General features: G+C 41.6%; 3 protein-coding genes, 5 non-coding genes and 1 pseudogene across 9 annotated transcripts; 2 read left to right on the top strand and 7 right to left on the bottom strand.

Moving 5' to 3' along the window:
- Nucleotides 1-10,425: 10,425 nt before the first annotated feature.
- LOC126008503 (U6 spliceosomal RNA) lies at nt 10,426-10,530 on the bottom strand. Its single transcript, XR_007495830.1, has one exon. It is a non-coding gene; the product is annotated as a U6 spliceosomal RNA (small nuclear RNA).
- Nucleotides 10,531-12,225: 1,695 nt separating this feature from the next.
- On the bottom strand, nt 12,226-12,968 carry LOC126007051 (methylosome subunit pICln-like; annotated as a pseudogene).
- Nucleotides 12,969-37,807: 24,839 nt separating this feature from the next.
- On the top strand, nt 37,808-94,898 carry MTF2 (metal response element binding transcription factor 2). 2 transcript variants are annotated; one of them, XM_049772219.1, is made up of 15 exons: nt 37,808-37,928; nt 61,516-61,714; nt 61,834-61,915; nt 66,950-67,045; nt 67,276-67,376; nt 67,762-67,910; nt 69,843-69,938; nt 72,288-72,356; nt 75,044-75,167; nt 83,446-83,513; nt 85,871-86,041; nt 91,504-91,609; nt 91,727-91,779; nt 91,892-91,996; nt 92,484-94,898. In XM_049772219.1, exons 1-15 carry the CDS (start codon nt 37,924-37,926, stop codon nt 92,839-92,841), a joined length of 1,782 nt encoding a protein of 593 aa, XP_049628176.1. In that variant the 5' UTR covers nt 37,808-37,923; the 3' UTR covers nt 92,842-94,898. The 2 variants fall into 2 exon arrangements, with proteins under 2 accessions (XP_049628176.1, XP_049628177.1); XM_049772220.1 differs by having other exon boundaries at nt 72,318-72,356.
- On the bottom strand, nt 89,837-89,943 carry LOC126007370 (U6 spliceosomal RNA). The gene has a single exon (XR_007494949.1). It is a non-coding gene; the product is annotated as a U6 spliceosomal RNA (small nuclear RNA).
- A 13,085-nt stretch (nt 94,899-107,983) lies between the features above and the next one.
- On the bottom strand, nt 107,984-123,511 carry TMED5 (transmembrane p24 trafficking protein 5). The gene is made up of 4 exons (XM_049772287.1): nt 123,223-123,511; nt 114,089-114,186; nt 109,584-109,767; nt 107,984-108,287 (listed from the first exon to the last, which is right to left on the bottom strand). Exons 1-4 carry the CDS (start codon nt 123,415-123,417, stop codon nt 108,069-108,071), a joined length of 696 nt encoding a protein of 231 aa, XP_049628244.1. The 5' UTR covers nt 123,418-123,511; the 3' UTR covers nt 107,984-108,068.
- A 14,959-nt stretch (nt 123,512-138,470) lies between these two features.
- Nucleotides 138,471-238,937, top strand: CCDC18 (coiled-coil domain containing 18). Its single transcript, XM_049772563.1, is given in 33 exon segments — nt 138,471-138,630; nt 140,114-140,288; nt 143,955-144,113; nt 147,777-147,883; nt 149,282-149,410; nt 153,549-153,645; nt 155,354-155,475; nt 159,342-159,633; nt 163,503-163,627; nt 166,386-166,546; nt 168,953-169,173; nt 170,545-170,655; nt 174,810-174,941; nt 177,137-177,271; nt 181,219-181,296; nt 184,935-185,051; nt 190,086-190,253; nt 193,997-194,139; nt 194,957-195,120; nt 196,310-196,525; nt 198,913-198,975; nt 198,978-199,009; nt 199,507-199,548; nt 199,550-199,624; nt 202,842-202,985; nt 205,026-205,229; nt 210,329-210,466; nt 210,693-210,893; nt 216,028-216,453; nt 226,424-226,522; nt 230,999-231,076; nt 237,437-237,535; nt 238,875-238,937. Coding segments are annotated over 33 exon segments (4,650 nt in total). The 5' UTR covers nt 138,471-138,496.
- LOC126008515 (U6 spliceosomal RNA) lies at nt 148,333-148,439 on the bottom strand. The gene has a single exon (XR_007495842.1). It is a non-coding gene; the product is annotated as a U6 spliceosomal RNA (small nuclear RNA).
- LOC126008337 (U6 spliceosomal RNA) lies at nt 234,567-234,673 on the bottom strand. Its single transcript, XR_007495672.1, has one exon. It is a non-coding gene; the product is annotated as a U6 spliceosomal RNA (small nuclear RNA).
- On the bottom strand, nt 238,395-238,565 carry LOC126008109 (U1 spliceosomal RNA). The gene has a single exon (XR_007495510.1). It is a non-coding gene; the product is annotated as a U1 spliceosomal RNA (small nuclear RNA).
- Nucleotides 238,938-243,793: the final 4,856 nt, after the last annotated feature.

Consider the following 243,793-nt stretch of genomic DNA (forward strand, 5'->3'; position numbering starts at 1 on the left):
AGCCCCTGGGCCTCACCTTGTGTGGCCCAAGCACCGCCTCTCCCCAAACAACAACGACAAAAATACCCAAGAAGCAGAAGAGTTGAAATGCAGAAAATGGAGGACCGCATACTTTGCATGTGTGAGGTTCTAGCTCTGATGCCAATTCTGCAAGAAAATGAGGGGGGAAAAAAGGAAAGTAATGCAGAAGTAGTATTACAATTTACCACCAGGAGGCGTCAAAGGTCTTGCAAATCTGCAAGAGAGCTGAGGAATTGACAATTCCTCATCTCATTGCTTGAAACCTGTTTACATTTGCTAGTTAAGAAAGAGGGGGTGAAAAAAAAGGGGGGGGGCCGGGAAGGTGGCGCTAGAGGTAAGGTGTCTGCCTTACAAGCGCTAGCCAAGGAACAGACCGCGGTTCGATCCCCCGGCGTCCCATATGGTCCCCCCAAGCCAGAGGCGATTTCTAAGCACATAGCCAGGAGTAACCCCTGAGTGTCAAACGGGTGTGGCCCAAAAACAAAAACAAAACAAAAAAAAAAAAAAAAGAAAGAAAGAAAGAGGGGGTGGGCAGAGCAATAGCACAGCGATAGCACAGCGGGTAGGGCATTTGCCTTGCTCGCGGCTGACCTGGGATGGACCCAATTCCCGGCACCCCATATGGCTCCCCCCTACCCAGCCTGCCAGGGGTGATTTCTGAGCACAGAGCCAGGAGTAACCCCTGAGCACCACCGGGTGTGGCCCCAAAATTCCCTCCTTCCCCTCTCCGCCCGCAATACCTTGTGGTCTCCGGAGCCTGCCAGGATTGATTTCTGACCTGAGAAACAGGAGTAACACCTGAGCGCCGCTGGGTGTGGCCCGAAACCTCCCCTCCAAAATTAAAACAAAAATAGACATTCTACAAGGAAACAGTGCACAAGTGTTTATGTAACACACAAAGAATTTAACTTGGGGCCTGGAGAGATAGCACAGCGGTGTTTGCCTTGCAAGCAGCCGATCCAGGACCTAACGTGGTTGGTTCGAATCCTGGTGTCCCATATGGTCCCCCATGCCTGCCAGGAGCTATTTCTGAGCAGACAGCCAGGAGTAACCCCTGAGCAACACCGGGTGTGGCCCAAAAACAAAAACAAAAACAAAAACAAAAAGAATTTAACTTGTCCTTTCTGTCGGCTTTTAAAATAATTATTTTAGTGTACGTACCCACATATGCATGTATGTATTTTCCCCCTCCCGCTCCTTATGTTGTCATTGTTTCTGTGAAGATGGGTCGAGCACACTTGAGGGCAATGCTTGCTTGGGATCCCAAGCTACTTACTGTACTATCTCTCGGACACCTAATTTAAGAACACATAGCAACTGACAACATGTTTGGTATTTTATAAACACGTGCTAATCAGTTTGAATGCATAAATGTAGTTATTTACATAACAGATGCGGCTTTGAATTCAATATAAGGCAATATGATTTATATTTTAATTTGGTTTTGAGGCCACGTTCTATGGTGCTCAGGGGTTACTTCTAGCTCTGCACTCAGGAAACACTCAGGTGACCATATGGGGTGCTGGGGACTGAATTGGGGTCAACTACATGCAAGGCAAGTGCTCTTCATCTTTCTCTCTGGCCCCTGTAGGCCAATTTTAGAATATACCAAGAGGGAGCTAGATATTTAAGGGAATTTTATAATGACTCTCTTCAAGTTAAGTCAAGTTTGATGTCTTTTTTGTTTGTGTCATAGCATTGACATAATAAGAATCTTAATATTTCCAGAGGAAGTTAGTCAGAAGACCCACTAGGAGGTTCATCCCTTAGCAATGGTAGCTAATCAAAAATTCCTGAGGAAATATTACCAGCAGGTCCATTGAGAAGTCTTTTCTCTCAAGTGTGGATGACTGGAGGATTCCTGAGAAATCTCTCAACAATAGGCCAACTGAATCTTCCATCTCAGTGTGGATAATTGAATGAGATGTTCTGTTAATGAAACTGACATTCTGCCTTCTTTACTACATTTAATTAATACATATATATATACATATACTTTTTTTTTTTTTTTTTTTTTTTGGTTTTTGGGCCACACCCGGTGTTGCTCAGGGGTTTCTCTTGGTTGTCTGCTCAGAAATAGCTCCTGGCAGGCACGGGGGACCATATGGGACACCGGGATTCGAACCAACCACTTTTGGTCCTGGATCGGCTGCTTGCAAGGCAAACACCGCTGTGCTATCTCTCCGGGCCCTATATACTTCTTTCTACTGTGTCTATAGTAAAACCTTTCTCATCCTAACAAGGATTTTTACAGGCAATATAGCCCTGATTAAATTTATCTTTACCTGGAATACTCAGTATCAAAAAAACAAACAAACAAATTCTTCTCTTCTTATCTTTAAACACGTAGCAGTTTGTAACGGAAAGGATTGCTTTGCTTCAGGGACTTCCCCTAGTCACCTTGAATACCTGCTAACCATTCACACTCCAAAAAGATTTTGCCAGTATAGCACTGGGCTATTGAATTTACTAGGTATAGTTCTGAACCTCTTTCATCTTTCAAAGCCAGAACTTGGGGGGCGGGGGGGACAGGTGATAGCACAGCGGAAAAGCGATTTGCCTTGCATGAGACCAACACAGGACGAACTCTAGTTCAAATCCCGGCATCCCATGTGGTCCCCCGAGCCTGCCAGGAGCGATTTCTGAGTGCAGAGCCAGGAGTAGCCCCTGGTGTGATTCAAAAGAATTGAAAAAAACAAACAAACCAAACAAAAACAGAATTTAGGAAGTTAGTCTTATCCTCTAAGTTAGAAACCTGTTCCCTTAGGTTAAGGAATTTTGTTGTAGAAAACCTGGCTTCTTGCTAATCTCTTAATTTACATCAGTATGACACCTAGGGCCAGGCCAGAGAGGGACTACTTTGAAATGTAAAAGTTTGCCTTCCTTTTATCCTCTGGGCTCCTAACTGAACTATATCCTATTTTAAGGGGCAGGAGCGGTGGTGCTCTAAGATTACAAACCACCTAGAGACATGTGTTTTGTTTTAAAGTTCAAAGTACACTGATAAATTTCTGTACTTTGCAAAGAAACAAAATGTGAGCATTCTTCTCGTGTATGACTGTCCCTTTACCCCTGTCAATACTCCTGACTTGGAAATTAAACTTGTCACATGCTTGCAGAACGTGTTGTCCCCATACAATCCATTTGTGTGGTCACATAATTTCATATTTCTTCATCTGTGTATCCAGTCTTCTCAAAGGGGATGCCAAAGAAGCCCTGTAATGTATCCAGACCCCAAAAGCCAGTCCAAAAGCTTTGGTGGACCAAAGCTAGCCTGCAGCATGTTTGTTTTATTTTTGGGTCACACCCAGAGGTTCAGAAATCGCTTCTGGCAGGCTCAGGGGACCATATGGAATGCCAGGATTCAAACCACTGTCCGTCCTGGGTCGGCTGCGTGCAAGGCAGATGCCCTACTGCTGTGCTGCTATCTTTCCAGCTTCTTAGTGTAAATCTCCATATCAAATGAGATTATGACTTAAAGCAGAAAGCACTCACGTATTCTAATTGAATACAAATTGATTTCTGAATCGTGTGCTATATTTAAAGCTTATATTCTGCCCTTTCTCTTGGCTACAGTTGAGAGCAACAAACGGGAACGAGGAACTGGGAGGTCAAGTGGTGAAGATGCCACCCAAAAAGAAGTCTTTGCCTGCAATTCCTGCCTCCATCATTCACTAGCTGGGCAACCATACCCCTGCTTCCTGTGGGTCCATGTCCCTGTTCCCAAGGTGATGGAATTCAATTAGAGGGACTATTTCAGAATTGATATTCAACTTCCAACACAGGACGCAGCAGGTAGGTAAGAAAAGACTCCAGACTTCCTCTCCACAGCTCTGTAAATTCTTGCATCTGTTCTTTTGTCCTCTCACCTTCATACAGGCTTCCTCTGTGGAAGTTTAAAATATGCTAACTTCCTCTGTGGAGCCCTGGAGTCCACAGAGTAAGTGCTCAGGGCTTACATCTTGGTCTGCACTCAAGGATTGCTCTTGGTGGTGCTTGGAGGATCATATGAGATGCCAGGGATTAGAGCCACATTTGCCACATGTAAAGGAAGCACCTTATCTGCTGTACTATCTCTCCAGTTTATGCCTGTATTCTTTACCTTAGATGTCATTGAAACAGTTTGTAATAATCATGTCAGCATCCTCAGGATATTTCATTTATCCTTGATCCTCCTTAGACATCCTGGACACAATATAAACATAAGGGCCAGGCACATCCTTGTATTGCACAGTTGCAAAGAGCAAGGACATGAAGGGAGCAGTAATGGAAGAGCAAGTGATGATTAAATCTAACCTTTCACCATCTTCCAAAACTCACTGAAGAAAACTAGCAGATGTTAACGTCTTCTAACATAATTATAAACAGTTAAAGAGCAGAAGATTATTTAGATCTTCCATTTTTCTACCAAGGGATATTGTGGTTCATTTCATTGTAGAATCTATCATTGGCAACGAGGTTTGGAAGCCACTTGGGAGGGTTTATGAGCTGTAAATTAAATGCACTGAGAGCAATTAAGGTTTTAAATTGGAGAGATGTGTAAATTTAACAGCTGGTAAGTGTCGTCAGTTGCAAACTACAGTCTACCTGCTTGGCAGAATCTGTAGACAAACTGATTTAATTGTGGAAGGTGGAACCTGGATTTGGTAATTTGGGGCATAAATTCAGATTACATCTAACAGTTGCACTGCCTTTAAGATTAATCTAGAAGTATGGCACCTCCGCTAGAAATGCTTGAATGGACAAAGATTTGTTAGGCTATTTAAAATGTACCTAAACGACCATTTAATTACCCTCAGTTAGTAGCTTGGGATTGTTTCAAGAGAATCTGATCTTGAGGAATGATGTCTATTTACTGTAAAATTATTTTTTGGTGATGAATACATGATTGGAATGAGGATGTAGAAATTATTTAGTTTGTTTGTTTGGGGGCTATACCTGGCAATGCTCAGGGCTTCCTCTGACTGCATTCAGGAATCATACCTGGCATGTTCTGGGCACCACATGTAATTCCAGGGATCGAACCAGGATCAACCCCCCAGGTGCAAGGCAAGTGCCTTAGCCCCTGTACTATCCTCTGGCCTACCTCCATGCTATCTCTCTGGCCCCAAGAAAGGTCTCTTTTGATTTTTTTTTTTTTTTTTGGTTTTTGGGCCACACCCATTTGACGCTCAGGGATTACTCCTGGCTATGTGCTCAGAAATCGCCCCTGACTTGGGGGGACCATATGGGACGCCAGGGGATCGAACTGCTGTCCGTCCTACGCTAGCGCTTGCAAGGCAGACACCTTACCTCTAGCGCCACCTTCCCGGCCCCCTCTTTTGATTTTTTTGTTTTGTTTTGTTTTGTTTTTGGGCCATGCCCGGCAGCGCTCAGGGATTACTCCTGGCTGTCTGCTCAGAAATAGCTCCTGGCAGGCACGGGGGACCATATGCGACACCGGGATTTGAACCAACCACCTTTGGTCCTGGATCGGCTGCTTGCAAGGCAAACGCCGCTGTGCTAGCTCTCCGGGCCCCTCTTTTGATTTCTAACCAAGTTCTCAGTGAATTATATGTTTAAATACTCTGTAATAAGGACTTGGGGCCAATACAGCCTCCAGCTCTGCACTGTTTTGGAGTTCATTAACCCCCTGCCTAGACTGGCAAAGGCAAACAGCTGGTCCAACACCAACTAGAGCTAAATTTATTAAACCTCTTTCACTCTCAAAGAACTTTACTGTAAAACACTTTTCGTTTTTTTCTTTTTCTTTTTGGCTTTTTTGAGCCACACCCAGTGACGATCAGTGGTTACACCTGGCTATGTGCTCAGAAATTGCTCCTGGCTTGCGGGAGCATATGGGATGCTGGAGGATTGAACCATGGCGCGTCCTAGGTTAGCATGTGCAAGGCAAATGCCCTACTGCTTGTGCCACCACTCTGACCCCCTAAAAACTACTCTTTTTTTTTTTTGGTTTTTGGGCCACACCCAGCGGTGCTCTGGGGTTACTCCTGGCTGTCTGTTCAGAAATAGCTCCTGGAAGGCACGGGGGACCATATGGGACACTGGGATTCAAACCAACCACCTTTGGTCCTGGATCGGCTGCTTGCAAGGCAAAAGCCGCTGTGCTATGCTATCTCTCCGGGCCCCAAAACTTTACTCTTAAGAAAATTAATTATTTATTGAATCATTGTGAGATACACAGCTACGAAGTTGTTCAGTCAGACCCCCCCCTTTTTTTTCTTTGATTTTTGGGCCACACCCAGTGATGCTCAGGGGTTACTCCTGGCTATGTACTCAGAAATCGCTCCTGGCTGGGGGAACCATACAGGATGCTGGGATATCGAATGCGGTCCATCCTAGGTTAGCAGCATGCAAGGCAAATGCCCTACCTCTGTGCCACCACTCTGTCCCCAAAGTCATACACATTTTTTTTAGTCCCACCCACCAAGTCATACACATTTTTAAAAGTAAAAACACAGAGGCCTGGGGCCAGAAAGATAGCACAGGGGCCAGGAAGGTGGCGCTAGAGGTAAGGGTAAGGTGTCTGCCTTGCAAGCGCTAGCATAGGACGGACCGTGGTTTGATCCCCCGGTGTCCCATATGGTCTCCCTAAGCCAGGGGCGATTTCTGAGCACATAGCCAGGAGTAACCCTTGAGCGTCAAATGGGTGTGGCCCAAAAACCAAAAAGAAAAAAGAAAAAAAAGAAAGATAGCACAGCCTTGCAAGCAGCCGATCCAGGACCAAAGGTGGTTGGTTCGAATCCCGGTGTTCCATATGGTCCCCTGTGCCTGCCAGGAGCTATTTCTGAGCAGACAGCCAGGAGAAACCCCTGAGCACCGCCGGGTGTGGCCCAAAAACCAAAACACACACACACACACACACACAGAGGCCTGGGGCCAGAGAGATAGCACAGTGGTAGGGCATTTGCCTTGCACACAACTGAACCAGGACAGACCTAGGTTCAGTCCCCAGTGTCCCATTTGGTCCCCTGAGTCAGGAACAATTTCTGAGCTCATTGCCAGGAGTAATCCCTGAATGTTACTGGGTGTGGCTCAAAAACAAAACAAAAACAAAAACAAAAAACACAGAGAGGCCAGAGAGTTAGGACAGTGGTTTCCTTGCACTAAGTACACCTGGGTTCAATCCCCAGCATCCTATATGGTCCCCTTAGCCCTGCCAGGAGCAAATCTTCAGTGCAGGCATGTGTAATACCTGAGGATTGCCAGGTGCAGCCCAAAAGCCAAATAAAGGTATGAGATGGGTCAGAAAGATAATACAGAAGTTAGGGTACTTGTCTTGCATGCAACTGACTTGGGTTTGATTCCAGAACACATGGGCCCCAATCCACCCCCACCAGGAATGATCCCTGATCACAGAGCCCTGAATAATACCAGGTGTGGCCACAAAATAAACAAAAAACTATACTAATTTCATAAGGACCACAACCCACAGTTTAAGAAGCTAATTAATGAATGAGAAATTTTTATCTACTTTTTTCAGTTTTTCTGTAGTAGAAGCTTCTGCCAGGTGTCATACACTTTGTGCCTACTCCCTTCCTCAACAAACCAATTTTCTTTTCTCCAATTTTCCAATTCTTCTTTGCCCATGTAACTGACAGGATGTCAGGCCACTGACCACAGCCAGTCCATTTATTCTTTCCAATCATTGTTAGAGAGGTCACTTTGACCCTTCCCAGCTCGTCACAAAGGGCCTGATGATTGACTGATGGGGCCTGGAGCTGTGATGTAGGAGAGGCAGGGCAGGGCATTTTATACCTGGCCGTGCTCAGGGCAGAGCAGGCTCAGGGCATGCTAGAGTACTTAAGCTCTTTTCCTGGTCTATGTCTTCTTACCTCAAACCCTTTCTCCATCCACACCACCTTCAGGAAGGCAGTGTAAAACAGGAAATTGTAATTTTGAGAAATGAGGACATACCTTTCTGTTTTTCAGTGTATACTTCTGCAGATAACACACATTTTAATTTGTTCCTTGATGTGTCTCTCTCAAGGAGAGACTGGGATCACCTAGTGCAGTTTGTGAGCAGGTCTGTCCATCTGGCTGCTAAACTACGCTGTCAAAAAAGCCCTTTGATCATTACAGTGACATTTTCTTTCCAGTTGACAGACTCTGATACCTTTCTTTTAATCCCAAACTCTTGAAAATGTCACTAATCATTCCACTAAAATTCCAAGGTAAAAGTTTTATCAAATCTGGAGCCGGAAAGATAGCATAGTGGTAGGGTGTTTGCCTTGCACATTGCTGACCCAGAACAGGCCTAAGTTCAATTCCAAACATCCCATATGGTCCTCCAAGCCTGCCAGAAGTGGTCTCTGAGCACAGATCCAGGAGTAATTCCTGAACATCACCGGGTCTGGCCCAAAACTAACCAAAAAGACAAAAAATTTTATAAAATCTACAGTTTTGGCAAGTAAATGGGCTGTACTTCCACCATCCTTAAATTTCTCTAGTGAGACAGGCACATGCCTGGGCTTGAGGAATACAGAAAAATTGATGTCCTGGAAAGACCCAGGAGCTGATGCATTAGAAACCCAAGCTGGTGAGTAGTCCCCTTGGCCCTCTGCAAGTTTCTTTCTTCTAGGCTGTTGTGATGAGCAACAGGACTCCTGCAGCAACTCAGATCCTTTGAGCTCAGAATAGGAATAAATGAGGAAACTTTAGATCAGAATAGAACAGCCATGGATTTGAAGCACTAGTACAGTGGGAATAGTATTTGCCTTGCATAGGGAAGACCCAGGTTCAATACTCAGCTTCCAGAATAGTCCTAGAGCCTACCAGGAGTGATTCTAGAGTGCATAGCCCAGAGTAAGCCCTGAACATCACTGGATGTGGCCTCAAACCAAACAAAAATAGAATGAAACAGACTTTTCAAAATTATATATTTCTCTCTTTTTTTCTTTTGGCTATACCCAGGAGTGCTTAGGAATTAACTTTTGGCTCTGCACTCAGGAATCACTCCTTATGGATTTAGGGGACAATTGGAATGCCAGGGATCCAATCGAAGTCGGATTGGATTGTTGTTCTATCTTCCTGCTGTTCTATCTCTCTAGCCCAAGAAAGATACTACGTATGCTGTTCTTCACAGCAATTGATGGTCAGGCTAGATATGGATCTGAGATGTTTATGAATAATCATATATATGTAGATAGATACATAGATAGATAGATAGATAGATAGATAGATAGATAGATAAAGAGCGAGAAAGAGAGAAAGCAGTTGGACTTTTTACATTTCCTATATTTCTTCAGTAACTTCATACCAACAATTTGGAATAAACATTTTCTTTTTCAAGCATTGTTGACAAGCTTTTTGTTTTGTTTTGTTTTGTTTTGGAACCACAGCTGATGTGGTGCTCAGAGTTGACTTCCAGCTTTGCAGCCAGAAATCACTCCTGCCAGGAATTGAAGCCAGGTCTTCCCTATGCAAGGCAAACACCCTACCCACTGTACTATTTCTCTTGCCCTGTTGACACAGTAAACTGCCAGGAAGGGAGATGTTCCCATACAAGTGTGGGAACAGCAGCCCCTCAGCACCACAGAATGAAAGCACCTGGTGTTTCTGTTGTAAGAAAAGCAGAAAGCTTTATTGTTCGCCCTCAGAGTTTTTATAGCACCAACAGTTGCCCCACAGCTCGCATTCTGGTGGCCACACCTGGAGCAACACAAAACAGAAAACAGATGTGTGGGCCCCTAGAAAGCAGAAGTGAGTGTCAGCCTCAACTAGAGAAGCAAAGGGACATCAGAGAGCAAAGCCTGGTTTTAACCACAGATGCCAAACTTGATCAAAAGCAAAAAGGAGCCAGGAGCTGATTGGATGTGTAGCTGGGAAAGAAGAAGCAGCAGAGGAAAAAGAGATTGAGATAACAGATGAGTATTTAGAGGCTAGAGTGATAGTGCATATGGCTGACCCAGGTTGATCCCCAGCATCCCATATGGTTCCCTGAGCACTGCCAGGAGTGATTCCTGAGTGCAGAGCCAAGAGTAACCTGTGAGCAATGCTGGGCGTGACCCAAACAAAGACAAACAAATGATATGGGTACTTATCCATTAACCAGTCCGCTTTTGTTGGATGATAGATGGCTTTTGGGGGCTTGGTCTGCTCTGACTGAGACCAACATCACTTTTTATTTTGGTTTTTGGACCACATCCTGCAATGCTCAGGAATCACTCCTACTGGTGCTCAGGGGACTATATCAATATCAGAGTCTAAACATGGTGGGCGTGTGCAAAGTAAGTACCCAACATGCTGTAATATCTCTTCTCCAGTCCCCAACATTACTCTTTTATTTCAAAAATAAAATAAAAATAAATAAAATTAAAAAACAGTAATTTAAAATATTTATTCTTTTCCTATTTCTTTAAAGCACCATAATTTATAATGCTCTTAACAATACAGTTTTTTTTTTTAAATATAGAACGCTTCACGAATTTGTGTGTCATCCTTGCACAGGGGCCATGCTAATCTTCTCTGCATTGTTTCAATTTTAGTATAGTGCTGCCGAAGCAAGCACAACAATACAGTTTTAAGCTTACAATGTTCCAACATCACATCCAATACCAGTGTCCCTGTCTCTCCATCAGTATTTCAAGGTCCTTTCTTGCTCCCCACACCCCTGGAAAACTAATTTTTAAAAGTTAATTGTTAAAGTCTGTACATGTTTACAACAGTGTTAACATTTATGGTTATGATATGCATGGCTACCTTACCTCTCCACCATCAGTTTCCAAGACTCTTGCCAATGTCCTTGGGTTAGTCCAAATGCCTTCACCATACTGTACCTTGCTCCATCTCTCCTTCCTTACTTGGCAATCTCAGCTCTGTAATCCAGGGCAAAGGTCTCCTAGTCATTTGATCCTTCAATTCTCTCCTTTTGTTTATGTGCCACAAATGTGTGAGATCATCTGATGTTTATTTTCCCTCTGATTTACTTTAGTCAGCACAATCTCTGCCCGTTTCTCCAAGTTATCTTTTCTTAAAACTCCACAGTATCTCATTGTATATATTTACCATTACCTCTTTATCCACTTATCTGTTATTGGGCATTTGGGTAATTTCCATATCCTGGATATTGTACTTGGCATTACAGTGATCATAAGTGTGCATGTATATTTTCAAACTAATGTTTTTATGTTTGGGGGCAGCAGATTCCAAGAAGTGGAAACTCTAATCTTACTTTTGGGAAACATTTCCACTCTTATTCCTCTTATTAAAAACACCATAAAAATGTCTCTTTTGAAAAACACCACTCTTGGGGCAGAGTGATAGCACAGCAGGTAGCACAAATAAACAAAAAAAGACAACACTCTTAATCCTCTCACCTCCCTGAACTGGTCAAGACTTCAATGTAAGTCTTTTTAACATCAAGCATTTAAAAGGAAAGATGGAATCATGCAATTTGTAACAACATGGATGGAACTGGAAGACATTATGTTAAATGAAGTAAACCAGAAGAAGGATAAATACAAAATATCACTTATATGTATTATTAATTTTTTATAGAAAATCTAGATTTATTTAAGTTCTTACAAAGACTAAATAGGTTTAACACCTGAATTAGTTGGAGGACTTGATCCCATCTTCACTGTTCTGTTCCACACACTGAACTGATGCTAGAAATCAAAAGTTCTGAGGATAGGACAGACCAACAACCTGAGACATACTCAGGGAAGTCCGGTAGGCCTGGTGTTAAAGGACGTATGGCCAAGCTGGATGCAGAGTATAGCTAGAAGTAAGCAGAGTAGTGGGGCCCAGCTACAGCTACTCAATGAGCCGCTCCTGTGAAGATGACTCAACACCAAGCTGCTGGGAGACCACTTCCTAGTTCAAGGATGAAACTAAGTCAAAAATGTATATTAGATTCACTTCTTTCACCTTTCAACCTTTCTACACAACCTATCTACACCCCAACTCCTATGCTTTCACCTCTTAGGTCTCCCACATTCCAGGAATGCAGAGGCAGGGAATCACAGGCCAACGAGGGTGCCTAGCACAGAATGTTTTGAGTAAATAACAAACTACACATACCCTCTTGATTAGGTTAATTCACCTTTGAAAATAATGGTCAAAGTTTCTTCCTCTAATGACAGCATGTTATCTCTGCAAAGTCTGTCCTGAAAATAACTGGTTCAGAAGAACAAGGAGATAGCAAAAGATTTTCATCAAGACCCAAACCACAGTGGAAAAGACACAAGTTCTCTCCCACAGTTATGAACAGAATCTCAAAGTATGGGAATCAATCTCAGTGGTCAACATCTGATCCTCAAATTATCCAGCAATTGCAGGAGCAGTTTCTACCTTCATACTTCATAATTCTGTAAGGAATCTTCTGTCTGGACACCAGCCATGTTGTACTGACTACTCGTGGACTGAGAAAGCATCCCTTCTAAAGGCTCCAGGCTGGCTTGGCCTTCTGCTATTAGATGAGATCATCCTGCATAGGAATAAAATGGACAGATATCCCCATGACTTTGTTCATCAGCTTCCACATCATATTCTTCACCATAATAATCATCTGAATCTTCATCCTCAGGGTCTGGATGCAGCACCCGGCATTCACACAGTGCAGTAAACATCGCCTCCAAAGTTGTTTTTATCACTAGGCACAAATCTAACTAAATTCAGCAATAGACTCAATAATCATGGTCACTGTCTTCCTCTTCTTCATCAGAAACAGATTCTTTTGATTCCTCTCCAAATTTGGCATTCATCATGACATACAAATGCTCTTTTGGATACATACTGAGGTCCCTGGATACCGCATGCAGACTAATGTTGGGGTATTCCAGTGAGAATCCCAATCCAGAGCCATCTAACCAAGACAGGTGGCTCTCCACAATGTAGAGTGTCCAGGTGCACCTTGGCCATTCAACACAGCTTTGGTGTCTGTCTGCTGCTGTCATAGCCCCACAAGCCGAGCCGGGAGGCAGGAAGCTCTTGAGGAAGGTCATGCTGGCAGGTGGAAGCCCAGTACGCCAAGCCAGTTTTCTGTACCACTTATATGTAGTATTTAGAATAACTGCATGAAGAAATGCAATGGTCTAAATGAGAGTTGTTTTGAACACCTTTGGCTCCAGAGTATAGCAAGGAGAAGGAAAGAAATGGAGTGGAGACTGCTCAATTTGACTGGCTTAAAATATATATATATATATATAAAGAAAGAAAGAACGAAATTGAGTGGAGGGTTGAAGAGATAGCACAGCGGTAGGGCATTTGCCTTGCCCTAGGATGGACCCGGGTTCAATTCCCAGCATCCCATATGGCCCGCCATACCTGTAGGGGCGATTTCTGAGTGCAGAGTCAGGAGTGACCCTGAGGACCACTGTGTGTGGCCCAGAAACAAACAAATAAACAAAAGAGCTAATAAGGGCTTTTTTTTCACTCTCTCTTATTATTCTTTTTCATAGTTAGGTGTGGTGAGGAATATATGAGACAATAGATTATTAAGTTATTAACATAATCCCTGCACACTGTGAGTCTCAATCAGTGGTCCTCAAACTTTTTAAACAGGGGGCCAGTTCACTGACCCTCAGACCATTGGAGAGCCAGACTAGAGTAAAAACAAAAACTATTGACAAATTCCTATGCACATTGCATATATCTTATCTTGAAGTGAAGAAACAAAGTGGGAAAAATACAATATGTGGCCTGCGGACCATAGTTTGAGGAACACTACATAAATAGTTCATATTATTCATCTGGATTAGGGCTCCAACTGAGCTCTGAAAAAAAAACATAACGTTTTGTAGAAGTCTCTGTTTACTAATAGATGCCATTTTTTTTGGGGGGGTCACATCTGGATATATTCAGAAATTACTCCTGGTTCTGTTCTCAGGGATCACTTCTGACAGTACTTAGGGACCATATGTGGTTCTGGGGATTCAACCCAGATTAGCCACATGCAAGGCAAGCACCTTCCCTGCAGCACTATCTCTCCAGCCCCAATCTCACTTTAATATATTTTTCTTTTGCGAAGATTGTATTTGTGTAAAATTATGCTTTAAGTGAACAAACATCTAAGCTAGGCAAAAATTGTCTGCCTTCCTCAAAAAAAGAGACACCAAGCCAAGTAAGTGGAAGCTAAAGTAAACATATGGAACCACATTAAACCGAGAAGCTTCTGCACCTCAAAGAAAATGGTGAGTAGGATACAAAAACTCCCCAAGGAATGGAAGAAACTATTCACCAATACTCCTCTGATAAGGGGTTAATATCTAAGATATACAACGCACTGGTAAAATTCAGCAAGAAAAAAAAATCTAATTCTATCCAAAAATGGGGAGAGGAAATGAATAGACATTTTCTCAAAGAAGAAACACAGATGGCCAAAAAGCACATGAAAAATGCTCCACATCAGGGAGATGCAAATCAAAACAACAATGAGATATTATCTCACACCACAGAAACTGGCACACATCACAAAGAACAAGAATGAACACTGCTGGTATGAATGTGGGGAGAAAGGAAATCTCATTCACTGCTGGTGGAAATGTAGACTGGTCCAGTCTTTCTGGAAAACAACATGGATATTCCTCAAAACACTAAAAATTGAGCTTCCATATGATCCAGCAATACCACTCCTACAGATATATCTGAGGAACCCAAAAACACAATACAAAAAGGCCCTCTGCACTATTTACAATAGTCAGAATCTGGAAATAGCCCAAGTACCCAAGAACAGATAAGTAGCTAAAGAAACTGTAATATATCTATACAACGGATACTATGCAGCTATTAGAAAAAATGACATTATGAAATCTGTTTATACGGGGCTGGAGAGATAGCATGGAGGTAAAGCGTTTGCCTTTCATGCAAGAGGTCATCGGTTCGAATCCCAGCATCCCATATGGTCCCCTGTGCCTGCCAGGAGCAATTTCTGAGCATGGAGCCAGGAGTAACCCCTGAGCACTGCCGGGTGTGACCCAAAAACCACAAAAAAAAAAAAAAAAAAAAAAAAAAAGAAATCTGTTTATACATGGATGGATTTGGAGAGTATTTTTCTGAGTGAAATGAATCAGAGTGGGGGCTGGAGTGATACAAGCGGTAGGGTGTTTGCCTTGCATGCCGCTGACCCAGAACAGACCCAGGTTTGATCCCTAGCATCCTATATGGTCCCCCAAGCCTGCCAGAAGTGATTTCTGAGCACAGAGTCATGAGTAACACCTGAGTGGAGCCGGGTGTGGCATCAAGGGTTACTCCTGACAGGCTTAGGGGACCATATGGGATGCCGGGATTTGAACCACCATCTGTCCTGGATTGGCTGTGTGCAAGACAAAGACCCTACCTGCTGTGCTATCTCTCTGGTCCAATACTGAGGATTTTTGTCAATAAAGAAACGCTGCCATTTCCATGTTCCACCAATGTTTCGTCCCAATTCACAGATGACCAATGCAGGCAAAAATCATAGTTATTTACATAGACTTACAATTTTTTGTTGTTGTTGCTTGTTTTTTTTGGGGTCACACCTGGCAGCGCTCAGGGGTTACTCCTGGCTCTATGCTCAGAAATTGCTCCTGGCAGGCTCGGGGGACCATATGGGATGCCGGGATTTGAACCAATGACCTTCTGCATGAAAGGCCTTACTTCCATGCTATCTCTCTGGCCCCATAGACTTACAATTTAAGTAAATAATTTATTGTTATTATTTTGTTGTTTTGGGGCCATAACTGGTAGTGTTCAGGGCTTATTCCTGACTCTGTGCTCAGAAATCACTCCTGGAGAGGCTCAGAAGGGGACCATTTGGGGTGCTGGGGATTGAACCTAGCTCAGCTTTGTGCAAGGCAAGGCCCTACCCTCTGTACTTTCACTCTGGCCCAGAAGTAATCTTTTTTGTTTGCTTGTTTGTTTTTCTGTTTTTGGGTCACACCCTCCAGCGCTCAGGTGTTACTCTTGGCTCTATGCTCAGAAATTGCTCCTGGCAGGCTGAGGGGACCATATGGGATGCCGGAATTCAAACTTACCTGTATGCTATCTCTCTGGCCCCAAAGTATTCTTTTTCCTTTTTTAATATCTTTATTTGGGGGACCAGAGTGGTGGCACAAGCAATAAGGCGTGCACTAACCTAGGACAAATGTGTTTGTAGTTGGGTTTTAGTTATAAAAAAAAGAACACTCCTGGGCCAGAGAGATAGCACGGAGGTAAGGCGTTTGCCTTGCATGCATAAGGACGATGGTTCGAATTTTGGCATCCCATATGGTCCCCCGAGCCTGCCAGGAGCGATTTCTGAGCATAGAGCCAGGAGTAACCTCTGAGCATTGCCGGTGTGACCCAAAAACCAAAAATTATAATAATAATAATAATAATAATAATAATAATAATAATAATAATAATAATAAAAAAGAACACTCCCCTTCACCAGTACAACACTGCCATCACCAATGCCCTCCATCTCCCTCCCTCCCCACACCCCTTGCCTGTCTTCAAGACAGGCTTTCTATTTCTCTCACTCACTATCATAGTCATGATAGTTATCAGTGTAGTTATTTCTCTAGCTGAACTCATTTTATCTATTTATATAAATAAATAAAATAAAATATGGACTAATAATATTAGGTAAAGCTATTTTCCCTGGATCTGAGTCCATGGTCATGGGATTCATATAAGTCTAATCTAGTGAAGTGAGGCTCAGTGTAAAAGTTTTATTCTCAACTTCAAATTCAAAAAGTTTAATTGAGAGAGTTTAAAATACTTTCCTTTTGTCTTTTTTTTTTTCAGAGTAAAATATTTGTCTTTGAAATAGAATGAAGTTAGACTCATTATCATGTTAAAGGGTAGGCTGGTGAGTCTTTTCACGCATTGAGTATTTTTAATGTACAGGGTAATTCCAGGTAATTGTTTTTATTGTTCTAGATGTGAACACTGGAGAAATTGGTGTGGGATTGAATTTCCCATTCATCCATCCCTTTTCCAAACAGTAATGTATCAACCATCTGCACAGGGAGTTTACAGTGTGTTATGCCATTTTCAAAACAACACTTTGTTAATGATCAAGGTGGTACAGAAAGCAGCACAGGTGAATTTTATAATCACAAAAAAAGCAGGGTTGTGGAAAAATAAATAAATTTATTATTCATTTGATAATAGAATCAAGTTTTTAAAAGTATAAACTTTTTTGTTTGTTATTTTTTTGGGTCACACCCAGCAGCGTTCAGGGGTTACTCCTGGCTCTACACTCAGAAATCGCCCCTGGCAGGCACAGGGAACCATATGGGATGCCGGGATTTGAACTACCGTCCTTCTGTATGCAAAGCAAATGCCTCACCTCCATGCTATCTCTCTGGCCCAAAAGTATATTTTTGCAAGACATGTACATATATAAAATTGAAAATATCAATCTAAAATAAGATAAAATCTCTGGTCAGAGAATATCATTTCTTGATAACCAAACACCATGTTTAAACTATAAATACTGGAAGAATAATCCTGAGAACACTGATACATCATGTTATTAAATAAAACTGATAATAGAGGGGCCAGAGCAATAGCACAGCAGTAAGGTGTTTGCCTTGAACACAAGCCAACACAGGACAGACATCATTTCAAATCCTGGCATCCCATATGGTCCCCCAACCCTGCCAGGAGTGACTTCTGAGTGCAGAGCCAAGAGTAACCCCTGAGCACCGTCAGGTGTGACCCAAATCCCCCTCCAAAAAAAAAAAACATGATAATAGAATCAAAGAACTGGTCTACTCAATAGAGATTATCATAGTAACAGAAGGGAGTGTTGTAGGAAAAAGCAGAATGGGGAGACCCTGAGACCTGTGAATGGTGGAGGCGGTGAAAACTTTGTTGTGGGTGGTGGTGTTGGAATGATATACTCATGAAACCTTGGTATTGATTGTATTATAAAATTGTAAAACACCATGACTAAGATAAAATGATACAATATAGGGACCGGAGAGATAGCACAGCAGTAGGGCATTTGTCTTGCACATGCTAACCCAGGTCGGACCTCGGTTTGATCCCTGGCATCCCATGTGTTCCCCCAAGCCAGGAGAAATTTCTTTTTCCTTCCTTCCTTCCTTCCTTCCTTCCTTCCTTCCTTCCTTCCTTCCTTCCTTCCTTCCTTCCTTCCTTCCTTCCTTCCTTCCTTCCTTCCTTCCTTCCTTCCTTCCTTCCTTCCTTCCTTCCTCCCTCCCTCCCTCCCTCCCTCCCTCCCTCCCTCCAGGAGCGATTTCTGAGCACATAGCCAGGAGTAACCCCTGAGCGTCATTGGGTGTGGCCCAAAGCCCAAAGAAAAAAATAATAATACAATATAGAGGCCATATTTCTAGTATTGGGTTCTTCCTGCACCACGTGGTCCCTAAGCACTTCTAAGCACAAAGTTAGAGGTTCCAGAGTGTATGCAGGTGTGACCCTGAAGGCAACAGGGCCCCAGCAGCACCACATTCTTAGACTCTAGTACTAAATTGCCAGTCTGGTTGACCAAGAATTGCTGGGAGTGACTTCCAAGTCCCCTGATCATTGCTTGCAAATCCCCTTTCCAAAAAAGCCTGAATATAATTTCACCATTAATTTATTACAATAGGGGCCCGGAGAGATGGCACAGCGGCATTTGCCTTGCAAGCAGCCCATCCAGCACCTAAGGTGGTTGGTTCGAATCCCGGTGTCCCATATGGTCCCCCGTGCCTGCCAGGAGCTGTTTCTGAGCAGACAGCCAGGAGGAACCCCTGAGCACCGCCGGGTGTGGCCCAAAAACCAAAAAAAAAAAAAAAAAATTTATTACAATAGCTACGTAAGTACTAGAATGATATATAAAGCACCATGGTCACTACATGGACTGGTTTAAACAGGGAGTGTCCGCTAATAGGCATGTCTTACTAAAAGAATAATGAGGGGCCGGGTAGGTGGCGCTGGAGGTAAGGTGTCTGCCTTGCAAGCGCTAGCCAAGGAAGGACCGCAGTTCGATCCCCCAGTGTCCCATATGGTCCCCCCAAGCCAGGGGCGATTTTTGAGCACATAGCCAGGAGTAACCCCTGAGTGTCAAACGGGTGTGGCCCAAAAAACCAAAAAAAAAAAAAAAAAAAAGAATAATGAGGGGCCCAAGCTATAGCGCAGCAGTAGGGCATTTGCCTTGCATGCACCTGACCCAGAATGGACCTTGGTTTGATCTCGGCATCCCATAGGGTCCACAAAGTCAGGAGCGATTTCTGAGCATATAGCTAAGTACAACTGCCTGTTTTTATTTTTATTTTTTGGGTTTTGTTTGTTTGTTTGTTTGTTTGTATTTGGGTCATGCCTGGCAGCGCTCAGGGGTTACTACTGGCTCTGCGCTCAGAATTCACCACAAGCAGTCTTGGAAAATCAAATGGGATGGCGGGAATCGAACCACCATCCATCCTGGGTTGGCTGAATGCAAGGCAAATGCCCTACTGTTCTGTCTCTCATGTCCCAACTGTCTATTTTTTAGTCCTACCTAGTAGCCCTTCGTCTTAGCAAGAATTTTGTTTCAAACTAGACTTCATTTAATCCTTCATTCAGTAACTATAACTGAGTTCCTACTACTACAAAAGTTATAGAATAATTCAGATGTATTCTGTGCTTTAAAAACAAACTTTGGGGGCTGGAGAGATAGCATGGAGGTAAGGCGTTTGCCTTTCATGCAAGAGGTCATCGGTTCGAATCCCAGCGTCCCATACGGTCCCCCGTGCCTGCTAGGAGCAATTTCTGAGCATGGAGCCAGGAGTAACCCCTGAGCACTGCCGGGTGTGACCCAAAAACCACAAAAAAAAAAAAAAAAAAAAAAAAAAACAACAAACTTTGATTGGAGGCTGAGTGATAGTACAGTCGATAGGGTATTTGACTTGCATGCAGCCATCCTGGGGCCAATTCCCAGCATTCCGTATGGTCCCCTAAGCCTGCCAGGAGTAATTTCTGAGCAGAGCAAGAAGTAACCCCAAGCACTGCCAAATGTGGCTTCCCACAAAAAAAAAATAAATAAATAAAAAAGATCAAGAGTAACCTCTGAGCAGTGCCCCAAAACAAAAACAAAGAAACCCTGATTAGTTTTTTGTTAAATATAATAAGGAATAGTAGCTATTTTTAAAATATTTTCCAATGCAATTTGTATCAATAGCCTTTATTTTTTTTTTTTTTTTTTTTTTTTTTTTGGCTTTTGGGCCACACCCGGCGGTGCTCAGGGGTTACTCCTGGCTGTCTGCTCAGAAATAGCTCCTGGCAGGCACGGGGGACCATATGGGACACCGGGATTCGAACCAACCACCTTTGGTCCTGGATTGGCTGCTTGCAAGGCAAACGCCGCTGTGCTATCTCTCCGGGCCCAGCCTTTATTTTTTAAGACCATTCATTTATCTGTTTATTGAAAGACCATTTGTAAAGTTTTACTGAAGGTCCAAAGCGCTAGTATAGCTGGTAAGGCATTTGTTTTGCACATGGCTGACCCAGGTTTGATCCCTGGAACTCCATAGGGACCTTTGAGCCCGGCCAGTAAATGATCCTTGAGCATAGCCCTGAGCACCACCAGATATGATCCCCAAAATAAATAAATAAACAAAAATGTTCATTGAGCATCTGCAATCTTAACTGACAATCCTTCTACTACCCATTGACTGTTAAAGAGGTGTATGTGCTTTCCTAGTCTTGTCCCGGTGACCCGATGAACTTTCTGAACAGGCGCACACCCAGAGCATAGCAGCCATGCTTCCCATCTGCATTCATCGCTTTCCCCTCTCTCATTCCCTCATCAACCACAGCCCCTCTGGGGAGTTCAAGCCTTTTGAATAGGGCAAGCTGTTTCCCATTTCCACAGCCACATCATCTGTGCCTGTCTTCTCAGGGCAATTTTCTTTAAGCTGAATCTGCAAGAGCTGAGAAATGACTCAGGTATTGGATCTTGGATCAGGGGTAGGGGAAAACACCCAATTAAATTCTGAGAGCCTGCAGACAAAAACACCATTTGTGCAGCCACTCAATTGGAAATAAATCATTACAAATCTGGGAACGTTTTACCTTTAAATGCATCACTTATCCAACGTGTTTTTTGTTTTTGTTTTGTTTTGTTTTGTTTTTGACCATACCTGGCATTGCTCAGAGATTATTCCTGGCTCTGTGCTCAGAAATTGCTCCTGGCAGGCTAGTGGGCCAAATGGGATGCTGGGAATCTAACCCAAGTCTATCCTGGGTTGGCCACATGCAAGGCTGTACCTTACTGCTGTACTCTCTCCTGCTCCCAGATATTTTTTTAAATCATTTAGAAACGAAATACTTTCATCTGTGTTGGGTTGTTGGCAGACAACACAAGCAATAGAGTAATAGGGAAAATACAAACTTTCCATCCCCCCAAAAAACCTGGTTTAATGCCTTCCTGCCTTCATCCTGAAATTTAAAACAATTATCTTTGAATATATATTCTGTAGGTGAAGTCCGGTAGGACAAAGAGAAATGTACACAGAGGAAATAGAAGTGATTTTTTATTTAACTGTCAATTTTGCTTTTCTGTCCAGATTGGTCCTATAGAGAATTCCAGTGTGTGGAATTCACAATGTGTGAGAGTTAAGTTTCAGAGAAGTACAAAGTAAATGTGAAATGTCTCAAATCAAGTAGGTTCCTGACAACCTTAAGAGGCCTTCCTTTTTTTTTTTTTTTTTTTTGTGGTTTTTTGGGTCACACCCGGCAGTGCTCATGGGTTATTTCTGGCTCCAGGCTCAGAAATTGCTCCTGGCAGGCACAGGGGACCATATGGGGCGCCGGGATTCAAACCGATGACCTCCTGCATGAAAGGCAAATGCCTTACCTCCATGCTATCTCTCCGGCCCCGGCCTTCCTTTTTTTTAACCTTTATTGATTGATTGGTTTTAGGGCCACACCCTGAGGCGCTCAGAGGTTACTCCTGGCTCTGTACTCAGAAATCACCCCTGGCAAGCCAGGGGACCATATGGGATGCCAGTAATTGAACCAGATTCCTTCCGGGTTGGCTGCATGCAAGGCAAACACCTTACCACTGTGCTATCTCTCCAGTCCCAAGAGGCCTTCTTTTTCATTCAAACCTGAACTTGCTTTAAATGCAAAAAGCAAGCAAAGGTGTTTTAAAGAAACATGAATGAGTTGTTTTAATTTTTGGGCTATCATAGGGGCCGGAGAGATAGCATGGATGTAAGGCATTTCCCTTTCATGCAGAAGGTCATCAGTTCAAATCCAGCCTCCTATATGGTCCCACGTGCCTGCCAGGAGCAATTTCTGAGCATGGAGCCAGGAGTTTTCCCTGAGCAATGCCGGGTGAGACCCAAAAACCACACACACACACACACACACACACACACACACACACACAAAGCAAGACTTTTTGGCTATCATAGTAAAGATATATTTTGGTGGGGCCGGAGAGATAGCATGGAGGTAAGGCGTTTGCCTCTCATGCAGGAGGTCATCGGTTCGAATCCCGGCGTCCCATATGGTCCTCCCGTGCCTGCCAGGAGCAATTTCTGAGCCTGGAGCCAGGAATAACCCCTGAGCACTGCCAGGTGTGACCCAAAAACCACAAAAAAAAAAAAAAAAAAAAAAAGATATATTTTGGTGATTTGAGGTGGAGGGTTTGGACTACACCTGATGAGTAAGACAGGTCTTACTCCTGTCTCTGTACTCAGAGAATCATTCCTGGTGGGACTTGGGGGACTTTATGCTGTGATGTTTGGTTTAATCCAATTTGGCTGCATGCAAGGCAAGTGCCTTAAGCCCTATACTGTCTCTCACCCTTGACTATGCTACACCAAACATCTAAATATGATAGAACAAACAGGAAAAATACATAGTCCACTGCTTTCAAGGAAACTATATTCAAAGAAAGAAATCTATAAATTAACATTCAAATAAATCAAGATGTGAACAAGTGAGTCATGAAAATATGAGCAAAATAAAGCACAAATAAAGTTTTTTTTTTTGGGGGCCACACCCGACGTTGCTCAGGGGTTACTCCTGGCTGTCTGCTCAGAAATAGCTCCTGGCAGGCACGGGGAACCATATGGGGCACGGGGGACCATATGGGACACCGGGTTTCGAACCAACCACCTTTGGTCCTGGATCGGCTACTTGCAAGGCAAACGCCGCTGTGCTATCTCCCCGGGCCCAACAAATAAAGTTTTTAATCAGGTTCTCACTCAGAGGATGAAAAAAAACTCACATGTGAACAAGGAGAGTTTATTCCAGCATGGGAGAGGGGCCAGAGCTACAGCAGAGTGTGTTCTTTTTATGAACTGTATGACAAGTCCAATAGTTCAAGAATTGGGACAAAGCAGGGAGGCACAGGAAAGGAAGGTTCTGACCTCCCTTAGGCTATGGACTCATGAATGTCACCTTTGTCCTCTGGGGTCAGCAGTACTTAAGAAGATAAATGAGAAGATGCATATTCCAGACAGACACATTTAGACTTAGGAGGAAATTAGACTTAGAAGGAAATTTCAAAGTTAAGAGAATGGAAGTTCGAGACTATTTTAGATGAGAGAGGTGATTTGAGTTGTTTAGGGCTCTAACAATGGGAAAAGAAAGGAGGTAAGAAATTATAGAGACCAAGCTGGAGCAGTAGTGCAGAGGTAGGGCGTTTAACTTGCACATAGCTGACTTAGGACTGACCATGGTTTGATCCTCAGGCATCCCATATGGTCCTTCAAGCCAGGAGCTATTTCTTTTACTTTTTTGTTTATTTTTGGGCCACACCCGGCAGTGTTCAGGGGTTACTCCTGGTTCTGTGCTCAGAAATCGCTCCTGGCAGGCACAGGGGACCATGTGGAATGCAGGGATTCAAACCACCTTTGGTCCTGGGTCAGCTGCTTGCAAGGCAAATGCCCTACCATTGTGCTATCTCTCTGGCCCCAAGCCAGGAGTGATTTCTGAGCACATAGCCAGGAATAACCCCTGAGCATCACCGGGTGTGGGCCAAATCCAAAAAGAAAAAAAAAAGAAAAAAATTCTAGAGACATTTGGAGTTAGAATCAAAAGGAGTTAGGCATCATCTAAATGTAATTGAATGTAAACTAAGAGCTTGTTAGACCTACCTAAAAGGTCTTTGCCTTAACATAATAAATTTACAATCAAGTTGAGAAAGCAGGACAATTATACACAAATACTCATGCCTGTTATTCAACAAACAGCAGAAAAAGAAGTAAACAAGAGTCAATTATAGTAACTGGAACATAAAGATAATGAACATTTGTTGAGTATAGCTGACAAATGTTCTGTGAGGAGAGTGTGAAGAGGGATTAAGGCCCATGCCGTGTATGGAGCCAACCCTCCATGACCTCTTGAGCACTGATAAAAGCATCCCCTGAGCATAGAGCCAGGAGTATAACCAAGCACCAGTGGGGATAGCCCAGATGCCACTCTCCAAAACAAAAGAAATGCTCTTCCAAAAAATTTTAACTCTTGAAAAAAAAAAACCATAACTTTATAACTTTCACAACTAGATAATAATAGATCATTGAATAGATTTTTTTTCTTGTTTTTTTTTTTTTTTTTTTTTTTTTTGGGTGACACCCGGCAAGCGCTCAGGGGTTACTCCTGGCTCTAGACTCAGAAATCGCTTCTGGCAGGCTCGGGGGACCATATGGGATGTCGGAATTCGAACCACCATCCTTCTACATGCAAGGCAAATGCCTTACCTCCATGCTATCTCTCCGGCCCCATTGAATAGATTAAAAGAAAACAACATTTCTTGGGGCCGGAGAGATAGCATGGAGGTAAGGCGTTTGTCTTTCATGCAGAAGGATGGTGGTTCAAATTCCGACATCCCATATGATCCCCTGTGCCTACCAAGGGCGATTTCTGATTCTAGAGCCAGGAGTAACCCCTGAGCGCTGCCGGGTGTGACCCAAAAACCAAACAAACAAAAACATTTCTTTATTAAGGGTTTGAGGCCACTTCAGGGTGCTCAAGGGCCACTCCTGGTTCTGCACTCAGAAGTCGCTCCTGGTAGGCTCTGGGGAATATATGGGATGCCGGAAATTCGAACCCAGGTCTGTTCCGGTTTGGCCATGTTTTTTTTTGTTTGTTTGTTTTTGTTTTTGTTTTTGGTTTTTGGGTCACACACTGCAGCGCTCAGGGGTTACTCCTGGCTCTATGCTCAGAAATTGCTCCTGGCAGGCTCGGGGGACCATATGGGATGCCGAGATTCGAACCACCGTCCTTCTGCATGAAAGGTAAACGCCTTACCGCTGTGCTATCTCTCTGGCCCTGGCCATGTTGTTTTAATAAGTAGGCAAACACCCTACTCGATGTGCTATTGCTCAAGCCCCTGAATAGATTTCTGAGCATATTTTTCAGTATCATAAGATTCTGTTAAAGTGAAAATGCAGGGAAGAGGGGCAAGAGCAATAGCACAGCAGATAGGGTATTTGCTTTGCATGCAGCCAATTGGGAGTTAGATCCATGGCGTCCCTATGACATCCTGAGTCTGCCAGGAGTAATTTTTTTTTTTTTGGTGGTTTTTGGGCCACACCCAGTGGCACTCAGGGATTACTCCTGGCTTTCTGCTCAGAAATCGCTCCTGGCAGGCTCAGTGGACCATATGGGATGCCGGGATTCGAACCACCGTTGGTCCTGGGTCGGCCATTTGCCAGGCAAACGCCCTACCACTGTGCTATCTCTCCAGCCCTGCCAGGAGTAATTTATGACTGCAGAGCCAGGAGTAAGTTCTGAGCATTGCTGTGGAAGGAAGGAAGGAAGGAAGGAAGGAAGGAAGGAAGGAAGGAAGGAAGGAAGGAAGGAAGGAAGGAAGGAAGGAAGGAAGGAAGGAAGGAAGGGAGGGAGGGAGGGAGAATTTAAAATTTAGCCAATTTAAAAGTCTATATACTATATATATACTATATATATACTATATATATATATACTATAAAGTCTATATACTTACAAGTTCTACAGTGAGCCTTTCTAAAAATGGTCACATGCATGACAACAAATTTTTTTTGTTTTGGTTTTTGAGTCACACCCAGTGGCGCTCAGGAATTACTCCTGGCTCTGAGTTCTCCTGGTAGGGACAGGGGACCATATGAGATGCCAAGATTTGAACCACCATCCGTCCTGGTTCGGCTGCCTGCAAGGCAAACGCCCTACAGCTGTGCTATCTCTCTGGTCCCTGCTTGACGACAACTTGATCCAGGGCACGAGATGACCCCCCCCCCCCTCACTCCACATCATTAAGTGTAGTCCTAGAGGCCCCAAGCATATCCAGGGAGACCCTGATCCTGGCATCATAAAGCTTGAGTATACAGCATGCTTTGGCTCTAGACAACCATAGGTACTGCTGGCCAAGAATTACCAGGAGTAACTCAAAGTTCCCTGAGAACACTTAGGAGGTCCCCCCCCCACAAATAAAACAATATGACATTCTGGACATACAAAACTAAAGACAGTAAGAAGGTCAATGATTGCTCGAGATTAGGAAGGGAAGAATTAATAATATGAGCACAAGGAATTGTTAGAATAGTGAATTAGTTTGTATGATACTGTCATGATGGTCTTGGCATTATGACATGTGAGAACAGTACAATACAAAGAGCGAAAGTTCATGTAAACTGCAGACTTCAGTTATCTCAGTATTTGTTCATCCACTGTAACAAATGTACATCACTAGCATGTATTCTACACCAAAGCAACATGATAGAAAAAACTAAAATGGACAGGGTGAGAGGGGAAAAATAAACTTCTGTGGTAAACTGCTTAATTGTTTTATAAACCAAAAATTACAATATGCATAATATATTTTCTTTATAAATGAACTTTTTTATATAAATAAACTTTTATGCTTTTGTTTGTTTTTCTGGGTTTTGGGTCACATCTGGCAGCACTCAGGGGTTCCTCCTGGCTCTGCGCTCTGAAATTGCTCCTGGCAGGCATGGGAAACCATATGGGATGCCAGGATATGAACCACTGACCATCCTGGATGGATTGCTTGCAAGACAAATGCCCTATCACTGTGCTATCTCTTTGGCCCCCGAAATTTTGTTATTTTATGTCTATCATTGCATTAGGAAGTGGAGGTATAGGTCTTCCTTCCTTCCTTCCTTCGTTCCTTCCTTCCTTCCTTCCTTTTTTGTTTTTGGGTCACACTTGGCAGCATTCAAGGGTTACTCTTGGCTCTACGCTCAGAAATCGCTCCTGACAGGCACAGGGACCATATGGGATGCCAGGATTTGAGCCACCATCCTTCTGCATGAAAGGCAAGCGCCTTACCTCCATGCTATCTCTCCGGTCCCATATAGGTCTTTCTGACATTTACAATGTTACTACGTAGAGATAGAGGGGCTAAACAGTAATGAAAAAGTGATATAAATAAATAGTTAAGTACACACTACTTTGAGTGGAAGACTTCATTAGGCTATGAGAGATTATACTGTGTATAAAGAGTGGGAGAAGTTTTCCCTCAGAAAGAGATAGTCTAATTATGTTCTCAAAGTTAAGAAGAGTAAACTAGAGTATGTCTTTTCACTATCAGGTGAGTAATTGTAATTTCTACCTAAATATTATTATCACCTCAAAATTCTTCTTATATAGTAAACTCAGCATAAATGATGAGATATTAAATTTCACAAGAATGTAAAAAATTAAAAGACAACATTTTGTTTTAGAGTACTGACTGTTGTGGTATTTTCAGTTGTTTGAATTAACTATAGTACATGTCATGTCAAAACAATAGATTGGAACCAATAACTCTTAAAGCAAAAATTACCCATGTACAGATGGTGGCAAGAGTGATCACTTAAACTCTAGATGTGTAAATACCATAAGTATGTATTCAGAGTTATGAATAGAATAAGGATTCCCACAGTATCAGTCTACCTTCCACAAGCTGTGAAAATAAAGGGAATGAAATACAATCTGTTCTATACATTTTCACAAACTCAATTGCTGTAATGTGAGAAATGGTTTCTTATGGATAGAAAACCTCAACTGCCTTTAGATCACAAAAGTTCATCAGTGTACAGATGGAAGCTTTTATCCACTTCAGAATATTTGATACTCTTAGTGACAATAGTCCTACTGTTTAAGTTAATAGATGTGGTGTCCTTGGGAATAAAGTGTTTTTAAGTCAATATATAACTTACTTTTGCCTTAAGTGTCCTTTTATTTCTTAAGGACTTCTATAAGAGGATGTCTTCAGTAACATATAGCATAACTTCATTGCAATATAATGTAACAGTTTTATATTTTCACAAAAAATATTAAAATTGTAGTTAATAATTTTTAACACATATTTTTCCAATCATATAACATTAATATTATCTCTAAGGAAAATGTTGAAAATTTAAAGTATAAAATAAAATTTTACTCATAATCAGCATACAAATAAATATGATCAACTTTTGTTTTGTTTTGTTTTTGGGTCACACCCAGCAGCACTCAAGTTACTCCTCTCTGCTCAGAAATCACTCCTGGCAGGCATGGGAGACAATATGGGATGCCTGGATTCAAACCACCGTCAATTCTGGGTCGGCCACTTGCAAGGCTAACCGCTGTGTTATCTCTTCAGTCCCATTATTAACATTTTGGCATCTATAGACATGTCTAAATCTTTTATAGAAGCAGTTTTGGGCCATACTCAAGGGATTATACAGTGCCTGGGATCAAATTCAAAACTGTAAACATGCCATGCATGTGCTCAACCATTTGAACCATATCCCTGATCCTATAAAACACCTTCCTTCCTTCCTTCCTTCCTTCCTTCCTTCCTTCCTTCCTTCCTTCCTTCCTTCCTTCCTTCCTTCCTTCCTTCCTTCCTTCCTTCCTTCCTTCTTCCCTTCCTTCCTCACTTTCATCTTTCCTCCCTTCCTCCCTCCCTTCCTTCCTCCCTCCTTCTCCCTCTCTTCTCTCTTCCTTCATATTTTCTTCCATCCTTCCTTTATTTTTTCCATCCTTTCTCCCCTCCTTCCCATTCCTTTCTTCCTCCCTTTCTTTCTCCCTCCCTTCTTCCCTCCTCCTCCCTCCCTCCCCCTTCCTTCCTTCCTTCCTTCCTACCTTCCTTCCTTCCTTCCTTCCTTCCTTCCTTCCTTCCTTCCTTCCTTCCTTCCTTCCTTCCTCCTCCTCCTCCTTCCTTCCTTCCTTCCTTCCTTCCTTCCTTCCTTCCTTCCTTCCTTCCTTCCTTCCTTCCTTCCTTCCTTCCTTCCTTCCCTCCCTTCTTTCTGCTTTGGGGCCACATCCTGCAGTGCTCAACAGTTATTTCTGCCTCCGCACACAGTATTACTCTTGTCAGTGCACAGGAGACCATATGGGGTGCTGGGATCAAGCTCACTTTGGCTACACACAAAGCTGTGAAATGCCCTGCTTCTATAATATCGTTCCAGCTCCTATGACACCCTTTAAGAAGGAAAGAAATGTGTTGACCATGGCTTGTTTAAATTAGAAAAAGAAAATGCCAGAAATGTGATTATCTATACTTAGAAATATTCATTTTATAATATATATTTTGGAATCTACAGATAGTTTTGTGACAAAGAGAAAGCACAGTGAGTTAAGATGCTTGTCTTGCATGAGGCCTATCCAGGTTCAAGCCCCAGCATAATATATGGTTATATGTAATAACAATTTGGTAAATAAGTCACATCAATTTATTCCTATGCTTCATTTTAAAATTTTCATCATTTGAATCTTTTTCTTTTATAATTATTTTTTGGGGGACATACCAGCTGTGCTCAGAACTTACTTATGGCTCTTCAGAAATCACTTCTGGTAGGACTTGGGGGACCAAATAGGGTGTTGGAGATTGAGCCAGGGTGAAAAGCAAGTACCTTACCTACTGTACTATCTCTCCAGATATCATAGTTTAAATTTTCATTTGTTTATACTCAATAGTATATGTTAAATAAATTAATGAAAAGCAAAGCTAACAAATAGGTTTGGGTGAGAAGAAAACTAATGGCTCTCTAGATTTTAAAGTCATCAGCATAAAATTGACAGATCTATTTGTAACTTATCCAGAGAACTAATTTTCTGGTTCATATATAATTGAGACAGTCCACTAATCAAAAAGACAAGATTCAGGATAAATTAAGAGTAAATAGGTGGGGGCCGGGCGGTGGCGCAAGAGGTAAGGTGCCTGCCTTGCCTGCGCTAGCCTTGAACGGACCGCGGTTCGATCCCCCGGTGTCCCATATGGTCCCCCAAGCCAGGAGCGACTTCTGAGCGCATAGCCAGGAGTAACCCCTGAGCGTTACCGGGTGTGGCCCAAAAACCAAAAAAACAAAAACAAAAACAAGAGTAAATAGGTGGGAAGAGAGGCTTGAGGATCTAGTTCAACTATTAGAATATCAGGAGTCATAGTCCAGTACCTTGGAGAGCTCCCCCAAAGAGCTCCTGTTTTGATAGCCTTGGTGTTTGGAGTATTGCCCCTAAATATTCTCCTGGGTTAAACACACTGCATAAGTTTAATTCTTTTAGGGGCTGGAACAATAGTGCAACAGTAGGGCGTTTGCCTTTCACACAGGCAACCCAGGACAGACAGTGTTTCGAATCCTGGCATCTCATATGGTCCCCCGTGCCTGCCAGGAGCGATTTCTGAGCACAGAGCCAGGAGTAACCCCTGAGTGCTGCTGGGTGTGACCCCCCCCCTCCCCCGGAAAAAAAAAGAGTTTAATTTTTTTCTTTTTTGGTTTTTGGGCCACACCCAGCCGTGCTCAGGGGTTACTCCTGGCTGTCTGCTCAGAAATAGCTCCTGGCAGGCACGGGGGACCATATGGGACACCGGGATTCGAACCAACCACCTTTGGTCCTGGATCGGCTGTTTGCAAGGCAAACGCCGCTGTGCTATCTCTCCGGGCCCAAAGAGTTTAATTTTTAAAATAAAAATTTAATTATTACCATTTAAAAATAATACTATGTAAGCAGGCTGGAGAGATAGCACAGCAGTAGGGCTTTTGCCTTGCACGCAGCAGATATAGGACAGATGGTGGTTCGAATCCTGTCATCCCATATGGTGCCCCTGGCCTGCCAGGGGTGATTTCTGAGCACAGAGACAGGAGTAACCCCTGAGCGCTCTCAGGTGTGGCCCCAAAACAAAACACAAAATAGAAAATAATACTATGTGGATTTTTTTGTTTTGGCAGTGCTCAGGTGCTATTCCAGGCTCAGTGTTTAAGCAAGGGTCTTTGCTCAAGGGAGCATGTGGTGCCAGGAATCCAATCCAGGCCTCCCACATGCAAAGTATGTGATTCCTCCCCTGGAGCTATTTTACCAACTTCACTATGTAAATTGGGGAGAAGAGCCTCACTCTTGTATATAAGCCTCATCATATCCACCACCAATGTTCCAGTGCCATTTCCATGATCTAATTAGCATCAGCCCTTTTCCCTGACCCCCTATCTCCTTCTCTTTGATAAACACTATTTCTTCTTCTTTTTTTTTTTGGAGGTAGGTGAGTCCTGGTATTGAACTCAGAATCTCACTGAGTCATATTCGTGTCCCTTTCAGCTCTATTGCCAAGCTATATTCCCTCCCCTTCTATCATCTTTCTTTTTTAAATTTTTAATTATTTTTTTTAAAACTCTTCACCAGTACAACACTGCCATCACTAATGTCCCAAGTGTCCCTCCTACCCACCCCACCCCAGCCTGTGCCTAGACAGGCTTTCCTTCCTTCCTTTCTTTCTTCCTTCCTTCCTTTTTCTTTTGGGTCACACCCAGCAGCACTCAGGGGTTACTCCTGGTTCTACACTCAGAAATCGCTCCTGGCAGGCTCGGGGGGACCATACGGGATGCCAGGATTCGAACCACTGTCCTTCTGCATGCAAGGAAAATGCCTTACCTCCATGCTATTTCTCCCGTCCCCCTTCCTCCCTCCCTCCCTCCTTCCTTCCTTCCTTCTTCCCTCCCTCCCTTCCTTCCTTCTTCCCTCCCTCCCTCTTTCCTTCCTTCTTCCCTCCCTCCCTCCCTCCCTCCCTCCCTCCCTCCCTTCCTTCTTTCCTTCTTCCCTCCCTCCCTCCCTTCCTTCTTTCCTTCTTCCCTCCCTACCTCCCTCCTTTCCTTCCTTCCTTCCTTCCTTCCTTCCTTCCTTCCTTCCTTCCTTCCTTCCTTCCTTCCTTTCCTTCCTTCCTTCCTTTCCTTCCTTCCTTCCTTCCTTCCTTCCTTCCTTCCTTCCTTCCTTCCTTCCTTCCTTCCTTCCTTCCTTCCTTCCTTCCTTCCTTCCTTCCTTCCTTCCTTCCTTCCTTCCTTCCTTCCTTCCTTCTTTCTTTCTTTTTTGGGTCACACCCAGCAGCGCTCAGGGGTTACTCCTGGTTCTACACTCAGAAATCGCTCCTGGCAGGCTCGGGGGGACCATATGGGATGCTGGGATTCGAACCACTGTCCTTCTGCATGCAAGGAAAATGTCTTACCTCCATGCTATTTCTCTGGTCCCCCTTCCTCCCTCCCTCCCTCCCTCCCTCCCTCCCTCCCTCCCTCCCTCCCTCCCTTCCTTCCTTCCTTCCTTCCTTCCTTCCTTCCTTCCTTCCTTCCTTCCTTCCTTCCTTCCTTCCTTCCTTCCCTCCCTCCCTCCCTCCCTTCCATTATTTCTTTCTTTCTGCAGAGTCCAGAGTTATTTTATTTTGTTGTCACTTATAAATTCAATTGTTGTGGTTACATGGAAAAAAAATCTATCTTTTTTTTTTGTCACACCTGGCAATGCTCAGGGTTACTCCTGGCTCTGCATTCAGAGGTCATTTCTGGAGGTACTTAGGGGACCTATATGGGATGCCAGGGATGGAATCGGAGTTGGCCCCATGCAAGACAAATATCCTTTTCACTGTGCTCTAGTGCTCCAGCACCTTGTCCTTTTTTCTTTTTCTTTTATTTTTTTTGACTGATTTTACTTAATCACCTCAAGTTTCATCTATCTTGTTACAAAGAGCAAGATTTTATCATTCTTGAGCAACAGCTGAGTACAGCTGGTAGTAGTTACACAAGCTCTGTCCTGGGAATGACCTCTAACACCACTGGGTATGGTCCACCAGTTTCTTTTTGTTGTTGTTTTTGGGTCACATCTGGCAATGCTTAGGGTGTACTCCTGGCTGTGTTTGAGGGGCCATATGGAAATCTGGGTGTCAAATTGGAGTTGGCCACATGCATGGCACATGCCCTATTTACTGTACTATTGCTCAGGCTCCTGGTCCATCTATTTTTTTGGGGGGGGGGCCACACCCGGCAGTGCTCAGAAATAGCTCCTGGCAGACATGGGGGACCATGTGGGACGCTGGGATTCAAACCAACCACCTTAGGTCCTGGGTTGGTTGCTTGCAAGGCAAACACCGCTGTGCTATCTCTCCGGCCCCCCATCATCAATTTTTCTTTTGGAAGTGATTCTCCCAGCAGTGTTCAAGGGCCATCATTTATAACACAATTTGGTTAACTGCCTTAATAGTTCAATGCTGTGACTTTGCAATGAAGTGCTACTTGTATTCCATGGTTCTGGGAGTCACAACAGCCACACAAATGATTCTGAGGGGCCACAATGATGATACATGACTCTATGGAGTGGGGTTAATGGTTAGATTCTTTGCAGACCTAAAAGTTCTGCAATCACCAAGACTACAGAACCATGCCTGTTAGTGATGCTGTGGGGTAATACATTACCGAGGATAAAATTCTGTGCCACGTACATACCTAGCATACACTCTACCCTTTGATATATTTTCCTGGCCCTTTTATCTTTCATTTATACATAAAATAATGGTCCATTGATTGTATATGACATAAGATTATTTTTCTAATCAGCCATGGATGATCATCAGGTTGTTTCCATGTTTTAACTATTGTGACTTATGTTCCTTAGAGTATATGGATGCACATATATTTTCAAATTAGTGTTTTCATGTTATTCAAATAAGTAGTCGGTTTATATATATATATATATATTTGGTTTTTGGGTCACACCCGGCGGTGCTCAGGGGTTACTCCTGGCTATCTGCTCAGAAATAGCTCCTGGCAAGTTCAGGAGACCATATGGGATGCCGGGATTTGAACCACCAACCTCCTGCATGCAAGGCAAAAGCCCTACCGCTGTGCTAACTCTCTGGACCCAACTGAAATATTCTTAAAAGTGTTGAATAATGCATTGAAACTATAGATGTCACTACTTTTCTTATTCTTTCTTTTGGTTTTTGAGTCACATCCGGCAGCGCTCAGGAGTTACTCTTGGCTCTACTGGCACTTTAGGTTTTTCAGGAAGATTTAAAATATTAGTGTTTCCAAGGTTGAAATAATTGGAACAAATAACTGAATATACTGTTAAGGTTTGATGACCACTTGACAGAAACATTCAAAATATAATAATCAAATATTTTCCAAAGTGGAGTCGGAGAGAGCACAGCGGTAGGGCATTTGCCTTGCATGCAGCCTATTCAGGAGTAATGGTAGATCAAACCCCGGCATCCCATAAGGTCCCCTGTGCCTGCCAGGAGTGGTTTCTGAGCGCCGAACCAGGAGTAACCCCTGAGCACCGCCGGTGTGATCCAAAAAAAAACAACAAAACAAAACAAAGCCTCCAGGGGGCTGGAGAGATAGCACAGCAGTAGGGCATTTGTCTTGCACGCAGCTGATCCAGGAGGGATGGTGATTTGATTCCTGGCATCTCATATGATCTCCCAAGCCTGCCAGAATAATTTCTGAGCGCAGAGCCAGGCACTCCTGAGCACCTGAGCGCCGCTGGGTGTGACCCAAAAACCAAAAAACCCACAAAAACCTCCAAAATGGATACTTTTTGGTTAAACTTTGCACCACAAATATAACTGCTTGTGAATACTTTTTATTAAAATTTAGACTATGGGCCGGAGTGGTGGCGAGGAGCAGTAAGGCATCCTAGGCTGGCGCTAGCTTAGGATGGTCTGCGTTTCTATCCCCCGTGTCCCATATGGTCCCCAAGCCAGGAGCGATTTCCAGGAGTAACCCCTGAGCGTCATCGGGTGTGCCCTCCCCTCCCCCCCAAGGAAACAAAATTTTTTTTGACTGTGTTGCCTATTGTTTAAAACTTTGCTCTCAGGGCCTGGAGAGATAGCACAGCGGTGTTTGCCTTGCAAGCAGCCGATCCAAGACCAAAGGTGGTTGGTTCAAATCCCGGTGTCCCATATGGTCCCCCGTGCCTGCCAGGAGCTATTTCTGAGCAGACAGCCAGGAGTAACCCCTGAGCATTGCCGGGTGTGGCCCAAAAACAAACAAACAAAAAAACCCAACAACAACAACAAAACTTTGTTCTCATAAAAGGCCAATGAAAATGAATTAGTGGGCCGGGCGGTGGCGCTGGAGGTAAGGTGCCTGCCTTGCCTGCGCTAGCCTAGGACGGACCTCGGTTCGATCCCCCGGCGTCCCATATGGTCCCCCAAGAAGCCAGGAGCAACTTCTGAGCGCATAGCCAGGAGTAACCCCTGAGCGTCACAGGGTGTGGCCAAAAAAAAAAAAAAAAAAAAAAAAAAGAAAATGAATTAGTGAGCAACTGTGAAGACACATATACATAATAGATTAGGATGTCGTTGTCAGGAGTAACAGAGGATTGAAAGGATTAACTAAAATATGAAGACAAGACATATTTATTTTGGGGCTTGGGGTCACACACAGTGCGGGGGGGGGGGTGGTTCTGGGACAAATTCTAGCTTTTTTTCTCCTCTCTAGCTGTTTTTGTGGGGCGGGATCACTCCTGGCAAAGTTCTGGGAGCCATGCCTTGCTGGGGTTTGACCTGGATCAGGGACTTGTGTTAAGGTCAATATTTTAGGGGCTGAAGTGACAGTACAGCAGGCCAGGTGCTTGGCATGCCTGAAGACCAGAGTTCAATTCCTAGCATTCTATTTGGTACCTGAGCTCACTAAGAATAATTCCAAAGTGCAGAGCCAAGAATAACTCCTGAGTATTACTGGATGTGGTCCCCAAACAAGCAAACTGAGGAAATCCCTTTTGAAATATGAGCAAGGTGATTTCAGGTACAAATATGTACTTTATTTTTAGAGAAAGGGAAAAACTCCATGGTATCAAATATCCCTGTGATGTAATAGGAAACAAACATAACACGATTTAAAAGGTATTTTGAGTTACAAAACAGGGTAACACATGTCTGTCTCTGCGTAGGAGCAGGGTTGTTTCTAAGATTGTTAAAGACGATCTAAGAGTTTGGTCCTTAGTTGGCAGCAGAATACTGGCTCAGTTTGCTCTAATAGGAAAACTTTTGTGTTCCTAATATAAATCAATTATATATGTATATATATTCCTAAAATAGCTGCCTGCAATCATTCACAAATTTCATCCCAATTAAGAACCTGAACATTAAAATAGAAAATTCTCCGTTTCACACCAGGTGTTGTTCAGGGATCACTCCTCGGGGTGCTCAAGGGGGAACATATGGGATGCCAAAGACAGAACCTGAGTTGCAAGTGTGCAAGGCCAGGGCTCTTCCCACAATACTATCGCTCCTAGAAAAAAAACTCTTTACCATCAGGGAAAAAGGGCTAAACATTTGTATAAACAGCTTCCTGAAGAAAGGGGTGGGGGTGGGGAGAGAGAGAGAGAGAGAGACAGAGAGAGAGAGAGAGAGAGAGAGAGAGACAGAGAGAGAGAGAGAGAGAGAGAGAGAAGAGAGGAGAGAAGAGAGGAGAGGAGAGAGGAGAGAGAGAGAGAGAGAGGAGAGAGGAGAGAGAGAGAGAGAGGAGAGAGGAGAGAGAGAGAGAGAGAGAGAGAGAGAGAGAGAGAGAGAGAGAGAGAGAGAGAGAGAGAGAGAGAAAATTTGGACATTGGCAATGATGGCTCAACAAAATAAAAATTCCTTTTTATGGGACTTGGGGCCACACCCGGCAGTGCACAGGATTTTTGTTTGTTTTTATTTTTCTTTCTTTCTTTTTGTTTGTTTGTGGTTTTTAGATCACATCCGGCAGCGCTCAGGGGTTACTCCTGGCTCCAGGCTCAGAAATTGCTCCTGGCAGGCACAGGGGACCATATGGGACGCCGGGATTCGAACCGTTGACCTTCTGCATGAAAGGCAAACGCCTTATCTACATGCTATCTCTCCGGCCCCAATGTTTGTGTTTGTTTTTATTTTTACTCCTGGTTTCTCAGCTCAGGGCTTCACTCCAGGGGACCTAGGTAGTGTACCAAGGAGGTCAACAAAATGAAATTCTGACATGCAAGGTCTTCTCAGCTGAAGTAAACTAGAACTGTGGGTCTTTGGGGAATGAAGAGAAGAGAAGAGCTTTAAACTCAGGTTTTTCTCCAGGTCTTGAACAGCAGCACGATAAGAGACAGGAAGAAAGCACAGCCCTGTTTGGAGGCTAAGCTTAAAGCACAGGCAGAGAAAGTCGCACACTTTCCCTTCCCCAGAGAGAAGCCCCCTCGGGCCAGCAGCCTCCCCTCCTGCTCTCCGAGCGCAGCCAGCGCTCACTATTGTTGTCAGCACCGCCGGCGGAAGTACTTATCCCCGCGGCCGCGACGTAAAAGAGTCCCTCTTTGTTCAGCCGGGGCCGTGAGCCTGAGGAGCGGCGGTGTCCTTCCGCGCCGGCGGCTCAAGCCCCGCCCCTCGGGCGCTCTGGAGCGCTGCCATTCGGCCGGGCCGGCTCGCCGCGCTCCCACAATGCCCCGCGCGTCCGCGGGAAACCAAAATGGCGAAGGGCTGTAGCGCGGCGCGCGGTGTGTAGCGAGGCGAGGCGGTTCGCGGAAGCCACAATCTGTCTCCCTCTCTTCCTCCCCGACTCACCCCCGCGGTCCCCCTCTTGCGGCCTTCGGCTCGTGCCTGGGGGGCTCCGTGTAGCGTGCGGGGCGCCCGGGAGTGGGTTGCCTGCCCCCCTGGAAGGAAGGTCGACCGGGTCTGGAGCTGAGAGCGAAGGGGAAAAAAAAAAAAAGCGCCCGCGCAGGGGGGAGGGGAGCGTGGTGCTTTTTTTTTTTTTTTTTTTTTCTTCCCCCTTTTTCCTATTTTGGTTGTTTTTTCCTGTATGAAGCGGTTGGCACCACCGAAGTGACCGAATGAGGTGAGCGGCCCGGAAGGAGGAAGAAAGGAAGATGGAGGCCCGGGTGGGGGCGGGGCGGGGGCGTCTGGTCTGTGCGGGGGGGGGGGAGCGGACGGACGGACGGACGGACGGACGGACGGACGGACGGAAGCCCGCCGGGGTCTGATTAAAAAGCGAACGAGCCAGGGCGGGAGTGGAGTGGAGTGGAAGGGAAGGAGACGACGCCACGGCGCGGCAGGAAGAAGGGGCCTGATGGAGGAAGGGAACCGGTTGGAGGGGCCATGGGTGGGGGGGGAAGTGGGGGCCCCGGGGGTCTTTTTTGGGAGGGCTGCCTGGGACTGATTGAGGCTGGGAGGGCTGGCTAGGAAAATGCCAAAGGAGTGGGGACCAAGAAAGGGGTTAGGGAGCTTGGATGGGGGGGACGGGATGGAAAGAGGGGGTGTGCAGTGTGCAGGAAAGCGGGGGAGTTGGAATCTGCCCCCACCCCAAAACGGGGTGCAGTTGGAATACGCTCACCTCTCTTTCCCCAAATGCTTCGGTGTGCAGGAAATTAATTGGTGGACTTGGAATCTGACCCCCCAATAGGGGGTGCAGTTGGAATACGCTTGCCTCCCCCAAATGCCTCGGTATGCATGAAATTAGTGGACATGGAATCTGCTACCCCCCAAAAGGGTGTGCAGTTGGAATACGCTCACATCCCCCCCCAAAGCCTCGGTGTGCAAGAAAGCTGTGGACTTCGAATCTGCCCCCCAAAAGGCGGTGCAGTTGGAATATGCTCGTCTCCCCCCAAATGCTTCGATTTCATGAGAATTTATCACACACACACACACACACCCCTCGCTATGGCTGGGGGTTCTGTTAAGAATGCTCGATTTTATTTATTTGTTTGTTTATTTACCTTGGAGGTGCTTCACGATTTAAGGCATCCTGAATTTGGCTCCGATTTTTTAACAGATTTGGTGAATGGCAGGATTGGTACCTAACTCTATGCTGTGCCGTCTGGTGTCCTTGGTTGCTGGAGGTCTTTTTGCCCTCCCCCCCCCCCCCTCGCAGCATCTAGATGGAACAGATGGGTTTATCGGGGTGCTTAGACCCACCTTTTTTTTTTTTTTTTTTTAAAGGATGCGTGAACAATAGGGAAAGGGTTGTGTGGAAGATGGTTGGCCGGTTCTTTCAATGTTTTTTTTTTTTTTTTACCTTTGGATTTGGATACACAACTGGGGAAAACCAGGGTAGGCCCGCTTGGTTGTCACCTTAGGAGAGCGGCCTGTGAGGTCGGCGGCACTCGAAGGAGAAAGCCGTAAACAGTGCCTGGTTTAATTGGACTCCAGATGCTCCAGTAGGAGTAACTTTCTCTTGCAGATTGATTCCAGGTGACACTGGAGTATACCTTGCCTGCTGGCTGGTTTCAATTTTCCTGCTCGCATTCTCTTAAGTTCTGTCGTCTCCCTCCCTCACGTGCGTTGCAAAGACAGCAAGTACATTTGTTTTATATGTGTAAAGTTAACATGTACTTGAATTCTTAAATGACCTTTCCTAAGGTTTCAATGCTTTACATGGAGCCATTTTGACTCTAAGCTCTAATTGCCCAGAAGTTTTGACCAGCAGAAAATTGATTTCCACTTCCTTCATATAGTCTGTACTGGATTTGGAATGTTTCTCACACGCCAGGCATTTGCTGCGGTGATAGCTTGAGAGGAATACAAGATGCAATAATTATAAAGCTTAGGTTTCTAAGTATCAAAGCTATATGAGTTTAATTAGAATTTTTCATCTTTTGAGTTTTTTTTCAGAGCTAAATATATTATGTATTTGAGTCGAGTGCACCTGTTTCCTGATACTGCTTATTCATGTTAATGAGCCTTAACAGAACACTGTCAGGATAAAATGCACGTACATTTAGAACATAATCTGAAAAACTTAATCTAAAAGAAAAAACTATCTTTAATATTCTTTTAGTTATCCCTGACTTGAAAGCTTAATTAGGAAAGGGATTTTACTGCATATTTTGTTATGGATTGTAAACTGGAATTATGGGATTATAGAGATGCCATCTTTGGTTTTTGGGCCACACCCGGCAGTGCACAGGGATTACTCCTGGTTCAGTGTTTAGGAATTACTCTTGGCCTGTTTTGGATGCTGGGAGAGCAGGGTTGGGGTATGGGAGATCCAACCCTGGTGACAGTGTTTACCTCTGTACGATTGCTCCAGTTCCAGTGATACCATCCTATTAGATGTGACTGAAAGAATAATTTGCTTGCTTTTTTTCACTTTATTATTTCTTGTTTAATTTAGAAGCTGGCTGACCGTATAGCGATTCTGAGAGCTGGGAAAATTTGCCTTTGAGGAGTTGCCAGGACCCATATGTATAGCTTTGCGGTTCTTGAAAGTAAAATGTAATTTTTGTTTTTGTTTTTTTTTGTTTTGTTTTTTGTTTTTTTTTGTTTTTTTTTTTTTGATTTTTTTTTGGGCCACACCCGTTTGACGCTCAGGGGTTACTCCTGGCTATGCGCTCAGAAATCGCTCCTGGCTTGGGGGGACCATATGGGACACCGGGGGATCGAACCGCGGTCCGTCCTACGCTAGCGCTTGCAAGGCAGACACCTTAACTCTAGCGCCACCTTCCCGGCCCCTGTTTTTGTTTATTAAACTTTCATGAATGATATTACGTGGTTGATTTTTTTTTAATGGTTTTTGGGTCACACCCGGCAGTACTCAGGGGTTACTCCTGGCTCCATGCTCAGAAATTGCTCCTGGCAGGCACGGGGGACCATATGGGACGCTGGGATTCGAACCGATGACCTTCTGCATGAAAGGCAAACGCCTTACCTCCATGCTATCTCTCCGGCCCCAGTGGTTGATTATTTTTATGCTTTGTTTTCCTTGTTGCTATAATTTGTTGCAGTAAAAGACAGATAATAAATAACCTTAAGTTAGAATGTGGAAATTTCCCTGTGGATGTTTTTAATGTATTAGGATAATGTTGGCCAATAGAACTTCTGCAGTGATCATTATTCAGTTCTCTATCTAGTATTGTAACACTGTAGTTACATGTGACTGTTGAACCCTAGAACTTGTGAGACAGAGAACTGAATTTATGACTTAATTCATTAGAACTAAAATTTAATGACGAAATTATGCGGTTTGCAGCAATGTGCATGAACTGGAGGGTATCATATTAATGAAATAAGTCATTGGGGGAACAAGTATCTGATGGAATATAGAGAAACAAAACAAGTGGCTACACAATATTAAACAATGAGATCCTTGACCTTAGATAACAAAGCTTAAATAGTGGGATGAGAAGAGTGGGAACTAAGATCACACTGAAGGTACAGTCTGGTGGGAGGTCATGAGCACATTGATGGTGGCAGTGAAGTAATTTTGTGCAACAATGCTGTAAACTATATTACTACTGTACACCTAAAAATATAATGATATATATATATCATATACTTATTAAATAAATAAAAAACCCAACCATCTTCACCTCCCATTTAAATCGTTACACATTGGTTAGTGGTGGTTGTTTTGGACAGAACAATTTTAGGGGTTACTTCATCTATTAGGAATCATTGCATCCATAACCAGGAAACAGCTGGCACCCACAATTAAGAAATTATCTTAGGGGCTAGATAGAGAATGGAGGTAAGGCTTGCAGTGCTGCTGTTATAGCAGCTATCATGGTTTGAATTTCTAGCACCATATTTGGTTCTTCTGGTTACTGCCAGGTATAACCCACCCCTAAAGAAAAAGTTATCCTAGGACTAAAGAGATTCATATTTTTGATACATATTAACGTTTGAAGTGTCATTCATTTCCACACACCTGTTATCTTTTCTGGTTTTGTTTAGGGTCATACCCCACAGTGCTCAGGGCTTATTTTTGGTTCTTTCCTCTCTTTGGTCTACTTGGAGGATACAAGGAATGCTGAGGATTGCAGTTGGGTTGGCCTCATGCAATGCAAGCTCCCTATAGTGTTCTATCACTCCAGCCTCCTCTATCCTTTATTTTGTTTTGTTTTTTGGGGGACACACCCAGTGACACTCAGGGGTTACTCCTGGCATGCACTCAGAAGTTGCTCCTGGCTTGGGGAACCATATGGGATGCCAGGATTCGAACCACCGTCTGTCCTGGGTCAGCTGCGTGCAAAGCAAACACCCTACTGCTTGCTGTGCTATCTCTCCGGCCTCCCCAAAATTTCTTTTAAAAAATTTGAGGCTCGGGGCCGGGCGGTGGCGCTGGAGGTAAGGTGCCTGCCTTACCTGCGCTAGCCTTGGAAGGACTGCGGTTCGATCCCCCGGCATCCCATATGGTCCCCCAAGCCAGGAGCGACTTCTGAGCGCATAGCCAGGAGTAACCCCTGAGCGTCACCGGGTGTGGCCCAAAAACAAAAAAAAACAAAAAAAAAAATAAAAAATTTGAGGCTCAGAGAGATAGTATAGTGGGTATGTGGCTGTGGCCTCCAAACAAAACAAATTAATTTTTATATATTATGTAAACTTCTAGGCATAATTACTAAAAAAATAATAGTATAATGAACTTTCTATGGTATCTATGATCCATGAGCTCAGAGCTGGGCGTAAGCCCTAAGTATACTGCCAGTGTATCCCTAGAACAAATGAAAAATATTTCTTTTTGTTGTAGTTCATTTTATCCTTATACCATTTTTTGGCTTTGCTTTAAATATATACTCAGAAAAACATTGCTTGCTTTACTCAAGGTCATAAACATTGATCCTGTGGCCCCCCCAACATGGTTTTTGTTGTTTTATCTCTTTTTTTTGTTTTGTTTTGTTTTTGTTTTTTGTTTTTTGGGTCACACCCAGCAGCGCTCAGGCGTTACTCCTGACTCTGCTCAGAAATCGCTCCTGGCAGGTTCCGGGGACCATATGGGATGTAGGGATTTGAACCACCATCCTTCTGCATGCAAGACAAATGCCTTACCTCCATGCTGTCTCTCTGGCCCCATAGTTTTATCTTTTTAATCCTTTTTTACTTGCATGGCTTTTTTTTTTTTTTTTTTGCCTTTTTTGTTATTGTTGTTTTCTGGGCCACACCCAGTGAGGCTCAGGGGTTCCTCCTGGCTTTGCAGTCAAATTGCTCCTGGCTTGGGGGACCATATGGGATGCCTGGGGAATCAAACTGCCATCTGTCCTAGGTCAGCCACATGCAAGGCAAACGCCCTACCACTTGCATCGCTCTGGCCCGCTCCGGCCCCTTAGAAGATTTTTTGTTATGTGCCATAAATGTCCAGCTGCTTACTTTTGCATGTGAATGATAGTTGTTTTTATTTATTTTTTTTTTTTGGATCACGCCCATCAGCACTCAGGGGTTACTCTCTGGCTCTACGCTCAGAAATCACTCCTGGCAGGCTCGGGGGACCATATGGGATGCCGGGATTTGAACCACCGACCTTCTGCATGCAAGGCAAATACCCTACCTCCATGCTATCTTTCCGCCCCCCCCCTTTTATTGGTGAATGATAGTTTTTGAGCATCATTTGTTAAAAAAGAATTGTTTTGCCAATCTTGTCATAACTCAGTTGACTACAAATGTAATAATTTTCCTTCCTTGGATTTTCAGTTTTTGTTTTTGTTTTTGGGCCACACCTAGCCGTTGTCAGGGGTTACTCCTGGCTGTCTGCTCAGAAATAGCTCCTGGCAGGCACGGGACCATATGGGACACCGGGATTCGAACCAACCACCTTTTGGTCCTGGATCGGCTGCTTGCAAGGCAAACGCCGCTGTGCTATTTCTCCAGGCCCGGATTTTCAGTTTTATTTCACTGATTTTGTCATTGACTACACCAGAGGTCCCGAAATTACCATATTTTTCATATCATAAGATGCACCCCCCCCCAAGTGCATCTTATGGAGCAATTGCTACCTTGATCTGAAGCCTGAGTGCAGGGGAGGAGAGCAGATATCTAAAAACTATGTGCGCCAGCCGTGTGAAAGGCAAATGCCCTACAGCTGTGCTATCACTCTGGCCCGTGTTTTGTTCTTTTTTAAAATTATATATTCTGGATCCTTTATCCCCCCCACCCCCTTTTTTTTGTGCCACACCTGGCAGTGCTCTGGTTACTCCTGGCTCTATGCTCAGAAATTGCTCCTGGCAGGCTTGGGGACCATATGGAATTCCAGGAATCGAACCCAGTCGACCACATGGAAGGCAAATGCCCTACCTGCTCTGCTATCATTCTGGCCCCATTCTGGATTGTTGGGGGAATTGCTCTGGGGGTCAAGTGTGCCTCCTAGCTGAATGTTTTGGGGGATAGAGTTTAGCCCACATGAGCTGGGGGCAGGCTATTTCCAGCTCTACTTTCAGGTCTCTGCAGTGCCAGGGTTTGAAGTGGTGTTGACTAACTGCAAGGCAGCAGACTACCCTCCTGTGTTATCTCTCTGAGCCCCATTTAGAATTTCTGTAAATATTTCATTGAATCTGGGCTGGAGTGGTAGTACCATAAGTGGTAAGTGTCTGCCTTGCGCACTCTAGCCTAGGACAGACCACGCCTCATTCCCCCAGCGTCCCATAGGGTCCCCCAAGCCAGGAACGATTTCTGAGCGCATAGCCAGGAGTAACACCTGAGCATCACTGGGCGTGGCCAAAAATTTCATTGAATCAACAGTGTAGTAATTATTGAAATACTACAGTCATTACAGTGTTAACATTCTAAACAAAAATGGGAAAAAACCACACCCCAAAACAATGTTAGCATTCATAAACATAGGATGTGTCAATTGCACACCTTATTTCATTCCATTTCTATTTTGTATAGTTGTTAGTTTTTGTTTATTTTTTTATTTTTTTGGTTTTTTTGGGCCACACCCGGCGGTGCTCAGGGGTTACTCCTGGCTGTCTGCTCAGAAATAGCTCCTGGCAGGCACGGGGACCATATGGGACACCGGGATTCGAACCAACCACCTTAGGTCCTGGATCTGCTGCTTGCAAGGCAAACGCTGCTGTGTTATCTCTCTGGGCCCGGGTTTTGTTTTTTTGTCTTTGGGCCACACCTGGTGACTCTCAGGAGTTACTCCTGGTTCTGTTCTCAGAAATCACTCCTGGCTTGGACCATATGGGATGCCAGGGGATAGAATCGCGGTTCATCCTAGGTCAAGTAGCATGCAAGGCAAACACCCTACCACTGCACCACCACCTTATTTGCATAGTTTAATTATATAAGCATTGCTGCATAGTTTTTATATAAGACTTTATTTTGTTAAATTTATTCCTAAGTATTTTGTACTTTTTGGTGCTATTGCAAGTGGAATTTCCCTTGTAAAATTTTTTGTTTGTTTTTGGTTCATACCAGGTGGCAGTCAGGGGTTACTCCTGTGGCTCTGTGATCAGAAATCACTCCTGGCAGGCATGGGGGACCATATGGGATGCCTGGATTCAATCTACTGTCTGTTCTGGATTGGCTGCGTGCAAGACAAATGCCCTACCATTGTGCTATCTCTCTGGTCCCTCCCTTCTGAATTTTGTTCTCATATCTATTTTTTTGTTTTGTTTTGATTTTTGGGTTATACCCAGCAGTGCTCAGGGGTTACTCCTGGCTCCACGTTCAGAAATCGCCCTTGGCAGGCTTGGGGGACCATATGGGATGCCGGGATTCAAACTACTGTCCTCCATGCAAGGCAAACGCCTTGCCGCTGTGCTATTTCTCTGGCTCCTGTTCTTATATCTTGTAATTTGTAATCTTTCTAAACTTGTCTGTAAATTCCAAGACAGATTTGTGTGTGTGTGTGCGCGCGCGCGCATTTTTTTTTTTTTTTGGTTTTCCGGGCCACACCGGTTTGATGCTCAGGGGTACTCCTGGCTAAGTGCTCAGAAATTGCCCCTGGCTTGGGGGACCATATGGGCTGCCGGGGGGATTGAACCACCATCCTTCCTTGGCTAGCGCTTGCAAGGCAAACACCTTACTTCTAGCGCCACCTCACCAGCCCCGTGTGTGCGTGTTTGTAAGAGAGGGAGGGAGGGAGAGGGGGGAGAGAGGGAGAGAGAAGAGAGAGAGGGGAGAGAGAGAGACAGAGAGAGAGAGAGAGAGGTAGGGAGAATTCTGAATCGACCTTTTTTTTTGGTTTTTGGTTCTTGGGTCACACCCGGCATTGCTCAGAGGTTACTCCTGGCAGGCTAGGGGGACCATATGGGATGTCAGGATTTGAACCACTGTCCTTCCATATGCAATGCAAATGTCCTCAAACTTTTTAAACAGGGGGCCAGTTCACTGTCCTTCAGACTGTTGGAGGGCCAGATTATAGTAAAAACAAAAATTATGAAAAAATTTCTATGCACACTGCATATATCTTATTTAGAAGTGAAGAAACAAAATGGGAATAAATACAATATGTAGCCCGCGGGCCGTAGTTTGAAGACCCCTGCGAGTCTGTGCTATCTCTCCTGCCCCTGAATCCACCTTTTGAGGGTTTTTTTTTCGAGTCTGGATCTGGTGTTACTCGGATTACTCCTGGTTCTGTGCTCAGAAATTATTCCTGGGGCCGGAGAGATAGCATGGAGGTAAGGCGTTTGCCTCTCATGCAAAAGGTCATCGGTTCGAATCCCGGCGTCCCATATGGTCCCCCGTGCTCGCCAGGAGCGACTTCTGAGCATGGAGCCAGGAGTAACTCCTGAGCACTGCCGGGTGAGACCCAAAAACCAAAAAAAAAAAAAAAAAAAAAGAAATTATTCCTGGCAGGTTCAGGGACCATATAGGATATCAGGGATCAAATCCGGAGCGACCATGTGCAAGGCAAATGCTCTACCCACTGTGCTGTCACTTTGACCCCCACGTTTGGAGTTTCAGCTTTTTTTTTTTTTTTAATAGAAACTGAGGTGTTTTGATAGAAGTTATACTCTTAGCCACTATTCTATCAGAAAATTCATGATCAGGTAGAACAGGGATCAGGGCAAATACATATGACAAACTATGCCCACAGGTTTCTGCATTTATTAATTTCATTTCTTAGAATACATGACGCTACAGTTGGAAAACATACGACTGAGGTATATATGCTGATCATGTTAAACATTATCTTGTACAGATTTATTGGTTATATAGCATTCTCTAACCTTTTGAGTTTTATAGCATTTTTTGGGGGGGCCACACCCAGCGGCACTCAGGGGTTACTCTTGGCCAGGGGTCTCAAATTCGTGGCCCGTGGGCCGTTTGCGGCCCTCCGTACAACATTTTGTGGCCCGCTGTTGGCCTTCAAATAGTGCTTAGCGAATAATTGCAATAAAAATCGCATTAGTAAGAAAAAAATCGCATTAAACATTCGCATACCTCGAGCAGTTGGAGGCCTTAAGGGGAGAGAAGGGAGAGAAGTTTATTACAGAATTAGATTTTGTCATACCTTCATCATGATTTCATCAAAGCCTGCAGTGAAGAGAAAGATTGATGACGAGCACAGACAATTTCAGGAAAAGTGGGAGACGCAGTATTTCTTTGTTGAGCACAGGGGCATCCCCACATGTCTTATTTGTTCAGAGAAAGTTGCAGTGCACAAGGAATACAACTTGAAACGCCATTCAACTACACATGCTGAGGAATGTGCAAAATATCAAGGAAATGAGAGAGCCAAGCGGGTTTCCAGTCTTAAAGCATGTCTAATGAGGCAACAAGATTTCTTCAAGAAAGCAACCAAAGAGAATGTTGCATCAGTCGAAGCTAGTTCCATGGTTAGTGAGATGATTGCTAAGGCAGGGAAACCTTTCACAGAAGGAGAGTTTGTTGAAAAATGCATGTTACAGGCTGCAAGTATTATCTGTCCGGAAAAGAAAGGCCAGTTTAGCAAAATCAGCCTTTCTGCCAACACTGTGGCAGAGTGCATTTCTGACATGTCAAGTGACATCATTAACTGTGTTAGAAAGCCAAATGTTGGGCCCGGAGAGATAGCACAGCAGCGTTTGCCTTGCAAGCAGCCGATCCAGGACCAAAGGTGGTTGGTTCGAATCCTGGTGTCCCATATGGTCCCCCGTGCCTGCCAGGAGCTATTTCTGAGCAGACAGCCAGGAGTAACCTCTGAGCACTGGGTGTGATCCAAAAACCAAAAGGAAAAAAAAAAAAAAAAAAAAGAAAGCCAAATGTTTTGATGCATATGCAGTTGCTCTTGACGAGGGCACAGATATAACAGACACTGTGTGCAGCTCACAATTTATGTCCGTGCTGTTGATTGCAATTTTGTGTGCAGCTCACAATTTATGTCCGTGCTGTTGATTGCAATTTTGAATTGACAGAGGAGCTGCTCACAATAATTCCAGTGCATGTCCAGGCCATCCAGACCACTGCTAATGAGATATTTTGGCATCTGTGTGATGCCATCGAGAATGCAGGTTTGCCATGGTAGAGGTTTGTTGGAATAATAACCGATGGAGCACCATCGATGACGGAGGAAAAATGACTGGTGGCACTTGTTCAAAAAAAAACTTGAAGAGGAGGGTGTAGAGAAGGCCATTGCTCTTCACTGCAGTAAATGGCCTTCATGGAGAAGGATGGGAAAGCTGTTTCTGAGTTGAGTGATCACAAATGGCTCATGGACTTAGCTTTTCTTGTTGACATCACACATAAGCTGAATGTCCTAAACAAGATGTTACAAGGCCCAGGGCAGCTTATCAGTGCTGCCTATGACAATGTGAGAGCATTCTCCACAAAACTTTTGTTATGGAAATCCCAGCTCTCTCAGACAAACCTTTGCCATTTCCCAGCATGTAAGGAACTTGTGGATGCAGGCATACCATTCAGTGGTGAGAAATATGTTGATGCTATTTTAAGTTAGAGAAGGAATTTGATCACAGATTTGCAGACTTCAAAAAGCACAGAGCCACTTTCCAAATTTTTGTGGACCCCTTTTCCTTAGATGGGCAAGATACCCCTCCTGTGCTTCAAATGGAGCTCATTAACCTGCAATGCAACTCTGATCTCAAAGCCAAGTTCAGGGAGATTAGTGGAAAAGCAGACATGCATGGGCAATTTTTGAGAGAATTGCCCCCCAGCTTCCCTGTGCTTTCCCGAATGTTCAAGCGCACCATGTGCCTTTTTGGGAGCACTTATTTGTGTGAAAAGTTATTCTCCACATTGAACTTCAATAAGTCAAAGTACAGGTCTAGACTTAATGATGATCATCTTCAAGCCATACTGAGGGTCTCAACTGCTTCCTCTCTAAAGCCAAATGTGATTCAGATTTGTGAGAAGAAGCGCTGTCAAGTCTCTGGCAGCAAGGAATAGGCAAAAGATGCCATGTTCAGAAGAAATAATTAAAACTTAATAATGACATTTGAGGACTTTTTTTTTTTTTTTGTGAAATCCCTTATGTGGCCCTGCCTCACCCCGACTTTGCCTCCAGCGGCCCCCAAGTAAGTTGAGTTTGAGACCCCTGTTCTTGGCTCTGTGCTCAGAAAAATGCTCATGGCAGGCATGGGGGGATCATATGGGATGCTGGGATTCCAACCATTGTTGGTCCTGGGTTGCCGCTTGCAAGGCAAATAACTATTGCTATCTCTCCCGCCCTATAGCATATTTTTTCCCCTGATAATACCTTACTTTGGTGCTTATTATTGGCAATAGTCATATTTATCAACATTGAGAAAAATGGCTAGGTTAAAGAGAAGCAAAACTATAATTGGATTATAAGGAGCCTGTTGGATTATTATTATTTTTTTGATTATTATTATTATTATTATTATTATTATTAATTACACTTAGGGACTGGAGCTATAGGACAGCCAGTAGAGAATTTGTCTTGCACATAGCTGACCTGGATTCAATCCATGGCACCCCCTATTTTCTCTGTGTTGGATTATTTTTTTGTTTTTGGGCCCCAGCTGGCACCACTCAGAGGTTATACTTGGCTCTGTGCACAGAAATTACTCCTGGCAGGTTTGGGGGACTATATGGGATAGCCATGGGTTGAACCCGAGTTGGACAGGGGTTGAACCCAAGTTGGCAATGTGCAAGGTAAATGCCCTTCCTGCTGTGCTATTTATTGCCCCTGCCCCATGTGTTTGATTAATTTTTAAAAATCTTTTTGTTGTGGCCAGAGTGATAGCACAGCAGTAGGGTTTTTGCCTTGCATGGGGCAACCTGTGTTCAACCTCCAGTATCCCATATGGTCCCCCAAGCTGGGAGCGATTTCTGAGCGCATACCCAGTAGTAACCCCAGAGTGTGGGTGTGGATCCAAAACAAAAACAAAAAACCATAAAAAATATTGTATTGTTTTGTTTTGTTTTGGGCCACATTAGGTCATCCTCAGCGCCAGTCCTGGCTCTGTTCTTGAGTCACTCCAGTGATGATGCTTAGGGGTTGCCAAATGCAGTGCTGAATTTGGAACGTGCAAGACTAATATCCGAATCTTAATCTTATACTATCTCTGACTCTAATATCTTTTTCCTTCTGGTTCACGGTGAAAAATTTATTTTTCGGGGCCAGGAGAGATAGCACAGCGGCGTTTGCCTTGCAAGAGCCGATCCAGGACCAAAGGTGGTTGGTTCGAATCCCAGTGTCCCATATGGTCCCCCGTGCCTGCTAGGAGCTATTTCTGAGCAGACAGCCAGAAGTAACCCCTGAGCACCGCTGGGTGTGGCCCAAAAACCAAAAAAAAAAAAAAATTTATTTTTCATTTTATTCAGTTATTTTTTAAATTGAGCTATAATTGTCATAACATTAAATTTAGGTGTACAATATAATGATTTGGCTTTTGCCTATATTGTAAAATTATCAAATATAGTTAATATCTCATATATGTTGTAAAAAAATTTTTTTTTTTGGTTTTTGGGCCACACCTGTTTGACGCTCAGGGGTTACTCCTGATTATGTGCTCAAAAATCGCTCCTGGCTTGGGGGGACCATATGGGACGAACAGTGGTCCGTCCTACGGTAGCGCTTGCAAGGCAGACACCTTACCTCTAGCGTCACCTCTGGCTCCGTAAATTTTTTTTAAGTGATTTTTAAAATCTCCTTTCTTTTGGGGGGTATTGGGCCACTCCTGGCCGTGCTCAGGGGTTACTTCTGGCTCTGCGCTCAGAAATTACTCTTAGCTTCTTGAAGGATCTTTCTCCTTCCTGGGAGCCGGGAGTCTAGCAGTATGGGGTTCGGTAGGCCCCCGCCATGCCAGAGGCCTTCTTAACCAGGCCTACGGGGGGTGCAGGACTGGGGTAACCCCAGCACCCCTCTACTGTCTTGCTCCAGATCTCTAGGGCTTCCCTGGGCCACATGCCTGGGCAAGCCGGCCTCAGAAGAATGGGCATTCTCCATTCACCCCTGATCTAGAGAAGACATCTACAAAACATCCAAGGTTGTCTATAACATCACCTGAAGGCATTCCTCTACCAGGGAAGACCCTACAGCTGCTCTGATATCGATCTACTCAAAAGAGACTTCCCTTAACACTGAGAAGACTTAACAAGAACAATGACCTGCTTACTGGACAGGGCTTGCTGTATTGCCCCTTAATTGTGAGGTGAAACTAGAGGATATTCCACACCAGCCTGACTTCAATGTACGATGTGCAGATTCCAGGATATTTAATACAGAAACCTGATGGCAACAAAAGGACTGCATGAAAAATAAAACTGTATTGGCACTACAAAAAAAAAAAAAAAAAAAAAGAAATTACTCTTGGCAGTCTTGGAGGACCATATGGGATGCAGAAGATCGAATTGGGTCGGGTGTGTGCAAGGCAAACACCCTATCTATTGTGCTATTGCTCTGGCTCTTAAATTTTACTTTTGTAGTGATTTTCAAATCTACAATACTGGGGCCTGAGAGATAGCACAGTGGTAAGGCATTTGCCTTACACACAGCTTATCCAGGACAGACAGTGGTTCGAATCCTGGCATCCCATATGGTCCCCCATGCCTGCCAGGAGTGATTTCTGAGCACTGGGCCAGGAGTAACCCCTGAGCGTCACATGGTGTAACCCAAAAACCAAAACAAACACAAAAAATAAGCCCCAAAACTGCAATATTGTATTAACTACAGGCACCAAGTTTAATCTTATCTTTTTTTTGGGGGGGGGGAGGGCCACACCCGTTTGATGATCTGGGGTTACTCCTGGCTAAGTGCTCAGAAATTGCCCCTGGCTTGGGGGGACCATATGGGACGCCAGGGGATGGAACCGCCAGCCTTCCTTGGCTAGCGCTTGCAAGGCAGACACCTTATCTCTAGCGCCACCTCACCGGCCCCCTAATCTTTTATTTCATAATTAAGTTTATTCTTTTTGATTTCCTTCTACTCTGTGCTATCTCTTCTGTAACCTAATCTGTGTCTGATCCTGTGAATTTGCTTTATTCTTTATTTTTAGAGTCTTCATTTACCATTCAGTATTGTCTTTTATTTATTTTAGTTAATGTAGTGCTGTTATGGTTTATCCATGCAGTGCTAGGCTAGATGTGGGGGTCATGTGATGCAAGGAATCAAAATCTGGTTCTCAAAAAGCAAGGCATTTTGCTTTTTTCACTTAGGTTGTTTATGTGCGATCATATATGCTAGTACTCAGGGACTGTGCCATGATGGGGATCTAACCCAGGGCTCCTACGTACAAAGCATGTACTCTAGTCCTTTGAGTCAACTCCTTGACCAGTCCAAAGAATGGGTAAGAAAGTTGTGATGAGACTGAAGAGGTAGCACAGTGGTAGGGCGTTTGCCTTGCAAGCGGCCAACCCAGGACTGACTCTGGTTCGATTGATTCCCTGCATCCGATAAGGGTCCCCCAAGCTTGCCAAGGGCGATTTCTGATCACAGAGTCTGGAGTAACTCCTGAGCACCGCCGGGTGTAATCCCCCCAAAAAAAGTTGTGATGTATAATAGAGTATTTATAGCTATATGTAATGTTGGGACCTTGGAAATCTCTGCAAATTGCATGGAGGGCATTATGTTTAAGTTAAATAATAAAGAGAAGGATAAATACCAAATGATATGACTCATTTGTGGTATATAAAGTAAAAATAAGGTAATGGCTAATACTAAATGATCACAAACTTTTGGCTTTTGAGGTCAAGCTACCAAGCAGTGTGGGGAGAGGGGATAGAAGAGACAGACTAGAAATGACTTAATGACAATGGAATATGTTCTTAGCCCTTTCTTTGAATGGTGGTGAAGGTATAATAATCTTGAACAACAAAACCATCTAAATTAATAATTACTGTTAATACTACTGTAATATTGTTTAATCCCAGTATACCATATGGTCCCCAGAACTCCTACTGGCTCTGACAGTAAACCCTGAACACAGCTGCTGGCCCCCTCCAAATATTGCATATCATTTGCTTTGCAGGTGTGAGGCCCTGGGTTTTTATCCCCAGCAATCTCCTGCTCTCACCCTTAGTAAGTAGAGGTTTAGGAAGTGTCAACAGATTAAAAAACTAGGTGAATCATCAGAATGTGACTGGTTGGGATGAGTAGAGATGCTGGGAATCGAACCACTGTATCTGTTCTGGGTTGGCTGCACAATGCCCTCCCTACTGCTGTGCTATCTCACTATCTCTCCGGCCCCCAAGAGGAAATCAGTTCTTTTTTTTTTTTTTTTTTTTTTTTTTGGTTTTTGGGCCACACCCTGTGACGCTCAGGGGTTACTCCTGGCTATGCGCTCAGAAGTCGCTCCTGGCTTGGGGGACCATATGGGACACCGGGGGATCGAACCGCGGTCCGTCCTAGGCTAGCGCAGGCAAGGCAGGCACCTTACCTCCAGCGCCACCGCCCGGCCCCAAGGAAACCAGTTCTAACATTTAAAGGAGTGGCAGAGAAGGAGAGTATAGGAGAGAGACATCACAGAAATCAAAGGAAGAGGATTTTACGAAATGTATCATAATCACCAGGAATGCAAAGATTAGATTCAATGGGAATTGATGTCTGGTATTTGATCATTTAGACATGTTTGTAGTTAGAAGTAAAAGGATAATTTGCAATTAAGTGGTATGTGTTGTTTATTGTATACTGGTGAAAATAATAAAAAACGAAGGGAGAAAAATTAATTTGTAAAGTCTTCTAAAAATTGATATGTTTTGACAGATTTGTACCAGGGAGTTTGGAGTTTTAAAATAGTACTAGAGAGATAGGTAAATGGACTGATCTGATGTTTTGCACGAGTATCAGCAGGTGTGGTACACTAAAATAAAAGTGAGGAGCTGTGATAATTAAGTGGTTGCTTTTTTTGTTTGCTTGTTCTTGGTTTTTTGGGTCATCCTGGTGGTGTTTGGGGACTGTGGTGCCAGGGATCAAATCTTGGATTGAACTGGGAGGTTCCTTCTTGCATAGTTCTAATCTTTTGTTCCTCAGCTCCTGTTGTAATTTTTTTCAGTGAGATCTTTAATATTGAGAGATAGGCATGTCTTCCGTAGAGAGGTGGATTAGTTAGTGCTTTTGTGATAGGGTTAGGAGAAAAGAGCTAGGACGAAACTGTCATATATATCACATTATTATTTTCTCAACCATGACTTTTGTGAGTTTAAAGGAGTTGAATGCTCCAGTGGACTATCCAAGTTCCTCTTTATGAAGGTATATATGTATCTGAAAAATGTATAATTACTGTTTTTCTCCTTATTTTAAATTTCCTAAGGTTAGGAGCATAGGACTTTTTCTTTTTACTTATTTTTTTTTAGTTTTTCAGCCACACCTGATGATGCTCAGGAGTTACTCCTTCCTGGCTGTGCGCTCAGAAATCGATCCTGGCATGGGGGACCATATGGGATGCTGGGGGATCAAATGGGGGGGGGGTATTGAACCTTGGTCTGTCCAAGGCTAGCAGTCTATCCTAGGCTAGCTTGGGCAAGGCAGATGCCTTACCGCTGTGCTACTTCTCTTGCCCCAGGAGAATAGGTCTTAATCATCATTAACCTTTTGTTCTATGAGGAGTGTCTAGTACATATACCGTACCTAATCTCTAGAGGAATTTTTTATTTTTTATTGAATTTCCATAAAACATAGTTACAAAGTTGTTGATGGTTGAGTTTCAGTCATACAATGTTCTAACACCCATCCCTTCACCAGTTTACACTTCCAGCCACTGATGTCTCTGGTACCCTCTCCCCAGCCTCAATTTTTCCTTCTAGGCACTGTGGTTTGCAGTACTGTTACTGAGAGAGTATTATACAGATCACTTTTATCTTCTTTCAGCACCAGTACTAGAGGAAAAAAAGATTTTTTTTGGTTGTGCTTAGGGATTATTCCTGGCTCTACACTCAGTAATTACTCCTGATAAATGATTGGGCCTTTTTTGGGGGGGAGGGCCCACATCCAGTGACTCTCAGGGGTTATTCCAGGCTATGCCCTCAGAAATCACTCCTGGCTCTGGGGACCATATGGGACGCTGGGGATTGGACCCAGGTTCATCCTGGCCAGCTGCGTGCAAGGCAAACACCCTACTGCTGTCTATCACCCTGGCCCCATGTTTTTTGCCTTTTTTTTTTATAATTTCCCAAAGTGGGTACTAAAACCATTCACGAAGATTGTAGAGACTAAGGTACATATGGGGAGGGGGTGGTTTTGTCTATTAGCTTTAAAACAGGTATGTTTTTTGCGGGACCATATACCATACTGAGTTTGAACAGGGCTGGCCACGTGCAAAGCAAGCACCTTAACCATGTGCTATCTCTGGGCTCTTAGTTTATTTTTATTTATTTTTAATTTTTTTGTTTTTTGGGTCACACTCAGCAGCGCTCAGAAGTTACTCTGGCTCTGTGCTCAGAAGTTGCTCCTGGTAGGCTCAGGGGACCATATGGAATGCTGGGATTCAAACCGGGGTCTGTCCTTTATTGGCCACATGCACAGCAAATGCCTTACAGCTGTGTTATATCACTCTGGCCCCTCTCTGTTTATTTTTATTTAAATCTTTAGTGACTTCTCATTTCTGCATTTAAATGCAAATTATATACTTCTATTATCTATGGTTTCTAGGTATATTGTTACCATTTTTATTTTTGGTGTTTTATTTATGTATTTATTTTTGGGTTTTGGGCCACACCTGGTGGCACTCAGAGGTTACTCCTGGCTGTGCACTCAGAAATTGTTCCTGACAGGTTTAGGGGACCATATAGGATACCAGGAATCGAACCTGGGTTCATCCCAGGCGGCTGTGTGCAAGGCAAATGCCCTACCTCTGTACTATCTCTCCGTCCTCCATATTTTTGTTTTTGTTGTTTTTGAGGAGCCAGAGATTGAGCCCAAGGCCTTAAAATGTAAGGAAAGTCCTTTACTGAGTTGCTACATCCCTGGGCCTGGTTTTGGAATTTAAAATCTGTACTTAATACCTGTTGTATATGTAAGAAAATCAATCTTCTCAGAACAATATACTGCAAATTGTTAATATAAAATGCCATTGTATGTGACCAGAAGCAGCTTAGTGGACTAGAGCATGCAGATGTTTCAGATTCAGTCCCTCACACTTCTTGTAACTCTAGCCCTGGAAGAAAACAAACGTATGTCATGTGGAAACATTTTGATTTTCATTTGTACAAATACTTTGATGACTGGATATTGTGCTAAAAAGGACTTCTCATCTTATTTAATTGGTTTATTAACAATACTTTAGACAAGTAAAACAGCTGTTTTAACTTCTGTCCAGCCTGTTTCTGCTTTTAAGACATATTTTACTCAGATCAGACTTAATCTTCATCAGTATATGAAAGTGATCCGCAGTTAGGAATCATTCTTGGCATGCTTGTGGGTATGGGACCATATCAGGTGTGTCAGGGATTGAATTTGGTTCTGTTGTGTGTCAGACAAGTACTCCACCTGCTGCACAGTTTTCAGCCCCAATCACCATTATTTCTTAAAAGATATTTAAGGGGCAGCAGTATTAGCACAGTGGATAGGGCATTTGCCTTGCAGATGACCAACCCAGATTCGATCTCTGACATCTCATATGGTCCCTGGAGCCTGCCAGGAATATTAATGACCAATAACCAGGAACTCCGGAGTGCTGAAGGGGGTGTAGCCCAAAAGCCCCCCCCCCCAATTGGTTTTTTTTTGTTTTGTTTGTTTGTTTTTGAGCCACACTTGGTGACGCTCAGGGGTTACTCCTGGCTATGTGCTCAGAAATCGCTCCTGGCTTGTACCAGTGGGGATGGTGGAAGATCGAACCACGGTCCCGGTCCGTCGTAGGCTAGTGTGCGTAAGGCAATTGCCTTACTGCTTGTGCCACCGCTCTGGCCCTCCAAAAAAATTTTTTTTTTAAATTAAGACTATAAGTATATTTCTCCAAAATATGGAAAGATTAAATTGAATAACTATAAAACAGCATATTGTCAGGGTTGAGGAGATGATGAGATAATTCAAAGGACTGGAGTGAATGCTTTGTGTACATGAGATTCCCAGGCTTGATTCCTGAGCACTTTATGATCCCTGAGCTGTATGAAAAGCAATCCTTTGAAACATGAACAGGCAGCCCAGAATCAAAATTTGATACTATATTTTCTTTTTTTTAGACTGGCACTGACCTTGATCATTATAAATTGAGAACCACTGTTTTCTAAATAGTTGTGTATTGAATTGATTCAAGGGGAGGAAGGGAGGTGTTTTTGTAGTCAAAGGTTAGGGAAAAACTTGAAAGTGTGATTTGGCATTAAAGGTTTCAGGATAATTCTGTGAGAAAGCCAAGTTTACTTGGTGTTGAGATCCTCTCCTCCCTTCTCCATACCAACTCGACAATTTTTTGTTCGTTTGTTTTTGGGTCACACCTGGCGGCGCTCAGGGGTTACTCCTGGCTCCGCGCTCCGAAATCACTTCTGGCAGGCGCGGGGGACCATATGGGATGCCAGCACTCGAACCACCGTCCCTCCTGGGTTGGCTGCATGCAAGGTAAACTCCCTACTGCTGTGCTATCTCTCAGCCTCCCAACTCGACATTTTGTGAAGTGGCTAGTTAGCATATCACTTGATCTCATAGATGTTGATATTGGTAGGCATTTGCTCTCAATTTGATCCATTTATATATACATATATATTTGGGGGGGGGTTTGGGTCACACCCGGCAGCACTCAGGAGTTACTCCTGCTTTAACACTTAGAAATTGCTCCTGGCAGGCTCGGGGGATGATATGGGATGCTGGGATTTGAACCACCGTCCTTCTACATTTCGGGCAAACGCCCTACCTCCATGCTATCTCTCTGGCCCCTGATCCGTTTATATATATTTTTTTTTTTTTGGTTTTTGGGCCACACCCGGTAACGCTCAGGGGTTACTCCTGGCTATGTGCTCAGAAGTTGCTCCTGGCTTGGGGGACCATATGGGACACCGGGGGATCGAACCGTGGTCCGTCCAAGGCTAGCGCAGGCAAGGCAGGCACCTTACCTTTAGCGCCACCGCCCGGCCCCCCGTTTATATTTTTAAGTTAAAATTTAATCTTTATGCTAATACTATGTAAGATTATCAATATCAAATTGTTGTAGAAATAAAAACTTAGAGCTAGGGATGTGAATCGTTGATAAAGTACATGGCTCAAATACATGTATGAGGCCCTGGATTTGATTCCCTAACACTTTGTTTATTGGGAGTCCACTTCCATGCTTACTGGGAAATTGAAATGCCAAGGATTGAATTTAGGCCACCTACATGCAAAGCATGCTTTATAAAGCCCTGTGCTATCTTTCTTACCTTCATGTGTACTTGTTCCCTCCACCCTTCTAGAAACATCTTTTTAGATGCGTCTACTTTTGAGGGGGGCATTTCAGCAGGGCTTGGAGGATCATTTGGGGTGCTGGGAATTGAACTTGGGTCAATCACCTGTAAGAAAGCTCCTTACCCACAGTTCTTTCTGGCCCTTTAGCTATTTCTTGTTAGATGAAGCACTTTTCTTATAGCCTGTCCCCTCCAATCTTTCAATATGGTTATACCGCAAATGTCATAACCTCTTTTGATTATACGATTATATAAATATTACGTATAGAGGCCTGGATGATGGCTTAGTGGCTTAAAAACTGCAGTCATGAGGTAAAAATCTGTTACCACTTGTAATCAGTATAGTCCCAATCATTGTGATCCCCAGCAGGAAGGACCTGAAAGATGACTCAATTACTTAAACACTGTCTAATGAGTGAAGGTCCACAAAATCACATCTGTGCCACTTGCAATTTCTGAAGAAATCCTGACAATTTTGCTGTTAAGGATGCTCACTAGAAGGGACTGGAAGATAACTTGGTGACACAAAGGGAGGGAGGGCTGGAGGGAGGGAGAGAGAGAATAGAAGAGAAAAGGAAAAAAAAAAAAGAAAGAAACAGCTGCAGGCAGGGATGTGTTCCTGTAGTAAGAATACCTGAACTGGGGCTGGAGCAATAGCACAATGGGTAGGCTATTTGCTTTGCACGGCCAACCCAGGCTTGATCCCCACCATCCCTGAGCCTGCCAGGAGTAATTTCTTTTTTTTTTTTTCCGGGGGAGGGACACACCCTATGATGCTCAGGGGATACTCCTGCCTATGCACTCAGAAATCACTCCTGACTTGGGGGACCATATGGGATCCCAGGGATAGAACTGAGGTCTGTCTGGTCAGTTGCGTGCCGCTGTACTATCGCTCTGGCCCCACTTCAATTTTGTTTATTTGTATTTGGGTTTCCTCATTTGATCTATGAGTAGGTTAGTATTACCATTTGGTTTAATTTATTCAATAGTTTTGTTCCATCACTTCTGTTGTGTTACTTATGTCAAATATATCACATTTATATATATATTACATGCCTAATATCTTGAATATTTGTCTTAGATGAAATGTATATATGGTTTTTCATAATTAGTTAATAGTGTTCTTATTTTGGTTTTTGTTTATGATGTTGATTTGAACTTTTACTTTTTTTTGTTTTTTTGGGTCACATCCGACAGCGCTCAGGGGTTACTCCTGGTTCCATGCTCAGAAATCTCTCCTGGCAGGCTTAGGGGACCATATGGGATGCCTGAATTCGAACCACTGATCTTCTGTATGCAAGGCAAATGCACTACGTCCAGGCTATCTCTCTGGCTCCAAATTTTTACTTTTTTTGTTTGTTTATTTTGTTTTCTTTTTCTTTTTGGGCCACACTCTGTGACTCTCAGAAATTACTTCTGGCTATATGCTTAGAAATTGCTCCTGGCTTGGGATCGTATGGGATGTCGGGGGATCGAACCGCGGTCCATCCTAGGTTAGCACGTGCAAGGCAAACGCCCATTTCCCTAGCTTTGCACCTGTTTTACTTTTATCATTATGCTATTTTAGAAAATTTGTTCAAAGTAAAAGTAGTTTTTATTTGGAAGTTCTGAGGAAGCCAGAGGGAAAGGGAGGAGGAGGAGAAGGAAAAGGAGAGAGGAAAGGAGGGAGAGAGGAAAGAGAAGAGGGGAGAGCAGGAGAGGAGAGGAGATTAGGAGAGGGAGGGGGAGAGAAGAAAGAAGGAGAGGGGAAGGGAGAAACTCTTAGACTATTCAAATCTGTTCCATTGATTTGAGGATCTTGATTTCTTCCTTTCCTATATGGATGCCCTTGATATCTTGTCCTTGCCTAAGTGCTTCCATAGTACTTCCATTATAGATTGAATATAAGTGGTGAGAGTGTACATCCTTTTCTTGTGCCAGATCATAAAGGGAAGGCTTTTAGTTTTTCCACTTGAAGTATAATGTTCGTGGTGGGCTTGTAATAGCTTTGATTACATTGTAGAACATTCCTTCAATTCCCATCTTGAGAGTTTTTTTTATCATGAATGGAGGCTGGACTTGGTCAAGTGCCTTCTCTGCATCTATTGATATAATCATATGGTTTTTCTTTTTTCTTTTATTGATAAGATATATTGTATTGATTGACTTGCATATATCAAACCATCCTTGCACCTCTGGAATGAATCCTATTGAGTCATGGCTTATGTAATGTTCTTGATAAATTGTTGGATTGTATTTGCTAGTATTTTGTTGAGGATTTTTTTTTTTTTTGGTTTTTGGGTCATACCCAGCAGTGCTCAGCAGTTATCCTCCTGGCTCTGTACTCAGAAATTGCTCCTGGCAGGCACAGGGGACCATATGGGATGCTGGGATTTGAACCACCGTTCGTCCTGGATTGGCTGCAGGCAAGGCAAATATATCCTACCACTGTGCTATCTCTTTGGCCCCGACCTATTGAGTTTTTATGTCACTTCATACTTGCCATTTCTGCCATTTTTGATTATAGTTTTCTTATTTTGGCTTTCATACTTTCTTGTGCTTTGCTGACTGCCTGTATCACTGTTTTATGCTTGTTAACTATCCTGGAAATGGTGTTGCCAAAGTTATATAACTTTACAGAATTTATAGAGCTACCTTGTGTTGGTTCAACCTTGCGTGTTACTGTTTTCACTCATTGAACTTAGTGGGCTTATATGTCTGTTCCCTATTTGCTTCTGCTGTACTGAGAATATAGGGCCACTAGCAAAGGTTCACAATATGGAGCTGGACCTGTTTATTTGGCAAGGCTGCCTGGACATAGTCAGAGGCGAGTGGATTACACCTCAGTTCCAAAAAGGCCCTGTAGGTCAAATGGGAGATTAGTGGGGGCTTGAGGTTCATCGATTATATATTTTAATGAATTACTATTTTGATTAATCATAAAATATTCTATTTGGTATTGAAAAAAAAATCTTTACAAATAAGGTAATATTAAATTTGGCCTTTTATTTCCTAAACAGAGACTCTACAGGGGCAGGCAATTCACTGGTCCACAAGCGGTCTCCTTTACGTCGAAGCCAAAAGACCTCAGCATCCTTGAGCAAGCTGTCTTTACAGGATGGACATAAAGTCAAAAAGCCAGCATGTAAATTTGAAGAGGGTCAGGATGTCCTAGCTAGATGGTCAGATGGCTTGTTTTATCTTGGCACTATCAAAAAGGCAAGTTATTGTAGTAAATTTTCTACTTTTGCTATCAGTTTTTAACAATCTTGAATTTAAATTTAATTTAGTTTATTAAGTTTTAAAGAAATCATTGTAAGTATTGCTTTATATTTCAGATAAACATATTGAAACAGAGCTGCTTCATCATATTTGAAGATAGTTCTAAATCCTGGGTTCTCTGGAAGGACATTCAAACAGGCAGGTGTTAATATTTCTTTTGAACATGCTTCACATTAAATTTTTTTTCCAGCTAGTCATATTCTACTAGCTAATGAGTATAGTGTCTTAAGATAATTCAGTTCTTTTATAAGAAGACATTAAGAAATTTAGAGGATGATCTACAAGCTTTGTTACTGACTATAGAACAATAAAAATTACATTATGGAGATAGAGGTAGATTAGAAGACAGATCACCAACACATAACCTATTAACTACATTAGGGACTTGCTGAGAACTTTGGAGATGTTATAGCCACTGATTATAGTCAGTGATATGAATAACATTGTGGGGTTGCACTTTACTATTATTTGCTTATATTAATCAAAAGTATGTGGTGAAAAGATGTTTATTGGTCACACACTATTTGCCATTTGCTGTGGAAAATTAGAGCATATTAAAAAATTAATAGTATTAGAAACAATCATAGTGACTTGAAATTACTGTTTAATTATGGTTTATTATGTTAAGTGGGAAAATGAGGCTGTAGGGTGCAAGTAAAAATGAATACAGGTATGCCTGGTTTTGGTTATAGTTATGTTTCATGTAATGTTTTTTCTTTCGTTCTGTACCCTGATTCTCACTTTGCACCTACTAAATATTGGAGTTTTTCTTTAGGTATCTCTTTATGGAAGTACTTTATAGATAAATGTAAATATTAAAGATTTGCATATTTGGGCAGGAGAGATAGCATGGAGGTAAGGCGTTTGCCTTTCATGCAGAAGGTTGTTGGTTCGAATCCCAGCATCCCATATGGTCCCCTGAGCCTGCCAGGAGTGATTTCTGAGCATAGAGCCAGGAGTAACCCTTGAGCGCTGCTGGGTGTGACCCAGAAAAAAATTTTGCATATTATAGTCATACAGGAAAACTCCATTTTTGGTATTTTACTTATTGTATTTCTGAAGACTAAAGGTGGTTTTTTTTTTTTTTTTTCTTTTTTCTTTTTTTTTTTTTGGTTTTTGGGCCACACCCGTTTGACGCTCAGGGGTTACTCCTGGCTATGTGCTCAGAAATCGCCCCTGGCTTGGGGGGACCATATGGGACGCCGGGGGATCAAACCACGGTCCTTCCTTGGCTAGCGCTTGCAAGGCAGACACCTTACCTCCAGCGCCACCTACCCGGCCCCAAACTTTATTTTATTGACTCATTGATTGATTGATTGATTGGTTTCTGGGCCACACCCAGCAAAGCACAGGGGTCACTCCTGGCTGTGCATTCAGAAATCACCCAGGCAGGCTGGGGGACCATATGGGATGCCAGAAAACGAACCACGTCTCTCCTGGGTAGGCTGCATGCAAGACAAACGCCCTAGCTCTGTGAGTTTATTTTTTGTGAGCTTATTTTTTTACTCTCACTTTTGCATAAAAAATGTATTCTACTATTTAAAACCTTCTCCCTCTTGGGTCACACCTAGTGATGCTCAGGAGTTACTTCTGGCTCAGCACTCAGGAATTAATTCCTAGTGGTGCTAGAAATTGAACCAGATAGGCTGTATACAAGGCAAATGCCCTACTTCTGTATTATCATTTCAGCCCCATATGCAGTGAACTTTTTTTTGTTTTCTTTTGTTTTGTTTTTGGGCCACACCCACTGATACTCAGGTTACTCCTGTCTATACACTTAGAAATTGCTCATGGGTTGGGGAACCATATGAGATGCCAGTTATCAAACCCAGCTCTGTCCTGGGTCAGCCGCATGCAAAGCAAATACCCTACTGCTGTGCTGTCGCTCTGGCCCCATGTAGCAAACTCTTATAGCAGTTAATTCATAATAAATAATTTGAAAGTTATAAAAAAGCCACATAAAATTTTTATTGTAACTTTATCTTTTTTTTTTTTTTTTTGGGCCACACCCAGTAACACTCAGGGGTTACTCCTGGCTATGCGCTCAGAAGTTGCTCCTGGCTTGGGGGACCATATGGGACACCGGGGGATCGAACCGCGGTCCGTCCAAGGCTAGCGCAGGCAAGGCAGGCGCACCTTACTTTTAGCGCCACCGCCCGGCCCCATAACTTTATCTTAACAACAACAAAAATTTGTTACATATGAAACAAAATGACCAGGATATCTTATTTCATATGAATTTATAGTTAGGGAACTTGGTTAGCCACAAGCTGCTCAAAAATTCTGTTAGAGCTGGAGAGGTAATATAGAAGGTGTGGTGTTTGCCTTGTATAGGGCCATCCCTGGTTCACGTATTGATATCACATATAATCTATATTTAACTTCTTTTGTTTGTTTTTGTTTTTCGGGGGGCCCATACCCAGAAATGCTTAGGGTTAATTCTAGCTCTGATATAAAAATAACTGAAACTCTCCTAGGGCACGGAGGGGTCACTACTGGTGGTGCTCAGAGGACCACACGGGATGTCAGGGATTGAACCTGGGTCATCCACATGCAAGGCAAGCACCCTACATGCTGTACTATATCTAGCCCTACCACATAAAAGTCTTGAGCAACTCAAGAGCAAGGAATAGCACCTGAGCACTAAGTGTGGCCCAGACCAGCTTCACACCCTTCCCACCACCCCAAGAAAAAGCTTTTGTTGACTTGATAGTAAAAATAAGATGCTTGGATTTCACAATTAAAGCTCATTTCCATTTCCTTAGGGTCACTTCCTAAGGTGGACATATTGTTGGGTTGATATTTCCTTTTATGAGGAACTAACTGCCTTCTCACAACATTCCACATGGTGATAGTGGGAGGCAGATCAGGCCACCTATTTTAGTCTGAGGTTATTGGTCCTTTTCTAGGGATTTGCAGATTTGGAATGAGAAGTCCCAGACTGAGTCTGGTTGCTCTCCTGACTTAGCCATAAACTCAGAAACTCTGGGAGGCCATGTCCAGCCAAATGTACAAGGAAGCAAACAAAGCCTGGAAGAGGAAGGAAGAGAAAGGACAAGAGACCAAAACAAACAAGGAAAAATACAAAGAAAGAAACCCCCAAATTTGGTAACCTGGATGTTTAAGATGAGGTGTAATAAATTAAATTTTATTTTTCCCCTAGATGGACTATTGTTCAGCTATAAAAGTTAGAATTTGAAACTGATAGTACTGAAAGTTCTTTTGGTAGAATAATACTTTTTCTTGGTTTGTTTTTGGGCCACACGATGGTGCTCAAGATTTACTTCTTGTTTAGCACTCAGGGATCACTCCTGCTGGGCTTGGGACCACATAGGCTCGTAAGGTGGGCTTTGTACAAGGCAAGTGCCCTATCTGCTGTACTATTGATCTGGCCTTTGAATAATAAATACTTTTGGTGAAAGGAAGTTTCTCATAGTGGAGAATATGGACTCTGGTTATTTGGGTTTGACTTATTGTCTTTCAGTTACTTAATCTTTTTGACAATCAGTTTTCATAAACAGATTATTGTAAGGGATGAGTCAGCATTAGAACACATGCCTTGTATGTGTGAAAACCCAAGTTTGATTCCTTGTCCCAGTCAATAAAATGTCTAATAAATGGTAGAGTTAATCAGTATTTTTCAAGCCTAACACAATGCTAGACCATAGCATAAAAATGATAAACTTTTATTCTTTTTGGTATATGTATAAAAAATTTTAACACATATCTTAATCAGAAGATGCTGGAAATAATTATATTAGAGTGTTAAGACTATTAAGTTTGGTAGAGTAGTTTTTTTTGTGTTTTTTGGGTCACACCCGGTGACACTTGGGTTGGTTACTCCTGGCTCTGAGCTCAGAAATTGCCCCTGGCAGGCTCGGGACCATTTGGGATGCCGGGATTTGAATCACCGTCTATCTTGAATTGGCTGCATACAAGGCAAACGCCCTCCCTTTGTGCTATCTCTCCGACCCAGAATAGATTTATTTTTAGAATAAAATGTTTAGGGTAGAAATAATTTACTAGTCTAGTGAAAAAAAAAAAAAAAAAGGTAACTGAAACTCTCCTAGCAGTCACTGTAGTAAAAATTTTTTAGGGTATATTGATGGGTATTAATTCCAGATTTCAGAAGCTAGACATTAGATAACTAATATTTGGCTTTTTATTTTTCATAAATTGGTAAATAAAAAATAAGTTAATCCAGAGAGAAAAGTGGGTAGTTGACATACTTCATTCCTTTTTTTTCTGTTTGACAGTAGAGTCACATGGTATAGGATGAGTGGAACACATACATAGATGTATGTTCTAGAGTGGTTTCAGTATATTAAAAATATACTGTTTGCACTTTAGGAATAAGGGAATATTAGAATTGAGTGATAAGAAACTGATGGAATTATTAGAAAAAGGTGCAGGCTTTGGTCCATAGCACTGTATAGTCCTGAATTCCCCTGCCACCAAGAGCTATGGGTATCGTCAAAAAACTGGTGGTGAAAAAGAGGGAGAGATGTCCTGCCTGAGAGGTTTAAGCTAGTCTTTTGTTAAAGATAGATTGGAGGGCCGGGAAGGTGGCGCTAGAGGTAAGGTGTCTGCCTTACAAGCGCTAGCCAAGGAACGGACCTCGGTTCGATCCCCCGGCGTCCCATATGGTCCCCCCAAGCCAGGGGCGATTTCTGAGCACATAGCCAGGAGTAACCCCTGAGCGTCAAACGGGTGTGGCCCAAAAACCAAAAAAAAAAAAAAAAGAAAAAAAGATAGATTGGATTAAGGGGTTGGTGAAATAGCATGGAGGTAGGGCATTTGCCTCGCATGCAGAAGGACCATGGTTCGAATCCTGGCATCTCATATGGTTCCCCGAGCCTGCCAGTAGTAATTTCTGAGAGTAGAGCCAGGAGTAACTCCTGAGCACGGCCAGGTGTTACCCCTCCCCCAAAAAAAGATAGATTGGATTATGAATGTATACAGTTAGGACACATATAGATGGGAACAATACATAGAGGACAGAGAAACGTCTTATAGCACTTTGCTTTAAGGAGAAATTATTATGATGTAGTGGACAAACATTATCAACATAGGTTATTCACTGAGTTAAAATAATTTTGTTAAATGGAATGCTCCTTTATTATGACTGACTATAAAAACCTGACTTTTTAATGTATGTTTTACATATTTTAGGAGCCACTGGAAGTGGGGAAATGGTCTGTACAATATGTCAAGAAGAATATTCAGAAGCTCCCAATGAAATGGTTATATGTGATAAGTGTGGCCAAGGTACATATATTTCTTTTAATAATAGCATGAACAACTTATTAAATATGTAATGCTTAATGCTGAAGATTAACAACTAAAAAGATACTTTGCTTTGGTAATTTTAAGCCATTCCCATGTATCACCAATTGTAAATATAATAGAGGGAAAAAAGATTGCTAAAATGCGGCCTTGAAGTTGTATTGCAGTATTTATTAATAAGAGAATTTTTTATGCTTTTTTTTGACATTAAGGATATCATCAGTTGTGTCACACACCTCATATTGATTCCAGTGTGATTGACTCAGATGAAAAATGGCTCTGTCGACAGTGTGTTTTTGCAACAACAACAAAGGTATATTTTAAGTATTTTTGGCAAAAGCCCTAAGTGGAATTTGTAAGGCTATAAGAACATTGGAATTTTATATGAATGAATAGATTGTATACATTTAAAAATTATATGAATGAAATGAATAGTTAAGTCTAGGTAGACAGGTGCTGTTTACTGCTATAAGTAATGATGCCTAGGTGACTTACACCCATTCTTGAACTTATTTTATGATAGTCTTGAAATTGGGATAATTTGAAGAAATTACAACTAAGTAAATACTCAGTTTTGACATGGTAAGAAATTTCAAGCAGAAATTTTTCTAAAAGTTTTAGAAACATTTAAAAGTTAGAATTATATTTAAATTTTAATCCTTTACTTTTTTTTAAATTACTCTTTCCCTCTTATATAGAGGGGTGGTGCTCTTAAGAAAGGACCTAATGCCAAAGCATTGCAAGTCATGAAGCAAACGTTACCCTATAGTGTGGCAGACCTCGAATGGGATGCAGGTCATAAAACCAATGTCCAGCAATGTTACTGTTATTGTGGAGGCCCTGGAGAGTAAGTAAATTAAATGTCTTTTAAGTAAATTTTTTTTTTTTGGATTTTTTTTTTGGGGGGGGGGGGTCACACTCGGCAGTGCTCAGGTGTTACTCCTGGTTCTACACTCAGAAATCACTCCTGGCAGGCTCGGGGGACCATATGGGATGCGGGGATTCGAATCACCGACCTTTTGCATGCAAGGCAAACACTTTACCTCCATGCTATCTCTCTGGCCCCCAGTAAATTTTATTTATATATACATTATATTTATATACATATATATACACATTTTTTCTTAGTGATTTGATGTGGTAGTGCTAATGAACTATAGAAACAAAATATCAGTAAAATTACTATAAAATTAGAGACTCTAGTTAGAATTATCTTTATTAAAAGCTTTAGCTACCTAAAATAGAACAAATCTGTCAAAATGCCTTTATAACCAGAAGATTAGACATATTACATTAGCCTGCTTATTAAATTGTTAAATTTCTTTTATCATGAACAAGAATGTTAGAAGCTCAGTGATGATTGGCTGTGGTTACTTGGTATATAGCTATATACACATTAATAATCTAATGATTTCTCTATAGAAAGTCTTTACAAAAATAATTCGTGGGGACTGGAGAAATAATATAGCATGTAGGACATTGTTTGCCTTGCCCAGAGCCAATTTGGGTTCAACCTAGGCACCCTATATGGTCCAGAGTGATTCCTGAGACAGAGGCAGGTGAACCCTGAGCACAGCGAGGTGTGGCCTCTCAAAGAAAATATGTAGGACTGGAGAACTAGTACAGTGGGTCCCTAAGTATCACTAGGTGTGATCCTGCGCACAGAGCCAGGGATAAGAACATCACTAGGTATGGCTGAAAAACAAAACAAGCAGAACAAAAAAAATCCTTTTAGCCTGAGATAGCACAGGGGTTAAGGCACTTACCTTGCACATGACCAACTTGGAATGATGCCTTGTAGTAAGCCAGGAGAATCACCAGGTGTTTCCTCTCCACCACCCCCAAAAATCCCTAAATTGTCCTTTGACAGAGATCCTGTGTAAAAGCAGCCATTTGTAAACTAAAAATGATTTCTCCTCTAAAATCATTTAAATTCTCTGAATAAAAGAGAGAAGGAATAAAATGATCGCTGTTGCTAATAATGTTAACAAAGAAGAAAATCCACACGAGTTTAGCAAATGGGACTTAAAGGGAGGAACACTAAGATGGTAGAGGGAAGCAGACACTACAGGTTCTGAAGTTGGTATACCGTATTTTCCGGAGTATAAGATGACCGGGCATATAAGACAAACCCCTAATTTTACTGTTAAAACATAGGCTTAGGCTTATATTTCCTGTATAAGACAGAATGTTCCTTTGCTGCAACTGTATCTTCTACACTGAGCCAATCACATCAAGCGAAGGTCCAAAGGTTATACTGTAATAGACTTCCTCTCTGACTCTGGCCAATCTGAGCAGGCTTTTTACAGTGTAGATTCGGGTACAGAACACTGTATAATTTGCATGCATAAAAAGCCTACTTGGATTGGTTGAGTTAGAGAGGCGGTCCAAGCAGCCTGGCAGTGATTGGTGCAGGATCGAGTTGGAAAATTTGTTTTATGGCAATATTCAGACAATTTTCATTTAGCGGCATATTGAAACATTTTTCGGGATATACTCGGCGTATAAGACGACCCCCGATTTACAGTTGACTTTTTTTTTGTTTCAAAGACGGTATGTATGAAACCTTATGTTAATAGTATTACAAATCACAGTGCTACATATATATTTTTTAGAAGAAATATTATGGTAGAAATGTGACACTGTAGTCAGAGCACTTCCTTAGTTAATTCCATTAATGTTAATTAATTAGTTAATTCCATTTTAACTATTTATAAAATATTTTTTTATCTCTTTGAAAAATAGAGATTCTAACCATAATCATAACTTTCCTTTATAGCTGGTATTTAAAGATGCTACAGTGCTGCAAGTGTAAGCAGTGGTTTCATGAGGCCTGTGTGCAATGCCTTCAAAAGCCAATGCTATTTGGAGACAGGTAAGGGCATTTAGACTTTACTGATTCATTCTGTACCCCCTTTATTATGATTTGCAATGCCGGATTTTAAAATTTTAATAGTGATTTGAAAATGGTCCTTCGCTTTATTGTTTTGGGGCCATGCCTAACTATGTTCAGGGCTTACTCCTGACACTTTGTCAGGGAACCATTTGGAGTGCTTGTTATCAAGTCTGTGTGAGCTGTGAGTATGAAAGTGTCTTACTGGGGCCGGCGAGGTGGCACTAGAGGTAAGGTGTCTGCCTTGCAAGCGCTAGCCAAGGATCAGGACCACAATTTGATCCCGATTTGATCCCCCGGTGTCCCATATTGTCCCCCTAAGCCAGGGGCAATTTCTGAGCGCTTAGCCAGGAATAACCCCTGAGCACCAAACAGGTGTGGCCCCAAAAAACAAAAAACAACAACAACAACAAAAAAAGAAAGTGTCTTACTAGCTGTATTTTCTCTTCAGTCCTCTAAAGGGTCACTTTGAAGGCAAAAACAAAAGGCTTAAAATACCCAGTTCATTAACACATTGTTTGTTTGTTTATTTAATGTCACACCTAGCTGTGCCAAAGGGTTACTCCTGACTCTGTATTCAGGAATTACTCCTGGCAGTGCTTCGGGAACCATGTGGAATGCTGGGAACTGAACCTGGATGGGCCACAGGCAAGGCAAGCACCATGCTAGCATGCTATTGCTCCAGCCCCTCTTTTTTTAAAAGAATTTGTTTTTTTGGCTCAACTTTTTTTTTTTTTTTTTTTTTTTTGTGGTTTTTGGGTCACACCCGGCAGTGTTCAGGATTTTTTCCTGGCTCTGTGCTCAGAAATTGCTCCTGGCAGGCACGGGGGACCATATGGGGCGCCGAGATTCAAACCGATGACCTTCCGCATGAAAGGTAAAATGCCTTACCTCCATGCTATCTCTCCGGCCCCTGGCTCAACCTTCTAATACGAAAAATTCATTGGCACATAGAAAATGTCAAAATGTGAATGATAACATAGGAAATTCTGTGACTTTTTATGGAAACATAAAATAATGCAAGTCAGTGCTACTGAGATGTACCAACGTGTGTGTTCTTTGTTCTCCCAGTCTCGATGTGCAATGCGCAATGGAAAGTATCATGATGTATAATGAGTATCACGATGAGTAATGGGAAGTACAGCATCTTTTGAAAGTTACTCACATTTTAAGATGCTGTACCCACATAAATGGGATCATTGTTCAAAATTGAGGAAGGCATAGAATTTTATTTTTTAATTTAGTTACCATGAAATGATAAAGATATTCATGATTGGGGTTTCGGAATACATTCAACATTGTTCCCTTCACCTATGACCCATCTCTTTCCTTTAAGGCATGGAATTTTTGGTTCTTTATTGGATCACACCCTGAGGTGCTCAGTTCTTACTCCTGGCTTTGTGTGTAGGTATCACTCCTGATGGACTAAGGGGTGAAGAGCCAGGGATCAAACCCAGTTCGGCTGCATGCAAGGCTTATGCTCTACCTGCTATACTATTTTTGGCCCTGGCATGGAATTGTGATACATGCAGTTTATAATTTAAAGAATTCTAACAGCTGACAAATGTGCTTTTTGGATTCGGAAGTAACAGGGCTCTAGGAAGAAAAAGTTCGTTGTCATTAGGAAAATCTACGTTTAAAGTTTGATTTATTTACACGTATCTTTCTGACCATAGAGAGGTCTCCCAGAGGCTTATTTTGTCAAATTGGTTTGAGCGTTGTTATTTGATGCATGCTTCACTGATTCTGTGGGGACCGTACAAATTATCAAAATTCCTGACCCAGGCAGCTCAATAATAAATGTGTGTGCATTAGAATTTGCAAACTATGAAAGTTTTAACTGTTGGAAATTTGCTTCTTTCCCAAGATATGACTAATTTGTTATTTTGTTACACTTGGAAAATAAGCTCTTATTTTGAAGTTCTTCCCCCTTATCCCCGAATGATTTTATTTTGTGCCAGTGGGATCACAGCTAGTGATGCTTGAAGGACTTACTCCTGGTTCTGCACTCAGGAATTATTACTGGTGGGACTGAAAGACTATGTGGGATACTAGGGATTGAATTCATACAGGCCATGTGCAACTCATTCATTTGTGTTTGTCTTTGTGCCACACTCAGCTGTGCCCAGGGCTTATGAACCAGATTGGTTGTGTACAAGGCCAGCTCCATACATGCTGTAAATAAATATCTTTGGAAAAGAAATTAAGTTCACAGTGTCAACTTAAATTGCATTTTGTTTTGTGTACTAGTTATAGAATGAAAATTAGTTTTATTTTAAAAATTATGTATGTCTTGGAATGCTCAGTATATAGCTTTTCTTCTTTCCTTAGATTTTATACATTTATTTGCTCTGTCTGTAGTTCTGGACCAGAATACCTCAAACGTCTACCATTACAGTGGTAAGTATGAGCATGTCTGTTAAGAAACAAAAGATAACCTGATACATGAATGTTTTTGGTTTGTTTTGGGACCACACCCATTGCCGCTAAGAGGTTACTTCTGGCTCAGCACTCTGGAAACACTCCTGGAGATGCATGGAGGATTTTAGGGGATGCCAGGGAGTTGAACCTGGCATGACATGTGCAATGCAAGCATCCTACCCACTGGATTATCTCTTCAGTCCCCTGATAGCATTTCTTTCTTTTTTTGGGGGGGGGGGCACACCCTTTTGACGCTCAGGGGTTACTCCTGGCTATGCACTCAGAAATCGCCCCTGGCTTGGGGGGACCATATGGGACATCTGGGAATCAAACTGTGGTCCGTCCTACGTTAGCACTTGCAAGGCAGACACCTTACCTCTAGCGCTGCCTTCCCGGCCCCAGCATTTATTTCTTTAAAAAAAATTTTTTTTTTTGGTTCATACCCGGCAGTGCTTGGGGTTACTCTTGGCTCTATGTTCAGAAATCGCACCCAGCAGGCTTGGGGGACCATATGGGATGCCGGGATTCGAACCACCGTCCTTCTTCATGCAAGGCAAACGCCCCACCGCTGTGCTATCTCTCTGGCCCCTAAAAAATTTTTTTTTGGGCCACACCCGGCGATGCTCAGGGGTTACTCCTGGCTGTCTGCTCAGAAATAGCTCCTGGCAGGCACGGGGAACCATATGGGACACTGGGATTCGAACCAATCACCTTTGGTCCTGGATCAGCTGCTTGCAAGGCAAACGCCACTATGCTATCTCTCCGGACCCTAAAAAAATTTTTTTAAACCATACCCAGTGGTGCTCAGAGACTACTCTCAGCAATGTGTTCTGATCTTGCTTTCACTGTGCTCAGGGACCATGCAGTAAAGGAATCGAACTTGGACCTTTCTCATGCAAAGCATGGGTCTCTGTTGAGCAAAGATAACCGTGGTTTTTGTTTTTGTTTTTTTGATAACCATATTATTCCCTTTTTTTGGGGGGGGGCCACACCTGCGGCACTCCTTGCTCTGTGTTCAGAAATTGCTCCTGGCTCGGAGAACCATATGGGATGCTGTACAAGGCAAACACCCTACCACTGTGCTACCACTCCAGCCCCAATAACCATATTCATTTTTGGGGAGGGGGGCCACAATCATTGACGCTCAGGGGTTACTCCTGGCTATGGGCTCAGAAATTGCTCCTGGTTTGGGAGGACCATATGGGACTCGAATCATGGTCTGCCCTAGGCTAGCGCTTGCAAGGCAAGACGCCTTACCTCTAGTGTCACCGCTCTGGCCCCCCCTTCCCCCTTTTGGGTCACATCCGTCGGTGCTCAGGAGTTAATTCTTGTTTGGCACTCAGAAATCGCTCCTGACAGGCTTGGGGGACCATATGGGATGCCAGGATTCGAACTGCCGTTCGGTTGCATACAAGGCAAATGCCCTACTTCTGTGCTATCTCTCCAGCGATAACCATATTCTTTTTATTTATTTTTTTGATAACCATATTCTTTAGGATGAACATTTTCTTTTTACCTTTTAGGTTACGTCCAATGGCTCTCGGGGGTTATTCCTGGCTCTACATTCAGAAATTACTCCTGACAGGCTTGGGGGGGGGGGACCATATGGGATGTGGGGATTGAACTTGGATTGGCCGTATGCAAGGCAAACCCTCTTAACTTACTGTGCTATCATATCACTCTGGCCGCAGGATGACCCCCCCCCCCTTTTTTCCTTTTTTTGTTTTTGTTTTTGTGCCACACCCAGCGGTGCTCAGGGGTTACTCCTGGCTCTGTGCTCAGAAATCACTCCTGGTGGGCATGGGGGACCACCATATGGAATGCCGGGATTTGAACCAATGTCGGTCCTGGGTTGGCTGCTTGCAAGGCAAATGCCTTACCGCTGTGCTATCTCTCCAGCCCCAGGATGATTTTTTCTGTATGTTTATTTTGCTTAAGTAGAATTTTTTCTTTATGTATTATTTTTTTCATTCTCAACCTCATAGTATTTCTTGAAGGACTATATATTCTTTAATTCTTTAAAAGGCATCTCATTTCATTTTCTTTCCCATCTTTTTATTTGGTGATAGGTAACATCCAGAGTCTTTCAAGTATTATTCTTAGTTTTGTGCTCAGAACTACATGTGATGCAGGATTGAACTGATCTGGAGTTAACTACGCAAAACAGGCCTCGCAATTCATTTTCTGAATGCATAAAATGTAACTTCTGAACCTTTTTCAGATCATCAGAATTCTTACACATGTTTTTTTGTTTTTTTGGTTTTTTTTTTTTTGGTTTTTGGGCCACACCCGTTTTATGCTCAGGGGTTACTCCTGGCTATGTGCTCAGAAATCGCCCCTGGCTTGGGGGGACCATATGGGACGCCGGGGGATCGAACCGAGGTCCTTCCTTGGCTAGCGCTTGCAAGGCAGACACCTTACCTCCAGCGCCACCTACCCGGCCCCTTGTTTTTTTTTTTTTTTTTTTTTTTTTTTTTTTTTTTTAGTTTAAAAGAGAAGGATCTTATGATGACTCATTTTCTCAGTAATTTCATAAATAATGATTATGTTACCAATGATGTTGACATTCTGAAATACATCGTGTTAGATTAAATGATTTTATTCAAAAGGTTATATAATTTTGTAGTAATAAACCAAAACAATGTTTTTAATATTTTGAATTTCAGGGTAGATATAGCACACCTATGCCTTTACAACCTAAGTGTTATTCACAAGAAGAAGTACTTTGATTCTGAACTTGAGCTTATGACATACATCAATGAAAACTGGGATAGATTGCACCCTGGAGAGGTAGGTGGTATTAGAGCCGACTTCATTAGCTACTTTGATTACATTTTTGGTTTTGTTTTAGCAACTAAGATATGTTTAAATGACATATTTAAAGTAGAATTTTACAGACCAGACACATATCCTCTGTATTAGAGTTTTGCTTTGTATATATGAGGCCTTGGGTTTGACCCCTTGCATCAGAAAATATAGTAATAAATGAATAGAATTTTACTTTTAATTCAGAGAAGTAGTAGCTTTGGAAATGATACCAGAAACATCCCTTTATTGCTATTACTATTGCCTTGAAGACAGTATAACAGGAGGAAGTAAATCACTTGTTTCACTTAAGTGAGAAATCAAGCCTTTTTTTTTGTTTTGTTTTTTTGGTTTTTTGGTTTTTTGCATTTGGTTACTCCTGGCTCTACCTACGCTCAGAAATTGCTCTTGGCAGGCATGGGGGACCATATGGGATGCCAGGATTTGAACCACCGTCCTTCTGCATGAAAGGCAAATGTCTTACCTCCGTGCTATCTCTCTGGCCCAAAATCATGCCCTGGGGCCGGAGAGATGGCACAGTGGTGTTTGCCTTGCAAGCAGCCGATCTAGGACCTAAGGTGGTTGGTTCGAATCCCGGCGTCCCATATGGTCCCCCGTGCCTGCCAGGAGCTATTTCTGAGCAGACAGCCAGGAGTAACCCCTGAGCATCGCCGGGTGTGGCCCAAAAACAAACAAACAAACAAACAAACAAAAAAAAAAAAACCAAAATCATGCCCTAATGCTGAGTGGAAGGGAGAAATCCATTTCATTGGGTATTTTTTGATCCCACCTCCTTTACTTCTAAGTTTACTTGTAAACAAAGAGGTAATCAAGGTTCTTTTGGCTTTTGTTGGTCCTCCCTTACTTATATTTTTATATTTGACTATGGGAGTGGTGAGACACAGCAATGGTGTTGGATAATGAGTTAGAGATTCTCCCCCTGATTCTCAGGCCTCACTTTTATTTTTAGCATTTATTTCGAATTATTAAAATAATTTCTATTACTAATTCTCAGGTTAACCTTAAATTTTGTGTGTAATTAGATGTGAATTTTAGCTAGACATTACTCCTTGGTAAAAATCTTGTAAATTTTTAATTTAGGAAGAATTTCTACTTTAGTTAGAGAAATAACTACATTTTGAACTGTCCTAATGAGAATGTATGAGGGAAATGGAGAGCCTGTTTAGAGTACAGGCGGGGGTCAGGTGAGGAGGAGGGAGACTTGGGACATTGGTGATGGGAATGTTGCACTGGTGATGGGTGGTGTTCTTTACATGACTGAAACCCAAACACAATCATGTATGTAATCAAGGTGTTTAAAAAAAAAAGAGTTCATCTTTGGGGCCTGAGAGATAGTGCAGCGATAGGGTATTTGCCTTGCAAGCAGCCAGGCCGACCCAGGAACAAGGATGGTTCGAATCCTGGCATCCCATATGGTCCTCAGAACATGCCAGGAGCGATTTCTGAGAGCAGAGCCAGGGAGTAATTCTCTAGCGCTGCTGGGTGTGGCCCCCAAACAAACAAATAAACAAACAGTTCATTTTTTGGGGGGTGGAGTGGTAGCACAGCGGTAGGGCACTTGCCTTGCACGCTGCTGACCCAGGATGGACCCGGGTTAGACCCCAGGCCTCCCATATGGTCCCCTAAGCCAGGAACAATTTCTGAGTGCATAGCCAGGAGTAACCCCTTAGCATCACAGGGTGTGGCTCAAAAACAAAAAAACAAAACAGAGTTCATGACTGAAACCCAAATACAATCATGCATGTAATCAAGGTGTTTAAATAAAATAAAAAAAATTTTCTACTTTTCTAACTGTATGTACTTGAGATATTCTGTAAGGTTCATGTAAAATGGTAAGATATTAAGTTCTGTTTCTGTATTTCCTGCATCACCAGGGATCACATAGTGGGACTGTCAGGATTACCTGGGAACATGTGGTGTAGCACCTTATTGTCCTTATATTTGCTGGGCAGACATTTAAACTACCGAGCCATTACCTATACCCTTTGTTTTGAGGAGTTTTATAAGAAATTAGGAGAGACTATAATACAGGGGTGGCGAACAGGATTTTTTTTTTTTTTTTTTTTGGTTTTTGGGCCACACCCGGCGATGCTCAGGGGTTACTCCTGGCTCTAAGCTCAGAAATAGCTCCTGGCAGGCACAGGGGACCATATGGGACACCGGGATTCGAACCAACCACCTTTGGTCCTGGATTGGCTGCTTGCAAGGCAAACACAGCTGTGCTATTTCTCCGGGCCCACAAACAGGATTTTTACCCTCACTCAAAATGGCAAAATGCAATGTGTTTTTAATATATTATTGTTAAAATTATATGCTTTTGTGTGTCTGTTTTGGCAGGTCACTGTGTAGTGTGGCTCTCTGACTCTCACAGTTTAAAATTTTGGCTCTTTGTGTTGAACTTGTTCGCCATCCCTGCTGTAATGCCTTTTATTTGGGGGGGGGGGTGTGTGTTATATGTTATATGTACTCAGGATCTACTCCTGGTTCACACTCCTTGTGGGCTCTGGGGAACAATCTGTTGACTGCAAGCAAGGCAAGCACCATACCCACTGTACTATTGCTCTGGCCTCAAACATAATGTATGTGTATGTGTGTGTGTGTAAATTTTTTGGTGTTTGGTTCACAACATGTGTGTGTGTGTGTGTGTGTGTGTGTGTTTGTAGTTTTTTTGGTTTTTGGTTCACACCCAGCAGCACTCAGGAATTACTCTTGGTTCTGCGCTCAGAAATTGCTCCTGGCTTGGAGGACCATATAGGACTCTGGGGGATCCAACTGCAGTCATTCCTAGGCTAGCATGTGCAAGGCAGTTGCCTTACCACTTGCCCCACCGCTTTGACCCTGGAGTGCTTTTTTTTTGCATGTGGGACTCCCATGTTAAATCCTTGACTCTGCATGGTCTCTTGAAAATTTCCAGGAATGCTAACTGGAGCCCACCAGTATGTGATCCCAAGTGGAGAGCCAGGAGTAAGCCCTGGGCTCTGCTGGGTGTAGACCCAAAACAAAATAACAATAATAACAAAGCAAAGAGAAGTTGCCGGTTTCTGTTCTGAGCATAAACTATTGTGAGCAGTTTCCAGCACAATGACATGGTTTTTCCCTCTCGAATCCCAGAAAAAAACCTAGTTTAATGCAAGTCAATTGCATAAAACAAAATGAATTTTATTAGTCACAAATTAAGGGAATGTTTTTGATATGTTTTGGGGCCACTCCCAAAAGTACTCCTGACCATACGTTGCCATAGATCCATCCAACTCTTGCATGTGAACACTATATTTTAGCCCTTTGAGCTGTCATTCCCTAACACCTTCTCTCCTCCCCTTTTTTGATAGGGTGGGGATATAGTTTGGACCATATCTGTCAGTACTCAGTGCTTCTGGCTCTTGTTAGGGGTCATTCCTGACAGTGATTAGGGACCATCTGTAGTGCCAGGAATTGAACAGGTTGTTTGGCATGTGCAAGACCTAACCCTTGTACTTTCTTTCTGCCGTAACGCACCCCTTCCCAACTCTCTGAAGCTAAGATGTTTTAACTTTAGAATTGGAATGTGACACTGTTTTCATTAAAATATTTTAGATGGGGGTTGGAGAGATAGCATAGCAGTAGGGCTTGCAAGTAGCAGATCCAGGAGGGACGGTGGTTTGAATCCCGGCATTCCATATGGTGCTCCGTGGCTGCCAGGAGCGATTCTGAGCGCAGACCCAGGAGTAATCCCTGAACGCCGCCAGGTGTGAGCCAAAAACCAAAATAAATAAATAAATAAAATTATTAGATGACAGTTGAAGAAATTATGTCCAGTATTTTAGTAAATTTTAATAAGCTAATAATATAAGGAACTAGAAAGTTTGATGTTTCCTTTGTATAGTCTTATATTTATTTATTTTGGATTTTTGGGCCACACACTTAGCCACATGCAAGCCCTACCTTTGTGCTATCTCTCCGGCCCTGTATAATATTTTAAATGTCCTCCCCCCCCCCCCCAGACATAGTTCTTTTAGTTGCTCAGATGCAGATATATCTATATTCTTTTTGGTATATTTTATATTTCACGTTATTAAATTCTCTATAACTTCATGCAGACAGGGATACATGAACACCTGGTTATTTTTGTTTGTTTGTTTGTTTTTTGGAGTCACATCTCGAAGTGCTCAGGTCATTTCTGGCAGTACTCACGACAGTATATGAGATGCTGGGGATCGAACCCAGGTTAGCTGCATGCAAGGCAAATGCTTTGCTCACTGTGCTTTCTCTCCGGCCCCTACTTCATTAATTTGTTCATTTATTCTTTTTGGCAAGGATGGGTATTATTTTGCAGTTCTCTGTGCTCAAGGGTCAGTTCTGGTAGTACGCTAGGAACTATATACAGTGCTGGAGGTCAAATTGAGGTTGATTGCTTGCTGTCATATTTCGAGTTAAGATGAAAACTAGTGGGGCCGGAGAGATAGCATGGAGGTCAGGCATTTGCCTTTCATGCAGAAGGTCATCAGTTCGAATCCCGGCGTCCCATATGGTCCCCCGTGCCTGCCTTGAGCAATTTCTGAGCATGGAGCCAGAAATAACCCCTGAGCACTGCCGGGTGTGACCCAAAAACCACCAAAAAAAAAAAAAAAAAAAGAAAACTAGCATTTAGATTTGGAGAAAAAATAGGGGTAGTGAAGAAAACCAGTCTAGTGTGGGTACTGGAGTGTATGCATGTGTTGTTTGTGGGAGCAGACATGATGGTGTTCAAGGTTGCTTAGTGCTGAGCATGGGAGGAGAGCCCATTCATCCAAAGTTAATTCTCAGATTCCATAATTTTTTTTTTACTTTTGGTTGTTTTTGGAAGGGTGGTATGGGAGTTGTTTTTTTGGGGGCTGATGATGCTAGTGGTTTGATGTGAGGATCTTGTGAATGCCAATAATTATTTAGGCCACCATGCTGATCAGGGGCCTCCAAGATAATCAAAATGATGTGAATGGAACCAGGTTCAGCCCCAAACAAGGCATGTTCCTTAACTCTAAACTGTCTCTGGCCCCCATAGACTTTTTTTTTCTGGCCATGGCTAGTGGCGCTCAGGTTATTCCCTGGTAGTCTCGGGGGACCATCTGGGAATTGAACCAGGTCAGTCGCACACAAGGCAAATGCCCTGCTGCTGTGCTATCTCTCCAACCTGCTCCATAGGGGATACATTCTGTAGTTTTCAGGCATTGCTCCTAGCACTGCGCTCAGGAATTATTCCTGGCAGGCTCACAATGTCCATGTAGGATGCTAGAGATCAAACCGGGGTCAGCAAGGCAAATGCCCTGTGCCAGGGATCCTCTGCATTCTAATAGACAATTTCAGGGAGGGGTTGAGCCATACTCAGTGGCACTTGGGTTTCTCCTGGCTCCAGACTGAGAAATTATTCCTGGTAGACTTGGGACCATATGGGATGCCAGGGTTTGAACTCAGGTCACTTGCTTGCAAAGCAAATGCCCTCCATGCTGTGCTGTCACTCCAGTCCCATATAGACTGTTTTTTTTAAAAAGAAATTCAAAGACTTGGATGTGACTTAGTGGTTGATATACATGCTTTCATATGTATGAAGCCCTAAGGTTGATCTTGGGTACTGTGAAAACGTGCCAGAAATTAATTCATTTTATTGTCTTAAAATTATTGTGAATTCCATGAATATAGTTTATGCATTTTATGCATCTCAGATCCAACTACTCTGATATATGTCAGAAAAAAATTTATTTTAGCAAGAGGTATAAGTTTTCTGAGGAAATATGGTAATAATTGTAGTTGGTTATATAAGTCTTCATATTAAAAAATTTAATTATAAAAATTATAGAAGTGAACAATATTATCAGAAAACATGATTAGATGATTAGATGAATTGATTAATGGTAGCTTCAACTTTTTCCTTATTGCTCCAGAAAATTCACTCACCTTGACCCTTTTTGAAAACTGGGAAGGTTGGCATGTACTTCCCTTCACATTCTGAAGCAATATCCTACAGCCATCCACATCTACTTCAAGGAAAACTGTAGAAAGGGTATGAGCAGAAGGCATGATCATTTTGCAAGGTCCACTGTATATGGCCCATCTCAGTTGTTAAGTTTTTTTTTTTTTTTAAAAAAAAAGTTGTGTTTTTAAGAAAAATAGCTAGAATAGAATATTTTACAATATAGAACTTTTTAAAAAGACTTTATTGGAAACCATCATATTATTTGCATAAATTATTTTCTAATTATTTCTCATTGCTTATACTTGAATTTAAAAAAAACGTACATTTTTGGGGGCGGATAGGCAGGAGATAGGGCATTTACGTTGCACACATCCAACCTGGGTTCGATCCCTGGCACACATATAGTTTCCTGAGCCCTGCCAGGAGTGCTATGATTTCTGAGTGCAGACTGACCATTCATAACCCCTTAGCATTGCTGGGTATGGGCCACGCATGCCCGTACCCCCCCACCCAGCAAGAAATAAAAAATACTTCTTAGTTATTTCTATACTTATACTAGTTACTAATGAAAATTAGTTTTTAGGTTTTAATTTTCAGTGTTATTCTTAATAATTTATTGAAACACAATGTAAAACAACATTGTTTATGATTGAATTTCAGTCATACAGTGTAGTGTACCCCACCCTTCACCAGTGTACCAGTGCCAACACATTTTTTTAATGAAATAATAGTGACAGAAATGATATTTTGTCTAGAGAAAAAAATTACTATAATAGAAGTGGTGGTGGTACTTTAACAAAACTTAAAATGAAAATTATATGAAATTCGTTCAACAGTAATAGACATGGACTTTCATATAACATACAGGTTCAGCTTCTGGCCTATTTAAGTCCAGGTTTCATGAATTATTGGTGGTAATTTGAAACAGGTGCACTCTACTTTTTGAAAGCTTGTGTTAAGCCACTTTTTTTGAAGGGGATTTTTACTTCTGCCACAAAAAGAGAAAAGGGAAAGTATTATTCAGTGTTACTGCTTGAAACGAGGAATCATGGAGATAATGTCCACTATTGCATCGAGTATAGTATCAACCACTAAGCTTCTTTATCAAATCCTTCTAGGTTTTATTTTATGTTCTTTTTTTTTGTTTTTGTTTTTGGTTTTGGTTTTTGTTTTTGGGTCACACCCGGCAGCGCTCGGATTCTCCTGGCTCTACACTCAGAAATCTCTCCTGGCAGGCTCAGGGGACCATATGGGATGCTGAGATTCGAACTACCGTCCTTCTGCATGAAAGATGGGAATTGAACCTTGGTCCGTCCTAGGCTAGCGTGCACAAGGCAGATGCCTTACCTCTAGTGCCACAACTTTGTGAAGTTGAATTTGTTGATTTAGCCCCATATCTGTGAACTAATTTGTACAATAGAATTGATGACTGTGTGTCTCTGCTATATTCAGCTTCCTATTTGGCAGGTTGTTCGGTTTTTGTTGTATTTGGTTGATACCCAGCAAAGCTCATGGCTTAGTTTATGGACTCTGCACCTAGGGGTTACTCCTGACAGTGCTTAGGGGGACTGTATGTGCTGAGGATTGAGCTTGCTGGTAAAGAAAATATTGGTAGTAATTTTGAAACTCAACCAATATTTTAGGTTGTTTTCCCCTATTTTTTGTGGCTTTTTTTTATAATTTTGAACTTTTTACTATTGGGATTTTTGTCCTTAAACTTTATAAAAGAAGCAGTAATGACTAAAAGGAGCCCTTATAGAACAAAAGAAAATGTCTTCTAGAATTAAATATTTAGAATTTAATATAATTTGTGAGGATAAAAATTTATCTGAGCCATACTTGTTTTTGTAATTGTTACTAAACAACCTCCTCAACATCATAGTTGAAAAAAGCAGATTATTGATTTGTTCTAATAGTTGGAATACTGAGAAATAGAGTAGTATGTTTTTCATGCCTTTTTATATTTCATTAAACCTATTAAAGCATTTATGATTAATTCTGTTTTCCTGAATTATAGAACTTAAGTTTATAATAACATCATTTTGTATTGTTTTTTAGTCTTTCACATATATCATTTGATTCATACAGCTGCTGCTAGTGCAAGATTTATGCTCCCCTTTTCATAGGTGAGAAAGAAAACCATAAGAGGTTAAATGGCCTTAGGTCACAAGGCCAGTCAGTGAGGACTTGGAATTAGAGCTTCGATCTCCTGACAGTCAGTATGCTTTTTCCTCTGCATCACATGCCTCTAGTACTTGTACATTATTAATTGATTTGAAATTATAGTGCTTTAAATTGTTTCTTGATACTTCACAGCTGGCAGACACACCAAAATCTGAAAGATATGAGCATGTTCTGGAAGCATTAAATGATTACAAGACCATGTAAGTTGATTTATTTTATGTATCCCAATGAGGGAGACATTTAGCAAGCTTAAAGAAATGACCTTGATTTAAGAATTGTGGGATTGGCATACATAACCATTTGAAATTTTTAAAATTTCTATTTTGGTTAAAGTAAAGCAGTGAGTCTCAAGGGTTGATGAAGGGAACAGAAATCCTTTGGGAGTGAATGATGGTTTGGGGAGGCATATTAGTATTTCAGAGAAATTTAGGCCATTCAATTGAAAATATTTGGTAAAATGTTTTAGTAATGTTTTGTTTTTATAATGAAACCTACAGAATGTAAAATAAAATCTTGGTGGGGGTATGCGAAAGTTAAGGGAATATAGAATTCCCCTCTTTTTATTGTAATCTAATCCATTGCAGAAAATAAAGATTTTAGTTTAGTTTAGTTTTTGGATCATAGTCAGTGGTACTTAGGGACTATTGGCTTGGTGGTTGGGGGCTCACTCCTGTCTGTGCTCAGGATTGTGTGGTGCTGGGGTTTAAACCCAAGCTTCCTGCATGCAAAGCATGTGCTTCAGTCCATTGTACTATCTGGCCTGAGAATAGGGTTTTTAAATGATTGAATTCTTTGGTTTTGAGAGTAGTTATTGACACCAGATAGGTGATATTGTCTGATTAATTCTTGTGTAGCGGGTCAGAGTCATAGTATAGTGCGTAGAGCGCTTGCCTTGCATGCAACCAACCTAGGTTTCTTTGATCCCTGGTATCCCAGATGGTCTCCTGAACCTGCCAGGAGTGATTTCTGAGCACAGAACCAGGAGTAACCACTGAGCATCGCCAGGTGTACCCCAAAACCTTATATTTTTATATATATAGTAGATCTTTTTTTTTCTAAAACCCAGTGTATCTGCATTTCTTAAGAATATTTCCATTATGCTATAGAAATGATTTTTGAAAATATTTTTAGTTCTAACTAACTATATGCTGAAAAAGATTTTTTTAACAAGTTACTCTTAAAAAAAGAAAGTTGCAGGGCCGAATCTATAGCACAGCGTTAGGGCATTTGCCTTGTATGTGGCTGACCCGGGACAGACCCACATTCAATCACCAGCAGCCCATATGGCCCCCCAAGCCTGCCAGGATTGATTTCTGAGCACAGAGCTAGGAGTAACCCCTGAGCACTGCTGGGTATGAGCCACTCCAAAAAAAAAAAAAAGCAAGTGCTTTTCTTCGACAATGTTTCCTCATAAAAATGATAGGTACTGATGGCTAGATTTTCAGACCTTCTCAAATGATGTTATTATACTGATAAAAATAATTCAAGAGACAATGAGTTCTGTAACCCAATCTAGGGTGCCAGAAACATTTATTCTTATATAAAGTATGGGGGCTCACTTTTGTCAAACTCACATGACAGTGGAAGAACAAGCATTTGCTTGTGGTTCTTTTGGAAATTTTACCTCAGCTAAGAGAGATCTGAATGTTTGAAATCAAAATTCTATGGAAGCAATTTTTGTAGAAACCAAAGTCCACACTGAGATCACAGTTGTGCTCATATATTTCCAGTTCCAGATTTTACGTATTAGAGGCTCCTTTCCTTTTATTTTCTGAATAGGATTGCTATCCTATATCTTCTTTAAAATCTCTCACTTTGGACCTGGTTTTCTCTCTCTCTTTTTTTTTTTTCTGGATTTCTCTTTTTATAAATATAATCTGAAATAGGATTGTTTCTAAACTTTTTTTGAGATTTCAGTCAAGATACAGAAAACATATTGGAGTAAAAAAAGATAGATACTCTTCATTTCTTTAGAAATTTAAATACTGGGCTGAGTTCAATAGTCCCTTGGTACCACATAACTCCCAGTATAGCTGATTATATGTCTGGTTGCCCCAGCACTGCTGTAATTGAGCAACTACACCCCTAGTCCTGAGCACTGAACCTTTTACATGAGTCCAGTGTAGTTGTGCATCATGACAGCCTGGGAGGACTCCCCCACCCCCTCAAGACAAAAAGAGATCATGTGGTTGAAGACTACTTTAGTGTCAGAGTTTATGCCTCCCATGTAAGAGAGCCTAGGTTTGATTCCTGACATCTCACCTGTAGCCCCTCACTTCCTTTTCAAAGATGTTGCAAGTTTAAAAGACAAACTTGTGTTCTTTTCCCTCCCTGATAATCTTAACGTTTCCCCCTCACCTTTCTGCTTACCCATCATTCTATTGATTATCTCTAGGGCAGATAGGAATCAAGGTAAAAAAAAGTGGGGAGAGACCCAAGTTTTTGTAGTATTTGATACTTTGTAAAGGCTCACTTGTATTTGAGAGTTATGAGTTAGAATCTGATATGTGTTTATGTTCAGATTTTCCATGTTTAGTTAATTTTTTCAAAAATTTAGGTTTATGTCTGGGAAAGAAATAAAGAAGAAGAAGCATTTGTTTGGGTTACGAATACGTGTTCCTCCGGTGCCACCAAATGTGGCTTTCAAAGCAGAGAAAGAACCTGAAGGAACATCCCATGAATTTAAAATTAAAGGCAGAAAGGCATCCAAACCTATATCTGATTCAAGGTAAAAGTTGATCTGTGGCTTAGTTTTATCTGGCATATTTATAACAAAATTGTCTTATTTAGCCTTATTAGTATATTTAAACTACAGTGGCAATTACCCCAATTTATTTTGCTGTTTGTACTTTCTTGATTTAGATATGAAAAACTTAATGCTTAGTTAGATCTCTACTTAGATATAAGATCTTTGAAGAAATAGCCCTGTTGGGATTTATTTTGCAAACATCTTTTTTGTTGTCATTCGCACATCACATTTATCAGACACATTATAAATGTTGGTGTTACAGTAACAATACAGACTTTCTTTCTGCCCTGATGGTGGTTTACATTATAGTGAGGGTGAAGAGTGACAAATAATTACAAATCACGCTAGAACTGTTTGGGGAAGTAGTATAGTATACTGGTCTGGACAGACAAGCAGACATATATCTTAAGGAAGGAATATTTAAGAATTTTTTTTTTTTTTTGTGGTTTTTGGGTCACACCTGGCAGTGCTTGGGTTATTCCTGGCTCCAGGCTCAGAAATTGCTCCTGGCAGGCACGGGGGGACCATATGGGGCGCCGGGATTCGAACCTATGACCTCCTGCATGAAAGGCAAACGCCTTACCTCCATGTTATCTCTCTGGCCCCAATATTTAAGATGTTTAAACTGACACTTTAATAGTAAATAAAGAATGGTATACAGCGATATAGATATAAAATAGTGACAGATGTTGGAAAGGTTGATTGGGGCTTTATCATGATGGGCAGATCAAATTGAGTTTGATCTTAAATGTATCAATTGGAGTTTTTTTTTCCAGAATAGCAAAGAATTATTTAATAATTTAATCAGATTAAATATACTTTTCAAATTATTTGGATGTTGGGAAATATATGTAAGAAAGAGGTTAGAGGGGCCCGGAGAGATAGCACAGCGGCGTTTGCCTTGCAAGCAGCCAATCCAGGACCAAAGGTGGTTGGTTCGAATCCCGGTGTCCCGTATGGTCCCCTGTGCCTGCCAGGAGCTATTTCTGAGCAGACAGCCAGGAGTAACTCCTGAGCACCGCAGGGTATGGCCCAAAAAAAACCAAAAAAAAGAAAAAAAAAAAAAAAAGAGGTTTAGAGTAGAAGTGTGAGAGAATTAAGATTTGAGTTGTCGGGGCCGGAGGGATAGCATGGAGGTAAGGCATTTGCCTTTCATGCCGAAGGTCGGTGGTTCGAATCCCGGCATCTCATATGGTCTCCTGAGCCTGCCAGGAGCGATTTCTGAGCATAGAGCCAGGAGTAGCCCCTGAGTGCTGCCGGGTGTGATCCAAATGACCCAAAAAACCAAAAACCAAAAAAAAAACAAAAGAAAGAAAAGAAAAGATTTGAGTAGTCTATATGAAAGACAGTGGGTTAAGTGACAGCAGTCAAATAGAGAAAACATAGATTCAGGTCTTCATATTTTTATTGACTTTGTCAACTTTATGAAAGAAGACAGGAAACAGCACTAGGGTTTGTGGCTTGAGCAGCTCTTGGGAAAAGTGGAGTCTAAAAGCCAGAAGAATAGATTTGGCAAAATACCTCAGTGAAATTGAGATTCTGAAGGATGTCTGAGTGATGATGGTGTAAGGCTATTATATATGTAAATGAGCTTAGGAAAGGTTAGGGTAGTAGATAATGAATGAATTAAATTAAGGATCACTTTGGGGCCCGGAGAGATAGCACAGCGGCGTTTGCCTTGCCAGCAGCTGATCCAGGACCAAAGGTGGTTGGTTCGAATCCCGGTGTCCTATATGGTTCCCCGAGCCTACCAGGAGCTATTTCTGAGCAGATAGCCAGGAGTAACCCCTGAGCACTGCCGGGTGTGGTCCAAAAACCAAAAAACAAAACAAAAAAAAAAAAGGATCACTTTGAAAGAGGACCAACAAAAAAAAAAAAAAAAAAGAAAAGAAAAGCAAAAAGGGGGCCGGGTAGGTGGCGCTGGAGGTAAGGTGTCTGCCTTGCAAGCGCTAGCCAAGGAAGGACCACGGTTCGATCCCCCGGCGTCCCATATGGTCCCCCCAAGCCAGGGGCGATTTCTGAGCACATAGCCAGGAGTAACCCCTGAGCGTTAAACGGGTGTGGCCCAAAAAACCAAAAAAAAAAAAGAAAAAAAGAAAGAGGACCAAAAAGAATCCCTTGATATGATTTTTAACAGATTTGAAGGAAAAAAAGGAAACAAAGAAGACTGAAAAAGAGCAGTGAGATAGATGTTAATGTTTAGATATGAAAACCAGAAGGGGGGACTTTTTTTTTTTTAAAAAAAGATGAATATATAAATAGTATTCTGCTATTTAATAATTGCTGACATGGATTATGACTTTTTTTTGTTCTCATGACTGCACTCAGGAGTCACTTCTAGTGGTGCTCAGGAGACCATATGGAATGCTGGAGATCAAACTCAAAAGCTGTTCAGGAAAATATTTATTGGATAGCATTCTTTTCTAACCTAAGCAAAAATTTTTTCTGGAGAGGTTAAGATAGAACTCACAGATTGGTTTGGCTGACATGTGATTGAATGTAGCACTGCCAATTTACTTGTCAAAACTGGCCTTTTTCTACAAATAAAATACATAAATAAGTAGAAAATAATAGTGATAATTATAAAGGACAGGGAAAAGAAAGTAATCTTAGATTTTTTTTTTAATCTTAGAATTCTTAAAGAGAATTAAAGAGAAGTGTCAAAATGGCAAGGGTGGTCAGCTCTCAAGTTTAATTGTGAAGTGTAGTAGATAAAGCAAATGAAAGTTACTAGTGGAAAGAAGAGACCAATTCAAAGTAATGATTTTTAGTAAACAGATGATTATTGGAACTTGTCTATTATTTGGCCAGAGGAGTAGTGAAGAGTAGAAGATACAGATATTGAAGAGGGATTGAAGTTGTATTTTTGTGAAGCTCAAAAGAAAGGATTTAGAGCCAAATTGTGACATGGCATTAGATAAGTCTTAAAATTTCTGTAAAAAGAAGAAAATGAGTGCAAATGCTGGTTGTACTGGAATTTGAAAGTTAATTGCTGAAAGTTATTGAAAGTTAATTTGAAATAAGTTACTTGGGAGCATCTTATTTTCTTACTGAAATCTTGTATCATAACTCTTTACTAGCAGTTGACCATGTTGTGTTAGAAAAAGGGTTTTCACAAACTCATTTTTCACATTTTGATACAACATTTCAACTGTGGTAGCTGTCAGGTTGGGGTTTGTGTGTGTGCTTGTTAGTTTGTTTATATTTTATCTTTTTGTCAATTTTTTTTTGTCTTTTGTCAGGATGTTTTGATGCCACCTTGTAAAGGGTTTGATGCTCTGTCAAGGTATTCTGAGTCTTCAGAATATCTTGTATGAATTAAGTGATTCTTTTAATTTGAGAGTGTTTTCTTTATAATTTCACCTTTTATAAATGTTACGTTGATCATACTTTTTAGAGACTTACTTTAATTTATAATTTTTTTTCTTTTTGATTTTTTGTCCACACCTGGCGGCACTCAGGTGTTACTCCCACTCCTGACTGGCTCGGGGATCATGTGGGATGCCAGTGATTGAACTCAGGTCAGCCTTGTGCATGGCAAATGCCATACCCGCTGTACTATAGTTCCAGCCCATTTTACAAATTTTTTAATGGAATCACTGTATGATGTAGTTATAAAGTTGTTCATGATTGACTTTCAGTTATGCAATGTCTTAACATCCATTCCTTCACCAGTGCGCATTTCCCACCATCACTGTTCTCCTGGTTCTTGTATCTATTGTCTTTGGGTATTATTACCGTATTTTAAATTTATTTGATTTTTTATTACTTTTTAAAAATATTGAACACTTCACAAATTTGCGTGTCATTCTTGTGCAGGATCCACGCTAATGTTCTCTGTATTGTTCCAATTTTAGTATATGTGCTGCTGAAGTGAGCACTATTACCATAATTTTAAAATATCCATTAAATGAGTGTTGATCATAGTTTTGTGTATAGCCATCATCATATTTTTTGGGCCTTTTTTGGGGGGGGTTACACCTGGTGATGCCCTGTGCGCCTTTTTTTTTTTTTAAAATAAATACAATCCTTTCACTGCTTTGTTTTTCTAGCGCCAGTCTCTTTTCCTTTTCTTTTTTTTGGAGGGAGGCGTCACACCCGACAGTGCTCAGGGATTACTCCTGGCTCTATGCTCAGAAATCGCTCCTGGCAGGCTCGGGGGACCATATGGGATGCCAGGATTCAAACCATCGTTCGTCCTGGATCAGCTGCATGAAAGGCAAATGCCCTACTGCTGTGCTATCTCTGCAGCCCGTTTTTTTTCTTTTTTGAGGGGAGGGTTTTGGGGCCACACCCAGTGACGCTCAGGAGTTACTCCTGGCTATGTGTTTAGAAATCGCTTCTGGCTTGGAGAACCATACAAGACACTGGGGATTGAACCTAGGTCCGTCCTAGGCTAGTGGGGTCAAGGCAGACTCCACTCCGGTCGGTCCCTGTTTTTTTCTTGTTTTTTAAAAAAATAAAATTTTCTGGGTAGTTTTATTATGCCTCATACCCATTTTAATAGCCTGCTTGTATACACATTTGCAACCTTCTGACTGTATTGTAAAGCATAGATGTACATCTTTGTACATCTAATTCATTCATTTGGTAGGTGTTGGTAAATAAAATAGATATTCTTTAAATTGATGGTTGGTCCTGTTACCTTTTCTTCAATTAGAAGATACCATAATCTACAATAGTTGCTTTATTTCCCCCCCTTTTTTTTTCTTTATTTCTCTTCTTACTGCTTGATAAATTGTTTCATGTTTTAAAATGGTATTCTTTGTTTTGGAGGAAGGGTTGAGTTTTGGGGCAATGTATGCAATGTTTTGAGGTCATTCCCTGCAGTGGTTAGTTAGGGTATGGTTTGGTGCTTGGGACAGAATCAGTGTCATCTGCATGCAAGACAAGCACATTAACCCCTTATACTTCTGATCTTTCATTTAACTCTGTTGATCTTTCTAATTTTGTTTGCATGATGTGAAGGATTCTTTTTTCTAAACTCTGCCACTCCAATTTCATTTTGTTTCCCTGCCAAAATTCAAGAATTCATGTCTTTTTAAAGGTACTCTATTGATGCTGTAATATTTTAGTAAATACTTCCTGGCCTCAGGAGTTTACTAAATTCTTTATCAGTTTCAACTGTGTATTTGAATAATAATTGAACTTTTAGGAATTCTTGGAATCTATTACCCATCGTAGTAGTGTATTGTTTTATAAATTTTTAAGTGATATTTTTTACAATTGTGTTTAAGAGAACTTAAAAAATCCCCATTATACATAAATAAATCACAAAAATATATATGGAATATATGCACATGGAGATTCATCTTAAATTTGTATTTAAATTTTGCTATTCATATAAAATATAGGTATGTAGGCAGTTATACTGTTTTGCATTGCATCCATTCATTTTTTTTTTATGTAAAGATTAAACATATACTGGTTTTATGTTTCAGAGAAATAAGCAATGGCCTAGAAAAAAAAGGAAAGAAAAAATCTGTAGGTCGCCCACCTGGCCCATATACAAGAAAAATGATCCAGAAAACTGCTGAGCCACCTTTGGTAAGAAAGAGCGTATATTGATATATACATTCTCAGATGCCTGAAATTTCCAAGGAACTAACAGTTTTTTCAACCTCCTTTGACCAGTGCTTTAAGTTTTTTTTTCTTCCCCCCCAGGATAAGGAATCAGTTTCAGAAAATCCTACCTTGGATTTACCTTGTTCTATAGGGTAAATAAAAAGTTGCTTTTTCCATTTCTTAGGAATTTTACTTTTGGGGAAAATTAGTATTCTATTGTTATGTAATAATAGTTGTTATACCATTTCAATTCTTCTGTCTCAGGAGAACTGAGGGAACTGCACATTCATCTAATACCTCAGATGTGGATTTCACGGGTGCTTCCAGTGCAAAAGAAACTACCTCGTCTAGCATTTCCAGGCATTATGGGTATTTTATCTTGCTCTTTATTAGCTTTCCTCTAGACTCCTTTTCCCTTACAAAGTAATGGTTAAATATTTAGCATTTGAATGTAATATTATGTCTTAACTTTTAAGGAGCTTATGTGCCTAAGTAATTAATATTATATATTATTATATGTCTAGATATTTTTATGTCTTGGAGCTCAACCACTTAGATTTGTTAGGAATTTGCTAACAGTCTGTTCATGAAGAATAAATATGTTCTGAGGTTATTGTCGTTTTCTGTTAAGCTTTTTCATACTTATATTTGTTTCCCTTTAATATTTGTCCCAAGAAGGTAATGGAATCTAATGAATGCAAGCGATAGTCGATTTATGTAGCACTCATTGTTATGGTTTGGCTGATTTTTATATCATCATGGGATATATATTTACAGTAGAGTGATAATGAACAAACTATCTATGGTTAAGTTATGCTTTATGAGTCTTCATAGATGACTGTGACTTTGTTTCTAGATTATCTGACTCCAGAAAAAGAACTCGTACAGGAAGATCTTGGCCTGCTGCAATACCACATTTACGGAGGAGAAGGGGTCGTCTTCCAAGAAGAGCACTCCAGACTCAAAACTCAGAAATTGTAAAAGATGACGAAGGCAAAGAAGATTACCAATTTGATGAACTCAATACAGAGATTCTGAATAACTTAGCAGATCAGGAATTACAACTCAATCATCTTAAAAACTCAATTACCAGTTATTTTGGTGCTGCAGGTAGAATAGCATGTGGTGAAAAATACCGAGTATTGGCTCGTCGGGTGACACTTGATGGAAAGGTGCAGTATCTTGTGGAATGGGAAGGAGCAACTGCATCCTGACTGTAGGACTGAACATTATGTTCACTGCACTCATTTTCTGTAGGTAAAGTTGAAAGCCCTAAAATAGTCTGGCTTTTACTATCTTTCTTAAGAAAAAAGAAAAAAGAAAAAAATTCACAAAAGGAGATGATACTAGCCTTAACATGTACCTGTCAATGTTACGGATATTGTCATAAAAAGCTATCTTTTAAAAAGCAGAACAGAGACTTAATTTTTTAAATCTTAAGATTTGTAGAATGTTTTTAGGATAGAATATTAAAAATGATTCAAACCCATGCATGGTGTTAGATAATTTTTCTAATTATTCTATTGAGTCAGTTTTTGTGATTAGTGGTTATCAGAGCAAACTGATCATGTAGATAGATAGCACAAGTATTTGGAGAAACATTGTCTGTTGTTACCAAAATGTTGGAAAGAATTTATTTCAATACCTTTTAGATTTCATAAAGTGCAGTGTATATAATGCCTACGAAAAGACTGTAAAATACTGAAATTTTCTTTCAAGCAAAGTGTAAAAAATATATTGAGCCTGTAAATTGCTCTGTGACTAGACTTCATTGTCGTCTTAATATATTCTTTGCATGTGCATATATATACACACAGGTGTATATATATGTGTGTGATTATGTGACCTATGCAATACCAATTATGGGAACGGGCAGCTTTGGAGTATCTATCCTCCCATAATTCTCTTTCAGGAATAGTTGCAGTATTTACACGGCAGCGTTTCTTCTCAGGCTTTTATTGGGTGCTGTTGCTTGCTATGTATGAAGAGAAATGTGTCAGACAAGTTCAGTGTGTTCTGAAGAAAGGCGTGGACAACAGCTGTTCATGGTCTTTTAGAATGCTTTTCACTTTCAGTCCTTGTCACCCAGCTGTTCAGTACCTAAAGCATTTGAGTAATTAGAACATTATCTTCTGCTAGGATAGAAATAACATTTTCAAGTTTTCATGACACATTATGATTGTAAATGTCTCTCGATTTTAACAGTAAGTCTTATAGGAGTCCCGTGATGATTCCTGAAATGTCTGTAGCGACTGTTAGTCATGTTGAAGAAGTGTAGTATGAACAAAGTATTTTATTGCACAGGGTTAAAAACAGTGTTGCCTGAGGAGGCCACTGCTGTTTTATTACAACATTACCTCTTGTTTTTTTATAAAATGTACCAAGATTTAAATTGATAACATTATTTTACATGTTTTTTTTAAAAGTTTCTTTGATCACCAGTGTTAGAGTTGTCTTCTGTTTCTTTTCATTTTTTGTTTGTTTGTTTTCTTTTAGCCAAAGAGTAAACAGAAGAATATTCTTATTTTGGTGACTATTCATTTTACTCTTAAAGTGATTGATGGATTTCAGCCTGATAATTAGTGAATTTACCACCAGAGTGAAAAAGTATATAAAGTATAGTGATTATGGAGCAGTAAAAGTGTGGACTAGTGCTTATTTATTCCATTGATTGATTATTTGACTGTTTATAAAGAAAGTTGCTTTATTTCTTTAAACATCTTCAAAAGATGACCTTTTCTTGTCATGTTAGAGCCAAAAGAAGCAGAGAACCTCACTGTTCTGCATTTGGTTCCTGGTCGGCCAGGTATAAATAAGCTTTACAAAAGTGGTAACTAAAAACTGTCACTTCTGTTTACCTCCACCGAAACTTGATTTTCCCCTAGCTATTAAGTTAAAGTTGCCTTTCCTGCAGCTGCAATATTTTGAATAACACAGAGTTTGTGTTGATTTTGAATGTTTGTTTATATCTAGGGGTAATGGAAAAATGTAAATCCCGTGTAACCTTATTCACTCCACCTGTATCATACTATTTCATTTTCCCCAAAGTCCTTTAATTCTAACTGAACACCAGCAGTATTTTTCGTAACGCTTTTCATTAGCATACTGGGAAGATGATTTATTAAGCTGAACTGTCTTTAGACGTAATTATTGTGAATGTCTGTTTTATTTTATCATGGTGGTTCACATGGCTCTGATGTTCAGTTTGTATTTTTGGAATTGCTTTACGTAGAATTAAAACAGACCAACATTAAATGTGTGTATTTTTTAAAGAGCTAATGAGTTTTGCTTCTGTATTTGCTTGAAAATACACACTGGTGCAATAGATAGCTGCTTTTATTTAGTCAAGGAGGAAAGGATTTCCCAATTTCATTATACATTTGTTTACTTTAATCTTTATAAAACTTTTTTCCTTGGGGCCGGAGAGATAGCATGGAGGTAGGGTGTTTGCCTTGCATGCAGAAGGACAGTGGTTCGAATCCCGGCATCCCATATGGTCTCCCGAGCCTGCCAGGAATGATTTCTGAGCATAGAGCCAGGAGTAACCCCTGAGCGCTGCCGGGTGTGACTCAAAAAAACACAACAAACAAACAAACTAATAAAACTTTCTCCCAAAATAGTACTCTTACTGTATGGTCATCTTAAATGATTCTTTCAAAGAATAGCTAGCTAGCTTGCACACTTTAAAGCCAACATACCTCCCTCTACTTACCTTCTTCTGAAACCAAGATTTCTCAGGACCAGAGTGAGAGCTTTGCATATAAGAGACCCAGCTTTTTATACTTGGTGGTGTGTAGCCAGTAGCCCTGTAGCAGTGCTGGCTGGGTATGTGCCCACCCACACAAATGAGACTTCCCATTTTTGAAAAAAATCAGTGTTCACTTACTTGTTTTTTCCTTAAAAACCTATATGCCCTTTACTATAGGAAGATGTTAAAATAATATGCCTAACTCATTTTAATCATATTTTTTTATTCCAAACAGGTGATTTAAAAAATTCTATTAAAGGATTCTTGAGTTCCTTAGATAGTCAATCTAGAATATCTGAGTTATTCTCTTCATGCTAATATAAGGCGATGAAACTGGATCTTCCTAGGGGATTTTGCTATTCAGTGCTTATCAGGTGAATTACTAATGGATAAGTTGACGATGTATGTCTCACTTTCACTTTCTAGCAAAGTTTGTTCAACAGTGCATGTTTGGTTTCTAATCTGTATATATTCAGATTTCTGTTAGTATTGTTGGTAGTAGATCTAATTCTGTTTTCAATCTATTTGTTTTAGTGTTCAGTAGGCAATAAGGCCTATATTTTTGACTTTTGGTTTTGGGGCCTCATCCAGCTTTCTCAGGGCTTACTCCTGGGGTTACTCCTACTAGGGTACTGAGGAATCGAACCTGCGAATCAAACCTTGTTGGCTGGGTACAAGGCAAGTGCTCTGTCTACTCTTGCTATGTCTGTCCCCAGGGCAGACTCAAAAGCCAAAAACCAAAAAAAAAAAAAAAAAAAAAAAGAACAACAAAACCCATAAAGTTCAGCAACAAGAAAATTTGGGAAAATCATTGCATCTTGGGGCCGGAGAGATAGCATGGAGGTAAGGCGTTTGCCTCTCATGCAGGAGGTCATCGGTTCGAATCCCGGCGTCCCATATATGGTCCTCCCGTGCCTGCCAGGAGCAATTTCTGAGCCTGGAGCCAGGAATAACCCCTGAGCACTGCCGGGTGTGACCCAAAAACCACAAAAAAAAAAAAAAAAAAAAAAAATTAAAAAAAAAATCATTGCATCTTGGAAAGAGGTCAGTAAATCACTGACAGAGGTTTAGTAAAGCTCTTGTTACTAGTTGATCATTCTATTTTGTTTCTGAAAGTGTTAGGTAGCTTCAGATACACATTGACATCTAAATTGGTGTGTTCCTACAGGGATGATAATAATTAAAAATATTGGAATTGTGGCTGCACAGTATAAGAATTTCATGCACTGTGGCTGATATTGCTGCTTTTGTGGGTTATGTTCTTAGCTGCCAGTTCTTCTGGAAGTACAAGATGGGGTTGGGGACAGGGAATAGGGTGCCTACACACCCTCACAAAAATCTTGGTGATGTCAGTTCAAATACCAGCAGACTTGGACTGTTGGCCAGATTGGTGTCTCTGCAGAGAGCTGTAAATGAACGGTGAAGCAAAGGCTATTGTGAGTGGTGGATGCAGCAGGTGTGGCTTTGGCCTAGTGGAGACTTGTCGCCACCCCTTCCTGAGAATGCCAGCATTTAACTGTGTGGCTTGTGTACCTACACTTTTTTTTTTGTTTTTTTGGCTCACACCTGGCAGCACTCAGGTTACTCCTGGCTCTACACTCAGAAATCTCTCCTGGCAGGCTCAGGGAAACTATATGGAATGGCAGGATTAAAAATAACATCCTTTTGCATGCAAGGCTGATGCCCTAACTTCAGGCTATCTCTCCAGCCCCCACCCATACTTTTTCATGATTTGGTTTACACTTCTTTTGAGAACAGTAAGTCTATAGACTTGGGCCAATTGAGACATGAAACATGGTGACTCTAGTGTGATTTTTGCTTTTGTTTTGGGGCCATATCCAGCAGTGCTCAGGTTACTCCTGGCTCTGCGCTCAGAAATTGCTCCTGTCAGGCTCGGTACTGTATGGGATGATGCGAATCAAACCACTGTCCATCTTGGGTTGGCTGCATGCAAGACAAATGCCCTACCGCTCTGCTGTCTCTCCCCCCCCCACAATGTGATTATTTAATATGAACCTAATTTGGTTTGATTTGTGATCTTAGTCAAATAAGTCATGTAATGAACGAAATTGTTACCTTAGGGCCAGAGAGAGAGCATGGAGGTAGAGCATTTGCCTTGCATGCAGAAAGATGGTGGTTCGAATCCCTGCATCCCATATGGTCCCCAGAACCTTCCAGGAGCAATTTCGGAGCGTAGAGCCAGTAGGAGCCCCTGAGCGCTGCTTGATGTGACCCCCCCCCAAAAAAATTGTTACCTTATTTATTAATGTAGTCATGTAGAAGATAAAACTTAAAATGGGTCAAATGTGGGGCCGGAGAGATAGCATGGAGATAAGGCGTTTGCCTTGCATGCAGAAGGTCGGTGGTTCAAATCCTGGCAGGAGTAATCACTGAGTCTTGCTGGGTGTGACCCAAAAACTAAAAAAAAAAAAGGTCAAATGATGGATGTTTCTACAGTTACTTTTGGGTTTAAAAGTTCCTTTTGTGTGGTTGGTTCGAATCCCGATGTCCCATATGGTCCCCGTGCCTGCCAGGAGCTATTTCTGAGCAGACAGCCAGGAGTAGCCCCTGAGCACCGCCGGGTGTGGCCCAAAAACAAAAAAAAACAAAAACAAAAGTTCCTTTTGTTTTGGGGCCACACCTGGCTATGCTCAGGGGTTACTACTGGTTCTGCACTTAGAAATCACTCCTGGCAGGCTTGGGGGACCATATGATATGCTGGGGACTGAACTCGGGTTGGCTGTGTGCAAGGTAAGGGTCCTACCAACTGGGCTACTGCTCTGGACCCCATTTTTGGACACTTTTTTTAAAGAAACTGAAAATATTAATCATTTGGTTTTTTTATTTTTTATGTTTTAATTTTTTGTCCTATTTTTATAATAAAGCATTGTGATTTATAAATTATTTATATATATATTTTGTTTTTGTTTTTGTTTTTTTGGGTAACACCCAGCGGTGCTCAGGGGTTACTCCTGGCTGTCTGCTCAGAAATAGCTCCTGGCAGGCACCGGGGACCATATGGGACACCGGGATTCGAACCAACCACCTCTGGTCCTGGATCGGCTGCTTGCAAGGCAAACGCCGCTGTGCTATCTCTCCGGGCCCAAATTATTTATATTTTTAAAATATTTTTTATAACACCATGGCTTGTGCTATGATGCAGTGGGTATGCTGCTTGTTTGTTGCCCCAAACCTCCCCATCCCATTAAAAACAAAGTGATTTACCAGGTTGTTCATAATATAGTTATTTCAGGTATTAAATGTTCCAATATTCTACTACCATTATGACCTTCCCTCTACTGATGTCCCCAGTTTCATCAACCACTCAAGTCCTTGCAGGAACAAGTTTATATTGTTTGTCACAACACAGAGACAAGTGAAATTATTAAAATGCAGAACATTAAGAGTCAATTTGTGATCATTATTATATCTTGCAATAGTGTTACTAAGGTCATTACATTTCTAATCCTGGTTAGATCTAGTTGAGCCTTATATGTCATTGTTTAGGCTCATTTAACTTGGTGGTTTTCTACCATATTTTCCGGCGTATAAGATGACCCTTCAAACCCCCCCCCCCCCCGAAAAACTTCCTAAAAGTCTTAAAAGTAAGAGGGGGTGGATCACTCATCCCTGAAGCTGGAATAAGTTGCAGCATGCCATATACCGGCACATAAAACGATTTCCGACTTTTAGGAAGTTTTCATGGGTTGAAGGGTCGTCTTATACGCCGGAAAATACCAGGTGTATTACTTACTATCAGATTTGCTGTGCGTCTGGGCTGGCAGCAGTATGAAATTTGGAGGTGTCATGGGCACATATGCTACCCAGCAAGAAGGTAGGTCTGAGTTTATGTTTTAGAGAATGGAGCTTAAACCGGAGTGATAGTACAGCAGGAAGGGCATTTGCCTTGCACATGACCAATCCAGGTTGGATGTCTGGCATCCCATATGGTCAGCCCCAGAGCCTGCCAAGGGTGACCACCCCCACAAAAGAATGGGCAGATAGAGATAGTGGGTAGGGCCTGATTTGCCTTGATTTGCCTTCTAAGGAGGTGCTGACTTGGGTTTAATCCCTGGCACCTTCTATTTCCTCAGAACCACACCAGGAGTGACCTTTGAGTGCAGAGCCAAGAGGAAACCCTGACCACAGCTGGGTATAACCTCCCACTCCCCGTCCCCGCAATAAAGTGATAATATAAAGGCTAATGCCTTTAAGATTTAATTTACATTTATCTTGTTTCTTTTTAAGAAAATGTTTCCTTTTTAGCCATGTTATAAATGAATTTGTATTGGCTTAAATTGAAGTTGCATGGTTAATATATAATTAATTAGAATTAACAAAATATGGAATAATTACTTGTAACATGATATTACTGATTTAGGCTAATGAAAATTTTATTTTAAGTTCGATAATTTAGAAATATGGCTTGTGGGTTAAAAGGAGTCTCTGTAATTATATTTTGTGGGATGTAGGGGAGGAAGTATAATCCTGTGGTGCTCAGTAACTACTACTGAAGGGCCATATAGACTACTAGAATTTCTACATACCAAGTATTCCAGCCCTTTGGAGCTATCTTCCATGACCCTCTATTAAATGCCTTTCAGAGAATAAACACTAATAAGTTACATAAAAATAATAACCTCTGGGCCCGAAGAGATAGCACAGCAGCGTTTGCCTTGCAAGCAGCCGATCCAGGACCAAAGGTGGTTGGTTCGAATCCCGGTGTCCCATATGGTCCCCCGTGTCTGCCAGGAGCTATTTCTGAGCAGACAGCCAGGAGTAACCCCTGAGCTCTGCCAGGTGTGACCCAAAAACCAAAAAAAAAAAAAAATTAACCTCCCTTATTAAGAACATTAATGTTTATAATATAGTTAAGTGTCATAACAAAGGTTGTAATGCTATCTTTAGAAATAAAATGTTTTTATATGAGCATAACTTGACACCTTTGAAAATAGTGTTCTTATAAGAAATTTTATGGCTGAAGAGAGAGTATGGAGTGATCTCTGAGCTCATAGCTGGTAGTGTAATCCCTGGGCACTACGGGGTGTAGCCCCAGAATCAAGATAACTTTTTTATATTTGAAGTTATGCTGCTTAAACAAAATAAACATTAAATGTGTAAAATAACAATTTTAGGTAAATAAAAGTGATGGGAAATGTGACTCATGAAGCCCTGTGTTGCATGCCTGCAGTGAATAGATTGTTCTGTAGATTGTTGTATAGTTCACTCCAGCTGTGGCTAGATTGTTTTTCTTGCTTTATAATACTCCATGGTATGGATATTGAATTTTAACTATTCACTCTTTGAAGAACATTTAGGATGTCAGCTATTACAAAGAAAACTCTATATAATAATAGTTTGCATAGTTTTTTTGTTGTTGTTGTTTGAATATGCATTTTTATTTCCCAAGCCCTTTCCAGGGCTGGGAGATAACGTGCTGAATTTGAGATAACTGCCTGCTTAGTTGGGAGGCCCAGGTTCTATCCCAGGCACTACAAGATGGCCCCAGCTGCCACCAGGAGTTACCTGCAATCATAGTACCTCAGGGTGTGGCCTAAAAAAATACATAAACCGGGGCCGGGAAGGTGGCGCTAGAGGTAAGGTGTCTGCCTTGCAAGCGCTAGCCAGGGGTGATTTCTGAGCTCATAGCCAGGAGTAACCCCTGAGTGTCAAACGGGTGTCGCCCAAAAAAACCAAAATAATAAATAAACCAGACAAAGTGAGAATTGTTGGGTTGCATGGTGTGTGTGTTTTCATAAGGAAAAAAAAGGCTCAGGCAGGGAGGGTGCTTTCCTTGCGTGTGGCCAACCTGGGGTTGCATCCTCGGCATCTCATATGGTCCTCCAAGCACTGCCAGGAGTGACTTCTGAGTAGAGTCAGGAGTAACCCCTGAGTCCTGCGGGGTGTGCCCCCCCCCCCCAAAAAAAAACCCACGGGGGAAAATCACTAGCAAAGTATCAGTGAACAGATTTTCATCCTTAACAGCTTTTTATTAGTTTTCCCCCCAGTTTTTGCTATTCTTAGATGTGTTTAAATAATTATGGTTTGTGTTTTTTTTTTTTGTTATTTGGGAGGGCTACACCTGGCAGTGCTCAGGGTTTACTTCTAGCTCTGCACTCAGAAATCACCTCTGGCAGCCTCGGGACCATATGGGATGCTGGGAATCGAACCCAGGTTTGTCGTAAGTCGGCCGTGTGTAAGGTCCTACCGCTGTAGATAGCTGTGCTGCTGCTCTGGCCCCAGTTAGTTTTTTTGGTTTTTACTTTATTTTTTTGTATTTTGGGTTATACCCGGTGGTGCTCTGAGGTTATTCCTGTCTCTGCACTCAGAAATTGTTTTTGGCAAGGTTGGGGGACCATATGGGATACCAGGGATCAAACCCATGTTTGTCCTGGGTCAGCTGCATGCAAGGCAAATGCCCCTATCGCTGTGCTACCACATCAGCCCCTTGTTAACGGTTTTTAACTTCAATTTTCCCAAGGGCTGGCTAATGATGTTAAATGATAATGATATTGAGTTTTGGGGGAGGGTTTGGGGCATACTTCGTGTTGCTTCAGGACTTGGCTTTGCTTTCAGGGATCACTCTAGAGGACTTAGGGGACCACTTGGGGTGCTGAATATTAAACCAGGGTCAGCAGTGTGCAAGGCAAACAACCTACCTTCTATAATGAGTGGCTCCAAATTTTGAAGATTTTTTAATGTGCCTAATTTGTTATTCACATATCATTGGTAAAAAGTATGTTTGTGTCATTTGCAGATAAAATCTAACCGAACATTTTAGTTTTTCACCTAAAATACAGTGAGAAGAAAAAAATGGCTACCTGTCTTCCCAGGTAGAGATCTAGGCTGATAGTTCTATGCTGTTTTAGAAAGGAGGGGACAGATTTCCCTTTCTGTATGAAGTGCACTAGACAACACCACTCTGACATCCTCTGAAAGGGCCCAGTTTTACTATTGAAATCATTAGAATATTAGCATCTAAATACTCTTGTATGACCTGTTATTTTTAGGCATTTCCTTCTAAAATGGGATAGAGTTGAGTCCTCCTGTACCCTCCCCCAATGCTAGAAATCCCAGTAGCCCCACCACTGCCACCATTTTCCTGGCAGAAAAAGTCTGCCTTGTTCTGCCATCATGCTCCTGACTTAATCATATAAAACTTTTGAGCCACTTAGTTTTAGATTTCTAAATCATCAACCATGTGGCCACAAGTAGCTGCATGTTACCTCAATAGTTTGTATTGTCAGCTGAGTAGTATCACAGAAAATCTGATGGGAAAGTTACATAGTAATATGCCTGCTCACCTCAGTGAATCTGATCAGTAAGTAGCAAAGAAGGCTCAACTAGCACCAAGCCACAGCCCAGTGTCAGACACTGACTTTAGTAATATCATGAAGAGATATAATGATCATTTCAAAGTGACCTGTGTTGATCTAAGATTTGATCATTTCAGTTGACTTTGTATTGTAACAAGCAATATGAAGTAAATTTCTGCCTGCAGGGAGGCAGGCAATAGTGGTAGGTGGATGACTACCATTGTTGAAGGAGAGGTTTGGTGGCAGGATTGGTGTTTGAGCTATAATGCCTGAAATTACTATTATGAACAACTTGGCAAATAATAGTGCTATAAAATTAAGGGAAAAGACCTCCCCCAACAGTTTATTCCAGTACTTTTTCTGTTATAGCATTTTTGGTTTTGGGCCACACTCTGTTCAGGCTAGGGAGACCATATGGGATGCTGGGGGTGGAACTGGGGAGGCTGTGTACAAGGCAAACACCCTAATTATGCTATCACTCTTGCCCGTTAAGTCCTTATGTTTTTTTGTTTTTTTTTTTTTTAGTTTTTGGGTCACACCCGGCGATGCTCAGGGGTTACTCCTGGCTGTCTGCTCAGAAATAGCTCCTGGCAGGCACGGGGGACCATATGGGACACCGGGATTCGAACCAACCACCTTTGGTCCTGGATCGGCTGCTTGCAAGGCAAACGCCGCTGTGCTATCTCTCCGGACCCGTCCTTATGTATTTTTTTCCCACCCACAGCTTATTTTGTCATCCTGTTACTAGTCTAAGAAAAAACAATCATGAGTCTGGAGTGATAGTGCAACAGGTAGGATGTATAAGTTTGATCATTTTTGTTTTGTGTGACACCTTAGGGAGGGCAACCTACCTGGCTATGCTTGTGAACTACTTTTAGAATTCTGTGTCAGGGATGAAAACCCAGGCCCCTTGCATGCCAACTCTTGCCTGCACTTTGAGCCAATTCCCCAACCCATTGCTTTTTTTTTTTGCAGGGGTTGCCAGTGCTCAGGGACCATTTCTGGCAGTGTTCAGGGGACTTTATTTGGCTCCAGGGATCAAACCAGGGTCAGCAGCATAAAAGGCAAGCTTCTTAACCTCTGTAGTGCTTTTCCTGTCTCTGTATTTTGTTTCTGGAATTGCTGTTTCTGTATCAGAACTTTCTAAGTTTGATCGTTATAGCCTTTGAGTGTAAGTAACCTTAGCTGAAAGGCTGTTGGAGTGGTCCTTTACCTTTCTATATAAACTGATCTTGAATTAAGAATACTGAGGGGCTAGTTGATAAGACACTACAACTTGTAGGGCTCTTGCCTGTGGCCATGTTCAATCCCTGGCATCCCATATTGTCCCCTCAACATCTCTGGGGTGGCCCTTAAAACTAAAATAAAAATACCTTAAAAACTTGGATTTTGGGCCCGGAGAGATAGCACAGCGGCGTTTGCCTTGCAAGCAGCCGATCCAGGACTAAAGGTGGTTGGTTCGAATCCCAGTGTCCCATATGGTCCCCCGTGCCTGCCAGGAGCTATTTCTGAGCAGACAGCCAGGAATAACCCCTGAGCTCTGCCAGGTGTGGCCCAAAAACCAAAAAGAAAAAAAAAAACAAAAAACTTGGATTTTAATGGGGAATGTTAGTTTAATTTAACTAGGGAGAAGTAAATTTTTCATTGTGTTGAGCCTTACACTTACAATCCACAAATATGATATCACTTCATTTAAATTTTGATTTCTTTTATTACTATTAGTATAGAAATCCTGTACATGTTTTATAAGACTTAACTTTTTTTAAAAGTAAAAATGTCTTTTATCTGGAGGTTCTGATGAAGTGGAGGGAAAGGATAAGAGAGTAGGTGTAAGAGTCTGGACTTAAGCTCTTTAACATTAAGCAAGAATCCAGAACTATAAAATGCATGTTTTATTTGTTTTTTTTTATTTATTTATTTTTTATTTTTGGGTCACACCCGGCGGTGCTCAGGGGTTACTCCTGGCTGTCTGCTCAGAAATAGCTCCTGGCAGGCACGGGGGACCATATGGAACACCGGGATTCGAACCAACCACCTTTGGTCCTGGATAGGCTGCTTGCAAGGCAAACTCGCTGTGCTATCTCTCCGGGCCCAAAATGCATGTTTTAAGGTTCTATAGTCTTTCACCTTTCTCCTATAAACAGTAACACTGGTCCTTTGAGAATGAAATAGTTTTTTCCCCAGGTTAATTATTCCCTTTGATACTGGATGTAAGTTAACCCTTTTATAAAAACATTGTTAGTCAGAAACAACCATGGATTGGTAGTACTTTATGAAGTATTTGTACAAATGAAGGGGCTTGAAGGAATTTTGTTTTCCAGTGCATGTGTAGGCCGCAGATAAGGAATGTACATAAACTATAACTCGAATACAGAGTGAAATAAAACAGTAAGTGTAGTGAATTATGGAAGATCACACACTTAGCTGAGCTCAGTGAAGGCTTTAAAGACTAGACAGGATTGACAACAAATTGATGTGGGATTTTCTCTTTTTTTTTATTATATGTAGGAGCTCAGTATTCCATACTTGTGTAATATGGTTGTCTCCAAAACTAATGCAACTTGAGTAATATTTATTGATTTATTATGTTATGCTTCAGATGCTTACATGCTAAAGCAATTTTGGAATTTCAAATAAGAAATTTTCATTTGGGAAAGGAGACATACAGTTTACACAGTTATACATATTCAACTTTTTAAATTTTACAACAATGATTACGGTTAAACGTTTTACATAGAATAACATTTCCATTTCAACATTTCAGTATTATTTGTTTACTTTCTATGTATTTTTTTTTGGCCACACCCGGTGACGCTCAGGGGTTACTCCTGTCTGTGCTCTAAGAAGTCACTCCTGGCTTGGGGGACCATATGGAACACTGGGGGATGAAACCTGCGGTCCATCCTAGGTTAGCGCGTATGCCACCGCTCCGGCGTCTACTTTCTATGTCTTTGATATTCACGTGAAATAGGATCCAAATACTATCAGGGTGAGACTCTAGGTAGGCCTTAAATATTGTAGTAGCTAAAGCTTATATAATTAAGAAAAAGACAAAATTGGCTTGTTAAAAGTTTAATTTCAGTCTGATTTTAAAGTTGCTATTCACAAGGCAAGGCAGATCTGCCTTTTGTAATTAATTAAATTTCTTTGCTTTAATGTTACTCAGTTGATACAGGTATTTTTATAGTCACTTTGTTTATAAAAATAAAATGGTTCTTAATATTCCTAAATTCATTTTTCTCTAAAAAGTCATGTCTGAAGCTCTTGTCAAGTTTAAAGTCAATGACACAAATCATTATGTAGAAAATACAACAAATTCAGTGTTAAGTACAGAGTACAATGTCTAGTCGTAAGAGGTAGAATACTTAATCACAGTTTATAAAAAAGATGCAGTAGTTTTTACCTGTAAGTCTTGTAAATTTCATGGACAGGTAAAGACTATTACCTGAATATTCAGAGGCATTTTTTTTGTGCAAACTAAGGTAACTGATAGGGCATTTACCTCAGTTTTGGAAAGATTTTGAATAAAAATTCCAATAGAATTCTATACTCATACTTGTACGCTGATTATTTCTAACTTATCTAAGAATATTACAAATCACATAACCTAAAGTTCTGAAAGCAAAATTATACTTGAAGCAGAATTCCAAATTCCTATAAGCTAGGATAGCAGATGCTTTATAGAAGTAGGAGGGATAATACAGAATACTTAAGAAAAATCTGTTATTTACTGAGGTTTCTTTTTCTTTTTTTCATTTTGGTTTTTGGGTCACACCTGGCAGCTCTCGGAGGTTACTCCTGGCAGGCATGGGGGACCATATGGGATGCCTGGAATGGAACCAGGTTCTATCCTATGTTGGCCACATGCAAGCAAACGCCTGTGCTATCATACCAGCCCCATTTACTGAGGTTTCATTGAAATGTTTCTAAGTTTTAGGGTTATAATATTAACTGCAACACACCCAATATTCCTTCAGCACTATCCATATGACTTTTCAAACACTCACTCTTGGAAACCTCAGATCGAGTTTTAAGGGTTTGTTTTCATTGGACATTGTGTATTTTCTTGCTTTGGTTCTTTATATACCACAAGTGTATTGTTCATAATTTAAGACTTGCAGTCTTTACTCAAATATAATGACCAGAAGGTCATTTTATAAAATCAAAGTTATCATGAACACTAATAAATATGCATATCAATGCTAACCCTTATATCTTATGTTTTATAAAATGTACCTTAATACATATAAAAGAGAATTTAAAGAATAAATGTAGACAGTAAAATCTATAGCCAAAATTTAATACTTTTGGTTTGGGGCCATACCTAGGCTCTGCACTCAGGACTCATATAAATATGAATATATTTTAAGATTGTTGTTTTTTAGATTTTCTGGTTTTGAGCCACACTTGGTGGTGCTTGAGGTCTACTCGTAGTTCAGTGCTCAGTGGATCTATATGCAGTGCTAAAACTGGGATTAGCTTTGTGTCAAAGCCAGTGCATTTAAGGCCTGTCACTTTTTTAATTATTTATTTTTGGTTTTGGGATCATAACCAATGACACTCAGGGTTTACTCCTGGCTATGTGCTCAGAAATCATTCCTGGCTTGGGAACCGCCGTGCGTCCTAGGTTAGCACATGTAAGGCAAAATGCCTTACTGCTTCCGCCACCACTCTGGCCCCGTCACTCATATTTAAAATTCAAGTAGATGTATTACAAAACTCATTCTATACAACTATTTCTCATAACATAATAGAAGATGCATATGTAAAAAGTTCAGTCATTATCTTCTAAAACTATAATCCAAAATTCTTAGATGAGTTATATAATTTAATATGTTAAAACCTCCCACATTTATAAATTTTGCATGAGAACAAAAATCTTTTTATTATTATTTTTTATGGGAAGGTTTTGAGCCACACCCGGCAGTGCTCAGGTGTTACTCCTGGTCTATGCTCAGAAATTGCTCCTGGCAGGCTCAGGGGATCATATTGGAGTGCGGGAGATTGAACCCAGGTTGGCTGCTGGTCAGCCTCAGACAAGGCAAATGCCTCACCACTGTGCTATTGCTCCTGCCCCCAGAGTACAAAAATGTTTTTAAAACATTTGCATTTAGACCTAAAGCTTATTAACATCTATGACATGTGGAACCACAAAGTTCCCTACAAAAGTTATTTTTTCACATTAAAATTGTACTTGTTTTTCTTATTTATATCTGACAGCATTCTGAAAACTTATAAATAATCCTAATTATAATTGATATTTTCCTTTTCATTATTACCATAAAATTTTTAATAAAATTTGTAATTGAATCACCATGAGATAGTTGTCCCTGTGAATTTCAGTCATACACTGTCCAGCATCCATCAACTTGAAATTCTAAGTTCTGCTTTTCCTCTTATCTTCAAAAAGACTCTTCAGCATATAAACTTGAACAGCTGACACTGCCACCATAACTGCTAAATTAACCATTGACCAGAAATTGACTCTATCAAAGTTGCTTTCTTGTATGTTTCGGTCACGAGCTTCAAATGCTCTAAGCAGAGTTTGGATATGACCACTTTTGCTCAATCTGGACTTGATACTGTTGATGGAGTCCTGGAGAGAAAAAGAATTATTTTAAAATACATTGTTAAATAATTTAAAAAAAAAGTATCTTTACCCCTTGCCCTTTTTGAGCCACCTGGCAACGTGCAGGGATTACCTGATGGTGCTCTGAGGGCTATACAGTTCTGGGATCAAATCTGGGTAGGCAAGTGCCCTACCCCTACTATACTGTTGCTATGACAACCTATTTTTTGTGCCAATTTTTTAAAATTATCTTTATTTAAACACCGTGATTACAAATATGATTGTAGTTGTATGATTACAGTCATGTAAAGAACACCCCCCTTCACCGGTGCAAGATTCCCACCACCAATTTTCCAGATCTCCCTCCTCCCCATGCCACCTACACCTGTACTCGAGACAGGCTTTCTATTTCCCTCATTCATTCACATAGGATAGTTTTTAGTGTAGTCATTACTCTAACTGCACTCATCACTCTATGTGGTGCGCTTCATGTCATGAGTTGCACCTACATGGATAAATGGGGGGAAATAAGGGTTGGGAATGAGGCAGAAAAAGATTAGAAATGAGCTTTGTAGGGCAGTATCAAGGTCAATACAAATGGATATTATGCATATATAAACTATAGCATATAATACTATCGATATATATTGTACACATGGGTGCACTACCCCCGCATAGTTTTTGAAATGGAGACCAAGGAGAAAAAATTTCCAGTGACTGTCCCAACATAAACCAGTGCTAGAACGGCCACCCTCCTCCCAAAGCGCATTCCCATTAGTGTAGGGAGAGGTAGGGGGAAAGCCTGATGACCCCTATAGAGTCCACCTGGACTCATAAGAAAGGGTGGAGATAGTATAACAGGTAGGGTGCTTGCCTTGCATGCAGCTGACCTATGTCAGTTAAGTAAGAATTAAGATGGGATAATATAGATAAAATACTTGGTTCAATGTCTATCACCATATCCAACTGTATGCTTCTTGTTTTGTTGTTTTTTGTTTTTTGGGTCACATCCAGCGGAGCTCAGGGGTGGCTCCTGGCTATGCGCTCAGAAATCGCTCCTGGCAGGCAGGGGACCATAAGGGATGCCAGGATTTGACCATCTGTCCTGGATGGGCTGACCTGGATTGGCTGTGTGCAAGGCAAACACCCTAGGGCTGTGCTATCTCTCTTGTCCCAGCTGTAGGCTTCGTGATGCTAAAAGAGGCTTTGTATCACAATCTGGGATTGTAGCTCAATGGTAGAACACAGGTTTCGCCTGCATTTGGCTCTGGGTTTGAACCCTGGTGCAAGGGGGAAAGAAAGTAAAAAGAAAGCCATACTGACCAGGATATTTTCCAGTTTCAAATCCAACATATCTGTGCCAGTAATATATTTCTTCCACTCCTCCTGTTCTTGCTCTTGGTCTCCCATATTATCCATAATCAATTCAAAGAAAATAACCTTCTCAGAAATAGTGCTGAATGTATTATCAAAACAGAACATGTAGTCTCCAACTTCAGTCTCTACCCTGTATTAAAAAAGTGCATGCTTTCAGCTTCTGTACTTCTATTTGATATCAACAGATGATAAAAGATTAATCATTTGTAATAAGAGAACAAGATTTATGACAGACCTAGAAATAACAACCAAATATTTGCAACTTAGATATAATTTGGCTTTTACTCAATAATGATAATAGACACTTATTTCTGCATATTACTGGGGATTGAACCCACAACCTCATACATCTAAGGCAGATGCTTTATCATTGAGCCACACATCATTGGTCCTTATAAGTTATTTTGACCACATTTTTAGAAAAGGGTAATTTACACTACAGTATATCAGCATGAGTTTATTTCATATGTGAATATGGTCTTTCAACTGAGATGAATTGAGTTTGAGGTGGTGGTGGTGGTGGTGGTGGTGGTGGGAGGCTACCAGAGCCTCATCATGGTAGTGGTGCTATCGATGTGGGGATCCTGATGCTAGGGAGTGAACACAGAACCTTGTACATGTTAGACATGTGCTTATTAACAGCCACATCTCCAGTCCAATTTTATTTGATAAATTATCTTTTGGGTTTTGAGTCTCACCTTGCAGTGCTGAGGAGGACCCACACACATGGTCACATTCAAGGACTATTCTCTATTTCTGGATTAATGCTCAGGGGCACCAGAGGGTTCTGAATCTGGCCACCAGATTTTGTTTTGCTTTCTAAATTCATTCTTCTGGACTTCCAGTTAAGTACCATTATTTCTTTTTTATTTATTTATTTTTATTTTGGGTCACACCCGGCAACGCTCAGGGGTTACTCCTGGCTCTGTGCTCAGAAATCGCCCCTGGCAGGCATAGGGGCGAACCACCATGAAAGGCAAATGCCTTACCTCCATGCTATCTCTCCGGCCCCAATACCATTATTTCTTATGTGCTTTATATATTTCTAATATATTCTACACAGGGCTGGAGAGATAGCATGGAGGTAGGGCATTTGCCTTGCATGCAGAAGGACGGTGGTTCGAATCCCAGCATCCCATATAGTCCCCCGAGTCTGCCAGGTGCGAATTTTGAGCACAGAGCCAGGAGTAATCCGAGTGCTGCCGGGTGTGACCCAAAAACTAAAAAAAAACACTTTTTTTTTTTTTTTTTTTTTACAAAGGTTAGGGAGGATGTGTCACTGATCAATAACCAGAGCTTTACTCTCAGTGGCATTCCCCCTACTGAATAAATGCTCCACACATCAAAACAACTTACGTGTAAGGAGTATGTCACACCTGGCAATTACTTCTGGCTCTGCATTCAGGAATTACTTCTGGTAGTGATTGGGGAATCATAAAATGCTGATGATCAAACCAAGGTCAGGTATGTGCAAGGCAAGCACCTTTTCAATGTATTCTCTCTCTCTAGCCTCTGAATTTAGGATCTTGTAAGTTAGCCTCACATTCAAGATCACTGGCTTGGTTAGTTAATTTAGCAAAGTAATTTTCCAATGATCTATAGACAAACTGTAAACACAAAATACTGTACAAGCTAATGACATTTACTACTGGCCACAAAAAAATCTGTTGTGCCTTTTTGTTATGACTATGGAAAGTTAGTCAATGATTGTGAAGTTTTCTTATCTCCTATAGGCTAGATTACTTAAGTTTTGAGGGAACGTATATTAATTTTTATAGCCTTCTAAATATAGTATTCTTTTCATGCAATCTCCAATTTTTCCTATTTCTGACTTGTATTTAAGCATTAGCAATTATTAGCAATTTGACTGAATTTTAACATGAATACTATAAATGAAAGGAGGGGTCAAAGATAGTATAGTGGGCAAGGAAGGGCCTTGCATATGGTTGATTGTTCCTGACACCATACATGGCCTCCTATCCACTGTCAGGAGTAATAAGCCCTGTGAACTGCTGGGTATGGCCCAAATAACACACATGAAAGAGAAAACAGCCAAAATTATACCCATTTTATAATTTACATGACCCTTTTATAGTTTACATATTGTTTTCATATACTGATTCTATCTCATCTTTACCATCACACTTGAAAGTAGGCATAATTGATGCTATTAAACTAAGTATTTTTCACAAAGATTAAGATATTTCTCCAGGGGCCGGAGAGATAGCATGGAGGTAAGGTGTATTCCTTTCATGCAGGAGGTCATCGGTTCGAATCCCGGTGCCCCCCATATGGTCCCCTGTGCCTGCCAGGAGCAATTTCTGAGCCTGGAGCCAGGAATAACCCCTGAGCACTGCCGGGTGTGACCCAAAAACCACACACACAAAAAAAAGATATTTCTCCATGATCATATAGCCTGTTAAAAGCAGACGAAGGGCCAGAGCAATAGCATAGCAAGTAGGGCATTTGCCTTGCACATGGCTGACCTGGGTTCAATTCCCAGTATTCCATATGGTCTCCCTGAGCCTGCCAGCAGTATCCCCTGAGTGCTGCCCTGTGTGGCCCCAAAACCAAACCAAACAAAAAAACAGAAGTTTTTGTTTTCTGGCTAGAGTCAATTGATCTTTCCACTATACTGCTCAGAGCCTAGTTCATTCTCCCCCCCCCATTCTTTACATTCTCCTAACTCATAATAAACATTTCTTTCTTCAAGGTGTATTTAACTTTTGAACAGAACCTGAAGCAAATGCTGGTGAATCTGGAGAGCAATTTTGAAAGGAAAAAATATAAGTTAGATATCATAATTATGAGATAATATGACCTAGAGTGCTGTGGGGAATTCCTGTTGAAATTTTTGTTTTCAGATTTAATACCCTTACAGTTAAAAGTGTCTAACTCCTAAATATGGCTACGCTGAAAAGTCTGAAGGACAGCATTCTCTTGAACTGTATTCTCACATGGGTGGGGGAAAATGGGAAGAGAAGAGATTTGGAATTTCCATAAGAAATGGGTGGAGAGCTGGAGAGATAGCCTGAAGGTAGGGCATTTGCCTTACATCCAGGAGGACAGTGGTTTGAATCCCGGCATCCCATTTGGTGCCCCGTGCCTGCCAGGGGCGACTTCTGAGCACAGAGCGAGGAGTAATCCCTGAGCACTGGCAGGTGTGACCGCAAAACCAAAAAAAAAAAAAAAAAAAAAAAGGTGGAACCTGGCTGGGGTTGGTGGTGTGACACCAAAAAGGGGGGGGGGGGAGATATTTTTCTTTCATACATACCTAACAGGAAAAGGGAAAGGGAAATCTTGTAATCATAAAGGCCACAATTTTAATTTAAAATGCCACAATAGAGTAAACACCGACAACACTATTTAACTTTAAATAAAAACTATTGAAAGTAAAGACAAATTTTAGAACCAAAATGCAAAATAGAATAGACAGTTTTGTGAATAGAAGGCAATTTTGTATAAAGCAGATCTTACGGACTGTTTAAAATGCTCATACGGTGATAGGATGTTTGCCTTACACACTTCTTTTTTTTTTTTTTTTTTGGTTTTTGGGTCACACCCGGCAGTGCTCAGGGATTATTCCTGGCTCCAGGCTCAGAAATTGCTCCTGGCAGGCACGGGGGACCATATGGGGCGCCGGGATTTGAACCAATGACCTCCTGCATGAAAGGCAAACGCCTTACCTCCATGCTATCTCTCCGGCCCCACCTTACACACTTCTGACCCAGGACAGACCTGGGTTAGATTCCTGATATCCAAGACAATTTTGTATAAGATAGACCATTATCAAGGAATGTTTAAAATGCTCATATGGCTGAAGTGATAGCACAGTGTTAGGGCGTTTGCCTTGCACACTGCAGACCTGGGACGGACACAAGTTTGATCCCTGGCATCCCATATGGTCCCGAGCCTGCCAGGAGTGACTTCTGAGTGTGGAGCCAGGAGTAACCCGAGAGCCGCAGGGTATGCCCCCCAAACCCAAAAATAAAATAAAGTGCTCATGGTGGGGGCCAAAAATGCTCATATAGAATCTTTAATAATGATTATATATACATCAGGGTTAGGGAGACTGTTCAAAGAGCTGGAGCATGTGCAAAGTATGCAGGAAACCTGATTAGATCCCTGACACATGTCTTTCTAAGCACCACTGGCTGTGACCCCAAAACTAACTTTTTCTCCTTACCAAGAAAAATGCAAATTGGACTGGAGAGATAGCATGGAGGTAGGGCATTTGCCTTGCATGCAGAAGGACGGTGGTTCGAATCCCGGTATCCCATATGGCTCTCCAAGCCTGCCAGGAGCAATTTCTGAGTGTAAAGCCAGGAATAACCCCTGAGCACTGCCGGATGTGACTCAAAAACCAGAAATTAAAAAAAAAATGCAAATTGCCTTGCCTGCAATAGCATACCTACAGATAGATATGACAAGGAACTCAAGAGATTACTTACGTATGAACTCCATCTGATTTTCTTTGTTCATAAACTAAAGTTCTTCCTTGTGGAGAAACAAGAAGGAAATCAACATCTAATCCTGCTCCATCTAAAACCTATGGAAAAGTACAGAAGAGGGTACATTATAAATGATTAAAATTAAGAAAGTAAATCATGGGGCCGGAGAGGTGGCGCCTTACAAGCGCTAGCCAAGGAAGGACGGAATTTCGACCCCCTCCTCCCCTCCCCCCCCAAGCCAGGGGCAATTTCTGAGTGCTTAGCCAGGGAGTAACCCCTGAGCATCAAATGGGTGTGGCCTGAAAAAAAAAAAAAGAAAGTAAATCATACAACAAAAATACTTTCCTTTTTTTTCTGTTTGTTTTTGGGCCAGTGGCGCTGAGGGGTTATGCCTGGCTCCTTGCTCAGCATTCACTCCTGGCAGAGTTGGAAGGACTGTATGGGATGCCTGGGATGGAACCAGGGTTGACTGCGTGCAAGGAGAATGCCCGACTATCGCTCCAGCCCCCTTTCTAAATTAAATTAGTTAAAGAAGTCAGACTCATTTTAAGGCTAGAAAGATCACCTAATTCAATTCTATTCATTTTTTAATATTTATACTCCTACGCCCACTTTTTTTTGTTTGTTTTTGGGCCACACCCAGTAGTGCTCAGAGGTTACTTTGGGCTCTACTCAAAACTCTCCTCAGAAATCACTCCTGCCAGGCTCAGGGGAGCTTATAGGATGCTGGAGATTGAACATGCAAGGCAAATGCCCTACCACTGTACTACTCATTCTGGCCCAGTACCCCCACTTTTTAATTCCTATTATCTAAATTTACACCTTACAGGTAATTACTGAAGCAATCTTCCTATAACTGCCTTCAGGTGAATCTCCAGAGTAGAAACAAAAAAGAAGAGTGATGGCTTAAAGGGCCAGTGTCATGGTTTGCTTGTAGGAGTTGTGGGTTGGAATCCAGAATAAATCAATCCCTTAGAGACACCTAAAGGGACTTAAAAAAAAAAAAAAAAAAGAACAGGGGCCAGAGCGGTGGCACATCGGTGGGCCTTGCACACAGCTAATCCAGGACAGATCTTGGTTCGATCCCCGGCGTTCCATATGGTCCCCAAGCCAAGAGCAATTTCTGAGCGCATAGCTCACCCTGAGCATCACCAGGTGTGGCCCAAATAAACAAAGACAAAAAGTATGACTCACTTCAATCTCCAGTAGAACCAAGTGTGTGAAACCCAATCACTGCCACAAAAAAGGGGACAGAAAGAAGAATAAATATATTTAAAAAATTAGGTTTTTTAGGGGGGCGGGGGCACAACCGGCAGCACTCAGAAATCACTCTTGGCAGGCTAGAGGGACCTTTGGGATGCTGGGGATCAAACTCAGATCCAGTGCATTGCAAGACAAATGACCTACTGCTGTGCTATTGCTCTGCCCTGCCAACCAAAAAATATTTTTTTAAAGCTGAGTGCAATGACTAGATTGTGAACACTGGAAATTTTAGAACATGTATTATGACCCAGAGAGGGAGAATCTACGCCAAAAGCAGGGAAGTGCCTGGAGTCCAGAATAAGCTGCCCTTTTTTTTTTTTTTTTTTTTTTTAATGGTTTTTGGGTCACACCCTGCTGCACTCAGGGGTTACTCCTGACTCTGCACTCAGAAGTAAATCCTGAAGGGCGCGGGACAGTATGGGATGCAGTTTTCGAACCGAGGTCTGTCCCATGTTGGCAGTGTGCATGGCAAATACCTTACCGCTGTGCTATCGCTCTGGCCCAATAAGCTTCTTTTTTTTTTTTTTTTTTTTTTTGGTTTTTGGGCCATGCTCAGGGGTTACTCCTGGCTATCTGCTCAGAAATAGCTCCTGGCAGGCACGGGGGACCATATGGGACACCGGGATTCGAACCAAACACCTTTGGTCCTAGATCAGCTGCTTGCAAGCCAAACGCTGCTGTGCTATCTCTCCGAGCCCCCAATAAGCTTCTTAAGAAAGGTTTTACTTGGCATAGTAGCCAGAATCTCACTCTGAGAACATTAAAGCTAAGTGTCCCTTGCATTGAGAACCACAAGCTACATAAACTTTTCCAGGAACTTGGGCAGGAAAACAGACACAGTGAGTTATACTGAAACCCTTCTAGCCATGGGAATTCTAGCAAGACAGACTCCAGCACTGAAACTGGGCCTAGAGGAAGGTTCTCTGATCCCAATCTTTGAACTTAGACAAGGAGAGGGAGCAGCTAGGCTTTTCACTTTCATACTGATCCTCCCCACCCAGGGCAGACAATGAAGAAATTCTCTGCAAACCCCCCCCCCACCTACCCCACCCACACAAATCTATTCTTTGCTTCCTCACACTCCAGGTCCTGGAAAACAAAAACAGAGCACCAAGAGCCACAGCACCCACTATTGGAAATTCAAAGCAAATGTGAGAATAAGTTGAATCCAAAGACAATGAAGATAGTACAGTAGGTAGGGAATTTGCCTTGCATGCTGACCCAGGATCTCTCCCCTCTCCCATTTGGTGCCCCTAACCTGAAGTAACTAACCCCTGAGCATCACCGGATGTGGCCCCAAAACAAAAACCCAAAAACCAAGACAATGAAAGAAAATTCTTAGAAATCAGTCTTACCTTCAGGGAAATGAAATGGGGAGTCTTACAGACAAATTTAAAATACCATGAAGTGTGGGGAGATAGCATTTGCCTTGCATGTGGCTGACCTAAGGTCCTCCAGCCTGCCAGGGGTGATTTCTGAGTGCAGAGCCAAAAGTGACAACCTCTGAGCACCACTGGGTGTAGCCAAAAAACCAACGAATCAATCAAAAAGAAGAAACCCAATGAGAAAAATCAAAAGCACACTAACAATTTATTCATGCATTAAAGTAAATTTTGAAGAAGAGGTTTTGTCTTTGTTGTTTTTTTGAAATTTAAAAAAATTTAAGGCACCAGGGTTTACAACACTGTTAATGATTGAGTTTCATGCATAGCTTAATCCCTAGCAAGGGAGTTCTTGAAAAAAATTTTACACAGATGGGGCCAAAGTCATATAGTACAGTAGGTAGAGTGCTCGCCTTGCATGTTGCTAACCTGGGTTTGATCCCAGGCACGCCCTATGATCTTCCAAGCCTCACCAGGAGTGATAATCCCTGGGTGAAAATCCAGGAGTAAGTCCTGAGCATGCTGGATGTAACCCTAAAATAAAAATTCTAGACAGAAACCCTGGATATGAAAAACACCAAAACTGAAAATTGAAGCCTTCAAAGAACCTAATTAACAGGATCAATTTAGTATAGAGGATAAATGAAATTCAAGATAAAAGTCCAGTAGGAATTCAAATGGAAGATGACATAAGAAAACTGAAGAAGCCTTTCAAACTATCAGGTTTTGGGCCGGAGAGATAGGATGGAGGTAGGGCATTTGTCTTGCACGCAGAAGGACGGTGGTTCGAATCTTGGCATCCCATGTGGTTTCCCGAGCCTGCCAGGAGCGATTTCTGAGCTTAGAGCCAGGAGTAGCCCCTAAGTGCAGTCGGGTGTGACCCAAAAACAAAAAACAAACAAATGAAAAAAAGCTACCAGGTTTCATCAGAAGAGGAAACATAAATAATGGGTCTGTGGGTCTGCCAGAGGTAGAAAAAGGAACAAAGAGCCTATTCAAAGAAATAACAGTTGGGGCCAAAAGATAGTACAGGGGGTAAGTATGTTTGCTCAGCATTTCAGTGTATACAAACACAGGTTAAAACCCTAGCAGCAGGGCCGGCGAGGTGGCGCTAGAGGTAAGGTGTCTGCCTTGCAAGCACTAGCCAAGGAAGGACCTCGGTTCCATCCCCAGCATCCCATATGGTCCCCCCATGCCAGGGGCAATTTTTAAGCGCTTAGCCAGGAGTAACCCCTAAGCATCAAATGGATGTGGCCCGAAAAACCAAAACCAAACCAAAACAAAACAAAACAAAAAACCAGTAGCACTGATATGGTATCCCTAATGTGGCCCTTGAACACCAAAATAGTCTGACCCTAAAAGGCTAAAAAAAATTAAAATAAAAATAAACCACCCAACAAAACAACAAACAAAACAAAAATACACCTCGGAACTTCTCAAACTAAAGGAAGGAACCAGAGAAATCCAGGAAGATGACAAGACACCCAAATTTCTAAAATTAAAAGTAAGTATTCATGGACCAGAAAGAGTACAGCAGGTAAGGCCCTTGCCACAGGTGACCAGGGTTTAATCCCTGGCACCACATATGGTCCCCCAAGCTCACCAGGAATGCAGCTCAGTGCATTTCTGGGTGTGGCCCCAAAATCAAACAAGATGCAAAGGGGCCATAACGATAATATAAGGAATGGGTGCTTGCCTAGCATCCCTGAACAACATCAGGAGTGATCTCCTAGTGCAGAGAAATACAACCAATTTTAAAGAAAGAAAAAAAGATGCAAGGTAAAAGCTAAACCAAACCAGGGTATGTGTAATACAAAATAACCAATAGTCACTGGCTATTTACTATGTGCTAGGCAAGGTCTATGAACACTGATTAACTCATATTTTCTTTTTTTGGTTTTTGGGTCATACTTGGGGAACCAAATGGGGGTCCATCAGGCTCGAGTTCTGCTTGGCTGCATTGAAGGCTGCTATGGCCACTTTAACTCCTATTTTCATATCATTTACTCTATGAGGTAATTGTTATCTCTGTACCACAAAGTGATGTATTCTATCGCCAGATTAAGACTATGTATGGGGCCGGCGAGGTGGCGCTAGAGGTAAGGTGTCTGCCTTGCAAGCGCTAGCCAAGGAAAGCCCGCGGTTCGGTCCCCCCGCGTCCCATATGGTCCTGCCGAACTAGGGGTGATTTCTGAGCGCTTAGCCAGGAGTAACCCCTGAGCGTCAAACAGGTGTGGTCCGAAAAAAAATAAAAGACTTTATATATATGAAATTTTACACATTTTATTTCTTAAATATATATAAAAGTTGGGATTTCTGGGGGCCGGAGAGATAGCATGGAGGTAAGGCATTTACCTTGCATGCAGAAGGACGGTGGTTCAAATCCCAGCATCCCATATGGTCCCCTGAGCCTGCCAGGAGTGATTTCTGAGCATAGAGCCAGGAGTAACCCCTGAGCGCCGCCGGGTGTGACCCGGAAACCAAAAACCAAAAAAAAAAAAAAAAAAGTTGGGATTTCAGTAAGCATTTTTTTTTTTTGGGCCACACCCGGCACTGCTCAGGGGTTACTCCTGGCTGTCTGCTCAGAAATAGCTCCTGTCGGGGGCCGGAGAGATAGCATGGAGGGAAGGCGTTTGCCTTTCATGCAGGAGGTCATCGGTTCGAATCCCGGCGTCCCATATGGTCCCCCGTGCCTGCCAGGAGCAATTTCTAAGCCTGGAGCCAGGAATAATCCCTGAGCACTGCCGGGTGTGACCCAAAAACCACAAAAAAAAAAAAAAAAAAAAAAAAAAAAAAAAAAAAAAAAAAAAAAAAAGAAATAGCTCCTGGCAGGCACGGGGGACCATATGAGACACCGGGATTTGAACCAACCACCTTTGGTCCTGGATCGGCTGCTTGCAAGGCAAACGCCTCTGTGCTATCTCTCCGGGCCCTTCAGTAAGCATTTCATCTCTAGACATGTAGCTCTTTTTTGGGGGCAGGAGGAGGGGGTGTCACACCTGGCATCACTTGGGTTCTCCTAGCTCTGTGCTCAGAAATCGCTCCTGGCAAGCACAGGGGACCATATGGGATGCTGGGATTCGAACCACCGTTTGGCTGCTTGCAAGGCAAATGCCCTACTGCTGCGCTCTCTCTCCAAGCTGACATGTAGCTCTTAATACTAAGTGGCTAAGGGCTGGAATACATTAAATAAATTACTTGCCTGGCATACAGTCAACACAGCTTCGATCTCTAACATCCTGTAAGATTCCCTGAGCACCTCTAGGAATGACTCATGTATGCAGAGTCAAGAGTAAACCCTGAGAATTGCCAGATATGCCCCCCCCCCCCAAAGGAAAATCCAAAGCAAATAAATTTAATCCCTAATACCTGGGCAAATAGTTTTTTGGGCCACATCCATTTGCTGCCTCGATACTTGAGTTGCTCCCAATCTCAATTGTGCTTAAGGAAACCACATTGCTGAGTAATAAAACCAGGACTTGAGCATGCAAGTCCTGCCCTACAACTTTTCTATTTCCCCCAACTCAAATACTAGGAATTTTTTGAGAAGTGAAGGCATCATATCTGATGGCGCTCAGGGTTAACTCCCTACTCTGTACTGGAGAACATGTGGTGCCAGAATATGAAACCTGGCTGCCAGCAGAAAGCATGTTGTCCACCCCTATGAATCTTGCCCTATAATACCTTTTTTTTTCCCGTTTGTTTGCTTGCTTGCTTGCTTTTTGGGGGGCCACACTTGTCAGCACTCAGGGATTATTCCTGGCTCTGCTTTCAGAAATAGCTCCTGGCTGGCTTGGGGGACCATATGGAATTAAATAGGGACTGAACCCGGGTCGGCCATGTGCAAGGCAAATGCCCTACCCAGGTGCTATTGCTCCAGCCCCCCGCTTTTTTCCCTTTATTTTTATGCTGTGGATGAAGAATTTTATACACATTTTTCCTACTACTCAAGTACATCTCCAACCCATACAAACTATTTTCCTATATGGATGATTTCACTCAGCCCCATTTTGGTTTTCTTGTCTTTAATTCTGCTCTATCTCCTTAAATCCATCTTCCACACTATCAGTGATCAATTGGAAACACTTTTGAAACTGTATTACCATTATTAAATCGTTTAAGAAAGGCAAAAAGGGGCTTAGCATGCACACAAGGCAAGTTTCATGACTGGGCATGAGTAATTACTCAGGCAAATTTTAGTCTTTCACTCCTTCCTCAAATTATAATCTTAAAGACTAATAAAAACTCTGAAATGTCCATTATATAGACCACCACCAAAACACAATATGCCATTTTCTTTTCCTTTTTTTTTTTTTTTTGGGGGGGGGGTTATACCCAGCAGTGCTCAGGTGTTACTCCTGGCAGGCTCGGAGACCATATGGATGCCAGGAATCAAACAACCAGTCAGTCCTGGGTCTGCTGCGTGCAAATCAAAAGCCCCACTGCTGTGCTCTCTCTTTGGCCCCACAATATGCCATTTTCAAAGGTGTTTTGTTCTTTTTCCTGAAAGGTCTTCTACAGAGTATTCCTCTTAGTTAGAAATCATTCTAGATTCAAATTTATATTCTCTAGGAGCCCTTTCCAGAAGGAAGAAGGGAAAGCCAAAAGGGAAGGAGGAAGAAAAGAAGGAAGTGCCGTGCCAGTTTTCTTAAAGCATCATACTTTGGGGGAATGCCCTGCTTTTTAAGCAGGTCAATATCCCTTGACTTGAGGTTCCAGAAAATTGAGCTCGTCCTCAGGTCTAGGTACCACCCCTTTCCTCCATTACTGACTTGTGGTAGCTAGCTTATCAGTCAAAATTTGAACTATAAGGGTGCCAGAGCTATGGCGGAAGCCGTAAGGAATCCGCCTTAGGCGAGCTAGGTTAGACAGTTGCGGGCTTCCCATAAGGTCCCCCAAGCCAGGAGCTATTTCTGAGTGCATAGCCAGGAGTAACCCCTGAGCCTCACCGGGTGTGACCGAAAAAAAAAAAAAAAAAAAAGAAAACACAAAAACTAAACATTTGAACTAGATGGGAAAGCAAGAAATATTGAGTGCTAGTCTGTTTTTCTCTCTATTCGACTTTAGATAAATTTACTGTTTATTTTATGCATCTATTTAAGTTTTTCCCATGAAAATTGTATAGAACTTTGTTTTGCTTTACAAGTGACGGTATTTAAAAAAGTTTCTCTGTATGAGCTTCTAAAATGTAAAATTATAAAGGAAGGACAAAAGGGAATCAATTCAATCAATTCAATCAATTCAAAAGGGAATCAAATCAATAAGAGTGAGAGCACAGCGGGAGGGCGTTTGCCTTGACCGCAGCCGACCAGGGACGGACTAGGGTTCATTCCCTGCATCTCATATGGTTTCCCCATTAGATCCCCCCCCCCCCCGACTGTCAGGAGTGATTCCTGAGCGCAGAGCCAGGAGTAATAACTATTGAGCGCTGCTTAGTGAAGGGGCCAGAGAGACAGCTGTGAGACATGCTGAGTGCATGTTTTGAATGAGGGAAGCCGGAGTTTGATCTTACACTGTCCATAGGAATACCTCCTATCCCCCAAGCACGGAGCCAGAAGTAGCATCACCAGGTGTGGCCCCAAACCATAAACACACAACCACTATTGGTAATTTAAAAAATAAAAGATTGGTGTGGAAGTCATTAGCACAGCGGGTAGGGCGCTTGCCTTGCACCCGGTCGACCTGGGTCCGATCCCGGCGATGGATACCATGGTGTCCCGAGCTTGCCAGGAGCGATTTCTGAGCGTAGAGCCAGGAGTAACCCCCCGAGAGTTGCCGGGTGTGGCCCAAGCAAAAACAAAACCAAAAGGTCAAAAAATAAATTGCGCCACAGTTTTCATTTTGGGAACACTGAAATCAGTTTGTGGAACAAGCACCGACAGTTTGGGTAAAGCCCCATAGAACATTCTTCCATTTAAAAAAAAAAAAAACGGAGGATGGGGGGAAGACGGCATAGAAGGCATTTACCCTGAGAGGTACATCTTCCTCTACAACTAAGATCTCATTTCTTTGAGAAGACTTTGAATGCATCCTATGATTTCAAAACAGTCCCCACACTGGGCTGGCTGCCCATGAATCTCCTGAGAGGCCACAGCCGTCAGCTCCTGGAGGAGGAGGAGGACGACAGGCGGGTCAGCGGTGCTCGCCAGTGGGGGAAAGGCTGACTCGCAAACCACAGCTCGTCCAATGGCGAAGAACAACGTGTACGAGTCGGAGCAACTGCGAGTTGGGCAACCCAGAGGGGCGAGCCCAGGAGGCGAGCAGGGGACCACGCCCGGTCCCAGCGACTCGCGGCCCGGGGTCGCGTCTCGCCCCGCACCCCCAAGCCCGCACCCCCGCGCCTGCGCGCACCAACCACTCCCGGGCGGCCGCCGCCGCCGCCACCACCGCTCGGGCGGGCCGCCTCAGTCTAGCCGCGGGAGCGCGCGGGGACGCCGGGATGCAGCGGGGCTGATGCAGGCAGGCAGGCGGGCGAGAGACGCCACTCACTTGGTACTCGATCTCCAGCGACGCCTTGTGCGGCATCGGCTGGTAGAAGCACTCCTTCAGGCCGGCGGGCAGCGTGAAGGTGAAGTCGCCGTCCAGCGAGGGCGCGAAGCCCGCCGCCCCGGGCAGCAGCAGCGGCGGCAGCAGCAGGCAGGGCAGCAGCAGCCCCGGCCTGGACAGCCAGGTCCTGCCGCCCATCCCGGTCGGGGAGCGCTCCGGGCGCGCGGGACGTGGTGGGGGAACGGGCGCCCAGGCTCCCAGGGAGGCCCAAGAGCCCTCGGAGAGGAAGCGCCGGCCTTCTGCACCCCACCAGCTCCCAGTTCCCGTTTCTGGCGGGGAAGGAACTCGGGCTGCCTCACACCCTGACGGCCGCCGGTTCCCATGCCTTCCCAGCGCCAATGGGCATCGAGAAGGCGATGATGGGAAATGTAGTTCCAGGCGAGTGGGCCCGATCGCTAGCTTAACGCGCTCCCCGGCGGGCCCCGGCGGGATTATGGGAAATGTAGTTCCAAGTGAATGGGCCTGTACGATAGTCAACCGCGCTCCCCAAAGTCCTCGCTGGAATTGTGGGAAATGTAGTTCGAGGCGAATGGGCCTGTTCGCTAGTTTAATGCGCTCCCCAGCGGGCCCCGGTGGGATTATGGGAAATGTAGTTCGAGACTAAGGGGCCTTTACGATAGTCAACTGCGCTCCTGGCGCAGGCCTTGGTGGGATTATGGGAAATGTAGTTCCAAGCAGGTGGGCACGTACGCTAGTCAACCGCGCTCCCCCAAGAGTCCCCGCTGGAGGACTCACACTGAGGCTGCGCAGAGGGCGGGAAGGGGCGGAGAGGAGGCCGGGCTGGAAGGAACGAGGTGGGGCCTAGCAAGGGGCGTCCCCAACGGCTCCCGCGGCCGTTCGAACTCGACGCCGCTGCGGGTTCGTTGTTCCCACGGGTGGTGTCTGAAGCTTCCACGCTCGGTGCCCGAAGACGGTCCCAGACTCCAGGAGCTGGTTTCGGGAAGCGTGGCGTGTGCGCTGTCGTCAGGTGGATCTTTCACCCAAGCAACGTCTTGGGTGCTCAGGGAGCTCTCGCTTGCTCGCCCCTTGCGGGGAAATTTCCTCTTTCCTCTGGTTGTATTTTGGTTGGAGAAAAATCGCAGAGGAGGTTGTCTTTTTTTTTTTCCCTTAACCTCTTACAGGTAAAAAAGTAGGATCAGTTCTTGAGAGGGCACAAATAGCTTTCAAACTATAACTCAGGCCTGGAGAGAGCACAATCGGATAAGACGCTTGAATTTGCAAGCAACTGGCCCTGCTTGTATCCCTGGCACCGTTTCTGGGCCCTTAGGCAGAGGGCCAGGAGTAAGCCCTTGAGAACCAGGGCCCCAAAAGTCAGCCAACCAAACAAAAATAATTGAACTTTTTGCAAAAAAGAATTAATCCTCTCCCTCTTATTAATACGTGAGGGGTTAAGAATACTTTTTGTGTGTGTTGGATGTATACACAACAAAAGCAATGGTATTGAGTCCAAAGATGACGTGGTTTAGGGTCTTTTAGTAGCATGATATACTTTTCTTCGCTATAGGTAGTGCAAATCTACCTTTTTGGGGAATGGATTACGGGCCGCACCCAGAAGTTCTAAGAACCTTACAGTAGTGCCTGGGATCCAAACTGGGTCTCCTTGCAAAGCATGAGCGCTGCCCTCACCTCTTTGAGCTCTCTCCAGCCCCTGAAGAAAGAATTTTAACCACTGCAGTTGAAAGGGAAGGAATCTTGGACAATAAATGGCCCGCTAGAAGCATGAGAATTGTTGAATATCAGAAGTGTTATTTGACACATGGACAGGAAACCTAAATTTTTAGAAACAACATGGAATGACATTTTAGAATTTGGCTTAAATTTGCTTATCTATTGTATTTTCACTGTTCTGTAGGAAGTTAGAGATGTGAAAAAGATAAAGCAGATTGGGGAGCCGATCCATTGTCTTGTCTGAGAGAAGCTGATTTGTGATAACAAAAAGGGAAAGACGATATAGCAAGTTTATTTACTAAAATTCCATACCTTCTCAGTAAATTTTCTGCCACAATTCGTCCTGTAAGGTGAGAGCTTTCTTTTTAATCTATATCTTAGAAATTTGGGGTAAGTATGATTTTTTTACTCTATTTTAGCTGGATGAGGGACAGAAGGGCATTTAGTAATCATAGTTTATTCCCTGAAAATGTTGAGCTACACAGGGCTCGTGGCTTTAAAAAAATTTTTTTTATTTAAACATCATGGTTTATTTACAAAGTTTTTCTTTTTTTCTTTTTTTTTTTTTTGGTTTTTGGGCCACACCCGGCATTGCTCAGGGGTTACTCCTGGCTGTCTGCTCAGAAATAGCTCCTGGCAGGCACGGGGGACCATATGGGACACCGGGATTCGAACCAACCACCTTTGGTCCTGGATCGGCTGCTTGCAAGGCAAACACCGCTGTGCTATCTCTCCGGGCCCTACAAAGTTTTTCTTAATACAGTTGTTTTAGACATTAAGAGTTTCAACACCAATCCCACCATTAACTAGCGTAACCTCCCCACCATTGTTCCCATTTCCCATGCACTCCCAAGTCTTCCTCCTTGTCAAGCACAAAATAATTTATTTTATACTGCTTTTTTTTTTTTTTTTGGTTTTTTGGGCCACACCCGGCGATGCTCAGGGCTTACTCCTGGCTGTCTGCTCAGAAACAGCTCCTGGCAGGCACGGGGGACCATATGGGACACCTGGATTCGAACCAACCACCTTTGGTCCTGGATCGGCTGCTTGTAAGGCAAATGCCGCTGTGCTATCTCCCTGGGCCCCTTTATACTGCTTATTACAATAGTATGGTAAGTGGAATTATCATTAATAAAAAGTTTGTGAGGGGCTAGAGTGGTGGCATGTAGCTGTAAGGCATCTGCCTTGCCAGTGCTAGCCTAGGACAGACTGTGTTGATCCCCTGCCCTCCCATATGGTCCCCCAAGCCAGGAGCAATTTATGAGTGCATAGCCAGGAGTAACCCCTGAGCTTCACCAGGTGTGGCCCAAAAAAAGCAACAACAACAAAAAAATGTGTGAAAATTGGTAGATCTCACAATGGGTTTATTAAAGCCAGAAGATTTACTGAGTTGTTTGTTGCTAGTTGAGCCATCTCTGTTTTTTTTTTTTTTTTTTTCTTCTATTATTGAGCTTATTTGACTTCTATGCTACATCTCCATCTAATTTGCTGTGCACCTATTGGGCTTTCAGTATTGTGGAATTTAGAGATAATGTCGGGCCACGTATGTGGCCATGCACTCCAGGATCAATTGTATATGGGATGATTTTCCACCCATCCTTCTCCTGAGATTGGCCCGGAATTTTCAGCTCAAAGGCCAGGGTACCCAGGAGTTTCATTGGATTAGCTTGGCATCTCTTCTGATATTAGTTGAAAGCTGTGAAACTTTGAAGCTGGGCCATTTACATTTACATTTACATATGGTGTAATTTGACACATGGACAGGAAGGCATCTGCCAGTGGGGGGTATATATATAGTGTGGGAGGAGGGTGTTTGTCCCAATTTGAGAGTTTCAGTCAGAAAACCAGTAAACCCGTGAGTTTCATTAGCTGTTATTTTTAGAGAAACTGGGCTGTTTGTATGGCTGCAGCTGTGGAGTGTGGGTGCCATGCCAGAACTTTATCTGTATGGTGATTTGGCCAGTGATCCCTCCCAATGGGAGGGCCCCTGACTTTTTTAAGAACTTGAAATGTATGGGGCCCGAATGATAGCACAGCAGTAGGGTGTTGGGTGTTTTGCCTTGCACAAGACCAACCCCGGACAGCCCCCGGTTTGATCCCTGGCATCCCATATTGTCCTCTGTGCCTACCAGGAGCAATTTCTGAGTGCAGAGCCGGGTGTGGACACCCCCCCCCCCCCCGCCCAAAGAGCTTGAGATATGTTCAAAATTCTAGAAGGATGAATGAAAGATGCTACAATAACAATGGTAAATGTTATCTGAAATCATTGTTAACTTTAAATTACAGAAAGATCTTTAGCTCTTATAGAGATTATAAAGCTTTAGTTTTATTGTGTTATAGTACATGTTTTTAATTTTATTTTACTTTTTGGAGGCCATGTTCAACAGCATTCAGGAGTTGCTCCTAGTTCTGCATTCAGAAATCACTCCTGGGCCGGAGAGATAGCACGGAGAGATAGCCTTGCATGCAGAAGGACAGTGGTTCAAATCCCGGCATCCCATATGGTCCCCCAAGCCTGCCAGAAGCGATTTCTGAGCATAGAGCCAGGAGTAACCCCTGAGTGCAGTGCAGCTGGGTGTGACCCAAAAACAAACAAAAAAAATCACTCCTGGCAGGCTCTGAGGATGATATAGGATGCCAGGAATATAATCCGGTTCAGACATGTGCAAGATCCCTATAGTATGTGTTTTAATATATAATTGTAGGTGTAAGTTTGGGGAAGATTGGGCCATACCCAGTGAAGTTCAGAGGTTACTTCTGCTGGTGCTTGGGAGCCATAAGCTGTGCTTAGGATTCAAATATATATATATTTGAAATATATATGTATATATACACATACATGTATATATATGTATATGTATATATGTATATATTCGTTTTGGGGCCACCCTGGCAGCACTCAGGGCTAACTCCTGGCTTTGTGTTCAGAAATCACTCCTGGAAGCATCTCTGTCTGGTTTTGGTATCTAGGTGATGGTGGCTTCATAAAAGCTGTTTGGGAGTGTTCCCGTTTTTTCAATTTCATGGAAGAGCCTGGCTAGGATTGGTAGTAGCTCCTCTTGAAAGGTTTGAAAAAATTCATTAGTAAATCCGTCTGGGCCTGGGCTTTTCTTTTTGGGCAGATGTTTGATTACAGTTTCAATTTCCTCAATAGTGATGGGGGTGTTTAGATTTGCTATATCCTCCTTACTTAACTGTGGAAGGTTATAAGTGTCCAAGAATTTATCCATTCCTTCTAGGTTCTCATATTTAGTAGCATAAAGTTTCTCAAAGTAGTCTCTGATTACCCTTTGGATCTCTGCAGTATCTGTCGTGATCTCCCCCTTCTCATTTCTAACATGGGTTATCAGGTTTCTACCAAAAAGCTTCTAGAAACAATAGACTCATATAGCAAGGTGGCAGGCTACAAAATTAACACACAGAAATCAATGTCCTTTTTATACACCAATAATGATAGGGAAGAGATGGACGTCAAGAAGGCTATCCCGGGGTAGGGCGGTGGCGCTGGAGGTAAGGTTCCTGCCTTACCTGCGCTAGCCTAGGACGGACCGCGGTTCGATCCCCCGGCGTCCCATATGGTCCCCCAAGAAGCCAGGAGCAACTTCTGAGCGCATAGCCAGGAGTAACCCCTGAGCGTCACAGGGTGTGGCCCAAAAACCAAAAAAAAAAAAAAGAAGGCTATCCCATTCACATTAGTGCCACACAAACTCAAATATCTTAGAGTCAACTTGACCAAAGATGTGAAGGACCTATACAAAGAAAACTATAAAACCATGCTCCAAGAAATAAGAGAGGACACACGGAAATGGAAACACATACCCTGCTCATGGATTGGCAGGATTAACATCATTAAAATGGCAATACTCCCCAAAGCATTGTACAGATTTAATGCGATCCCTCTAAAGATACCCATGACATTCTCCAAAGAAGTGGATCAAACACTTAGGAAGTTCATCTGGAACAATAAACACCCTCGAATAGCTAAAGCACTCCTAGGGAAAAGGAGTATGGGAGGCATTACTTTCCCCAACTTTAAACTGTACTACAAAGTAATAGTTATCAAAACAGCATGGTATTGGAATAAAGACAAACCCTCAGATCAGTGGAATACGCAATATTTCCCAGACATACAATTACCTAATTTTTGACAAAGGAGCAAGAAATCCTAAGTGGAGCAGGGAAAATATCTTCAACAAGTGGTGCTGGCAGAACTGGTTAGCCATTTGCAAAAAAGCGATCATAGACCTCCAGTTAACATCATGTACGAAGGTAAAATCCAAATGGATTAAAGACCTTGATATCAGACCTGATACCATAAGGTTTATAGAACAAACACGTAGGTAAAACACTCCATGACATTGAGACTAAAGGCATCTTCAAGGAGGAAACTGCACTTTCCAAACAAGTGGAAGCAAAGATAACAGATGGGAATACATTAAGCTGAGAAGCTTCTGCACCTCAAAATAAATAGTGCCCAGGATACAAGAGCCACCCACCATGTGGGAGAAACTATTCACCTAATACTCATCAGATAAAGGGCTAATATCCAAAATATACAGGGCACTGACAGAACTTTGCAAGAAAAAAAATCTAATCCCATCAAAAAATGGGGAGAAGAAATGAACAGACATTTTGATATAAAAGAAATACAAATGGCCAAAGGCACATGAAAAAATGCTCCTCATCACTGATCATCAGGGAGATGCAAATAACAGCGATGAGATACTATCCCACACCACAGAGAGTGGCACACATCACAAAGAATGAGAACAATCGGTGCTGGCGGGGATGTGGAGAGAAAGGAACTCTTATCCACTGCTGGTGGGAATGCCGTCTAGTCCAACCTCTATGGAAAGTGATACGGAGATTCCTCCAAAATCTGGAAATTGAGCTCTCATTCAACCCAGCTATTCCACTCCTAGGGATATACCCTAGGAACACAAAAATACAATACAAAAACCCCTTCCTCACACCTATATTTATTGCAGCACTATTCACAATAGCCAGACTCTGGAAACAACCAAGATGCCCTTCAACAGATGAATGGCTAAAGAAACTGTGGTACATATACACAATGGAATATTATGCAGCCGTCAGGAGAGATGAAGTCATGAAATTTTTCTATACATGGATGTACATGGAGTCTATCATGCTGAGTGAAATAAGTCAGAGGGAGAGAGAGAGACACAGAATAGTCTCACTCATCTATGGGTTTTAAGAAAAATAAAAGTCATCTTTGCAACAATCCTCAGAGACAATGAGAGGAGGGCTGGAACTTCCAGCTCACTTCATGAGGTTCACCACAAAGTTATAGAAATAACTACACTGAGAACTACCATAATCATGTGAATGAATGAGGGAACTGGAAAACCTGTCTGGAGTACAGATGAAGGTGGGGTGGGATGGAGGGAGATTTGGGACATTGGTAGTGGGAATGTTGCACTGGTGAAGGGGGTGTTCTTTACATGACTGAAACCTAATCACAATCATATTTGCAATCAAGATGTTTAAATAAAGGAAAAAAAAAGGTGCTGAGTGAATATAAAGATTTAACTTAGCAAAAAAATTAACTAGTTGGGGCCCGGAGAAATAGCACAGCGGCATTTGCCTTGCAAGCAGCCGATCCAGGACCTAAGGTGGTTGGTTCGAATCCCGGTGTCCCATATGGTCCCCCGTGCCTGCCAGGAGCTATTTCTGAGCAGACAGCCAGGAGTAACCCCTGAGCACCGCCGGGTGTGTCCCAAAAACAAAAACAAAAACAAAACAAAAAAACAAACAAAACTTAACTAGGTGGAAGCTATGAAGTTATGTGTAATCTGTTCAGAGGCTATAAGAATGCCTGCTGGAGTGAAAGAAATATTGATAGAACAATTCGGAGAAATGATAAGGACACACACACAAAAAAAGAAATCACTCCTGGAAGTCTTGGGGGACCATATGGGATGCTGGGAATCGAACCCGGGTCCATCCTGGGTTGTCTACATGCAAGGCAAATGCCTTACCGCTGTGCTATCACTCTGGCCCCTCAAAGATATTAATATGTCTTCTGTCAGAACTTCTGTCAGAACTTTATCTGCAAAGATATTTAGTAGACTTCCACAGTATTAAATTCTCATCAGCTAAAAACTTTTCTTCATCAAATTCTAAGTTGACCTGCTGTCATTTTAATTCCTGGATTTGTGATTTTGTTTTGTTTTGTTTTTTTTGGTCACACCTGGCTGCGGTCAGGGGTTACTCCTGGCTCTATGCTTAGAATTCGCTCCTGGCAGGCTTGGGGGATCATATGGGATGCCGGGATTCCAACCACCAGGATTGTGATGTTAATGTGTTTTAAAACAGGGCTGGAGTGATAGCACCATGGGTAGGACATTTTCCTTGCATGACTCAAGTTAGATCCCTGACAAGCCTTTCAGGAGTGATTTCTGAATGTAGAGCCAGGAATAACACCTTAGTACCTCAGGTGTGGCCCAAAAAAACAAAACAAAACAAAAAAATTTCACAACCTCCCAGCTCTATGACTGAACTCAAATAATATAAGCAGCTGAACCTCTCAGGTGGGACCAGCCTACAGACCGAAAACTCTGAAGTGTTCACAGAATGGGGGATCAGGCCAAGATACACTCCCCCAACATACAAATACACAGTCACTAGAAAATCCAGCAGTCTCTACCCACACCTGCCAGAGTCCTGGCAGAGGAAACAATCCAGCTCATTTACTGAGATCCAAAGGAAAATTATGACCTCCTGACTTTTCCCATATAGTCTGGTCTGGACTGAAAACTCTGGGGGCCCCTTCAGGGTGGAGGCAGATTCCCCTTTCTGCATGAAATCATACAGCCCAGAAATCATACAGATAACCTCCCACAGAAACTGCCAAGCTCCACAACTTAATCTTATCAAACTGATAAGGCACCATCAGTTTGTTCCAGATCTATAGATACCGATCACATGACTGCAGCAGCCTGTGATACCTCAAAATTTCATAATAGTGTCAGTCCAGCAAACTTGATGGGAAAGTTAAATGGAAGGCCAAACTCACCAAACTCAGTGAGCCTAAACAGTAACATAGAAAGAAGGCTCAGCTAAGCACCAACCACAGGCCAGTAAAATTTCAGACAATGACTTTAGTAATAGTATTAGAGATATAACAATTATTTCAACCTGGCCTTTATTATCTAAGTTTTAATAATTTTGTCTTTGTTTTTTTTGTTTCTGTTTTTCAGTTTTATAATTTTTTATTATGAATTATGAGAACAAAAGATGCAAAGAAAGAGGATAAGGTAAAGTTACAGTGGAAGGACAATCACCCATAACATAATTATCAGAAGAAGTCCCCTTGCTGATATCTTAACTTTGAACTTTCACCAAAGAAAGTTAAGATAAATAAAACAGAATCCATGTGCAATTACTTTGTCCCTCAAGTCTCCAGATTGTAGCACATTATATTTCTTAACAGCACACAAGGCAATCTAAAGCCATCAAACTTACGTAACTCCTTAAACATTACAGGCATAGTATTTTTTACATTTCCATGTACATGCATATTAGCTTAAGTTAACCTCAAATTTTAAGTGGGTGTGTTTTAAGGATTAGAGTCAAAGGAGCACAGTAAAAACGGTGTTAGAGTGGCAATTGTTGTTTGCATAGGCCCACCAAAATATGAGAGGCATGGAAAGGAATAGCCTTGGCCTAAATACAAAGAGATCCTACCCCTGAAGTTTCCTGGCATAAGACCAGCTCTAGGCCTCAGGAAAGTTATCGTTCGCTCCAAGACATTGTCCGTAGCGCCAATACACTTATCACACAGTCTCTGTTGTCGGTCTCATGTTTCTGTATTAAAGATTCTGGAATCTGCATGTCCTATATTGAAGTCATGATGTGGAGTGCCTTCTCGTTTCACCTCACCATGAAAGGGGAATGCAGGAAGCCCTGTCCTGTAAGCAGGTTGTTGTTGTTAAGTCTTCTCAGTGTTAAGGGAAGTCTCTTTTGAGCAGGACGATGTCTGAGCAGTGGTAGGGTCTTCCGTGGTAGAGGATTGCTTCCAGGTGATGTTATAGACAAACCTCACCATAAAGGGGCAATACAGCAAGCCCTGTCCAGTAAGCAGGTCATTGTTCTTGTTGTCTTCTCAGTGTTAAGGGATGTCTCTTTTGAGTAGATAAATGTCAGAGCAGCTGTAGGGTCGTCCCTGGTACAGGAATGCCTCCGGTGATGTTATATACAACCTTGGATGTTTTGTAAATGTCTTCTGTAGATCAAGGGGTAAATGGAGAATGCCCATTCTTCTGAGGCCTGTGCCAAGTCTTTATGTCAATGTTCAGGGTGTAAGGTCTCATTGCAGTACAAGATTTGTGTGTTCCCATTTCTATTAGATAAGAACTTATTGGTATGTATAGTATTTTCCCATGTTAGTGTGCCTACGCAAACAAGTAATAAAGCCACGTGGTGCTATCAGATATATGGGGGCATAAGAACATTTCCAACAAGACCCATGACTTGGTTCAAACATAAGTATTAAACTGAGGGATTCTTTCACACCAAATTCCATATTGAGCAGTTCACAAAGAGAAGATAAAAAACATGGGGGGGGGGATCATCAGTGTATAAGAAAGTATTTAGCAAATGTTATAGCCGTCAAAGAAAACACCCATAAAATGTTGAAAAGATATGTGTCCTTTTTATGCCTTTTAAAATAGTTGGGTGGGTGTTAACTCTAGGGCACCACTTTGGTCTGTGAATTAGGACTCAACAGTACTTAAGTTAGAAAGGGTAAAAAAGGAGTAATGATGATAGGAGATAAAGAAGTTAAAGAGAAATATGAACTTATGAAGGGTATGAAAAAGGACAGAGTACAAAATGGACATTCTGCATACATAAAAACATAATTCAATGATAGTGAGTACTATTAATGTTTCTTGTGAGAGTACTATTAATGTTTCTTGTGGGCGCGGGGGCTATCGCCCCCGCGCGATTTTGAGAATGTAGACTGGACAGAGTTTACCAGTGCCAGCCAAACCTCCTCCTGCTAGACTCCCGGCTCCCAGGAAGGAGAGATCCTTCAAGAAGCTGGGAGACCAGAGGTTCAGAGCCCCACCCAGACCCTCCCTAAGGAGCCGCATGGATAGTGGGGGAAGGCCTAGGGTACCTTCAAGCTCCACCAAGGGACCCAGCTCACCGGCTTGCCCAGGCGTGTGGCCTGGGGAAGCCCTGGAGATCTGGAGCAAGGCGGCAGAGGGGTGCTGGGGTTACCCAAGCCCCCCCCCTAGGCCTGGCCAAGCAGGCCTCCGGCATGGCGTGGGCTTGCCAAACCTCCTCCTGCTAGACTCCCGGCTCCCAGGAAGGAGAGATCCTTCAAGAAGCTGGGAGACCAGAGGTCTGTTTCTGTTTTTTTGGGCCACATCTGGTAACACTCGGGTTACTCCTGGCTATGCGCTCAGAAATTGCTACTGGCTCAGGTGACCCATATGGATTGCTGAGGATCGAACCACGGTCCTTCCTGGATCAGTTACTTGCAAGGCAAATGCTCTACCACTATGCTATCGCTCTGCCCTGGATGTTCTATTTTTGGGGGGAGGGGGCACACCCGGTAGCACTAAGGGGTTACTTCTGACTATTCGCTCAGAAATTACTCCTGGCTAGGGGACAATATGGGATGCCGGGGATTGAACCAGGTCCATCCTGGATCAGTTCCATGCAAGGCAAACGCCCTACCATTGTGCTATCACTCTGGTCCCTGGATGTTCTATTTTTTCTTTTATATAAACATTATGATTTACAATTTTGTTTTGCTGTATTTTCATAATACAATGTTCCAATACCAATACTAATACCAGAGATAACATCGCTCCACCAATTTACTCAAGTTCCCTTACTCTACCCAGTCTGTTCCTTTACAGGTGCTTTATTTTGTTTGTTTGTTTTTGTTTTTGGACCACACCTGGCAGTACTCAGGGATTACTCCTGGCTCTGTACTCAGACTTACTCCTGGCATGCTCAGAGGGACCATTTGGGATGTCAGGGATCTAACTAGGTCCATCCTGGGTCAGTGCTTTCGAGGCAAATGCCCTCCACTGTGCTCTGGTCCCATGTCTTTGTTTTTAACAAACAATATGAAGTAAACTTGTTTGTGCCTGAAAGAGGGCTGGCTAAGATGGTCAGTAGAAAACTGGGGATATTGGTGGAGGGAAGTTTGATGGTGAGATTGATAATTTGAACATTTAATGCTTGAAACATCTGTATTATGAACAATTTGGTAAAACATGGTGTTATAATACTTTTTCTTTTTGGTTTTTGGGCCACACCCGGCAGTGCTCAGGGGTTACTCCTGGCTGTCTGCTCAGAAATAGCTCCTGGCAGGCACGGGGGACCATATGGGACACCGGGATTCGAACCAACCACCTTTGGTCCTGGATCGGCTGCTTGTAAGGCAAACACCACTATGCTATCTCTCCGGGCCCTGTAATACATTTTTTTAAAGTTCATGACCATTGTGAGAGGTCTTTACTTGTTAATAAATTGCCTTGAGGGACCAGAATGACAGCACAGCAGGTAGGATGTTTGCCTTGCACATAGGGGACCTAGGTTTGATTCCCTGCATCCCATATGGTCCTCTGAGCACCCCCAGTAACGACCCCAAACACAGCCAGTAGTAATCCCTGAGCACCACTGATGTGACCCAGAAATAAAAAGTCAAAAATTGCCTTGAAGAAAATATAAATGACTTTTGTAGGCTAGAGAGAGTACAGGGTTATTGCCTTACATGTGGCCAAATTGGGTTGAGTTTCCACCTCAGCCCCACAAGGCACCTATTGGTGTGGCCCAGAATCTCAACTAAAGAAAAATAAGAGGAGCTGGAATGATAGCACAGTAGTAGGGCATTTGCCTGGCACATAGCCAACCTGGGGCAGAGCTGGGTTTGATCCCTGAAATCCCATATGGTCCTGAGCCTGCCAGGAGCAATTTCTGTTTTTTTTTGTTTTTTTTTTTTGGTCACACCCAGCAGCGCTCAGGGGTTACTCCTGGCTCTATGCTCAGAAATCACTCCTGGCAGGCTCAAGGGACCATATGGGATGCCGGGATTCAAACCACCATCCTTCTGCATGCAAGGCAAACGCTTTACCTTCATGCTTTCTCTCCAGCTCCTCCATATCGTTTTCTATAAAGGTTGGACTAGACAGCATTCCCACCAGCAGTGAATAAGAGTTCCTTTCTCTCCACATCCCCATCAGCACTGCTTGTTCTCATTCTCTATGATGTGTGCCAATCTCTATGGCGTGAAATGGTACCTCAGAGTTGTTTTGATTTACATCTCCCTGGTGATCAGTGATATGGAGTATTTTTTTCAGTGTGCCTTTTGGCCATTTGTATTTCTTCTTTATTTGTTTATTTATTTATTTTGGGTTTTGGGTCACACCTGGCAGCGCTCAGGGATTACTCCTGGCTCTGTGCTCAGAAATTGCGCCTGGCAGGCTCAAGGGACCATATGGGATGCCAGGATTCAAACCACTGACCTTCTGCATGAAAGGCAAACGCCTTAACTCCATGCTATCTCTCCGACCCCTTGTTTTTCTTCTTTGACAAAGTGTTTCCATTTCTTCTCCCCATTTTTTGATGGGATTACATGTTTTTTTCTTGTAAAGTTCCATCAGTGCCTTGTATATTTTGCATATTAGCCCCTTATCTGATGGGTATTGGGTGAATAGTTTCTCCCACTCAGTGGGTGGCTCTTGTATCATGGGCACTATTTCCTTTGAGGTGCAGAAGCTTCTCAGCTTAATATAGTCCCATCTGTTTATCTCTGCTTTCACTTGTTTGGAGAGTGCTGTTTTTTCCTTGAAGATGCCTTTAGTCTCAATGTCATGGAGTGTTTTACCTAAGTGTTGGTCTATATACCTTATGGTTTCAGGTCTAATATCAAGATCTTTTTTGTTGTTGTTGTTGTTTTTGGGCCACACCCAACAGTGCTCAGGGGTTACTCCTGGCTGTCTGCTCAGAAATAGCTCCTGGCAGGCAATGGGGACCATATGGGACATCGGAATTCGAGCCAACCACCTTTGGTCCTGGATCGGCTGCTTGCAAGGCAAACACCGCTGTGCTATCTCTCCAGGCCCAATATCAAGGTCTTTAATCCATTTGGATTTGACCTTCATACATGGTTTTAGCTGGGGAGGGGGGGTCTAATTTGATTTTTTGCAAGTGGTTAACCAATTCTGCCAACACCACTTGTTGAAGAAGCTTTCCTTGCTCCATTTAGTATTTCTTGCTCCTTTATCAAAAATTAGGGGACATTAGGTGACTAGTATCACCTAGTGTCACCTAATGTCTGGGGAACATTCTTTCACTGATCTGAGTGTCTGTTTATTCCAATACCATGCTGTTTTGATAACTATTACTTTGTAATACAGTTTAAAGTTGGGGAAAGTAATGCCTCCCATATTCCTTTTCCCAAGGAGTGCTTTAGCTATTCTAGGGTGTTTATTGTTCCAAATGAATTTCAGAAGTGTTTGATCCACTTCTTTGAAGAATGTCATGGATATCTTTAGAGGGATCACATTAAATCTGTATAATGCTTTGGGGAGACATAAGTTTTTTTTTTAATATTCATCAGGTTCAAACTGAACTCAGGTTCAATCTTGGGTCCATCTTTGATAGTTTGTGTGACTTTGAGTGAGGTTTTTGTTTTGTTTAGTTTTGGTTTTGGTTTGGTTTGGTTTTTGGGTCACACTCGGCAGTGCTCAGGGGTTACTCCGGGCTCTGTGCTCAGAAATCGCTCCTGGCAGGCACGGAGAACCATATGGGATGCTGGGATTTGAATCACCGTCCTTCTGCATGCAAGGCAAATGCCCTACCTACCTCCAGCCCCAGTAAGTTTTTTTTTTTTTAATTTGGGGTGGGGGCATACTTTGTAATGCTTAGGGCTTACTCTTGGCTCTGCACTCAGGGACCATTGCTGGAAAAACTCAGGAGACAATTTGGGGTGCTGGTGATTAAAGCCAGGTTAGTTATGTGCAAGGCAGGTGCTCTAACCACTGTACTATTTCTTTGGCCTACTTAGAATGATTTTTTAAATTTATGTTAATAGTAGTTTCTTTTTCTTTATCTTTATGAGGGGCCGGAGAGATAGCATAGCAGTAAGGCGTTTGCCTTAGACGCAGAAGTACAGAGGTTCGAATCCCGGCATCCCATATGGTCTCCCGCGCCTGCCAGGAGCGATTTCTGAGTGTAGAACCAGGAGTAGCCCCTGAGTACTATCAGGTGTGACCCAAAAACCAAAAAAAAATTTACATCACAGGGGTTTGGGAGAGTAAATGTGCTTTAAATGGGGAACTGTAATAACCAAACTGTAGGTGTAATAAAAGAAACAGTGTTGATCAAATATTACATTATGGCTTTAAGCTACAGAGAAATTCAATGTTACTGTATTTTTAAAAAAATTACCATGAAATATTTATGAACATTGATATAGAGAAAATTGTTAGTTTGAGAATACTTTAATTAATACTATGATTCTTTCAGGTGAGGTGCAAGAGTTCATTTATTTTTTTAAGAAATGGAATCTAGTTCATTAAATTTCTTTAACAAAGACAAAGAAGAAGAAAGTTTGCTTGCAAATGTTGCTTCCTTAAGGCATGAACTGAAGAGAACAGAATGGAGTTTGCAGAGTGTAGGGGAAGAGTTATCCAGGTAAGTTAAATTATGTGACTTTAATTAAAGAACATGACTAAGGGGCCGGTGAGGTGGCGTTAGAGGTAAGGTGTCTGCCTTGCAAGCGCTAGCCAAGGAAGGACTGCTGTTCGATCCCCCAGCGTCCCATATGGTCCTCCCAAGCCAGGGGTAATTTCTTTTTTTTTTTGGTTTTTGGGCCACACCCGGTGATGCTCAGGGGTTACTCCTGGCTATGTGCTCAGAAGTCGCTCCTGGCTTGGGGGACCTTATGGGACACCGGGGGATCGAACCGCGGTCCGTCCTAGGCTAGCGCAGGCAAGGCAGGCAAGGCAGGCAGGCACCTTACCTCTAGCGCCACCGCCCGGCCCGCCAGGGGTAATTTCTGAGTGCTTAGCCAGGAGTAACCCCTGAGCATCAAACGGGTGTGGCTCGAAAAACCAAAAAAAAAAAAAAAAAAGAACGTGACTAATTAATGAAGTAAAATTTATGAATTTTATGCTTTTTTAATTTATCTTTAAGAAATAATTTTCTATAATTTTGAGTATAACCCAGCTAAAGAAAAAATAGGAATAATAGAGAGCAGTTATATATTCATAGAATTTCTTCAATATATTAGGAAATAGTATAAAAATTTTTATTTTGGACCTAAATTGTATGTTATTAATATATCTTCTATTTTGAATTTTAAGTGATCATAGGAGAGAAATTTTAGAACTATATAGGGTGCGAGGTTAATTATAAATTATTTTTAAATTAGTTGAAACATTGGGGCTGAAGTATAGCACATAGGTGCTTTCCTTGCATGCGACTGATCCTGTTCAATCCCTGGTATCCCATATGGTCCCTCAATCCTGCCAGGAGTAATTCCTGAGCACAGAGCCAGGATTAACCCCTGAACGCCACTGAGTGATCCAAAGACCAAACCAAAAAAAAAAATTAATTGATACATTGCTTTAATTGCATAAATGAATCTAATCTGATTGCCCTCACCATTTCAGGTGCTTTTCTGTTTTGTAATTTAGCTTTTAGAAATTTATTTTATTTCATTATATCATTATTTATTTAGGTTTTTGGGTCACACCCAGCGGCACTCAGGGGTTACTCCTGGCTTTGTGCTTCAGAAATCGCTCCTGGCAGACTCAAGGGACCATGTGGGATGCCAGGAATTAAACTTGGGTCTATCCTGGGTCTGCCATATGCAAGGCAAATGCCCTACCACCGTATTATCGCTCCGGTCCCATTAGCTTATAGAAATTTAGAGTTAATACTTTTTTTTTTGTTTTGTTTTTGGGCCACACCCGTTTGATGCTCAGGGGTTATGCGCTTAGAAATCGCCCCTGGCTTGGGGGGACTGTATGGGACACCGGGGGATCGAACTGTGGTCCGTCCTACGCTAGTGCTTGCAAGGCAGACACCTTACCTCTAGGCCACCTTCCCGGCCCCTAGAGTTAATACTTAAACTAAGAAACTAAAGTGTCTACTTTTCTCTCTCTCTCTCTAGTGTTAGTCCAAGTGTAAATTCCGATTATGCCTCCAATCTGTCAAGGTGTGAAAGGCTTCTTCTGGATGATCTCTCTCAGCCTAGCCACTTTGGACTTTTGAATTACTCACCTTATAAAAAAGTTTGTAAAGTGAACAATAACAACACTGATTGTCAAAAAAAGACAAGTAATAAGGTTATTCATTTTTGGACATATCTCCTTAAAAGTAGTTTTGGCTTTAGGCTTGTTTCCTTCAGCATTTTTTTTTCAGTATTTTCTATATCTGCCTTATTTATATTTTTCATTAGTGAAAATATGAATTTTTCCTCTAACTTTTACTCTGGTGTTCAACTTGTTGAATGTAAATATGTCATTATTCCTAACAAAGTAATTATTTGATGGTTTAATATATTATTTTTGTAATAAGATGATTTGTTATCTCAAGTAAATTAGAATTTAGCACTATATCATGTACATAATAAGTAACACTTGTTTATAAATTGGATAAAATATAATTAAATTTATAAACTAATTAATGTTTAACTTGGATTTGAGGTATTATTTAATAGCATGAAATTATGCTCTCCTTATTATCCCTAAATTTTGTGGAGGTATTTTTGTTTTTTTTTTTTTTTTTTTTTGGCTTTTTGGGCCACAGCCGGCGGTGCTCAGGGGTTACTCCTGGCTGTCTGCTCAGAAATAGCTCCTGGCAGGCACGGGGGACCATATGGGACACCGGGATTTGAACCAACCACCTTAGGTCCTGGATCGGCTGCTTGCAAGGCAAACGCCGCTGTGCTATCTCCTCGGGCCCGGTATTTTTGTTTTAAATCATATAACTTACACCTGGCCCTGTGCTCAGGGATCCTGGAAGGACTTATAGGACTATATGAGTGCTGGCAAGGCAAAATGCTCTACCTGTTATACTGTCTCTCTATCCCAGTACCCCTAAACTCTGTGGATATTAGACTTTGTATCTTGTTTTTTTGTTTGTTTGTTTGTTTCTGGGTCACACCCAGCAGTGCTCAGGGGTTCCTCCTGGCTCTATGCTCAGAAATTGCTCCTGGCAGGCTCGGGAACCATATGGGATGCCGGGATTTGAACCACCGACCTTATGCATGCCTCCATGCCATCTCTCTGGCCCCTGTATCTTGTTTAGAACACAAACACTATTTTTCCTCTCCCTCTTTCTTATTCTGTTGTATTATCTTCCTTTGTCCTTCTTTTTGCAGTGCTTTTATCTCCCATTCTATTCTCTTTATTATTCTGCCCTCAATACATATATTATGTATTTTATAATCTTATTTGTTGAAATATGCTCTGACTTTATAAAGCTAGCAATTAAGAGGTTATCTTTTATGTTTTTTTATTTTTGGGGGGGCCACATCTGGCAGCACTCAGGAATTACTCCTGGCTCTGCACTCAAAATCACTCCTGGCTGGCTCAGGTGGATCATATGGGATGCCAGGAATTGATCCTGGGTCGTCCACATGCAAGGCAAATGCTCTATCACTATGCTATCGCTCCGGCCCATGGTTGTCTTTTATAAGAAAGCTGCTTGACTACTTGAGGATGTTTGAGGCTACATTTTAAAAAATGAATTTAGGCTTTGTCTTCAAGCCTGTCTTCTCTCTTGAGCTTGCTTGTCTGTTCCACTCTGAAAAGCCTATGTACTGTGACCCCCCAAACAAACAGACAAACAAAAAAAAAATCTCATTTCTAGGAAACTATAATAGAGGGTCAGAGATACAGAACCATGGGTAGCTGCCTGCCTTGCACATAGCCTACTCAGTTTCTATCCTCAGCATCTCATATGGTTTCTCTGTCACTACCAGGTATAATCTCTGAGCATCGCTAGTATGCACCCTCAAAAAGGGAAAACTTGGGGGCCAGATAGATAGCATGGAGATAGGGCGTTTGCTTTGCATGCAGAAGGACAGTGGTTCAAATCCTGGCATCCCATATGGTCCCCCGAGCCTGCCAGGAGCAGTTTCTGAGCATAGAACCAGGAGTAACCCCTGAGTGCTGCCAGGTGTGACCCAAAAACAAAAGAAAAAACAAAAAAAAATGTAAAAAGTAAAATAGTTACCTATTAAAGATGGGATTTTTCTTTGATATTTTCACTTTGGAATTGCATCATATACTATAAAATGTTAATGAAGGGGCTTGCGCAATAGCACAGTGGGGAAGGTGCTTGCATTGCACAAGGCCAACCCTTGTTCGATCCCCAGCATCCCATTATGGTTCCCCAAGCCTGCCAGGAGTGATATTTGAGCACAGACCTAGGAGTAATTCCTGAGTGCTGCTGGGTGTAGCCAAACAAAACAAAACAAAACAAAATTGCAAAAAAATTTTAAAGAAAAGAACTATAAAATACATGTTTTGGGGGTGGTTCAAGCTGTAGGGCGTTTGCCTTGCATGTGCTGACCTAGGACGAACCTCGGTTTGATCCCCCCTCCCCTGTGTCCCATATGGTCCCTCAGCCAGGAGTGATTTCTGAGCACATAGCCAGGAGTAACCCCTGAGCATCACCGGGTTTGGCCCAAAAACCATAAAAAAAAATGTTCTGGAGCCAAAGCGATAGCACAGTAGTAGGGTGTTTGCCTTGTATGTGGCCAACCTCTGAGTGCAGAGCCAAGAGTAACCCCTGAGGGCCACTGGGTGTGGCCCAAAAACCAGTCAATTAATCAATAATTCAGTCAAGTTTAAAAAAATAAAATATGGGGATGGAGAGATAGCACAGCAGTAGGGCTTTTACCTTACATGCAGAAGGTCAGTGGTTCGAATCCTGAATCCCAGCATCCCATATGGTCCCCTATGCCTGCAGGGGGAAGGAGATTTCTGAGCATAGACCCAGAAGTAGTCCCTAAGTGCTGCTTGGTGTGACCCAAAAACCAAAAATATATAAATAGATAAAATACATGTTCTGAAGAGTAATAGAGATTGTCTATTCAGCTTATTATTGGTAATCATTTGGGATTTTACTTATTGTTTATTTTTATTTTTGGGCCACACCCGGTGACGCTCAGGGGTTACTCCTGGTTCTGTGCTCAGAAATTGCTCTTGGAAGGCTGTGGGACCACTGTGCTATCGCTTCAACCCTTTATTGTTCATTTTTATGGACAGATATAGCTGTAGATATTTTTATATTTACAGGACAAAAATATTGTCATACTTTCTATCATATACAGGAACAATATGTTGAGTCTTAGCACTTTTGCAGGGTTCCAAGGATTTTTCTAAATGTATATTTTTTTAAGCTGTGTTTTTTATTTTGTTTGCTTGATTTTGAGCCACACTCAACTGTGTGCTTGGGGCTTATTTTGGGCTCAGTTTCATGGATCACTTCTGACAGTGCTCAGGGGACCATATTTAATCAGGGATTAAATCCAGGTCAACTACAAGGCAATCACCTTATCTACTGCACTATCTCTCCAGCCCCTCTAAACTGTATTTATAAACTGTGGATGTTCACCAGCAGTAGAGTAAGGTGTGCTAATTGTCATGTATATCCTCACCCAATAGTCACTATATTTCTTTCTTTCTTTTTTTTTTTTTTTTTTTTGGTTTTTGGGCCACACCCGGCGATGCTCAAAGGTTACTCCTGGCTGTCTGCTCAGAAATAGCTCCTGGCAGGCACCGGGGACCATATGGGACATCGGGATTCGAACCAACCACCTTTGGTCCTGGAGCGGCTGCTTGCAAGGCAAACACCGCTGTGCCATCTCTCCGGGCCCCACTATATTTCTTAATCATTTTCTGTCTTAGTCATTTTAATTGATAATTGTTCTTTGTTTTTATAATTTACATTTAATGATTAATGACATAATACGATATAGCTTATTCTCTTTTATTTTTCAGATGTGTTATTCATCTTCTCCCCTGGATCAGGAGATCAAAAATCTTCGAGAGAAACTTAATAAACTTAGGCAACAGAATGCATGTTTGGTCTCACAAAATCATTCCCTAATGACTAAATTGGAATCTGTTCATTTTGAATTAACACAGTCAAGAGCAAAAGTATGTTTCTTGAAGTGGGACTATGCCAATAGAAATGAATTGCAATATTTTAGAATATATGTTTTTGTATATTTACATATGCAGTTAATGCTTTGTATTATCTTAATACATATATTTATTATGACAATATCAACATTATGGATTCAGTTTTATATTTAATGTCTGATAATGAGTTAAGGAAACTAAGCAGGCTACTTTTAGGTGTATTAGAACATCATTAAAAAAATAATATATAGGGGCCGGAGAGGTAGCACAGGGCATAAGACATCTGCCTTGCATGCATTAGCCTAGGATGGACCATGGTTTGATCCCCCAGCATCCCATATGGTCCCCCAAGCCAGGAGCGATTTCTGAGCGCATAGCCAGGAGTTACTCCTGAGCTTCACCAAGTGTGGCCCAAAAACCAAAAAATATATATGTGTGTGTATATACCACATTTTCCGGCATACAAGACGATCCCCTATTTTTCCTGTTAAAATATAGGGCTTGGGCTATATTCGCCATATAAGACTACCTCTATTTTAATGCATACCAAATGGAATTTAAAAAATGTAAGAGAGGGCCAGAGAGGTGGCACAAACGGTAAGGCATCTGCCTTGCCCGCAGTAGGCTAGGACGGACTGTAGTTCAATCCCCTGGTGTCCCATATGGTTCCCCAAGCCAGGACCTATTTCTGAGCGCATAGTCAGGAGCATCACTGGGTGTACCCCCCAAAAAAATTAGTGAGAGAAAAAGAGTAGAGCCCTCAAAGGTTAACAGTATATGTTTACTAAAGCTAGACTTTGGAGTGCCAACAATCATTTTACACTTGTCATTTGTAGTGAGTAACTGAATTTTTAATTGTGATCTACATTGAGAGCAGGGATAGGGGGCTCCTCCAAGAGCAGCTGGCTGGGGTGCAGTGATTAATAGGACAGCTCAAGGGAGGAAGCACCTCCTCTGTGTCCCATAAAAGCAGAACAGAGGACCGAGCACCGGAAAGCCTCATACCAGCGATGACACCCAGTAGCTGGATGGGATGCAGTGTTTGGTAACTCAGCTCCTCTGTGTGCCCTGAAAGATTAATCAGAACAAGCCTGGCAGCTACAATGGGATGTGGTGGTAAGAGGGGGACATATCACTCATTTCTGAAGCTAGAGTAAGTTTCAGCATGCCGTATACCGGCATATAAGAACTCCTGACTTTTTTTTTTTTTTTTTTTTGGTTTTTGGGCCACACCCAGCGATGCTCAGGGGTTACTCCTGGCTGTCAGCCCAGAATTAGCTCCTGGCAGGCACGGGACCATATGGGACACCAGGATTAGAACCAACCACCGTTGGTCCTGGATCAGCTGCTTGCAAGGCAAACGCCACTGTGCTATCTCTCCGGGCCCGAACTCCTGACTTTTAAGAAGTTTCTCATGGTTTAAAAAGTCGTTTTATGGGCCCGGAGAGATAGCACAGCAGCGTTTGCCTTGCAAGTAGCCGATCCAGGACCAAAGGTGGTTGGTTCGAATCCTGGTGTCCCATATGGTTCCTCGTGCCTGCCAGGAGCTATTTCTGAGCAGATAGCCAGGAGTAACCCCAGAGCACCACCCGGGTGTGGCCCCCCCCCAAAAAAAAAGTAGTTTTATATGCCAGAAAATATGGTATATGTTTTGTTTTGTTTTGGGGCCACACCTGGTGATCTTCAGGGCTTACTACTGGCTCTGCTCATGGGTAATTTGTGGCAATGCCTGGAGGACTGTATGGGACCAAACACCCTACCTTTTTTTTTTTTTTTTTTTTTTTTTTTGGTTTTTGGGTCACACCCGGTGACGCTCAGGGGTGACTCCTGGCTATGTGCTCAGAAATCGCCCCTGGCTTGGGGGGACCATATGGGACACCGGGGGATTGAACCGTGGTCCATCCTACGCTAGCACTTGCAAGGCTTAACTCTAGCTTACCTTTCCTCTAGCGCCACCTTCCCGGCCCCTCCCTACCTTCTTTACTATCATTCAAGCCCCAGTTTAATAACATTTTTTAGAAATTTCCTGAAATTCCTCAAGTCAGCTAATGCTATCCATTTTATATTATCCCCTTATAATTCTACTTCATTCCTATTTACTGTTCTATAGATGTCCTAGTTTCAACCATTCAACCTTTCACGTTGATTTTTCCTGCTGATTAAGCTTACTATATTTTCACCTGAATATTGGTATTCTGGGAATAGAGGAAGATCTTTACCTATATCCCAGGTTTTCAATCTTTTTTTTTTTTTTTTTTTTTTTTGGTTTTTGGGCCACACCCGGCGGTGCTCAGGGGTTACTCCTGGCTGTCTGCTCAGAAATAGCTCCTGGCAGGCACGGGGGACCATATGGGACACCGGGATTTGAACCAACCACCTTTGGTCCTGGATCGGCTGCTTGCAAGGCAAACGCCGCTGTGCTAGCTCTCCGGGCCCCCAGGTTTTCAATCTTGGACTTCATCCATATCCTTCACTTATACCTTAGGTCTCCTCCTGAGCTTTTTATTATGTTTGTTTTAGGCCACACCCAAGGGCACACAGGAGTTACTCCTGGCTTTATCCTCAGAAGTTACTTCAGGCAGGCTTGGGGACATTATGGGATGCTAGAGATCAAACCCAGGTCAGCCACGTGCAAGGCAAATGCCCTACCCACTCTGCTATTGCTTAGCCCCAAGATTTTAATTTTTATAGTAAAGTAACACTACCAGTAATAGTATATAAGTTATAGGTAATCATCTTTGAAAATCAACATGTAAACCTTAAATTCACCACTGAAAGTGCTATGTTTATTTTTTATTATTGTTTTATATTGGATTTGGACCAAATCTTGGGATGTTCAGGGCCTATTCCAGCTCCATGTTTGGGGGTTGCTCCCAGCAGTACTTGTAGACCCTGTAGTTGGGGGAGGGTGATCAAATTTGGGCTTCCTGCATGCAAAGCATGTGCTCTAGCCTCCGTAAGCTATCTTGTCACCTCATTGATGCTTAATGTTCTCTTCCATAGACCACCTAGGCTGTGTATTCCCACCTTGCTAATCTTTCTCTTTATTATATAGATTGTAGGATTTCCTATGTTTTATCTTTTCTAGTTTTTTTCTATAACTTCTCAAAAAACTTAAATCAGAAAATGATTCAATAAGTATTTTTGTTTGTAACCTTTTATGGTTTTCTCATATTTAATTTTTTTTGGGGGGGTTTTCGGGCCACACCCGGTGATGTTCAGGGGTTACTCCTGGCTATGCGCTCATAAGTCACTCTTGGCTTGGGGGACCATATGGGACGCCGGGGGATCGAACCACGGTCCGTCCTAGGCTAGCGCTGGCAAGGCAGACACCTTACCTCAAGCGCCACCGTGCCGGCAAATTAATTTTCTAATGTATATGAAATATAATCTTACATGCTTTGAGTAAAGACTATATATTCTTAATGGCTAACTACTTAGGATATTAAGTTGAAGGTAATGACAGGAATATAGATGCTGAAATTAGCTTATAATGATGATGCAGTAATATAAATTTTGACCAAATGAATAGATAGGATGAGCTTTACATTTGATTAATGATTGTGTGAATCCCTTGAACCATCTCATCAGGTAGTGGAAGAATTAAAGTCCAATTATATTGATTAGTGTTCTGAAAGGAAGTGCTTTCTAAATTTATTGTTTTTGTTTATGTTTAAGGTTTCCATACTTGAATCCGCTCAACATCAGGCAGCCAATGTGCCCATTTTAGAAGAACAGATTATAAATTTGGAAGCAGAAGTTTCAGCTCAAGATAAAGTTTTGAGGTAAATATACTTTTTATATCTTTACATTTTTTATTTCCTGCTTCTACTTTTTTTTTCTTTTTGACTTTTGAGTCACACCCAGCGGTGCTCAGATATCTGAGCACCTGGTTTGAAAGACCACATGGGATGCCAGGGATCGAATGGAGTTTCGTCCTGGGTTAACCATGTGCCAGGCAAACATCCTACCGCTGTGCTATTGCTCCAGCCCCTATTTTAAGTCTTGTTTTCCAGTTCAATAAACCTACAGTGGTATGTAGACTGCCCTAGAATTTGTTGGCTCTTGCTTTGCGTGTGATAATCACTGTGGCTTTGGCATGTGTGCAATATCTGAGAGCTAAGAAAAACACTTAGGGGCTGGAGAGATTGGAGAGATAGCACAGTAGGTGGGGCATTTGTCTTGCACACTTCTTTTTCTTTCATATTTCATATGTTTTATTCACAAATTTTAAAAAAACACGGAACACTTCACAAATTTTTGTGTCAACCTTGCGCAGGGGCCATGCTAATCTTCTTTGTATTGTTCCAATTTTAGTATATGGGCTGTAAAAGCAAGCACTATCTTGCACTCTTCTGACCAGGTTTGATCCCTAGCATCCTGTTTGGTCCCTCTAGCCTGCCAGGAATGATTTCTGAGCATAGAGCCAGAACATAGAGCTACCTGAATGTGGTCAGATGTGGCCCCTCTCCCAACAGGAAACTTAGGGAAAAAAATGACCAAGTTGAGATGCTTATTTAGATGCTATCATTAAGTATGGGCTAGTTCATTTGTCTTAAGTAAATCATGTATTGTCTAGGTGTTTTTGGGATATTTTTTAATTGGGTCATATCTGGTGACGCTCAGGGTTACTCCTGGCTATGCGCTCAGACACCATCCCTGGCTCTGGGGGACCATGTGGGATGCTGGGGTTTGAACCAAGGTCCATTCTAGGTCAACCACATTCAAGGAAAAAAACCTTACCACTGTTCTATCGCTTCAACCCCTTTTTGGGATTTTTCGGGTTTTTTGGGGGGGTCATACCCAGTGGCACTCAGGGGTTACTCCTGGCTCTATGCTCAGAAATAGCTCCTGGCAGGCTCTGGGGACCATATGAGAAGCCAGTAATCGAACCGGGGTCTGCCCAGGGTTGGACACGTGCAAGATAGACACCCTACCGCTGTTCTGTATTTGATGGAAGTATTCTTTTATTCTTCATAAAAGCTTAACAGGAGCTAGCGTGATAATACAGTAGGTAGGAATCTTGTCTTGCAGGTGTTCGAGCTGGGTTTGATCCTCAGCACCACATTTGGTCCATGGAGCCTTGCCAGGACTGTAGAGCCAGGAGTAAGACCTGAGTATTGCTGGGTATGGTTCACCCCCTGTCCAAATAAAATAAATAAGTAATATCCTTTATTTTATAGAGAAGCAGAAGATAAATTAGAGCAGAGTCAAAAAATGGTGATTGAAAAGGAACAGAGTTTGCAGAAATCTCAAGAGGAATGCATAAAATTGAAGGTAGACTTACTTGAACAAAGTAAACAAGGAAAGAGGTAAGTTTTTGGTTTTGTTTTTTCCTGTAAGGAGAGGCCTCCTGAATAATAAGAAAGCTTGGGTCATGCCCAGCACTGCGTAGTTAACTGCACTGGATCATGGTTTGCTACTTGAGGTCAGCAGTGCTGGTGATTCCTAAAGCCACCGGAGTGGTACTCATGGTCCACAGGGAGGGCCACACTCAGCAATGATTCAGGAGTCATGTGATCCCAAGATATCTAACTTGGGGCTGAGCACATGTAAGCCATACATACCTGAACCTGAGCTATCTCCCCAGTTCCAGAAAGTCTGTATGATTGTAAGCAAAAGTGGGTTTTGATTTTGGTTTTTGAGTCATACCCAGTGATGCTCAGGAGTTACTACTGAGTCTGCACTAGGAATTACTCCTGGTGGTGCTCGGGGGACCACAGGGATATTTTCTTTTCTTTTACCACAGGGATATTTTTTTATATAATTTTTATTTTAATCATAGTGGCTTACATATCGTTCTCAGTAATATTTTAGGTACATATTGAGTCAGGGGAATTCCCACCACCAAATTGTCCTCCCTCCACCTCCGTTCCCGTCCTGCCGCCCATAGCCTCCACCCTCACCCCCGGGACTGCTAGAATGAGTGGTCCCTTCTGTGCCTAGCTTACTACTTAGTGATCTTACAACTGTTTGGTCATGGTACCTCCATTATATCCCCCTCTAATTGGGGCGGGACTAGATAGTTAAAGTTATGTGGTTTTGTTTGAAGAAGAGAAAAGTAATATAAGATGGGGTAAACATCAAATATGCCGAAAATGGGTGGAGTCCTTCTAGAGGCTCTCATCCTCGGTTCGAGAGATGAAGGGGAAAAAGGAGGTGAAACACCACACAGTATAAAAAGAAGTATCGAATAAAATATCCAGTGAGCACTACAGCAATAAAGGTAGGCACCACTTACTTGCCATGGTCTTGAGATAAAAAACATGACAGAGCACAAACTGGAAGAAGAGGAAAGAAATAAATTTAAAAAATGGAGACAACCAGTTCAATATCCACACCAAATCAAAGAAATCGACAAAAACTAGATAGGTTAAAAAAATAAAAGATTATTTTGTGATTTTTGTCTCTTTTTTTTTTTTTTTTTCTCCCTCCTGCATAGGCACAGTAAACATTGGGTCATTCGAAAAAGAATTCCCTTGGCCTAAGAGATACAGGGTTTCTCCATCCTTGGAGTATATTGTCATGGGATTAACTATAGAGTCCTTTCTAGTTCATTTTTTCTCCCGTTGGTGCTTTTGTGGTATATGGGAGACTTCTGCTCTGTCCTGGGTGGTAAAGTCAGGTCTCTTTATCTAGAGATCTCAGTCTCTGCACAGGTCAAGGATGGAACTTATGGTGGTCTTTCTTTGTGGTTCTAGAAGTTCTGTTTCCTTAATGTCATTTTAATCCGTCTTCTGTGGTTGGTGGTCTTGGTCCTTGCTCTGATCCTAGGATGGATCCTGAGATAGCGTCTTTCGTTATGTTACCAGAAGACCCATTCAGTTGCTACTGACTCAGTCAGACCTCTGGAATTAGAGATCATGGTTGTAGTGCAGGTCATAAATCAAACCTTAGACTAGGGCTTTTTTATTGGTCCCAGGATACATACTGCCCGGTCATGGTTCTATCAACCAGTCATCTGTAGATCACGATCTTGGCTTTTGCACAGACCAAAGGGTGACAAGTCTTCTGATTTTGTCTTATCGTTAGCTGGTGAGGTAGGATAACCTGCTCTTAGGTCAAGTTGTTCCCAATTTCCTCATTGTCAGGATATCATATTAGAGCTGGGCCATGTTGGTGTTTGAGCAGTATTAAGGATGTCCCAGATGGGATTTGGTTTCTGTAGCTGTTGTGGAGATCTGTGTCGTTTCTATGCCTGGGATATAGGGTTCCAGGCTGGACGGTCGGCCTCTAATCACCTGGGGTCAAAGTTGGGTCCACATGACATATATTCAAGGAGGGAGATGCCCCTGTGTGTAAAAAAGTATGAGTTCTCAGGGGCCGGAGAGATAGCATGGAGGTAAGGCATTTGCCTTTCATGCAGAAGGTCATTGGTTCGAATCCCAGCATCCCATATGGTCCCCCGAGCCTGCCAGGAGCGATTTCTGAGTGTGAAGCTAGGAATAACCCCTGAACACTGCCAGGTGTGACCCTCCCCCCAAAAAAGTATGAGTTCTCATCCCTAGTAGATAAGAGCTTGTTTTTATACGTAACCTTACCCCTTTTTTTAGTGTGCCTTTGCAGGAAGAAACGGTGCTACAGTATATTGCCGGTGCATTTGGGGCTGAAAAGAGAAGAAAACAGAAGCAAGTCACATACCCAAAAAAGATAAAAATAGAGATAAAATATGTATAAAGAAAAAAGTTTTTTTTAATACTAATAAAAAATGAAATAAAAAAAGTAATTAAAGGAACAAAGTGATGCAGGAGACTACCTTATATTTGGGGAAGAGTAGGTAAAGAAGTAGTGTTATACAAGACTTATACTTATGATGGAACTATAGGTTTCCCCATTGTCTTGAGATTTTCTTGGAGGGGTGTGGGTTCCCGGGAGCCTTTTCATCATACACCCTGACCTTCTTGAGATTGGTAAAAGATTTGCGGCAGGGAGGTCTTGGGTAGAGTTCTTGCATTGAGAGTCCTTTTAGAGCTAAGTCCGGTATCAAGCAACAGTCCGCATTAGGAAGAGTTGGTAAGGAGGGCCACACTGCATGACTCAGCAGGGGTACCACAGGGATATTTTAAGGATTAAACCTGGGTTTGGCATTTGCAAAGCATATGCCCTACTATGCACTGTACTGGCTCCACAAAAACTGTTTTTGTATTTAAGACTTTATTTATTTTTAGAGAAAACATTAATGTTTGGCAAATAGTAACTATGTTCTTTTTAGCCCAGTACACACACATATACACATAAAATATTTGAAAATTTGTCATATAGCTTGCTTCTCTAGTTTGTTATTTCAGACAGAATAAAAATTAGCAACACATAGAATATATGTATGTTTCCAAGTTTGTAATTAAATTATGTTAATTTTTGTCATGTTGATAAAATGGGAAAGTATAATGGTATAATGTACATTCTTTGTTCTTCCTAATTATTCTTTAATATTAAATATAGATTGGGGCCTGGAGGGAGTACAGCAGATAAGGTGCAGTTTTGATTTCCCAGCATCTCATCCAAGCCCCACCAGGAGTTAGCCCTTAGCACAGCGCCAAGAATAAGTCTTGTACACTGTCTGGTATGACCCAAAAATAAAAATGAAAACAAACAAAAAAATAATAAATGTAGGGCTGGAGTGATAGCACAGCAGTAGGGCATTTTTACCTTGCAGACTGCCAATCCAGGACAGACCCTGAAAGGGCCCAAGTTTGATTCCCGGCATCCCATGGTCCCCTGAGCCTGCCAGGAGCAATTTCTGAGCACAGAGCCAAGAATAATCCCTGAGCGCCACTGGATATGGCCCCCAAACCCTCCCCCCCCAAAAAATAGTAGATTACTTTGGGACTTAATACTTGAGTACAGAGCATTTTTCCTTTTTTTTTTTTTTTTTTTTTTTTTTTTTTTTTTTTTTTTTTTTTTTTGGTTTTTGGGCCACACCCTGTGACGCTCAGGGGTTACTCCTGGCTATGCGCTCAGAAGTTGCTCCTGGCTTCTTGGGGGACCATATGGGACGCCGGGGGATCGAACCGCGGTCCGTCCTAGGCTAGCGCAGGCAAGGCAGGCACCTTACCTCCAGCGCCACCGCCCGGCCCCGCATTTTTCCTTTTGATATCTTTATTTTGGGGTGTTATTTCAGACAGAATAACAATTGGTAACACATAAGAATATATATTTTATATATGTATATTTTGTATAAATGTATAAAAGTATATGTATATTATATATGTATATTTTGGGGCCTCTAAATCCTGATGATGCTCATTAATAGGGACTAGACTGTTTAATATTAATCTATGATTGATTCTGCAGTGCCAAGGCTCCTTAGACACTGTTCTGCTCACGAGCCTCCTGTGGTACTTGGTGGTGGTGCTAAAGATCAGTTTCAGATTTCAAACATGTAAAGCATATTCTTTATCCTACTAAGCTCTCTCTCTGGGCTCCTCATTATACTTTTCTAAATTTCAGGGCTGAACGACAAAGGAATGAAGCTCTGTATAATGCTGAGGAGCTGAGTAAAGCTTTCCAGCATTACAAAGAAAAAATCACTGAGAAACTAGAAAAGGTAAGAGATAGTTGTACAAATTCAGTGTTTCATTATAACTTCCCATGTTCTGAAAGTAAAGATAGGTATAAGTTAAATGTTTGCAATTAAACAAAAAAGTTTGGGGCTGGAGAGATAGCATGGAGGTAAGGCATTTGCCTTGCATGCAGAAGGTCCGTGGTTTGAATCCCAGCATCCCATATGGTCCCCCGAGCCTGCCAGGACAGATTTCTGACATAGAACCAGGAGTAGCCCCTGAGCACTGCCAGGTGTGACCAAAAAAAATTTTTTTTTTAAGTTTTTGGGTCATCCCTTAGATACTCAGGGATCTCTCCTAGCTCTGCACTCAGGAATCACTCCTGACAGTAATGCCAGGTGCATTGCCAGGAATGGTCCTGCACCCGCTGGGCTTAAGCAACATAGAACCAAGCACTGAAGTGCTAAGATTGAATGTGGGGCTTAGTGTACGCAAGATAATTATTTCAGCTCTTTGAACTATTTTCTGGCCTTAAATAATGAATTTTTATTTCTCCTTTTGGGTCTACTAAGTCTTGTTCTGGATGCCTTAGGTTACTGCCAGCAATACTTAGCTATCTGGACTGGCAGTTCATTGCTGTGGTCTGAGGATGCAGTATTCATTAGGTTCCTCATGGGACTAGGGATCTCCATTGCCATATCCAGAGATGTTTAGGATGCTGGGGATTGAATCCAAATCTACCTTCTATACCATCTCCCCTAGATACTGAATTTATTTTTTGCTTTTGTTTTGGGGCCACACCTGGCACTGTGCTCAGGGATCCTCCAGGCAGGGCACAGGGGACCACATAGAATACAGGTATCACACCCAGGTCATAAATACAAAGCAAATGCCATATCCACTTCAGCCCCCCCAGACACTGAATTCTTCTCTTTTTTTTTTTTTTTTTTTTTTTTTTTGGGTCACACCCAGCTGTGTTCAGGGGTTACTCCTGGCTTTATGCTCAGAAATTGCTCCTGGCAGGCTCAAGGGACCATATGGGATGCCAGGATTTGAACCACCGACCTTCTGCATGAAAGGCAAACGCCTTACCTCCATGCTATTTCTCCAGCACAAGACACTGAATTCTTAGTATGAATTAATCAGGTCACAATTTGGGAAGCCTTAGGAGGCCTCAGGGCAGGCCTCAGGAGACTATCATGAAAGAATTTTAAATAAGGCATTCTGTAAGGTAGAGACAAAATATTTATAATGGAATAACATTAGGGAATAACATTTAGAAAAAGAAAGAAAATATGAGGTACTTTTTATCAATTTCAGATTTTATCAATTTTCAGATTATCAATTTCAGACTGTGCCCTATAGAGCCCTCGATTTAGCTGTAGTAAAGCAATTGGAACAATTCTCCACTCTCACACCTTAAGCCTGCTTTGCAATTCAATCTCTAATTTCAATGGGGTGTATATTTTGGCTTAAATTAAAAACTCCAGTTGTCTAGTTCAATCACTCAGTTCACGGGGAGGCTTTATCAGTTTCTTATCTTGTCCCTTTGAGACCAGAGGCCTTTGCTTTCCAATGCCCATGCATCTCTCTTCGCATCCTCTGCTATTGCCCAATAAGTTTATTGCTCCTTTCACCACAAGGCTGGGGTTTTAAGAACAGTGTTGTTTATGTCTGGAATCACTGCTTTTTAGTTTGAAGCTCCTAAAACTTATGACCACCTTTATGTGACCACTTAACTTTTTATTTTAGGTTCAAGCCGAAGAAGAAATGCTAGAAAAAAATCTAAATAACAGCGAAAAAGAAAACAAAAGACTACAGGAAAAGTGTGGTCAGTATAAAACTGAACTTGAAATTCTGAAAGAGAAATTAAGGTAGTGTCATGTTTTAGAAAAATAATTTTTTATTTTTTGGTCCTTTTAGGGCCACACCTGGCGGTGCTCAGGGGTAACTCCTGGCTCTGTACTCAGGTTATTGTTGGCAAGCTCGGGGGACTGTATGAGATATGAGGGATCGAACCTGGGTCATCTGCCATGTTAAGCAAACACCCTCTCTCCACTGTGCTATCACTCTGGCCCCAGGAAAAATGTTGTGTGTTGGAATGGGGAGAAAATGAAACATTTAAAAAATAGAACATTTTTGGGGGCCGGAGAGATAGCATGGAGGTAAGGCATTTGCCTTGCATGCAGAAGGATGATGGTTCAAATCCCAGCATCCCATATGGTCCCCTGAGCCTGCCAGGAGTGATTTCTGAGCATAGAGCCAGGAGTAACTCCTGAGCGTTGCTGGGTGTGACCCAAAAAAACAAACAAAAAAATTTTTTTGTATATTTTAATTATGACCTTATATTATACAGAAAAATAGCTAAATATTTTAAATGAATAAAACTTAACTGATGCTAATAATATTACATAATAATATGATTAACAGTTTCTTTGCATATATATTTTGTATGTTATTTGTTTGGTTTGGGGTCACACCCTGTAATTTATTTTGTTTTTTTTGTTTTTGTTTTTGTTTTATTTGGTTTTGGTGCTATAACCTGAAGGTCACACCTTTAAATTATGAAAAAATGCATAGTCTACCCTCATTTCAGAAATACTTAAAATGTGATAAAAAGAAATGATGAAATAAAACAGCAATTCTAAACATAAGATTCTCTTTATGTTTATTTTTATTAAATTAAATTAATTTTGGACTTGGAGCTGCTACATTTGCTATGATCAGGGCTTACTCCTGGTGCTGTGCTTAGGATCACTCCTGGTAGTATTCAGGGCATTGTATGTAGTGCTGGGGTTTGAACCTGTATCAGCAACTTACAAGGCAAGTGACTTACCCATTCTACTATATTTTCAGCCCCTTTTTTACATAGATATATATACTCAAAATTATTACTGCCTAGTAATTTGTAAGTAATTCATTAGACCTTTTCTTATAAACCTATAGCTCATCATTCGTGATTTTTCTTCATAAATTCTAGAGCTTGTAATAGGTAAGGCTCACAATAGGGTATGCCCTCACACCTATTTTTTGGTGCTACAAAAAAATATTGCCAGGTTTTGAAGTTAGATCTACTCTCTTGCACTTATAGAGAAGGGGAAGAGTGGGCTGGGAGATAATGACAGATTAGGTGTATACCTTACATGCACCTTGACCTGGATTTGATTCCTGGCACCACATGGACTCTAGAGCTTTCTAGAGCTTGTAATAGGTAAGGCTCACAATAGGGTATGCCCTCACACCTATTTTTTGGTGCTACAAAAAAATATTGCCAGGTTTTGAAGTTAGATCTACTCTCTTGCACTTATAGAGAGGGGGAAGAGTGGGCTGGGAGATAATGACAGATTAGGTGTATACCTTACATGCACCTTGACCTGGATTTGATTCCTGGCACCACATGGACTCCTGAACATCATGGTGTCCAGAGCATTGCCAGGGTGGCCTTGGTAGTATGTGGTGCCATATGTCCTGAGCAGCGCTGCACCCTTGAACCATGTCTCTGAAACTGCTGGCTTAGCTGACTGAGTATTTGGGGGCTGTGGGGAGTGAGAAGAAATGCTTCTAATATAGTGGATTTCTTCATATCTTGTTGTACTATTTACTATGAGGTGTTGGACAAGTTTCATGACCTTTCTTTACTCAGTTTTCTCATTTATAAACAGGTAGTAATTAATTGTAGGCACTCAGGAATGAGCCCTGAGCACCAACTGGATGTGGTCTAAAGTCAAAAAAGAATTAGTTTATTTTTAGGGGGTATTGTTGTTACCTACAAATATTAAATTATATTTTCCCTCTCCTATAGTAGACAATTAGGAGTGTAAAAGGTATTAGATGCTGCTTGAGTAAAGGGAAAACAAGGATATTTCAAAGATGATTATCTTAACTTATTATTAATACAACCTAAATGTTTATAAAGACATACTTTGTAGGAAGCTGCGCTTGGTGGTGCTCAGTGGTTCCTCCTATCTCAGGGATCACTTCTGGTAATGTTTGGGGATTACCCCTGGCTCTGCAGTCAGGGATTACTCCTGGTTGTACTCAGGGGAACATATGTGATGCCGGATATTGAATTTGGGATGGAATCTGGGTTGGCCACATTTTTTTAAACCTTCTGTTATTGATTTAATGAGTTCATTGGTGATACAATAATTTTCACAAATATACTTGTTACTGAACTTTTTCTTCTTTTCTTTCTCTTCCATTTTTTAGTTTTTCTTTCAATTTTCTATTTTTAAAAATAATATCTTTATTTAAACACCTTGATTACAACATGATTGTGATTAGGTTTCAGTCATGTAAAGGGTAGGCCACATTTAAAGCAAATTCTCTACTACTGTGCTATCGCTCCAATGCCCCAGTTTTTTTCTTTTTTTGGGGGGTGGGTCACACCTGGCGCAACTCGGGTTATTCCTGGCTCTGCTCCTGGCAGACTTGGGGTACCATATGGGAAGCTGGGATTCAAACCATTGTCCGTCCTAGGTCAGCTGAGTGCAAGGCAAATGCTCTAACACTGTGCTAGCTCTCCAGCCCCCCAGTTTTTTTCTTTTCCAAAAAAAAAAAAAAAGATTGTAGCAAGTAATATGTGCTAGAGAATATATGATGGTTTGAATCCTTGGCACCATGTATGATCCGACAGCACTGCCAAGGGTTACTACTAAGCACAGAAACAATAATAGCCCATGAGCACAAATAGGTATGGTTCACCCATCCCTCAAAAAAGTTGACACCCAGTAAATATAAAGAGGTAGTATCTCAAAATTAAGTTAGTTTGCGGCTAGAGCAATCGTGTAACAGGAAGGGTGTTTGCCATGCATATGTTTGACCTCTTGCATACCATTATAAACCCTCAAGCCAACCGGGAATGATCCCTGAGTGCAGAGCCTTAAGCATTAACAGCCTGTAAGCCTTGAGCATCACAGGATGTGGCCTCCACCTCACCACCAAATAAAAAAACCTCCACAAAAGGCTAAAAACAAAACAAGCAAAAAAGGGGCCAGAGCGATAGCACAGTGGTATGGCATTTGCCTTGCATGCAGCCAACCTGGGACAGACCCAGGTTCGATTCCTGGCATCCCAGATGGTTCCCTGAGCATGCCAGGGGCAAATTCTGAGCACAGAGCCAGAAGTAAGCTCTGAGCACTGTCTGGTGTGGCCCCAAAACAAAACAAAGAGACAAAAAATTGTTAGTTTTATTGTCAATGTTTTTTTCTTTTGTTTTTGTTTTTGGGCTTCACTCCGCAGTGCTCAGGGGTTGTTAACTCCTGGTTCTACACTCAGAAATCACTCCTGAATTGAACTACCATTCATCCTAGGTTAGATGCATGCAAGGAAAATGCCCTACTGCTATCTCTCCAGCCCCTATTGTCAGTGTTGTTTTTTTTAATCTGGTACCAGATGACCTCATATATGTGAGGTGTGCATTCTACCTCTGATCCTAATCTAGAATTTTTTTTTTTTTTTTTTTGGTTTTTGGGTCTCACCCGGCAGTGTTTAGGGGTTACTCCAGGCTCTAAGCTCAGAAATCACTCCTGGCAGTCTCAGGGGACCATATGGGATGCCGGGATTCGAACCACCGTCCTTCAGCGTCTAAGGCAAATGCCTTACCACTGTGCTATCTCTCCAGCCCTAATCGAGAATTTAAGTTTTAAAATACTTGAAAAGTGAGATGAACTAAACATGATGATTGAAAGTGAGCACGTATTTTTATTTATTTATTTTTATTGTATGCTTATTTGTTTAGGCAGGTAAAAGAAGATAATAACAATGGAAAAGAAAAATTAAGAATCATGGCAGTGAAAAATTCAGAAGTCATGGCACAACTGACTGAATCTAAACAAAATATTTTGAAACTAGAGAGTGATCTAGAGGACAAAGAGGGGCTACTCAGAGAAAAACTTTCTCTATTGAACGAAAACCGAGAATTAAAGGTCCGTGTTGCAGCACAGAATGAACAACTGGATTTGCGTCAAAAAGAAATAGAAAGTTCAAGGGTGGAACTGAAAAGTTTGGAAACAGTTATGTCCCAGTTGCCAGTGAGTATATGTGAAGGAAAAATTATATAGGTTTATAAGAGCATTCTTTTCTGTTTGCTTTATTAGCTTCTCCTTTTTTGTTATTGTTTTTGTTGTTGTTTGGGCCTCACCTAGCCATGTGCTCAGAAATTACTCCTGGCAGGCTTAGGGGACCATATGGGATGCCAGGGATCAAACCCAGGTCAGCTGTATGCAAGGCAAATGCCCCACCTGTTACATGCTATTGCTCTAGCCCCAATAAGCTTCTACTTACAGAAAAAAAGCTTCTACTTTTCTTTTCTTTCTTTTTTTTTTTTTTGGTTTTTGGATCACACCCTGTGACGTTTAGGGGTTACCCCTGGCTACATGCTCAGAAATCACTCCTGGCTTGGGGGACCATAAGGGACCCTGGGGATCAAATCGTGATCCATCCTAGGTCAGACGCATGCAAGGCAAACGCCTTACTGCCGTGTCACTGCTCCGGCACCATCTTATACTTTTTGTTACATGACTAACTTGTTCAGTCAATCCCTATATTTTTCTGTAATTACTTTTCTACTTTTCCTTCGTTTTCAGTCTTAGATATCATAAAGGGACAACACAATTAATATAACATTTACAGGCCATAAAATGTTAATATTTTAATTGTACTTTTTATTTATTTTGATTTCTGGATTACAGTCTGCAGGTTCCAGGTCTTACTTTCTTCTCTGAGCTCAGGGATCACTCCTATCTGTGCTTGGGGGGACCTTACAGAGGAACAGGAATCAAATCCAGATCAACTGTGTACAAGGCAAGTGCCTTATCTGCTGGTACTATCTCACCAGACTTAATTATACTAAATCTAAATTTTTTTTTTTTTTTGGTTTTTGGGCCACACCCGGCAGTGCTCAGGGGTTACTCCTGGCTCTACGCTCAGAAATCGCTCCTGGCCGGCTTGTGGAACCATATGGGATGCCGGGATTCGAGCCACCGTCCTTCTGCATGCAAGGCAAATGCCCTACCTCCATGCTATCTCTCCGGCCCCTAAATCTAAAAATATTTTTAATTAATCACTTCAAACCAGTTTCCAATTTTTTGTTTGTTTGTTTTTGGGCCACTCCCACTGACTCGCAGGGGTTACTCCTGGCTCTATGCTCAGAAATTGCTCCTGGCAGGCTCGGGGGACCATATGAGATGCCGGGATTCGAACTACCGTCCTTCTGCATGCAAGGCAAATGCTCTAACTCCATGCTATCTCTCCAGCCCCTGATGTATCTTTCTTTTTTATAACACTATTTGCTTAGACTTTTTATGTACTGTTTTATTTTGACATTTGATATTAATTAGATTTAGTGAGTATTATTTTTAAATAGTTATTTTCATTTGAGCTTCATATTAAGAAAAGAGGGATTGGAGAGAGAGTTCAGGAGTGAAGGCACTTGCCTTGCATGTATGCAGATCTGATCTTTTATTTCAATTCCCAGAACTTCATGTCCCAATTACTATACTGATGTGCATGCTTTGAAGGTCCTGAGCACTGCAGGAGTGGTTCTAGTGACCTCCAGAACCTCTGGCCCAGGAGCCCTCAGGCACTCTGAGCACTCCTTAGAAGCATCCATCCTTGTAAAAAAATCACTTGGGGGCCAGAGCGATGGTGCAAGCAGTACCGTGTCTGCCTTGCCTGTGCTATTGTCCCATATGGTCCCCCAAGCCAGGAGCGATTTCTGAGCACATAGCCAGGAGTAACCCCTGAGCATAACTGGGTGGCCCAAAAACCAAAAATCACTTGATGTATATTTTTAAGGTTGGGTAGTTATATATGCTTGAACCTGTGTTTCATGAGTATTAAGAATGACATATTTGGGGCCCGGAGAGATAGCACAGCGGCGTTTGCCTTGCAAGCAGCCGATCCAGGACCAAAGGTGGTGTTTCGAATCCCGGTGTCCCATATGGTCCCCGTGCCTGCCAGGAGCTATTTCTGAGCGGACAGCCAGGAGTAACCCCTGAGCATCGCCGGGTGTGCCCCAAAAACCAAAAAAAAAAAGAATGACATATTTGGGGGAGGGAGCATAGCCTGTGTGTAGTGTAGTAGGTAGGACTCTGGCTTTGCATGAGACTGGCCCAGGTTCTCCAACATTGCATATTAAACCCTATGTCCTACCAGGAGTAATTTCTGAGCTTAGAGCCATGAGTAACCCTTGAGTACTGCCAGTTGTGGCCCAAACACATACACAGAATAACATGGTTTTGAAGTGGCTGGTAGATAGTAAAGCATGTAAGGAGCTTGCCTTGCAAGTGGCTGGCCTGGGTTCAATCTCCAACATTCCATATGATCCTCTCAGTTGTGATTCCTGAATGCAGATCCAGGAGTAACACCTAAGCAACACTGGATGTGGCCCCAAACCAAAAATAAATAAACAAAAATAAATAAAAATAAAACAAAAATTAAAAATAAACAAAAATAAATAAAACAAAAACATAAATAATAAAACATGATTTGAAAATGTTTGTTTTTGGGCTCAGAGTATTAGGACAACAGATAGGATGCTTAACTTGCATGTCACTGACCCAGGTTCTATCTCCAGCATCCCTGAGCCCCACAGGTGATTCCTGAGTGTAGAACCAGAGTAACCCCTTAGCATTGCCAGTTGTGGCCCAAATACAAAAACAAATAAAAACTACATGTTTGTTTTCCCCCTTCCCTTTCTTAGTTGTTTTGGTTCATTAGGGACACCAGGCTTTAGTTATGGTGCTTGCACCCACTTTGTTGTGGTGGGTTACACACTGTGTTGTGGCACTAGGATTTCATCACACTATGTGTGTCATGTGGATTGGGCCCGCCTCAGTCCTGCATGGTAGGTGCTCTGCCCCTGAGCCACAGCCATAGACCTGGAAGTGTGAATTGCTTTCATTTTAGAAATTGTGATTTGGTTTTAATCATGAAGGGCCTACTTGCTTCTTTTCCAAACTAATTAAATAACTTCTTTATTGTTCAAATATAGTGAAAAATACAGAGATTAATGTAGAAAAGCATATGCAAAATGTGTGTTAACATTTCCATCTCTGGGGTCAGAGAGAGAGTACAGCGGTAGAGCATTTGCCTTCCACGCAGCTGAATTCAGGACAGACTGTGGTTCAATTCCCAGCATTCCCTATGATACCTTGTGCCTGCCAGGAGCGATTTCTGAGCGCAGAGCCAGGAGTTGTCTCTGAGTGTCACTGGTATGACCCAAAACAAAACAAAACAAAACAAAACAAAAATACCAAACATTTCCTTCTCTATTAAGGTTTTTTTAAGAATAAAATATTATAGGCATATAAAGCCTTTTATATACTTTATCAGAGCCCAGTTCTTTATCTCTCTCTCCTTAGAGATATAAATATAACTATAGAATTGGTGTTTTCTTTTCTATATTTTAAAATATTTCTACATATGGATACCTATACAAATATATATAGGTTAATGTTTAGTGCATTTTAAAAATATGACATATACCTATAAATATTGTTAAAAGAAATCTCTATAATGATATACAAGACAAGCTTATTTTAGCCATTATAGTTTTATTATCTTAATATTTCATAATGCGTCTGTCTACATGTACAATTGATGAACTTTAGTTGGTTTCTATTAAATTCTCACATAAATTTTACAACGTAGAATTCTGGGACCCAAGCAGTAGTACAGTGATTAGGGTGCTTGCCTTGCACACCATCAACCTGGGTTCAACCCCCATCACCACATATGGTCTCTCAGTTTCTGCCAGGAGTGATTCCAAAGCACAGAGCCAGGAATTACCTTGTGTACCACCAAGTGTGATCCCAAAATACAAACAAAAAATTTTTGAGTTAAATAATTTCTAATTATTTATAAATATAAACTTACTTTTTTTTTTTTAAACTTGCAGTTAAAAAGAGAAATGTTTGCTTTTAAGTCAGCTCTTTCTAAGCCCCAGATGAGGAATGTATCTAGCAAGGAAGAAAATTACATTGACTGCTGTGAGGCCAATAAAATGGTGATTTCAGAACTGAGGTGCGTTTTTTATATTCTGAAGTTGTAGTAAATGGCATTCTTGTATTTTAAATCAGAAATGAAAAAAGAGAGAATTAATTATTTTGATATATTGAAGATTATATATTGAAGGAGTGGTATAACATTGTTGCCTGTCTTCCCAACATTTTTTTTTAAAGAATCCTTTCAGTTCTATTTATATTTCTGTTTGTTTGTTTGTTTGTTTGTTTGTTTTTGCCACACCCAGCGACGCTCAGGGGTTACTCCTGGCTGTGCGATCAGATATCGCTCCTGGCAGGCACAGGGGAGGGGTGTGGTGGTGGCTGCTTGCTAGGCAAACGCCCTACCACTGTGCTATCTCTCCGCCCCTGGTTTTTGTTTCCATTTTTGTTTTTTGGTCACATACTCAGAGGTTACTTCTGGCTCTGCACTCAGAAATTGCTCCTGGTGAGCTCGGGGACATATGGGACATAGTGATCAAACCTAGGTAGGATGCATACAATCGCTATAGTATTGCTCTGGCTCATCAGTTTTATTTCTTTAAATAAAAATAATAATAAAGTAGGGGCCAGAGAGATAGCACAGCAGTACGTGTTTGTCTTGCAAATGGCCAACCCAGGACTGACGGTAGTTCGAATCCCGGCATCCCATGTGGTTTCCCATGCCTGCCAGGAGTGATTTCTGAGCACAGAGCCAGGAGTAACCCCTGAGCACTTCTGGGTGTGGCGCAAAAACCAATAAATAAATAAATAAATAAATAAATAAATAAATAAATAAATAAATAAATAAATAAATAAATAAATAAAATAAAGAGTAGGCTAGAGAGATAGTGCAGGAGAGAAGGTGCTTGTTTTGCACATAGCTGACCCTTGTTAGACCTTGGCACTATGTAAGGTCCTTTGAGCAATGCCAGGGATCCCTGAGCACAGAGCCAAAAATAAGCCTTGAGCACAACTGTGTATGGTCCCAAATGTCATTAAATAAGTAAATAAAATTTTACAGGGTGAATAATACCTTTTTTTCCTTAGTATGGTTTTTATTCTAAATATCTTATAAGTTAGGCAGAGATCGTTAAATATAGTTTGTGTTTACTCTCAAATATACAAATCTTCAATATTCAGTGTAGTGTTATTTTCCATTTGGCATGATGTAGTTCATCCATGTTGTGATATGTTGTAAGATCATTGGGTGAATTAGTGGTGGTTTAGTTTTATTTTCTGTATAGAAAAGAAAGTCTATCCTTTAAGTACATCACAGTTTATATATTCTTTTAATAGTTACCTTCTTTCATTTTTGCCCTTCTGTTACAAATAGTGTTACAAAGTACATAAACTGTACCTTTCTTGGAAAGCACAGGAGAGGGATGGGAGTAGTGGCACAAGAGGGTAAGGCATCTGCCTTGCCCAAGCTAACTTAGGATGGACCACAGTTCAATCCCCCGGCATCCCATATGGTCCCCCAAGCCAGGAGCGATTTCTGAGTGCATAGCTAGGAGTAACCCCTGAGCGTCACTGGGTGTGGCCCAAACACCAAAAAAAAGAAAGCACAGGAGAGTTTCTCTAATGTAATTCCTAAAAACAAAATCTCTGGGACATAGGATAAACACATTTTCAATTTTAAGAGGTACTATCCAATTTCTTTTTTTTTTTTTTTTTTTTTTTTTTTTTTGGTGTGGTTTTTTTGGGTCACACCCGGCAGTGCTCAGGGGTTATTCCTGGCTCCATGCTCAGAAATTGCTCCTGGCAGGCACGGGGGACCATATGGGAAGCGGGGATTCGAACTGATGACCTTCTGCATGAAAGGCAAACGCCTTACCTCCATGCTATCTCTCCAGCCCCACTATCCAATTTCTTAAAATATCTGATACAGTTTATAGCAACAATTAGTGATATAAATTTTATATCTAATTGTTCATTGATATTAAGAGTTTTTTTGTTTTGTTTGGTTTGGTCACACCCGGCAACGCTCAGGGGTTATTCCTGGCTCTATGTTCAGAAATCGGCCCTGGCAGGCACAGGGGACCATATGAGATACCGGGATTCGAACCACCGTCCTTCTGCATGAAAGGCAAATGCCTTACCTCCATACTATCTCTCTGGCCCCAATATTAAGAGTTGTTAACATTTATTCAAACTTGAAGTTTGGAAATGATATTTTATTTATTTGCAAATAAATATCTTCCCCACTGTACTATCTCTCATTCAGTTCACAGTATTTTTTATTTTATTTTTTTATTGATTCATATCTTTAATTAAGCACCACGATTATAAACATGTTTGTAGTTGTGTTTCAGTTATTCAGGGGTGGTGAACAAGTGGCTCCGCATGCGGCTTCCGGCCAAAATGAATACGGCTCTTTGCCTCTTACCATTATTTTGTATACTGTGGCTCATACCAAGTTTGGATTTTGTTCTGCTGCTTCTGAGGAGAGACCTCTGAGGAGAGATCTCCGAGCGCTAGTCCCGCCCCCAGACTGCATCTTCCCAGCTTCCATCCCTGACTCTCACAGTTTAAAATTTTGGCTCTTTGTGTCGAACTTGTTCGGCACCCCTGAGTTATATAAAAGGACACCCCCCCTTCACCAGTACAATATTCCCACCACCAATACCTCCCATTTCCCTCCCTCCCGACCCACTGCCTATATTTGAGATAGGCATTCCATTTCTCTCACTCACTACCATTGTTAATATAGTTGTCTATGTAGTTATTTCTAGGAAATGATAAATATTTTAAAGCAATCTTCATATTAGTTTTTAATCTTTCTATTTTCTCTGTGGTAGGATTAAACTTGCAATAAAAGAGGCAGAAATTCAAAAACTTCAGGCGAATTTGACTGTGAGTCAGTTATCTCAGAGTATTACTGCTTGTAAAGACAACCAAGAAAGTGACAAAATAAATATTTTAGAAGAAGAGCCTATAAAAATAGGAGGTAATCAAGTAGGTGAGTATCATATTAAATTTTTAAAATGAGATTATTTTTATGAATTTTTAAAAGCTGTTGGTTTTAATTATTTGGTTTCTATTATCAAACATGTGATGATCTTTTATTAAAAGCTATGGTTGAGGGCCCGGAGAAATAGCACAGCGGCGTTTGCCTTGCAAGCAGCCGATCCAGGACCAAAGGTGGTTGGTTCGAATCCCGGTGTCCCATGTGGTCCCCTGTGCCTGCCAGGAGCTATTTCTGAGCAGACAGCCAGGAGTAACCCCTGAGCACCGCCAGGTGTGGCACAAAAACCAAAAAAACAAAAACAAAAAATACTATGGTTGAGGGGGCCAGAGAGATAGCATGGAGGTAAGACGTTTGCCTTTCATGCAGGAGGTCATAGGTTCGAATCCCGGCACCCCATATGGTCCCCTGTGCCTGCCAGGAGCAATTTCTGAGCCTGGAGCCAGGAATAACCCCTGAGCACTGCCAGGTGTGACCCAAAAACCACAAAAACAAACAAACAAAAAAACCCCAACAAATTATGGTTGATGAGAGCAAATATTTCAAAATTCTTGAACTTTGGGGGTGGGCGGTGGCGCTAGAGGTAAGGTGCCTGCCTTGCCTGTGCTAGCCTACTACGACGGTTCGATCCCCTGGCGTCCCATATGGTCCCCCAAGCCAGGAGTGACTTCTGAGCGCATAGCCAGGAATAACCCCTGAGCGTCACCGGGTGTGGCCCAAAAACCAAAAAAAAAAAAAATTTTTTTTTGAACTTTTCATTCTTTAAAATGTACTTTAGCAAATTAAAGCAATAGTTACAGTGGGTAAGGCATTTGCCTTGCATGTAGCTGAACTGGATCTGATTTTTAGCATCTATTCGGTCCCCTGACCCTAACCAGGAGTGATCCCTGATCCCAGAGCCAAGAGTAAGGCCTGAGCACTACTAGGTATGGCCCCCAAACAAACAACAACAAAAGTATCATATTTACATTATTCCTCTTTAAGGAACTCCTGAAAGTTCAGTTACCTTGGGATTGGTATAGTGTATTTTTAGTAGAATATAAACTATTTTTTTATTCTAATAGCCTTAATAGTTTTAAAAATATAATAGAATTCTCATTACTTTAGGCCAGTGCTTCTCAATTATTTTCTGTCACGCCACTCTAGGAAGAAGAAAACATTTTTTGCGCCCCCCATGCGACTGTAAATAGTATCTTTATTAAAAAAAAAAACTTTCACCTGCAAAACAAAAATATATTAAATAATTTGAGCTGATTTTTTAACCAGAGATGATGTCTGGATTAATGACTACAATGAGCACATTTTGCTATGCATAGCTTTTCGAAGTGGGGTTTGAAGCAGGACACAGCAACACTCAGCTCCAGAGACATACAGAGACATAAACACGGAGCTTAGCTTGTTATGATAGTGTTTGCTGAGGTCAAATGGAGCCTCATGCCCCCCCCCCCCCGGGAGGCGTGCCCCACTATTTGAAACCATTGCTGTAGGCTAAGAAGTAGTCACTTTTCAGTTTTTGAGCCTGAATATAAATAATGAATGTCAAAGTATTGTTTGTTTGTTTGTTTGATTTTGATTTTTGGGTCACACCCGGTAGTGGGTTACTCCTTGCTCTGTGCTCAGAAATCGCTCCTGGCAGGCACGGGGGGACCATATGGGATGCTGGAATTCAAATCACCATCCTTCTGCATGCAAAGCAAATGCCCTACTTCCATGCTATCTCTCTAGCCCCCATTAACAATGATTTTAGAAATCATATATTTTGGGTTCCAAATGGAATTTTTTAAGTTAGAGAAAGACTCTGGTACAAAGGATTAGTTTACAAAAGAATTTGTTCCCACTTTGTTAATTTACACTTTTCATGTAGACATATTTTTCCTTGATGTATGTCTTTTTTTTTTTTTAATTTTGAGTTTTGGGCCTCACCTGGTGGTGCTCATGGCTTACTTCTGGCTCTGCACTCAGAAATCGCTCCTGGCAGGTTCAGGGAACCATATGGTGAACAGGGATTGAATCTGATCGGCGGCATGCAAGGCAAACACCCATTCCTATCGCTGCAACCCCTGATATATGTTGTATTCTCCATTTCTTTTAAATTTCTTTACATCAGAAACTGATTTTTGTTTATGATTCTTTAAATATTGTAATAGGTTTTTATCCTTAAAAGTTTTTTGTTTGTTTGTTTTGTTTGTTTTTTTTTTTTTTTTTTTTTTTTTGGGTCACACGCAGCAACACACAGGGGTTACTCCTGGCTCCAGGCTCAGAAATTGCTCCTGGCAAGCTCAGGGATGCCTGGATTTGAACCACCATCCTTCTGCTTGCAAGGCAAACACCTTACCTCCATGCCATCTCTCCGGCCCCCAGATCCTTAAAAGTTTTCAACAATTTATTTAATATTAACAGAAATTGTAAAAAGTCAGAATCAATGTACTGTGACCCAGCAGTATGAAAAAGAAAGACAAAAACTTGCTTCTGGGATAGAAGAACTGCGTACTAAGTTGATGAAAATAGAAGCTGAGAATTCCGATCTGAAAATGAGTATGGCTCATAGAACTACTCAGTTTCAGCTGATTCAAGAGGAGCTACTAGAGAAAGCTTCAAACTCTAGCAAACTTGAAAGTGAAGTAAGTTGAATTTTATACATATGTACTGCATTTTGAGGAATGAAAAGTAATGTAGGGTTTTATAAAAATAGTTCAGATTTATACATTTAGAAATTTTTTTTGGGGGGGGGAGCACACCCGGCGGCAGTCAGGAGTTACTCCTGCCTCTGCACTCAGAAATCACTCCTGGCAGACTTGGGGGAACATATGGGATGTCAGGATTCTAACCATCATCCGTTCTGGGTCGGCTGTGTGCAAGGCAGATGTCCAACCCTGTACAATCTCTCCGGCCCTGATATACTTTTAGAAAATTAATGACAAAAAAAGTAATGGCATCACATGAATTATAATTTTTTTAAAGTTTTTTTCTTGGTCCCCCAGAGCCTGCCAGAAGTGATTTCTGAGCGTAGAGCCAGGAGTAACCCCTGAGCATTGCTGGGTGTGACCCAAAAAAACAAAAAACAAACAAGCAAAGAAAAATAGGTTAACAGTTAAGCTAATATGCATGTACATGGAAATGTAAAAAATACTATGCCTCTACTGTTTAAGGAGTTACATAAGTTTTATGGCTTTAGATTGCCTTGTGTGCTGTTAAGATATATTATAATGTGTTACAATCTGGGGACTTGAGGGACAAAGTAATTGTACATGGATTCTGTTTTATTTATCTTAATGTTCTTTGGCTGAAAGTTCAAAGATAAGATATCAGCAAAGGGACTTCTTCTGAGAATTATGTTATGGGTGATTGTCCTTCCACTGTAACTTTACCTTGTCCTCTTTCTTTGCATCTTTGTTCTCATAATTAAAAATAAAAAAATAAAAAATATAGATTAACAGAACCTTTAAAAAATGGGTTAGGATTAGTTTTATTTGGACAATGAGATCTTTTTTGTTTTGTTTTGTTTTTTGGGGGGGTCACACCCGGCAGCGCTCAAGGGCTACTCCTGGCTCTACTCTCAGAAATCGCTCCTGGCAAGCTCTGGGGACCATATGGGATGCCGGGATTCGAATCACCAACCTTATGCATGCAAGGCAACCACCTTACCCCCATGCTATCTCTCTGGCCCTGGACAATGAGATCTTAATTAAATTAACTAAATATTCCTCAGTGGAGCAAGTTATGTCCTTTTGTGTCTTTTCTTCCCTCCCAATGTCACTTATCAATTAAAGAAAATTTAAAGCAATAATAAGCCATTCCAAGTTGAAGAGATTGAGCATGTGTTGTACATATCCAGGGATTGACTTTGCTTTGAGATCTGGTACCCATCTGGCTCCCTGAACCCCACCCACCAGGAGTGATCCTTGAATGTCAGAGCTAAGAATAAGTTCTGAGCACTGCTGGTGTGCTCCAAAAATAAAAGAAAAAGTTAAAATATTTTTATGTGTTTTTAGATGACAAAGAAATGTTCTCAACTTTTAACAATGGAGAAACAGCTCGAAGAAAAGATTGTTGCTTATACCTCTGTTGCTGCAAAAAATGCAGAGCTAGAACAGGAGCTCATGGTAAGAATGACTTTTTCTTTTTCTGGTTATGAAAGTCTCTTTGAATGTAAGGAACCTAATTCATAACACCATGTTTGTTATTACTCAGCTATACCAAATAGAAAAGTTGAAGATTCTGATGTTTTATGATTAATAGTTTTTGTTTCCATATTATTTTTATACAAATTGCTTTATTGAAATATCACGGGGCCGGGCGGTGGCGCTAGAGGTAAGGTGCCTGCCTTGCCTGCGCTAGCCTTGGACGGACCGCAGTTCGATCCCCCGGCATCCCATATGGTCCCCCAAGCCAGGAGTGACTTCTGAGCGCATAGCCAGGAGTAACCCCTGAGCGTCACCGGGTGTGGCCCAAAAAAACCAAAAAAAAAAAAAAAAAAAAAGAAATATCACATCACAAAGTTAACAGTTGATATAATACATTTGTTTCCAGGTAAGTGGTAGCCAAAAATAGAAAAGAAAAAATACAGAGTACAGCAACAGGGAAATTTGTGAAAATCGTATCTTGCAATGAGGTCATTAAGTCTTTGTCAAGGGGTTTAGTAATAAGCTCTTTTTGCTAGTTGATCATTCTTCTACTACTTTAGTTTCAGAACATTAGGTGGCTTCAGATATACATGTGTCTAGCTTTTCCAAGCACCATTGCTGGTTCTGTAGCTTTTATGGGGTGTGTTTTCTGCAGCACAGGGACTTGACCTGCCTTCTCCTCCCTAGATTGCCATTTTCAGCTGCGTGGCTGATGTCCCCATGCTTTCTCACGCCTTAGTATACATACCTCTTTCGAGAATGGTATGAACCTATGGAGCTTGCTGAATGCAGACATGGTTACTGTGCTTCTCTATTTTCAAGTTAATATGCTTTTTGAAAAAGAAGGACCAGAGGTATGGTAAGGGATAGCTGTTATTCTGGATCTGTTGAAGTTGCCTGAAGGTCACCAGGCCCAGCAACTCCATGACCACATGGCTTGTGGGCCTATGCTTCAGTTCTTGACCAGGGGTGCAGTGCTATACCAGGACTATTCCCAAGTCCACTGAGTCCACACTTAACTGTGTTTGGGAGCCATTAGGGCTACCCCAGAAGTGTTTGGGGTGGGGCAATAAGACAGGGATCAAACTCAGAGCCTCTAGATGTTAACACATACACTTTTATAACTAGAGTTCTCTCCCCAGCTCCTAAATAGATTTTTTTAATTTTTAATTTTTAATTATGAGAACAATGATGCAAAGAAAGAGGACAAGGTAAAGTTACAGTGGAAGGACAATTACCCATAAACAAAGTTCTCAGAAGAAACCCCCTTGCTGACGCCTAACAGTCAAAGAACATTAAGAAAAATAAAACAGAACCCATGTACAATTACTTTGTCCACAAGTCCCCAGATTGTAGTACATTATAACATACACAAAGCAATATAAAGCCATGAAATTTATGTGACTCCTTAAACATTGAAGACTAGTATTTTTTTTACATTTTCATGCACATGCATATTAGTTTAAGTTAACATCAAAAGTTTAAGTGTTTTTTTTAAGGTTTAGAGTCAAAGGAGCACAGTAAAAACGGTGTTAGAGTGGCAAATATTGTTTGCATAGGCCCACCAAAATATGGGGGACATGGAAAGGAAAAGCCTTGGCTTAAATACAAGGAGACCCTACCCCTGAAGTTTCCTGGCATAAGACCAACTCTAGGCTCCAGCAAACTAGTTTGTTCAATCCAAGTCATTGTCTGTAGTGCCAATACAGTTTTATTTTTCACGCAGTCTCTATTGTTGGCACCAGGTTTCTGTATTAAAGAATCTGGAATCTGCATATCCTACATTAAAGTCAGGCTGGTGTGGAGCATCCTCTCGTTTCACCTCACAATTAAAGGGCAATGCAGAAAGCCCTGTCCAGTAAGCAGGTTGTTGTTGTTAAGTCTTTTCAGTGTTAAGGTAAGTCTCTTTTGAGTAGGTCGATGTCAGAGCAGTGGTAGGGTCTTCCCTGGTAGAAGATTGCTTCCAGGTGATGTTATAGACAACCTTGGATGTTTTGTAGATGGCTTCCCTAGATCAGGGGTGAATGGAGAATGCCCATTCTTCTGAGGTCATTATGTCAATATTCAGGGTGTAAGGTCCCATTGCACTACAAGATTTGTGTGTTCCAATCTCTATTAGATAAGAACTTATTTGTATGTATAGTATTTTCTCGTTTTAATGTGCCTATGCAAACAAGAAATAAAGCCACGTGCCATTATCGGTGCATATGGGGGCGTAAGAGCACGTCCAACAATACCTGTGACTTGGTTCAAACATAAGCATTAAACTGAGGGACTCTTTCACCAAATTCCCTATTGAACAGTTCACAAAGAGAAGAAAAGATATAAAAATGGGGAAAATCGGGGCCGGGCGGTGGCGCTAAAGATAAGGTGCCTGCCTTGCCTGCGCTAGCCTTGGACGGACCGCGGTTCGATCCCCCGGTGTCCCATATGGTCCCCCAAGCCAGGAGCAACTTCTGAGCACATAGCCAGGAGTAACCCCTGAGCGTTACCAGGTGTGGCCCAAAAACCAAAAAAAAAAGAAAAATGGGGAAAATCGTCACTGTATAAGAAAATACTCAACAAGATCTATAGCTGTCAAAGAAAATACACATAAAATGTTGAAAAGACATACGTGTCCATTTTATGCCTTTTGAAATAGTTGGGGAGGGGTGTTAATTCCAGTGCACCATTTTGGTCTGTGACTTAGGACTCTGCAATACTGAAGTTAATAAGGGTAAATGTGGATTAATGATGTTAGGGGGTGAGAGAGTTAAAGAGAAAAATGAGCTTTTATAGGGGTGTGTGAAAGGACAGAGTACAAAATGGACATTCTGCATACACAAAAACATAATTCAAGGATAGAGAGTACTATTAAAATATCTTGTGCCCCCGCACAGTTTTGAACATATAGACTGGTAAGAAATTACCAGTGACTGCTTTAGTGCAACCGAGCAACACTCAGCACCCACAAGTTAAGCCTTGGGTAACCTTCAAGCTCCTCCAAGGGACCCACCTTGTTGGCTTGTCCAGGCACGTGGCCCAGAGGAAGCCCTGGAGATCCGGAGCAAGGTGGTAGAGGGGTGCTGGGATCACCCAAGTACCGCACCCCCCCAAACCTGGTTAAGAAGGCCTTTGGCATGGGCCCGGAGAGATAGCACAGCGGTGTTTGCCTTGCAAGCAGCTGATCCAGGACCAAAGGTGGTTGGTTTGAATCCTGGTGTCCCATATGATCCCCCGTGCCTGCCAGGAGCTATTTCTGAGCAGACAGCCAGGAGTAACCCCTGAGCACTGCCGGGTGTGGCCCAAAAACCAAAAAAGAAAAAAAAAAAAAAAGAAGGCCTTTGGCATGGCAGAGGCCTGCCGAACCCCATGCTGGCAGAGACTCCCGGCCTCCTTAATAGATTTTTATGACAAGGTAGCATCTAAAATTTCTCATTTTTATCTCAGTAGAATTGAAGGACAAGGGCCCGGAGAGATAGCACAGTGGCGTTTGCCAGGAGCTATTTCTGAGCAGACAGCAGGAGTAACCCCTGAGCAACACCAGGTGTGGCCCAAAAACCAAAAACCAAAAAAAAAAAAAAAAAGAATTGAAGGACATAATAATAGTATTGTCGTTAGTTTCTTTTTTTTTTTCTGTTCCCCACCCAAATTCCTCCACTCATTCCAAGGATAAAATTCAGGGTCTCTTGAATGAAAATCAAATGCTCTACCTCTGAACTACATTGGCAGCCCACCAGTATGCTTCCAATATCTTGTGGGGGTTGGGGTTGGAGTTAGGCCTCATTCAATTTGCTCCGAACTTAACTCCTGCTCAGGGATTACTCCTGGCAGTACTCAGCGCTGACTCCCGGCTCTGTGGCAGGGATCAGGGGAACTCTATGAAGTGCCAGGGATCAAACCTGGGTTGTGATGTGCAAGGGAAGCATCCTTCATTCTATACTGTTTGTTTGGCTCCTGTTTCCTCCTGTATTTTATCATAGCTTAAATCATCTCACTGATAATTTTTCAAAAATAATTTATTTTTTAAGTATTTTTGAAGTTTTAAAGAATGAAGTTTGACCAATTTAATGTACTTTTACATAATTCAATGTACTTTTACATAAAATTAGTTCTTGACCTCATTCTGTTTAACTGTGTTTGTATTTTTTTAGGAAAAGAATGAAAAGATAAGAAGTCTAGAAACCAATATCAATACAGAGCATGAGAAAATTTGCTTAGCTTTTGAAAAAGCAAAGAAAATTCATCTTGAACAGTATAAAGAAATGGAAAAACAGATTGAAAGAGTAAGATATTATATTTTGATGATCAGATATGAAAATACAAGGGTGAAACTTGTGTGAAGTGTGAATATTTTTGTATATTTGTATTTTTTAAAACTGTCATTTGTGGATCTGCATATATATATATATATATTCAAAGCAAAAATATTTATGAGAATAAAACATGAGAATGGAAGATACCTGTTTGGGAATAGCACTGTAGAGAAAAGGAATAAAACATAGGCATATAAGTTTCATTTCTTTTCTAAAAGAAGGGAAACAGAAATTTAACTGTATATATAAATTGTATGTAATTTCAGTAGTAATTTAATATACAGTATTAAATTATTTTCTGTATATTTAATTTTTTTTTTGTTTTGTTTTTTGGGCCACATGCATCTGATGCTCGGGGGTTACTCCTGGCTAAGGGCTCAGAAATTGCCCCTGGCTTGGGGGGACCATATGGGATGCAGGGGATCGAACCGCGGTGGCGATCTTTCCTTGGCTAGCGCTTGCAAGGCAGATACCTTACCTCAAGTGCCACCTCGCCGGCCCCAATGTATATTTAATTTTTAATATAATTTTTATTTTAATCATAGTGCTTACATATCATTGACAATAATATTTTAGGTACCTATTAACATAAAATCAGGGGAATTCCCATCACCGAATTGTCCTCCCTCCACTTCCATTCCTGTCCTACCTCCCTTATCCTCCTCCCTCACCCCCGGGGCTGCTAGTATTTTCTGTATATTTAAAATGTTTTCTTTTCCGGTGACGCTCAGGGGTTTCTTCTGGCTATGCGCTCAGAAATCTCTCCTGGCTTGAGGGACCATTTGGGACGTCATGGGATCGAACCATGGTCCATCCTAGGTCAGCCACATGCAAGGGGGACACCCTACTGCTCGGGTCCTGCAGATATTTAAAATGTTTTTTTTTTCAGAAAATAATTTTTAAAATTTTTTTTAAATTATCTTTATTTAAACACCGTGATTACAAATATAATTGTACTTGTATGATTACAGTCATGTAAAGAACACCCCCCTTCACCAGTGCAGGATTCCCACCACCAATTTCCCAGATCTACCCACTCCCCACCCCACCCACACCTGTACTCGAGACAGGCTTTCTTTTTCCCTCATTCATTCACATTGTTATGATAGTTTTCAGTGTAGTTATTTCTCTAACTGCACTTATCACTCTATGTGGTGAGCTTCATGTCATTAGCTGCACCTACATGGGAGGATGGGGGGAAGTAAGGGTTGGGACTGAGGCAGTAAAATATTAGAAATGAGCTTTGTAGGGCAGTATCAAGATCCCAATACAAGATGGATATTATGGATATATAGAATATATGCACACAATATCAATATGAAAAAAAGAGAATAAATTTCCACCGACTGTCCCAATATAAACCAGTGCTAGAACAGCCTGCCCTCCTCCCCAGAGTGCATTCCCATTAGTGTAGGGAGAGATAGGGGGAAAGCCTGTTGACCCCTATAGAGTCCACCTAGACCAGTGTCCAGGGAAAGATTGAAGTCTAGGGGAGAAAAACCCTATACCTGGCAAGGGCTGGTCTCCAGAATCAAGGACGAAATTGGAAGCCAGATGTCTGCCCACCCTCCTCCCCATGCACCTCTCCCCTGGAGTACGGAGGGAGGGGGGAACCTGAGGACCACTAAGAGTCCACCTGAACCCATTTCTGGCCATCTGAGCTGGCACCCAGGGAAGGCCTGGAGTCAGGGGAAAAAGACAAGGATGGCTGGGGGCCTGCCACGCCTCCCATCACTCCCCAGGCTAGGGAGAAAGGTTCTGGTATGGGGCTTCCAAAAACCCTATACCTGGCAAGAGCTGGTCTCCAGTATCAAAGAGGAAACCGGAAGCCAGATGTCTGCCTGCCCTCCTCCCCATGCACCTCCCCCCTGGAGTACGGAGGGAAGGGGGAACCTGAGGACCACTAAGAGTTCACCTGAACCCACTTCTGGCCAGATATTTAAAATGTTTAAAAATTATAGATATCTGGGACCACAGTACACCAAATAGGACGCTTGCCTCCACATTGCCTACCCTGGGACCATCCCATATGGTCCCTCAGCACTGCCAGAAGTAATTTCTGACTATAGAGCCAGGAGTAAGTCCTGAGCATTTTAGATGTGTCAATTTCTTTTTTGCTTTAGAAATATAATATGAAAAATAATAAATCCTGTTTTTATGTTTAGCTTGAATCTCAACTAGTGAAAAAAGACCAACAATTTAAAGAACAAGAAAAGACAATGTCCATGTTGCAACAAGACATAATATGTAAACAGCATCATCTTGAATCATTAGACAGACTCTTGACAGAAAGCAAAGGGGTAAGTAATCTTTTTAAAAGTGCTGTTTACTTTAATTTTTTGGTATTTATGCCACTACCAGTGTGCTTGGGATATATATGGCTTGGTGCTCAGGAACTACTTGTGGCTTGGGGAACCAAGCAGTGCTGAGAGATTGAATCTGGGCTTCCTACATGCAAACGCCCACATAAAAATACTTGTAGTATGCTTATTTATATTTACTAAGACTTGTAAACAACAAGATCACCTTCCATAGAACAATCACAAGTGTATTCATTGGCAATGGGATATGATTCAGTGCAAAGAAGTTATCCAGTCATAAATATAGGAGAAAATGGAAATGAGTTTTGTGAGAAAAACCAGTCAGAAAAGGTTGCATGCTTTATATATTTCCAACTATATGACAACTGGAAAAGCAGAGCTTTTATTTGTTTGTTTGTTTTTGTTTTGGGGGCACACCCAGTGATGCTCAGGAGTTATTCCTGGCTATGCGATCAGAAATCACTCCTGGCTTGGGGGAACCGCAATTCATCCTAGGTCAGCTGTGTGCAAGGCAAATACCCTACCACTGCACCACCGCTCTGGCTCCAAAAAGCAGAGCTTTTACAGAGTCAATAAGATCAGTGCTTGTCAGGATTTAAGGGGGTGTTGAAAAAATGGAAGGTTGGAAATTTTGAGAGCAGTGAAATTCCTTTCTGTGATATTGTAATGTTTGAAATGTCATGTGACTGTCAAAACCCATAAAATATACAATGTCAGGAATTATGAACTATGGAACTTGAGTTATAATGATGATTAGGTTTAACAACTTTGTCAGTGTGGTACAAGAGACTGACAATAGGGAAATTGTAAGGGTGGGAGTAGATGAGAATTTTTATTTAATTTTTTTGAAAACCCAATCCTGTTAAAAATGAAAACTTTTTGTTTTGTTTTGGGGCCAGTTGTGTTCAAAGAAGCCTCCACTGTTTCGCCTCCCAAAATTAACTGTACTAACTGAAAAAAATTATACTCCATATAACATCACTAAATATTTTAAGTGGCAGAACTCACTTTTGATAGCCTCAGTTATAGGCTCAGATATTCATATCTGTAACAAGGACAAATAGAACACAGTATTGCAATCTTTGGAATGCAAATCAAAAATAGCTGTGATTTCTTCACCAGTTATTCATTGCCCAAGTCCAAAAGGAATGATGCTGATGTCTTCAAGGGACAGTTCTTTCTTTTAGGTGTCATTAAATTTTTCATCAGCTTCTTATTCCTTGAAGCACATTCAGGGCATAACATATTATCTTCATCTAACACCCATTCTTGATAAAAACCCTCAGCAAGATGGGAATGAAAGGAACTTTTCACAATGTAGTCAAGGCCATCTACTGCAAGCCAATGGCAAATATTATTCTCAATGGAGATAAACTAAAAGCCTTCCCTCTAAATTCTGGTACAAGACAAGGCTGCCCTCTCTCACAACTCCTGTTCAACATAGTGCTGGAAGTACTTACCATAGCGATTAGGCAAGAAAAATATATCAAGGACATCCAGATAGGTAAGGAAGAAGTCAAACTCTCACTGTTTGCAGATGACATGATAATATATTTAGAAAACATATTATCGTGTAGGTCAGGGAATGAGAAAGTACAGGCTGGTAACAGGAAGAGACAAATCATTCTCTTGGAAGTGGCAGGTACCCAAGACTAAACTACATGGAACTGTAGGTGCACCCAACCTTTTGTCTCTACTGAGAGAGGTCTGTCATGGACACCACCTGACACCAGAGGCTTGAGGGAGAAAAATCTCAACAGAAGGAGGAATTCGGGTTGGAATGATAGCACAGCAGTAGGGTGTTTGCCTTGCACATAGCCTACCCAGGACGGACCCAGGTTCAATCCCTAGCATCCTATATGGTCCCCTGAGCCTGGCCGGAGAAATTTCTGAGCACAGAGCCAGGAGTAACCCCTGAACATCGCTGGATGTGACCCCCCCCCCAAAAAAAAAAAAAAGGAATTTGCTGTGAATTTACAGATTTAGGCCAAATGGTTCTTGCAGCTTTTTTTTTTTTTTGGTTTTTGGGTCACACCTGGCAGCGCTCAGGGGTTACTCCTGGCTCTATGCTCAGAAATTGGTCCTGGCAGGCTCAGGGGACCATATGGGATGCTGGGATTTGAACCACCAACCTTCTGCTTGCAAGTCAAATGCCTTATCTCCAGCTAACTCTCCAGCCCCTCTTGCAGCAATTCTTTTTTTTTTTTTTTTTTTTTTTTTTGGTTTTTGGGCCACACCCGGTAACGCTCAGGGGTTACTCCTGGCTATGCGCTCAGAAGTTGCTCCTGGCTTGGGGGACCATATGGGACACCGGGGGATCGAACCGCGGTCCGTCCAAGGCTAGCGCTGGCAAGGCAGGCACCTTACCTTTAGCGCCACCGCCCGGCCCTCTTGCAGCAATTCTTGCTCAAGCTACCAACATTGCTTCCTGAGCAGAAGTTACCACTTCATCTCCCCTTTTTTCTCTCACTCATCTTCTGGCTTTTAGGAAGCCTTGTTTTCTTGGGGTCTGTCTTGCATTCACTTGAACGTGAGTGCAATCGGGCTTACTTTTAGGAATTTTAAGAATAATCTGGTTACTTTCACAATAAGCATATTTTAGGATCCTCTAATAACCTTCCATTTTCTGGCCATTAGTACTTATACCAAGTTGTTGACACCAGTTAAGCAAAATGTCCCGATGCACTTGATAAATTGGAAGCAAAATGGTCGGCAAAGGAAGTGTTAGGGAAGTTTTGACTTTCCTCATTTTTCTAGGATTTTCTTCTGCAGTTGAAGAAACACTTTGTTCTTCTTTAGTAAGTACTTGATGTTTTTTCATTAGGTTTGTCTTCAATTGCAACCAATGTGAGAATTATATCCTCCTCATATAAATCTTCCTCAAAAATGTTCTTGCTGCTCTCGTTATTTGAAATGCCATTTCCAGGAACAAATCAGAGGGCAAGCAAAGCTCAAAACCTCAAGGAATCTGCAGTTTACTCATTTTATCCTACAAAACAGCTGTTTTTTTTGTTTTGTTTTTGGGGGGCTTTGTTTGTTTTTGGGTCACACGTGGCAGTGCTCATGAGTTATTCCTTGCTCTGTACTCAGAAATTGCTCCTGGCAGACTTGGGGGACTATATAGGATGCTGGGAATTGAACCACCATCTCTTGGGTTGGCGCGTGCAAAGCAAATGCTCTACTGCTGTGCTATATCTCCGGCCCCAAAACAGTTGTATTTAAAAAAAAAAAATAGAGTTAGGGACCAGAGTAATATTACAGAGGGTAGGGCACTTTCCTTACATGCTGCCGACCGGGATTCCTGAGCACAGAGCTGCTGGGTGTGACCCAAAATCAAACAAACAAAAATAAAAAAAAATAAAGAGTAAGAGATTAAAAAGTACACATTGTAGGTTATGATGCAGACAGCATTGAAAGCACCAATTTTTGTTTGTTTGTTTTTGGGCCACACCCGGCATTGCTCAGGGGTTACTTCTGGCTGTCTGCTCAGAAATAGCTCCTGGCAGGCACGGGGGACCATATGGGACACCGGGATTCGAACCAACCACCTTTGGTCCTGGATCGGCTGCTTGCAAGGCAAATGCTGCTGTGCTATCTCTCTGGGCCCAGCACCAAATATTTCAAGGTTTATTCCTTTGACATACATCTTTAATTCTAAATTGAATAAAATTTGTTCTTGTTAACTTGTTTTGGGGGGCACACCTCGCAGTGCTCAACACTTACTCCTGGCTTAGGGATTACTCCTGGTGGATCTCAGGGAACCATATAGAGTACCCAGGATCAAACCCATGTGAACTGTGTACAAGGCAAGCACTCTACCCACACTGTACTATCTACTTGACACCAACTGAGTAAAACTTTGAACAGCTTATTATTAATATAAGCATAGAAATGCTTAATTTTTTTAACATTCTGTATATTTTCAGGAAATGGAAAAGGAAAATATGAAGAAAGATGAAGCCTTGAAAGCATTACAGAACCAAGTATCTGAGGAAACAATAAAGGCTAGTATGACATTATTTATGATATTTCTATATTTTATTTTAAATAATTCTATTTTTTTATTGTGGGTTTTTTGTTTTTGTTTTTGTTTGTTTTTGGGCCATACTCGTTTGATGCTCAGGGGTTACTCCTGGCTAAGCGCTCAGAAATTGCCCCTGGCTTGGGGGACCATATGGGACGCCGGGGGATCGAACCGAGGTCCTTCCTTGGCTAGCGCTTGCAAGGCGCCTTACCTTACCTCTAGCGCCACCTCACCAGCCCCAATTCTTTCTATTTTTGTCTTGGAGATTGTTGTGACCTCCTAGTAAGAAGGGAGTGGATCTGCCTCTTGCTCTGAGTATGGCTGGTGATCTCAGCCTGAAATTAATGCCACCTAGAAGGGCAGAGCAGCGAACAAAGGTTCAGGAGCTGTGGCCTGAGTCCATCAATATCTCATTCCTTTTGTTGTTTTTTGGGGGGGCTACATCTGGCTATGCTCAGGGTTTACTGCTGGTTCTACACTCAGAAATTATTCCTGTCCATGCTCAGGGGACCTTTTGAGAGGTTAGGGATCAAACCCAGATCAGCCACATGCAAGGTAAATGCCTCCCCGATAGATACTCTCTCTAGTCTCTTTTATTTGTTTACTTAATTTTATGGACCATACTTAGCGATGATTAGAAGTTTACTCCAGCTCTAACTCAGGAATTACTCCTGGTTGTACTCAGGGACCATATGAGATGCCAGGGACTGAACCAGGCAAATTTGTTTGTTTGTCAGCAGGCCTCCTATCTCATTTCTTTTGTTTGTTTGTTTTGGGGGCCACAACCAGTGTCACTCAGGTTGCTCCTAGTCTGAGAAATCACTCATTGAAGGTTCAGAGGACCATATAGGATGCCAGGGGTAGCAGCTGTATGCAAGGCAAATGCAGTACCCACTGTGCTCTCACTCCAGCCCTCTCATTCCTTTTTTTCACTTAATTTTTTTTAACTAAGATAATGTGGTTTACAACATTGTTCTTTTTTTTTTTGTTTTGTTTTTGGGCCACACCCTGTGACGCTCAGGGGTTACTCCTGGCTATGCGCTCAGAAGTTGCTCCTGGCTTCTTGGGGTGACCATATGGGATGCTGGGGGATCGAACCGCGGTCCGTCCTAGGCTAGCGCAGGCGAGGCAGGCACCTTACCACCAATTCCACCTCCAGTGTCATCTCCAGTGTCATCTCCTCAGTGTCCTCAAGTTCCCTCCCTTCCCCCAGTCTATCTGACAAGCACATTTATAAGATTAGTTATTGTAGTTTGGGTCTTGTAGTGTTTCTGGTGCTGTGGTTTAGATATGTACATATACCTCCCCTTTCTACCACTGATGTGCCTTAGGCCCACCTGGCCCCACTCCTGTTAACCTCCCATCTACCTCTTCTTATATTCCCCTCTTTATTTCTTTCCTTCCTTTCCCTTCTCATTTCTATAATCTAGGATCCAAGGTAGTCTGGGCATCCTCCCCTTTGATACCTTTGATCGCAGATTAGTGAGATTACCTCGTATTTGTCCTCTTTATGACTTACTTCACAATATAATATCCTTCAGCTCCATTCAAGCTGCAATGAATTGCATTATTTCATTATTCCTTGTATCTGCATAATATTTCATTGTTTACTGTACCAAACTAACCTGGGTTGATATTAAATCAACCTGGGTTGAGCCCTAGCATTCCCAATGGTCCCTCAACAACTGTTAGGAGTGATCCCTGAGTGCAGAACCAGGAGTAAGCTCTGAGCACAGCTGAGTGTGCCCCCCCAATAAGAGAGGGAGGGAGGTAAGGGGGGAGGGGAGAGACAAAAAGGAGAGACACACAGAGAGAGAGAGAGAGGGAGAGAGAGAGAGAGAGAGAGAGAGAGAGAGAGAGAGAGAGAGAGAGAGCACCAGAGTGATATCATAGCAGGTAGGGTGTCTTGCAGGCAGCTGACTCAAGTTAGATCTTGGCATCCCATCTGGTCTCCAAAGCCTGTTAGGACTAGTTTCTGAGTACAGAGCCAGGAATAACCCCTGAATACTGCTGGTTATGGCCCAAAAACCGAGAGAGGAAAGGAGAGGAGAGGAGAGGAGGGGAGGGGAGGGGAGGGGAGGGGAGGGGAGGAGAGAGAGAGAGGGAGAGAGAGAAAGTGTTATGTTGTTTGGTAGCTATGGTCTTCCTTTTCTGGGGAACCTCTATACTATTTTCCACATGGTTAAAAGACAATATTACTACCAGCAGTGGATGAGCATTCCGTTCTCATTACATCCCCCACCAGATTGTTTTCAGTTTGGTGTTTTTGTTTGTTTGGTTTTTGGTTTTTGATTGTGGAGCCACACCCAGAAGTGCTCATGGGGTTACTCCTGGCTCTGTGCGCAGGAATCACTCCTGGTAGGCTGGGGTGCTGGGGATTGAACCCGGGTCGGCCACATGCAAGGCAAACGTCTTATGTGATGTACTGTCAATTCGGCACCCTGTTTTGTTTCGTTTTTTGACATTCTCACTGATGAGAGATGCTATCTCATTGTCATTTTGATTTAGATTTCCATGATAAGTGATAATGAACACTTTTTTTTGTGCATATCTTTCTTCTTCAGGAAATGTCTGTTCATTTCTCCTCCCTATTTTTTGGTATAGTTTTGGGATTTTTTTTTTTTTTTTTGGTTGTTGATCTTTGTAAGTGTTTTAGGTATTACTCCTTTATCTGATGTATTGAGGGTAATTTCTCACCATTCAATTTTGTATCTTAATTTTAGCCCATGTTTTTATTTTTTTGTCATGTGGAAACTTTTAAATTTGACATAGTCTACTTTGTTTATGTCTGTCTGTTATGTCTGTCTGAGGTTCAAATCTTAGAGCATTCTGCCTTTATTTTTCTCAATTTTGATTCTAGTCATTGAACTACTTTGTATTGACTTTTGCGTAAGATGTGAGATATGGAACCACCGTCCATCCTGGATCAGCTGTGTGCAAGGCAAATGTCCTACTGCTGTGCTATATCTCTGGCCCCATATTGCTGCCTTTTGAAAATATTTCATTCATTCACAGCAAAAGTAGCCTTCTACATTATTTCGCCAATAGAATATTTTTACTTTCTAATTTCAGCATGTCCAGAATATATGCATGATACATCAATTTATACTCTTTCCAAATTTTCTTTATGAAGGAACTTAAAGAGCAGGCTTAAACAAAGCTTACCTTTTAAGGAAAGATTTTAGGAATATTTGACCTATAGGTTCTTATAATTTGCTCCCTTAATCTTTACCAATCTTGTCTTCCTAACACCAATCTCCTTCATTAATCTCTTGAAGAGATTGAATTTCTTGAAGCCTTGACTTCCCTAGGTTAGATTTCCAATTTTCTCTTTCATAATACCATGACCTTAAACATGCATCCCTTCTTTTCTTGTTCTCTGTATTCTTTGTTCTGCAGTACTGTGGTCTTTTTCCAGCTTAGGTTCCCTAGTTTGCCATAAGAACTTTATTTTCTAAATAAATTTCTTCTGTCATATCATTTTATATTTTAAGTAGGACTGAATTCACCTTTTAAAGTAGTGAAAAATTAAGGGACACATTTGTACCTTGTAGAACATATTGTAAAGCTTTATTAATGTTAATATTTATTGAGATGAATTGATTTTCCCCTTTTTAGGTCAGACAACTAGACTCAGCATTGGAAATTTGTAAGGAAGAACTTGCCTTGCACTTAAATCAGTTGGAAGGAAATAAGGAAAAGTTTGAAAAACAGCTAAAGAAGAAATCTGAAGAGGTAGCCATTTTCTTTATAGATTATTTTCAAGTTATTTCTTTTTGAGATAATCATATATATTTATATATTTTTGATCATATTTTTATATTATTTATATTTTTATTTATTGCTTAATTGGTTTTGGGGGCCACACCTGGCTGAACTCAGGAGTTACTTCTGACTATGCACTCAGAAATTGCCCCTGGCAGGCTGAGGGAACATATGGGATGCCAGGAATCCAACCTGGTCCCTCTGAAGTCGGCCATATGTAAGGCAAACGCCCTACTGCTGCGCTATCCAGCCCCTGTTTTGTTTTGTTTTGTTGTTTTTTGGAGCAACACGTGGTGACACTCAGGGGTTACTCCTGACTCTGGGCTCGGAAATCGCTCCTGGCTTGGGGGACCATATGAGACGTCGGGGATCAAACCTCGGTCTGTCCTAGGTCAGCCACATGCAAGGCAAGTGCCCTACTGCTGTGCCATTGCTCCGGCCCTGATCTATCTATCTATCTATCTATCTATCTATCTATCTATCTATCTATCTATCTATCTAGATAAATATATATAGATATGGGCCCGGAGAGATAGCACAGTGGTGTTTGCCTTGCAAGCAGCTGATCCAGGACCAAAGGTGGTTGGTTCGAATCCCGGTGTCCCATATGGTCCCCCGGTCCTGCCAGGAGCTATTTCTGAGCAGACAGCCAGGAGTAACCCCTGAGCACTGGGTGTGGCCCAAAAACCAAAAAAAAAAAAATATATATATATAGATAGATAGATAGATATTATATTTATGTGTGTATATATAGATATTTTTTAAGTTTTTGGGCTACACTCAGTGACACTTAGGGGTTACTCCTGGCTCTGCACTCAAACATCGCTCCTGGGTAGGGTGACCATATGGGATGCCAGGGATAGAACCCAGGTTCATTCTGGGCAGCTGCATGCGAGGCAAATGCCCTACTGTTGTTCTATTGCTCCGGCCCCATTGTTATACTATTTTATATCTATACAGTTTTATTAAAAAATGTCTAAGATAAAATTCTAATATTATTTAAATTAGAATTTATGTTTATTAAGGGCAAACATTACAGGGTAGCACAAAATATAATTTTTTAAAATTGATTCTTGTTGTGGAGGACTGAACCTGGCAGTGCTCAAGGTACCAAGTGGAATGCCAGGGATTGATTGGCAGCATACACGGCAAATGCCCTACCTGCTCTATCCCCTAAAATTGATCCTTGGGGCTAAAGGAATACAGGGGTTGAGATGCACCATTTCCCCAAGGACCACTGTTTCTACCCTGATATCCTCAATCTCCTCCAGCCTGACCTGGGTAATCCCTGGTACCACAGGATCTGAGCAGCACCAGGTCTCTGGAACCTGGAAGTCAACTGCCAGCCTAATTGATCAAGAATTACTAGGAGGCATCCCAGGGATTCCTGACAACTGCTTGGAACACCCCTCACCCCCCACAAAATTCAGATGATTCTATTTTGATAAATCAGAAGAATAAATTGTATTACAGAACAATTCTAATATGAAATGAAAAACGCTTAAAGCACAGTTTAAGATTTACAAGTAAAAAATTTAAAAAAATCTTCCCATTTTATTCATTCCAGTTTTCTGAGGAATTTAAAATTTACCTTTATTGAGATGAGTTTCTCAGATACTAGGTAAATGTTTTTTTCTTGATTTTTTTAAATTCATTTCTATAGTCTCAATATTACCATTTTGCTTTTTCTGAATTTAGTAGCTACTAAATATTTCCAAATAGGGATGTCATAGTGAGGAATTTTTTTTACTTTATTTTTTTACTTTATTAGAATTTATAATTACTAATGTAATTTTTAAATTCATGTTTAGAAATAGCTCCCTTCAAATCTTCAGGATAGTTCATTTTCTTTCTTTTTTTTTTTTTTTCGGGCCACACCCGTTTGATGCTCAGGGGTTACTCCTGCTAAGCACTCAGAAATTGTCCCTGGCTTGGGGGAACCATATGGGACTCCAGGGGATCGAACCGCGTCCTTCCTTGGCTAGCACTTGCAAGGCAGACAGACACCTTACCTCTAGCGCCATCTCGCCAGCCCCGATAGTTCATTTTCTATATTAGAAAGGTTCACCTGTAAAAACATAGTTTTTAAGAAGTCAATTTTTACTGTGGTAACATGGTTTATAATAATATTGCTCTTTTTGCTTTATACTTGCATTGCCACTCTATCACTCCCACTTCTGGAGAGCCAGTATCCGTTTAGCAAATCCTAAAGATCTTTAAAATAGTGAGGGAATTTTATAAAGAGAATGGCATACACAGAGGATGGAAGAATGATAAAACCAAATAGAGTATGCAACTCAGAGATGATCATACTAAAGCAACTTGTTAGCAGGAGCAGAATGCCACTCAGGGATAGTGGAACATCAAGAAAAGATGATAATACTAGCTTAGAAGCTGAGCTGCCTAGTAGAACAAGAGCTATAGATGATTTGTCTAATTGGACTGGTATTGCTGAGTCCTCTTATTGGCATGGTTTCTATGTAATCTAAGAGGCAGTTTCCTAAATACATAGTGCAAAGCATGGAGAAGACAGATTTAAGAGCATATATGTGACCAACTCTTCAGACATAGATACATTATATAATTATCTCACTAGCTAAGTAAAATATATATTTAATTTTGTGCAAACTGTTTTTCCTTTTACCTCTTTTCATGAAGATATTTTTGTTTTTGTTTTTGTTTTTGAGTCACACCCGGTGGCGCTCAGAAGTTACTCCTGGCTCTGCATTCAGAAATGGATCCTGGCAGGCACAGGAACCATATGGGATTCTAACCACCGTCGTCCTAGATTGGCTGCGTGCAAGGCAAACCCCCTACCACTGTGCTATCTCTCCAGCCCCATTTTTGTGAATTTTTAATGGAAGTAATTTGTTAATATTAATATCTTTACTTAAGCACCATGATACAAACATGTTTGTAGTTGGGTTTCAGTCATGAAAAGAACACCCCTTTCACCAGTGCAACATTCCCATCACCAATGTCACAGATCTCCCTCCTCCCCACCCCACCCCCACCTGTACTCTAGACAGGCTTTCTACTTCCCTCATTCATTCACATTGTTAGGATAGTTCTCAATGTAGTTATTTCTTTAAGTAATTTTTTTGGGGGTCACATCTGGCAGCACTCAGGGGTTACTCCTGACTCTGCACTCAGAAATCACCCTGGCAGGCACAGGAAGCATATGGGATGCCAGAATCAAACCACCGAAAATAAAAATTATTAGTGGATTATAGGTAAACCTTCATTTAATTTCTTGTAGTAGTTTATGTAATGATTTGGTTTTTATTTTTGGGTCACAACTGATGGTTCTCAGAGCGTACTTCTGGTTCTACACTCAGGGATTACTCCTGGCAATACTCAGGGTGTCAGGGATACAACATGGGTTAACCACATGCAAGTCAAGAGCTCTCTACCTGCTGTACGATCTCTCCAACTCTACATACAAAAATTTTAATGAGGGGCCAGAGAGATAGCCTAGAACACTCTTGACTCTAGACAGAGTCTAGGGAGAAGGACAATGAAGGAAAAATAAAGGCAGGAAGAGAAAAGTGAGAAAAAATGGGAGAACAGGGGTCAAGGCTTCAGTTATATTGGCGATGTAGGAGACTGGTATTGCTATAGTTCCAAGGCACAGGTTCAACAACATCAAAAACATGAAACCTTAGCTGCAACTACCAAACTTTGTAATGTACCTGCCAAGGTTGCTGGTGGGCATGGGGAGTGCAGGTTGGGGCATGATAGGGTATGGGAAATACTGGTGATGGGAGTTGACACTAGTGAGATTGGTATTACATGCCTGCACTCAACTATCAGTAACTTTGTAAACCACGGTTCTTTAATTAAATTTTAAGAATTAGTTCTATATATTAATAAAAGCATGATCCTGGCAGGCAATCCGAATGAATTAGGGAATATTTCAAAAATCATACTCTTAGAAACCATCCCTATAGGCAGACTCTTCTGTTCTCCCAATCAGTGAAAATAACTCTGACCTCCCACATGACACAATATGTAACCATAGATCTCATTTAGAAGATAGGCTACAACAGATGAATGGCTAAAGAAACTGTGGTAATATACACAATGGAATATTTTGCAGCCGTCAGGTGAGATGAAGTCATGAAATTTTCCTATATGTGGATGTACATGGAATCTATCATGCTGAATGAAATAAGTCAGAGAGACAGATAGACACAGAATAGTCTCATCTGTGGGTTTTAAGAAAAATTAAGGACATTATTGTAATAATCCCGAGAGACAATAGAGATGAGGGCCAGAAGGACCCGCTCACAATATGAAGCTCACCACAAAAAGTGGTGAGTGCAGTTAGGGAAATAACTACACTGACAACTATCATGACAATTTTTTTGTTTTGTTTTGTTTTGTTTTTGGTCACACCCAGCAGCGCTCAGGTATTACTCCTAGCTCTGTGCTCAGAAATCGCTCCTGGCAGGCTCGAGGCACTATATGGGATGCTGGGATTTAAACCACTGTCCTTCTGCATGTAAGGCAAACGCCTTACCTCCATGCTATCTCTCCAGCCCTCATGACAATCTTAATGAGTGAGAGAAGTAGAATGCCTATCTCAAATATGAAGGAGTGGCATTGGTGTTGGGAATGTAGCACTGGCAAAGCAGGGTATTCTGTTTATGACTGAAACCCAACTACAATCATACTTGTAATCATGGTGCTTAAATAAAGATTATATATATATATATATATATATGTATATATATTATATGAAGACAGCTTAGGAGCCAGAGTGATAGCACAGCAGTAGGGTGTTTGCCTTGCATGTGACCGACCAGGATCCTCGGCATCTCATATGGTCCCCTGAGACTGCCAGGAGCAATTTTTGAGCACAAAGCCAGGAGTAATTATCCCTGAGCACCACTGGATGTGCCCCCCCCCCCCCCCCGCCAAAAAAAAAGAATACAACCTGGGCATGGCATTTTATTGCTTTTTATTTGAAGCATTGTAATGACTAACATTTACATTTGTTAGGTATATTGTTTACAGAAAGAGCTAAAAATTAAAAGTCACAGTCTTGAAGAAACCACTGAACAAAATGTGATTCTGCAGCACACCCTTCAGCAGCAGCAGCAAATGTTACAACAAGAGACAATTCGAAATGGAGAACTTGAAGACATTCAGATCAAACTTGAAAAGCAGGTATATTATTTTGTTTGTTTGTTTGTTTGTTTTGTTTTGTCTTTTGGACTACACTCAATGATGCTCAGGGGTAGTCCTGGCTTTGAACTCAGAAATTGCTCCTTGCTTGGGGGACCATATGGGGTGCCAGGGGATCGAACCATGGTTCATCCTAGGTTAGCGCTTAGCAAGGCAAATGCCTTACTGTTTGCGCCACTGCTCCGGCCCCATAAACAGGTATATTATTGATCTAAAATTGTTTTTCTTGCAAGACATTTAAAAACATTGATAATAGTTTTTTGTGTTTTTTTATAAATTTTATTTTTTTTTGGGGGGGGGGTCACACCCGGCAGTGCTCAGGGATCACTCCTGGCTCCACGCTCAGAAATTGCTTCTGGCAGGCACGGGGGACCATATGGGACGCTGGGATTTGAACCAATGGCCTTCTGAATGAAAGGCAAACACCTTACCTCCATGCTATCTCTCCAGCCCCAAGATCTATTTCTTAAATTGTGATAATTTATTACTAGTAGATGTTTGATTTGTATACAAGAAAAAAAAAACATTCAAGCCTCAGCACCACCAGATGTGGCCCAGAAAAACCAATACTAAAAGCAAACAAACAACAAAAAAAACAATGGGCCAGAGCTGTAGCACAGTGGTAGGGCATTTGCCTTGCACGCAGCCAAACCCAGGACAGAGATTGTTCAAATCCCGACATTCCATATGGTCCCCCAAGCATGACAGGGGCGATTGCTGAGTGCAGAGCCAGGAATAACCCCAGAGTGTCACCAGGTATGACCCAAAAACTGAAAAAAAGAAACAAAAAACACCCCATACAAGTCTATATAAGTACTTTAAAAGGATAAGATTTTATTCCTGCGTGATCTGACTTGCATGTCTACTACCATGAGAATATTTTAGCATTTTATATAAGTTAGTTATAATTTAGACTTCTTACTTGATTTCTCCCTTTTTATTGGCTCTGAGAAGAATATCTAATTCTATGTATGTTCTTCTCTCTTTTTTTTAATGTCATTCACTTTAATAGAACAGTGAAAAGGCAGGGTAGGGGAACAGGTGTCTTGTCCAGGACAAGCATTATTACCAAAAAATATCCTTATATTTTAAAAATCTATCTTTATGGCATGGCCAGTATCTAATTACAGAGTCTCTGACACTCATGGTATATGTCACCATCTCAACACAAATCCTCATCTTCTTTTCCTCATGGGTCAGAACCTTATCCCAGCCCTTAACTCAGAATACAAACCCTCCATTTATTCAGCTAGTTTTATAATTTTCGTTTCTGTGGTTATTGCTCATGCAAAATTTATTAAATATAGGATTAGTTTTGGCCACACCCTAACCCTATGTATGTTTTAATTTCATTTTTATAATCAAAACATTTATGATATCCTTAAAGAAATGTCCAAGTGGGACAAGAGTGATAGCACAGCGGTAAGGCATTTTCTTTGCACCTTGCCAACCACAGACAGACCTCGGTTCAATTCCTGGCATCTCATTTGGTCCCCCAAGCCTGTCAGAGCGATTTCTGAGTTCAGAGCCAGGAGTAACCCCTGAGCACCACTGGATGTGAGCCAAACCCTCCTCCCAAAAAAGAAATATTAGAGTAATGCATTAAAAGAAAATTTCCCCAAAAACTGAAATAATATTTTTAAAAAAAAAAAAGGTGGGGGCCGGAGAGACAGCACAGCGGTAGGGCATTTGCTTTGCATGCACTGAACCAGGACAGACCCAAGCCTGCCAGGAGCAATTTCTGAGTGAAGAGCCAGGAATAATCCCTAAACACGGCCAGGTGTGACCCAAAAACCAATAAAATAAAATAAAACAGTCTTGGGCCCAGAGAGATAGCACAGCGGTGTTTGCCTTGCAAGCAGCCGATCCAGGACCTAAGGTGGTTGGTTCGAATCCCGGTGTCCCATATGGTCCACCGTGCCTGCCAGGAGCTATTTCTGAGCAGACAGCCAGAAGTAACCCCTGAGCACTGCTAGGTGTGGCCCCAAAACAAAATAATAAAACAGTCTTATGCTTATCTTTTTCCTCCTTAAATCTGCTAGGTTATTTATATTTTTTGTTTGATTTTATTTCTTTATGTTTGTTTTAAAATTTATATATATTTTTGGTATTGGGGCCACACCCAGAGGCATTTAGGGGTTACTCCTGGCTTTGCACCCCTGACAGGCTCTGGGGACCATGCCAGGAATCAAACCCAGGCCTCCCAGGTCAGCCTCGTGCAAAGCAAAATCCCTGTTCCTGTACTATCACTCTGACCCCTAAAAAATCTTTTTTTTTAATTTATTGTTTAATAATATTTTTTATTTAAACACCTTGGTTATAAACATGATTGTGGTTGGGTTTTAGTCATATAAGAAGACACCCCCCATCTCCAGTGCAACATTCCCACCACCAAGGAGGGATGAAAAAGTTATTATTTTTGTTTTGGTTTGGTTTGGTTTTGGTTTTGGGCCACACCCGGCGATGCTCAGACATACTCTTGGCTCTGTACTTAGAAATCTTTCCTGGCAGACTTAGGGGACCATATGGGGTGCCTGGGATCAAACCCGGGTCCATCCAGGGTGGGCTGTGTGCAAGACAAATGCCCTGCTGCTGTGCTATTGCTTCAGCCCCTTTTAAAGTTATTTTTTAAATGTTTTGTTTTTGTTTTTGTTTTTTAGGCTACACTCTACAGTGTGAGGCATGCAAGCAAATTCCTACCTACTATATTAGCATCCTGGCCCTGTTTTAAGAAATTTTAGTGGGGGCCAGAGAGATAGATAGTAAGATTCTTGTCTTGCACAGAGCTGACCTGGGTTCAAACTTGGCATTCCATATGGTTTCTTCAACAATTCCAGGAGTAATTCCTTAGTGCAGGGCCAAGAGGAATCCATGAGCATGACCAAAAAAACAATCAATCAAAAAAACGGGAAGAAAATATTGAGATGCTAGACTATAAAGAGAGGTAAGAAAAAAAAGTGCAGGGGCCGGAGAGATAGCATGGAGGTAAGGTGTTTGCCTCTCATGCAAAAGGTCATCGGTTCGAATCCCGGCGTCCCATATGGTCCCCCGTGCTCGCCAGGAGCGACTTCTGAGCATGGAGCCAGGAGTAACTCCTGAGCACTGCCGGGTGAGACCCAAAAACCAAAAAAAAAAAAAAAAAAAAAAAAAATAAAAAAAGTGAAAAGATAAAAGTGGAGAGAGATAAAGGTGACAGTAGATTTTTTTAGACACCTACAGTATGTCTAAGTACTAATTTAAAAACAAACAAACAAACAGAAATAGGGGAAAAGGATTTGAAGGTAGAATATGAGGTCCCTAGAAAATAGACAGGAAATGTACTAGATTGCCTTTGAAGCAGTTTGACTTATATAGGAGGAAGAACCACCTGCCTGTCATAGAACATACAGGAGAAGGAATAGAAGCTAAAGCAAGTAAATGCAAATTGTATTTGTTGAGGGCAGATGAGAAACTGGGAGTCTTTCATTGAAAGAACCATTTGTAAAAAAGAAGAAAAAATTTATTTGAGAAGAAAGGACATTTAAAAAAAAAAAAAGGGAGAACATTTACTACTTGTATGAAACTTCTTTTAAAATTAAATGTGCACTTATAACTTAAAATTATTAGTTCCTGGTTTATATAATATATACTGGTACAGAACCATATGGTAGACTACGTATTACATATATATTTTATGAATAACAATGAGCTGTGATTGAACTTAAAATATTTGTGAAAACTGCAAGGTATCGAAACTGGAACAAGATCTTCAAAAACAAAAGGAAATTTCAGCTGAAAAATTGCGAAAAATGGAGGAGAAATGTGAATTAGCCACACATGAAGCAGATTTGAAAAGGCAAAAAATTGTTGAGCTTACTGGTACAGCCAGGTAAAATAGAAGTATTTGTTTTTATTTTTCTACCTGTTTCAATATTGTATCATGTTCAGTGGAGCATTTGCTTTTAAGGAATTAATTTTTCCTAGGCAAATTTTTCTAGAAATCCCTGTGAGGTTTTCTCAGCGGGACCATTGGAGACTTAGCTAGGTCCAGCAGGTCTCTCCCAGGTAAGGGGTTACCCAGTTGGGCCTGAGGACGAAATCTCTGTGACTCACCTAGAGGACCTTCGGTTTTTGGTGTGACACATTCACACACTACACTTCCAGGTCTCTTCTAGAATAGTTAAAAAAATGGGCGTTTTTACCAAAAAAAAAAAGGTGTTTTTAAGATTCTGACTAGGTATTTTGTTGCTAATTATTCTTAAAGAATGTGCAGGGTTGGGGCCAGAGAGATAGCATGGAGGCAGGGTGTTTGCCTTGTATGCAGGATGGTGGTTCGAATCCCGGCATCCCATATGGTCCCCTGAGCCTGCCAGGAGCGATTTCTGAGTGTAGAGCCAGGAGTAGCCCCTGAGCGCTGCCAGGTGTGACACCCCCCGCCCCCCAGAAAAAAGAATGTGCAAGATATGGTTGTGCTTGCCTTGCTTATCCAACTTGGGTTTGGTTCCTGTACCACTTACAGTCTTTTCAGGCCCAGCAAGAGTGATCCCTAAGAATAAGGGGTAATCTCTGAGTACAGCTGGGTGTGGCTTGAAAATAAACTGCAAAAAACGTTAAAGAAATTGTAAGTTTTGACGAATCAGGGATAAGCCGTTTTGCTTTTAAGTTTTCAAATTATTTTAAAACTTAATTATTTAATTTTTAATTAGACAAGTAAAACTTGAGATGGACCAGTACAAAGAAGAGCTATGTAAAATGGAAAAAGAAATTATGCACCTAAAGCGAGATGGAGAAAATAAAGCAATACATCTCAGCCAATTAGACATGCTCTTAGAACAGACAAAGACAGAACTGGATAAGAAAACAAATGCTGGTAAGCAGTGGGTTCTATAGGCTTATTAACTACCTGTGTATTTACATTTTAAGTAGTAAAATAGGGGCTGGAGAGATACTACAGTGGGTAGGGCACTTGCCTTGCATGTAGCTGACTTGGGTTCAATCTCTAGCCTCCCCTATGTTCTCCCTAAGCCCTACCAGGAGTGACTTACGTAGGAGGAAGAACCATCTTCCTGTAGTAGAACATACAGAAGAAGGAATAGAAGCTAAAGCAAGCTTTGTTGCAAGTAAATGCAAATTTTATTTGTTGAGGGCAGATGAGAAACTGGAAGTTTTTCTGAGTGCCACCAGGTGTGTGTCCCCACTTCCCCCACCCATCCTCACCAAAATAAACAAAGTTAAAGAGAGAAGTTGAATTGATGTGACTGGAAGAGATCATAAATAATAGTATTTTGCCTTTATTAGAAGTATAAAATAGCTGGGGCCGGAGAGATAGCATGGAGATAAAGCATTTGCCTTGCATGCAGAAGGACAGTGGTTTGAATCCCAGCATCCCATATGGTCCCCTGAGCCTGCCAGAGCCAGGAGCAATTTCTGAGCATAGAGCCAGGAGTGACCCCTGAGCGCCGCCGGGTGTGACCCAAAAAAGTATAAAATGGGATTTAAAAAATACCTGTCACTCCCTCTAGTGGTGGTGGTGTTAATGGTAGATCTCAGGGTCTATTTGAGCATATGGTTCCCCGCTCAGAGGCCTACTTCTGCAGCTGACAGTTTAGAGCAGGGGGTGGCGAACAAGTTCGACACAAAGAGCCAAAATTTTAAACTGTGAGAGTCAGAGAGCCACACCACGCAGTGACCTGCCAAAACAAACAAACACTCACACAAAAGCATCTAATTTTAACAATAATCTATTAAACACATAAGAGGCAAAGAGCCGCATTCATTTTGGGCCCGGAGCCGCATGTGGCTCGAGAGCCGTGTGTTCGCCACCCCCTGGTTTAAGATCTCCAGGACTGTACCTTGCTGTGCTCTGGGGGCTGGGGATATTAGACATCAATTACAGGGGCCTTAATATTGTTAGCAATGTGTGATGTTCCTTTAAGCCATATTCCCATCCTGGGATATTGTTCATCATAATTATGTACAAAGTTGTTAATCTCAGATGCATATGTATAATACAGAAATTAATATGTAAGAATTTAATTTTTTTTCTCTCCACTTAACAGTGAAGGAGTTGGAAAAATTGCAAAACCACACGGAGAATGAGCTAGCAGAAGCCTTACAGAAGCGGGAAGTATTGGAGACGGAACTGCAAAATGCACATGGAGAATTAAAAACTACTTTAAGACAGCTTCAGGAATTGAGGGATGTACTACAGAAAGCTCAGTTAGCATTAGAGGAAAAATACTCTACTATAAAGGATCTCACAGCTGAACTTAGGTGAGTGAACTGCTAAGAAATATCATAGTTACAAATATTCCTCTGAGTTGGATCATACTATAAATTTTTTAAAATTCTAGATGCCCACCTTTGCCTTACTGAGGATTGTCACAGTCATCTCTTTCCATGCTGCTTCTAACAAATTTAGCTGTTAATATTTCTAACTTCTGTCTTTGGACATTTTATACTGGACATGATAGCAGTTAAAAGAAAAAGGAGGGGGGCTGGTGCAATAGTACAGCAGATAGGGCATTTATTGCATACGGTTGACCCAGGTTTGATCCCCAGCATCTCATATTTGTTCCATGAGCCTGCCAGGAATGATGGCTGAGTGCAGGAGCCAGAAATAATACCTGAGCACCTCCAATGTATGACTCAAAACCAACCAACCAAACAATAAAAGAGAGATTATACCAGCATAATAGCAGTGATTGAATAAAAAAGCACATGTTTTATGATTTATTTTTTGTTTGTTTGTTTGTTTTTTGGACCATATACAGCGGTGCTCAGGGGTTACTCCTTGGATCTGTGCTCAGAAGTTACTCCTGGCAGGCTAGGGGGACCTTAGGGGATAATGGGAATCAAACCCAGGTCAGCCACATGCAAGGCAAATGCCCTATCATTCCAGCACCTTATGAATTATTTTTGTCTTCTGGAATCAAACTCATAAAATCCAGGGCCTTGCCTATACAAAGCTTATATTTGTCACTGACCTCAATCCCCAGGTTCTGCCAAATAATGTTTTATTTTGCTTTCTTTGCCAAACCTGGAAGGTGTTCAGGCTTACTCCTTTTCTGTACCAGGAATGATCCACCATCACAAGAGACAAGTGACACAAGTATGATCCTGGAGTGTCATGAGATGCAGGGAATTAAACAGGGTCAGAGGTGTACAAGACAAGTCTTTTACCTGCTGTACTATCCCTTGCTCCAGTAATCATAATATTTTTTGTTTTAAGCCCATATTTTGTGTCAGGACCATCTGAAAGACTTTATATCAATTCTCACTTAATTCTTTTTTTTGGGGGGGGGGGAACCCATGACGCTCAGTGGGTTACTCCTCGCTATCTGCTTAGAAATTGCCCATGGCTTGGGGGACCATATGGGATGCTAGACTAGCGCGCACAAGGCAGATACCTTATGTCCCGCACCACCGCTCTAGCCCCAACCATTTAATTCTTTTGTTTACTTCTTTTTAATCAGAAACACACTATTTGCACATGAGAAAAACTGAGACTTAAAAAAATTAAGTTAAATGCCAAAAGTCAGAGAGTCGTATCCAGAGAAGAGAATTAAATATAAATTGTTCAATGCTGGAATGTGAGTTCTTGAATTAGCGGTGATAGCATCATATTTCAACAAATATCTATAATAGGTGGGAATAGGTAACTAAGTCAGTGGGGCTTTGTGCACTATTTTGTATATTGGAAATCCAGATTTGATACCCAGCACCGTATGGTACTCTAGCACCACCAGGCGTAGCTTCTCAACCTGCATGTTGAGAATTAACGTGGAGTAGTGCTGGCTCCTCTAAAAACAATGAGGGGCCTGAGCGATAGCACAGCATTAGGGTGTTTGCATGTGGCCAATCCCAGATGGACCCTGGTTCCATTCCCAGCATCCCATATAGTTCCCCAAGCCTGCCAGGAGCGATTTCTGAGCACAGAACCAGGAGTAACCCCTGAGCACTGCTGGGTATGAACCAACCCCCCCCCCAAAAAAAAAGAGAAAAAAATGAAAAAGAATGATCCAGAACCTAAGTATGGGAAATAAATCCTGGAAAAGAACATAGAATTGCAAACACAGAATGGGCCATGTAGGATGAGGGGAACTAGAGCTTGAGCAGCAGGACACTCAGAAACTTTGATTTTGTAACCATGACAAACAGGTCCCTCTTCTTATTCAGTTCTACAGTATTCCTTCTAGTCTGAAATAATCGCAGTTATTCTCTCACTTGTGTTTGTTTTGGGCCAGACTCAAAAACGAACTGTTCTCAGGGCTTACTCCTAGCTCTGCAATCAGTGCATTCCTGGCAAGTATATGGGATACTTGGATAAGGATCAAACCCAGGTTGGCCACATGTAAGGCAAGTGCTGTGTCCATTGTACTATTGCTTCAGCTCCCTTTTTCCCCTCCCCTTTTTTGCTGTTTTACACCCATTGATTTGGAACCACATGGCCACACCTAGGCAATGCAGGGAACTTTGTATGAGCTGGGGATCCAGCCCAAAACTTCCATATGCAAAGCATGTGCTCTACCGCTCTAGCCATATCCCTGCACAATAGTCTATCATCTTTAACTTACAGAGAAAGTAACCCTATTAATTTCAATTTTAAAACCGGTAATATTCCTATTGACTTTGGTCATTTACCATTGATATATTTCAGGGGCATGCAAGATGGAGATTGAAGACAAAAAACAAGAGATCCTTGAAATGGATCAGTCACTCAAGGAGAGAATTGGGAGCTAAAGCAAAGAGCAGCTCAAGTTGGTTTTCTTTGTATTTTTTTTTTACTTTTGTTTATTTATGTATTTATTGATTGATTGGGTTTTTGGGCCACAAATTGGCAGCACTTAGGGATTACTCCTGACTCTGCACTCAGAAATCACCCCTTGCAGGCTCATATGGGATGCCAAGAATCAAACCAGGTTCCTCCCAGGTCGGCTCCATGCAAAGCAAACCGCCTACCGCTGGTGCTTCTCTCAGACCCCAAGTTGTTTTCTTGATATTTTCTGTCAAAATAACAATCATACAGGGCTTTCGGAAGCCACCAATATTTTGCAGAAAGAACATTTTTACTTTTGTTTTGTACTACATGCATGGTGTTCAAGGCTTACTCTTAGCTCTCTACTCAGGATCACTTGTAAAAGGCTCTGGAGACCATATGGGATATTGGGGGATTGAACCTTGATTGACTACATGCTAGGCAAGTGCCCTATCCACTATTCTATTTCTTGGGCCCTAATATTAATTTTGTATTTAGGTCTCACATTTGGATATGACTATTCGTGAGCACAGAGGAGAAAATGGAGCAAAAAATAATTAAATTGGAGGTACTCTGGGAAAATCAGACTTGGGAACTTAAAGAATGTAACAAACAGGTAAATAATCAAAAATTTATTATTTAGATTAAAGAACTCTTTGAGTGTGATCATTACTCATATCTTTTTTGCTATTGTTTTCTTTATTTTTAACTTTTTATTTTTGGATTTGGGGTCACATTCAGTGCTGCATAGGGTTTAGTCTTGGCTCTGTATTCAGGGATCACTCTTGGCAATCTCCAGGGACCATGTGTGATGCTAGGAGTGGAACTTAGGGTTTTCTGTGTGCAAGGCAAGAGTATTACCTATTGTACTCTCTCTGGCCCTGATTATTGACTTTATCTTTTTTTAGTCATGTTTGAAGAGTACTTTGAATCATACCTTGCAGTATTTAGGATTAACTTCTGACTCTGTGCTCAGGAATCAGTCTGGCAATACTTGGGGATCATATATAGTGCCAGGGATTAAACTAGGGTTGGAGGACACAAGCATCTATCTGTAATGTCTTTCAGTCCCTATATAATGTCTTTTTAACATAATACACTAAATGAAAATACTAGAATAATTTTAATCATTTTTATATAATACTTTATATATTTTCCTTCTTCATTTCCCCCCACCTTTACAGACTATAAGATGTACAACAGGGTCTCAAACTCGTAGGCCCTCCATACAACATTTGTGGCCCTGCCCTAGAGGAATCTTTTTTGTTTTGTTTTGTTTTGTTTTAGTTGTTTGGGTCACACCCCCCAACGTTCAAGGCTTACTACTGACTGTGCACTCAAGGATCACCCCGACTTTGCCTCCTGCGGCCCCCAAGTAAATTAAGTTTATCTGACATAGTTACTTTTGGAGGCAGAGGCAAGAACACACCTCTTGCTTATCATCTAACAGATTTCTCTACACAGTTCAGAACAGTGGGGCATTTCATCTGTAAGTTTTATATCTAACAATTCAACCATATTACAGACTTTTGGGGTCATTATTTTCAAAACAATCTAGAGAAGATTTAGAATATAGGAAAGGACACATATCATTTATATGTTAACTTTGCACCATTTTATGTAAGGAGTTGGACATCTCTGGATTTTGGTATCAAAACAGTCTCAAAACAGTTCCCCAGGCACTTGTGCTCCTTGGGCTTATGTGTCAGTACTGAGCACATGTGTGTTGCCAGCCCATGCATGTGGTGTCTGCATGTACATATAACCCACATCTCCCCTCTTGTGATGTACTTTCATGCTTTCATGCTGGGATATGTACTGGGGTGCTCTATGCCTTTGGTGAAGACCATGTTTTCTCTGGAGCACTTTACTTTCTCATTCTTTTCCTATTTCTCTCCTTAATCAGAATTTCCAAATAAAACCTGTCTTTACTCTAAAAACAAACAAACAAAGCAATTAATAATCTTCTAGTACAAAGGACTGCTTCAGGAGTTATGAGTTATGGACAGAAGAGGTAGTGTGAAGGGCTGATGCCTATGCCTGCCATAGGAGTGGGGTCCGCTGCACTGTAGGATCCCATGAGCACTGCTAGTTGTAACTGGAATACTGATTGAGAATGCCCCCCAAAAAGAATCTTTTCTCTTTGTGTAACTCAAAACTTTCAGTATTTCCTCATTTCTACTCCCTGATAATTACCCTCTAGCAGTGGTCCTCAAACTACGGCCCGCGGGCCACATATTGTATTTGTATCTGTTTTGTTTCTTCATTGCAAAATAAGATATATGCAGTGTGCATAAGAATTCGTTCATAAGTTTTGTTTTTACTATAGTCAGACCCTCCAATGGTCTGAGGGACAGTGAACTGGCCCCCTGTTTAAAAAGTTTGAGGACCCCTGCTAGAGATACTATTTAAATAGTTTTAGTATCAGTCTATTCACATATTCATCATAATATGTGCATGTCCTAAAACATATGAAATATCTAATTAAAGGATTTATTTGCAATTCTGGTAACAAATATCTGGACAGAAGGAGCATGGTGGGAAGAGGACTTTACACTAACTTAGTTGCTTACCTCGTCGATATACCCTTATTGTTTTAATGTTCCCTAACTTCTTAATAAGTGTGATTAAGGGACCCGGAGAGATAGCATGGAGGTAAGGGCATTTGCCTTTCATGCAGAAAGACGGTGGTTCGAATCCCGGCATCCCATATGGTCCCCCGTGCCTGCCAGGGGCGATTTCTGAGCATAGAGCCAAGAGTAACCCCTGAACACTGCCGGGTATGACCCAAAAAACCAAAAAAAAAAAAAAAGTGTGATTAAGACTTATTCTTCTTTTATTTTATTTTAATTTTTTGGTTTTTGGGCCACACCTGACCACACTCAGGGGTTACTCCTGGTTCTGTGCTCAGAAGTCGCTCCTAGCAGGCATGGGGGACCATATGGAATGCTGAGAATTGAACCCAGGTCTATCCTGGATTGGCTGATTGGATGCACGGAAGGCAAATGCCCTACCACTGTGCTATCTCTCGGGCCCCTTATTTTTTTAGTATGTTTTATGTTTATTTATTTATTTGTTTGTTTTGGGGGCCACACCCAGTGTCACTCAGGGGTTACTCCTGGCTATGCACTCAGAAATTGCTCCTGGCTTGGGAGGACCATATGGAACTCTGCGGGATCGAACCGTGAGCAAGGCAAATACCCTACCTCTGAACCACTGCTCCAGTCCCTTATGTTTATTTCTAAGTATCTTAATGGGCACAAAGAATTTTGATCTTTATACCTTATTTATAGTTAAGAAAAACACATGTGTAGAGGTCTGGAAGATGACTGTAACTCAAAGTACTTAAGAATACAAGTCTGGGGGGCCAAAGAGATAGCATGGAGGTAAGGCATTTGCTTTTCATGCAGAAGGTCATTGGTTCAAATCCCAGCATCCCATTTGGTCCTCCGAGCCTGCCAGGAGCGATTTCTGAGCATGGAGCCAGGAGTAACCCCTGAGCGCTGCCGGGTGTGACCCAAAAACCAAAAAAAAAAAAAAAAAAAAAAGAATACAAGTCTGAAAGTTCAGACCCGTTGGCCATCCTGCCAGCTCTGCTATTTGAAATTACTGGTAATGGGAGGAAAAATGAAAAGAGAAACATGCATTCTCCTTATTTTCTTATGGGGTATACTGGTGCTATTCAATGACTATTTCTGAGTTTGTATACTCAGTAGTCACTTTTATGTTATTATTTGTTTTAGATACATAGTTTAAGCTAGAGCTAGACTTACTAGGATGGCAATTCTGATTACAGTTTTTTACTAGTTAATATTATTTTTGTTTAAATTTAGATAGAAACTTTGAATGATAAATTACAAAATGCCAAAGAACAACTTCGAGAGAAAGAGTTTAGAGCACTCCAAAGTGACCAAGAGATAAGTCAATTGAAGAAAGAAACTGAACGAACTCAACTAAAGGTGAAAGAAATGGAAAATGTAAGCAAAGTATTTTCATTCTAAGGAATACATAGTATTTTCTAAAGAGTAATTTAGCATGTTTTGATTGATTTATGTTGCGGAGTGGTCCTCCCAAGCAGTGCTCAAGGTTTCTAGGGCCACAGCTAACAGCACTTAACCAGACCAGGATGCATTGCTCCTTGGTCAATAGAGAGTGGGGAAAGAACTAGATGACATGTTTTACATGCAGGCGATCTAGAGTTGATCCCAGCATTGTATGGATACCTGAGCACCATTGGATGTGGTCCCCAAATTCTACAGGGTATTATATTACCCCCTAACTTTATTTTTTGGACACACCTGCCGGTGCTCAGGAATTATTCCTGGCTCTGAGCTCAGAAGTCATTCCTGCAGGCTCGGGGGGCCCATATGAGATGCCAGGGAACAACTCCAGCTCCATCCCAGGTTGTCTGTGTGCAAGACAAAGTCCTACCCGCTGCGCTATCACTCCGGCCTTGTTCCCTTCTAATTTTTTTTTTTTTTTGGTTTTTGGGCCACACCGGCGATGCTCAGGGGTTACTCCTGGCTGTCTGCTCAGAAAATAGCTCCTGGCAGGCACAGGGGACCATATGGGACACCGGGATTCGAACCCAACCACCTTTGGTCCTGGATCGGCTGCTTGCAAGGCAAACGCTGCTGCGCTAATCTCTCCGGTTCCGTCCCCTTCTAATTTTTAATGCTATATATAGCTTACATTTTTTCTTTTGGTTTGGTTTTAGGCCATATCCAGTGGTGCTCAGGATTTACTCCTGACTCTATGCTCAGAGATCACTTCTGGTGGGCTCTGGGGACCATATGGACTTGCTGGGGATCAAACTGGGTCGATTGCATGCAAAGTAAACACTCTATCTACTGTATTATTACTTCAGCCCCATAGAGCTTACTTTTATTATTTCATTATCACTCCCAGTCATGTCTCTTTCAAAAAAATAAACATTTTGTCAGGGTGGCAGCTTTGTCTCTGTTGTTCATCCTTGTATTCTCATAACTTAGAATAGTATATATCATATAATAAGCATGAATGAATACTTGTTGAATTAATTGGCTAGGATCTCTGAGAGCAAGCTTTAGCACTTCTGAAATATTGGCCTAATTATTTTTTTCTTTCCTCTCCTCTTTCTCTCTCCTCTCATTCCTCTCTCTCCCTCCTCCTTCTCCCCTCTCTCTGTTATTGGGCCACACTTGGATGTGCTCAGGGGTTACTCCTGGCTCTGCATTCAGAAATAGTTCCTGGTAGGCTCAGGGGACCAACCATATGGGATGCCAGGGACTGAACCCAGGTTGGCCTCATGCAAGGCAAATGCCCTACCTGCCATGCTATCACTCTGGCCCCCCAATCATTTTGTTTCCTAAAATGGATTAGCTAAAAATATATACATGGGTCTTACATTGGTACATAACACCATGAAATCAGGTCACCATTCCAGATATCAGAGTTCCAGTGATTTATACTTGTGGTTTGTTTTCTTATCATTGGTAAATCAAGTGCTATTATCTAACCTTACTTGGATGAACTTAAACTTTTCACTGATGTTTTTTCCCCCTAAAATTTTTGCTAAGGATTTAACAATATTGTAAAGGGGAATAGCAGTTCAAGTAACAAATTTTATTTGCACAGATAAGACAATGACTGTTATCCAAAAAAGGTAATTGTTTGCAGGTGCCCAACCCAGGTTTGATTTTTCCCAGCACTCTAATGGTCCTTCAAGCACACCCAAGAATGATCCCTGAGCACAGAGCCAGGGGTCAGTCCTGAACACAGCTGGGTCATATCTATATCTATATCTACACACATATATATGAATCCCAGATATATTACTGTATTTTTATCATAAAAAAAAGAAAAGGGTCTCTTTTAAATGTCAATTTTATTATGGATGCTATTCATTATATGTTAAAATCTATAAAGATTTAGTCTTTATAAACTAAAAGAAGAAAAGACAATTAAAAAATCATTATAAAATATTAGTTCTGTGTGATACTTAATTTTGAAAGCTACAAAAATTTTGTGTATTTCAGGTTGTGAAAGAACAGGAAAAGTACATTGCAACTCAGTACCAGGAGGCCAAAGATTTGAAACAAGAACTGAGGCTGACAGCAGAGAAAACACAGAACTCTCAGGCAGAGTTGCAAGAAGCTCATCGTCAGCTATTCCAAGCCCAGAGAGAAGTAGAAAGGCTCTCGAATGAGCTAGAGGAAATAAAGCAGCTCTCTAAAGAGAAAGTAATTGCACATTGAACTAAAATTTACCTTGCTAAAAGTCTTAAACATTTTGACATTTACTTTTTGTATTGTAGAATATCATTCTTGCTGAAGCCAATTGTGTCATGTAAAATACTGAATTGTACAGTTGAAATGGATAATCTAGCAAGGTTTATGTTAATTATATTTTATCAAATTTTAAAGGTAAAAAAATTTAGTACAGCTTTTTTTTTTTTTTTTTTTTTGGTTTTTCGGGCCACACCCGTTTGATTCTCAGGGGTTATTCCTCGGCTAAGTGCTCAGAAATTGCCCCTGGCTTGGGGGGGACCATATGGGACGCCGGGGGATCGAACCGTGGTCCTTTCCTTGGCTAGCGCTTGCAAGGCAGACACCTTGCCTCTAGCGCCACCTATCGCCGGCCCATAGTACAAGCTTTTTAAGGCAAGTGCTATCTCTCCAACCCACTTTTGTATCATTCACTGCTTGGCAGTCTCAGTTTTGTAATTCAAGGCCAAACGTTTGACATTGTTCAATACTGTTTGTTTCACATTTTTTCTTACTCTGTATTACAGATAAGTGAGATCTTTCGATAGTTGTTCTTTCCCTTTGACATTTCTCTAATATCATGCATTTCAGAGTTCCACCCACATTGCAGTAAATTACATGATTATTTTCTCTTCTTCCAGCTGCATAATATTCCATTGTACATATTTACAACTTTTTTGGGGGGGTTTTGGGTCACACCCATCTGTGCTCAGGGGTTACTCCTGGCTCTATGCTCAGAAATTGCTCCTGGCAGGCTCGGGACCATATGAGATGCCAGGGTTTCGAACCACTGTCCTTCAACATGCAAGGCAAATGCTCTGCCTCCATGCTATCTCTCTGGCCCCATATTTACAACTTCTTTTTTTTTTTTTTTTTTTTTTTTTTTGGTTTTTGGGCCACACCTGGCAGTGCTCAGGGGGTTACTCCCGGCTGTCTGCTCAGAAATAGCTCCTGGCAGGCACGGGGGACCATATGGGACACCGGGATTTGAACCAACCACCTTTGGTCCTGGACCGGCTGCTTGCAAGGCAAACGCCTCTGTGCTATCTCTCCGGGCTCTATTTACAACTTCTTAATGCATTCATCTTTTGTTGGATGTTTGAGTTGTTTCTATATCATGGTTATTGTACAAATCACTACAATGAACATAGGTGTGTATATATCTTTTTTGTGAATCAATGTTCATAACCAGTGTTTGAGGGGTTTGAACTAGTGTTTGAGGGTTAAAGCCAAGAAGTGGAATCACTGGGAAGTTTATTTTTACTTTTTTGGGGAAAGGACCACACCCGGTGGTTCTTAGAGTTCATACCTGTCTATTCAGGGCCATTTCTAGCTCCATGATTAGGACCACACCTGTGTGCTGAGGGGCAGTGCCCAGGGGAATCATATTTAGTCATGCAGGGATTTTAACTATTATTGTTTGCAGCCACTGCATGCAAGGCAAGTGCCTTAGTTTCTATACTGCCTTTCTGGCTCTCTATTCCTATTCTTAGGATTTTAAGAAATAGCTGTTCTGTTTTCCATAGTGATGGACCCAGACAGCATTCCCACCAACAGCAAATGAGAATTTCTTTCATCACATACCAGTGTTGACTGGTTATTTCCAGGTGGTTTATTTTTTGTTTTTGTTTTTTGAGATAGGTCATTCTCACTGGTGTGAGATAATATCTCATTATTGTCTTGATTTGCATTCCCCTAATATTAAGATGATGAACATCTTTTTATTACCTACAAGCAATTCATGTCTTCTTTGGGAAAGTGTCTCTTCATTATTCTCCCCTTTTATTTATTTATTTATTTATTTATTTATTTATTATTTATTTATTATTTTTGGGCCATACTTGATGACGCTCAGGGGTTACTCCTGGCTATGTGCTCAGAAATCTCTCCTGGCTTGGGGGACCAGGAGATCGAACCAAGGTCCATCCTAGGTTGGCGCGTGCAAGGCAAACACCCTACCACTTGTGCCACCACTCCGGTCCCCTCTCCCCTTTTATTTTATTTATTTATTTTGGGACCATACTTAGTGACACTCGGGTTACTCCTGGCTCTGTGCACAAAATTACCCATGGCAGGCTGTCACCAGATATCATATCACCATATCACCAGAGCAGATGCTGGGTATCAAACCTGGCTCTGTGGGGCCGGAGAGATAGCATGGAGGTAAGGCGTTTGCCTTTCATACAGAAGGACGGTAGTTCGAATCCCAGCATCTCATATCTGAGAATAGAGCCAGGAGTGACCCCTGAGCGCTGCCAGGTGTGGACCCAAAAACAAAAAACCAAAAAAAAAAAAAAAAACCCTGACTCTGCAACCTGCACAGCAAATGCTCTTTATTTTGATTGAATTATTGGCTTTTCTATTATTGAATCTTATGAGTGTTTTATATATCTTAGATAGTAACCCTTTGTCTGCTATATTGTGTGCATATACTGACCGATTTAGTTAGGTGTATTTTTATTTTTATTTTGTGTTTTGGGCCACACCTGGCAGTACTTAAGAATTAATACTAGCTTTGTGCTCAAAGATCACTTCCAGCATGCTTGGAGGATTAGGGAGCTATATGGAGTGCCCGGGATTGAATTTAGGTTGGCCATGTAAAAGGCAAGCTCTCTCCTCATCCTTTTAACATGTATTCTTTACTATTGCTCTAGCCCCAAGGGCCTCTTTTTATTTTAGCTGGAGTTCCTTTTTTTGTTTGTTTTATTTTTTTTTAAGTTCTTTTTTTTTTTTTAAGTTCTTCTTTGTTCTTTTTTGTTTTACTTGGGGCCACATCCAACATGCTCGGGTTACTCCTGGCTTTGTGCTCAGAAATCACTCCTGGGAAGCTTAGGGGACCACATAGGATGCCAGGGATTGAATTCAAGTCAGTGTGTGCAAGGCAAACAGTCTACCCACTGTTTTATCACTCTGGCCCCTTGTTTTTTGGATGAGTTTTGTGTCACACTTGGCTGTCCTCAAGGATCACTACTGTTGATGCTTGGGAGCCATATGTAGTGCCAAAGACCAAATTTATCCCTGTATACTATCTCTCTGACCCCTGGAGTGTGTGACAGTACAATGAGTAAGGTGCTTGCCTTGCACATGGCTGACATGGTTTAGATCCCTTGTGTCCCATCTGCTCCCCTAAGGCCAGTCAGGAGTAATCCCTGAGAGCCAGGAGTTAGCTCTGAGGACAGCGGGGTGTGTCCCAACATCCAAAAAATGCAAAGAAGCTTAAAATTTATGACTTTGTTTGTTTGTTACCTTTGACAGTGGAATTAAGAGGTCCGCATTCTGAAGAGTTCCTCCTATATTTTCTTTAGCTTTTTTATGGATTCTCATCTAACCTCAAAGTCTTTAATCCTTGAATTAATTTTTATGAGTGATGTGAAATACAAATCCAGTATTTTTTTTTGTTTGTTTATATTGTTTTGTTTTTGCATGTAGCTATCCAGTTTTCCTAGCACCATTAGTTGAAGAGGCTTTTCCTTTTTTTTTTTTTTTTTGGGTTTTTCGGGCCACACCCGTTTGATGCTCAGGGGTTACTCCTGGCTAAGCTATCAGAAATTGCCCCTGGCTTGAGGGGACCATATGGGACAGGGATTGAACCGCGGTCGCGATCTTTCCTTGGCTAGCGTTTGCAAGGCAGACACCTTACCTCTAGCGCCACCTCGCCGGCCCCGAAGAGGCTTTTCTTGCTCTACTTTAGGAACATGACTCTGTCATAGATTGACTGTCCATAAAACTGAGGGTTTATCTTTGGACTCTTAATTCTGTTACATTAAACTTAGAGTCTATATTATTCCAGTACCACTTTGTTTGATTATGATAGCGCTGTAGTATAAGTTAAAGTTAGAAAATGCAATACTTCTCACATTATTTCCCCCACTGAATGATCTTTATTGTTTGGCAGCTTTATTTTTCAATACAAATTTCAGTGGAGTTTGTTCTAAGATCTTGAAGAATGTCTTCAGAATTTTGATAGAAATTATACTGAATCTGAATATCTATTTGGGTAGTTTATCATTTTGACAATGTTTCTCTAGCTTCTAATCCATGAACATGGAATATTTTTTCAATTCCTGGTGTCTTGATCTATTTCTTTCAATCTTTCACAATTTTATTGAGTTAATTCCTAGATATTTGATTTTTGGACACTATTTGAATGAGGATCTCTTTTTTATTTTTATTTCTTGCTCTTCAAGCTCATTATTTGCATATGGAAATTCAACACATGTTTGTGTGCTTATTTAGTATTCTATTTTGCTGTATTTAATCCATTGTTTGTTGTTTGTTTGCTTGCTTAGTTGGTTGGTTTTGGGGCCCGCTGGCAGCACTCAGAGGTCACTTCTGGCTCTACACTCAGGAATTACCCCTGGTGGTGCTTGGGGGACATATGGAAGGTCAGGGATTGAACTCAGGTTGTCCTCATGCAAGGCCAGCACCATACCTGCTGTGCTATAGCTTCAGCCCCGTACTTGTTTGTCTGTTTGTTTTCACGTAAAGGTTTTCTTTACATGAAAATATTATCTAGGGCCCAGAGAGATAGCACAGCAGCGTTTGTCTTGCAAACAGCCGATCCAGGACCAAAGGTGGTTGGTTCGAATCCCGGTGTCCCATATGGTCCCCCGTGCCTGCCAGGAGCTATTTCTGAGCAGACAGCCAGGAGTAACCCCTGAGCACTGCCGAGTGTGACCCAAAACCAAAAAAAAAAAAAGAAAAGAAAAGAAAATATTATCTAACAGTAGACTACTAGAGTTTGACATTCTGTGGCTATTTGTTTTAAAGAAGCTATACAAGAGTTTTCTATCATAGTAATGCTGTTAGTTTCTCATTAATATGAGCAGGACCATACGGGACACCGGGATTCGAACCAACCACCTTTGGTCCTGGATCGGCTGCTTGCAAGGCAAACGCCGCTGTGCTATCTCTCTGGGTCCTAAATGTTTAGATTTTAAAGTGCACCATTTAACATGGTGTTTGTGTCTTTATATAAATATACTATAAAAGATTACATAATATAGCACATTTGGGTACTGCATTGATTTAGCTATGATAATAACAGACACATTACTTAATATATTCTTTTTAAGGAAGCTCAGGGACATCATTTAGCTGAAGAACTGGGGGCTTCTCAAGTTCGAGAAGCACATTTAGAAGCAAGACTACAAGCAGAAATTAAGAAATTGTTAACAGAAGTAGAATCTCTCAAAGAAGCTTATCAGATGGAGGTAAAGAAAAATTTAATATGTTTCATTATTATCTTGGCTCTTTGGATGTGGTGTCTATAGGCACAATGTGGTATTCAGGAGGCCACTAGATCTATTTAGGGCAAGTATTCTCAGAGCTATACCTAACAGTACTTGGGAATCATGTAGTGCCAGGGATTGAACTTTAGGCCACCCCTTGCTAAGTCTGCACTCTATTCTTTCTTTTTCCCTAATGCTGGGAATTTAGATGATTTCACATCAAGAGAACCATGCAAAATGGAAGATTTCTGCAGACTCACAGAAGACTTCTGTTCAGCAACTCAATGAACAGTTAGAAAAAGCAAAACTGGAATTAGAAGAAGCTCAAGACACTGTAAGCAATTTGCACCAACAAGTTCAAGACAGAAATGTAGTAATCGAAGCCACAAATGAAGCGTTACTTGTTAAAGTAAGTGAACATAAGAAAGTATTAAATGGGGGCCAGAGAGATAGCACAGTTGTAGGATGTTTACCTTGTAAGCAGCCAATCCAGGATGGACGGTAGCTTGAATCCCGGCATCCCATATAGTCCCCTATGCCTGCCAGGACCGATTTCTGAGCACAGAGCCAGGAGTAACCCTGCCACTAAGTGTGACCCAACCCCCCCCCCCAAAAAAAAAAGTACTAAATGGCTCAGAGTAATGTAGAGGGCTTGCCATGCATGTGGCCAACCTAGGTTTGACCCTCAGCACTGTAAATAACTTGTCTTTTTCTGTTTTTGATTTTTGTTTTGTTTTGTTTTGTTTTGTTATGTTTTGTTTTTTAGTCACACCTGGAGGTGCTCAGGGATTATTCCTGGCTCTTCACTTAGAAGTTGCTCCTGGAAGGCTCGGGGGACCACATGAGACACCTGGATTCGAACTGGGGTCTGTCCTGTGTTGGCCTCAGGCAAGGCAAATGTCTTACTGCTGTGCTATCACTCCAGCTATCGCTCTGGCCCTGTAACTTGTTTTTCTATCTTTGTTTTTTTTTTTTTTAATAGAAAACTATGTGGCCAAATAGAGACCTCTCTGAATAAAAAAAGCACTTTAATTAGAAGATGTTGTAAGGCCAGAGAGATAGCACAGTGGTAGGGTGTTTGCCTTGCATGCAAATGACCCAGGAAAGACCTGGGTTAGATTTCCAGCATCCCATTTGGTCCTTGAGCAATTTTTTTTTCTTTTGGGTTTTTGGACCACAGCCAATAATACTCAGGGGTTACTCCTGGCTATGTATTTAGAAATCACTTCTGACTTGGGAGACCATATGGGGACTCCGGGGGATTGAACCAAGATCCGTCCTAGGTCAGTGCATGCAGGGCAAACGCCCTATAGCTTGCACCACTGCTCTAGCCCCATTCTAATTTTTATTTTATTTGGTTTTTGGCCCACACCTGGTGATGCTCAGGAGTTACTCCTGTCTATGCACTCAGAAATCACTCCTGCTTCAGGGGATCAAACCCAAGTTCATCCTGGGTCAGCTGCGTGCAAGGCAAACTCCCAACAGTTGTGCTATTACTCCAACCCTGCGATTTCTTTGTTTTTGTTTTGGGGCCACATCCGGTGATGCTCAGATGTTACTCTGGCTATGTGCTCAGAAATCACTGCTAGGAGCAATTTCTGAGCACAGATCCAGGAGTAAGCCCTGACCACTGCCAGATGGGTCCCAACCCCCCCAAATAAAGATGATGTTGGATTTAGAAATTATTAATAAAAAAGAGAAATTATTAATAAAATATTTATCATATTACTACAGAGAAAAGAATGTAAATATTTCATATCATATTATTACAGAATAATTTATAAATATCTAAACAAAACTTCTATATATGAAAAAATTCAAATTCATAAATTTCATTTGTTAGGATTTAATATCGTTTCCCATTTATTTTCACTGTTGCATTTTATCTACCACACACCCTTACATGTACACTTACGTTCATGTCCACATACTTTTCTTTCCTCTATTGATGTTTCAATAACTTGGATTCATATATGATTGAAAGCGGTGGGGCCGGAGAGATAGCATGTAGGTAAGGCGTTTTCCTTTCATATAGAAGGATGGTGGTTTGAATCCCCATCCCATATGGCCTCCCCATGCCTGCCAGGGGCGATTTCTGAGCACAGAGCCAGGAGTAACCCCTAAGCACTGCTGAGTATGACCCAAAAACAAAAAAAAAAGAAAAGAAAAGGAAGAAAAAGAAAGAAAGAAAAAGAAAGAGAGAGAGAGAAAGAAAGAAAGAAAGAAAGAAGAAAGAAAGAAAGAAAGAAGGAGAAATAAGAAAGAAAGAGAGAAAAAGAAAGAAAGAAAGAAAGAAAGAAAGAAAAAGAAAGAAAGAAGAAAGAAATATAGAAAGAAAGAAAGAAAGAAAGAAAGAAGAAAGAAAGAAAGAAAGAAGGAAAGAAAAAGAAACAAGAAAGAAAGAAAGAAAGAAAGAAAGAAAGAAAGAAAGAAAGAAAGAAAGAAAGAAAGAAAGAAAGAAAGAAAAAAGAAAGAAAGAAAAAGAAAGAAAGAAGAAAGAAAGAAAGAAAAAGAAAGAAAGAAAGAAAGAAAGAAAAGAAAGAAAGAAAGAAAGAAAGAAAGAAAGAAAGAAAGAAAGAAAGAAAGAAAGAAAGAAAGAAAGAAAGAAAGAAAGAAAGAAAGAAAGAAAGAAAGAAGGGAGGGAGGGAGGGAGGGAGGGAGGGAGGGAGGGAGGGAGGGAAGGAGGGGTACTTGCTGGGAGTGTATATCAGTTTGGGGCTTACACTCCAGTTGAGATGTTCACCAGAAGACACGCCCTTTTTAGTTGACACACCTAACTGGTGCAACTAGAAATTGTTAGTGCTGAAGATCTGAGGATCATAATCAAGCAGGGTTGCCAGCCTTGACCTCATTGCCAGGCGTCATCCTTGTCCTTATAAGTCAAGGATAGGAGTTTTATGACTTTGTTCAAGTTTTTAATCCATTTTGAGTTGACTTTTTAAAATTATATTTGAGGATAGTAGTCTGTTTTCATTATTTAGTTTGTATCTGTTTATTTTTGTTTGTTTGTTTTTGGGTCACACCTAGTGATGTTCAGGGATTATATCTGGTTCTGCACTCAGAAATCACTCCTGGCATGGGGGACCATAAGAGATGCCTGGGATTGAACCACAGTCTGTATTAGGCTAGCACTGGCAAGGCAGACGCCTTACAGTTTGCGCCACCGCTCTGGCCCCTGTATCGGTTCATTTTTTAGCACCATTTATTATTTTAGGTTTCTTTGGCCATTTTCATTCCCATACTGTATTTCTTTATATTTTCATATATTAGAGATATCATTCTTTTGTAGAGAAATTTTTAGGTATAATATTTCAGTCTTGAGATTTCTCAATAACATTGGATTCTAGTTAACAAGGAAGAGCAAGTGTTTCTAACAGATTCTGAGAACTCCTCTAGTTCTTCCAGAATTATGGTTCTCAAAGAATAATCTGTGTGTCCCTTGAAGGACCTCTAAACAACATTAGTGGCTCAAAACTGAGGCAAGGCTGTGAATTTTGGAACCAACCCTGCCCAGAAGCATCTTCAGTGAGCTGGCACTGCCCAAAAAGGGTGTAGCCAGAGGAGCCCGGCCACTCCACTCTGCTTCATGGCCATATACATCGTAGCACAACATGCAGAAAACATCACACTACAGGCTCAAAATGGGAAAACAACGCAGGCCAACACCATGCAAAGAGAATGAAGATGACACCCAATACCCATCAGATAAGGGGCTAATATCGAAGATATACAAGGTACTGACAGAACTTTTCAAGAAAAGAAACATCTAACCCCATCAAAAATATGGGAGAAGAAATGAACAGACAATTTTCTAAAGCAGAGCTACAAAGACACATGAAAAAATGTTCCACATCACTAATCATAAGGGAGATACAAATCAAAACAATAATGAGATACCATCTCATGCCACAGAGAATGGCATACATCACAAAGAACAAGAAAAATCAGTGTTGTCAGATATGTGGGGAGAAAGGAACTCTCATTTACTGCTGGTGAGAATGCCATCTAGTTCACCCTTTATGGAAAACAGTTTGGAGTTTCCTCAAAAAAAATGGAAACTGAGCTCTCAAATGATCCAGCTATACCACTCCTAGTGATATACCCTAAGAACACAAAATCACAGTACAAAAACACCTTCCTTTCACCTATATTCATTGCAGTGCTATTTACAATATCCAGACACTGTAAACAAACCAGATGCCCAACAGATGAGTGGCTAAAGAAGCTGTAGTACATATACACAATGAAATACTGTCAGGAAAAATGAAGTCATGAAATTTTCCAATACATAGATGGAATGGAAACTATTATGCAGAGTGAAAAAGTCAGAGAGAGAGATAGACAAAGAATAGCCTTACTCATCTACGTGTTTTAAGAAAAATAAAAGACATTATTGTAATAATACCCAGAGACAATAAGAAGAAGGCTGGAAGGACCGGCCCATAATATGAAGATTACCACAAAGAGTGGTGAGTTCAGTTAGATAAATAACTACACTGACAACTATCATGACAATGGTAGTGAGTGAGAGAAATAGAATGCCTGTCTCTAATAAAGGCAGGGGTTGAGGGGAGTAGGAGAAGAAGGCATTGGTGATGTTGCATTGGTGAAGGGGATTTTTTTTTATAATTGAAACCCAACTACAAAAATGTTTCTAATCATGATGCTTAAATAAAGATATTAATTTTAAAAAGAGAATGAAGGGCCAGAGCAGTGGCGCGGAGCAATAAGGAAGGCATCTGTCTTGCCAGTGCTAGCCTAGGACGGACCGCAGTTTGATCCCCCAGCATCCCATATGATCCCCCTAGCCAGGCAATTCCTGAGCACATAGCCAGAAGTAACCTCTGAGTGTCACTGGGTGTGGCCCAAAAATCCAAAAGAAAAAAAGAGAGAGAGGGGGAAAATGAAGATGGCAGCTCTGATGACCAATAAAATGCCAACCACCTATTTGACCTCTCAGATAATGAGTTTAGAGAAGAAATATGGAAGATGTTCACTGCAAGCCCAATTGAATAAAAATTAAAATTGTAATTAGCATAATAAAGGCAAATATTCATAAGAAATTCCTGTATTCAAAAATATTTGTATATTCATGAAATACTTAATTTAGGTGAGGTGAACATTTGTAATTAACCCAAAATGAAGGGCTTGAGCAAAGCATGTCAAATTTTCATGTGTGTGTAGTTTTAAAAAGAATGCAGGGACTGGAGTAATAACACAGTGGGTAGGGCATTTTTCTTGAACACAGCTGACCTGTCTATGGCCATACCACCCTGAATGTGCCAGATCTCATCTGAACACAGCTGACCTAGTTTGATCCCTGGCATCCCATATGGTCCCCTGAGCCTGCCCAGGAGTAATTTTTGAGTGCAGAGCCAGGAGTAACTCCTGAGCACTGCTGGGAGTTGCATACCATCACCCGTAAAAAAAAAAAAAAGAGAGAGAGAGAATTCCATGCAGAGTACTGCTTTACTTAGATGATTTCTAGTAGTCTATGATTTTGTAAATTATTTAACAAATGTATCTTTCTCACCCACACATAGGAATCAGAGTTAACCAGATTACAAGCCAAAATGTCGGGACATGAAAGGACAGCCTCATTTTCATCCCCAACAGAAATTATGCCTGATGTTCAGAATCCAAGGTTCATTAAATATCATCACGCATCTTTTTCAAAATGTAGAAAACTACGTCGCTCCATTAGTGCCAGTGACCTTAGTTTCAAATCTCATAATAGTGAAGATCTTTCTGAAGAATTATTACAGGACTTAACAAAAATGCATTTAGAACAACCTTCAACATTAGAAGAAAGCCACCACCAGCCAGACTCATTTAAACCTCTTCTGTATGAAATGGAAGATGATGCTTCTGAGAATAATGACTTCAATACTCTTAGTGGAATGCTCAAATACATAAACAAAGAAGTGAGACTATTAAAAAAATCTTCTATGCAAACAGGTCTAACTCAGGTATGTGTTTCATAGATTAGAGCTTATAATAAGTTTATCTTCAATAAATGTCACTTTTTGACTTGGAGAAAAAAAATCTGGTGGGTGCGGTTTGGGCCACACCCGGTGATGCTCAGGGCTATACGCTCAGAAATCACCCTGGCTTAGGGGATCATATGGGATACCAGGGGATCGAACCACCAACCTTCTGCATGAAAGGCAAACGTCTTACCTCCATGCTATCTCTCCGGCCCCAGCATGTCCTTTTATAATCTGGTGATGTGTACAATATTAAAAGTACAAACAGGGATCAGAGAGATAGCACAGTGGTAGGGTGTTTGCCTTGCACGCAGCCGATCTAGGATGGATGGTGGTTCAAATCCCTGCATCCCATATGGTCCCCCGAGCCTGCTGGGGGTGATTTCTGAGTGCAGAGCCAGGAGTGACCCCTGAGCACCACCAGGTATGGACCCCCCCCCCCAAAAAAAAAAAGTACAGAAACATCCATTAGAAGTTTGGAATGGTTTTGTTCTTTGTTAGGTGTTACGCCACACAAACAAAGCTGATATTCAGGGAACATATGGGAATTGAACCCAGACCTCCAGTATGCAAAGATGCATGTGTTCCAGCCTACTATGCTATCTCTCTGGCCTAATTTGGAATACTTTTACCCCAGACAAATAGAAAATGTACTTTTCGAGGTCAGAGGGATAGCACAGCATGTAGGACATTTGCCTTGCATGTGGCTGACCTGGGTTCGATCTTCAAGCTGGTCCCCCGAGCTTGCCAGGAGTAACCCCTGATTGCCACTGGGTAAGGCCCAAAAAACAAAAACAAAAAAAGAAAGAAAAGAAAATTTAGCTTTCAAAACTAACTTTTTTAAATTGGCCCATAATTAGATTAAGTACAGTTTCTATATTTGATCAAAAGAACTAATTTTACCTAACATTAGAAGTGTGTTTGTAGACTTCCTGGAAAACCCTCCTAGTAAAAAGTTAGGAAGGTTATTTTTGTTTTTGTTCATGGACTTCTATAATGCCTAGAATATCTTATTCACTTGGTTTATCTTCTTATTATTCTCTGAGCATATTATGTGGAATAAATAACTTAATACTGTACATGCTCAGCAAACATTAAACATTGTTTCTTTTTTGTTGTTATTTTTTGGGTCTCACCCAGTGGTGTTGAGGTGTTACTTCTGACTATGTGCTCAGAAATCACTCCTGGGGGGTTTGAGGAGACCGTTTGGAATGCCAGGGATCGAACCCAAGCTGGCAGCACGCAAGGCAAATGCTATCCCCATTGTGCTATTGCTCCAGCCCCGCAACATTGTTTCTAAACACTTATAGTTTGCATATGGAAATAAAAGTACGTTCTTTTAGGACTGGAGTGAAAATTCAGGGGTCCTCCACCATGTTGATTTCTGGGACCATCTATCCTTTGAATAATAGCCCACATGGCCTTGGAGATCCCAACTCTACTAGGGTTACCCTGATGATCTCTGGTACTGCAGGATCCATGCAAAATTGCATCCTCCAGTCCTCGGAATCAGTCTAGGGGCCCTATTTGCCCATTATCTCCTGGAGTGTCTCATGGCACCTTAGATGTCCCTTGGAAGATCCAAAAAAGAAAAATAAAGTTTTTTTTTAAATCTTTTTCTCACATCTTTTTTTCTTAGCTTTTCTCAATTATATATTTGCCTCACTTTCAAATATATCAAAATAATTTGGTGGCCTACAAAAACTGTTTTTGTTGTGATGACTGAGAAAAGTACAAATTCCTGACTCTGGTGCTCATACATTTTCCTCCCCTTGTGCTTCCTGAGGAGCACACTCTCAGATGTGGAATGAGGTTAGCTTCTATGAAGAGAAGAGTGTCATCTGGCTGAGTCTAAATAGCATTTAACTTATCACTTGGTTTGTGTGTAGGACCCTTAAGCTCTTTATTTTAAGCAAAGGAAAAGACATGCCCAACTATCCCTTCTGCTTTACTCCTGACTCTGTGTTCAGGGCTCATTTTTTTTTTTTTAGGGATCATTCTTGGTGGGGGACTCAGTGAATCTTATGTGGTTCTAGCAGTTGAAGCCTAGTCAGCCTCATGCAGTTCAAATGCTTCACTCATGTACTATCTCTCTGGCTTCTAAAAGACATCATTGCTAGGATGTGTTTAAGCTGTCAGCTCACCTTAATGTAGTCTTGTTTCTGTGTATGGTCTTTCAATCCTCTTTATCAGAAAGAACACAGAAATTGGCATACATAAAATACTTACCAAGTGTTAACTTTCATTCTTGTGTGGTAACCCAAATGTTGATTTTCCTTATGGTTAACTATGTTGGCAGTTTCATATGCAATAAAAAAATTTTTTTGCCTTTTTTTGGGAGGGGCCATACCAGGTGATGCTCGGGGCTATGTGCTCAGAAATCGCTCCTGGCTTAGGGGGGACAGTATGGGATGCCGGGGGATTGAACAGCGGTCTGCCCTAGGTCACTGAGTGCAAGGCAAATGCCCTACCACTTACACCACTACTCTGGCCCCAAAACTTTTTTTTTTTTTTTTTTTTGGCTCACACCAGCAGCGCTCCAGGGTCACTCCTGGCTTTATGCTCAGAAGTCGCCCCCGGCAGGCTCGGGGGACCAAATGGGATACTGGGGTTCGAACCACCATCCTTCTGCATTTAAGGCAAACGCCTTACCGCTGTGCTATCTCTCTGGTCCCCCAAAACTTTTTTTAAATAATATCTTGATTTAGGGACTGGAGAGATAGCACAGTGGTAGGACATTTGCCTTGTATACAGCCAACCCAGGATGGACGGCAGTTTGATTCCAGCATTTCATGTGGTTCCCCAAGCCTGCTGGGACAATTTCTGAGTGCAGAGCCAGGAGCCTGAGCATTGCCGGATGTGGCCCAAAACCAATCAGTTAATAAAATAAATAAACTGCTTTAAAAAAATCTTTACTTAAGCACCATGATTACAAACATGATTATAGTTGGGTTTTAGTCATAAAAAGAACACCCACCCTCTTCACCAGTCAACATTCCCATCACCACTGTCCTCCAACTCCTTCCTCCTGCCCACCTGTATTCGAGACAGGCATTCTACTTCTCTCACTCAATGAAATTGTCATGACAGTTGACAATGTAGTTGCAATAAAACTTCTAAGTGCAATATTCTGCTTTCACATTAATGAGTTAAAACCAAAAGAAAATACATATATACATTTTTGAGAGGGCACACCTGGCAGTGCTCAGGAGTTACTCCTGGCTTTGCACTCAGAAATCACTCCTGGTAGGCATAGGGGTCCATATAGGAAGCTAGAGATCAAACCCGGGTTGGCCGCATGCAAGGCAAACGCCCTCCCTGCTGTGCAATCGTTCCGGCCCTGTTTAGAGTTTTGAATAGAAGTTCACAGGCTTTAAATTAAGAATGTTTTGAGGGGCCGGGTGGTGGCACTAAAGGTAAGGTGCCTGCCTTGCCTGCGCTAGCCTTGGACGGACTGCAGTTCGATCCCCCGGTGTCCCATATGGTCCCCCAAGCCAGGAGCAACTTCTGAGCACATAGCCAGGAGTAACCCCTGAGCGTTACCGGGTGTGGCCCAAAAACCAAAAAAAAAAAAAAAAAAAAGAATGCTTTGAGATTGGAATATAATTTCAGTGACTATTGATTAGAGTTAGATCCACAATTTAAGAAATTAAACAAGAATGTATTTCAAGGCCTGGAGAGATAGCACAGCAGTATCTGCCTTGCAAGCAGCCGATCCAGGACCAAAGGTGGTTGGTTCGAATCCCGTGTCCCATATGGTCCCCCGTGCCTGCCAGGAGCTGTTTCTGAGCAGACAGCCAGGAGTAACCCCTGAGCACTACCGGGTGTGGCCCAAAAACCAAAAAAAAAAAAGAATATTTCAGTGGTAGAGTACTTGTTTTGCATGTAAGGCCTGTGCTCAGTCTCTTACCATCACACATGCATACATATATACACACACAGATTAATAAATATTTTATATCCATCTTATTTACAAACAGAAAACTAATTTATAAGTACAATCTTTAGGCCATATAATAACATGACAGTAAAGTGAGAAAATCATCATATAGGGAAAATAGATGGAAAAAAGGTGCAGCAGGAGAGTCTAGATGACCTAAAGACATGAAAGTATTTTCAAATCATGCCCAACTAAAGACAGACGTGTAACAAGAGTACTTGACTTGGGGGCAGAGAGATAGCATGGAGGTAGGGCATTTGCCTTGCATGCAGAAAGACGTGGTTCGAATCCCGGCATCCCTTATGGTCCCCCGTGCCTGCCAGGAGCAGTTTCTGAGTGTGGAGCCAGGAGTAACCCCTGAGTGCTGCTGGGTGTGACCCCCCCCCCAAAAAAAAGAAAAGAGTACTTGACTTGAGTTTTTTAAAATGTCTTGGATCGGGTTCAGAGTGATGCACAGGTGTAGGGCATTTGTCTTGCACATGGCCTACCCTGGACGGACCTGGGTTTCATCCCATAGGGTCCCCCAGACCTGCCAGGAGCGTTTTCTAAGCACAGAGCAGGAGTATCCCCTGCACTATTGGGTGTGGCCAAAACATTAAAAAAAAAAATCAAAAGTCTTGGATCTTTGCCTTTTTTTGTTTGTTTGTTTGGAGCAGTGGCCCTCAAACTACAGCTCATAAGCCACATATTGTATCTGTTCCCATTTTGTTTCTTCACTTCAAAAAAAGATATATGCAGTGTGCATAGGAATTTGTTCGTAGATTTTGTTTTTACTCTAGTCCGGCCCTCCAACGGTCTGAGAGACAGTGAACTGGCCCCTGTTTAAAAAGTTTGAGGACCACTGGTTTGGAGGAAGGGAATGGGGACCCAGCAGCTCTCTCAGCTGAGGAGTGAACTCACTCACTCATTCACCTCACCCACTCAGGAACTTTTCATGGCCCTTTACTCAGGACTGATTCCTAGGGTTGCTTAGGGGACCATATGATGCTGGAGATTTGAACCAGGTTCTGCAATATGCAAGGCAAGTACCTTACCTCCTATGCTATCTCTCTGGCCCCTTCTTTCTTTTTTATCTTGTCTATTGTGCTTTCTTTTTTTGATTTTAGGACCACACCTGGCAATGCTGACTGGTTACTCCTGGCTCTGCACTCAAGAATTACTTCTTGAGTAATTACTTCTTGAGTATGCACAGGTTCCATATAGTATGCCGGATATTGAACCCAGTCACATTCAAGGCGAACATCCCACTCACCGTACTATCAACTCCTGTACTATTTCTGTGTGGAGACATTTCCCTCTTCTTCTTTTACTGACTTTTCATTTAGCCCTTCATCTGTCTTCCTTACACTACTCTGTTTGGTGTTTTATTTTTACTATAGCCCCTGTTTCAGTTTCTAAAATCTATTTATTTATTTATTTATTTATTGGGGGGGTTGGGTCACATCTAGCGGTGCTCAGGGGTTACTCCTGGCTCTGCACTGAGCTCTGGCAGGCTCTGGGGTCCATATGGGATGCCTGGAATTGAACCAGGTCCATCCTGGGTTGGCTGCATGCAAGACAGATGCCCTACCGTTGTACTATCGCTTCAACCCCCTTCTAAAATCAATTTAAATTAAACCTAGTTCTACCTCTCACTTTGCCTCAACTAGAAGTAATCATTTTTATATTCATTATTGACATTCTGCTTCATATCTTTCAATGGTAAAATATTTGCTACTTTAAGATATATTTCTGATTATTATCATAAACTTTTAATGCTGAATTAATGCTAGAATATTTCAAAGATTAATGTATTATTTTGCCTTATTTCAGGGAGAAAATTTATAATTAAAAGAAGAAGTTGGTGTGAAAACTCGATTTTTGGTACTATGTTTATTATTTTTTGCCTTTAGTTGACTATTGTTATACTGGAATTTTTTTTGTTTTATAAGTTTTTGATTCATACTTGGTGATACTTGGGATCTACTCCAAACTCGCAGGTAGTTCCAGGAATGGAATCAGGCCTCCTATATTATCTTGTTTACTTTTTTTTTGTGGGCGGGAGGCACCCACACAAAGCAGTATTCAGGGGTTACTCTTGGCTCTATGCTCAGAAATCACTCCTAGCAGGCTCAGGTGGCCATGTGAGATGGCAGGGATCAAAACCAGTTGGCCATGTGCAAGGTAATGCCTTATCTACTGTGCTATTGCTCCAGCCCTTCATTAGCTTCTTATATGTAGTTTATAGTTTATAGACACTGGGATTTTTTGTTTGTTTGTTTTGGGGCCACAACCTGTGACACTCAGGGGTTATTCCTAGCTCTACCCTCAGAAATCACTCATGGCAGGCTTAGGGGACCATATGGAATGCTGGGGATTGAACCTGAGTCCATCTCAGGTCAGCTGCATACAAGGCAAATAAACACCCTACCACTGTGCTATCTCTCCAATTCCTAGAAGCTGGTCTTTGGTTTTTGTTGTTGTTGTTGTTGTTGTTTTTAGTGAATAAGTTTTTATTGGTTTTAGGGCTACTTCCAGCAGTGCTCAGGGAACCATATTATGCTAAGAATATATGGTCTCTTTCAAAGCTCTATACCATTTAGCTCTCTATGGCCTGCTTGTGAGGGAATTTTATAGTTCATGAGACTGGAGTGATAGTACTGTTTATAGGGCACTTGTCTTTTTTTTTTTTTTTTTTGGTTTTTCAGGTCACATCTGTTTGATGCTCAGGGGTTATTCCTGGCTAAGGGCTCAGAAATTGCCCCTGGCATGGGGGGACCATGTGGGACACCGGGGGACCGAATTGCGGTCCTTCCTTGGCTAGCGCTTGCAAGGCAGACACCTTACCTCTAGCGCCACCTCGCCGGCCCCAGGGCACGTGTCTTGTTATTAGCTAACCTAGGTTTGGTCTCTGGCACACCTATGATTCCCCAAACCCACCAGGAGTGATCTTTGCGTGCAGAGTAAGCCTTGAGCACAACTAAGTGTGGACCAGAACAAAAAGAAATTTTACAATTGAATATTTTTAATTTGTCTACAAGAAAAAATAACTAGGAATCAGAGAACTAGTACAGCAGGCAGGGCTCTTGCCTTGCACATGACCAAATTAGATTTGATCCCTGGTATAATCCTTGGTACCACATACGGTCCTCTGAACATTGCCAGGACTGTGGCGTGGAATAAGCACAGAGCCAGGAGTAAGCCCTGAGCACTACTGGATAAAGCCCCAAAACTACCAAAAAAGACAAATAAATAAATAAACAAGAAATGATGAATAATCTCTTAAAAGAATTTCTTTCTGTAATTTTAGTTTTGTTCATATAATTAAAATGATTCAAAAAATAAAAAATAAATAAAATGATTCAGTAGTGTTAGCATTCATAATTTTAGCATATAAGTTACTATTCTTTTCCCATCATTAAAGTGCCCCATACCTTTGTTTATCTTGCCTCAACCTTGCACTGTGGTTCCAGCACACTTACTACAAAGTGTAAGCATCCCTCCTTCAATCCCACAGTACACTGCCATCCTTCTCACAGTCCCTCCTCCCTCCCCTAGCACCATGCCTTGGCTACTCCTCCATAACCCCAGTCTCATAGTCTTCTCTACCACCCCTATGCCATGGTCTCCCACTCCATCCCCAGAACATTGATCACATTTCAGCATTATTCCTCAACTTCTTACTCAATCTAGGTATGATAATGGCCCGTCATTCAAGTCACTCTTCTGCCATTATCCTAAAATTTTTTACTTACAGAATTTATGGAAATTTTAATTATGTGGTAAATCTTTACTGGATCCATTCATTGTCCTAACCCTTCCTCATATTTAAGCTGTGTTATATGACTTAATATGATTTATATTGTAAAGAAAAGCATACACACATGCTATGATACTTATTTAATCAGAATCTATTTCCCCTTTTCTATAATTACAGGGTTTTAATTGGATCTGTGGCCAGGTGCTCTATTTCCTTGTCCCTCTAGTGACAAGAGTTCTCTCAGAAGAATCCAAGCAAGAATGATGCGTATGCTCTACTTTCAGCCCAGAAACCAGACTACTGTATCCGTGCCCCTCCGGGGTCTTTCCCCCACAGCTGGAGTTGCCTCTGATCTAACATCAATCAAGCCACTGAGGAAAACATCATAGGGGATGGTGGGCAGACAAAACAGGAAAAACTTGGGAACCTAAATGACCTTTAACATTCTTCTTAGCCTCTTTCCAGAGTGAAATAAAAGGTCTTTGTAAGCCACTAAATAGTGAGGATTTGTTTATAAAGTTAGTTTGGTCTTACCCTAATATATATTTACCTAAACATTCTTGGGATTAATCTTTGTAGCCAGATGAGTCAAATTTTTATTCCTTCTCACTCTATAAAAACATTTGTATTGGGTTGCCACTAGAGTATAACAGTCAACTTACCTTGCATGCTGTTGACCCAGATTTGATCTCTGGCATCCCATGTGGTTCCTAAGCTCCACCAAGAGTAATTAATTACTGAGTCCTGATACAGGAGTAAGCTGTGAGTACTGCTGGGTGTGATTAAAAAAATTTTTTTTTAATTTAGACTCCATCATTTCAAAGTTGTTGACAATAGGTTTAAGGCATTCAGAATTCTCATCACCCCATGTTTCATTCTTCCACCAATGACCCTAGGTTTCTTTCCACCCCTACCAAAACTGACTGGCAGGCACATTTTAAGTTTAATGATTGTAGTTTGGGTCCCAGTGCTTTGGCTGTTGTGATTTCTATATATCCAAATATCTTGCCTCTGTGCCCTCAAAAGCCAGGGCCTCTGAGCCTTGCCCCTGTGTTATGTCCAGACCTCCTCTTGTTTCCCCATCCATTTCTCTCCTCCCTTAGCATTTTTGTGTCTGTAATCTAGAACCAGTGTTTTGCCCGCATTTGATTTACTCCTTTCAACTCTTATGACTTACACACACATGCATGTATAGTACATGATTTTTTCTGTTTCAAATGCAGCCATCAGGAATGAGGAATAGCTACCAACCTGCTTTTCTAAATGTAGTAACTGGGGCTAGAACAATAAATAGTACAGCATTTAAGGCATTGGCCTTGTAAGCCCCAAAGCCAGAGCCACAACATATGGTCTCCCAAGCCATCCAGAAGAAATTCCTAAGTGCAGATTCAAAAACAAGCCCTGAACACCATTGGGTGTGGCACACACACCCCAAAAAATCTTAGAAATTTAAAATCAATTTTCTAAGAACCTATATCTACACTAAGTAGTTTACCTGTTTGGGGCTACTCTTGGTGATACTGGGGGTAAAACTCTGGTCTCCCACCCAGTTGTCCATTTTCCACCATAAATAGAAAGGCAAAACTGACAGTATAAAGACCCTTACCAGCCTTTTAATTTTTCTCTATTTAAAGAAAATGTATCACATTGTTGACCATAATACATTTGTTTCTAGATAAGTGAGAGCAAAGTTACTTAAAAAAGAATATAAAGAAGGAGCCAGAGAGATAACACAGAGGTAGAGCATTTGCCTTACACGCTGCTGACCCAGGACCAATGGTGGTTCGATTTCCAGCATCCCATATGGTCCCCCATGCCAGCAGGGGCGATTTCTGAGTGCAGAACCAGGAGTAACCTCTGAGTGTCACCAAGTGTGACCAAAAAAATATTTTTTCTATATAAAGAAAAAGTTTTTTTTTAAAAAAAAAAAAAAAGAAAAATTAAAGAGTACAGAAGCAAACACCTTTGTGAAAATGATTGTAGCCCCAATTATTCAATGGCATTAATACAATGGCAGAAGGTTTAATACGTTCTTGTTGTTAGCTGTTCATTCTGTTAAATTGGTTTGTTTCTATAGGGATGACAGCATCAAGCAAATAAAATTGTCCAGAAGTTCAAAGCATTGTTACTGATACTGTAGCTTTTAGGGGCTGTTGTCAGCTGCCAGACTTCCCAGAAGAAGAAAGATGGTATTGGGGGTTGGGGGTGGGAGGTTGTCTGCACTTGCTCCAAAAAGCCCTTGTGACATCAACCCAAATGTGAAATTTGGTCAGATTGGTATCTCTGAAGGGGATCGTAGAGGGCTCATGAGGCAGGACCAACAGAAAAATGGTGATTCAGATGATGGAGACAGGAGGCATGGCTTTGGCAGGGTGAGGGGCTTGGCCCACCTCTTCTCCCATGATGGTCAGCCTTCTGCTTCATGACTTCTATCCAGCCTATTAAATGAGATGTACATATAATAGATGAGAGTACATTATTTTACTTAATTCCACTTTGTTCTGAGCCCCTGATTACCAATGCAAGCTTGCAAACAACTATTTTAGGTGAGCACTGGGTTTTGAACTCTGGATCTCACACCCAAGGCATTGTCACTGTAGACCTCTGAAGTATATCCCTAGAACTATTTTTTGTTTGTTTGTTTTTGGGCCACATCCAGCAGCGCTCAGGGGTTACTCCTGGCTCTGTGCTCAGAAATCATTTCTGGCAGGTTCAGAGGACCATATGGAATGTCAGGGATTGAACCCAGGTCCAACCCAGGGTCATCTGCATGCAAGGCAAATGCCCTACTGCTGTGCTATCTCTCCAACTCCAGTAAAGTGAGAATGTACTAATAGGTCAGTTTAACTGTTTAGCATACTTTAATTCACAACTTAGCATATGGGTTAAATATTTGTCTTGTGAATTTGATGATGAAAAAAATCACAGTTTTTGAATTAAATTTTATTTTCTATAAAGCAGAGGATCAACATAGCTTTGCAAGATAATATCATGATATAACTCTTTTGGAGGGCCCAATCTATTATATGAAGCCACAGCCCCACCACTTGCTTATACAGTATAAAGCAAATCAATTTTAATGCATACAGTGGTGACTGCAACATTAAAATAAATAAAATGTTTTATGGGCCAAGAGATATTTTTTTTTTTTGGTTTTTGGGGCCACACTCGTTTGATACTCAGGGGTTACTCCTGGCTAAGCGCTCAGAAATTGCCCCTGGCTTGGGGGGACCATATCGGATGCCGGGGGATCGAACCACGGTCCTTCCTTGGCTAGCGCTTGCAAGGCAAACACCTTAACTCTAGCGCCACCTCGCCGGCCCCCAAGAGATATTCTTAACTCTCTTAGGGTTTAAATACATTTTAATAGGCTCCAAACACATTTTTGTATTTTCTGGATTGACAAAAGCAATGTATTTACTGAGATTGACAAAAGCAATGATAGAATAAAAGCAAATTATTCTTTAAAGAGGAGAGGTGCTAGAGATTGTGTTTTGGGGTCTGGTTGTGTATCGGGGTCATGCCAGGCTATGCTTGGTAGGGACTATGCTGTACCAGGGATTGAACAAAGGCCTCCTCATATGCTCCAGCCCATTGAGCTATCTTATTACTAGAGATTTTAGAATTAATGTATATTGGGCAAACTATCATAAAAATGAGTCGGGAAAATTTTAAAGACTTTGCCAATGACTCTGTTATTTAGATAAGTAATGAAAACAAACCTAGGCTCATAAGCCCAACTCTAACATCTGAAATTTAAAGTACATCAAATTTCAAATACATCAAAGCTCTAAGGATGTTTAATCAAGTGAAAGAGCATAACTATGTTAATGTAGATAATCAAAATTCCAATATTTTTCTTTTTTCCTTTTTTTCCTCCAAAATTCCATTTTATTTTATTGAAACCATTGTGATCTACAAAGTCTTTCATAGTTGAATTGCAGCTATATAGGGCCATTCCCACCACCAGTGTCGACCTCCCTCCACCAATGACCCCAGAGTACATCCTATATTACCACCTTCCTCCCCGCCCCCCCCCAGCCTGCCTGTATAGCAGTCCCATTTAAGTGTACATTGTTAAAGTTTAGGACTCTTGATACCATTGTTGTTGACTTTGGCTTGGATATTTAGTTATGTCCTTTTTTTTTTTTTAATCCACCAATGCACCTGAGACTACTTTACCACTGGCCCCCATGCTTTCTTTTTCTTCTTAATTTTATAGAAAAATGCAGAAATATGAGGTAAAAAAATAATCCATGCCCAAGGTTCTATAAAAAGGCAGAAACCCCTATGTAAAAGATAGAAAGGGGAAAAATGTAAAAAGAATAGAAAACAAATAAAGGGGTTGTGTAGGAGGGGTTTTGTTTGTTTCTGTTCCTTTGGATAAGCACAGCAAAAGTTGTGAAAAAAAACTTTGGCCTCATTGAAGTAGTCAGCAGTTGAGAACAGTGCCAAGACTAGGCCTTCCTAGACACTGCAAGAGGGTTCACACTCCACTCAGGAAGGGCAGTATCCTGGGAGGATGTAAACACAGTTCCCTGAGTCCTCCACCTGATATTCCAGCCCACTAGACATGGGCATCCCTGTCTACCTGTCCATAATATCCATAATATCACACACACACACACACACACACACACACACACACACACACACAAAGAAGAAGAAAGTAAATTGTATAATGTAGTAATAACATTCTTATAGGAACATTCACATTGGCCAAAGCAAAGAAATGCAGATTTTTTTCTTATAATGTTCTGCTAAGTAGGCCAACTAGAATTAGTAGGCACAAATCTATGCAGAAGTCAAATAAAGGTAATTTGTTCTTGATTTATTAATTCTGAATCATGTGTTTTAATATTTAAGCCATTAAAAAGAAAACTTTGCCCTAAAATCCTTAAAAACAGAGAGACCCTACCCATGAAGCATCCTGCCAATAGACCAACTACAAGTTTGGGGCATACTAAGTTGTCTACCCCCAAAGTCTTTTTTCATGGTTCCAGTAAAAGTTCTTCTCAATCATGGTTGTCACAGTCAGGTTTCTGTAATTAGAGATCTTGGTTTTTGCACAGATCCTATGTTGAAGTCAGGGTGTCACAGAGAGTCAGTCTTATGGTCTTACCTCACCATTAGGTGTCAATGCAGGGAACTCTGCCCTGAAAGCAAGTTGCTATTGTTTCCAAGTCATCAGGGTGTCATATGAACCCACTCTGTAGCCAGGGCAACATTAGAGCATACCCTGGTAGAAGTCCGATTCTTGGTGCTGGTGCTGAAAACCATGCTTGTTCCATAGATGGGATTCAAGGGTTAGGGGTGAATGGCCAATGTCCAATTGACTGAAGCCTCAGTCAAGTCTATGACAAATGTTCAGGGTAAAAGGCCCCACTGCAATATAAAATTCATGAGTTTCTATCTGTATTAGATAAGAACTTCTGGGGCCAGAGAGATAGCATGGAGGTAAAGCATTTGCCTTTCATGCAGAAGGTCATTGGTTCAGATCCTGGTATCCCATATGGTCCCCTGAGCCTGCCAGGAGCGATTTCTGAGCCTGGAGTCAGAAGTAACTCCTGAGCACTGCCGGGTGTGACCCAAAAACCAAAAAAGAAAAAAAAATAAGAACTTCTTTCCATATGTAATATATACCCCATTTTAATGTGCCTATGCAAAAAGGCACAATGCCACATGATACTACTGGTGCATAAATGGGGTAAAAATAACAAGTTAAACAATCCCTCTAACCTCCAACCTGCTTCTACATGAACTCAGAATCCAAGAGAAACTTATTTACTAGAATTTTCTACTAAACATCTAAAAAGGGGCTGGGGAATACTACCTCTACATAAGGAAATACACAGTCAGAATTATACCTATTAAGTAAATACATCTAAAGAAATATACAAAGAAAATACACATATTCTCGTTAAATCTTTTTTTGTTTTTGTTTTTTTTTTTGGTTTTTGGGCCACACCCAGCATTGCTCAGGGGTTACTCCTGGCTGTCTGCTCAGAAGTAGCTCCTGGCAGGCACGGGGGACCATATGGGACACCAGGATTCGAACCAACCACCTTTGGTCCTGGATGGGCTGCTTGCAAGGCAAACACCGCTGTGCTATCTCTCCGGGCCCCTCGTTAAATCTTTTGAAGTAGTCTGGGGCGGATATAAAATCTGGAGCACAGCTTCAGCCTGCGACATGGTCTCCTTGAGCTGTAGGTTTCTCAAAAACGAATCTAGTAGTGAGCAACAGTCCACAGTGAAGGGAGGTGGCCGCCAAGAGCAAATCAGCAGCAGCAATGGTGGCAGCTTCTTCTTGGGCTGTATCAGCATGGACTGGGAATCTGTCTTTTCACTTTGGAAGCTGGTTGGGATGGGGAAAATGTTCCGGTTCCTAAGGGGTTAAGAACTGAGGGCAAAAAGGGTTAAATAGGAAGAAATAACATATCAGGAGTGAGAGAGTAAAGAGACAGAAAAGGATTTGTAAATTGGTAAGTGGGGGAGGAAGGTTATATATAACAGGGGTAAGGACTATAAACAACATAGACATATGTACACCACAGAGGGACATTAGACAGGCATAGAGGTGGCCAACACACACACACACACACACACACACACACAGAGGATCGATTTATAGGTTGCATTTGAACAGCTGACCCATGTGGAATGGGTCACAACACTTAAAAAATATAAAGCCTACAAGTCAGATGGAAAGGTTTTCCGGCAAAACATCATTGGTAGGGTAAACTTTACTGAAGTAAGGCTTCTTGCAAACCTCTACCAGGGAAGACCCTACCACTGCCCTAGCACCAACTAACTCCAAAAAGGGTTCTTTTAACACCCGGTCGACTTAGCAACAGCAGCAACCTGTTTTCGAGGCAGAGCTCTCCGATTTGCCCTCTAATGGTGAAGTGAATCATCCTGACTTCGATGTAGGATATACACAGAAACCAGGATCTTTAACTACAGAAACCTGACACCACAACAGTGATTGTGCCGGTGGTTCAAAAAATTTTACTGGGACCACAGAAAATGACTCAGGGTTTGGACAACATAGCCCAGAGTTGGTCTTCTGCCAGAATACTTCAGGGGTAAGGGCTCCCTGTATTTAGGCCAAGGCTTTTCCTTTCTATTTCTCCCATATTTTGCTGGACCTATGCAAACAACAATTGCCACTCACACATCTTTTTTACTGTATTTCTTTAATTCTATTCTTAAAAAAAAAAAAAAGACGAGCTTACTAAACTTTCTGCTATTGCTTTAATGAGTTTTTTGGTGATGCAATAATTTTCACAAAAATACTTGCTACTGAACTTTTTTCTTCTTTCCTTTCTCTTTCATTTTCTTAGTTTTTCTTTGTATTTTCTATTTTTTAATAACTTCTTTTGGTCATTTTGAAACAAATGTATTATGATCAGTTATGTCAACTATGTGATGCATTTTATTTAAATAAATTTTAAAAATGAATTTAAAAAGGCTTCCTGGGTTAGATTGTGTACAGAGCATTCTTTTTTTTTTTTTTTTTTTTGTAGTTTTTGGGTCACACGCGGCAGTGCTCAGGGGTTATTCCTGGCTCCAGGCTCAGAAATTGCTCCTGACAGGCACGGGGGGCCATATGGGGTGCCGGGATTCCAACCGATGACCTCCTGCATGAAAGGCAAACGCCTTACCTCCATGCTATCTCTCCAGCCCCAGAGCATTCTTTTTTAAAATAATATATTTAAGCCCCATGAATACAAACATAATTACAACAATCATAATTTCCAAGTCTAGAAAAGTAAGCAATATGATAATGAACACTGTGAAAGGAACACTGTAATAGTAAACTTGCTTGAATTGAAAATAAAATTGCAATAACATGATGAATGAGCACTGTAGCAAGAGTCTATGGCATGAAGTTGCCTATTCCAATATTATCAGTGGAAAACATTATGTCATATTAGCAGGCATACTCAAATGGAAAATGAATAAATTAGAATATTTGTCACCTATATTAATGAGTACTATCCTTTGAGTCTAATATAGCACTCCAATGTGAAACTATGGTGACCAACATATCTCTAAGAACCACTGTGAACAAAAAGATCAAGGAATTAGGGAGCTGGGAGAGATAGCACAGCAGCGTTTGCCTTGCAAGCATTCGATCCAGGACCTAAGGTGGTTGGTTTGAATCCCGGTGTCCCATATGGTCCCCCGTGCCTGCCAGGAGCGATTTCTGAGCAGACAGCCAGGAGTAACACCTGAGCACCGCCGGGTGTGGCCCCAAAAAAACAAAACAAAAAAAAATCAAGGAATTAGTATATAGATGTTAAAATTAAGACCCAAAATATTGAACACTGTAGTGGGAGTCCCTGTGTTCCAAATGCATTCTGCACCTTTTTCTGTGAATAAAATCATTAGAACATTATTTTAGACATCTATAAAGAGCAGTCGATTGGACTCCTGCTCAACCAAAAGAGCAGTATCCATTGCTGAAGGTTTCTGAAGTATAGAAGAGAAATAAGCTTTTGTGTTTCTCCTCTTTCACTCAGTTTCTTCTCTTCTCCTCCTCTGGGACCAGTGATGTTCAAGACAACTACCATTTAGACCATTGTGTTTCTTCGTGCAGTTATTCTAAATACCACATATAAGTAGCATCACTCTGTATTTATTCTTCTTCTAGTTTATTCATTTAATATAATATCTTCCATTTCCATCATGTCTCAGCAAATTGAATGTGGCATCACTCCTTAGAGCTATGCAGTATTCCATTGTATATATGTATCAGATCTTCATGATCCACTCATCTGTTGTTGGACATCTAGGTTGACTTCAAGTCTTAGCTATTGTACCAAGCACTGCAATGAATAATGGTGTGCATACATTCTTTTTTTTTTTTTTTTTTGTGGTTTTTGGGTCACACCCGGCAGTGCTCAGGGGTTATTTCTGGCTCCACGCTCAGAAATTGCTCCTGGCAGGCACAGAGGACCACATGGGGCGCCGGGATTCGAACTGATGACCTCCTGCATGAAAGGCAAACGCCTTACCTCCATGCTATCTCTCCGGCCCGCATACATTCTTTTGAATGAATATTTTTCTGTCCTGGGACTAGATACCCAGCTTAATTTTGAATTTTACTGAGAACCCTATACTGTTTTCCATAGGGTTTGGGCCAGGCAGGATTCCCACCAGCAGTGGATGAGAGATAATATCTCATTGTTGTCTTGATTTGGATTTCCCTAATGATAAGTGATGATGAAAGTGATGATGAACATTTTTTCATGTGTATGTTGGACATCTGTTGGTCTTTCTCAGAGAAGTGCCTTTTCATTTCCTCTCCCCATTTTTTGATGTGATTTTTGGGTTTTGTGGAGTTAACTTTTGTGAGTTCTTCGTATATCTTAGATATCAAACCTGTATCTGATGTGTCAAGTGCAACAATCTTTTCCCATTTCATTAGTTGCCTTCTAATCTTAGCCCATATTTCTTTTGCCAGACAGAAACTTATTAGTTTGATGTAGTCCCATCTATTTAGGCTTGATGTTATTGCTCTTGCCATTGACATTCTATCATCAAAGACTTCTTGGAGGTCTAAGTCTATGTTTTCCTCAATGAACTTTAAGGATTTGAGTCTAATCTCAAAGTCTTTAATCCACTTTGAATGGACTTTTGTGAGATATGGATCAATCGTTCATTTCTTACAAGTGATTATTCAATTGTTCCAACATTATTTGTTGAAGAGTCTGTCTTGTGTTCCATTTTAAATTCTTGGCTCCTTTGTCAAAGATTAGTTTACCATATGCTTAGAGGTTTGTCACTGGATATTCTATTCTGACCCATTGATCTGAAAATCTGTCTTTGTTTGAATACCATGTTATGTTGGTCACTTTGTGGTAGAGATCCAAATTAGATAATTATATGCCTCCCAGTTTCTTGTTTTCCAATATTAATGTGCTTGTCCTAAGTCTTTTATGGTTCCACATGAACTTTACAATTGATTGTTCTAACTCCTTGAAAAATGTGGTCTGAATTTGAATAGGGATTGCATTGAATCTATATAGTAGTTTAGGTAAGATGGTCATTTTGATATTTATTCTTCCAAACCCAAGCATTAAAAGTTCTTTCATTTCCTTAGTCTTCTTCAACTTATTTCTGATTTTTTTTTGGTTTTTGTTTTGTTTTGTTTTGTTTCTTTGATTTGAAGTCTCTTACCTCTTTTCTTTTTTTTTTTGTGGTTATTGGGTCATACCTGGCAGTGCTCAGGGGTTCCTCCTGGCTCTACGCTTAGAAATCACTCCTGGCAGACTTGGGGGACCATATGGGATGCTAGAATTTAAACCACCATCCTTCTGCGTCTAAGGCAAATGCTCTACCGCTGTGCTATCTCTCCGGCCCGAAGTATATCTTCTTTAGAGGATATTTTTCCTTTTTCTTTTCTTTTTTTTAAATATGGAACGATTCACGAATTTGCATGTCATCCTTGCGCAGGGGCCATGCTAATCTTCTCTGTATCGTTCCAATTTTAGTATATGTGCTGCCGAAGCGAGCACTAGAGGATATTTTTCTAAACAAGCAAGGTTTTCTAAGTATGATAAAAAAAAATGTTGCAAACTGGGGCCGGAGAGATAGCATGGAGGTAAGGTGTTTGACTTGCATGCAAAAGGACTGTGGTTCAAATCCCGTCATCCCATATGGTCCCCTGAGCCTGCCAGGGGCAATTTCTGAGCATAGAGCCAGGAGGAACCCCTGAGCACTGCTGGGTGTGACCCAAAACCCAAAAACAAACAAACAAACCAAAAAAAAAAAAAAACGTTGCAAACTAGCTGGAGAGATAGCACAGTAGTAGAGCGTTTGCCTGGGGTGCAACCAATCCAGGAGGGAAGGTAGTTTGAACCTCGGCATTCCATATGCTCCCCCGTGCCTGCTAGGAGTGATTTCTCAACATAGAGCCAGGAGTAAGCCCAGAGCACTATTAGGTGTGACCAAAACAAACAAACAAAAAATTAAAACTAGTTCATTGGTTTGTTCAGCTGTGTTTTGAGCTGTATATTTTCTAAGAGAATCTGCCTGGAACTATATGATATAAATGGAAATGTCTTCAACTAGCATGGCCAGGTACTTTGGGAAAGGAGTGTCGATAGGAGGGAACAGAGGTTCCCTGTTTCCACCCAGATATAGACCTGAACTGGCTGTAGGAGACAAACAATCAGGACGTCATTTTATACTTATGAATAATATTCCTTTTTGTTTGTTATTGTTGTTTGTTTGTTTTTGGTTTTGGGCCACACTTGGTGGCACTCAGGGGTTACTTCTGGCTCTGCACTCAGAAATTGCTCCTGACAAGCTCGGTGGACCAAATGGGATGCCAGAAATTGAACCCAGGTCTGTCCTGGGTCTGCCACATGCAAGGCAAACACTTTACCACTGTGCCATTTCTCCGGCCTTATGAGTAATATTCTTTTTTTTTTTTTCTTCTTCTGGTTTTTGGGTCACACCCGGCAGCGCTCAGGGGTTCCTCCTGGCTCCACACTCAGAAATCGCTCCTGGCAGGCTCAGGGGACCATATGGGATGCCAGATTCAAACCACCATCCTTTTGCATGAAAGGTAAATGCCCTACCTCCATGCTATCTCTCCGGCCCCTTTATGAGTAATATTCTATTGCCTCTAGCAGGACTTGAAATTTAGCAGATTTTTGAAGTTTCTTTTTATAATTTTTTTAATTTGGGAGGTAGGGTTACTCCTGGCTTTGCTGTCAGGAATCACTCTTGGCGATGCTTGGAGGACCATATGGGATGCCAAGGAAAGAACTGGAATCAGACATATGCAAGGTAAATGCCATTTATAGCTCCTGCTCCTGACAGAAGTTTCTTTAAGGGGACGGAATGATGCTCAGTAGTAGGGCATTTGTCTTATACGCGACTGGCCCAGGACAGACCTCAGTTCAACCCCAGGCATCCCATATGATCCCCCAAGCCAGGAGCAATTTCTGAGCGCATAGCCAGGAGTAATCCCTGAGAGTCATCGGATGTGGCCCCCCAAAACAAAACAAAACAAACAAAAAGTTTCTTTAAGTGATTTTGATCTTACTATAAGACCAATATAATATACTGTATTTTTTGTACCATAAGACACACTTCGCCCCCCCTTATGGATGAATGCCGCCTGGAGCTGAAGTCTGAGGGCATTGGAGGAGAGCATCTAAAAACTTTGTGCGTTTTATGATCAGGTGTGTCTTATAGAGTGAAAAATATGGGAATTCCATATATGTTTGGTTTTGTTCTCTATACCTACTGAAAAGAAAAAGAACTGAAAAGGTGACAAATTGATTTTGTGTGGGAGGCTACACCTACTCCTGGCTCTGAGCTCAGGGATTACTATTGGTGGACTCAGGAACATCTAGGGTGCTGGGGATTGAACTTAGGTCAGCTACATACAAGGCAAGAACTCTACCCCCTATTCTGTTGCTTCAGTCCCAAATGTCAAATTGAGCCAAAGATATTCTGATAGTTCTTCGGCGACCTTTTTTTTATTATTTTTGACTAAATGTCTAAAGAAGTTTTTGGACTTTTAGAGAGAGAATAGTATAGAGAAAATTCACTTAATTTTAATAGATTAAATCTAGGGGCCTGGAATGATAATACAGGGAGTAAAGTGCTTGCTTTTCTTGTATGCATCAAGAAAATTTGCTCTTAGGTTGTCTCCTAAGAATCATCTATTTATTTCCAAAATGGAATGGAAATCTCAGGCTTAATTTTTTTTCTTTTTTGGTTTTTGGGCCACACCTGGTGACACTCAGGGGTTACTCCTGGCTCTGTGGTCAGAAATTGCTCCTGATTTGGGGGACCATATGAGACACTGGGGGATGGAATTACGGTCCGTCCCAAGTTAGCACATGTAAGGCAGATGCCCTACCACTTGCGCCACCACTCTGGCCCCTCAAGCTTAATTTTCAATTTTTTCTTCACCACTCAAATTTAGTCACTGATATTGAACATTGAGAAATGTTTTAAATCTCTCTTTTCCATTTCTTCTGCTTTTGTTTAGTTTAGGCTCTTTCACTTGAGCTATCCAAACACCTGGTCTCCATTCTTTTTTTTTTTTTTTTTTTTTGTGGTTTTTGGGTCACACCCGGCAGTGCTCAGGGGGTTTTCCTGGCTCCATGCTCAGAAATTGCTCCTGGCAGGCACGGGTAACCATATGGGACGCTGGGATTCGAACCGATGACCTTCTGCATGAAAGGTAAACGCCTTACCTCCATGCTATCTCTCCGGCTCCTCCATTCTTAATCTTCTGGGATTAATTAATCTCTCAGTACCACATTGTGCCCGTCTTTGGAAAAATTTTGATACCACCACAGCTTGCTTTTGCCTATCAAAACATGTCCAAGAGGACTGGAGCAGTAGTACAGTGGGTAAAGCATTTGTCTTGTTTTCAACGTTTTTGGAAAATATTTTCACTCCTTTTAAATAAATTATTGAATTAAAAATGTTTTCAACATTTTTCAAAGAACAATTGAGGGGAAAAAGCCTCTATGGTAAAACATGAAGAAGTTTTTGTTGTTGTTTGTTTGTTTTCCCCTAAAGCTCTTTCTCTAAAAAGCATTATGGCCCCACATGCAGGGAATTCAAGTTACCGCTAGAGGGTGCCAGTCACTTGCACAATGATTTATGTGCCCACGCTTCCCCTTACCCAAAAGAAAAAAAAAAAAATTAAAGTTTAATGTTTTTTTTTAAATCCTTAGTAAATATTTCCTCTTTCTTGTGATTTTTAGTGACATAAACATAAAGCCAGAGATAATCTATTATGTATGCACACTTGTACTTTTTCTCAGCTTAAACATAGTCTCTGTTCATGCAGGTAAAAATGACTGGTTCAAAATTACATTTTTCTCAGCTTTTTTTTGGCTGTCTATGCCATGGGGTGTGGTGTGTCTACTTTCCCTCCTTGGAATGACTACTTACATTGACTGATTTTAAATTGGTCGGTTTTCCCTTTTTCTTTTTTTGTGTTTCACTTTTAAAATAACTCTTTCCTTTATACATTCCCTAGCACTTTTTCCATCTTCATATTTTTTTCTGTGAATTTTTGTTTTGTTTTGTTTTGGGGCCACACCCAGCTGTGCTCAGGGGTTACTCCTGGCTCTTCACTCAGAAATCACTCCTGGCAGGCTCCGGAGACAATATGGGATTGAACCCTGGTCCATCCTGGGTTGTCTGAAAAGCAAACACCCTATTGCTGTGCTATTACTCTGGCCCCCTTCTTTTTTTTTCCAGGGGAGAATGTGAAAGCAGCCCCCCACTATCACAAATTATGCAGTTGAGTTTCTCACATTTAGGGAAATCGCAGGAGTCAGCACTCGGGTATAATGGGGTGTAATGGGGGAACCTCATTCTGGGGAAACCACCTTTGTGATTATGGTATCTCCCCTGCCAGATGAGTAGCATATTTATTTTTTAAATGTTTTACTCCTAGGGCCAGAGAGATGATACAATGGCAAAGCCTGGCCTGCAGGCACAGCCCTGGTTTGAAGAGCACAGACTGAGAAGAGGTCTCTGAGGCAGGTATAGGCCCAAAACAAAAGTTTTTACTCTGAAGAAGCACTTCAAAAAATGAGAAGGTCATACTCTGCACAGTGCTATAGAGTTAAGGCCCTAGAATCAGATGAAATCCAGGCCTGCTTGCTTGATATGGCCCTCTTGATGGCTGGGTCTTCAAGAGCAGGTGGGTAGAATCTTTTCTGATCTTTCTAGGATTATATTTACAAGGAGACCAAAGAAACACAGTTTCTGGAGCATCAGGAAATGCCACAGTAATGCAGATTTCAGCTTAACAGAATAAAATCTATTTTTACTAGCAGAGGTTAAAAAAACAACAACAACAACAGATGGAGCCAGAGAGATGGCACAGTGGTAGGGCATTTGCCTTGCACGCAGCCAATCTAGCATGGACCTGAATTTGATTCCCACCATCCCATATGGTCCCCTGGGCCTGCAAGGAGCAATTTCTGGGCATAGGGCCAGGAGTAACCCCTAAGCACTGCTGGGTATAGCCCAAAAACCAAACCAAACAAAACAAAACCCAGAGTATATATTCAAGCAAATATGTGTTGCCACATTGATGAGAGTAAAAATACAATAAGACATGGCCAGAGAGATAATAAGCAGTGTTTGCCTTACATCCAGCTAACCTGGGCTCAATCTCTGGCATTGCATCTGGTACCCCCAAACACTTCGAGAAATTATTCCTGAGTGCAGAACCAGGAGTAAACCCTGAACATAGCTGAGTATGGCATCCAAACAAAAAATAGATATATACTAAAAACATATTCATTTTTGAAATAAGTCAAAAATGTTTGGTGGGGCTGTATAGTCGCATATTGTAACACCCTCAAAGTCTCTTTAAAGCATATTTGTCTTTATGATTTATTTTTCATTTTTTTTTTTTTTTTCGTTTTTGGGCCACACCCGGCGGTGCTCAGAGGTTACTCCTGGCTGTCTGCTCAGAAATAGCTCCTGGCAGGAACGGGGGACCATATGGGACACCGGGATTCGAACCAACCACCTTTGGTCCTGGATCGGCTGCTTACAAGGCAAACGCCGCTGTGCTATCTCTCCGGGCCCATCATCTTTTTTTTTAATTTTTTAAATTTTATTTTTAATTATAAGAACAAAGATGCAAAGAAAGAGGACAAGGTAAAGTTACAGTGGAAGGACAGTCACCCATAACATAATTCTCAGAAGAAGTCCCCTTGCTGATATCTTAACTTTGAACTTTCAGCCAAAGAACATTAAGATAAATAAAACAGAATCCATGTACAATTACTTTGTCCCTCAAGTCCCCAGATTGTAACACATTATAATATTTCTTAACAGCACACAAGGCAATCCAAAGCCATAAAACTTATGTAACTCCTTAAACATTAGAGGCATAGTATTTTTTACATTTCCATGTACATACATATTAGCTTAAGTTAACCTCAAATTTTAAGTGGTTTTTTTTTTTTTAAGGATTAGAGTCAAAGGAGCAAGTAAAAACGGTGTTAGAGTGGCAATTGTTGTTTGCATAGGCCCACCAAAATATGAGGGGCATGGAAAGGAATAACCTTGGCCTAAATACAAAGAGACCCTACCCTCATCTTTGAGATATTTAAACTATGTTGAAGCCTCTTCTATTTCAGCCTATAATCCTTTGGGGTTTAGAAGCTCCTTGCATTTATAGTTATTTGGGATATTTGTTTGTTTGTTTGTTTTGGTTTTTGTGTCACACCCAGCTGCACTCAGGAGTTACTCCTGGCTCTATGCTCAGAAATTACTTCTGGCAGGCTTGGGGGATCATATGGGATGCTGGGATTCGAACCACCATCCTGCTGCATGCAAGGCAAATGCCCTACCTCCATGCTATCTCTCCAGCCACAACAATTATTTGGGTTTTTTTTTTTTTTTTTGGGCCACACCCGGTAACGCTCAGGGGTTACTCCTGGCTATGCGCTCAGAAGTTGCTCCTGGCTTGGGGGACCATATGGGACGCCGGGGGATCGAACCGCGGTCTGTTCAAGGCCAGCGCAGGCAAGGCAGGCACCTTACCTCTTGCGCCACCGCCCGGCCCCCAATTATTTGTTTTTTTTGTTTTGTTTTGTTTTTTTGGTTTTTGGGCCACACCCAGTAACGCTCAGGGTTACTCCTGGCTATGTGCTCAGAAGTTGCTCCTAGCTTGGGGACCATATGGGACACCGGGGGATCGAACCGTGGTCCGTCCAAGGCTAGCGCAGGCAAGGCAGGCACCTTACCTTTAGCGCCACCGCCCGGCCCCCAATTATTTGTTTTTTAAAAAGCATTGTTATGGAGTTGGAGAGATAGTACAGTGGGTAAGGTGTTTACCTTGCACGTCACCAACCTAGGTTTGACTCCTGGCATGTCATATGATCCCCCAAGCACCAATAGGAGTAATTCATGAATGCAGAGCCAGAAGTAACTGCTGAGCATCACTGGTTGTGTCCTAAATAAAAAAAAAAGCAATGTTGTGCATTTATTATGTGTCAAGTACCATTTTATGTATGTCCTAAAAATACAAAGATGAAAGGATAAATCTTATTCTTGAAAAATTAATATAGTGAGAAAGAAAGTCTTATAAATTATAGTCATTTCCTAAATTACCTTCTGCAAGAATTATTTTTTAGTATTTTGTATTCTTTGAAATAAATTTAGTAGCTCCCTTTATTTGTAAATTCAAATAGTTTACAAATAAGCCACATCTTTGGGATGTAAGGTTTTCACAAATATGTAGTCCTCCCTTTCCTTTTTGGGGGTAGGATTTGGGTCACACCCAGCAGTGCTCAGGAGTTACTCTTGGCTCTACACTCAGAAATCACTCCTGGCAGGCTCAAGAGACCATATGGGATGCCGGGATTCGAACCACCCACCATCCTTCTGCATGCCAAGCAAACACTCTACCTCCAGGCTATCTCTCCAGCCCAAATCCTCCCTTTCTGATTCTGATCTTCAATCTCTTGCTCACATTTCAATGCCTCCAACATTAAAGGCTCTATTCTAGCGAGATACAGAAATATGATGGAAGAACCTCTGCCTGCTTATTTTTGAAGGAGTGTTGGAGATTGGAGCACATAGTCTCTGTGCTCCTGACAGTGCTTGGGCAACCATGTGAGGCACCGGAAATTGAACTGGGGTGCCTTGTACAAGACTTTACCCATATAGTTTCTCTCTGGCCCTAGTGTGTAAGAGTTGTTGTTGTTGTTGTTTTTTTCACATATGCCTTTAACCTCTAATTCATCATTTTTCATTCTCAACAGGTGATCTCACCTTGTACTTTATTGAAAGAACAAAAGCCATTAGCAAGAATGGCCTCATCTCATCATGGAATCTAGCTCACTAAAGTGTAAGTCTACAGCCTCTCTACTTGGGGTTCTGGATCCTCTTTGAGGATTTCACTGCTTCCATTATCTGTACTTCTCTCTATTATGCCCTAGCATAATCCTTAGGTAATCTTTTCCTTTGCATCTTCTCCAGCTTCTGCCCTGCATCTAAGTGTCCTTTTGCAATGAAACTCTTAAAAATTCTCTGTGCCCACTTTGCTTGCTTTATCTTGCTCTATGTACTCATAGGTTCAATACATTTGCTGAAATGGCCTTCATCTGATCTGTCACTGGTATCTTTCCCTGCCAAATATAACTTCCAGTCCTCTCTTATGCTATATCCCTACATCATTTCCTTCCACTGAAAATGTTCTGTTGCTGCCTTCCATTGTGCTCACAATTTGCTCCTATATCATTTAGTTTCTTCTGAGCTACCTCTTTCTTGACCCTTCTTGTAAATGGTTGTTGGTTGTTACTTTAGGCCACATATGGTGATGCTCAGGGCTTATTCCTGGACCTGACCTCAAAAATTACTCCTGGTGGTGCTCGTGGTGCTGGGCATCCAACTGGGTTTGCATGCAAGACAAGAACCTTAACCTCTGTACTATTTATCTCTCTGTTCATAAATAAAATTTTAAAAAGGAAACCACAGAGGTGAGAGCAATTGCACAACAGGCTTACCTTGCAGGTGGCCAACCCAGGTTCAATCCACAGCATCTAGTGTAGTACTAAGCCTGCCAGTAGTAATTTCTTTTTATTTTTTTGGTTTTTGGGCCACACCCAGCGTTGCTCAGTCAGGGGTTACTCCTGGCTGTCTGCTCAGAAATCGCTCCTGGCAGGCACGGGGGACCATATGGGACACCGGGATTCGAACCAACCACCTTAGGTCCTAGATCGGCTGCTTGCAAGGCAAACACCGCTGTACTATCTCTCCGGGCCCCGCCAGTAGTAATTTCTGAGTGAAGAGCCAGGAGTAACCCTTGAGCACCCCTGGGTGTGGTTCCTCCAAAAGGAAATCACATCACTTCCTCTTTTTTTTTTTTTTTAGTTTTGGGTCACACCCGGCGGTGCTCAGGGGTTACTCCTGGCTGTCTGCTCAGAAATAGCTCCTGGCAGGCACGGGGGACCATATGGGACACCGGGATTCGAACCAACCACCTTTGGTCCTGGATGGGCTGCTTGCAAGGCAAACACCGCTGTGCTGTCTCTTCGGGCCCCCATGTTTTGTTCTTTCAAGAATGGAATTATAAAGTTTAGACTCTTCATCAGTGCTTTTGCAATTATTTATTGTTGGTATAAGCATCTTTTTTATTGTTCACATTCCATCACTGCACTTTGACCATCATGAAAGTTTTAAGAGCCTTCCCCACTGTCTTATGTCACTTCCAATCCACCCCATGCAGACCTCATTCCCTTTGTGACCTTACACTATGATTTAAATCTCTCTGTCTGTGCTGACTGCATTTTGAGATATTATATTTAAAAATAGAATTTTTGGAAGGCACATTGGGTTAAATAAATAAACATTTGTTGAATTCTAAGATGAATTAAAAGTAGTTTAGAGGGGAAAGAACAGAATAGATGAGATAGCAAGGCGTATGCTTTTGTTAGTTTAAGAAGACACTAACAAACAAACAAAAAGACACTAACAGAAGGCAAGTTTTTAACTGTGAAAACTCTTTGACATATAAACATATGTAGATTTAATTGTGGATTCATTTTTAAAGTGAAGTTTTCATTCTTTATTTATTTTAACTTTTTGTTTGGGGGCTATACCTGAAAGTGCTCAAGGTGTGCTTT

Source organism: Suncus etruscus, chromosome 4 (genome assembly GCF_024139225.1).
Source record: "Suncus etruscus isolate mSunEtr1 chromosome 4, mSunEtr1.pri.cur, whole genome shotgun sequence".
Classification (NCBI taxonomy): Eukaryota; Metazoa; Chordata; class Mammalia; order Eulipotyphla; family Soricidae; genus Suncus; species Suncus etruscus.

What these genes read in the sequence shown, in the direction of transcription:
- MTF2 (XM_049772219.1), top strand. An exon ending in ATAGATTGCACCCTGGAGAG is followed by an intron (nt 75,168 to 83,445) that starts GTAGGTGGTATT and finishes GATACTTCACAG; the next exon opens with CTGGCAGACACACCAAAATC. An exon ending in AGCATTTCCAGGCATTATGG is followed by an intron (nt 91,997 to 92,483) that starts GTATTTTATCTT and finishes CTTTGTTTCTAG; the next exon opens with ATTATCTGACTCCAGAAAAA.
- TMED5 (XM_049772287.1), bottom strand. Translation starts at nt 123,417, where the DNA reads ATGGGCGGCAGGACCTGGCTGTCCAGGCCGGGGCTGCTGCTGCCCTGC. An exon ending in AAATCAGATGGAGTTCATAC is followed by an intron (nt 109,768 to 114,088) that starts GTAAGTAATCTC and finishes TTTTTAATACAG; the next exon opens with GGTAGAGACTGAAGTTGGAG. An exon ending in TGAAACTGGAAAATATCCTG is followed by an intron (nt 108,288 to 109,583) that starts GTCAGTATGGCT and finishes TTTTCTCTCCAG; the next exon opens with GACTCCATCAACAGTATCAA.